The sequence below is a fragment of the Amblyomma mixtum genome, chromosome 2 (genome assembly GCF_055824585.1).
Source record: "Amblyomma mixtum isolate Tamu chromosome 2, ASM5582458v1, whole genome shotgun sequence".
NCBI lineage: Eukaryota > Metazoa > Arthropoda > Arachnida > Ixodida > Ixodidae > Amblyomma > Amblyomma mixtum.
The window spans coordinates 310156893-310445250 of NC_143013.1; the positions used below are offsets into that span (position 1 = coordinate 310156893).

Here is a 288358-nt window from a genome sequence, read left to right on the forward strand (position 1 = left end):
TATAAAATAACTGCGTGGGCTACAGGACAGGCGCTAAGGGTGTGGATAGAATAGAAGAAACGTATTTTGGAAGACTCGAAAAAAAAAAAAAGTAGTTCTTCTTGCTTTGTTTCAGCTGGAAAGGCATGGTCAGCCTGATTAATCGTTGCACCACTGCTCCAGTAGGGGTATGGTAACTCCTCACGATCTATGACTCTGTGAAAGAGAAGGAGTACTTACGCGGGACGGATCTCTCATTATATTGCATTGTACACTCAAGGATAGGTTTAGCGTCATCCAAGTTTTGAATTGTGAACCATCTGTGGAATATTGTAAGCCACTGTTATGAACATTTTGATGGCAATGGACTAACCTTCCCACGCGTAGGAAAATCTTGTTTTTAAAGTTCGTCCTGCGCTCGAACCGAGTAGTTAAAACTGCCTCAGAAAACCTATGGGGTGCGTTTTTGACAATAAATAGCGGAAATCTACTAGCCTCCCGAGGAGGCATCTACGGATATATTGATTATTGGGGGGCAGTCAGACGATATGCGAAAAAATTGCGTTCATAAGCAAACTTCCCGTTGAAAAAAAAAAAAAGCGGTTATCCAGAATTTCTGGGGAAGGATGCTGTCAGGTTGCGCGACAGTTTGAAGACAAAGCATTCTTTGGCTGAATTAATGTTTTTGTAAAAGAAAACATGGTTACACTATCAGTTAACAAAGGAAGCGGGTATGAAGTGTTGTTCCTTTCCTTGCCGCCTCATATATTCCAGTATATAGTTTCTCAAGCATGTATATATGCCCACGCATAAATGTTTGCTGCAAAAGCGTGGCCAGAATGTAGCTCAAGGAAGCTTCTGGCACATTTCACTTAGCTCCACCCCCGTGCATTACACTGCGTCAGCGCGTCGCCACAACGCCCGTCTTGGCGCTCCATCATTCACTCGCACACGCGCCTGTCTAATGACTCGCGCGCGCACGCGGACGATTATTTTGCGGACAACATGACTGTCATCGTGCCCCTTGGATGACAACAACCAGGCCTTCCCACCGTATAATGATGATCCTCTTGGGTACAAAGGAGGTGCCTTTACTGTGCCAGGATCTGAAGTGTTTGTCGCTATATGCCGTCTACTGAGCGTCGTCGGTCGGTTATGAAGGCTCGGCTCTGTGCAACGTATTAAGCATGCAGCGTGAACGCGTACCAGCCCGGCGCCGTCCAGGAAATTGCCCCGTTCTGCCAGCAGGCTGCGTCGCTACCAATGTACGACGAATCGTGTGGATAGTAAACGTCGAGACGATCCTGGCTCTCGTCACCTCCGTCCTCGGGAAAAATTCCAGGAAGGTCAGACCTCGCATGCGCGACTCTCTGGCACCACTGCAGAGTTCCATAGCGACGTGGGGCCGTATAATATACGGATCTGAAGGAGTGGACCGTCGCTTGTTTTGAACTCGTGATTCATTGAGATGGAATGCAACTGGTTGATAGAATAACACGCGCTGTCATTTGTCCAATGCTGAATTTCAAATATGCGGGAAACGCGGACATGGCCAATTACAGTGCTTTGTTTTTGTTTTTTGTTTTTTGTACGAGTTGTGCTGTTTGGTCCTGGCGACAGTGTTGTCACTGCGACGACGGTGTGTAAAAGTTCATTTTCATTCAGCATTTCATGTTACTGACATGAATACGGCATTCTTGGGATCATGATAAATAAGAAGACAATCATGATACGTAGTGCTTACACTCATTATTGAGTCCTTCATAGCTACAATACGACACGCACTCCAGATGTCCAGAACATCACACGTGAACGAGCGTTTTTAACGCGATAGCGTAAGGCTCCCGTTCTGCAGAGAATCCAGCGTCATCGTCATATGCGGCGGCGGCTGCGTTGTGAGCGAAAAATGCCCAGAGAAACCAAGACCTACTGAACTAGACCTGCACATTTGGCACTGCTCCAGCGCGCATGTTCTAGTTCATGCCTTTTGCCGCTAGGAAAAGGCACCTACGGGAAGCGTGGCGCTACATTATACCTGTTGAACAAGATGGCCTCCTCCATCATTTTATTTCAAATAAGGCAGTTTCGTCGTTTGTCCACGTAATCATTAACATCCATTTATCTATGCTAGGCACGGTGGTGCTGAAGAAAAGAAAGCGGATAAAAAGAAAGACGTTTTTTATACTCATTCAGAGCGAAAAAAGTCGTTATTGTGGATATTTTTATCGTTGATGTTAAGATAGCAGAAGAAGACGAAACAAATGTATTAAATATCTTGCTCAAATTGGCAAACGATGATGATGATGACAGCAGACGAACAGGTCAACCGAGCGCCCTCAACGGCCAATAAGCTAACGAAAGTTGGCGCACGCTGCTCCATAGGACCCCGCCATATATGCAGGTCTGTAGTTCAGTAGGTCTTCAGAGAAACAACCTAGGTGGGTAACCTAAGTCACGTGACCTTGTGGCGTTCTCACAATCTTCCCGCCGGACTGTGTGCAAACTGACCACTTTGGCAGGCGGCAGTTAAATTAATGATTGGTAGCGAGAGGTTGCTCGGCAAGAGCAACCTGGGTCTCATGAGCCACACCGGTGGCTGCACCTGCCATTACAGGGCAGTGGCGCATCGCTTTACCTTTGCACCGCTGCGCCACCAGCGGTATGAGCACTCCCGGGAACCTATCATGTAAAGTCGAGAATGACCGATTCCGCATATATGTGCATTAGCCCATTAACGATTACTCGTCATAAACTTATGCGGAGCTCAAGTGCCTCCATAATTTTTTTTACCTGTGCTGGTATATACGCGAACAGAAAGAATATTTTGCGTTGTGCTGGACAACTTCGCTTCTAGATCTCTTCAGTACAAATCCTTGACCGCTGCAGGAAGAATTCGCATTATTTATACGTCTTTCTTGGTCGGGACATGGAGATACAACCTTGAGCGGCTAGAACCGCGGTTGGCGATTATCCAGCCGCCAGAAGGAACTATCCCCACCCCTCATGTAATGTCCCGAAAGGGACCTTTGAGGAATAATAAATAAATAAATAAATAATAAAACAATTTCGCTAGCAGAACAACAAGAACAAACACGTTTACCTTCTTGCAAGCACTCTTCCACAGTATCTCGAAACTTTCTGCAATAGAGTCTCCCACACAATGCATTTGAAGCAGCTGACATCTACTTAGTCTCTTCATCGAGAATGAAAGTGGATTGCGTGGGACGCAGTTGCAGCCTTGCGAAAGCAAGCAGACAGACGCCTTTCCAGACAGACATATTTCGCTAGCTGTTACGCAAACCGCCCACCAGCGATTGTCAAGATGTATGGCTATCACTGGTACGAGACATGACACTCCCGTTTTCAAAGCCCTTGTGCGAGTTCCACCTAGCGCAATCGGCGCTATGTACAAATTTCGTTTTTTGTGCATAATAACACGTATTAGCCACTCGCCTCCCAAAGGCCACCGGCCAGCAGTGGCTGGTGGATCGTACCGAGGCGGTGGTTGCGACATACGGAGCCCTCAATAGGAACTTAGGCTCCTTTGGATGTCCTGGGGACGTTCGAGACGTCCTGCGGACGTCCAGTGGAGTTTCAATGCCCACTGGGCCCGGACTATAGGGGGCCCCACCCAGAGATTGACTGCTGATAGGTAGCCCCAATAAATGTTTACTCACTCACTCACTCACTCACTCACTCACTCACTCACTCACTCACTCACTCACTCACTCACTCACTCACTCACTCACTCACTCACTCACTCACTCACTCACTCACTCACTCACTCACTCACTCACTCACTCACTCACTCACTCACTCACTCACTCACTCACTCACTCACTCACTCACTTAAAGGTTCTCGTTCTCTGAGGTTAAATGAAATAGTACGCTTCCTCAGAGATACATTAAAAACTTAAATGAGTGCGAAACTCAGACTCATCGAGGGTTTTCCGGGCACTGATTCAGGTCATGCAATGGCACTAAAATGCAGCGCTTCCGCCGACACGTTTCGCGAACGACCGCTGAACATTTGACCTCTGCACTCGTGCTCTTTTTGAGCAGCTGGCAACGATGAAGACATTTCCAGACCCCTAACACAAACCGCATTTGCATATCTCCGGAACTTCAACCCGTCCCATTTGCAAGCCTTGAATGCCAGGCCGTACAGAATGCCAGCAGGGAACAATAGAGGCTGCACTGCCCGCCGGTCGCCTCGGTCTTTCTATTTCATGGGACTAGCGTAACCTCCTGCGAGCACTTCCAGTCACGTAGCACTTTGTATCTCGCTCTTGCAAGAACGGGTGCACGCAGTCGGAAAGCAGAGGGCCTGCACAATGAGGCGAAACACTGCGTGGTCGGTCTTGCAGAAACTGCGAGTCCCTGTCTGGAATGTCAGATTGCCGCATTCGTCAGTTATTTATTTTCACTTCATATTTTTGTTGCTTTATACAGTAGGAATTAGTAGTACACATAGCCGCTTATTCCAAGTTGCCGTCTCGGGCTGTTTGCATATAGCCACAGGCCTTGGCATTTCATTGTCTCCGCTGCAGCGCCAGGCTCCGTCAGCTCCGTGCGCCGCCTGCTGGTGCGCTATTGTTGTTGCGCAGCGATGCATTCGGACAACGCCGGGTGGTTGGTACTCCTTCCATCACCGGTCACGTGTTCACAGCGCAAGGTCGAGCTGCCTATTGCGCCCGAGCGTATCGGCGCGTTACAGTCGAACTCGCTGCGCATTGTATAACAATGCATGGGGAGGCACGTGCCGTCAGATATCCTTTGTTACATAAGATAATATAAAATTGTTTCTCTCTACCTTTTTTTTTTTTTTCGAGCTTATCAACTCGGCGCAAAGCACCTCCGGATGACTAGAGAAAGAGACAGTGTCCACGCTTCAGGGTATTAATATCCGACTTCCGTAGATGGCTAAAGTGGCTTTAAACGAACGGCGTGGGTGATGCTTAGGATGGGTTGGGGTCGCAATCTGTAGGATATCTCTTTTTTGTTTGTGACTCTCTTTTCTTCGACGGCGACTGCTGTGCCAAAGACAATGCCGGGCGAGTTGAGAGCATCTGACAAGAGTGAACCTGATAAGAAGCTTGCGTCGTTTAGCGCCCGTTTTTGAAGCGAAAACGTCACTGCTTTTTTTATTTCTCAACTATCCCTTTCTCTCTCTTTAGCAGTTATCCATTTTTCGTTGGCATCATCGAAACCTGAGCTGACGCTACAGGTACCAATGCATCGAACACACATTGTAATGAGCAGAAATGACAGCCGGTGGTCATCAAGAGCGTCAGAATGCGCACCAAGTGAAATGAAACGTAATCTATATAGGGCGGCCGACTGTCTCATGCAGTGTTGAGATGGGGAAATTTCCCGGACTAACGTTGCCGCCGCCGGCGCAAAGCAGGAACAGTCGGAGGTAAATGGCAGATGTCTATGTCCCGCAGTGCAGTCAGCTGGGCTAGTGATGCCGATGATGTTGATAACGCATAGCTGTTCTCACGGGCATAAGACGGGATCGGTGCCACAAGTAGAGCTCCGACGCGTCAGAGCAGCCAAGATTACAACAGCAAAGGAGATAACCCAAATCACGGGCTGTAGCGCATGTGAGGAAAAACTGGCCAATGTGAAGATCAATGTGAAGATCACCGCGTTCTGTTGACAAAGACCTCTATTTTCACTAAAGGGAAGCTTCTGCATGATGGATTTTAAAGCGAAAGCTTTAAAGGGTCCCGGTCGGCAGGAAATCCAGCAGTGTCCGCTGAGGCTCTGAGCGAAAAATCTGGATTGGTCGAAAAGGTCACACGTGAAGCGGCGGATTTGAAAAGTGATTGAAATATTAGAAAACTGGAGATTAGAAGGTCTCAGCACGGCTCAAACGTCATTAGGACATGTAAGTATATAAAGTTAAGGACTTGCGCTGAAAACAAACTGGGGCAACTAGTCAGGAATCGAACCCCTCATCGTCGGGTCGCGAGTCAAACACGGGATACCCATATGCCGCGCAGGCATGGTCTTACAGGATGTCGTGTGGCCTTTCACATTATGGGAAAACAGTGTCAGCGTCTGCGTGGGTGATAGGAGCCGGTGCTGGGACCCATTACGGCTATGACATCATACCCTTAAGGTGGAACTAGAGTGTCCCCTCCAAATTTCTTTTCCTGTGTGTGCTAAGCGCCTCGTGAATTTGATTTCTGGTGTGCTCGCACTAACTCCAGTTCCCCTGACAAGAGCACTAATTTATAGTGAGGCGTACGCACTCTAAACGAAAAGGAGTAAGAAGGGAGTAGAGTGTGTACTAGAGGACAATTTGCTCTCTTTTTACTCCCATGTAAGCGTATTCGTGTTTAGAGTGCAGTTTTACCTCTAGCACGCTGTTAACCCTGAATGCAGGCGGGATGCTAGATTTTTTTCTTTTGCGCTTTGCAGGTTGTGCAAACGTATGTGGGCTCTTAACATGGAAAATCAGAGCGCCAGAAAGAGCAGCCAACGCACATGCAGAATGGAGACAGAAGAAACAGCGTATAATCTATTATCCGCTGGCCCCAGCGACCATTTGGCTTTGGAAGCGCAGTGTGTAAGTTGTAGTGGAGAGCTGCTGTCTAATGCGAAGCTTCGCCATCTGGAGTGCGGCCTTGTTCGAGAACTCGAGTTGCGCTCCTATACGCTAACGGCCAAGGCCGTGTATGAGACTTGGAAAGCCTTCCTGTCTTTATCATAAATATCCATCCCAGACGACGACGACAAGACACATAATGCAGTGCACTTGTAGCGAGTTATTAATGATATGGCATAACGACAAAGACGACATGGATGCCATGGCATACAGGAAGAAGTGCAGAGCTTGAGACATGTCAACAAATACTTCTTGCAGATTGCGCGGTTATAGGAACCGATGGTCTCCAGTAAGGCTAGCAAGCTTTTTAGTGTGAGCGGCCTTTCGTGACTCTATTTCGAAATTATACTTTTCAGTTTGTTTTTTTTCGGACCCGAGACCTGCCATCACACTCACGGTCGTACTCTCTATAATGTAGAGACGGCAAGAATTTAGTTCAAGATGACCGACAGAGCAAATCGCCAGTTGTCGCTGGTTCATCGAGCCGGTCGCCCTGCTGCAGGCGAAAGTTGGTGACAAATGCGAGCATTCATCATTGGGGACGCAATATGCAGCCAAGATACACCAAGTATAACTCGTTAAACTGCTCAGTATCACTTAGCCTTTTATTTATTTATTTATTTCGTGTACCCTCAGGGCCAGAGGCATTATAGAGGGGAGCCTTTAACGACGGACATTAACTAATTTCCGTACTTATGCCTTCTTGCAGCACAGGCTTAATTAATATTAAGCTGTTTGCCTAACTGCGAGAAATGAATAAGTCGCATAGCGAACGAGAATTCGATCAAAGGCATAGGCTAATTTCAAGTAGTTTTCCTATTTTTCCCCCCATCCTTTCTTTTTCGAAGTACTTGTAAAGAAAAAAAAGGTAAAATATAAACAACTACTGGCAATCAACCTCGAATTACAAGGTATACTTTCTTGAACTTTGATAAAAAAATAAGACGAGAAGGTAGCGTAAGTGCCGCATGATTATTGTTCTTTGGTCAAACCACGTCAACATCGTTTTTCAGTTAACTGCTCGCCTCAAGCAACGGAGCCTTTAACAACACCTCCTGAACAAGTCTTTGTTCACGGAGTGTTGCCTGTTCAGGGATGTTGGGTGTTTGACCTGTTGAGGGGGGTGTTGTCTTTGCTCTCTTTATTCTTCTTTGTCAGCGTAAAGTAAGGGAAGGCGAAGAGGACGATGAGGAGGTGGGGGGAGGGGGGAGGGGGGCGCGAGGGGAGAAAGGGGAATTGCAAATTTTGATCATTGCTGATTCCGTCTTTTAAGATCAGATCACCTAAAACAAAAAGAAAAAGCAAGTGTTAGTGTGAGGATGCGCGCGGGGGATTCTCACGCCGCGCGGTAATGAGAAAACGGCGAATGCGCGAAAGATCGTGGAAGGAACACAGCAGCTGAGTGCACGACAAACGTCGCATTAACAAATATAATTAAAAATACGTGTTTTAATATATATAGTGGGCCCTCTTATCTTTGTTGTGCACCTCTTGCACCTAATGTCTCCTTTTTTTTTTCATTTTTCCTTCTCTCTTTGCATAAATTTAATCGTCTAGGGGGTCATAGGTTAGCTAGAGTAATGTTTAGCACATTTCGCAGGGTTTCTCCTACGAAGGAAGCAGACATTCTTCAGTTCTTTCTACTTACAGAAGCTATAGCCTCACCGATCTTATCCGAGAGGTTTATTATGCTTTATGACGACCACGAGGCATTGGGCACCTCGCATTGGTGTAAAGCGGTCAGTAGGAAGTCATTTGAAAGTACCGAGAGCGAGGCAGAAATAATTAGGTCAAGTGACGCCCGCGTATCAGAGGGCATTTTTGATTAAGAGACACTGTTCTCAAGCGGTGGCGCTGGGGAAAAAAAAAGAAACAACTCATTGCGTGCCATTGCTCGTGCTGTTTTGCTTATTACTGCTTGTCTTGAGAGGGAGGTTAGAGGGCCGTGCAAATCAAAATGCCCGCGGCGTAGTGTTCTTGGCGCCTGTCGCAAATTGCTTCGGCGGGCCACGATGTAAGACGATTAAGTTTACCCCTCGACTCATTCGCACCGCGGAGAGCCCCGTTCTGATGACGGTCGCAGATATAAAAGCTCCGGGGCAAGATACGGGAAAGATTAAGTGCGTGAGCTTTGGGATGATTAACGCGGCGTTGAACGATACGCCCTTTAATGCTTTGGCAGTGCTGCTACCTGGACCATTCGTTCAGCCGTTAATTGCGTCTATTAGCGCTCTCGATGAGGCATGGACATTTCTCGTGCTGCCGTAGACCAGGTACGTAACGAGTACGTAGAGGTAATAGAACGAACAGAAATTACAGTGTGAACAGTAATGATACACTCTTGTGTATTGCCTTGCTCAGTCGCGTGTTGCCTCGAGCTTTCACCGTAAAGTCGACAGATGCGTGTATATTGTTGCGTCATTTACACCTTGCCTTTTCCTTGACTCTTTAAAATATCTGTTATACGGCTTTGCGAATTATATATTTCCAGTTATCGTGGTGTTGATCAGTTAGAGCTGCTCGTTCGAGACATAGGCGTTCATTTAGCCGCTGAAAGGATTGTTTTTTTGTGCGTCCTTCTCTAAAAGATAATTCAAGCACGACTATCTCACACAGTCGGTACATTTAGAAAGCTGGAAAGCTATAAAGCCACGGAATGTAGACTTCCACCTTACTAGGCCCTTTCTTGCGGCGTCAGTACTGCTGCTCACCTCATAAAATAACAGTTTTATGCTGTCCTGTGTTAGGGTTGCACACATTCCCGAAGATCAATGTCAGATTGGAATAACTTATACCATAGAAAATTTTGGCTGTATACCTCACGAAGTATCGGTCCAACCGCCGTAACTCCCCGATGCACGTCAACAGTAAACCTCGTACTAATACCTCTATTTCGGGAAAAATAAACCGCTCACGTGATTGCTGAAAATGATTCAAGAGCGAATACTATCCCATGCGCCATATCGCAAATCTGGAATAAGTTGGAGTGCCCTCAAAACAGGAGCGTGCTGCGTAATGCATGCGACGATTGACACGACAGTCTTACCACGTCGACGCTGTACAAGAGACACATAGCAACTGCGAAAACTTCTGTCCTAATACTTCCCCTTTGTTTCTGTTCAGGACTTGCGGGCACCGACAGCAGCGCCTCCCAGTGCCAGCAGCGGCGGTCCGGAGTCGGCCTTGTCGGCGGCTGGCGCAGCGGGCTGGCCTCCGTGCGCGTTGAAGCGCGGCGGCCCCAGCTTTTGACCCGCGTGGGAAGCGTTGCGTGCGCGGCGACAGCGCGTGCCTAAAGGAGGGGCGGGTGTCGAAACCGCTTAATCACGTCAACCTCCACGGGCACGAGCCGCCTCCGCAACTAATGCGTGAAGACAGCGTACCGGCAGCCAGGAGGTGTCTTCTTTTTAGGAAGGCAGCTATGGCTGCATGGGAGTCTTCGTCGTAGTAGTAGTACGTCGCGACAGAAAACTCCCTAGCTTGCCTCTTAGCCAATCTGAACGCTCCCCAGATTGCTGTAAAGTTCCGCACTGTTAACCGCACTCCGTAGATGGCGGCAGATAGCACATATCCAGAACTGCTGGCCATGGTTGTAACTTAAGAAGACATGCCACTGACATGGACATCGCCACGTGCAGCAGTAGTTGCAAATAACATCTTTATTGACAGGAGGTTTTTAGAAAGTTGCTCGCAGACTGCGCCGTTCCAGCTCCTGCCGTAAGCTCGCTTCACTATCCCTGCCATATTGCAGGTTAATGACCTCGGCCAGATCGCAAGGCGCACTCGTGTGCGGTGCGGTGCTCGGTTCCCGAATAGCTGGCGCCGCTCCTGTGGGCTGTAGTTTATTCCTCCTGGTAGTACGGGTCTCCAGAGTGCTCTCAGCTTTCTAGGGCTCAAATGAAGCGAGGTACTGGGCCGCAGCAGGCCGTGGGAACAATGGCGCCCGTTGCCTCGGGCGGCACGCAGGGTTCTCTCGTAATCCGCACCGCCGCTTCGACGAGAAGTTCATCACCCCTGAACACGACTGCGCATCCGGCCGGTACTTATCGCTGTGCGCATCGGGATTGAATAACGCGATAGAGTTCGGCGAGCGGGACGCCTGGGAGTTGCTCTCAACACGCAGTGCAAAACATTTACAAACGAACGTACAGACGAACTCATGAACACGTTCTCTTTGGGTTCTGACCATGCAGAACATCACGTGCAGCGTGGCGCTCCGCCGAGGGCTTCATAGATTGAAAAGACGATACCGAGCCAGTCCTATTTTAATAAACAATCACTCACTCAGTCACCGAAGTGTCTTAAACCGATATACTGGAGGCATCCCCGTTCACTTGTTTCTCCTTCCTTTGTTATTCGTTTCTTTAAACCGCTTGAGGGCCAAGCAGTGAAAACGGAGAAGAGCTCACAACTTCCGGTATATCCTCGCTGTTGTCACATATATTACAGAAATGTAAGAAAAACATCAGATACTGGGGGCAAATTTTTCTATCTTTAAATTAAACCATGAATATAGACAAATTTCTGAATGCCCAAAAGCTACAAAACTGCGGACACATACAGATGCACACGGGATAAATTTGTAGCACACATACAGATGCACACGCGATAAATTTGTAGCAAAGTTAAAAATCATCCCATCGCCTGCTGACACCGAAGAACGCCCGTTGAATGGTGAAGTTGTTTCACGGTGAGCTTTAACTTTTGCCCGCGAATGTTCTTGCAGTACTTCTTCGCATTTCTGGCAGCTGAAAGTTTTACTTCGCTTTGAGAAATATGCTGGGAAGTGAGGCGTCCCTAATACTCTAAGAATCGGATATTATTTTTCAGGAGAAATAGATCGACATTTGTACAGTGTTCGCAGTACGCAATAAGCAGGGCACCACAGGGCTAGACCTGAAATTTCTATCGAAGCTTCCGTAGCCGACCCTAAAAGGTCACGCCTCTGCACAGTGCCGCAAAACTCCTCTATTTTGCTTCATTTTTTTTTTTTTCATTTTCTTTCCGAGCGAGTTCGGCAACTCAGGCACAGTGTTGCGCCATTCGAGTGGTCATTGTTCCAAGAGCCACGCCTGCTCGCGATGAACACGGGCTCGCGCACACTCACTGATTCGAATCTGAGTGACCCGCCTTGACTCGCCGACCGGCGCGCTTGCACGCGCGTCGGGCGCGTCGGGCGCAAGGATTGTTTTCCAAGCGAGAGTTGCGGAGCATCGTGGCGCATCCCGATAAGCCGCCCCCCTTGTGGCTTTCAGTTGCCTTAACCTCGTTTCTACGCACAGGCCTCCCACGTTGCCATCCACCGCCAAAACTACAGCCCTGTCGAGTCCTGCACATGCTTACTCCGCACGGGAGCTGGCTCCAGCATCTGTACAACACATTTTGTCGCGAGCTATGAAGGCACTCGAAAAACCTCTCTGTTCGAACTAAATACGGTTTGTTCTTAAAGGGGCTGCGAAACACTGCTTGGGGGGATACCGGCTATACTTCACGTGGATTCTTTATGCCACACAGATGCTGACTCAAAAAGAATTACAGGAATCGATGCACAGGAACGGAAGTTATTCAATGAAGAAATTTCAAAATGCAAGCAAACAAAACGCTGCCCTCAACTCGATTTTGGCGGGGCTTCCCACTCCTATTTCGCTCTCACAATGACGGCACCTGGCGCAACCAATCAAAACAGCCAGCCAGAGCACGTCGCGGAAGTTTGCACTCCATGGTTGCCTGCTCTCTCTAACTCGTTCTTGCTCAGACTGGCAGCTTCGTTTCCATGCCAAAGCCCCTGGTGGCGTATTTTTATTTTACTTGCTTTGCAGGGCTTTTATCTAAGACGAACAAGTTGTCTTTGTTGATCTAATATAAAACGCCGACAGGTGACAAAATGTGTCTCTATTTATTCACACAATTTGCAGTATATTCGCTCTTTGTTCAATCAAGCTCGCGCCAGGTGCCGTCATATCCGCTACTAAAACCCGCCAGTGTGTGGGGACACCATCAGAGCCATGAATTTGTTTTTGGGAGGACATTAAAATATTAAAAAACCGAATATGCGCGTTATTACCGACGCTAATAGCACCATTGTAACTCACTGTATGCGATCAACACGCAAGACAGCCAACTAAGATTGTGTTCCTGGGCCGCTTTAAGTCGCTGCAGGAAATTCTACTCTGTAACGGGAAGTGCGTAGAAGCATTAATGTGCCATCAGATGAACACTACATGTACACGACACGCAGCTTACTCCTTTGTTTAATGTCACGTAGTGTACTCATTATTTTACAAGGTCTGCACTAGACAGTAGACGCCAGTAGACGCCTGTAGCTGCTTCAAGACACTTTCAAAACGTTGTGTGTTTGGGGGGGTTGTGACTTTTTGCGAGACGCCAGCTATACAAAATTGACTGGGGACGAAATTCCCCGCTGCAGAGGCTCAGCGGCGGTGGCGGTCAGCTGCTGAGTGAGGGATCGCGAGTTTGATCCTGGCTGCTGAGGCCGCATTTCGATGAAAGCGTTTATCCAGGTTTCGATCTACGTTCAGCAGCTCCGGGAAGTTGATATTATTTCTAGATCTCCACTATAGATTACGTCAAAGTCCATGGGATTGACTTGGCACGTAAAAATCTATCAGCAAACTACCTTCTTTCGTGGTAAGCCAATCGTACAAGAATGAAGATCTTGCGCAGATAACCGAAGGCCTTTAAAACATGCTTCATATCAGTGCAGTGCTATGAAGCACTATGTCAGTAGTAGTTGTTTATTATTACAAGAATACAAAAAAAAGGGGGCAAACAGTGTTGCCAGCCGCGGTAATTGCTTTCTAATAATAATAATAATAATACTTTATTGCGCCAAATATTTAAAAAAAAATGTACAGAAATCCGGCCTGCCAAAGCCTCATAGGGCTTGAGCGGCAGAGCCCGACAGGCAGCGGAACCGCGCAGACATACACACAGGCAAAAAAAAAACACATTCAAAATAACGGACATCAAATTAGTATGACGGTGAGAACAAAATAGACACAAGACTCATGTTACATGAAGGAAAAAAAAAATCCTCATCAGATTAAATCGCAAGGAAGAAAAACCAAAGTGGCATGACAATACCTCAGATCAGTGCAATAAATACAGCAGTAACCAATGAAATCACAAGATTTACTTGACAGGTGGTAAAGCACATGCATGATGTCGTAAACCCTCTAATTAATGTATCGCAGCATCTTTTTATTTTGTATTTAGTTTTTGCCCGGCGAACACTTGGAGGTAACCTGTTAAAGTGAAAGGGAACGTAATAATCTCTTACACGCCTTCCATATCTTGTAGACCGTCGGGGAATACAAAAAGGTTCCTTCAGTCGAAGAGACCGTGTGGGAACATACGGAATCTTATAGTCACTAAGCCAAAAATGTTTCAGGACGATCGTTTCCATCAAAAGGCGATCAAAATCAGGCAGAGAAAATACCTTAAAGAGGTCAGAATTGGAGGGAAGGCCTAAATCATAGCCGATATTTTTTAATAAAGATCGTAGGAGAGAATTAATCCTGCACTTCCAGCGAACTGCACAGTGACCATAAATCGTTATGCCATAGCGCAGTATGCTATAACCAAGGGCGTTTACGATAACTTTGCGTATTGAAAGCGGCATGTAGTACCTGATGTTGTAAAGCACACAGGAGACGGTTCGGAGCTTTTTACAAACGTGGGACAAGTGATCATTCCATGAAAGAGCACTGTCAAAGTATAATCCTAGGTATTTCACTGTATTTGTATAGCTCAAGGGTACACATTGACATTGGGAACAATCAGATCCGTGCAAGAAAAGGTGATGGTTTAAATCTACCTTCTTCATCGGGCTGTGAAAGCATATAAGCTGAGTCTTAGAGCTGTTAACTTTAATTAGGTTATTTGAGAACCAGTCCATAGAAATTATTGCTGCAGCTTGAAGAGAAGAAATTGAGTCAGAGTAGTTCGGTGACTGGGTTACAAGTACAGTATCGTCAGCGTACTGGTACAGGCCTACAGGAACAAAGTTTGAAAGGTCATTCACGTAGACGTTAAATAACAGGGGACTAATTATAGAACCTTGCGGGACGCCAGCTTTAATTAACAAAGAAGCGCTCTTTGCCCGGCCAATGGAGATATATTGCGTTCTCTGCAGTAAAAAATTTTCCAAAAGCGAAAGAAACGCTCCACGGAAGCCTAACTTGGACAGTTTACACAATAACACACTGTGACACACGCTGTCAAAAGCCTTGCTGACATCCAGAAACAGTGCACACACCACTTGGTTACGTTCAAAAGATCGATTTAACATGTCAGAAAAATCCTCCAAAAGCATTTCCGTCCCTTTACCTTGTACAAAACCATATTGACACGGTGACAGGATTTTGTGCTTATCTAAAAAATTTGTCATTGTAAACAGCAGATGTTTTTCTAATATTTGAGTCAAACAGGGCAAGACTGAAATAGGACGATAATTCTCATACCTATTACGTGCACCACCTTTGTGAATTGGGGTAACTATAGCCGCTTTCATGTTCACCGGGATCATGCCGCTTGAGATAATGCTGTTGAACAGCGACAGCAACACGCCTTTGAGTATGTCGAACAAGGTTCGCAAATCATCAACTGAAATGCCATCTATTCCCACAGATCTATTGCGTTTAAGACCAAAAATAATTGAACAGAGGTCATCCTCACTTAGCAAAGGTAGGTGTGCAGATTCAACTGTGCTGTTCTTCAGAGTACAAAATAAGGGATTCTGTTGCGCACTGCCCGAAACTTGCGAGAAGAACCTGTTGAATTCATTAGCTATTTTTTCTTCATCAGTGCCGAAATACGACACAAAATCTTTGCCATCATTGCCACGCCTTTTGACACCTCGTAGATTGTTAATCAAAGACCGCGTTTTTCTAGTATCAGAGCCTGCATTCTTGAACTTGTTACGAAAATGTACTCTTTTAGCCTGACGAATCATTCCGTTTACTTTATTTCTTGCAACCTTAAACTTGGACCGTAGCAGGATAGATGCAGGTGCCCTTTTCGACTGGGCCCAGAGCAAATCTTTTTCTTTTATAGCTGATAGTATATTTAAGGTCATCCATGAGTTTTCTTTATTGCGCTGCCTGATTTCAACCACGCGAGTAGCCGCTTTCTTAAACTCTTGTAATAGCTCAACAAGCTTATCATAAATGTCTTTCGGGGGCACGTTTTCCAAGAACACTTCCCAATCGTATTCCGATGCCAGTCGGTAAAAGATTTTGGGATCGCAGATGGAAATTTCTTTTTTACCGCTATCTGCTGTTGGAGGGTTCGATTTCCGGGCTAAAGAACAACAGACAAAGTAGTGGTCTGACAGCTTTGCTTCGACGATAGCAGATTGTAGGGCACAATTCGGAGCTCTTATATTTATGTGGTCGATGCAAGAGACGACAAGTTGCCCTGACAGAAATTCTTCTCGCGTAGCTTTCTGGATAGTTGGTTGCAGTCCCCATTTTGATAACAGATCAAGATAATCTGAGACCAGAGCCCTAGAAGGGCGAAAGGTATCTATGTTAACATCGCCTATAACACAGATATAATCTTCATGCGAGTGGGCTGAGAGGGCGTTGTCAAGTTCGGCCAAAAAGAGCCTGCCATTGAAGCAGGGGGGTCGGTATACTGAAAAGAGTATCAGAGAGAGAGCTGGCGTGCTCAAACGCAATGCTACTACTTCTGCTTGCTGGAAGTCAGAATTTAGCTCTGTGACAGTCCAACTGTCTCTCACAAAAACTGCGACGCCACCCCCTTTTCTAGCAGGTCGGGTACAGGAAATTGCTTGGTAACCTGGTATTGCATACTGATTGAAAATAGCGGCTGAAATATTGATTTCCGTCAGTACAAATACGTCGAATGTAGAACGAGAAGGTGAAGTTAGTGCCATGAATTCATCCCAGTGCTTTCGGATACTGCGGATATTAACGTGCGTCGCGCAAAAAGCAGGTTGTGCGTCACTTGTGAAAAATTTTGTTACTTCGGAAAATGTTGTACATGCAAGGAATTCGAGATCACCCATGCTCAGCAGATCTTATCCAGGTCAGACATCTTCTCAATGCGGATAACAGTCTTGACTTCTTCTGATTTCTTGGCCAGAACTTTGCCGTTACGTGTCCAAACAAATTTGTACTGCTTTTCTCTTCCCTTAGACCTGGCCAATCGGAAAAGCTCCTTGTTTGTCCGTGTCAAATTTTCGTTGAAATACAGCCGAGGGTGAGACTCATCCGTAGGTAAATCGCGAAGCTTTTTCCTTAGAGCAAGCCATACTTCTTTAGACGCCACGTCACGCATCTGAACAAGGATAGGGGGAGACGAACTGTCCTTTTTCGGCAGTCTGTGTATTGAAGCGACTGTATTCGCTTCAAATTCTGGAAACTCTAGTGTCTGAGCTAGATCGCCCATTAAAGAAACCAAATTCTCATTAGGGTTGGTTGGGAGGCCATGTATTTCAAAGTTGCATCGCCTGCTGTACTGTTCAAGATCATTAACTGCGCACCTTGATTGATCCAGCAGCTCAGCTTGAGCGACAACAGTCTCAGAAAGTGATTCCACTCGGACATGTAGCTGGGTTAACTCAGCTTGGTTCGCTTCTAGGGTAGACATGACAGAGTCATATTTATTAGAAAGGAACTCAATTGACGTTTGGATTTCAGTGACGGTTTCAGCCATCTTTTCACCTGTTTCCTTAAATTGGAGCAGTTCCTCCACTTTAGTTGTGAGAGCTTCAACCGTAACTCTCAGTTGGTCAAGTTTGCTGTTAACTGCAGAGAATTCATGACCAAAAGAAACGTCACTATCATCCGAGCCTGAGTGATTGCTTGCACTGGATTCGCATGATGGGCATATCCAGGTTTCACGCTTAGCAGTCGACATTTTTGAAAAAGCATTTTTCGTGATAGCAGAACAGCTCTTTCCAAAGTGGTAGCTACTTTTGCAACGAGAACAAGTCAAACACTTTCCGTCCACGGGTTTGGAACAAGCAGACCATGTAACAGGCATTTTTGCAGTCAGCGGCGAAAAAAATATACAATATATCCAGTTTCAGCAATTGGCAAATCAAACTCACCTGCCAAGAGCGAGAAGCAGGGTTAGACAAAGAAGCGGATTGCCGCTGACTGCGATGATGCCTGGGTGTTGACGGTTTATATAGCTGTTGGCAGACACCACGTGATCCTCCACCCGGCTTCTTGCATCCGGGTACTTTGGGCTTGTCGGCTGCACGTGGATGATAACCGACCAGGTGGACGCATGCGCAACGGGACAGTCCTAGTGGCAGCGTCCGAGATCGCCGTGCGGGCGCAGCCGCCCCTTGAAGATCGCGGTACACCTGATCGGCCTGCCAAGAGCGAGAAGCAGGGTTAGACAAAGAAGCGGATTGCCGCTGAAGCCAATATCTTAAGCACGGGAGCTGCGGCCGGCGCAAATAAAGGGATAGATGGGATAGCAGAAATATCTGCAGGGGGGGAGCGAAAGCTGGAGAGGACAAAGGAGAGCTTCACGCACTGTCATTTCGTGCCTTGAGAGACGTTGCTCAAACTAAATTCGTGAAGATAAATGAATGATTTCTAAACTATAGTGAATTAGAAAGTTTTGAATTTCAAAGAAAGCAGGTCATTTTGGTTTGTGCGGTGGCCGCCATTAAGCACCACAGAATGGAGGTAGAGGGCACTTGCTTAAGACTTGTGGTTGCTAAAGGGAGATAACGAAAGTGGTCTCGCAATGGGCTCAATAAGCAAAACAATAGAATGAGCTAAAATCACGGAGCAAAAGTGCTGTGCTGCGGGTCACAAAGGTTACGCAGAGGAGACGAATAAATTGACTTTAGAGTTTTCTATGTGTAGTTCTGTCCAGCAAATCCTTCTGATATATCGAAGTTTAAAGGGACACTGAGGATAATACCAGCCTATTTTCACTTTTAGCGTAAGCCAATTCTATGGCTCTTTTTTGGCTGTGTTGATGCTCGGTTCAAACTCATGACTACATCGCAAGGGACTCCGTGATCCCTACTTGGAAGCCAATAACTGTGCAGCCTCACCTCTGGGATCCGAGCAAAAAGACTGTTGACGTACCACAGTTTACTTGCGGAATCGTCTATTGATGCGACAACTGTATTCTTGCTCAAAAGAGCTCTGTTTTCAGTAAGAGTACCATTTTTACGTACGTGCAGTAAACTATCGATACACGCCAACTTCAATTTGTCGTCAACTTTCCTTCTACACTTCGCTCTTGTAATGGATGTGTCTCTGGCTTAGCTGGAGCAACCACTGATAAAAGTCTACTCGACGGAAATTTCATAATAGGCACAGTGATGACGGAAACGTCGTGCGGGCTGCGTGCGGAATGAAAGCGTAAAAAAAAAAAAGTGGAAGAAATGACAAAAAAAGAATGCAGAGGATCATGCGTAGAGGGCGTTCCTACAAAGAATTCCCGCGTGTGGGATATGCGGGCGAGCAAATGCACACACGCACTCGAGAGAACTCATCGTTACCATTGTACTGTTGGCGATCTGTACTTCCCAGTTTATTACATCCCGTACAGCGCTCGCATCATATGAGCCGCCTCCTCTCTCTTAAGCTGCCAAGTCAACACGTGCTTAGTAGGCCTGCAGCAAGAAAAACAGCAGAAAAGCGGGACAAGAAACCACTCCACAGGCGCTCGCCAGGAAATGAGGTTTACGGAAACATGTAGGGCTACTTACGGGTAGAACAAACTGAAGGCGTCACTACGTGTCGCGCTACAAGGAAAGTAGCCAAAAAGCCAAAGGGCAAAAGAACTAAGCATCTGAAGGCCGAGTAACAGAAGTGAAAACCAGCCTGCAGTCACCGCCATTTCCTTAATCCTATTTTCCTTCCTCCGAAAATGTGCTTGTATAAACACTGCCCGTCGTTCCAAAGCACAAGGCGCGAGTATCTTTCAAAGGTTTCGAAAAAAAGAAAAGGAACTCCAACCCCGGCCTGGCCCGCGAGTCAGGGAGCCCCGAGGTCGCTGTCCCGGCGTCGCCAACGCCATGGGTCGATGCGTCGCGGGGCAGCAGCTGCCGTTGGCGCTCCTTCCCTTCCGAGCGGCGCTCTCTTCGGTCACAGCGCGTGGTGAACACAACAAGGACGGTGCTTATGAACGCCGCGCAACAAGGTGCGGTCGTTCACGTTGCCGCGCTCTTCCACGTCCCGGCACGCGTGGCACTGCGCGTAACTAATACCGTGCAGCGCTGGCGAAGCCATGGGTTGGCGTCAACTGACTAAAATCTAAACGACATACGCTATTCGCTAGTGTAACGGTCACCCACGCACCGGCCAGTCGCGGCAACGAGAGTTACCACAGCCAGTACGCAGGACTATTAGGAGCTGCTCTTTTAGGGACTTGCTTTGCTAGTTGGGCTCCCAGCTAACTATCAGCCGCTTTACAGCTTCCTCTATACTGCACTGTTTTGTTGAGAGCGAATACGGAAGGCTATCCCCCCGGCTCTTCCGTTCGTTTATGTAACTAATAGGCGCATTTTTTTCCTAGCCCTCGCTGTCACCCACACGCAGTGCCGCCTCGCTCCGTGAGTATCTGCTCGCCTTCCTCGGGGTGCGGCGACTCCTGCCTCTCTCCGGCGCTGGAATTCGGGTCACGCTGCAACCAGAGCTCCGTTTTGCTGCTTCTTTCGCGCTCTGTTCTGACGTCTCTCTCCCCCTCTCCTTTCTTTAGCCTTCTTTCGTCTTTATCTCGCTGGTACCTCTTCATCTTCGTCTTGGGCTCCTTGATGCGCGCTGCGATCGCAGCCAAGAAAAGCGGGTGCGTCTTCAAGCTGTCCCTCCGTCCCCAACGCACGCCTTAATACCACAAGGCAAACAACAACAACAAAAATGTTGGTCGCCTGGCACTACACTTCCTTGAGCCCTAGCTCCGGCCCGAGCTCCGGTCCGTGGCCAATCCCCCTCTTCCAGCGGTGGCTGGACGGGCCTATATATAATGAAGGCAACGAAAAGAAAAAATAAGGCGCATTCCACAGGGCACGCGCATATTTCCAGTGCCCTGCTTTGCAGTGAGAGGAAGGAAGGCATGAACTTTGGGCAAAAATAAAGAAAGCCAAGTAAAAGTGGACGTCCTGGACTACCCCGCCACGTCTGTGATGCGCGCTGTTTGCATATTCTTCTTTGCAGAGCGACAACGTTCGTATTGCGAGCACCCGTCCGTGATCTTTGTGAAGGCCCACAACCGGTTTTCTTGGAAATCCTCTTTAAATCGTTTGCCTGTCCGCTCTCCAGCCTCGTTCCGGCTGGTTTTTATGGGAGAGGGTTTGCTTTGTCGCTTCGCTGCATGTTCCATCACTTGCTCTTCCGACTGCCTCGAACTGAAGAGAAGAAAAGGAATGTTGACGTATGGCTTACGCTTGGGAGAGTCGCCGACGAACGGGATTGGACGGGGTCGGGGTCTTGCAGAGAGGAGGTGTTAGTTAGTGAAGAGGAGTCATTAAATTCTCTTTTGCTTAGGCGATGAGATAACAGCTCCAGAGAGAAACCAGCAGGGTGCGGAGCAGGGAAGTTTATACTGCTTTCAACTGGAGCAGTTATAGCTGCGGGTCGTGGGTATATTTTGGGCTTTCACGCTTGTCGGCTATAAAGGCGCTCAGCGCGAAGTACGAACGGAGTGGCGAGACAGGCACGGAAGCCCTGTATCTTCACACTTTGCTGGGGGTTCGAGGCCCAGAGGGAAGCGCTCTAGAAGAGCGGAAAGTTGAATCTGATACCGTGCCCAGTCGGTATTTTGTACCGACTAGGCACACAGCGCGTAAAGCAGCACGAATTCTATGGGAGTTTTAGCATAGCACGTACCGCCACCGCCTTGCGGCATACCACGCGCCGTCACTGCGCATGCGCAGATGTCCCCGACACGGCAGGTGTGCACGCAGCTGCCCGGCACCCTCTGGCACCCTCGGGGTGGAAACTGCACGCGAGTATAGCTTGAAAAATAGTCAATACACAAAGAGAAAATAGCATTATCTCTGGAAAAGAAGCAAAGAGGTACAAGATATGATTTCGTAATATTTAATTGTTCAATAACTGTAGGGGTTAACGTCCTGAAGTGGCATGTGTGCTATTGAGAACGCTGTAGTGCAGGACTTTGGATTAAATTAGACCACCTACCCGCCGCAGTGGCTGAGTGGTTACGGCGCTCGGCTGCTGACCCGACAGACGCTGGTTCGATCCAGGCCGCGGCGGCCGAATTTCTTTGGAGGAGAAATTCTAGATGCCCGTGTACTGTGTGATGTCAGTGCAGGTTTAAGAACCGCAGGTGATCGAAATTTCCGGAGCCTTTCACTACGGCGTCCCTCATAGCCTGAGTCGCTTTGGGACGTCAAACCCTAATAAACGAAACCAGACCACCTGGGGTTATTTAACGTGCGATCACATCGCACAATGCACGGGAGATTTCGTATTTCAGCTGCATCGAAATACTGCACCGGGATCAAAACCGCGACCTAGGGATCAGAAACTGAGCGCCAAAGCCACTGAGCCACCTTGGCGAGTTCCTACGGAATATTTGAACTAATGTCTTTGAAAGAACATTTTTTAAGATGCAGGTGCGCGAAGTCAGATAGCAGATAGTATTTATGGAGAAAGGAAGAGTGAGGTGATTAAACGCGCTAAGTGCGCGTGATTCCACCCACTGCGACTGGTGGCGTTGCATCAGCTGAGCGTGCGTCATTGTAGTTGGTAAGCACGTTAGCAGTGTTGCGCTTGCGCAGTTGTGTCGGGCGGCGTACAGCTGTAACACTGTACTTTGTGAGCGCCCAAACTGCTTCCGTAAAGTTGACATTTGTGACGTTTTCTCTCGTTTACATCTGTTGAATCATTGTTCCCGTTCTTTGCATATTCAGCCCATGAGTTATTTTGTACGTTATTGCCTAAGACAGCTTCCGAAAGTGTGAACACAGACGCCACTGACGCGTTTATGGCCAGCGCGACGGCTTCCCCGGCACTGTGATCCTGATGATCCAGAGAGAATGAGATCAAAGGTCAAACCAAACGGAACGGGAAGACCCAGCAATGCACATCTCCGAACGAACCACTTGAGGCCTTTTCCCCTCTTGACGTCTTTATGGACAGTGAGACAGTTGGAGAATATTTCATTTTTGCAGTGAACCATGTCAAGTAAATTTACACCGGCCTACTGTCAATTGCAGCAATCGAGCTATCAACTAATTTACGACAACATCCTCTCTGCGCACCTCTGTAGGTTCCCGTTCAGAAACGCAGCTATGCTGAACGCGATGAAAGCTGGAAAGGAACATTTTATTGCATTGTTTACGGTATAGCAAACTGTGAACAGACGCGTCGTTTGTGAAGTTTAAAATGGAATTCGAGAATGCTCGAATATGCTTTCTTTCTTCCGCTCTCCCCTCTCTCTTTCCTTTGAAAGGCGAAACGAAGAGAGTTCTGGTTTTGTAACAGTAGGCACGTTCCCTCGTTTAGTTGCTTTAACGGGATACGAAGTGAATAAAGCACCGGGTCGGAGAGGCCACAGCGCTGACTATATTAGGTATGCGACGATGGTACTCCTACGTGGGCTCCTGGAAGAAAACAAGACTCTAAAAAGCAAGAAAACAAACTAGTAAACAAAGACAGAACGAAATGCCACGCTGGTGTGTATGTAGCTGAACGCGCCCAAGCGGGGAGAATCGAGTTCCGGCACAATCGTAGTGTGCAAACACTGCCACCGAGAGAGCTCGGGCGCACATCTTTATCGCCGCCTCTTCGGTGTCGTTCGCTGCCTCGAGCAGCAAGATAACCGAGGGCGATAAAATGCGCCCGCTTGCTTGGGTGCACCAGGGTATACAGCTGCTGCCTGTGGCGGGCGGAAATGGCTCCTTCAGTGGGTGTCGTCCGCCGAATAGCTCAGGGCGCTAAGCGTTTTTTTTTCTTTTCTGCTGCCGTATACCTTTCGATGTCTCCCGCTTTCTCGGAAGACGTTGGTCTTTCCTGTTTTCGTGATATGCATGGGTTTCCTTGCATTTCATGCGTGACGTCATCAGCCATAACAGGACCCTCTTCCTTTCTGAACACATACAGCAGTCTGGGTGCACTCAGATACGGGAGAGCAAGGCCTGGCGCACAGAAGCATTCGTTCGTACAGACGGGAAAAGAAAGAAAGATAGAAAGAAAGAGAGAAAGAAAGAAAGAAAATATTGCAATGCGCTCTATTCGTTTCTTTGAATAGCGGTGCTTTCCCAAGTGCAGCGTGGCTTTTTGTGAGCATTTTAGACATGTACGAAGTCTTTGTGCCGTTTTCGCATGGCCTCTTTTTTTGTTGTTGTTTCTAAGAAGATGTACCTGGGAGAAAAAAATCCCATTGCGAACTGCTCCGGAACCGACATTCAATACTTGGCTACATTTTTAGTAGACTTTGTAAACATCGCCTTGAAACAGCGTGACTTTCTCTTTAATACGCCGTGTACTGCAGGGCTGTTTACGTAAGAGAAACTTTTGGTTTCACCTTGAAAAGGAGAAACTGGCACAAGTTGAGAGAGTTTACAAAATCGAACGCAACAAGTACTAAGACAAGAATGAAGACTCAGCTTTCGAAGGACGTTTGACAATTAATTCCTTCGAAAGCACCAGCTTACCTACGTGGGCAAAATCGGCACCAAGTGCTGCCTAGCGAACGTTTGCTTGTGCGTGGGCTTAAAGTTATGAGACGGAGGCACCTACGCAATTTTTATACTGCTCGCTGACGTACGCTATCAGCTCTGTGTTGTGCTCGCAATACGCCGTCCTTCTTACTTTAATCTTTCCTTTTCATTTGGTGCCCTTTCTCCATCCCCAAAGCAGGTTAGCCGACCAGTACTCCTTTTGTTGCTCTTGCACAGTGTTAACACCTTTTTTAGAGCGCAGCTCTTTGGCGTCCGTTCCTGGGTTTCGCGTCGTCGTCGGCGTTGTCGTCGGCCTCGTAACCAGCTCCGCCCCCCTTTCATCCCCCCAGCGCTAGCAGCGACCGACTGATACCGCTGGATGCCGCTGACGCCGCTAGAGAGTCAAGATAACGTGACTGCATAGAACACCGTCGCCGCCATGCAGAAAGAGGAGGAAAGGGTCCCCCCCCCCCCCCCCCCCCTGTTCTTGTGTGGCGGATAGGGTGCTCTTCAGTTGCCGACGCGCCGGTTATTTCACGTAGGCCCCGGCACGTCGACGAATACGTGACCACCTTCCCACGGCTAGACCTGGTTCTTAGCGCTGCGGAAGCGAGGGTATCATATTGTTTGTGTCGGCATCGGCGGCGTTGTCCCTGAAACCAACTCCGCAGCTGGGGTTGACTCACTATCGAAAAGGTGAAACAGCTTATTTGCTGCGCTCAAATTTCGCATTAGGAAGTAACGTAATCGTCGGTAATTTTTTTTTCTTCTCGCTCTCAATGCATTGCTGCATTCGACCCCTCTTTTATTACAGAAAACAGCGACCATCTTTATGTTCGACTCACGCATTTATTTTGTGTGATGCATCGATTACTGCTTGCGCTGTTGCGGCAGTGACGACGTTCCGCACCCCACTAATGCTCTTCAACTTCGGATGGCGTGACACAGCTCACTGTTCCAACTGTCCAGAGCCAGAGATCAAGGCGGACACAGAACACATTCTCTGCTCAAGTAACACTGCCGTTACCTCTGCTTATTTTGCTTACCCTCTCCCCTCCTTCTCGGAGTGCTTGGCTTCAGTCGGGCTCGGCAAATCATCAGCAAGCCTTGCCGGAGCAAGCGCTCTTCTTCACTAGGCTTCAGTGCAGTGCTGGCCTCAAAGTATTTTCTTCCTCCTCCTTCCTCGCCTTACTTGCTCGACGTGAAACAAATTCTTGGCCTTTAAAAATAACTAACCCTACCGCACAAGCCATCTTTTCGGCACCAGCGGCCCATGAATAGTCTGCGTACAGATTGCGCCGTCCTTCTCTTACGGGAGCGTTCCTAACCCGCCAGCTGAACAGCAGACATAGGCACTAGAAGAGGGCTAATGCGGGCTCTTTGGTTCATGTTGACGGAAAAGGATGTAGCCACGCTATGACGACGGGGCATAAGTGAGCGAGACAGACAGCGCAAGTTCTCTCACGCCCCGTCTTCACAGCACTGTTACATCCCTTCAGCCGCGGACGGTCTGAGGTAGTGGTAGCGCGCGATCCTGCGCGCTCCCTTCGAGCCCGACCGTGCCATAGGAACAGTTCAGCGCTGTGTGTCGCGACAGAGAGCCAGCAAGTCATCGCAGCTGCTAGGTAAGCGTCCCAGGTAGCGAAATTACCTTCTTACTATTTAGCAAGCGTTACTAAACAGACGGACAATATAGCGTCGGTACACCGTGTCATCATCATCTGCCTTTCCGCAGAGGCCTGGGAGGTCACTACGTAAGGCGAGATAAAATATTTGAGACAAGAATTTGTAGCCACGATCGGTCGGTCGGTCGGTCGGTCGGTCGGTCGGTCGGTCGGTCGGTCGGTCGGTCGGTCGGTCGGTCGGTCGGTCGGTCGGTCGGTCGGTCGGTCGGTCGGTCGGTCGGTCGGTCGGTCGGTCGGTCGGTCAGTCAGTCAGTCAGTCAGTCAGTCAGGATTTCTTTCCGACCTGTCTGACCGGAGAGGCAGCAACGATCTGTCGGACCTGGGAGGCATCGAATCTTGCTATCAGAGGGGATAGAGGGGATAATGGTGGGAAAGGTACGGTAAGGCAGTATAGACCGCCCCATTGCTCGCTGGGCTGTTGTGCGCACCGCGCGGTGGAAGCGGCAGCAGCAAATGTTTGCAGCGGTCGAGAGATCAGGCCTTTCGACATCTTTTCGCCCGATGGAAAGGTATATGCACGGCGATACAGGCACTTCTGCACTCATATTCTGCACTCAAGAGGAACGTTCATACCGTTACCAACTGCCCAACTATCCATCCTTCTTCAATGCATTTCTGTTGCACAGGGCCCTTTTCTGCTCTTTAACTACGACATTACTAATCTAGAAAAAAACAGCGGTTGTATGTGTCCTCTTTCTGTACGTCTTGCGTCTCTTTTACTCTGTATCTTCCAATATGAACCGTTACCAACTTGCCCAACTGTCCATCCTACTTCTGCACTCCGTTGGAGCGCTATGCTTTGATGATAAATCACTCGACAACTTTCATGAGAGGAGGCATTAAATAGCGGAGAGTGGTGCAGCTCTGAGTAGCTTTGCCTAAGAGCGAAAGTATGTAATGCTAATGGCATTTTTTTTTCTTTCTTAGTCCTGATCTCTCGAGGTGCGGCGAAAAAGAGAAAACGCCGGTTAAGACAGGCATGCTAATCGCCGTGGTCGGCATAACGCACAGTTCATTTTTAATGCCTAGAACACGTCCAAAATTATAGTTTAGCCAGTGCAGGAAGGTATGCGAGCGGTTTGAAATTCGAATCAGTACGTGCTTTGGGGCCTTACCTGGAGATAAACCACTTCTTCCGCGGTCCTGTGCGGTCGTTTTCGCTTTATTTGTGTAATCATCCCAGTCGTCGCACTTTGTACGCGGTATGGAGGTCTGTTTGAACGCCATTTGAATCTGCATTGTAAATGTACCCTGTTCTAACGGCATGCTTCCCCTCCTTGCTGCCCAACTCGCATAGCTCCGTCGGTGGCTGCATAAGGCTGACGAAATGCGCTCGACACGTGGCCTCTCATGTACCGCGTATAGGCCAGTAGAAGCAGTGTCTCGCCTTCTCCGCAAACTCTTCTGCTCCTTCCGGGGGCGTCCTCGGAATTCCTTGGTCCCCTTCCAGCCTCTCTATCTTCTTCGTTGGGTGGTGAGAAAGAAAATGGAAAAAGAAAAGACAGTGCAAATTCTTGATGTGGTTGTCAGGCACGTCGTCTGCAGGTTGTCTCTTTCTTAACCTCTTCCCTTCTTTTTTTTTTTCTCGTTCTTCCTTTCCACTCTGAGTCGCGCTAGTCTTGCAAGGGGCCGAATTTTGTGGGCCGAAGCGTACCCACGCGAAGCCCCAGAGCATCACTGTTGCCGTATCTCTGCTTGCCCTGTTGGCGCACCGCTCGATGTAAGCCAGACCCGACAGAGGGCAGCGCGGACTTCGAAGCGAGGAAAGCCCCCCTTGGGCAGATGAGATGGATCTCCCTTTCTACTTTGGGAATGGGTGGTGTGAAGGAGCGTCCGCGTCTGACAGCGCAGAGATTGTTCGATATGTCGTGGTGACGCCATCATCCCGGGTGGCTGATTCGTGTCGGCTACTGCGGGAGAACATCCAGACGATATCTTGACTAAGTCTTCAGGCCACGTTTGTTGTGCCAGCGATGCAGGCAGGGTGAAGGCTTTTTACGTCAGCAACAGCGGCTCCGGAAATAAATTTTACCACACGCTTACTGGCTTTGCACTCTGACTTCCTTTTCCGGCTACTCCCTTTTCTCCCTCACCTTTATATCTCCTCATCCCTCTCTCCCAGTGCAGGGTAGCAAATTGGTTTATTCTTCTGGTTAACCTCGCTACCTTTCCCTCCTCCTCTTCCTCTTTCTCGTTACGAACATTACTGCCTGCATCCATTTTTTCTTGTCTCATTGGTTGGTTGGCCTCAAGTAGAATGGCACGTATACCCACTACGGGGAGTGGCCAAGACACAGGCGATGAACTGTTAGAAAGATTAGCAGTTTTAGAGGAAAAGGAGTATTAATAGGGTATAGGCTGACAGATTGGACGACGCAACGACAGGGGTCCTGTTAGCTGGGAGATCGAAGATGGGACGATGGCTTTATGTGCAAATTTGAATGCAACATATGGAATGGTTCAATTTTGTATTGACTGAAAGAGAGACAGAAAAAAATAAAATAAAAAATAAAAATAAATCATAAATCAACTGTTTGATAACCAGAAAAATGAAAACAAATAGAAAAATAAATAAAATTAATATTATCATGGGAGTCACTGTGTTTCTAGAAGAAATTTTTGAACTGCACAGCGCGCACTCCTGTTGCTTCGTCCAAGCGAAGTAGCGCCAAAGGAAAGAACAACCGCAGTGGACACAGGCAGACCCAGCTGGTGAAACGTAATTTCTAATAGGCGCCTCCTCAAAGAAGAGAATCGGCGGCAGAAAAGCAGGTAGTGATCCACTGTCTCAGGCTCGGCACAAAATGGGCACAGTGGAGAAACCGCCAAACCAGATCTGTGAAGGTAGAAATTTAGCAGAGGAACTCGGCATCGGAAACGCGTGAAAGAGACCTCCAGTCTGCGAGAGCTCCAGTCTTTGCTACTCCAAGGGTGCAGAAGGTGCTGATATTCGGGCGATGAAGTAAGCGCCGAGGCTGAAAATTCCTGTAGCAAGCTGTAGCAAGCACCTCTTTTTCTCTCTTCTTTCGCTTCCACCTTCCTCCCTTCCCTTATTATTATTATTATTATTATTATTATTATTATTATTATTATTATTATTATTATTATTATTATTATTATTATTATTATTATTATTATTATTATTATTATTATTATTATTATTACTGAACCGGAGCACGATGGAGGCGAAACGAAGAAGCCGCCCGTGTGCAGTGCTATGCCAGTGTACGTTAGAGACTCCCGGGTAATCGAAATTGTTGTTGTAGTACCTTTGGACAATGCCACATACCCACAAGCGGGATTGGCCCCAAGCGTCAAAAAAATAAGCCCAGCTTCACTGGCTTAACGTCGCGAACGCTGATGTGTTAACAGCGAAGCTGGCTGGCATTTGGCTTCTCTCGCTCGAAGCTCGGGATCTTTACCTGCCTTGGTATCCCTCGCTCGGGCGTCTGGATTCGCCGGACGACGCCGTGCCCGTTCGCGCGAACTCTCGCAGGCGCTTCCAACGGGCAGCCGCCTCTACTTCCGGGGAGCGCGCGACTTTGCCCATTTTCCGAATATTCGAGAAAAGATCGCCAAGCCAAGCCTAGCGCACTCGTCGCGCTCCTCCGATTGGGCGCGCGTTCTCAAACTGGCCGACTCCTCTCCTTTACTCCGCCACCTGCGCTCGGCGCGTGCTCTCACCCACGCTTTAGCTTTTCCCACCTGTGCCTGGCGCCCGCTCGTTCTCTGCCCTCTACTCTGCACCCTCTCCACATCGCTACGCCCGCGTTACCACGCATTGTCCCATGAAAGCCTCCACCTGAACAGCTTCGCTGTTAAAAAATTGAGTCGATTACGGTAGTCGGTACTGCGGAGTTTGAGCGCAGGAGCGCAGCTCTTCACACGCCACCTGATAGCCACCTCTTCCTGTAGCAGCCACCTTCCAGGTGGCGTTTAGCTCTGCTACGGTGACCTGTCGGGTGGAGTGTTACGCCGACTACGGTGACGTGTAGTGGCAGGTGGCATGTTACGCTGCTATTCTCCCTCCAGGATCTTGGCGTGGTAGCCACCCTCCATGGGGTGTTTCGCTCTGCTACTTGAACAAGGTTACGCCGGCAACGCCAATGACGAGGAAGCTAGCAAAGGGCGCCTGACAGCTGTGCTTTAAAAATATTCCGGAACCCTCCACTACAGCACCTCTCTTCTTCCACCTTCCTCCCTTCCCTCACGGTCCGGTTGATGTGTCAACATAGTAGTGAGACAGTTACTGCGCATTGTCCTTTCCTAAACAAATATTCATATGAGAGTTCTTCCCGAGGGGTCAAAGCGCGTACACTATAATTTGGAAATCATGAGGGATCTAAGCGCGGACATCATAATTTGTAAAGTTTCTCTATGAAACGAGTCATTAAGTAGTCTGTGAGCAGCACTGTATGGAACAGTGCTCAATGCGATTTCACGAAACCATATTCACCCAGAAAGATGTTTATTTCGGGGCCATTTCAAGGCCCATGGAAGGCCCCGACAAGTCCTCCACTTTTTTCTGGCCCGCGAACGCACTGCTTTTTTCCTACAAGCCAGAATTTTTTAGCACTTGATGCCTGCCAGGAAGGTGAAAGCACTGACTTTCACGTCCTCAGTTTTACTCCTTGGAACTTCGCAGAAGACTGACCATCGCTTTATCTCCCTGCAGCGTCGCCAGATGGGGTAGCAGCCGTTGATCTAGCGCTGATCCGGTCGTACAAACTCCTCACTCGCGCTTGCAGCAGCCCGAAACCGTAGGTAGAGCCCGCGCGAACGATCACGCCGCCGCCTACCATGATCTTCCCGCTCATGTGCAACCGCTCTTTGACCGAGTTCTCGTAGCTGATGTGGTTCTCGGCGAAGGACTTCACGACGACCTCCACGAGATCTCGCGGGAGATCAGTGGTGTCCGACATGCAGGCTTCGACTGTGTCGCACACGGCTACCCTCATGGTCTCGTGGAAAATGGTAGCGTTGAGGGCCCATGAAGCGTCCGGATTTTTTCCACGTGCAGACGCGGGTAAGAGGTCGTCTTCGAAGGGACGCTCGCTCATAATGGACTGGATGGAAACGAGCACGCTCCCGATACTCTGTGCGGGGCTCCAGGAGGGCCCTTCGAAAGTTCCAAGAATACTGAGGCATACCTTGCCGTTGCTGTAGAGATGCGGGCTGAAGGTCACTTGGCCCCCGTCCGTGGTCATGAGCCGCACACGTGGCGGGCTCATCGGGTAGTCCGGAGGGCACTTCAAAAGGAAGTGGAAGAAGCCGCCCTCGTACGGCGTGCCAGAAGGTCCCACAACCAAGGCGTGGATCCTGGTGATGTCGCTGTCGTTGGGTGATATGGTCACTCCAGCAGGCGGGTCAGAGTACACCTCCGCGATGTCGCGCTTCACCCTCAGCATGCACTGCGGGGACGGCTGCTCGTGCTGGTAAGAGATGGGGTCCCAGTAGTTCTGCGGCCTGCGTTGGAGCTCTGTGCGTCGCGCCATGTCTGTCCTTTCAGGCGGCGAGTCAGAAATGCGACAACTTCTTGTTTTCGCAGTCCTGAATGAGACGTTCTGCTGGCGCGGCTTCGTCCACCTTTTCCTCCGAACGGAGGTGCGCCACGTATCGCACGAGCTGTCGCGCTCATTGTCTTCTTCTGCACATGCATGCTTCTACCGTAGTGCTCTGTGCGTGAAATTGCACAGCAGCAGCTCCCGGCGAAACGCCTAGAGGTCCGCGTGCTGTACGATATATGTGTGGGATTCGCAACGACAGCCTTGCCTACGACCTTTCCTTTACAGCGTTAGACTACTGGGCCCGAGGTACCGAATCACTGCAATAGTGGCCGCGTTTCGATGCAGACGAAACAAAGGCGCTGCAGTGCTAGAAATTGGAATTTGTTTGAGCAAGGGAAAGTGCAGTAATTGACTTCCTGGTGGACGCCTCAACCTGGCCGCGAGGAAGCGATATTAGTGCACGTTGAAGGTGGTCAAAATTCAGAGCCCTCCAACATGGCGTCTCTCTTTCCTTTCTTTCACGGGTCCTTTGAAGCAATCTTCTCAACGAGAGGGAGAAGATTACTGCGCCTTTCCTTTTAGATAACGAATTTTCATTTTTGGTGTGCATCATTGAGGTTATGCTAGATGGCCAATGAAAGCAGAGTAAAACATGAGTGAGTGAGTGAGTGAGTGAGTGAGTGAGTGAGTGAGTGAGTGAGTGAGTGAGTGAGTGAGTGAGTGAGTGAGTGAGTGAGTGAGTGAGTGAGTGAGTGAGTGAGTGAGTGAGTGAGTGAGTGAGTGAGTGAGTGAGTGAGTGAGTGAGTGAGTGAGTGAGTGAGTGAGTGAGTGAGTGAGTGAGTGAGCGAGTGAGTGAGTGAAACAACTTTATTAAGCTCTATAGATTTGCTTTTCTTCTGCGGCTGTCAGATGGCTTCGTCCATCTGCTTGTACAAAGGTCGGCTGCCCTTAGTCCAGGATTCCGCTGGAAGCTGCTGCCAGATGTGCTCGCCGAATCAGACCTTCTTGGTCGACTCGACGATCGCTGGAGAGCACTCCCTCCCATTGCTCCGCACTCGGGTTTGCTATAATGAAAAAAAAAAAAATGGTTTTTGGGGAAAATAGAAGGCGCAGTAATCGTCATTTCTCATTTCTTGACAGGAATAAAATCGACTTCAAGAGGTCTGGGGCATTAAACCAAACATACCCTACCAGTTTTAATGCGAAAGCATTATTTGGCTTATTAGCAACGAAGCGCAGTGTCGGCGTCCAGAAAAAGGTGTCCCTAAAATCCCCATGACGTCATGAGTAAACCATAAGATAATTAACGGTAGTAATACTATATGTCTAGACGTTGAAGATATTGTGATAGCGGTAGTTGACGCCGTCAAAACCTAATAATGTAAGATGGCGTCATAGTGTAATAATTTAAAGTGACGCCATAATGTGAGATGACATCATAGTGTAAAATGACGTCCGTGTAATGTTCACGTCATGATGTTCGATGACGTCACAAAGATGATGTCATAGAACATACATGGTAAATGTGTGACAGAACGTCAACTTATAAGTCATGTCGTCTGAGATATGGTGCGATCAACTACGTCACACCGTACGACGTGGCGTGATCGAACACATCACGTGATGTGATGTGGAAAGGGTAACTAACTGCCTTGGACGAGAGGAACACCAGATGGCGCTAGAGGCGCGGAGCAGGTCATACATGCTCTCGCACTCACAGCACAAAAGCTGCCTGGACTGCCCTTCGTGATTTTTCTTCCGCCGTGAGCCCGCCCCCATGAGTGGCCGGGCTTCGTGCAGGTGATAAAGCAGTCGTTCTCTTTCCGCCATCAGTCGGCGACACTCAGTGCTATTCCATACGCTGTTGCTACCAGCTTCCTTTGTCAGCACTCACATTCAAGCATGCAGGAAAAGGCGGATAGTACAAGTTACACTGGTGATTTGTTACGGAATGTAGCACAGATATGACGGCTGAGTCATTCGTTAGCATTGTTCTTCCCGGTGGTCCTGAGAAGGCGAAGCCTTTTGTGAAGGCAGATGTGCTGGTAAAGATAAGCAGGCAAAATGATAGCATGACACCCACCGCCCGCTGTGCTCGTGGACTTAATCTCCTGTGTACTTAAGAATCTATCTGCAAGCGCTATGGCTCGTTTATCTAGCTTGAGTACATGGTGCGAGATAATGTACGCCACTTGTCAGGGGCATCCAATGCCCCACAGGAGGTCGCTCCTCCGTTTTTTAAACGCATAAATGCATTCTAGTGAAGGCATGCCAGATTTTTCGTCCACTTGTGTGTCTGCACATCCCAGCACAACTGATCAAAGCAAAGCTAGACCACAAATATTCTTTTAACGAGATGACGAGGAGGACACTCAATGCCATCCAATTATTGCTTGTTGTCAGGTTCCATTCTATGGCTCTTGTTTGGTATTTTGACGTTTATCGAGCTACAGAAACTTCATTTATTGCTGAGAAAATTGGATTAAAAAATTATCCCGCCATTCGATTCAAACTCATGATGCTTATGCCGAAAAAAACTCCGTGATCACAGTTTTGAAATGAATGGCGTTGTAGGCCTCTGAAATCCATGGTTAGACAGTCCACGCACCACTGTTAACTTGCGAAATCAGCCGGTGATGGCAGCACCTGCGTTTCATTTCTTGGCCTTTCCTATAGCTTTTGAAAGCTTGATGTTTAGTGAATCTGCAGCGCGTCTGTCATTAGAATGCGGTATTCTCTCGAAACTGGCCAACTTCAGTTAGTCCTTATTTTCCCGTTAAAAGTGTACACTGCGTAAATGCAAGCGTAGGTTGGAGAACGTTACTTATTCAGAGGTGAGCTTAAAAGAATAGGAAGGTGATGAAGCGGAAGACGTGGTACACTTACAAAATAGCCCCGATTTAAAACAGGGGCTTCTGTATGTGACCGCTGGGAATAAACACATTTTGGCAGCAGCTACACCTAGCGTTTCCCTTGTGCAGTTGATGCAACTTTTTAGCGTACATGAGTATTTAAAAAAAAAAATTTTTCGCATTAGATACTTTCCTTCCGCAGCCGTTGCCCACCATCTAAGTATATTGCAAATAACTCCTCATATATAAAGGTGTATTATAGAAGGCGATCACGAGCCAATGTTGTCTAGTTTTTCAATTGCATGGTTCCCAGGATTACAACACATATTGTTTCCAGTGATGCAGTGCTCAATTTTTTTAAAACGAAACCTATGAAAGCAAATCCCTCTTGGACTTCGCACCCAGCCGTGTCGAGCGGTACGATGAACTGGGTTCGCCTATATCATGCGCAATATATCAGTTCGTCTTGCTTGTGAAGTAACACATGATGTTTGATAAGTGAGCTTCGGTACCCTTGCCCACGGCTGAAGTAGCGACTGCTTTTTATCAAGGCGGAAGCTCATTGCGCCGTGTGCGTCACAAGCTGCGAAGATAGGCATATTCCTTCTGCTGCGGCAAGGCGTTCCCGTCATTACTTTACACCGGCTACGACGTGCGTTGAAGCGTGCACTGTCTATCGTTCCCCAATAGCAGAAAATTTGCCGCAAAGTGAGAACAACAGCAGCCTTGGTGCTACTCACCATCCGACTGGCCATAGTATCAATCAATCAATCAATCAATCAATCAATCAATCAATCAATCAACTAATCAATCAATAAACTAATCAATCAATAAATCAATCAATAAATCAATGTTTTATTATTTTTATGAACAAGAACAATTTAAAAAACAGTGCTTGGATCCATAGCCAGAGGCTAGTTTTGGGTCCAATGATAAGAATGAATAGGATTAAGCAGTCTTCACAAATAGAATTGTGAAGAATGGGCTTGCGAATTTAACAATATGATTTGGATCAAGACAAATAACAAAAAAGTAACTAAGACAAAACTAGGTAGCGGCCCACAATTCCAGAGGGGCGGGATGCCATACATGAACTGCTGTACATGAAACAAGGTACTGGTGCGGCACGAAAATGCAAAACATGAGTAGGATGTTTTAGATTGAGCATTACTCAATGCGTTGGCATAACAGAAATTTCCGCATTTTGCTTTAAACAATAAGGTTTCAACTTTTTGAAAACTTACAAGTAGGCAGTGCGTAGGATTTTTTCACAGCAGCAAAGCCTGACCTTGAATACAGTAGTCTGCAGCTCAACACAGATCTGCACGCACCGGTCCATGGGAGCGACGGAAATAGCGTTTCATAAATGCAAAGTTCGCCCACCCACACATGGCTGTCCTCGCCTTCTTCCAGTGGTGTCGTGGCATATTTATGGTAGGGTCCACAACGCTGGAAGAGAGAGTACTGTGTTGCTTCTGTTCCCGATTCAATTCCATTTTTGAATTTCCCGCCCTTCGCCATTGGCTGAGGCGGCCACGCCCTTTCAGCCAATAACGAAGAAAGAAAGCGGGGCGAGCTGTCACTTAGCCAATGGTGAAGGGCGGGAAATTCAAGAATGGCTTGGAATCGGTTGCAGAATACAGATATTATACAGACCCAGCTCTCTTCACGTAGTGAAAAGGGCGTTCGAAATGCAATATTTCCTTCTGATTTTTTGTTCAGGAACAGAATGGCGAAGTAAGTGTCGAACTCCCAGTGGACACCTCAACCGGGATGTCAGTGAAGGAATCATGGAGACAGCAAAATGAAGCAGGGAGGAAGAGCAGAGGTCTCCGGTTTTGGTTTGGTTTGCGGGGTTTAACGTCCCAAAGCGACTAAGGCTATGAGAGACGCCGTAGTGCAGGGCTCCGGAAATTTCGACCACCTGGGGTTCTTTAACGTGCACTGACATCGCACAGTACACGGGCCTCCAGAATTTCTCCTCCAAAGAAATTCTAGCCGCCGCGGCCGGGATCGAACCCGCGTCTTTTGGGTCAGCAGCCGAGCACTCCGGATTAATTTCGACCATCTGGGGCTCTTCAACGTGCACTCACTTCGCAAAGCACACAAGCATTTTCTCGTTTCGTCTCCACCGAAACGCAGTTGCCGAGGCCGGGATTCGAACCCGCTCCACATCCAACCCGTTTTCACACGCAAACCACATGCATTTTTGCTCCAAGCAAATCCGCAACGCGCCAAGCCATCCGAACAGGGCAGTATTTTATCCCGGAATCAGAAGCACTTCCGCGGCAGTGTTCTGAACGTGTTCTGGAAGAGACGCACAGAATACAGCAGTGCAGCAGTCACGAAGTGAATCCCGGAGAGTGCCTGTCCTTTGGCACAGCGGGAGGGTGTTCGCCTTGTTTCTGCAGCGAACCAACGAAAGAAGATAAATCGAACAGATTGGCAGCGCACAGGCGGCCTCCTAAATAGCCCACGGTTTCAAGCACTGATGTCCGCGTTAACCCTAAACGCCGACTGATCGCGGCGGCTTTGTTATGCGAGCGCGACCGCACGTGCCATGTTTCGCGCACTTCGATTGCGACCCGCAGGTCATATCGTTTACCGCAGCGTCCTACATCAGCGCATCGTGATCCGCATCGGCTTCCCCGTATCGAAGAGCAGGGAGACTTATAGCCTCTCATTAGACTTCCTCTATTGCTGTTTTCCATTCCGCAGCCCACATACCCATTCCCCGACGGGTTGTGGCTTATTCTATCTGCGCCTCTCTGCAAATGGCCGCCTGCTCTATCTTTAGCGTCCTTATGGTATAAATCTATTCTCGCTGGTCTTCACGACCCCAGCGGCGTCTCTTCCGCGGCTTTGATTCGGAGCCCACGGACGTGATGCCCCGTGTCTTCGCCTCCAGTCATAGGCTATCCTTTGATACTTCGATCACTTCAGGAAATCGCCCCGTAAGCGCCGTGCCGACCCTCTGTACGCTCTTGGTGTGCCAAAGCTGTTTCTTTCTTCTTTTTTTTTTTTATGCTGCAGCTAAGCCGCAATCAAAAGATGGTACGAGCCATCTTCCTCGTTTGACTTTCCTTCCATTAAGTTGTGCGCAATAATTGGTTAAATAATCGTCGTCCTCGTCAGAGACGCGGCGTTGCGAAAATAAATTTGTATACAGAGGTATCTGTATACTGCGTGATTTTTGTTAACCTTTACAGATTTTTATTTTAAGAAATGTGAGAGATACGTCAGTGTGGCCTGTTGAGCTGTAGAGAAAGGCGGACGTATATATACTCCATATGGGTCAATATTTAGACGATAAATTAACTTTAATAAACTGTTTTTAATTTTTATTCTAGGGGCAAGGTATTATTGCGAAATTGATGCCTGTCAACATCGAAGGTGAGCTGCGTTTTTAAATTTTCGTCCTCGGTAGTGTAGTTAGAAATGTCGCACATCAAAAATGCGCATTTAAAAGCCTCATGAGTTGACTTTTCCCGGTTACCTAACTATGCAACGGCGTTGCTGTGCGTGGTTTTGTCGCCGCAATCAATTTAGCTTCTTCTACATCACCAAATAAACAAACTGCGCCTGTATTCGATGCATAAGGATTGCGAGAGACGCCATTTTATAAATTTATAATGCGGAAGAGCCAACTCAACGATTTTCAAATGCTTATTTTTGACGTTCGATATTACGAATCACATTGCGATTGAAAAGTTTTAAAAACACAGCTCACTTTCGAAGTTGAAGGGCATCGATATTGCATATGCTGCATACGCTGAATCATGCAGGGAAAAAAAAAAAAACTAGGAGGGAGCATGACGTCACGCGCTCAGCCTCTGCAAGCAATCCTCCTCTGACGCCGCTGCCGAGAGCCCTTTTGCGCACTGACTCTTGGGGAAATAGGTCTTCCACAGTTACCAGACTGCCAACCAGCTTAGATTGCGGTGCTTTTTAGTGAACGTCCGTGCTCCGTTGTAACCCAGAAGCGCAGCGCCACACAACGAAAGGGCGAAACCGAAACCGAAATCCGGCTAAGAACTACCGTTGCCTTGTCACTTGAGGGTCTATTTCCATGATGCTTTTCATTATATTTTTTTATGACTAGGCTTCAAGATTATGACGTCACGCTCCCTCCTATTTTTTTTTTTTCCTCCATGCGCTGAATGCTTAGCAAACGTTGCCACAATATCAGCGCAAAAAAAAAAAAAAAATCAAACACGTTTTTCTCTGCAGATATTTCATTTCATTTTGTAAGCGTACGGCACAAGTTTAAACAGCTCTCTCGCACTCTTCCGTTGCTGAGATTATCGGTTTCATAACGAATACGAAACAACTGTCAGGAGCAGGATGTCTCGAAGTAGCGTTCACGAAAAATTGCATGAGAAGTAAAATATAATGACAAGCGGAGTGATCCGGATAAAGCACGAGAAAGGTGCGGGATGTGTAAAAGAAGGGAGAGAGAGTGTTCATAAGATGCGCACTTTACCTGTAGTCAAGAAAAGTGGAGTGCGCGTGCAACATACAATCCCTACAATCCCCCCTTCCCCGCTACTAAGTACCTCTGCGCGCCGAGAGAAAAATTACTGGGTTCGTCCAAAGTCCCCATGCCACAAGGTTTGAATTTGAACCGCGTAATGGAGCATTTACGACACACCCCAGTATATATCCATTGAATGTTTTGTATTTGGAGTTGTATTTCTATAGTGCATTCTTGAGTTTTGTTCAGGTAGTCTTTTTATTCATCGCTGTATGTTTCATTTTTGCAAAGTTTCTGCTTTAAATTGTTCTTTTCAAGATTATTTTGGTTTGATTGGTGCTATAGTTTTCTGCTATTTTTGTTCACTATTCGTCCTCAATTGTTGTTATAATTGTTTAAATTCACCACATACTAATCTGTTTTATGTACGAATTCTATGTTATCGCTGCCGCCATTTTAATTTCCACTCTGCTTAGCTCTAGAGGCCCCAGTACAGAGCATCACCATGGGATCTCTTTCAGTACTTATTTATTATGAAACGGGAAACTAAAGCAGTTTCATCGTCACTACTGAGGATGTTGGTAGCGTCGTAAGGCTATCTGACTACATATTCAAAGTAGACCCAGTCACCTATGAACTTCTGGCCAACGTCACTCCCCACCTCTTACCCTTGCCGCCGCCAGGTCAGATTCGACTTATTCTTAGGCGGTGCACGGATTTGAAGTTGGTCTCGTACACGAAGCAGCGACGACGACCGGTGTGTTGTTGACACGAGGCGTGTGTTCCGCTTGCGCAGCGGTGCGCCGGTTGTTGGCTCCTTGCGTCGAGAGGCCTCATCCTCCGCATCATCGCTTCCGGACCGGATGTTGGCGCCTCGGCGCGGGCCTTGACACTCGCCCTTGCGGGACCGTGCATGTTTGATCGGTGACGCCCCTCCTATAGGCACCGCCACTTCCTTGTACAGTCGCGTGAAAGTCACTCTCGCGGTCTTCTGCTCATCGGAGTTTTCGCGCTGCGAGAGGACCCTTGTTTAGTTCGAGATTACTCCGCTAGGTTCGCCACATTTGTAGATTGGAAGCTACTGCTACGATTAAAAATGATTTACACCGATAGTTGTATGAGAAACTTTTCCAGTGGGAAAACAGCCTCGGTGTCTTAATATGTCGTGAATGAAAACTCACGTGCACCTTCTGCAAAGGTAGGACAAAACGGAATATCTTGAAATGTTTTATAAAAAAAAAAACTGGCGAGGGAAGTTTACTGAGATATGAGCATAGAGTCTCATACATGCTTAGAGATAAAAGAAGTGGTGCAGCTATGGTGGCTAAGCAAGCTACTGCGGCACTTCATCGACCGAGAGAATGCTGGGAAGATGTGGGTTCGTATTTTGTTTGGCTAGTGTTGGGCCGAAAACATGAATACGATCCTAGCAATACAACTTTTCGCGTGGAAAACCTGAAAGAAATGGCTTCCTAATTTCCACAGGATGGATGGATGGATGGAAACAACTTTATTACACAAAAAAAAAAAATCTTCCAGGGTGGTTCCCTACTGGTCCAGGAGTCCACGGGCTTGTGCTTCACGTAAAGCCCGATCCACCAGCCATTTCTGGCCGGCGAGCTGAGAGCCTAATAGCAAAAATCACTTATACCAAATTTGTTAAATAAGTAAAGAAACGCTTTTCTAAAGAATTTATTCTGCACCGAGTGGAGAGCATTGCCGCTGCGGTGGCTAGATTTAGATCCACCGTATCGCGGCGCGGCAGCCATTCTGCGAAGACTTCACGTTTTTGGTCCAACACTAGCAAAGATAAATGTCAGACATCTTCCCGGCATAGACAAAGGCACCACTTTTCCGTCTAGGTAATTTTGACACTCTACGGCTACGAAAGACCAATTACCTCGCACTCTTGGAAGTTAGTCCATCCAAGAAACTTTAGTGGAGAAATCGTGAAAATAACAGGGGAAAAAATCAGATACATCTTGCGCAAGTAAACGGCCGTAGAGGATTCCTCTCTTTTTACTGTCTTGGCCTATCTGAGAAGTTAATTAGTTTACTCTATTTGTTGGATTCACTTATATTTTTCCAAGCTCCAGAGAGGCCAGCCAGCGCCAACCTGTCACTTTACCTCATTAAGCTTTCCTCTATTAACTCGCGCAAAACACTGAAAGTGCAGCGCGTGTCCGAGAAACTCCCAAACACCTTCTTTTTCACAGCCTTTGAAGGCCCTAAAAAAAAAAAAAAAAGCCGCCAGAGCAGCCTTAGCAGCTTTGGATTTAGCTGCACCGTGCTTGATCCACACAGAATTTCATATAAATTCGCAAAATCTTCGGCAGATAATGGGTAGCATTATGGTCCTTTTCTACTTTTCCGAAGTTAGCGCGCGATTTTGAAACTGTTTTAATACGCGCATTGATATGCATCACCTTTAGTGCGTGCGCTGTGACAAAATTTTTAGCTACGAGTCTGACGGCTTGTGTATCGTTCTCTCTTCACCTTTTAGTGGCTACGGTGATCGGCTGCTAAGCCTAAGGTCTCAGGAGTGACCCCCGGCCGCGGTGGCGGAATTTCGATGAAATTCAAAAACTCCTAAGTGCTGTGCGATGTCACTGCACATCAAGGAACCCCACGTGGTCGAAACCGATCCGGAGCTCTCCTCTACGGCGTCTTTCAAAGTTCGTGTGCAGTTTTGGGGCGTTAACCCCCCCCCCCCCCCCCCCCATACCGTAACGTAATATACCATACCATACCATACCATACCATACCATACCATACCATACCATACCATACCATACCCCACCACACCATCATTATGCACCATTTCCCTTCTACAAAAAATACACGTGACGAGTGTGCAACGCAGCAGACACAATAAAAGCGTCGAACACCAGTGTAGGCAGCAAAAATGAGCAGTACTTAGTTGCTGTTCAACGTAAGGGAATCCATTTAATGACTGCAAAACACTTTTCTGGAACTCTTACGGCAACAAAGTACAAATAAATCAATATCCACCACAGCAGGCGCCACTATGAAACGCATTTTAGTCCTTCAGTGATATGGAAATGCACGCGTATATCATATATAGTTGAGCGCAGTCATCGCCCAGCGGAACACAGTCTCTGGCACCGCGGGCGCGTCATTGATTTCCGCGCGGGCTTCTCCGTCGGGAGTGCAGTGGCCGCGCCGAGCTTCTCTCAACGTCACGCCCTCTTTGCTTGTTCGCCGTGTTCCTCTAGTTGTCGCGGCAAAAATAACACGAAGAAAAAGCGGTAAAAGAAGCCAAAGGGTAAATAGAAGGATCGAGTAGAAGCTGCGTTTGCGTAACGCTGTACTGGAGGCGACAGGGGAGTGGCACGCATTTCCCGACAGGACTGCCCACTCAAAATTTTCGCGATGCGAGGGAGGCAGGACTTGTTTTCGTGGAGCGGCTGAAGGGATAGTCGGGATGTTGCTTTTAGCTCGCCTACCCCTCCGCACGCCGCCACTCCATTACGGGAACGACGATGGGAGAGGGAGGAGCCGCGTCCGTGCCCGAAGGGAGAAGGGTCCACCTTTTGTGCCCATCTTTTGAGCCCACGTGAGTGCTCACTGAGGGGAAAAACACCCCGGGAGGCCTGGGAGTAACTGTTCGTTTTGATGGGGAGCTGATGGATCACCGCTTCACCTGCGCTCAGAAAAGGGGAAAGCAACTAGGCAGCACTGAAGTCTCGAGTGCTCGTGCATTTGCTGCCCGCAGCTTTCTCCTCACTGAAGTCTTGAGTTGCTTCCCGGAAGTGGGAATGGGACGGATGCTGCAGATGGAGGATAGGACCACCTGCATACACTTACAGGGCTAACAAGGAGGGATGTGTCTCCAGCAGATGCTATCGCATTCTTCCTACCCCTTTCACCAGGGTTATCCATTTACAGCAGTAGCTGTACAGTGTGGGTCACTCATAGTGGGAACACTTCGGCACGCGTTTCTGCGGCGTTCGCAGCGCCAACTGCGGGCGCACCGCGTGGCCTCTGCCACAGACACGGACAATGAGACTGCGGCGTTTTCTCCTTTGCCCACAGCTCGTTTCGTCTCTAAAATGTGAGCGCATTTATAAAAGCGAAGAACATAAAGCACTACTGGTCACTCCTGTATTGCTTTAGGCACACGTTCAGCTCACAAGGGTAGTATATCTTTAATAAGAACCCCCAAAGTATCTGTTGCCTTTTATTCTTTTCAGTCAAAACAGGTAAACTGACTCTGTCTAAAGAATGAATGGAACCTATTGGAATTCACTTGGTGCCATTTCATTTCGAAGTGGTTCGAATAGTGTTTTTACATTTCCAATTTGTCTTTCTTTTACCAGGTTTTTATACATAACAACAGATCCCCAGCAAGGCGTAGAGTAATTTGGCCTCATATGAAATCGTACAAAACTACTGCCACTTCTTTCTTACCTCAGGGCATATATAGAGCATGCCAGTGAAACACTACAGGTTATAAATACCAGTTCTCTGGACCGTACACGCCTTTGCTTAGATCTAGATATAGCACAGACTGTGATGTCCAGAAAGGCTTCTAGCGGTCGACCATTAAGCAAGTAACGGAAAGTAATTAAGCCTATAGATTGACGACGAAAACAACAACAACGACAAAGAGTTTCTTCTCCAGCCGTGCCTTAAACGGAGCCTTGCGAGTGCTGGCTGCAGCAGCACACATGCGTGGTAAAATAAGCATAACGTGCGTGTAATTAGGCTACCGGCGCACAATCTGGCCGTTTAGCGCCTCGAACCTGCGCTTGGCGCTGTCATCGCGATAAATAATATCGAGAACCCGCCGATACTAGCAGCCTTATGAACGTACCCGTGTACAGCCGCGGCAGGCTTTATTGCGTGCTTTACTGTAGAGCTACGTGCTCTACTACGATACCCCAGGTGCGTAGCTTAATATGGCCCATACAAGACCGAAACCGAGCAACCGCCGTCTACCTATTTATATCGATGTATTAATCACCTGTGCTGTCATGCGCACTCAGCAGCGTGAAGCTAGTTAGAGGCGTAGTTAGAGCAGCCTCCTGTGCACGTGCCTGCAGAACATACGTATCAACGCCTCTACACCGCGGGTTTATATTTAGTAGTCCTCGTGACTGTAATGCAATTCACGTCTTTTAATTTTGACGCTTTCACACCTACACGGAGACCGGTAGTGGTCGCGAGTCCTATCACCCGCACTGACGCTGCAGCCGCGCATGATTGGATCTATTTCTGTACATCTCTACGTGCATGTGCCTGCGTGAGAGGTGTGTGGGGTTGGGAGGGTGAGGAGACGTCGATCGATTCCCGCCGTAAAGTGAATGGCCTGCTTTCTTATTTTTGGCAACAGAACACTCTCAGTACTTTCCATCATAACACACAAAGAGGAGAGGCAATTTGGCAGCGATGTGTGCAGTGAAAGCAGCAAAACATTCGGTCATGCATAGAGCTCCTGAAAGAGCCACACATCTGTACAGCAATGGCGTTGCGAAGACAACGTGCCGAAAAAAAGCGCTCGCAGGCAATGAAGCGTTGCTCATGCTGCAGTCTGCGCAATTCTTGCAAGTAAATTACCGCAATTTTCTTCGTTACTATTTCGCCATCGCTTTATTTTTAATACCCCCCCCCCCCCCCCGTTTCTATAAGCTATAGCCCATAGGTTCGCTTTTGCGATGGAGAGTTAGGACGCCTGCTCGGGTGTTGAGTCTCGATCTGAGTATCCTTGGAAATCCTGCTACCTTGTACTTAACGAATAGCTTCACTAAGCGATGCAACCCTTATTTTCAAGCCCGCTTCATTCGAATTTTCTATTTATTCGATGCGAGCTTTGATACCGCAATTATTTTGGATGTGTTATTAAGAAGGCCCCAATCGGGTTCACCTTAATAAGCGTGACAGCCCTAAAGATAATGCAGCTCTTAATAAAGCACTTAATATTTTCCGTCCTTTCTTTCCTTCGCCCCTACTGTCTTGTGGGATGGGCACAATGCATGGTTTACAACCACACGCTTTTACGAAAGTTTTTTTGCGTTAAATTTGTCGCAGTTTACGTGTTGTGCTGCAGACAGAGCATGATGTAAACAAAAGTATTTCGCTACTGAAGGAAATCCGCACACTTGACATTCGTTGTTCCGGGAAAACGCTGCCCTCCCGGCGAAGGAGACAAGCCTCTATAAAGAGTGGTATCAGTCTTTACTCCATTTACACTAACGCTTACGTCGTCTCTCATAGCCTTAGTCGCTTTGGGACGTTAAACCCCATAAACCAAACCAAACCATCCATTTACACTAACAGACAAACAGCCGATGGGCGGCGTAAGAGAAGAGAGAAAGGAGTACTGCGAAGAGAAGAGGTCATTACAAGCACAAACTATAGAAACCAGTAGATTGGACGACATAAGTGTGCACTTGAAACGAGCTTTAATGTATATTGTTCTTCCTTTTAAAAAAAAAAGAACGAATTGTGATTGGGCCCTTGTGTCTACCCCCACGTTTATTCGATCCATATTTTCATATTCCGAGCCTTTTGCTGCCATGACAAAAGTGCTACAACTCTCCCGGCAGCTTGAACAGAAACGTTCGTCATTACATCGCTAGATGTAATATCGCCGCAGAGCTTTCTTCTGTTTATTTCCATACTCTTTGTTTATCGTCATCGACATGCGACTTTATCGGTGCCTGTTTGCTAAGCGAAACACGAGGAAATCTCTGTTGAATGATCATGTCGCGTGTGACAGGGTTTACAATGCCTAGGATTGTTCACTGTGTTTCAGGAGCCTTATCTAGAAATTTCTCAGTAATCTTCAAACAGGCCGCAGTCGGGAGCGACGGTCATTATAACGCGACGACCATCAGGAACACGTGTTTCTAGCGCTGCCGCAAATGTTTCTTTTTTTTTTTTATTGGCCACCGCTAATGAACAATGCGAGTTCTTCACCAGCATGATTGCATACCAAGTACCGTGCTCGTCATCGCAGTAACGGGGCGTTGTGAAAGCTTAACTGTGCAGCACTCTCTCATAAACCTCAAGCCACTCTCACACGAAGGATTAAAACGGAGATAAAGCAGATATCATCATCATCATCATCATCATCATCATCATCATCAGCCTGACTACGCCCGCTGGATACCTCTCCAATTAACCGTGCCCTATGCCAGCTGCGTCCCCCCTTCCCCCCAAATTTCTTATTCTCATCCGTGCGCCTAACTTTCTGCCGCCCCCTGCTACGCTTGACTTCTCTTGGAATCCACTCCGTTACTCTTCAACCGGTTATCTTGCCTTCGCACTGCAAGCCCAGCCCAAGCCAATTTCTTCCTCCTGATCTCAACTATAGGATGTCATTAATGCGCATTTATTCCCTCACCCACTCTGCCCGTTTCCAGTCTCTTAACGTCAAACCTAACATTTTCCTTTCCATAGCTCGCTGCATTTTCTGCAATTTATGTTGAACACTTTTCTTTAGCCTTCACGTTTCTGCCCCATAGATGAGTACGGTCAAGATATAGATGTTGTATATTTTTCTCTTCAGGGATATCAGCAAACTGCCATTCATAATCTTAAAGAATCGGCCAAATGCCCCCCCCCCCCCCCCCCCCCCTCATTCTTATTCTTCTAGTCATTTGACTCTCGTTATTCGGATCTGTAGTAACTACCTGCCCTAAGTAGAAATAGCCACTGCTTTCACTTACATGCATTGCCTCTGTACGTCTATACGCACCGTCAAACGTATGCACATACAAGATCGTATATGATCACACATAGAACCAAATAAACAAGTGTCGAGGGATAGCCTCAGTACGCTAGACGACTATTTGGCTGGTTGAGCTGCGTTAGCCAACCAGTCGGCTAGCGGGCTCAGGTATTCTCTCTTCCTGCCTGCTCTCTGCCATGCAGAGATAATCACACATGCGCATTTAGCAAGCGGAGCTATGGCGCGGAGCTGTGGTGCCTACATTTTTGTGCGCTGCGCTCCCACAAGCAGCGCGCACTCTTTGAACAAACTTGTTCTTGGTTAGTGTTGTTTGTATAACGCTGTATAACTGTCGGCGTTTACGATGAGAGAATAGTAAATAAACGCTGGCGCCGTTCATAATCGCAGAGCAGTATCCTTCTTGGCTCAACGCCTGCATGCCAGAAAGCAGCCAAGGACTCCACACTTGCGTGCAGCGTGTATCTGCCTGACATGTGAACCATATTTTTATGCACTGCGTGCTCGAATACGGTGTGCGCATGCATCGTTTCTATCGCGGCCGCAACCTCGCCCCCACTGCAAATGAAAAGTTTTGAAGAGCATGATATGGCAGTATGATGGAAGGCTTTGAAACAGTTGAATCAATAGTCAGAATGGAAGAGTATAGCGGTGTTTAACGTGACCGCCTTAACGAGAAGAAAATGTCTTTTTTATTTTTGTGGTTCTTTTATTAGTAGTATTATTCCTGGGCGTGTTAAAGCTGATTGATTGATTGATTGATTGATTGATTGATTGATTGATTGATTGATTGATTGATTGATTGATTGATTGATTGATTGATTGATTGATTGATCGATCGATTGCTTTCTGCCATCGGTGAAAGGCCGCTCGACGGGAAAACATGCATTTTACTAAAAGTTATCCATGATACGCAGACGTTTAGCTTTAGCCCTCATCACAGCACATATACATAAGCTCTAGCTTGCCCTGATTTATTTTCTTCGCATTCAATATGATCCGTGATTTGCACGAAGTCATTGCCAAGTACGGAATGCGCCACGCTTCGCTAAAAAAATGTAATTGCTGGTCGGATCTATCACTACGCGATTTCTGCTCGCCGTCGTGCGTACAACAGCGCGGGCGTGCCGCCCACTGCCTTGGCCCTCTGATAGAGTGGTCGGCCTTAGAGCGAAACCCCCGCAAAACGGTCCATTCATGAGGCGCCCGACTCCGCGCACAACGCACCGCGAAGGAGCAGTGATCGCTTTCCTTCCGAAAAAGAAACGGATGTCGTCGTCGCGTGCGTAGTGAGCACACGTCACGCAATGACGTACGCTAAGCATTTGTAAAGCACCCCTTCTTTGGCGAACGCAACCTCGCAGCTTTGTTTTTAGGGCGTTGAGAGCTGAAAGAAGACGTTTCCACGCGTTCCTCTCGGAAAATTACCGACCCCGATCCATTTCTGTGGCGCGCGCCTGTAACATGCGTCCAGCGTAGGACGCACTTCTACGAGCGCAGTGAGCTTAAAAAGACAACGTGACTGTACAGCGCCGGGTCTCTATCAGCACGTTGTACTCAAAACCATTGGGGGTGGGCATATTCAGAATTATCGTATAATTTAGGGCGGGCTTTGCAGTTACAGTTTATTGATTTATTTTGAAGCGCAGCTGTTAACCGCCCGTTCGTGTGTTGAGCTGCGTCGCCACCGTTAGTGTAACCGAGCCAAACCATAAATAAATAAATGAACTTTGCCGCCACTGGGATTCAAACCCGCGCCGCAGCGATCACATCAGTTTCGCTGGCCACTGCACGGGAGTACTAGGCTGTCTGATTTTTCCTTTATTGCCGGGCTTCGACAAACAACTGAACAGCAAGCAATACCGAACACAACAAAGATCACAAAACACGCCTACATATCATTTCAGCCAAGCATTGACGCAGCTCAAGGAACTTTAAAAGAGCACTAGGCTATCACCGCAGCTGATCGTGCCTCATGTTGAAATGCAGCACACTCTCGCGCTGTGCATTGCACATCGTCGTCTTCTTCAACAAATACTGCTATAGAATTAATATTCGCATTCTTGCGCGCTGTGCATTGCACGTCGTCTTTTTCATCAACTAATACTAATATCCAACTATTATCGTCGCCAGATGTGCCGACGACCCAGAAAAGCAAAGCAGTGAGCCTACAGAGCCTGAGACACCGACAGAGCTACGCTCAAAATTTGCATTAGGGAGCATCGTAATCGTTCTTAGAATTTTTTTCCCGAAATTTGAACGGGATCGCAGCGGTCTTTTTAGTTGGTGTAACGCTCAAAACCACTTTTTAGCTTGCTCACATTCGGGTTACTTAACGCATATACGAAGCCGTGTCAAAACCGAATGGGACATAACTGCGTCATCTAATTTCGCTGGCTGCCACCAGGAATGCTGTCTGCCCTCTTCAGGTCTGAGCTAAAGCTCGCTTTGCCGGCGTTATAAAAAATTGTTCCTCAAACCTCTGTGTTCCGGCCATAAACGTACGCAAAAGGGTTTACAGATGTAGGTCCAACAGTTCTTTCTTTATGACTTTTTTCTAAGCTCTGTGCTATGGGTATCTGCGCCTTTAGAAATTTACCATGCTTCGTGAATCAAAAGCGATCGCTGCCACAGCCGCGATACTGACTTTCAGAAATGCCTAGTATGTCCGATTTCAAAAGATTGGCAAGCTTTAGAGCAATGACATCTTAATCCTTTGTGACTTTGAAAAGCGTATATGTCATTTCGGGCTTATGGCGGGCATATATTACTTGATATTACATTGGTTGCAGTATGTAATACATTTCACGGCCCATTGTTGGAATCCATAGACAGAAGAAAAATCACAAAAACAGCGGGTCTGTTTAGAACTGCTACAGAGGCTGGCTAGCATTACTGAGCGCTCGTCACGAGAGAGCGGTGGTTGTAAAGACGGTGCTTTGTTCCTCTCCCTACGGCTCCGCTCCTCCGTGAAGCAAACGAAATCAATCAGGGCCCGCCCTGTGCACAAAACGAGTTCCCTGAACTCGCTCTGTCTGACTCACATTGCGATCAACGCGTAAACAGCCCCCATTGACCCTCTCCACCCTCGTAGCGGTTCTTCACCGCACCCTCTTGGTGTAAATCTGACCCAACGCCCAACATCCAATCCCGCTCGGGACTGCCACGTGATGAAAACGTCGAACAGGGTTCGCTTGTTTGAAGAGCAGCGTGTGTGGCTCCCCATTAAAACTCCCAGCTTTGGTCACCGTACACTTACGCCTTATAGAGAGGTCTCATTGTTGTCGAAGTCCGAGCAGGCGCTCCGCTGTATACAGACGGCAAGCTGGGATTACGGCCCCGGAATCCCCTGGTGGTTGTGCTCCCCGTTGTGGGCTTTGGATGGACGGGGTCGATTGAAAGGGGTGTATACAGTTCTAGGTGAGGCCGGTTGAAGCGGCAGCCAGTGGGAGCTACCAGGCTCAGAGTAGATTGCTTGGATTGTTGACATAGCCTCCGCAGGATGCCAGGGATCAAATAACGGAATATTCCCCTGTTCTCTCTAGCACATATCCGCTCCGGAGCTGCAGAGACAGAAGCCATAGTACGTTTCATACATAAGGAGGACTGCTTTAGGTTCGCCGTCGCCTTGTCTGCTTCTTGACTTTTTATTCTATTCCATAACATAGACGTGCAAGCCCGCTGACCAGTCGTGAATGAAACTTGGGAGAAAACAGCTGTGATCGCGACCAATAAGTGTAGACGTGCGCACAAGCACAGACGCTCATACAGGAGCGCCACGCGCACACAGACTGTCGTGCAAGTTCATTTTCCATCTTTCAACCAAGAAACCACACTAAGTATTAAGGACCGCCTCATTGCACACAGTATAAGTATTAAGCTTGAGGAGCACTAAGCTACAGCATGCGATCTCAGTGAATGGTTATAGGGTAGCTGGAGCTCTGCTAAACGTTGAGTGGCAATGAGGCGGCTTTCATGGGCTAGTTTAGCCGCGTACAATCGTTTTAGCAGAGAAGTTACAAGCCGTATGGTGTGCACCTATAAATATGTGTGTAGGACAATTTTTTTTTCATCTGTTTACGCGAAGTCCTTCGTAAATGTAAATGTTTATTAGGCTTCTCTGAAGTTCCATGCATATAGCTTTCACTTTAGTGTACACATTTGTCTGCCAGGAATGTTCGTATTGGCACGACACCTTTCGCATTGAGTGTCTTGAGTGAATCGTCAGACTGCGTGAAGAAATACGGTCCAAAAAAATCAGCCCAGCCGTTCGGATACCTACTGCAGGACAACGTTCTTCAATCTCCCCGAGTCTAATTTCACGTACGCCCTTGACAACATTCCGCTGCGTCGAACGTTCCCCAATGCTCCTTGCTGAGGTGCGCGTCCAATTGCCTCCACTGCATACACCCGCAGACAAGCAGGCCCACCGGGCCACATCACGGTGGCCCCGTTCGATTGAGCCGCCTTCGATGAAGGAAGCCGACTGTTCCTGCTCACAATACGCAGGCGCTTGTCCGGCATGCCTGGAGGTTTTCCTATACGCATACAATGCAACGGAAGAGGAGAAATGATCGCAACTTTCGAGCGAAAGCTTTAGAAAAAAAAAAAGAACCCAAAGAGAAAGGCGAACCGGCGACGGCGGCATGCCTGTGATCACGGCGGTTCCGCGCGATAACTGCGGGAAAAGGTCACAGTTCAGCACTCGCACGTCGACGACCAGCTCGAGATCGACATTGCAGATGAAGCGATCACTTTCAGTTCTCCACGCAACGCCGGACGAAGTGGCCGCTTTGGAGTCCGCTCGAGACAGTACCGGTTCCCTGCGGGCTCACCTTCGGCACGGCCCTCTGGTTCCATACGTTCTTCTTCTTCTTCAGCTGTTGCTGGCGCTGAAAGGCGTCTAGCGCACGAAGTCTAGAAAGCGAACACGCCTTGGGCGGCCTCGGGGCCGTGGAAGTGTGTATTGCCGGCGTAGTCTGCTCTAGAAGAAGTCAGAGGCATTCAGCCGCATAGTGGACGCTAGCGAAATAATCGTCCCATTAGCATGACCGGTCGACCGCCCGCATGCCTCAAGACTCGGATGCTGCTTCCTCGTTCTTTGTCCGTGCGCGCTGCGTGTTCGATGGGGTGTTGCACGTCGTCTCTGGACCGCTGGGTGTCTGGGGACGCTTGGATGGTTTATCCCTGTCACGCGGATGACTGCGCCTGCTGCCCGTCCTTCCTTGTCGGCGCTAATTAGGCGACCTTTGATTGGCGTGTACACCGCGGGAAGGACAGTGAGCTGTTTCGCGATTCGTGACAATGTGCAAAAGAGTTCCGCTGTGGCCGACGTCGTTTAATCGAATGGTTTGCCGGGCGTAGTAACTGATTCGTCTAACAGTGTTAGGAACAAGTGGTTAATGTTTTCGGCGTGTTTTCGGCGTTTTCGGCGTTTTCGGGTTAATGTTTTCGTGTTGAAATGGCAGGGATAATATTTCTTTGCCTAGTGGCTTTACCTAGAATATTTCTTTGCCCAGACGGTTTCTTTTCAGTCTGGTTGTAATTGTTTTTTGTTTGTTTCAGATAATGACAGCACAACTGATCAGAAACTTGGTCATATCCGCAATGCAGTTCGAAAAGTGAAGCGCTATATACCGGTGTGGTGTACAAACGCCAAACGCGCGGTTTTAACCTTTTTTTTCAAGTAAAAGAAAACAGGACGGAGTGCCTGCCCTTCATTCATTCATTCATTCATTCATTCATTCATTCATTCATTCATTCATTCATTCATTCATTCATTCATTCATTCATTCATTCGTTTCGCAAACCTATTTTCATAGATATCATTCATTATCTTCTTGCCTTGCAAATATGAACGTATTAAAACAAAAACGTATACTCTTGTCATTAGCTGACCTAGCTTGAAAACAAGTGAACAAAACGTAATCCCGCTTACTGCACAAATTACCTTCTGCTCTGCGTTCAATTTTTTAATGCTTCATGCTGAGCTTCTCCAGGAACGCAGAAGCGTAGATCTCATTGCTTATTTTGGAATAACCTGAGACATGATTGATGGCTTGTCATGTACGAAGTGTAAGTGTTTTCTGTGAGTGGTGCACGTATTTGTGGTCATCGTGACTATAGCTGAGGTGGCTAGGCTGTCCTCCCAGCGATTTCCATGATCCGCCATCTTTGTTTCGCTCAGTCGTCCCCCTCATGGAAGAGAGTTTGTAAATACGTCCCCACATTCACAATGCTGCTGTTTCGACGTAACACATATATTGTGATTAACCTTGCTCCGTTGCCGCCCCCCCCCCCCCCCCCCCCCCCTTCCGCAAAAAAGGTCCTAAGGCACCCACTATTCACTGACACAAATTTCATATGCCGGCGAGGCTTCTTGTTGCCGACACTAGATCAAATCGAATCAAACCTTTACTTCAGCATAAGGGACGAAGAGGTTCTAAGTGGGCTTAACTGGATCCAAGCCTATAACAGCATGAGATTCAGCATGCGCTAAGATTTTCGCTGGAATACCAATGCAGAACTGTACAATAGAAGTACAAACACAGAAGAATATTCCGAGGAACCAAGCTACTGGGCGCTTCTCGATGGAAACAAAGCAAAACTGTACATAAATGTTCAAAGGAAATGAAATGCCGAAGTGCCAAATTCGCATAATCGCCTTCTCCCATTTGGAAGTAACAATTTTTGAAAGGCTCCGCACTGTCCGTACTCATGTTTACGTCCTCACTGTCAGAACCGATTGTGTCAGCGGAAACTTCCCTTTTCCCTTCAGCAAAGCGAGCCAATGCAGTTACTGCGATGCTGGACACCCAGTGGAACCATGGTGGAACGCTGCTATGATTTACATGAAATACCCTTCTCTCTTTCTTTCTTCCTGAATGGCGAAAACCTCTGGACAGAAGCACGAACATAGAAGCCCGCGTTGCCTCAAGTGCGGTGGCGCGCTCCAGGCTTTTTGGGCTTTTTCGGTGCCCTGCTGTGTGATAAGAGGATCGCCGCGGGAAAGTGAAATAAGAAACGATGTTAACGATACTCTAAAAACGTGGTGCGGTGTATATTGCACCTACGCCGTTTATTTTTTTTTTCCTTATCCTTTATCTTTAGCACATTTGTAGTCGATACCGTATGAACTTTTATATGTTGATCAGTGACGCAGTCATGGTCGAAAGAGTGTGCTTAGTCAGTCACCAGACGAAAATGCAGGTATCACCATAGCCGTTCGTTTTCACCAGCACACTGCGGTGACGTTATGCCAGTTCTGGCCAGGATCTCCGAGGCTAGGCTACACCACCTTAGAATTCCTCGCCGTGATCACGGAGTCCACCTCGGTCTCGACTTCACGAATTGGAATCAAGTGGCCGGCACGAAAAATGATGCTTTATCCTAAAACATTTCTCTACAGCGAATGCACCTTTTGTTGGCGAACAAATACCAACACAGCTAGAGAGAGACCTACAATCGATTTTTACTGAGAGCAAGCACTGGATGAAGTTGTTCTCTGTGTTCATTTAAATTTCGCGTGTAAACGACGTGAGATCGACCAAATCCACTGGTCCTAATAATAATGTTCTATATAGCTGCAAGAAGAAAAATAACATGAAAATTAAGATTTTAACCGTCAATTGCATTTAACTCCCATTCTCGGCAATCTAAGGTGAACATCGCCCCGAAACATAAGGCCGTAAAATAAAGATAAAATAAAGTAGTAAATCACGGCGAAGTCGAAATCGATACACTGCAGCGGAGAAACCGGCGCGTATAATTTTCTACCACTGTGAGCGCATCTAATTTCGAAACAGGGACAGAATAACTATTTGAAGTTTAACCCCGCCTTGAAACTGACGCGAAGTTTGCGAGTCGCCCGAGCGTGAAACGAGGCAGACGCCCACAGGCCGCGAATAACTCGACTTTTTCTCGCATTTTCATCATCATTCAAAGGAACCGTTCTGCATCCCTTTGGGTCTACCGAATAGGAGGCTATTCGATGCATCCTGCTAACGTGCCCGTAATAATGACTTCAAGGGTACGAGACGACGGAAAGATCTCCCGGGAAGGAGCCGCAATAATAGAGCCAGCGTAAGGACGAGAGATTAGAACACCAAGCGAAGCGTGAACGTGACGTTAAAGTTCTGCATGCTCTGGAGGGTATACGTCTACAGCGCGGCGTTTCGTCCTCCGCAGTCTTGAGTTCGTGGAAAAAAAGAATATGAACTGGCTAGGCGTTTGGAGAAGAGGACTGACATATCAGCCTGCGTGTGGTTAGTTCCTGAAAGGGAAATCTATTTAGCGCAGTCTACTCAAAGAAAAATGGCCTCTCAGTGATCACAGGAGTGCGAGTGTAGCCGAGATTTGGAGCGAGTTATAATCGCTCCTAGGCAAACGTAGCAGGGGGCGGCAGAGGATCCCGTGGGTGAATGAGATTGAGAAGTTTGCAGGGAGATGGTGGCCGCAGTTGGTTCAGGAAAGGGTTAATAGGAGGGATATTTGGGAGAGACCTTTGCCCTACAGTGGACAGAGTTAGGCTGGTGATTATTATTATCGTGATGAGGAGGATAATAATCGCTCCTCACTCATGCTCGGGAAATCTGCAGAATCCCCTTTCAAATCAGTGGTTGACGAGACGCGACAGCTATTCGTTAAAAGCTTAAAGCTGTATTCCTCTTAGAAATGAGTTGTTTTTCCTTTTTTCTTTTTGTACGTAAGCATTTACACACTGTCATTCTGCAGGCGTACATTGTCTTCGCATGGAGCTTCCACATGAAAAGGCGCAACACTATCTAAAGAAGTCGGCATGTCTAGGGCAGCACCCCGAAATAGTCGCACAAGCATATTTTGGCATGAAAAGCGGGATGCAGAAGACTGAAGATGACCAGAAACGCAGGACAATCGCTTATACTTTATTGTCTCTTTTTATTCGTACATCATATTCTTTCGCGCTTTAGCACAAAAAAAATCCACTATCTGCTGGCGCTAAAAGTAATGCACACATCAAAATCGTCATACACCGTGATTATCCGCTGTATGCTCGATGTCCTCACCGTCGTATTTCCCACCGCGAAATGAATTTTATTCCTTTGTCGGTGCGTATCAGCCATATCTGTCACGTGGGCGCGCTGGCGGTGGTCTGCATGACTCATTAAAAAAAAAAAAAGTGGGTGTCCTCAAATTTAGAGTTCAAGGATTGTTTTTCCGACTCGACCAGCCAGCCTTGCATAGTTTTCTCGGCTTGGCAACACCTGTTGACCACAAACGTACAGTTTTTTCACTATATCAGTTTCACCTCGACTGAAGTTCGCTAGAGGTGGCCGAAACCATTACACGCATATAATTGTGACCTGTATAAATTTATATTTATCATGTATATATGTAAATAAATTTATTGTCAGTGTACCCCTCTCCCTGTTCTTTCTACTATCCCCTCACCTCCTTCTTTTCATTTCTACGCACTGCCTGCTATTCTTTATTTCCGCTGCCCCAGCTCAGGTGCTTCCAGCCGCGATAGCAGATGCCGGGGTAGCAAAAATTCCATTACCTTCCATATTCAATGCAAATAAAAGCCACTACTATATAATTGCGTTTGCGTGCGTGTGTGGATTGAGGGGGAGTGGGATGACAGAAGAAATTAGAAAGGCTGTGGTCATCGTACACCTGCCTCAGTGTGCTACGGGTGCCATGAACTGTTAAGCGGGTCATGGATTACTGCAAGAATATGTGAAATCGAAGTTTTGGGCAGCTTGACGATGCAGCAGAAACCATTTCCATAGAGTTCCTGCGTAGTCACGTGGCATCGGGGCAGACATCATCATCATCATCATCTTAAGTGTGTTTCTGCCATGGGTAAGCTTCACTAAAAAAAATTCTATATTCTGAGAGGATTAGCATCTATAATTCCGCTAAGCCGCGCCACAAAGCGATGACAGAGGGAGTGTTGCAGTAGACTTCTGCCACACCAAGGCCATTGCTTGGAATGCCAATGTAAGGAAGGTGTGGTCTGGGACATTTGATGAAATTTTATAAAGCATACCGTCCAGGCCTTGGTTTCATTAGGCGCCATTGAAACTTTTTGTTTCTCGGTGCGTTGTCTTCGCATCACCTTTATCGCTACACTGAGGTTTTCACAATACGCAGGTTTTCGCAGTATTTAGCAGCTGCGCCTGCCGTAAAAAAGAAAGAAAAAAAAATATTTGCACGCGAACTTCATGTCCACTGAGTCTTGGCGCAGTGCTAAACACCTGCCTTCATTTTTGTGCAGCTGCTGTCTGTCTAAGCGTTCCCGTGATTCCCGTGTTGTCTCAGGACAGCAGTGCTTCGCAATGCTCATTACCGAATGACGAGAAAGTCAATCACGGCCGGCATGGATGGCGAAGACAGCGGGTGGTCTCCTGTTATTATCTTTTGAAAACACACAATATATATTTTTTCAATAAGAAACCACGTCATGGGCGTTCACGTAGCTAAGCATTCCATTACACCCCCCCCCCCCCCTCGCCCTCAAGGGAGTAATTAAGAATTTCGGAGAACAAGGAAAAAGATAGTATGCACGCACTAATTTTGGGGGCTGCCGGCTATTATAGATGACCTTGACATGACCTTCATCCAAGCCGGCGTGGGAAGAGAGAACGAGGAAAGATGAACGAGCGACTCCTCCTGGGCCCCGTCAAATCAAGAGGTAGATTGCAAGGAGGGCTCTCAACAGACGGGACGGCGCGCCGCCTGCGCTGCGAGGTCTCTTCAGCGGAGGTAATGGTTGTGCACATAGGTATACGTATTCTTGTTGGAAACCTACAGAGTGGACAAATTAGTTTTTCAGTGTCCACAAAATTCGAGCAAGAAATGAACTGCTGTTAAACTGAGCCATGTCATGACATTTTCATCCGTTTCATCACTGCTGAACTTTCATTAATACTGACTTCCATTTTATGCCCACGACGTGTTTATATTGTGTCGATCAAGGCTAATTCTTGTATGGTATGCTACCGGGTGCACAATCGAATAAAATGAAGCGAAAGCTTCCTGAAATTTGCTTTTTCAGTGTGCGCATAAATATGCTGTACAGTCAAGCAAATCACATTTCTTTTTACCATAAATTCGCTAGATAAAGAAATTAAAACGACACATTGATTGATTGATCTATTGATTGATTGATTGATTGATTGATTGATTGATTGATTGATTGATTGATTGATTGATTGATTGATTGATTGATTTTTACAGTCCTACAGTTGTACGAACTTCAAACACCCTCGTTTCAGCAAGGAGGGTCGTTTCAGGTGCGTCCTGCAGAAAGCAAAGCTGCACTTCAGTAGATGGGCTCGTATCAGGTCTGGACGCTGAGTGCCGGAGCGGCGACACAAAGGCCGATGTAACTCAATCTTGAAGCACCGCACACTTTACGCCGGTGCAGCCAGCAAGGCCAATCGACGACGGTCAGTGACCGACAGACAAGACGGCACCGCACAGCATGGCGCAGCACAACCGAAGGTGAAAAAAAAATGTGCACAGAAAAAAATCGGCCAAGGTGCACTGTTAAGTACGGCGCAAAGGAAAACTCCTAATCGCACTGCGTGCGATCACTGCAATGAGTACACGCGTTGTGCTTGTCATGAGCTCGCGTGTGCGTTCAAGGAGAGACGTAAATGAGGGTTCCACTGGTATAGCAGTGTTGGCGCTCGATTCAGCGTCAGCACCAAGAACATCACTCCCCCCCCCTTCCCCTTCCCTCCCTGCCGCAAAGCCGTAGGCGGTGGTCGCGATTGCGGCCGTTCCCCCATTGCATGGGGTCAATAGTGTTTGACACGGCTCAATTGCTCACGGCCCATATAAGGAGCTGTCCTACTGGCAATGCTGCTCCACAGTTGCCCAAAAAGCACGCCTCTTATTACAGCTTTACACTGGGCTGTGAGATTGGTGGGTTTTTTTGTTTTTCGTCCAGATGCAGAAAATATTGTTCTTGAAATACGTCTAGTCCAACACGGCCAGCACTGAGGAAGAAACTGTGCACTTTTTTTTATCATGCTTTATTATGAAACGAAGAATCTGCAGCTCTCGCACGCTTGGCATTCTTCGCAGTCAGGAGAGGACTCTAGAAAATGTTAAAGAAGACATGAGCGGGTAGTTCAAGATTGATGACCTTTTGCTCGGGATTCGAAGTGAGCAAGTTGCGCAAACCATTACGCCAAAACAGGAGATTTCCAGCGATGCCATTTTCGCTGTCTTGCCACTGTTGAAATCCTGGAAAGCTCCCTTCGTGCTGTGAAAATTGCAGGCCAAATCTCTGAAGCGACACCTGCGTAAGCAGCTTCTTCATCCCCAACTTTCATGCCCCTAGAAAATGGCATGCTGAATATACACGAGGTGGTAATGCAAAGAGCTTGCCACAAGCAGGAGAAGTTACCTCATACAGGGACAGACTGCGCCAGTTCGTCGCTTTCCACTAGCGCCTGACATCTAGAGGCGCCGACCTGGAGCTTTTTTGAGGACTAATGGCAGTGTGATTTTGCGTACAACATATAAGTTCACTAAAATACTCTCCACGAAGTCCCTTGTATGCGCTGTTAATGCTTGCGTCACTATCATTGAAATTTTGGTCCTTATCAGTCCTCAGCATGGGCATGTACTGCATTCGCACTCTTTAACCGGCTGACATAGAAGCGTCTGGCGTACACATGAGATTACGGAAATTGCTGAAGACGGTCAGGCATGCTCAGGATTAGTCTGTATGTTCAGAAACGCAATGCCACGCCTGAACAAAGCAGACGTGCTTAGAATACCTGCTGAATGCGTATTTTTCTTTTCACCTTCCTTTACCATGCAGGAAGAATGCCGCAAAATGTCTCTGTGAAAATCATACTGGGAAGTTGGCACTTTACGGCTCGATCGGCCTCTTACCTTCCCTTTAGGTTAAGTTCACGATGCCACCATCACGTATCCGTGACTCACCAGTTTATGAAATACCCATGAAAGGACATTCGACTACCTATAATGCAAGTTCAGTGACATATACAACGTAACAGAGCCAGACACAATAAGATAGCAACGCCAAAAGTTTAGAATCATCGCAAATTTTCTGTCGAATTTTCGATTTGGATCCGGCCACAAATGAGTCAGGACTTCAGCACCGCTTCTACGCGTGACCAGCTCCCAGTTCTGTTGTCTTGTCATGGCCACGGCAAATCATGGCAGCCCACACACGTGCCTGTCTTCCTATATTTCCCACCTGTCCAGCCCAAGTTCCACGGGGCCACGGGTACTCGAGTCAAGACAAAGCCTTTCTCACTCGCACGAACAGCGCCCCGCGTATAAGCACTTAATCCTTCTCGTACTCGCCAGCCCGAACGCCAGCCGCGCTCGCAGCTTGATTACGCGGCACGCATCTCGAAAGCGGCTCTTTCCGCGGTCGGCTTTGCAAGAGGCGAGTCCCAGCAAAGCCCAGTATAGCGGAACGTACCCAGCTGTCTTCACGTCAGCCCTAAAAGGAAGAGTGAGAAAAACAAATAAGCGCACATGCATCAAAGAAAGCAACTTCCCATTCGCGCGAAGCACGCTTCCATATCAGGCGCCAAGCGGGGAAGAAAGAAAGGGCCGATGCCACGGCGCGCGTAGAAGAGGGGGAGGCGGCGGAGCGCTTGGCCGTGACCGTGGCACCAGGCGGCGCGCCTCATCTTGCAGCGAGTGGAGTTTGTGCACGGCTCGAGCAGCGCAGGGCGGCTGCAGCTGTGTTTACCTTCGACGAAATCGTAAATCTGAGCAGCGCGTGCTGCTCTTGCTGCCGCCGTCGCTTGCGGGAGAGAGCCGTGGCTAAGCGTTGTTAGAGGCTATAGTGTGCAGCGCACTTCACAAGGAGCAGAACGCTAAAGGAAGTGCGAGACCATGGGGAATGCGTGGCCTAAGCTCTCTTGAATGGTTAGTTTTAACCAGATTCTAGAAGATTTTCAGTGCGCTTCCGTTGAATCTATTAGGTATTATGCGTTAAGGGGGCATTGCGTCGAGTAGTACCACTGAAATTTCTCACGATCGATTTACACGTAGCCTATTCATATGTGAGGTGCAGTTCCTCGAGAAAGTGTCCTGAGATGTGCGGCTTTGCTTTTGTGCGATAATTAAGCGGGGCTTGTTTATCTTTTAATCAATGCTTTTCTGTCAGCTTACTACATGAAAAATGTCTTGCCGAAAGCCGGCGGTGACGCTGACCTAACATAGAATCACAGTAAGCGAGTAGTCGCAACAAAGGAAAGCTGTACAACTTTCACAGAAACTTGTGTAGTTGAAAAAAAAATTGCCCTGCCCCGGGGTTCGAACCGGGGCCACCACCTGTCCAAATCAGCGTCGCTACCGACTGAGCTAACTAGAACTTCGTCATTTTTTCCTTTCATTGTATTTATTCTACAAGGTTGGCTAGCAGATAGTAGGGCGAGAGCGAATTGATCAACAACTCGAAGTGGGAACGGTGCTAGTTCAATGTTTAGGGGAATCCCCAAGCTGGAATCTTGGAGGACCTTGCGGGATTCTCCTAAACCCTGAACCAACGCGTGACCGTCCGAATGAACCACAGCTGTGGCTCTTGATTCACGAGGCGCGGTGGGCTAGCGCTCCTTCAAGGCTGCAAAACTTGAGCCGGAAGAGCTTGGCGCTGCTAAGTCGACTGTGACGACTCCTCCAGACACGCCGTACGTGCTCATACACTTTTAGAAGTGCGGTGTGATGCACGCTTGTAATGCGGACTATAGCTGTACGCCCTTCTCCCCCGCATTTGTAAAGTGCCTCAGGGGGTTCTTATTTTAAGCTTTCGTTTTGTTTTCGCATGCACACTGCGTGCTTGTGCTCACGCAAGAATTCAGTGGATGAGTGCACGGATTCTACAGTACTCGATCCGCCTTACACGCACGTCTTAGCTCACAAGCGTGGTTTCTTTACTCTGCCCGCAGATGCCGTCTGTTCCAGTGTAATGAATTCCCCGCGTTGTAAGCCAAGCGGAAAACGCTGTGTAAACTCTGTTGGCGGGTGGAATTGGCAAAGAGAGATCGGGGCCAAATTACGCGATCCAACTTTCAAGAGCGCTGTCCTTTTTATTTTGTTTCTGAATTTAGCAGTCGGCATCAGAAGAGAAGGCATCACTCTGCATTCGGCACTCGGCAGATTCTTTATTCGATTGCCTTTTCTAATGCCGGAAAAAGTTGCTTTCTGGCAGAGCTCATTCGCATGTGACGATAATCTTAAGACCGGCTGCTTTTCTCGTCCTGCCTCTGCAGTAATACAATCAATTCCGTTAAAGGTTTCCACCACGTACTTCTAACGCAAACATGCACGTGTTCAACACGGCCAACAAAACCTCTCCGCACACAGCCGAGCCACAATCGTTCACTTCTTGCGGATTTGTTGAGCGTAAGAACATGCACGAGGATGCCAGACTGAGTTCACTGTCAAGGATGTTCCGTGAAAACAAAATAGTGATGCAGCCTACCGAGTCAAGACGCAAAAATAGGGCTAGGGCGCAATGCCTGAATTGATTCACTCGTTGGCCAAAGCGGTTGCAGAAGTATTGGTGAGGTCAGGAGCAACTAGAGCCTAGCTACACAGGAACAAACATGCGGGCCTGTTGGGGATGGCACCTTTCAAAAGGGTGCTACTGCGTCGGATACGTCCATTCACCTATCGAAATGTATAAGCACCAGATAGCTTAGTGAGTAACGCACGAAACTCCCAAACAGGAAGACCTGAATTTAATCCTCAATGCCTGCGATATTAATGCCCACATAGCAGCAGTGTAGTGATTAGAACTCTAATCCTCGTTTTCTAGTCTAACTTTCATTCATCTATAATTTTAGGCATAGTGGTCAGAGAGAGATGCTTAATAAAAAAAAAATTAAAAAGGCGCAGCATTGGCGACATAAAGAAAGAAACGACAGACATAGACGCCAATCTTTTTTTTAGTCTTTTTGGCGTCGTGACTGATTTTTTTCTGTAAAAAACAAGCAGCACCAACTAGGCCGACAATATACCTTACTTGGAGGTGGCGTGCTATTACCGCCATCATATTCCACTGCTTCTTCTTGGATACTCCGTGGGTGGATGCCTGACTTTGCACTCACGCTGTTGATGTTCCGGGGTGAAATTAACCAAAGTGGTGGTGGAACGTTGATATTAAGTGAGCTGCAGACGCGTGCAGGACTCCCTATCCCTGTTCCGCAAGCACCAAGACTGATGCTGTCCGCACGTTGTATATCTTTTCGTTGAGCATCCTTGACCATGGAGACGGCAGTGGCCTTGTAGTTGACGTGACGTCCCCGCAATTATTCTCGCGGGCTTTTAGTTGACGTTTATGAAGCTGTAGCTCCCCTTTGTATAGAAGCGGAGCCCTCATGCTGTCTCCTCGGCCCCATTTGTTGCCACCGCAAGTACACCGTTGGAGATCACTGGCAGCGCAGGTTAGGCAGTGACGGAGGGGGTCATTCCGCACAGCGCGAAATCGTTTCGCAACGGCCAACAATTACGCCGCCGCGTCAGCGGATTATTTTGGCCTCAGACTAAAGACACCATTTGCTCTCTTCGTGAAGTACACCGCGCGAATGAGCGAAGATAATGGGTTCACTTGAGAGCAAGCCGCGACGACAGTCATTAGCGAGCCCGAAGCGAAAACTCACGAGGTGCAGCTGCTGCGGGGGGTTTCAGACCTTGCCCTCGGCATCAGGGTTCGTGACCTCCCTTCCCGCCACGCTGTGCGATGAATAGGTTTTTAGAACAATGCACGAAGAAAGCACAGTGATGCGCTGCCGGTCCCCAGAGACTGGTTTAGTGGGGCCTCCCCTTTCATCTGTCGTCCGAGCGCAGAAAGATAATCAGCAATCCAATTCAGATCTGAGCACAAGTTCGGCTTGTCACCGTTAATCAAAATAAAGCCTGCGCGCACGCACGCACGCACGCACGCGCACACGCACGTACACACACACACACACACACACACACACACACACACACACACACACACACACACACACACACAAATTACATAGGCTCCAACAGTTATCTGACTTTTCTCCATGGACTGTGCCAGAAGCGGAGGAGTTATCTGACCTTCGAGAGAAAGAAGCTGATTTAGACGAAACAACAACTTGGCAGCTGATTAGAGGTCCCCTCTTACTGTGCAGTTCTTAAAGGGGGGACTACGCGGGAGCACACTGAGTAGTTCTAAATATCCAATGGCGCTTAGGCTGCAGAACTGATTCTCACATATTACGGATCTCGCCTCGAGAGAGAGACTGAAAATTTTATTGCGAAAGCAATACTACGCCAGGTCTAACCGCTCGTCGCGTGGTCTGTGGACCCCACTGCTCCTCGAGGAGCCACCGCCGCGCCTAACAGATGGTGTGACGTCGGCCTCTCCGTTGCTATGGCGACTAGTGACGTCAGCTTGCTCTCTCCACCGCAGCCAGGAGGAGCCGGTCGTGCGGCTCGTGCCGCGCTCCTCGAGGAGCCTCGCCATGGAAGTCACCGACGAAGAGTCTATACCTGAATCTAGTTGCTCTACTGCTTCGGAACAGTTTGACTCTAAGGCGACAGCCAAGCAAGCTAGGAAGAATGCAAGAGAGAGGTTACAACGTGCCCAAGAAACGAAAGAACAACGAGAAAAACGACTGCGGAAACGATGAGAAGCCGAAGCAACTAAACGAGTAGCATCGAGTTCAGAAGATGGGGTTAGGCAACTAACCGGAATGAAGCCAAGTGGAAAAAACGTACCTAGGAAACAGAGGAACAAGGAGAAGAACGTTTGAGAAAACGACGAGAATCAGAAGCAGCTAAGCAAGCTAAGCTTTCGCAACCAACCAGGTTTAACCAGAGCTAAACTACACCAATTTTATTATGTAAAAGGAGACCGGAGCGGATTGTGGGTGGGGTCCTCAGTCCAGGACTCGAGTGGCTTCCGCCGACGCTTTGGCAGTGGCGACTAGCGCTCCCTGGTCTAACGCTATGACAAACTCATAGCTACTGACTTGCCTCCTTGGCCTATTTTCTTCTAGAAAAGTACTGCAACCTTATCGGTATAAGCCTACGACTGGTAATATTCATAGAGCGGACGCCGCGAATCAACACATTTTACAGGATCGCCGTTTAAACGGTCCTGCTTCACCGCTAAAGAAAGAGTGCACGCTAAACCACTCCCACGGCCTAAAGCCGGTCATAACCTGCTGTTCCACAGCCCAGGCAAAACATAGCGCTCCCTTTCCGGTATGTTGATGCACTGCTTTTGTACAGTGAACCACCGCTGTGCTTCTGCGACTGTATCTTTCTGCTGCACAGCATACGCTCGCAAGAACACTGCGGCTGCGTTGCGAACTCAAACTAATCCGTGCCCTTAAGAGAGAAAAAAAAGCAGGCGACTGAAATAAATGCGGAATGCCCCCATCGCGGTGTCGTTTTCCTTCGTTTCTCAGAGCGTAACTTCTATACCCAAGCTTATCTCCCTGGTCTCAACCTTCTCCAGCTAAAAAGGCCACCGAGGCGCTCCTCAAATATTTAAGAGACACTGGTTTGAGCGTCAAACTGTAGTCGGAATGCAAGTATAAAGGACACCATGAACACGAACCATACAACAAATATAACTCTTTTGTTTTCTTTTCAGTTCGCTCCGTTTATCCTCCTCGCCAAGTGTAGGGTAGCCAACTGGGCATTGACTACATACCCTCCCTGCCTTCACTTTCTTCTGTTTCACTCTCTGACTAATTACTCTTGTGTAGTCTTCACCTAAATTCATGTAGTTCGCAATCCAAAGCATGGCACGCACGCAGTGTATGATTCAAGCGGCTCGGATCAGAAAGCTACATTCACTGGAGGCCCGCTGCATTTAGCGCGTTTCTTAACCCCCTTCTCAACGTCCAAAAGGCACAACTTGCTTTGAAGCGGACACCTGCGCTCGACACTTTGGCTGCAGGGCGTCTGCACACTTGCGTTGAGGCGCCGCGACGCTCCTCGAAGCAGGTTCAACGGTCGTCTCAGTTCGGCGGACCCGAGACAAACGTCTTTTTCGTCGTCGTCTTCCCGCGGTACGTATCGGCGAGACGGAAAGAGGCAGCTGAAAGCGCCATTCTCTTTCTTCTAAATAAAGCCGATCATTTCATCCAGGGCGCCGCGTCTCGACCTCTCACGGTGCCGCTCTTCTTGAGAACCTCCCAGGCAGGTGCAGGCTGTTTCCCTGGGGGGTCCCGCTCAAGTCTGAAGGAGTTGCTTCCGTGAAGTACGTTATACACATATACACATACACGCGACAACAACATCACCATCTCTTGCACTCCTCACCCTCTCGAGGAGTGACAAGGTGCAGCTGTAACTTGTGCACCGCCTTATCTTCCTTATAATGGTACGACATGGTACGGTACTGTTCACTACAGTGTGATATGGTACGGTACCACCGCTGGTGCTGTGTATTTTGCGCGGCTTTTGTGTGGGGTCTAAGTATATGGGGTCACAGGTCCCGAAGTTGCACATGTCCTGTGGGAGACGCCGTAGTGGAAGATTCCGGATCAATATCGACCACCTGGTGTTCTTGAGCGCATCCTGACACCGCACAGCACACTGGGAGTTTTTGTACTTCATCGAAATGCTAGAGCCAGGATTCTATCCCGTGGGCAGAGAAACTCAGCAGCCAACCTTCAGCCAAGATCCAAAGATGACTAGATTCTTGATCGGTAATGATGAGCGTGTATGAGTGCTTTAGTACCAAGAATAAGAGCTTTTTAGCAAGTCCCAGTACAGCACTCGGACTTGTTTCAACTGCATCATAAGCGCTGCCTGTTCCGCCCGAGTTGTTGAAATTCGCACACAAGAGTGAAAATCGGGCCGCTTAGGACCACTAACTTATCCTCCATCGCGCGCCAACTGGCTTATCTGTCTGCCAGCCTGTGTACCCCAAAAGGAGTCGCTAAGATAAGTGGATACGGCCGGCATCTGTCTGGTAAAGCTGCTGTCATTGATAACGAATGGGGCCCTGTACTTCGCTCCCTAGGAAGACCCTCTCGAATGAGTGCGCGCTATCACGCCTTTTCTCGAGTCACTGGCCAAGCAGCGGCACGGCCTCGCTCTACGTCCTAGGAAAGAAGCTTTGGTTCACAGTACAGTGCAAACGTTGAGCTGCTTGCCGTGTTAGGAGCACCCCGGCAAATGAAGACGTATTAACCAGGCTCAATAATAAACGCAGATCTCTGTGTACTGGTGGAGAGTGCATGGAGGTATACGATCAATATGCAAATATATTTCGCTGTCAGGAGCCAAATTCATCCTCAGTTCCGCACTGAACTTGAGTGTGCTTCAAAGAGATCGTGAATGTAGAAGGAAAACCACACAAAAAAAATTGGCGTTTACATAGCGCAGCTGATGTGTACTTTTACGATTTGGAATTAGTTATGATTGCTCCTTGTCTTCTTTTCGAGGCGTGTGCGCGGGGATGTTACGGCGCAGTGGGTCGCATGCGCGGCTGGCAGGGCTTTGTGCAGGATGGCTCCGTTTGCGATGACGTCACGGCGTATGGTGATGTCGCCGGTGCGGTCATATGGAGCGCTTACTCGGGTGGCGTCACGGCGCCGTTCCCGTGACCAGCTGTGACACTACGCCCGCACTTATATATACAGCCGGAATGATCTGTTCAAAGTTAAACTGTAAAAAAGAAAAAAGTACCTTTTTCGCCCATTGTAGCAAATACCTCCATTTCATTTCTCGCCCTGGATTGCACAGCATGACAGATATAGTTGCAGTCTTAATTCATATAGCGCTGCCCAAGCTAGATTTGCAATTTCAGACCCGATGGACTTTCTCGTTCAAGGCTGAATGAACGCACCCTCCCACCCTCCCGTGCCGAGACGTCGACGACCCCGTTCCGGGCTCTGCTCCGGAACGGGGGGAGGACGCTATCTCTCTATTTGTCTCTCGTCTGTACACCAATGGTGCCGCCGCGACTCCTCACTTTCCTGTCGGGGCCAAGACCCAAGGACTGTGCCTAACAACAAAGGCGAAGGGAAGCACACCAGAAAGAATACACTACACCGCAGCGACACCGCGCACACAGGCTGCGGGTCAAAGACAAAAGAGAGCTTGGCGCGCAAGTGAGTGAGTACAGCGGTACGTACAGCCATCGCAGGCGCGCGGCGAACGAGGTGCGGCATTCCTCGGTCGGCAGAAAAGGGAAAGCCCCTTGTTGTTGTGTCGTACCAGGGTGCTATTCTCGGCGCCCGCGCCCGTTATACGCGCGCGAGCGTGCGGTGCACACGCAACGCGCAGCAGCTGTCTCGAGACCGCGCTCCCCCTACGACGGTGCGGCGGCGCGACCTTCCTTCCCCATCCGCCGTCATTCGTCCCCCGCCCGGTGTAGCGCTGCAGATAATCGCGCTCGCGCGCCGGGGAGTTCCTATTTAGAAAGCGCGTGCGCGCGTGTTTTGTGTGTCACGAGTTCCCTTTTCGTATTTCTTGCTTCTTTTTTCAGCGATTGCTGCTTAGGGTAGTTTCTACGACGTAAGCTGCCTCGGTGTTGTACGTGGTAATCGAAAAATTCCTCGTTCATCTGCGGATGGGGGTCCTGACGATGTGCCCTTTGCTGTCACGTGATCATGTTGGGCCTGCCCTTTGTGTTTGTTTGTTGAACTTAGCAAAGCGCAATAAAAAGACAGGGACAACAAGAAGAAGAAGCACGCAGGACAAACGCTTGACATCAACTAGTTCTTTACTCGGGAAAAAACACATACTCGTATATACAGATACATAGAGGGCGGAAACAAATTATAAACCAAGCAATGAATCGGCTTTATCACAAGTGTGTTTAGCGTGAACAGGTATCAGGGTAAGCAATTTCCTTGCGTGATAAGGTGAGGGAAGGAGTGCTGATACAAGGAGGAAGCAGTGCTTTGTATCAGCACTCCTTCCCTGACCTTATCACGCAAGAAAATTGCTTACCTTGATACCTGTTCACGCTAAACACACTTGTGATAAAGCCGATTCATTGTTTGGATAATAATTTGTTTCCGCCCTCTATGTATCTGTATATATGTTTTTTCCCGAGTAAAGAACTAGTTGATGTCAAGCGTTTGTCCTGCGTGCTTCTTCTTCTTGTTGTCCCTGCCTTTTTATTGCGCTTTGCTAAGTTCAACATGTATTACCAACTCGCCCAACTTTCTGCAGTGTTTGTTTGTGTGAGTCCTAATAACATAAGCAAGTGCAAGGAGAGGAGGGGAATGTGAGGCTATCACTCTCACTCCTTCGCTTAAGCAAATAGGTCCCTGGTGGGATGCAAATAAAAAAATAAAGAGAAGTTGTGCCGGGGCGGGGCCATGTTCCGCGGCGTCCTCTATTACTCCATTGACCGGGTTTTATCCCGGCCGCGGCGGTGCTATTTCGATGCAGGCGAAATTTTAGAGGCCCGTGCACTGTGCGATTTCAGTGCACGTGAAAGAACTCCAGGTGGTTGAAATTCCTGGAGCTCTTCACTACGGCGTCCCTCACAGCCTGAGTCGCTTCGGGGCGTTAAGCTCCCATAAACCAAACAAATAACAACAATAAATGAAATCAGTTTTTTTATGTTTGACCATATCAAACAAGTCAGAGGCATCAAAATTCTTGACATTATAATTTTGTCTGGTGATTAGCTTCTTGTGGAGGCAACAAAAAATGCTTTAAGAACGGTCTACTTTTTGTCACGGAGGAACTCCGTTCGGCGGACCTGGATGTGGGCGGAGTTTCACTCTAGGCTTAAGTTGTATCCGACTATTTAAGTCCGAGAGTTTGCATTCATTTCCGGGAGCAAACTGATGAAACGAAGGACGAAGGATTTCCGGGCAAGCGGTGCTGTTTGCTAGCGCCTGGTTTTTCAACCGTTTCGGCCAGAAATCTGCCCGTGTGGATTTTTATATTTATTTGTTTATCAACGGTACTCACAATTCTGTCACACAAATGACAGGTTTAAGGTGCTGTTGTGCGGAAACGCCCCGCGCCAAACGAGTAGCAGGAAAGAATTGAAACCTGCACCCCCCTTGATGTGTACTTCATTTTCGCACAAGAGCAAATGAAATTCGTTAATTTCCGGAAGCCATCTTTCACTGTTGCCACTTTCTCTGAAACGGTCTGAAGAAGCAGACTTGCCCACAAGCCTGCATCTACGTCACTGAATTTTATTTTTTAGTTGGCAATGCTCCGTTTCGTTTATTGCTTTAGTACAACTATAGATAAGTGTGTCAATGTTCTGTTTCGTTCCTTGCTTTAGTGCAACTATAGATACGTGTGTGGAGGCGTGCTGCTTCTCGCTTTTTATCCTTTCCTGCGAACCGCGTTTCCGCGAGAGCGAAAGCGGCGCGAACAGCTGTTGCTCCTTGTCAATTAGTGCGCGCGCTCTGACCGGTGATGGATGGCTTCATCACACGCTCCTCCGCTCTTTCTTGCTTTTGTTCTTCGTCGTTACCAGATGCCTGCGGTGCATCTGGACGACATGCGCGACGGGCGGCACAGCACCAGTAATGGTAGCGCGAGCGCCAGTTAGGAAGTGTAATGAATTACTTGCAACCGCACTCCCTGCAGCCTCGATCGCTTCATTGGCTCTCCAAGCCAGCTTTTGTTGAGGTGTCACATTTTACTACTCTTTCAAACACCGACTCCTACTTCTTTATTGTTTATTAAAAGAAATCACTCAGCGTTTATTATAAACTATATCGGTGGCGACACTGTTTTGGGAAATATTTCACAGAATATTTCGATTCACCCTTTCTGTTGGTCGAGAGTGTCATTCATAGAGAGAGATAAAGAGGAAGATGGAAAGCAGGGATGACCCTAAAGAATTCTAGAAGGTGAAAAACAACAACAACCACAAAAACAAAAGATGTTGAAGACGTTTGTCCTGGATTTGTCCAGCTGACGTCACGGGCGCCATTTTGTTGCACAGCGGGTAGCTTCAGCGGTGCAGACTGTAGTAGGTGACGGTAAGCCGATTTCACAGCGCGTGGCCTTTCGGCGCACTCCAAATACAACAAAATGACGGCCACTGTGACGTCATTGAGTATAATGCGGTGAGTGCAAATTGGGAAGAATGTCAGAATAGTCAGTCAACTATGCAAATTAGGTTAGCTTCATACCTTTGTCGTCTTGGTAACAGATGTGCAGGTTACCCGTGGCCTCACAATATGAGCAACGATGTGACTTGATTCTGTGATGGGTGCCGCGGGATGGAAGAAAGTCAAGGAACTCGGGGCTTTTCGGGTCGTGCCTGGCCGTGATTGCCGTGCCAACGACCTCGGGTTCCAAATACTACCTCCTCGACTCCGCCGCTGCGCGGGGTTCCCACATGGGGCCCCAACCCCCGCTCCGCACCCGTCTTCGTGCGGAGCCATCGTGGCCGTTCATCTCGGTGCAGCGGCTGCCGGGGCATGCGGAGCCGCTGGCGGATTCTTCACCGCAGTGAGATTCTCTAGCCTTGCAAGACGAAATGTCACCGTAGTGTAATGTACAGGGGGTTCGGCTCTTTCAAATACTGGTAAATGGTAAAGCCTTCACTGAACCTATACCGGATGCAAAACAGTTGATTACAGTCCTTTTGACCTGGCAGTCACAGTGGTTTTAGTCGCCGACTTACGTGAATACGATTACGTTAACAGCAGTCCGCAGGCGCGCATGCTAACTTGACGCATTTTAAGGCGAAAGCCTTTAATGCCCCATCCTTCCGTTCCGCAGCCGAGCGTGCTAATGGCTACGCTACTTCCTGCCAACCGGTATGTAGTTCTTGTTTAGGACGCTGGAGAGTGTTCGCAGAAAGGCGTCGAATCAGACGGATGCCTCCCAAACGCCCTCCAGTGTCTCCAGCATTTAAGATTCACAAACAATTGTGTACTTAACATCTTAACCACACATCAGTGACACAAGCAGCAACACCGCGCTTAAAGGCTTTCGCCTCGCCGCACTTTAGATCAACAAATTGCCGCCCTGATTTTTTTTTACCTCGTAGGAAGCACACATCAGGCGTCGCTCACGCAATAAGAGTATGCACACTTTTCTCGCAGTTAATTTAAGCCCGCTGGTGTCGTTCAATTCTTCATAAAGCCATTACATTTTTCTCGAGGAGTGTAGAGCGGAAAAAGTAGCAAATATTGTTTCATGTCTTGTCATAAGTACTGTACCCAGTCCGCCAGTCAAAACACCCTGACGCGGGACCCCGCGGAATTTTGACTTTTATGAGCATGTATGAGCGCTTTAGGAATGCGTTTGTCCGCAATCTATAGGTTTTATCATTTCAACTATGCTTCAAGTCAGCGAAGTTAAACTACTAGCGCCATGTCTGATTTACGTGACTCCAGTCATACACAGCTCCGAACGCATGTACGGAATTCACGAAGCGTCCTCTTCGGGAATGTGCTGGCGACACTGACGAGGGTCAGTGACGAGCTACAGCCACGAGTGACACTTACGTGCGACAGAAGTTCTCCTAGGAAACTAACTGCTGAGCTCATACGCTGTCACACACTAGTGACATAGTGTCATGCACTAGTGAGCTTATCACTAGTGACGTGGCGCCTGCACTGCCGTTCTGCTTTGTTCTCTGTTAACGACCCGTCTTGGCTGAAGCAGCGGGGGACAAGCAAAAGTGAGCGTGACACATACTTTTTTTTTTGTTAAAAACAGAACTTTTATTTACAAAATTTTAGCTGAGGTATAGGCAACGACAAAGCATACCGACAACAACGACCAAGTTGACAGTACAAATAAAAAAGAGAACACTTTGTTATATCGTTTTGATGGTGTGCTTGACCGCAGCTTGCAAAGTGTGCCAGCGGCTTCTCGCGCTAAGTAACAGTGTAGCTCTCGAAAAAGCGCGCCTGCGCTTCGCCCCGCTTCTGGCACCGGACATTCGCCGGTATTATTATTATCATTATGTACAAACGAGTGTTGCCTAATTCGCGCTCACAGGTCCGAAAAACACGCGTCAGACTGAGCTATATCTTCCCTTCTTCCCTTAAGCGAGCACCGCCAACTCGTTCTACAAACAAGCCGCCAGGAAGGAACCAGGCAAGGTGAAATCGGCAACAGCCGCCTAATCCTGGGGCACTTGCGTGTTCAGGTGTTCCTAAGCAGCCACATTTTCTACAGCGTATTCGTTTAGCGTATAGATTCAGTTCACCGTTCTGTGCGTGGTTGTGCTGTTTACTAAGTTTTTTTTTTTTACTTCTTGTCGTGTCTTGTTTGGTGTTTCGTGCTGCAAGTGCTATCAAATAGAGTACGCAGTGTTCTTTCTGCTTTTTTTGTGTTCGAATTTTTTTTTTTTTCACTAGACGCAGATTGTGCCTGTAGTTGCTATAGTACCGGGCCTATATTTTTTTTTTCTAATTTAGCTGCACCTGTCTTTTACGTGTTCGAAACAAATATTAATATTAGTAATAGTTGTAGATGTACTAGGCTGCAGGCCCAGAATTAGAAGCCCAGTTCGCAAGACGACAATCTTTAGCCTGGGAAAAGCGAAACTTCACGTCCGTTGTTTATGCTTTCCGTAGAAGCAAACTCTATACAACAAGTAAAATGTCATGAGCTAGACGCACGTGCCTCCAATTTCTACGGACGCGTATGCGAACTGCTGACCCGTGGGAAAACACGATGATGATACACGTATAACAGCTAGTGGCAGAAAGCCTCGATTCCGGGCCTAACCTGTGACCCGCCTTGTTCACTCTACGATCTCCCTACGGCTCCACATTGAGAAGAAACTGACGTTAATCTCCTTCCCTATTGGTTGAACTACTGTTGTAAATAGACGTTTTTCTCTGCAGTAAACCGGCCCATCACAGCCAACAATTGCGGAAGCCTGGAACATCAATCGTCTATGTACTCTTTGCGGACTAGAAGGTCGAAAAACGGACATTGTAGTGGTAGATGCATGCATGGCGCGTTGTGAGCGGCGGTGCCCTGGTCAATATCGTGCCTCTGTTGTTGCACAGTGATAAAAAAGCAGAAGCTGCTCATGAACACAGACAAAAAAAAAAAAAAGAACTTAGCTCATATCTCTTTTCGCCTCAGCGGGAACAAAATAAAACAATATGCACAAGCTCTCGTCAACTCTCTTTCCACAGTAATCATGCATGGCACTCGTCCCAAACAAAATAAAAGCAGCGCATTATGGATCAAGCCCAGCGTCGCCCGCTCGAGCGACACATTTGGGCCAAACTCGCATCAGTGGGCAAACAAAGCTAAAGAATGTTCAGGTCATACTCGCAAGCTCCTATTAAATGCCATACACATGTAACCAAGCTCCTTCAAACTTCCTTCCAGCGCAATATTCTATATCATATTTGATTCGCTGCCTTAATCTCGCTGCTGCGAAAGTACTTACGCAACATGGTCACGATGTTGCGACAATCGTGCCAAGTAAAATAGATACGGAAAATATATCTACATTGTTACTTGCGTGCCGGTCGTAGAAAAGCTCCTGAGCACATTTCTATGACACACGGTAACGCTTTGCATGAAGTCTAAAGGTGTGAGGGTCTTCGTTCGAGTCAAAGATCGCTTTTCGCAGCAGTTTTGACGACTTCTGCCACGTTTATGAAATTAGCGCTTCAGATTTGCACGGGTACCAGTAAGTGCAAGTCGTGCTTCGAATAATTCTTAACGTTTAGTTGAGACAAACCTTGTCTGTCTGAAGGAACGCTCCTGCTCGAGACGATGGCATCTGCTGAACGCAACAAGTGGACCGCTTGCTAGTATAGTTGCATTAACTAGCCGCGGATGAAGATGTGTCCCACGCGCTACGTGATAAAGTTGTTACATGATGCAGAGCTCAAGCCAAGTTGACACTTTCGGGACATGCTCTCAGACGACAGGACCCTCGTGCGCTTGTGAAGCATCGATCGCCTCCAGGAAGGAGCGGTCGCGTACAGCGTCTAACAAACTTTCCTCTTGTCAGGAGGAAAGAAAAAACGCGCTGTCTCGTGTGTGTGTGAGCGAGCGAGCCGCGTTGGCAACTAACTTCTCTTTGGAGCTGCCTGACCTTAGGCAGTGCACCAACTCTCGGTAGCGTCAGGGGCGGACAGTTCTGCGCGCACAGTTCTCAACAAAGGGAGCGACGCTAGTCCCTCTCGTAGTAAGTAGCCATGGGAATCTTGGACCCCCTCCTCCTGCAAGGTGGGCTGCAGAAGCTGTCCGGAGAGGTGGGTGCCGTGTGGGAGGTCTTGGCGCTCCCGTCCGCTTCACACTCGCCCTTGTCTAGTCGCGAGCGGTACTGGTTGACGAAGAACTCCATCCGCTTCAGGATCTTGTCGTCGGAGTCGAGGTCCTTCTCGCGCAGGAACTCCTGCAGGAGCGGCGATATCACGTTGGGTCTCTGAGACTTTGTAGGGCTCGAACCGACCGCGCTCCTCTTGGAACCCGGCTCCGTGAAGAGGTCGGGCGTGAGGGCGGGCCTCGAATTGCGTTGCCGGAACGCCCATGTCTTGTTAGCGCCCGTCGTCGCGCCGTCGGCCCCTCCGCGCGGGGTCCGGACCGCGGGCGGGCTCCTCCACGAACAACGGCCGGGAACGCCCCGAGTGAGGAACGCCTTGTCCGCCGCCATGCTCCCTTCGCTGCTGTGCGACCTGGAGCGCGGCAACGTTGCCAGCCCGGCGTCGACCGAACGGCGTCTCGCATTGGGGTTGGGAGGGGTGGACGACTGGCGGACCCGTCCGTTGGTCGTTGGCTGCAGGTGTTGTTGCTGGTGCTGCTGGGCCGGATGGTGATGAGGGGATGGGGACGTTGATCCGTTTGTGGTGAGGTTCTCGGTGCTAGCGGCGCGGGGAGGAGTGGCGAGGTAGGGGATCCTGGACTTGGCGGCTGCAGTCGGCGGTGGAGTCTGTCTGGCACTGCCACTCGTCGAATGCCTCGGAGACGAAGTTCCGTTCGTCTTGGCGGGAGACGCGGACGGCGAAGCGGAAGACGACGCGCCGCAGCTTTCGTCCGCGGACGCCGCCGCACTGTCGATGTCGTGGTTCCGCAGTCCCGAGTCGGGTCTTTCGGGAGTGGACATCTTCCAGGAGGTCGGACTGCCTCCGCCGAAATCTCCGGGCTGAGGTGTGACGCTTCCGGTCTTGGCGATCTTGCGCGGCGAGCACTTTCGCGATCCGGGGGTCTTGGCGAACTCGCCTTCTGAGGTCTCGCTGCTGCTGTCTGCGGGCGCCCCGCAGCCGCCGCTGGAACTGGTCGAGTCGTCGCTGCAGTGGGATATCCTCGAGGGCGTCAGGTCTCGGTCGTGGTCGGTAAGCGAGTTATTGTGCGGCAGGCCTCGATGCGACATCAGCGGGGACGTGCTCCCGTAAGGATAGCTCGGTGCGGGAGGTCTGCAGGAAAAAAAAAATAAGTTTTCCGGTTTACTTTCACGTGCAGAAGCGTGCACAAAACCGACTGAAAACTCGCCTATAGTCAAATTCGATTTTTTTTTTAATAAAGGCGAGAGGTGAACTCATCGCGTTCAAGAGAACAAGGGAAGAGACAGAAGGCGTATTCTCTACATGGTATCAGTGGTCTACACCGACATTTAGAGCCGATGCAGTATTCCGCAGTAAAAGGAAATGTGAAAGAAAACGAAGCGAGGTTTCAACACGCTGAACGGTAACATGAAGCGCAGAATTGAGCCAGATTTGTTCTACTGCTTATAATGCTAAAGACCAAGGTTTTGCAATGTCATAATATATTAAAGAAAATACATTCAAGCGAAATTAACGCCTTTACTGTTCTGCAATAAGCTAGTTTCTCTACTTTCCTGAATTATATGATATCCACATCAGTATCAGTCATTATGGTATTGACATCTCAGTCATGATCGTGAACTCTTGAGGTTTGCACCTGAGTATGGTGCGACCTTTGGAGCTTTGATGGCATCATCTCTATTTCACAACACTAGAAACTGGCGGAGCGGTCAGCGCATAAGCGAATAATTACGCGAAAAAGCTGGCCTGACTATAATTGGAGAATGGTTCAGCTCGACGTAGCACGCTGAGACCGCCGCTGACCACCGCTACAATTGCGATCAGAACCAACAATAAGACAAAAAGAAAAAAAATGCCATTGTTTTAAGAAGACTAAAGACTGAGGACTGACCTGTTATATGTGACCTGCATGCTTGGGCTGCCACCCTTTCCGGGAGTCATAGTCAGCTTTGCCGATGTCGATGTCCTGTGTCCTGCAGAGGAAGGGCGAAGAAGTTTTCAATACAGCTAATTCTAAACAAGGACTCTTTTAGGCAGATGAGCCCTATTCAGCAAGGAATTTTCTGTACAGAGTACTGCAGTAGTTGCTGGCCGTATTCGAATATTTTGTCTCGTAAAAACTACCTACCTAGTACGCACTAAACGACACACTCCAGCCTGCGTTCCGTAACATAAAGTGCCTGAACGCAATGCACTGCGACCTGCCCAACGTCGCTGGTGAGAAACGTAGCCGTGGACGGAGGGACCAGGCCGGTCATTGACACCCTCATGCTTCTTCGCAGCAGAGCACAGCCCCGAAATTTAAGCACATTGTTTTTTCCTCGGTTCATTAAGAAATGCCGCAGGTATATATCCCCAAAGACAGCACTGTAGCTGGCGGTCAGCAGGGAAGCCTCTTCGCTCACCTGATCGGCACCTGCAGGGATCGTGCTTGTCCAGGTAGTGCTCCAGCGTGTCCCATCCGCCGCCCACACGCACCATCACGTGACTGCGGAGGATCTGCGCGTCCAAAAGGGGAACGTAAACGCAAGAGTAATTATTGAACAACGCATGTAACGCACTGAAGATGAAACAGCGTGACTGAACTGTTCGTTCGAAATGATACGGGCAAGAAAAAAAAAGAAATATGGAAGCCAGCTGATTGTAACTTTCGTCGAAGCTTGCTTTAACTCATAGGTACACTTAGTACGTCTTCGTAATAACGGCATGTTAATACTTACTTGGTAGCTATGTCAATGATTAGCAAACCAGCAGTCCGTTCATACACAATGAAGTATAGTTCATTCACCATGTTCCAAGTATGTGTGAGCACCCGTACTCACCCGTACGAAGATGAGCACTTTCGTGTCTCCAATCCTGTACTTCCCGTCCGCGACGCGAATCATCGGGAACTGGGACGGGCAGGTACACCGGTTCAGCAGGTCAACCACCTGTAAAGAGACACAAGAGGGGATGCGCGCACGACGGTGAGAGGCTGAACTTGTGAGCCTTAATATCTAATGCAGCTGGTACAGAATGTGGGATTGGGGCTTCACGTCCCAAACCTGTAGGTGGGCTGATGGACACTGCAGTGAAGACCTCCCGATTAATTTCGACTTCCTGAGTGATTATTTAACAAGCTCTGACACAGCACAACACATTTGCGAATCAGCATACCGCCTCCATCAAACTGTGGCCGTCGGGCGGGGCTCGATTCCGTGACCTTAGACTCAGCAGCCAAAGTTACATAATGTGACCATTCATACACGAACAGGTTAGTCACATTATGTAACTTTGGCTGCTGTAATGTGACCATGCATACACGAACAGGTAAGTAGTGCATAATTAAAAGAAAGGGAGAAAAGAAGCGGTGTATACTTGAAATGGCTTAGGGGTTATGAAGTTAAGCAAGGTTCTGTCATTATCAATGACCGTATTTACACGACCGCATGACAAGCAGCACATAGACGTCGCAAAAATATGCACATTAGGTGGGCCATCAGTCTCTGCATTATGTATAATTCCAGATTTTGTCTTAGTATTGGACAAGAGTGATTTCCACCGACGAATAAACCGTAAAGAACCAGAAGGAGCGTTACGTTTTCTCCGTCTCAACTAGTTCAGCTTACAAGGGAAGCGTTTGTGAATCAGCGCAAGCTAAATGTTGATGCTACAAAATGAGCTTTTCATTTACAGCCCGACCGAAGGACAGCTACTATCTGCATTGGCTATGTCTCGTAAACACAGCAAAAAAAGCTAATTTATTTCATTTTGCATCATATACTGCTGCACATCGTATAGTACGACAGCATCGGTTCAAAACATTTTCTTTCTTCATTTGTTTCTCGTCACTACTCCTATGTATGCGATTGCGCTCTCAACTCCGAATCTACTGAGCTAATTTCATGCCTCAAGTTAGGATTTTGAGCCCTCGATATATCTGGAACAAACTCGGGAGGACGCCTGGCAGCTCTTCTTAATTTCAGGAAAGATTTATTTCTCGCCCTGTGCAATAGTAAACACTTACTGACCCAAGTTTACTCTTCAGGAGCTTCTGACTTTCCCCAAGAGACTTCCGCATCGTTGACAAGACTCCGCAGTATGTTCAATACATATCAAGAGCGAAACAAACATGTTCCCAACTTAGCCTTTTCCCGTGGGAGCCTCTTCATGTGAGCAAACGATAGTTATGAGCACGAATTTCGATGTCTGGCATACAGCTGACGTTATACCGGTGGGGAACATATCTGCATACATATGACACTCAGCACAACTGCGCATGCATCGCGCGGAGCGAACGCGGAAGAAGCAGCGACCACATCACTGCCAGCCATACAACGCCACCAAACAGAAGCCTCGTACCGGGGGAAGAAGTGCCGAAAACGAGTGAAAGAAAGAAAGAAAGAAAGAAAGAAAGAAAGAAAGAAAGAAAGAAAGAAAGAAAAGTGCGGCGCGTTTTTATTAGGTTCACATATAAATACGGTGGCTGCAGCGTCAGGCTGCTTCGTGCCACAGCCGCAGCTGTCAATGCCGTCGCCTGTGCAGTGTCGGAAGGTGGGGGCGCTGCGCCATTAATAACCACGCGTATTCGTCCCTCATCGCCACAGAGAAGCTCGCGTGGACTCTTGCCACCTCACACCAGCCACTTCAGTCTTCTTTCTTTTCCTCCGGCGCTTTCGATTGTGTGTGTGTGTGCTACAGCATTGTGCCGAAGTCGAGAAGCTAGCGGCGGCTCAGACGGCAGACAAAGCAAAAAGAAAAAAAGAACGCGGCAAGGGTGGAAGACGAAGGAGGTGGCAGCGTCGTCGTCGTCGTCGTTCGAGGGGCGCTTATCCGAGCGCATCCCCAGCGCGGGGATGAACGGCCACGATGGTGGGGCCTCCCCCGCATCAAAAAGGGCGAGCAGCGACACGGGGGTCGAGGCCCCGCGTGCGCGAGGGGTCGTATTTGGAGCCAGAGGTCGTTGGCACAGCAATCTAGGGCCTCGCTTGAGCCACGCTGTACGAGTGAGGACCCTGGACTCCTTGTATCCGAAGCTGACAACCCGCTGCCAAACCCCTGAGGATACTCAGAGCTCCCATTGACATTAGATTGCAAAACGTTGTTCGTGTTTGTCTCCATTTTCAATGTCATTACCACCAGCTGAATTGATATCCTGTGGGACAAAAGCATCTGCTGTTTACCTTCGATCATCCTTAGCTTGCGCCCACCAGCGAATGTACCCTCTCCACCGTATAGTCCTTCAAAACAAGTCACACCACTCGACTTTCTGTAGCCCTGATATTTCTACACTTTAATCACCCCCATCACCCCCCCCCCCCCCCCCCCCCCACCCCTCCATCGCCGCCTCTACCCTACTAAGCCTAGCGTACCAACAGTTTTCTATTCTTCGCATTATATCTTGGTCAAGTCAATGTGTTCACCTTAATTTCATCCAGGAAATTAGCACTTCGGTGCCGCATTCCTTGCCAATAAGCTTATAGACTAGAAAGTCTTTGTATAGTGTCCCCGATTGAAGTTACCGAGAACGACTTCAGCTGTCTTGCCAGAGAAGCGCTGATTGCCGCACGGGCTACCTGCGCTCAAATTTCTCAGCTCACACTTGTTGGGAAACCATAGCCAGACTCTCAACTACGGCTCGCAAGAGGAAAAGCAAGCTCGATCACAACTACTTTGCCGGTAAACGTAGCCAATCTGGTGCCCGAATTAGGCGATACACGATAGGCGCACCCACTATTGCTTGGAGCGGAGAAACAGTGTACTTCCTCCAGTGCTCGCCGATAGCACAGAAACTAGAAAAAGAAACCGCAGTTGATTAATGCGCCGAAGCAGCGGGATATGCTAGGTTGAGGGAGTCATACCTTCATACCTCCCTCACGACTTGCCTATCAATTAGGGACAGTAACAAAAACAAGTCCACATAAAAGGTGTCTGAAACTGGCATGCAAAAGTACAGCTCTCCCCTGTCTTTCCAGTTCTACATTTATTTATTTTTTTTTTTCTTAGGCCGCTTTGTTTTTTTTTCTTTTGCTGCTGAAGAAAGCGGCTGCCCAGAGTCCTCTTTCCGCCGACAAGGGCTGCACGGCTGGGGCCAGGGACGGTACGCTTATAAGAAACAAAGCACGTGACACACAAAAGAGACGCACGCGCGAGCGCGAGCCTTCAAAATAGGCGCCAGCGCGCACGCGATTATCTGTCGGGTGCCGCTGGAAAGGAAGGTTGGAGGGGGAGGCGGCGGCGGCGGATGGGGTAAGGTCGCAGGCACCGAGAATAGCGTCGTACAAGGCACAACAACCAAGGGGGCTTTCCCTTTTCTGCCGCCTCAGGAATGCCGCACCTCGTTCGTCGCGCACGCGGCTTGCGCGCCAAATTGCACCACGCGGTCCTGAACATGTGACAAAGAGAGGCGCGCACATGTCTACGTAACGTCCTCCTCGCCGTTTCTCCGTATGACTCTTTCCGACCTTTATTCCCCCGTTACTATCTTCCTAAAGAAGAAACAGATGGTTCTGTATGTTGACGCGTCCAAGTACAGAACGAAGGAAAACGCTAGGGCGGTAGCAGTAGTGAACGCCAATGGGAATATAGTTACTGGTGCATCAGTGCGCACAAGGACAACACAAGCAGCGGAAGAGATCGCCATAGCTCTAGCCCTGACTGAAGCCAATCGGCAGGGACTGAGTTACTGGATAGCCACGGATTCTCAGGCTGCAGCAAGGGCGTACAGAGATGGAAGGATCGGCCGAAAAGCCGCGAGTTCCTCTTCGAACAAAAACAACGCAGACATGGATCAAACAACACAAACATTCAACACACCATCATTTGGGTCCCTGACACTGGGGTTGAGGGAAATCTCATGGCAGACACCGTTGTCCGAGGGTTCACGAACCGGAGGGCGGGTTTGCCGGTGGAACCCTTCAGCACGCCAGAATCTTACGGGGAGGCAATGAAGGCGTTGTTGGGAGCGCGCAAGAAGTACTCGGCTCCGGCGGATATCCTCGACAGAGAGCAGGCCACCACGCTCAGACGACTACAAACAGACACCTACCCAAGCAGAGCCATGTATCACAAAATGTGGCCGAACAGATACGCGAAAGAGTGCGTGTGGTGTGGGGGCTACGCCACAACGTACCACGCCACCTGGGGCTGCGAAAAAAGCCCTTTACTACCAAAGGTAAATAGCCCTAGTCTAGAGCAGTGGGAGGCCCTCCTGGCTGACTCCGACCCGAGCACTCAGCTTATGCTGGTGACGAGGGCCAAGGCAGCGGCGGAGGCCAACGGTATCCTGGACTAGGGAAGACCGACCACTGTAGCTCCACATCTATCTATCCCCCCCCCCTACTCCCTAACTCTTCCTTTTGAAAAAAAAAAAAATAAATAAATGTTTTTACTACTACTATCTTGACTGGTTCACCTTTTTCTTTTTCCTTCTCTTGCAATATAACTCGTCGCCACCTCCGAGGCCGCTCACATGCCCTTACTGTACAGGGTCGTCCACTCTAAGTACGAACACGGCGCAGCGTGGCCGCGCTCCGCGGGGCGCGAGCGCATCCGGCGCAGGCGCACACGGGCCTGGAGGCGGTGCTTCGTGTCGTCTGCTACAGCGCGGGTGCGCACAGTGCTTGTCTGCGGTGAAGCGCACCTAACTCTCTGCATGATTACAGCGCTCGTGTGCACCGAGGCAGCACTGCGGAAAAGCGCACTAACTACAGCGCGTTGTCGCTGGTTGCGCGTACGACAACTCAGCGGCCTCTTGTCTCTGTGCCACGATCTCGGTGGTATGCATGTATTGCTGCAAACTTGTCATTTCAGGTTTGGATTGATTTGGTTTATCGGGTTTAACGTCCGAAAGCGACATAAAGGACCCCAGGTTATTGTTGACCACATGGGGGTTGTTAACGTGCGCTGACATCCCACAGTACACCGGTACCTTGCGTTTCGCCTCCATTTGAACGGGGCCGCCGCAGTCAGGGTCAGACATATATCTGACAGAAGCCGAAGCGTTCGAAACGAAAGTCGCTGGCCTGACCCTGACTGCGGCGGCCCCTTTCAAATGGAGGCGAAACGCAAGGCACCGGTGTACTGTGGGATGTCAGCGCACGTTAAAAAACCCCACGTGGTCGACAATAATCTGGGGTCCATGGCTATAACGTCCCTTGTAGTCTATGTCGCTTTCGTGAACCAAATAAATCCAAACCTGAGGTGAGAAGTTAGCAGCAATACTTGCATACCACTGAGATCATGGCAATGAGACAAGACGCCGCTGAGTTGTCGCACGCGCAACCTGCGACAACGCGCTGTAGTTAGTGCGCTTTCCCGCAGTGCTCTCGCGGTGCACACCAGCGCTGTAATGCTGCAGAAAGTTAGGTGCGCTTCACCGCAGAGCAAGCACTGTGCGCACCCCCACTGTAGCAGACATGGAGGAAGGAGACGACACGAAGCACCACCTCCAGGGCCGTGTGCGCCTGCGCCGCAAAGCTTCGATGCGCGACCGCGCCGGATGCGCTCGCGCCCCGCGGAGCGCGGCCACGCTGCGCCGTGTTCGTACTTAGAGTGGACGACCCTGTACATTTGAGTAAGCCATCAGCCATCACGAGGGAGTTTAGCATACGCCTCGTATTCTTAAGAAGCGGGGTCTGATCGATCCCTGTAGTGCCGCCGGTTACCCACCGGTCTTCCAAATGTTACAACCTTGCCCGAGTCTGCCTTCTATCTGGCTCTGTCTTTTTCTGCGCTTCCTGCAGCTTCAGATTCAGTACTTTTATTCTCTTTTTGCCATTTCTCTCCAAAGACAGCATCCCTTCAATTTTCTCCCCTTCATTTCTTCTTCTATCTTGGCCGCTTGGACCGGTGCCAAAGCGTTTCACCGAGAAACAGATTCGACTTCATTGACGACGGTTCAGGGAGGCCCCAATTACGGCTCTCACTGTTAAATGAGTATTTACTCCCCCCCCCCCCCCCCTTTGTTCTGCCTACCAACCGACCATGTGCCATGACGCTCTTTGGCTAAAGTTGCCCTTGCGTCATGAAAATTCCTCAGCGCCACCACATCTAGGCCAGTTAAGTCATAGTTCTCGAGATGATGCCTGACACAATGCATAAAGACGTAAAGGGAAGATAGGACACGAAGCAGGAGGAACGGCTGTCCTGTACACTCACTCGTCTCTGGTTAAACTCGTCCATGGCTACCGTGACATATATTATGCAAAACGCATATATAAATGGTGAGGGGAGACTTTACGTAGTAAGGAAATTTGACGGGAGCGACTAATTATTCGCAGGGAGGTATGTAGGCGCCACGATTTTGAAAGGAATAAGAATCATAACAGATAATGTTATGACCCACGGAGCTGATTCACGGAACCACGGAGCTGAGGTCTAGACTGTAATCAATAAATGTACGGCACGTAATTAATTGGAAGGAAGCGGGTCAGCTCTCTCTTAGCAGTATCATATGTGAAAAAAATCCCTCGGAAAATGATATACCGGAGACCATGGCATCATTTTCGAAAGCATGCATACTTGCTCGAATAATCATGCAGAAAAAGGAAACCTTTCACAGTGGGCATCAGAGAAAGAACGGAACGGTATAGCAGAGCATTTCAAGTATTTTTTTTTTAACAATGACGTAATACGTGAGACACCATGCCGTAATACGTGAGACACTTCCCTATGCATCTGCTGAAATCGCACGTGCACTCGAGTGCTGGGCAACGTCCCATCCTTATTTATCGGTGGCCAAAAGGACGCCACGATAACGCGCATCCTATCAGCCAGGTTCTTCGAGAAGCAAAACCGCAACGCTACGTATACGTGCTCCGCCGTCCAGGCTGTCCACGACGGCGATAGCAGGGGTGGAAGTCTCCCTGCACCCGTTTATCTCAACGACCTTCTCAGGGTCGACTTAAGGACGCGCGGATAAGACGTGACGCCATCGGACTAAGTGCATTTGTTCTACGTTCTCCTACTTTGAAAGCCACAACCTGTATGCGGTTCCAGTGACCGTGTTGCTGTCTCTTAGATGCGTTTATTAAGTGGTCACGCTTCTGCATTCCGATGGGTCTGTCGCTACGGGGAGACGTAGGAGCAAAGCAAGCTACGTAAGGTAGCTTTTGGCAGTTGTATTATTTTGTTCGCCCCACACGAGTTACTACTCTCTATGTTCCAAATGACTGCGGACGCCCAGGATGCAGGACGCAGTCGGAAGACGGACAGCTTCAGGGTCATGGTAGCCCTTGGCACTCAGGTAAAACTTGTAGCTGGGCGAGTTGGTGCATAGTCGCTGATAAAGTTAGCGCAACACAAAGCGCGTCGTCCTGTCTTCCTTTCTCGTGAATGTTTTTGTGTTGCGCTAACTTTATGAGAGAAAGCCCTTGGCAGACCGCGCGGTATGCTGGGCGTTAATGGAGCCACTATCAAGGAGGTACTTATCAACCTTACTTTTCCACACTGCAAGTTGCGTTTTCACTTCCTTTACAGTCAATGGACTGAACGCTAGAGGCTACAATCACGTTAGCACTGGTGGGTGATACAACGTGGCTGAAACGAAAAGTTGTACATGAAGAAATGTGTAGTGTCGTGGTTCAGCTAACGTTGCTCTGCATCACAGTAGACAACCGGAAAAAGCTGGGTATATTTCTTGTTTTTTTTATTTATTCTTTCCAGTGCATAGAAAATGCGCGAACATCAAGTCAGAGCCGTGAGGGCACATTTCAAAAGCTTCATCTTTGGCAGTGCTCGCTCTACAGTCCTGCCTTCACGTGAATGAACATAAGTGCCTGTGCAGCCGACGTCTGGCGCGAAATTTGAATCCTCGATTGAAGCCACGCGCGGCATCAGGTGGACAGGCGGCATCAATTGCCTGTCCAGAATTAGCAGGAGCGCAACGTCAGCGCAACTCTAGCTAAACCCAGCATAGTGAAGACTGAGGTGTTTCAAGAGAGATTTAAGCTCTAGTTTCGACGTGCAAGTTGAAGCAAAACTCCAACCTCCAGTTCTAAAAGCGTTTTGCAATAACAAGTGCGAAAAGTTCGCACAGCGAGCGTTGCACCACGTTCGCAACGTGTCCCAGGCCGTTCGCGCCTCCGCGCGAGAAGTGTTCGAGCAGAGCGGCAGACGAGGGTCGAGGCCCGGCGCGATGAATTAAATAACGAAGTCCTTTATTTAGCAGAGAGCGGCGTTTTCAGCTGTCGCTCTTCTCCTCAGCGCGGACGCCGTCGTGGCGCGTAGGTGCTAGGCCGACGGCACGTCTGTCTCACGCCCAGCGAAGTGAGACGACCATTGAACCTGCGTTCGAGGAACGGCTCAGCGCGCGCCGCAAGAAGGACCCGCCACAATTATATCCCGTGTGCCTCCTGCACACACGGTTTCGAGCGAGCGAGACCCTGTGGCCCCGCGGGATCTTCCAAGGCGGATGCAGGTTGTTCTGAACAGGCGTCTTTTCCCCAGCCGATAATCGCTGTGGATACGAATTCGCTTTGTTCAGGGCTGGTGTGAGGCCGTTAATAGCGAATGAAATATAGCGCGGTATATTAGATAGATTAATTTTTCTTTCACTCCATCCTTTCTTGGTTTTTTTACTGTTCGCTGTTGATTCCTAACATTATTCCTTTAGAACACAATAACAGCTATAACCGTAGTGCGAGTAACGTATTCTACGTTATGTTAAAGAACCCCAGGCAGTCGAAATTATTCGGAGCCCTCCACTACGGCGTCCTTCATAGCATGAGTCACTCTTGGACGTTAAACCCCATAAACCAAACCATATTCTACTTTACGTGTTTGTTGCTATTAACATTAAAATTTCACCGCCGACACAGTCCTCTCCAACCTTTGATCCCGATCGTTTTGATGATCGACAAGGGCGTATCAAGAAAACGCCATTTTAAGATCCTGAGGAAACAACCAATGAATGAATGAATGAATGAATGAATGAATGAATGAATGAATGAATGAATGAATGAATGAATGAATGAATTTGTGCACGGTGCTATTGTTCAAACCGGATGGGATCTCCTATACAAGACAACGTATCGGCCCAAAGTATTTTCTCCAACCGAGGGCCAATAGAGCGGCATAAGAGGAGCGGGGGGCCGTGGCACAGGGAGGGATTGACCCATGACGCACACAAAGGCGGCTGCGTCCGCGATTTCCCCGTTTCAGGCTCCCCACTAATGACGCCCGCCGCGCAGGTCGAGAATGAACCGATTATCGCCGCTCATCCACGCTACTTTGGGGCTGCCCGCGAAGAGCAGCAGCGGAGCTAGCGCAGCAGTTTGAACCGAAAATAGACCGCATCACGCGGCTCGGCGCCTTCATCCCGCGACACAGAGGTATGAACTGTGCGGAATGACCCTCTCGGTCACCGACCATAATTAGACCTCTGCGGGCGACGGGATGCCACTGGTGTCGGTCACGACTAGGGACCAGAGGCGCAAAAGTGACAACGCAGCAATTCTGTTTGCTCACCACTACGGGGCACCACAGTTGTGGACAATGACACGAAACTTACCTCACTGCAGTGTAGTTGAGTGGGTAGCTGTCATTTTGACGTTTCTAGAGTGAAGTGATCAATGTCAAACCCCGCGCACAAGCCCATATAACTAGCCAGTTAATCAAAACTAACAGTACTGTTAACATTAACAGTACTAAGAATAATGTTGGTGATTATGTTAGTGATTTCGTACTGGTCGTTCGGTGTTTGCCGTCCGAAGAAACGCGCGGCCGTGGACAAGGTAGGCACAGCGCAAACTTTGGTGGGAAGAAGTTGAATAATGACGAGGATGGTAGGCACCAATGAAGGGTGTCTTCGCAAATGAGAACCTGCTCATTCATCTATTAGACATTAATCACTCGAAACGACAAAACCATCTTAGTTTCGCACTTTAAGTCCACGATGCATCACAAGACAGCGATATGGCCACCCAGTAAATCTGCACAGGAAAGGGGACGCCCTGGCACTTGCTCCACGGAATGGCGCTTTCGGCGTGCGCGCAACAATGTTGTGTATATCATACGCGCTAAGGACTTTGAGATTATCCGTAAAGAAGAAAGTCCCCGCTTTGGACACGCAAACCGTACGTTGCGTAGCACCCGACAACAACGGGAATGCAAGAGTCCAGGGTGTTACACTGGATATCACCGACGAAGTCGCGCGAGGTTAGTAAACTATGCGAAAAAGACGTCTCGAGGTTTATGTGTTGGTTCCGCGAGCGGGAAGCTGTCCGGTAGTTCCCGTTCCGGGGGCGTACACATGGCGCCCCGTGGAACAGCACGCGAGGTCGCCTTCCTCCGCAGCGTGCACGGGCGCACCGTTGGCTCGCGGCCGCGCAGATTTACGATGTATAGGAGAGTAAACATGGCTGCAGCGAACACGGCTGTAGCCCCGCGCTAACCGCAACAGAAGGGCGAGAGCCGCGCACATCTAGCGCCATCTGCAGAGTGGAGCCTTGCGTTCACGGTCAAGGCTATAGGCGCACCGCCGCGCCTTTCGAGCACTCCGCTAGGCTCGCAACCTCCTCATTCTCTTCTGCTTCCTTCTCCTCCTCTTCTGTCTCGTCTTCGTCCTTGCAGCCTGGCGTGGCTGCGCGCATTTCAGACAAAGGCGGGTGCAGCTCAAGAAAGAAGCGGCAAATCCCTTCAAGGGAGGCCCTCCAACCAATGGTCAACAGCCTTGCTCCTACTATAGCGTTACATCACAGGTGGCTATCCGATGGTGGCTGGCAAGGGAGTGACTAAAGAGTCCCGGTTCCCTTCATGCGTCAAATCACCAGGCAGGTGGTCGCATCAAGCCTGTCGAAGACGAGTGCGACAGTCTATAAGCGAGGCTTTAGTAGAGATGTGGTCCGTAATTGAGGTTTCAAATAACATTCACGCCAGTAGCGTATAGTTTAGCTGTTGTGACTTCCTCTTTGCAAAAGTGCGCCTAGATTTCGCTACGTCTCTAGACGAAAAGTTCCATACCATACCTCACCGCTTATTGATACTGTTGACCCTTGCTTGAGGGTCGTTACAGGGAGGGAATACAAATGCAATGTACAACAGAAAAAATTCATGTCTCATAACATCAAGTTGGGTGCCCCCGACACAAAATATCGATAGAACGTTCGAACTTGTGACCGAATGACGCTACATCCCACACATCATACCAATATCAGCCCAGTCAGTACAAGCAAATGTGCGGAGAGCTCCCTCCGTTTAATTCCTTGTCCTTGTGTCGCACTGTCACGCATACATAGAAAATATTAGGAATGCCATTTGAATACCCATAAACGGCCAGAATAAGCTTGCCATACAGCCTTCAATTTTTCTGCATGTTTTCTTTTCTTTTGCAATTATGTGAGAAATACTGAGGAAGTGAGCGCTGATAGGTCAGTGCATTTATACTAGGTTCTATTCTTCACCGCTCGGTAACGCGCGAGCTTTCCGGCTGTCAGCCCTCAAACGTTCCCGAACATTCGTCAAAAGCCCAAAGGTAGCTAACGCTGCACCGTCAACGACAGCTTATAAAGTTTAATGATGCTGAAATCAGGCACAAACTTCGCCAAACATTACGCTGTTCGAACAGGCAGGCCAATAACCAACCTACGTATAGTTACCAGTAACAAATTATACATTCCGAAAATAGAAAAACGCCCATGAGTCAGATCGCGACATTTCTAGGTGACGGTAAGGAATAGCACTGCCGAACGAAATGGAACGCGTTTGTGCCATCGGGTATCTGGGTTTCGAGAAAACGACTTCCACAAGGAAGGGTGCTGCAGGGGGCCCAGCTCCTCTTCGCTTGTGGGTCGCGTACAGTTACGTAGGAGCACCTTCAAGTCTTGTAGCAGGAGGGAGCGGCGAAGGCGAAACGGCCTTGATGACCGGTTCAGTGGATCGCAGAGCGCGCTTGTGCGTATGTATACACGGTCGATAGCTGGCGCAGGCGCCTGTGATGACAGGGTTCCCAAAGAGCCCGCCCTCACGGGACGCTCTGCAGTCCGCTCCCTCCAAACAGTTTTGTGCAGCGTGCGAGAAGAAATAATCAAACGCCTTCTAAGCTGTGCCGACCGATACGCCCGCTACGAGGCTCTTGCGAGAAAACCGTTGATCATATCGCACATACGCAAAAAAAAAAAAGAATACAAAGGTGATGGTTCTGTTCTCGTGAAATGTTATTTATCGCCGAGTACTCTGAAAGGCGCCTTCGTTGCAAAATTTATTGGCCAATTTTACTGGCACGCTTGAGCTCACTGGTCGTCCGGAGTGCTTGGGCCATCGTGGCTGGCGACTGTAAAAGTTGTGGTGGCCAGTCAGGACCACGAAAACAAGCCAGTTGCCGTTCGACCGCTCACCAAAATTCGCGCTTATAAGAGAATAACCGAACAACCCAAGACGCCTGACGGTTCTCTAAAAGACTAGCAGAGAAAACGATATGTGTGTCTACCCCATCAATGAACAAGCCAGTGTAAGTGGTCGTCTTGACGGTCCTTCAGTAGTCCGTCGTCTCTGCTTTGCGTGCTGCCGCACAATTCGTGCTTAGCTGAAGCCTACGTCCTTTCGTTACATTCACCTTGGCAAGTGTTAAGCTGAGCTGCAGCCACTTTTTCAGCGCTGCGCGGAATTGCGGCAAAGTCGTGCTGAGGGACTGCACTGGAAGCGACGGCGATGGCGCTACGGGGCAGTTTCGCCCTATGTGGGCCGACAGCGGTTCAGTGTCAAACGCTATTGACCTCGCGGGTCAATAGCCACCCTCCTCCTGGCCGGCGGGCGAGCGGCCGCGATCGCGAGCGTCGTCGTCACAAGCTTCGCGTGGCGCGAGCAGCGATACAAGTCTCTTCAGAAGAAGCGACGGCTCCCGAAAACTGCACGCGCTGGTTCACTGCCCCTGCACAACCCCCTTATTTACGGCGCCGTTAGTGCCGCGTGTGCTGGCCGCGTGTGCTGGCCGCGTGTGCGGCGAAGAGCCGGCAATGACTACTGCAGCAGAAATAAGAAAAAAAGTGGCAGTTCGAAGAGGTGCATTAGGTTACACGAGTTGCCAGGACTACAGCGGCACCACCCATTCGCCTGAGCTCTTAGCTATGCGCTCGGCGGAGGCTTCGCGGCAGCGCCGTTCGATTACTTTCTCACTCTTTTTTCCCTATTTTCCTCGCATTCCTTGCGCCGTGTTCTGCTTTCGATGATGATGAATTTTTATGGCGCAAGGGCATCTGTGGCCAAAGAGCGCCATGGCACAAGGTTGTTTCTTGTACTCAAGGTGGGGTCACAGACCCATTCCCCAAGCATTTCACCCTGAATAAACCGAGCACCAGACCAGGGGAAAGCTTGTACCCATTGTATCACCGGTGGGTACCCGGCGGCACTGGGGGATCGAACCCCGCACCTCCCGCTTGCGAGGCGGATGCTCAGAGCACTACGCCACCGCTGAGGTGCTACGTTCTCCTTTTGAGTATTACTCAAGTTCGTACATTGCGTCTAAACGCGTCCCTCACCTCTAAACAACCTCGTATCCTCAAACGTGTAATTGGAAGTTTCGCTACTGGAGGCCTTCGGATAAAAAGGGCATTTAGGCGAGTCACTAATCTGCCCAATATCCTCTGCAGAGTGACATAAAGGGCGCTATTTGGTACGCTCTTTCTTCCCTGTGTGATTCTGTGGAAGTGTCGCTTAGTACGCTGCATAGAATAATCACACGGAATTGGGCTAGTTGGTAATTAGTAAACATGTTAACACATATGATGTTTAGAATACTGCGAATCCCGTGCGAAGGAATGCTGGCTGACGTCAATCACTCCTAGTTAGCACAGAGGCAAGCTGTAATTGGTGACTCGATGTAGCCTGCATTGTGTAGCCGCACTAGCAAACGAGAACACAGGCAAGGAGAAACCGATAGGAGAGGCAATCGCAACGTCCAAAAAAAATGTTACAAAAGGCCCACACTGCTCAGCGCATACCCGACAGATTTTGCGTCACTGCAGGCAGTGCCAGCGGCCAAATTTACATTCTTCAAACTCTGCCGGCCTTCATCACAGGAGACGACGCGTTGAGAGCGCCCGAATTGATAAAGCGCTCTTAAGAAGTTCAGTGGCCCCACCCTGTAAATTTCAGCGCCGACCAGCAGTCGCGGGAGTCAACGGAGCGGCTAACAGATGGCTCCTCACAGGGGTCGCCTCACGCCCTTTCGCAGACACGAGGGAAACATCTCTCTCCGTAAACGTCCGCTTTCTGTCGGCCCTTCTTTCTCTCTTCCAGCCAAGGCCACCCCACGCCATGTCAAGGTCATTTCAAGGTCATCCGTAATGGCCGACAACCCCAAATTAAAGCGCGCACTCATCTCCGCGGCTTCTTTCTCCATTACCCCCTTTCCCGTCCAGTCCTTGTTTTTCCGGTGCAACTGCATGCGTAACTAGGTTTGCGAGAGCGAGGCGTTGCGATGGGCGGAAAAGAATGGGTGGTTCCAAGAAGTGACGAACGGGGACCACCCGCCGCCGTAGCAGCGAGCGGACCGCGTTGCTGGGCGCCGATGTTGCTTCTAGTTCCTCGAACGAGCGCGCTTCGAGCGATGCCTCTGAAGAACACGGGCGCGCTCTTGAGGGCCGGCAGCTGCATAAAGAACGAGACAGGTCAGCGCAGTACGCCCACGCACATAATGGCATCGCCCGCTGCCCCTTCATCCTCCTCCTTCAGTATGTAGGTGTGGGCAGCTGCAGACTTTATTTAAGTTCCTCCTTCTGCCTTCGTTTCTCTCATTCTGTCCGTCCCTTCATCGTCTGCTTTCGCTGCGTAGGCGTCTTTGCAAGCTGTTTGCGAATGTGGTTTTTGTTTGCGAAGCTGTCTTCGAGTTTCAAGTTCACGCTCAGTCAGCTATTGCAAGACAAGGGGCAATTCAGCAGTAACGGGATGTTTGCAATGTACGCGCAGGTTCCTTGACTCGTTTTCTCTTCCTTTCTCATCGGGTGTCGGCCAAATCATGTGGTTCAGACTAGCGCATGCGGGCAAATTACCACTCGCTTCAGACTAAGCGCATGCGTTGCACGACTGTCCCGCTAATAAGTCCTTTTCAGGCCGCCAGAGGTCGGGGTGGGGTGGTCACAACCAATTAAGCTGGCCTATATCTAGAAGGGAATCCACACCTGAGTACGAGCGTCAAAGCTCAGCTGCTCGCCTGCGGAGGTCCATTTGGGGAGGGTCGATTTCTGGCCATAATACCCGCACGATTCAAGAGCTTAGAGACGTGCCACAAACAACAAGCAGTGCGATCGTTCCCACGAGCTTACTGCCGCACCAGGCCACCATATATTTAGGAAACATGTGTCCTAAGCGTCGTAGCTTTTTCCATTTCGCAAACAATCAGCTATAGAACGCCAATAAAGGGCACGGAATGTGCTCACACATTCGAAACAGTCTCTCGAGCACTGATCTTCGCGTGAGGAGGAGGAGTAGGAAATTAATGACGCCCGGACCACCATCCATAAAATGGACAGGTAAGTCTGGCTTCGTAGCAGTTCCGTTCGACGTGCTCTCGGTGGCGATTTCGGCTTATATTGGCACGACGCAATTTCGCCGTCTTCGAACTTCGCAGCGCCTTTGCGCCTGCCCCGTCCGTGCTGTCACTTCACACGTACACCATAGTTGCTGCAGAAAGATAGCGCGCAACGTACAGGAGTACGACACTTCCAGACAAATCTACTGGAGAAGGAAACATGGATTCCACTAAGTTAAAAAAAAAAAAGACTGTCAGAGTTCACGCTGCCCTGAAAGGGCAATAAAGCAATATAGCGCACAACCATTTGACCCCTGCGGTATACCTATAGGTATCAACGATACAATGATGTCGTTGTAAGGCCGGTCACGCAGTCGCTATAAATAGACGAGGCGATAATTTAAAGCGTGCGGCTATTGGCGCAAGAGAGCCGGACTTCGAAAGATTCGAAAAGCCGCCAAACCCCCGCAATGCGCACAGAGTAGACGTTTACGACTGCCTTCGATCTTTTGTGCGCGGACACTACACCTCAACTCGGTTCGCTGCGATTACGCCAAAGAGGATATTTTCGGAGGTTATACGCTGCTGCATGAAGTAAACCTTCGTATGGGCATAGTCCTTCAATGCTTTTATGGTATGGGTAAGAGTAGCAGCCCGCATATTTTCACACAAGCAAAGCCTAATGTGATTAGATGAACAAAGACAACTGGTATAACACCATTCCCACTTCCGAGCCTTGTCCTGCCGTCCCATAAGCATCATATCATTTTTAGTTAGTAGAACGACTGCCCTGTAGGGCGATGGTCCCGGATTCGAGTACCGCTGAAAAGACGAATTTTTTTTTCAACTGCGAAGTGCGACAAAGCTTCACAGCTGTTTCCTTTCTAGCAGTACGTTTGCACTTGGTTTAATACTAATGAGTAACTACTCTGAGTAAAAAAAAAATGGCAAAGTGACACGGCATGAACAAAAACCATCTCCGCGTACCGCTTTCCACCCGGCACTTCCGATGACGGAGCCGCGCAGAGGACGCTTCTGCCACAGCTAGACCAACCATTCCTTCAGGCTCGTTTCACACGCTTGGCAGAACACAAAGAGCCGTTTCTGCGCCAATTATACCGCTCTCTGTTTTACAAGAAATACACCCCCCCCCCCCCTCTCCACCCCCTTCCGCCGGTCGCACTATGTTCTCGCTTCCAAGTCGTCCCTTTCTTTTTCGCCTACCAGAGCCTTCAAACCCGTCCATTTCCGAGGAACCCATTTGATACACTTCAAGCGGCCGACAAAAGAGCTTGCGGTGAATCACACTGCCACGAAGCATCCGGCTTCGCGCTCTTGCACTTCCTGCGAGCGCCGGGATCGCTGCGCATGGCGCCTCCGCTGTTGCCACAGCGCGGTTTCGCTTATTGTCACAGTCATAGCAGTCTCAGAGGAAGAAAGTGGAATAATCATTCGAAATAGCATTAATAGGCGGCCGGACCAAATCCTCACTGTCGCGATATTATCGCAAACGAACACGTAAGCGATTGTTTTCCTTCTGCAAGTATGCCTCTAAAGCGTAACAGATGTGTCCTCTAAACTCTTCTCCGCACCGAGGGTCGGACCGTGTAAACAAGCTTTGTTCTTAGCTAGCAGACCAAGACGCCCTGAACGCAAACGTAGAATGCGGAACAAGTCATGCTCTGCTGATGCAATGAGCAAATTATTAAGTTACAATAAATGAGCTAAAGAAAAGACCCCATGTCTCACCCTCTCCCAAAGCGTAACAGTAATAGCAACAGCTATACTGCCTACAACACCCCCCCCCCCCCCCCCCCCCCCTTACCCCTCCTAAAGGCCCACTCCCGGAGCCCACACACTTGGATGTCATGAACAATGATAGCTTGTTCTCATTGACCACAACATACTTAGTCATCCCCATGTGATAACGTCATTAGCTGTTTACAGGTGCGTGGCATCCTGTGGGCGCGTGTGATTGGTCCCACTGGACCGCATAATGTTGCGGCGTCACAAAAGCGCGTGTGGCGTCATTTTCTGTCAAGCCTGACGCCTGCACCGTCAGCCCGCGAAGCTTGTCTCGTACCGCTATCGCTGTAAGTAAAATATAAGAGACGAAGGCGCCCCCTGGGCTGCCATGAGCTGCGGAACAATCAGGCGTCGACTCTCATTAGCACCGCGGACAAGCAGACAAAAGACGCCGCGGCGCGGCGCACCCAGTCACGGGCGGTACCGCATAAACCGTCCGAGCGTTCTTTCGCTCTTCTACGCGATCCACGGACAACGTGCTCCGCAACGAGGCGTCTCTCATCGAAGACGCCTCGCGCACAGACAAAAAACGAGGAAGCAATAACAGTGGCGTTCACTGTATACGCGTGGACGACCGACCGACGCTCATGCTAATGGCGCGATTGTTTCGCCAAACCCCGAGCACGACCGAATGCCTAGGGCTTCTTGCGTGGAGGGAAGAACTGTGGTTCTTCCATAGCCTCCGAGGCCTCTCTCTGCCTGCTGGAAGTATTCGTTTCCTCGTATACGTGCGCTGCGTTTGAGCAGCAGAAGAAGGACCTGTCCACGGCCGATGATGAGTACCGCAGGAACGGGTATATATACTATAGATACGGCAAGCTGGCGACCTGCGCTTCTTTCCGTCATGCGTGCCGAACTGAAAGCGACGGCTTCATAAGCTACGCGGCCCTACACGAAGACGCGCAGAACAACAACTTCCATACGGATTCGGTGGCTGAACTGTCCGAGCCTTATTTTTCCTGGCAGCCATTGTATACGGAACAGACGTTTTGCATTGACGTCCGCTCGTGAGGGTGCTGACATCGTTTAGCTCACGGCGTTATCCACTACTTTTCTCTTTTTTGCTTTTTCGGAGATGTAAGCGTCCATTTTCTTCCGACGCATTGTGCGCGTAGGAAGAGAAAGCCCTGCGCAGTAAGACTTACTGAGCGTTTCTCGTCCGCGGGAACAGCAGACTTCCTTTATTGAAAGCCTGTCAGACGATCGGGGTCGGCGTCAAGTGCTATGCGCGTGCAGTGGACATCGCTAGTGACAGCAACTTGTGACGAATGATTCGCGGAAGTTTCGTTGTATCGAAGCGTCATAAAGGGAAGCCATGGTCTCGAATTTACGCTCCAGAAATGCATCATATTCTCCACCAGCATGATACTCAACAACGTACCCTGAGCTCGAAAGGAATATGTTGTATATGAAGAAGAAGACTGACTAGATCTTTCTTTGCACTGCGATGTCCTGCCAGCATGTTATCCATCCGCCTGGGTATAGCTGTCTCAGATCGCCAGTCCTTTGCTCGGGGCTCGCTGCGACCGGTCTTCGAAGCAAACTTACTAGGAGGTCTAAGAAAACACGGCGACGCGCTCCCTTGATTAAAGACTTTAGGCAAAGCGGAGACAGACTGGAGTGGACGTATGCCGGTTTACCGAATGGCGGGTGCACACACGCACTAGTACTGGCGCAGTGGCGCTTCCTGGGGGGGGGGGGGGGGGGGGGGGGGTGGGGGGGGGCACTGCGCGTGCGCAGCCGGCGGCCCATAAACCAGTATGCGTACACGCCAGTACTTCTCCTCTATGCTAAAAGTCTCGTATCAACACATTTTAATTCCCGAGGTTCGTGAAACAGTCTGGCTAAGACCCATGCCTTCATGACGCATAGTATTGCGTGCAAGGCATGACACAGTCAACTATACGCACGCGCAAGGATTTCGGCCTTTCAAATGCGGATGCGCTCTTTAGCCACACAATACGCGCCAAGCAGCTGAGGCATGAAAACTACTTCTGAGAAACCGGCATCCCTCTCCAAAATACAGCTACTGTAGCGGTAAGAGTAGCGTGCACGGCGCAGCTCGGGGGCCTGCACTGAACGCTCGTCGCGTGCGCGGACAGGCGGAGACAGGCGGACGCTCTCCGCAGGGCACGCAAAGCGCGGGCGATTATACAGTCGCGGCCCCGAAACACCTGCGTGGAACGCAACTTAATCGTGCGCTTGTGGCCTGCGTAAGGCATTTCGGACTGACCTATGGGCTGATGGGAAGGTTTATAGCTTCCTGCGAATTTTCTACGAGCGAACTTATATTTAAAAAGAAAAGTCGATGTAAATCAACAGCAGTTGTCTGGGCAGCCTCGCAGAATGTACTATATTTCGAACTCGACCTCCATGGAGGCGAAATGCTAGACACTCGTGTACTGTGCGATGTCAATGCGTGTTAAAGAAGACCAATTGGTCGAAATTATCCGAAGCCCTCCACTACAACGTCCCTCATGACCGAGTCGCTTTCAGACCTTAAACCACCATAAACGAAACCTTTCTGTTAGGTATCTAAAGAAGGGCGATATTTCATTGCCCACTGAGTAGTGACACAATTACTGCGTCGTTCCGTTTCTCGAAACATTTATTTTTTCATTATTACTCTTATGTGCTTCGAGGTGATGGTGCTTAGACGTATACAACAACAAGGTGAAGGTTCGGAGGTGATCAACTTCTCGCTTTGTAGACCCAAATTTGAAATGAATAACAGAACTAGAAAGAGTGCCCAGTAACTCTTTCCACCACTAAAACGGCTATACTGAAGGTCAGCCCCCAACCATGCGCTGCCGAAGAGGTCAAGGCACGCCTCAATGTCTTCTCTGCTAAACAATTATCACGCGAATTTCGTTGTTGAATTAAGGTCATCTGCAACGTATCATAGCGTTTATCGGTACGAACGCACAGATGCTTAACTGGTAAACACACATCATGCTCATCCGCACGACGTGAACAATTCACCCCTTAATGAGACACTGAGGTTAAATTCAACTTCATATTTATCGATGGATTATCGCCTTATAATGAAAAACACTACTTTCAATAAAAAAAAATTTAATTTATAAGGCAGAAAAATTAGACATCGCCAACGTCGATCTTTTACGCAAGCAAACTGCAGTGGTGTCGAATACCTTATTTATTTTGTTGGATCCCTGAGGCTATAGGGTAAAGCGCATTGACTTGAAAACCGTAATCTCAGAGTCCACTTAATCACTGACGTTACGTGTTTCAAAAGAGCGGTGGAAAAAAATTGAATGATGTTCTATTTTGAAACCCAAATTTGCCGGCAATAAATGAGTCCCTTGCTGCTAACCAACCAACAACACAGCCTGAAAGAGCGATAGAATCGATATATTTTTTTTTTTTTACGATGAACAAACACTGCTGGGAGTTCTTCCACACGTCTAATGCCAGTCCGCGTCTGCAGGGAGTGAGTTGAGTTCCATCGTGCCTCGTATGTAGCGAAAATGTCTGCAAGCACCGCAGGTGCCTTCAAAAGTAATCTGGAGACCTTCCCCGATGTTAATTTTTGCCTTTACACGGACTACGTTCTTACTGCAGCCATTGAGTTCACTTAGGTGTGTACACAACATCTGATAACTACCCGTGGCATGTATTTGCGCCGAACCGCACAGCTGAATCGCTTAGCGACGATTGGGAAACTACGCGCGAGGAAGGTCACACACTTCCAGCGCTCCGCGCCGTATATGTCTTCCCTCACGAAGGCAGCCGCGAGGTGACGTAGTGAGCGGAGACCGCCTCGTCCTCCACTTCGTCTTTCTCAAGTGCACCGACCACATCTGCAACTGTAGCGCCATCGAGCCATGCATGGATCGGACGGCTGAGTCTTTTTCTTGCGGAGGCCGGTGGCGTGAGCTGTCTCGCATACCTCCGCCGAAGAGAGGCGTCCGCCTATAATCGATATTTGGCGCAGGACGATGAATGCCCACTTACGACGACGCCTGTGACGTCACAATAAATGGGGACGTACGTACTTGTAATGCGTAGTCGTGCCTCGGACGCCACTCCTACAAAACGCGACACTGCTTAATCGATTTCTGCTTGCACGTTAACTCGCCAGGGGGACGAGAAGGATGGACAACAAGCAACCGTAAATGGTCTTTCAGGTCGAAAGGAACGAATGTGTTGGGCAACGGGAAAAACACTGCAACTACGAGCCTTTCTAACGGCGTCTGTGCCCACATACCACTGCAGTACCCTTAAAAACAACAATACGTCACCTGCTTGTGCATTTCACGCTCACTGGGCAGGTCACACGGTCTACCGAAGCTCGAAGCCGCACCCGTTCGTTGACCAGCGGGCATGAAGCCAAGGCGGCTATCGCTCGGCGCTCCGTCGGCGCCGGCATTGTGTTTATTTACTCGCGCGCTGCAGGAGAGCTTGAGAGTAGCAGCTACAGGGGCCTTACTACCAGGCGCCAATGGGCCTCTTAAAATGTAAACGGAGAAGCAAGGCTCCGTACCTTGCTGAAGCAGCGTATATTGAACATTAATTGCTCGCTCGTTTTTTGCCAGTATGCTTAAACTGTAACGAAATTGCTTAAATAATAAACGGTGTGCGCATAGCGGCAAGGTTGTTCTTCAAATGACCTGTCGATGTACACCGTTTATGAAAGGCCTCACCAGCCGCAACACTTTCTTGCTGCGAACAAGAACATAGCGGGAGCCTATAGAGAAGCGAACCTGTCGCTGATTACTCATCATCATCTTTTCAGTGCGTTACAGATGCCAAAGTGAAGGCAGCAGCCTAGGGTCACAAACGTAAATGCGCGTTATGCAGCGAACAAGTTGCAACTGTGCACTTGTTCCCGTCGCAAACGTTAATGCGAGAAACGCTCGAGACCTGTACGTGTGCTGCTTTTTCGAAGGGGACACTGTATCAGGCACTAGACCCAGCGTAAACGGTGCTTGCATCGCATACGCCATTTGTGCTCACGTGATACAGGTCGGCCTTGGAGAGGGTGCACTCATGAGGAGAACGGAACGAGAGTGTGCGCTACAACTACAGAGGAGAGAGTGGGGTAAAATGGGACTGGGGCGAAACATGACATTTTGTTACTCAGCGCCCACAACTTTTATAAAAAATGAACAAACACAGTAATTTGATATTTTCGCTGATACGACCTGCCACATTCCCGCTATAATTCATTTTAAGGTTGACTAGAATTGTCGTCCTGAAAAAGAGAAGAAAAATTGCGAAGTGAGCTTTAGTGAACGAGAAAGCGGTAGAAAAGGTGCGAAATTCTGCACGCCATATTTTTCAGAACTGCGAATCTCACTCAGTCTAGAGTCATAGATTAACGCAAGTGTTTAGTTAGCACAGCTGGTTATTGGTCTTAACTCATGCTAGCTTAAAATTTTTTCGCCTCAGGTGACTAAGACGATTATTTTAGCAGCAGGCTACATATAGGTCAAAACGCGTCACGGTGATGTTCTGGGTGGACTTAATTAAACGTAACAGTTTTATTGCTTGCTCCAAAGCTCTAGCTTTGTTTGTCCACCTCTCTAGAATGGTCTAAGCGAGCAAAAGAAAAACAATTAATGCCGACTAGTGCACAGGAAACGTGAAGAAAGCTCTGAATAGGCGCAAGTAGTGCCGGTGCCATCAGGCGTTTTCGTGTTCTCAAAGGCGCCTACGCTACTACAGGCAAGTAATTTTTTTTTTTTAAACGGCAATTCTCTGCACCTCCGTATGTACTGCCTGGTTCCTTCTTGTCTCGCTCTCTCTGGTTCTTACTTTCTTTCTCTTTCACGCCAAGCACGCGCACGCACACACCAGAACCAATGCCAGTAAATTTGTGGGGCTTTGCAGAAGGCCGGATGGGTGGCAACAAATTCCTTCAATGCTAACTATACCTTCAGTCTCTGCTTCCCCATGCGGTTAGCAATGGCAACCAAAGTTGCTCAATTTCAGGTCTGTTCCTCATACTGCGATGATAGCAGATGCCCCAGTTGCAAGCTTCCTCTACGCTCAGAACAGGCTTTATTTTCTTTTTCGGCAGCAATCTGTACACATTACGGGTTGCTCGTCTCCCACAGACAGAACCGCAACAGTGCAAAGCATCTGCCATTAAAAACGCCGCTCACATATGCCGAACCACGCGAAGCGGACAAGAATAGATCCAATCGAGGCCGGCAGGATCGACAACGCATTGCGGCAGACGCCGCTCGTTCTAACTTCCCTGGGAAGACGTCCGCGTACAAGACGTGAATTCCGCTAGACCCGCGCGATGACTGATATAAACCGCTCGCTATACTCCTGAGAGGTACGGGTCACAGCTGATCCCAACAACCGCTAACTACACGTTACCGACGTTACCTAGCGCGAAGCAGGGAACGCGATGCGTGCATATAAATAGAGACACGGCCGGCGCTTGATATGACGAGGAGGGCACACGGTGCTGGGTCAAGGGTTATACACGGTCCTCAACGCCTACGGCTGTAGCACTATGCCACGAAGTGCTCTTCGACGCCCGACACGCTACTCGCTGCGATACATCTGGGCGATGTAATCTCCCATGGCGGAGCCCGCCATGGGAGGTTCGTAAGGACACAGTATTTCATTCATTTCTAACCCGAATGACAGGCACCGCAGTAGACGGGAGTGGGTTACATATTAAGCCGGTTTTATTGTGGGCAGAGGGAAGCCCCCCTCCAGCTCGTTCCGATCGATGCCGCACTGTTGCACTAAATGCTGCACTGCATGGAGGCGCCACCTGGAGGTGTACTTCTGGTGTGCATGGTTAGGTGGCGCTCGTACAATGTGGCATGGTTCGGAACGCACTGTGGGGGGTCTCTTACTTTTGCTCTTGATAGTATATCATACTTGCAGAATTGAAAAAGGGTAGTTTTGATGCAAAAACATAGTACAGTGTTAGGTTATTACACTGTGCACAGCGTTTCGGAACACCAAAGCGTCAGTAATCATGCCCACTAGCATACGCGTGCCGGAAGCGCCTTCAAGGCGATGCGAACCATTTTTGGCGCTGCTTTTTGACGCAGTGAGCTGCACAGTACATGTGTTTCTTTACATTCAGGCGTCAGCATCATCGTTGTAGCCATGCATAGTCATAATGTATTGTACACTTTCCTCTGAATAACAGCGCGAACTTGGACGAGGACAGAAGAAAGACGCATGGACGGGCGCTGTCCATGTGTCTTTCTTCTGTCCTCGTCCAAGTTCGCGCTGTTATTCAGAAAAATGTCGTACCAAACTCGCCCAAGCTTCAGCTCTAACGTATTGTACACGTCCCATAAGCGATAACTCGCTACCAAAGGGAACATGGAATTTTATTAACGATGCATATCGACCATTACTGCTTCCACTTTCCGAAAAGTCACTATGACGGAAAATGTATTGAATGCGGACAGGGTAAACAAACGGTATATTATTTATGGGCCTACACTAACTTCGAGTACTGGAACAGTGCTTGCTTCCTGATATTATTACACTATTTTGTAAACAAAAAGTAAATGATTCTAAGAATTCGCAGCTGGCGCACATCATATAGATTGTACAGCCATCACTCGATCTTTGAATCTACCGATCATAACATCCTCTATAATCCGCATTAATCGCATGTTTCTTTTTTTTTTTGTTTTCAGTGGCATGAAAAGTATTCATGACTAAGCTTGCCAAACAATTTCGTTAAGTGGGCTTATCAGCTCTTCATAACCCTAGTCTGGCGCAACTTAGCTGTCACTTACATCCACCTAAACTGTTTACGTGGGTTTCACCATCGTGGGCGCACGTGTCCTTCTGCACAAACGACTCATTTATTACGGGAGACCCCTCGGCTACTGTGTGCGCGCGATCCCGCATCTCCATACGACGCCTTCGCGCTCCCACCAGAAACAATCGCTGCTGCCCGGGGTGCTGCGCGAACGGAAATCGCATTAGGCGGGCACAGCTTGGCTCCTCGTCGTGTTTTCTTGACCGGCTCGACACGGCAGATCCGTCGCTAGCATGCACGCGCGCCCGCGTAATACACAGCTGGGAAGCCAGTAGCCGTCCCTGGCAGACGCCCGACGCGTCGCTGTTGGCGCCCTTGCGGCTCCGTTTTCCGCCATAAGTGGGGTTGACTAATGGTGATCCTTAATCAGGCTCGCTTCCCTCCCCATCCTCGACGCCTGCACGCGTGTTAGCGCACGCAGCTCTTCCGGATGCCAGCAGCGCTCAGGGCCGACCTCGATACACGCGGCCGACGCTATAGCTTCGTGGCGAGACCCGAACGCACGAAACAGACAGAGGCGTGCCGCGAGTGAAGGACCCCAGCGGCGCCATAGATTGTCGTTGGTAATTAAACGATTTATAGCTTCACAGTCGACTGGCGCGCGACTGTATAATTGAGGGGTCAACCAAGGACAACCAAACCCCCTCTCCCATTTCGGCAAGTTTTGTGAAAAGTAAGAATAGAACGGAAGCGGTGGACTGAAAACTACATGGTTCCTATTCTGAGACCGTAAGAACGTCTCTTTTGCGCCGGAAATAAGCGCGTCTCCCCGTACGCCACAAGACTCTGCTGCCCTTGAGACCGTATCCGCTCTGTGTTCAGTCAATTTCCTTGTTTCGTCTACAGCAAAAATACTAATACCCACTCGGATGGAGCTCTGCCGCTAACTTTATAAAACAGAGCGTCCCCGAACAATGACATAACGGGCTCAGTGAGAGGAACCACGAACACGCGTGGGCTGCGTTCTTTAAGAGAGAGAAGTGAAAGCCGCATTGGATTCGTTGTCGTTGTCGACTGCTGGATACTCGGAACACTCTTGAAAAAAGGAGCTAGTCTGAACAGGCCGACAGACACCGAGGAAGTTTAGTTTTTTTTTTTTTTCGTTATGCTATGTGCTATGCTGAAAGAAGAGACGGAGACAGGAGCATTACACAAGGGTAATTATTCTGTCTCCATTGTCCTTCCTGAAGCCTGAGGCGAGGTCCAGAATCTAAAAGCAACGCCCACTAGACACGCGCAGCCTGCTTGTTCGTCCTCACAATAAAGACTGTGGTTCTGACAATCCGTGTATAAGGGCGAACGGCGATACCATCGCATCCTAAAAGCATGAGTCCCGAACTGCAGGGTAGTTAAAGACGTATCTTATGCAGTAGCCCATGGTCTCGACAGTGAGCTGTCGCTGTCTTAACGAATTCCTGCATTGAGCTTGTGCTGGTTCAAAGCGCAACACAACAGGATCTGGTTGAAATATATCACAGCTTCATCGCCAAACACTAAGCATCATGCCTGAGGTCAATGACCTAAAAGCGATGCCCCCCAGGAAGATAAAGGCACGACGCCGTTAACAACGAAAAGAGGCTAAACAAGCAAAAGAACCACACTGTCATGAGACCAGCTGACAAGATAAGCTGTCAGCAGGGCTCGCTTCACTGCGCTTATGTCCAATATATATGCGCTAGGCAACGTCATAGCCCTGTCGAAAGCGTCAAGCAAGTTTACGGCAGCCGAATGGATAGGACAATGGGCTTTGCGGAGAATGTCGGACGAAATGTGGTTTTAGCTACGGTTACGCTTATGTGATCCAGGATATTTCTTTAAGAACTTTGCACATAGAGTCGCATAATGCTGAAAAAAAAAAAAAGATCGATCTGGAGCGCTCACAACTTACACTAACGGCGCTTTCCGCAAACAATACTCTATTCTAAAGGCACGCCTTGTGCGCCAGCTTGTGAACATTGTAAACTACAAGCCGTGTGCGGAGGTATTGCACAGCTCAGCTGCTTCTTCCCTATGAAGTAATTAGGCCATTTATTTGTGAATTTAAATGCCCACTAATTTGTGTAATTTAAATGCAGGCGATACACTTGGTCGCGTTAGGTAAGAGTCCGAGATCCGCATACGCTGTCATGTCCAACATTATCGGACAAAAATTTTGAATATTGGAAAATTGTAAGTCGCTGTTATTGAAATATTGAAGGAAATGAATGTGTAGCAAAATTTTTTTTACAGTGTTTCCATCGCTCGTATCGAGCAGTTAAGACTGCCATAGAAAACCAATGGGCAACGCTTCTGAAGATAGCAAGAACCTTAATAGAGAAAAAAATGCTAGCCTGCCGACGGGAGACCTGCGGATATATTGATTTTTATACTGAAATCTTGCAATATATGGAAAAATGGAGTTCATAAATTTGTTCCCGCTCAAAAATGTTTTTGTCCAGAATTGCTGGGTATGAATGCGTGCATGTACAGCAAATTTGATGCACATCGAGGACGCATGACTGTCACAACAACACTGCGGCCATGTGGTAACCAATTAATCCAATACTATTAAATAGAAAATATTTCCAGCGCCTCATTCGAGATGCTGATGAAGTGGAAGATTCTAGGGTAAAGATCAAATAATTAGTAAAAAGAACAACATTGAGCAGCAGGAAACGAACGTGACACGTTAGCCTTGAGGCTGCTGATTCGTGCCTTTGCAGTGGTGCTAGGCCCACTTTCGGGTTTAAAGGCGCCATTTATCTGCATCGTTCGAAAGAGCCCCATGTTCAGTAGCTCTACCATCCACGATAAACTTGCAGAGAACTAACATCACGATGCCGCAGAGGACATCCTCCATCCGACAGACTTCCTTCGAATGCCCCTGTCCCGAGTCCCGCCAGGTGAAGTGGTCATCCATCAAGTACCCTTCCAGCTACGCAGGCAGCTAGTCTCCGTACTCATCAACCTGCCTCCCCATCGGGGCGAGCGAAATAAGAGCGTATACGTGCTGTACTTGATGGGAACGCATGTGTCTCCCCCTCCCGTGCGTCCGCTTCCCATGATGGGAAGCAGCGGACACCGTCCGCTTCACTCCTGGCTCTTCGAAGAGACACGCATCCACCCACACCGCGACCAACTCAGTGAGTGGGCAGCGTTGTCGCAAATTCGTCCCCCTAGACCCCACCCTCTCTCTCCTACTGCTAGAGCGAAAGCAGCGTACCACGCAGCCCGGGGTCTAGACAGAACCGTCTCCCGAGTCCGCACCAATTCTGCATTTGTTCTGCTGCTTTGTGTGCGCGCTCAATGCTTTTATGCCGCCACTGCTCTCGCAGCGCGAGCAGCCGAAAACGAAGGAAAGGAGGGCGAAAGAAACAAGAACAGTACAGGCAAATGTAAAGGGAAGGGAGGAGAGAGGGAGAGGCGTCGGCTGCTCACCGGAAAGCCCGCGCGACCACACAGCCTCCTCGGCGCACACTCGATGACGCACTCCGCGGGAGAGCCCGGCGCGCGTCGGGCGTTGACAGCGCCACGCTGTCTGGCAACCGGGCGCCACCCGTCGCCACCACTGCACTAACACTTCCGAAGCGATGCGCAGGCACTCCATCGAAGTGCTACAACTTACATGATCGTGCAGTGTGGATGCAACGTAGTTAGTTGCCGGTGTGCACTGTAGTCGACGTACAAGCTCCAAGTGTTGGTTTAATTTGCCGTCATAAATGGTGAGGAACTGCTTGTTTTCAACGTCAGATATGTTGCCGCAATTATGCTCCCCCGATTGAGTACTTATCACACTCTTGCAATGTTGAAATAAGAACTTTTATTATGAGTGCAGAGGTTAGCCCGCGCACTTTAAGGCAGTACGCTCAGAAGAAAGAACACATGATGAACTGCTCGAAAAAAAATGTACGAAGCATCATCATCAAGGACACTGAGAAAAAAAAAACGAAGCAAGAGAATAACGAGAGGACGTAGTTTCACAAGTGGATCGCGCGGAAACAAAAAGCCAGGGTGCTGAATATTTCTATAAACTTTTTCACAGCTAAACTGTTAATGTACTCGTATAGTTAAAAATAAACGGCACATACATTATTCAAAAAGCTACGAGACAAATTAGAGAGCTTTCTCTGGTAACGTTTTGTACGAGACAGCACTGACAGTTCGATATATGACGTTAACTTAATCATATATCACGTAAGTAGCTTGCCGCTATACCTTTACCTGGCGCCTCTACGGGTGCAGCTTGAATCTCGGTCACTGAACACTAAGGCAACCTTAACACAAAGGCCGAATGATTCAATAAGCACCAGCCCAAGAATAAGCGTCAGGTATGCGCGTATTAGTGCTCCGAGACCGCTGTGTGCTATGCAATTTCTGCGCTGTAAACGCTGCCGCGCCCACAACATAACCAGCGCCTCCGTTCGCCAGTGAGCGAAGACAGTGAGATAAACACAGACTAGTCAAGGCTGATCCAACGTGCTATAACTATACTTCAGGTGTTGCCATCACACCGCGTCCTAATATACGTGACCACACCAGGAAGTGACGACTCCTCGGTCGCGAAGGGGCGTTGCCTATTAAACACCACGCACGCAGTCCCGCAAGGGCGAGTGTCAAGGCCCGCGCCGAGGTGCCGACATCCGGTCCGGAAGCGAGGGGGGGGGGGGGGGGAGAACACTCCGGTAGGGGCGAACAACCTATTCCACACGCTGTCCCTTCTGTACATACATAACGCCTTCATGCAACAGAACGGTTGGTCGTTGCTTCGAGTGCGAAGAACAATCATGGAACCCAATGGAACGCATCACGGGCGTTCTTGAGAAGGCGGAAAACAATGAAGAGAAAAGAGACAGTCGCTAAGCACGTCGGCGTTGCTGAGAAGATAAAAAAAAAAGAAAAAACAGAAAGTCGAGCCCCCTTCTTCGCTTCTGTTTCGGGACCTCACCGGAAAACAGTCTCTCCACAGCTGTATAAACGTAGCTCCAAGAATAGGTCGAAAATCGCGACCGCTTTTTCATCGCTCCCTTTTCTCGTTCTCTTTCTTCTTTGCTCCGGCGGAGAAACTTGGCCACTGCTGCTCAACGTCGAGCGCTCCTTTTGTTGTAGTTAATGTATGCCCCAATTAAAACAAACTTAACTCCGCAAAAGTGCTGTAAGCAGAACGCACTGATAATTCGCCTCAGCGTATTCGTCGTATTTGGAACCGTACACCTGAGCGCTTGAAGGTAATGCCAATTGTTAGAAGGAAAAGCTCCGAGAGAAAGGAATGAGAGCTACAATTAATGGTGCACTTAATTATGATTTTATGGCGGGTCGGCATTCTCCTCAAGAATTTGTGTGCAGAAACCAGACTACTATGAAAACGTGCATTCCAACGTGCCTCCAGATGCAAAACCTCCACCTTCCAGTAAAAAAACGGCACTGAAATGGAAAAGCAGATTTCCAGCGAAAACCTACATTCCAGACTAGTCTCGCGAACAGCACGAACCGGCATTTGGCAGATTTTTAACTCATTACAGTTGCACGCTTTAGCAATAACGGCCACATAAGTGAGATACAGAAAAGAAAACAAATGCATTCGCATATTTCTCGAGAGCCACATAAGGTACGCAGGTCAGTCACATGCGGTGCGATGTAAGCTGCCATGTTTGGCGTCGCTGACTACCTAGAGAATCGGCGGTGGGGAGGAGAGACCCCCGCCATCCTTCACGATGGAAGCAGCAGGCAACAGGGGAATCCGCAGCCGCCCGCAGGCATGCATACAGCCAAGGGTGCTCGCAGGGACCTACGGGGAAGGTCGCTGAGCCGCTAACCGCTTCTTCCGGACGGAGGTCCGTGACCGCATACTAAAACGGCACGCCGATTGTGACATCGCGGCGGTCTATTTACAAACTGGGCATTCAGCGTCGCAGCAGGACCACGGATGGTGACGGGTCGGAGGAAAGCGGATAAGAGAGATCTTTGCGCTTGATAAGTGATGAAAAAAAAGAACAGCGAAGGCGACAAGGACCCCCGCTGACACCGTCCGCAGGGAGGAGGAAGGAGGGGGGGGGGGGGGGGGTTCAACAGACCTCCCCACGCACCACGAACGCCATCTCATTAGCAATAAAGGTTCGCCGACTACGCGTACTGTAGCCACTGTTACAGTATACGTTGTGTGCGCACAATGTGATCATCTCGAGGTTTCTGCAATACAATGCCGTCCGCATATATGCTTCAGCGAGTAATAAGTTACCAGTGCGCGCTAATGACGAAAGATGGTTGGTTTTGGTTTTGTGGGGTTTAACGTCCCAAAGCGACTAAGGCTATGAGAGACGCCGTAGTGGAGGGCTCCGGAAATTTCGACCACCTGGGGTTCTTTAACGTGCACTGACATCGCACAGTACACGGGCCTCTAGAATTTCTCCTCCAAAGAAATTCTAGCCGCCGCGGCCGGGATCGAACCCGCGTCTTTCGGGTCAGCAGCCGAGCACCATAGCCACTGAGCCACCGCGGCGGCCTTATGACGAAAGATTATTTACGTACACTGCCACTTACCCTCCTCCTTGCGGTATAGTTATGACTTGCGGAGCCGACCATACTGTCGCTTTGTGCGGCCCTGAAGGTAGCCACTGTTTGCAGAAGGTAGTCACTGTTTACAGAATGGGACAATTCGATCGATGCAGGTCAAACTTAATTTGTCCTCTGTGTACCGCTCAGTAGGAATGTGAGAAATGTTATAGCTATTCAGTACTGCAGAACGTGGAAATGAAAAAAATCTCAGATTCTGGTTCTCGGCTTCCTGCTATGGTCCATATAAGCGCCTCTTTGGCCTGCCTAAACAAGGCAGACAGTCTAAACAACGGAAATCGCCACCACTGCTGAAAGCACGCGGAATTGAATGGTCCTCACCAAATTACCGAAAAATTTGATATTTCGACACTCAGTTTTCACATAAGCGGGACAACAGCAACAAAGACATTGAACACACTTTAAGCCAAACGATACTACAGCGTCACTCCGCTTATTAGAAACATTTCCCAACGGAATCCATCCAAACAAAACTGCCACAGCCGCAAGCGTCGATGTCCGGGTATCACGTCCATTTCCAAGACCGAAGGGCGGGAAGAGAGCGGCGCTGTGGAGCCACCGCAGCTGTTAAGACAAGCGCGAATAGATTTATAATGGCGGCTAAAGATAGCGCGGGCGCCGCCACTCGCGAAGCGAGGAAAGAATAAGCCGCACCAATCGGGGCTCGGTTGGATCGGGGGGCTCATCCTTCGAGGCGCGTGAGAAAAAAGAAGTTGAAAGAGGAAGTCTAATGAGCGGCTATAAATTTGCTCGGGCGTAGATTCGGAGCGTCGATGTGGCGCGCTCACGCCACATTATACGTCAATGTAGGTCGGTGTGCGGGGGGTAAACGGTATGACCCCGCCGCAGGTTGAACCCGAAAAGCGCGATATCACGCCGGCGACGCTGTTCGGCGACCGTATAATGTATATATTGCACCGCGACCGTAAGGCATGCTGCCAGGACGCGGTTAGTGTTGCTGTTGTTACCCTACTGGTCGTGTATAAAGGTGCAGGTTCGGAGATTGCACGTAGGAACACCGAGAAATTGCCGCCGTCGGCCGGCGTCAATGATGCCAATCTATTCGACTCGGATCTTCGTTCGCTGCTGCAGCATCGAACAGAGTGCCTTCAGGACTAACGCCGCAGTTTTTTTTTTAGCCTTTCTTTTTGATTTCATCGCAAGTTGATTGGGACCAGTAGCCGGATCCATGAAACTGCTGGCATATACGTGTACCGTCTTTGCCAGTCCTGTAGCGGAGCATTTAGGAGAACCCTTGTTCTCACCTTTCGAGACCTTTTCGTCTTTAGGGGCATAGCATACAGGGCCTCCACAATCCGGCTGAAAGCCAAAACCCGTTGCCTGGCTACCTCGGGGCAAACACGGTATAGATCCGTTGAAAATGTATACTGTAACCGACTAAATTTGTGCGAGGACCTGATTTTTCACTGTTTTCGCGAATCGCATAAAGCTCGCGAGAAATTGCTGCCGCAAGTAATTTAGTCAAAAATGTTGACTTAACGCCCCCCCCCCCCCTCTCCCCCCACCCCTCCCCTCCAAAGTCTATGCCAAGCCCTTGCCCTCTCGGCGGAATCTATGGAGAAGCGGCAATCCCGACATCTCTCGAGCTTTTGATGATCTTTTCCGACTCAAATTGGACATTCGCCGAGCAAACAAGGTGAGTTTACTTAGGTCATGACAGAGAGCGGAGTTCGTTAGGCGTATACTTTTCAAAATGTTTTCTTTCAGGACCAGGAGTTATTAGCGTTATGAGAATAAAAAAGCGGGAATTAAACATTTTTTCACTGGCGTGAAAACACAACATGTTCAACAAAATTTGCACGATGCTTAAATGCGCGTTCTTAAGGCTCTTGCAGAATGTGTGCAGCTCTTTTTTTACGCAATCTGCACTCGTGGCAACCGGCGCCAGCGAGTTTTCCAAGAATAATCTAGCACCTCTCCAGATGTGAACATTCAGCGCATTGCAGTACGAATGCGTCAGTGCTCTCGTTTATTCCCCTTATCTACCGGCATATCAGCCGCCAAAGGGAGTGTCTTCTGAAGTAGCCGCGTACGTCCGTTTCCGACACCCGAGTAAGGCCAGCTTATCGAAAGCGTGTATAAGAGCCCCAAGAAATGCATGAGGGCAATGCAATACGCCAACAACGGACAGAATCGCGTGCTAGAACGCTGGCTGTTCTGCAGTTTTCTCAATGCAGTATTAAGAAAAAAACAACGAAAAGAAGGCGCGATTACTTGTAGCTCGAAAACAAAGCGCAGTATAGAATGGGGTTCATTGCATGTGTATGCAAATTCTGGTCAGTGAAACTCGCGGCGTCGTCGCAGAAGCTTCATTTTCAGAATCCCCGTTTCGTAACGAGCCGCGAAACGCTCGTATAGCAGAAATACAGGGTATACGCACAAATTCGCACACTTCAAGTTTGTGTCTATGCCGTTGATAAGGTTGCTAGCCAGTAGACAAGCGTTTCATTCAGCATAGAGCAGAAACTGTAGCGAATGGACAAGCGAGGCAGTCGCAGGCCAGTGAACTGCCACGGCTATGGACAACTGCTGGTCCAATTACTTTAAGTGACGATACATGCAAGCCATTAGCTTAACGCTCCTCACACCTTACTGCTCCCAGCTTTTGATTTGTGATACTAAACGTTTACCTTTGAATTCAGTATACTACCACATAAAGCAATACTAGTTGCACCCTACATGTGCTAGAGCGACAGAGTATAATTCTCGGGGTACACCAGGAGTTCTGCGGAGCCGATCTTCAAGTACTTAGTTAGAAAATCGATCATGAGTAGCCGTTGATCCACTAAGAACTAAAAACCTTCAGTCCTGTTTTGTCTGTTTTTTTTTTCTATTTCTCCCGCTTTATAGCCCTGTCAGAAAAGGATAGAGATCACAGTCGCTGATCACATGGCTAGACGCGCGACGGAAAGAGGAGATGGGCACGGTCGATTCCGATCAGCGCTTATGAACCTCGCGAACCAGAAAGCAGCTGAGGGCGAACTGAGGATAGAACGACGAATGTAAGTAAATAAACGAATGAAAGTAAACTCAACTACTAATGTGATCGCCAGGACGTAAAAGCGTCATCATCGCCATAAGTAATACAGCAGGCGGCGGGGGAGCACCAACTCCGAAACTCCGGGCGCTTGCTCCTCACATCCTCGTCGCAGATCCTTCTGAATTGAGCCCGCTTCCCAAGTAACACAAGTACCCGGTTCTCGGCGTCGCTCCGCCGCCATCTTCGCCGCCTCGGGCATGAAAGTCAAGTGGGAGGCGTTAATGTAGTTTGCGCCCAAAGCTCGCGGACCCGTGAAATGGAACTGGTGCGTGCAGAGACGTACCAGGAGCCCGGACAAAGAACCGACGCCGCCGACTCCGCCGCGCCAAGGTGGCTGAACAGCAAGCGGCGCGCGCGTATATAATGTATCTGAGCGCACCTTTCTACACAAGTCGTCGCGCCGCTGCATCCTGGTGTCGAGATGCGTGACACTCTTTCCTCATAGAGGCTACTTCTCTTCAGCTTTCTTTTTTTCTTTCCCCATAGCAGTGCCTGCCGCTCGTGAATTGTGAAGCATCCTCGTGGCCTCGCGTAACGCGGTTGCGTAGCGAAAGGGTCGACCTTGGCCATGATGCTCACTGACTCGGAGAAGGCGTGGCCCCTAAGTCCCATTCGTATGAGAAAAGCCGAGGAAACTTGCCAGCGTCTTTAGCGCTTTGTACCTTATTGCTGCGCATTGGCTAAACAGAAAACGGACGCGCTTCGCGGCGCGTCCGCGTGGTTTACTCAGTGCAGTACCTGCTGGTTATTCCTATTCCGGGAAGTGGCTCACCTTGAAAAACGCCGGCGGCCTATATTTTAGGGTAACTTCGCGACACCTACAGCTTGTTTGTCGCGTGTAGCTTTTATGCGCGCACGGATGAAGAGCTCATGAATTCGCCAAAGTTCTAAAAGCGTTTTAGTCCATAAAATTGTGACGATTTTTGTGTTGAGCATTCGCATGACTAGAGGCTGGGAGAAAACGTCGTTCGGGTTCAGGCAAAGCCCGCAAAAGCATGCTATGTAGATGTTGTCTATTGTAATGAAGGTTATGTAAGTGTTACAGTACTAATTAGAAGCGTGATTTTTACTTCCGTGAGCATCAACATCGCAAGGCTACAGGCTGGTGCAAAATACATGTCGGTACTCGGACAGAATCTGCGAGATGGCCGAAAAAGTGGCCTTACTTGGGGGTTCACTGCAAACACGCGACCGATATAAATTCACATGGTGCTGCCTCCCCCCAGTATATGGAGAATCAATAACTCAATCAATGCATTTATCGACCTGTTAGCGCTGCTGTGGACGCAGCAACATACGTGAGGATGTGAAAAATTCAGATGCTCTAAGGAAAACACAACACGAAACTCTGCATAAAGCGCCAAATTTCCTTCGTCGTTTGAAGGATCCCCTCTTGAGGGCTGGAAAGCATAGCGGACTGGTCATGCTGCTAAGGTGTGTAAGAAAAGCTCACCGCCAGGAACAGTTTTGCACCTCTAGATCACCACACGATAAGCCATTCAGGTGAAGCTTACCTGCAAGAAAAGAAAAGTAAAACTGCTTTTAGAAAACAGCACTATTTTGTACACTAGAGTGTAGAACGAATGACAAGCACAAGCAGGTACGACCACTCCACTCTCCGACCTCGCAGTGACAGCCTCTATCCAGCCGCCTGTTTGCTGACGACAAACTGGCTTTGCTGTAAACAAGAGGGAACCACAAATAGGGCTCAAAATACAAAACTAACAAACAAACACGTGCGTTCAGTACAGATAGATAGCCAGAGGGACGTTACGAGTAGTTTAAAATTATTGATACTTTAGCGTTGAATGTTTGTGCACAGATACAAGCGCGATCTAAAATATATCCATCGCTGGTAGTCGTGAGCATAACTGAAGAAAGAAAATCACTCGAAAACAAAAAACGGACTTTTCTGGCCTGAGAAAGAGAAGAGAATTTTCCTTGTTTGCAGTGCTTTGAAAATGTAATCTTTGGGTATCATGAAATATTCATTGTACTGGAAATATGCCCGCGCTCCCAAAGTCACTCAGGCCTGCGGTGCCTACACGTAAACTAACAAACAGTTTGTTTTTTTCAGCGCAGCATCCGTTTTCCACGTAACAAAAAAAAAATTCAAAATATTCGAGAGTGTTCACCGCTGTCTTTTGTTTGTCCTGCTATGCGTCTAAATATAAGCACGAGCTTCGCGTTTAGAGAGTTTACTGCAGTGATGGTGACGCGTTTAGCGGGCATTGATAGCTAGATCTTTTTATTTTTTTTCCTTGCACTCATTTGACAGCACAGACGGCGTAACTGTTCGAGGCCCAATTCCTGCAGTTGAAATTGTTGGGCAGACACTTCTTGACAGCACCCCAAAAAATATCAAGAACTGGCGCCAGGCTTCCAAGAGAATGCGACAAAACACAGTGGTGTGAAAATAAACGCACCCTATAAGAATTGCAACAAAAACTAAAGACTTGTGCCACCCTGACAATCCACTGCAGCGCACCCATCGGTGCTTGTCTGGTCTCATCTCAGGATAGTTTTTTTTTTTTTTTTTAACTCTGCTTCAGGTCGAAAGACAGCTGCTCCTATCCTTTTGTCTCTTTTTCCTCTGAAGACACGCATCCTTCAGTCAATTTGTCACGCCAAGAGGGCGACGAGCGAGTGACTGATGAGAGTGTCACGCGAAAAAGCTCTGCCTCTCGTTCCGGACCAGCGTATTCACCTTGCGCTGCAAATGCCACCGAGCTCCGCACGCACACATACACCCGAAAGCTGCGGCAGCTTTCAGCATGTGTGTGCATGCGCGCAAGCTTGCACTGCAGCGTTTACAACACTGAAGAAAAATCATTGGCCAAGAAAAGAACTATCGCGCAATAAGAACTTTACTTGCGTGTTCAAAAAGAGCATAAGCCAGGCTTCGACGTACAAATGCAAGTATTTGTGCAAACAGCAAAAGAACACGCCACATTCGCAATGCGGGCAAGCACACTCCCAAAAATGTCAGGAAAAGTCCGCCTGACTGCGCAAACATATTCCCTCAACTCAGCTGTATACTATATAGAACGCACTTCTCCGAGCGACATGTGACGCGAGCTGCTCAGCACTGTGCCTCAGCGGAGCGCCCGGCACCAGTTTAAGGCTTCAGCTACTGAAGTGAGTGAGGCCCCCCTAAAAGCAAAGCCACCCTCAGATCTAATAAAACAGACAAAATTTCTGCATATCCCAATTTCCTGTTCGGCCTCGATGTCCTATAGGCATTTCATGATTAAATTCCGAACAAAACAACGCTGTGAGAAGACAATTTCTTCAACTTCGTCTTGAAATCCTGCAAGCACCCTTATGTCGTAAAACCGCCCGCGAAAAGGCGCGTTCGCGTAGCGTTTGGATGACTAGACAAACACACGAGTTACGTACTGGAAGATCGTCATGCCAAGTCTGACTGCTATAGTTACGCACTCAGCTAAGCTATGTTACAAGAATCCAAGGCATTTGGTCTGGAAGGTAGGGGAAAGAAACACATGCAGCCAAGTAACTCCGCTGGAAGTACTTCCGCGTTCCAGCAGTTGCAGAACAAGAATGTGGTCCCCGCCCGAAGCTCGGACAAAATTAACGCGCGTTAAGGGCTGGTTATCTTCCTGACATGCCCTCCTCAGTGTGCCGGGCAGGCGAGGGGCTGACACGACATGCCCACCCAGGATGTCAGTGAGCGCAGCCAGCCAGCGCCGTATCAAGCAATCTCTGCGGCGTCGGGAGCGGAGGGAGAGGAGGTGTTATCTCATTCTCGCCAGGACGACAAGACGAATTCTCCAGCCAGGCTCTCTATACCATCCCTCTGCACAGAAGGAGCGAAGGGGGGTGGGGGGGGTGTTTCCACTGCTCTGAAACCGAGGCTGGCGTGTCTCGAGCGAGCACCCCACGTTCGGCGCCAGGTCTCCGGCGACGGCACCGCCGGCGCCGGCAAAACAGGGGCGACGCCACGGTGGCGTCGACGCTAAGACTGCAGCGGCGAGGCTACTTCGCCCAGCGTCTCATCGGCCCACGGCATCCGGCGCCTTGTAAACCCGGCGGTGAGGAGGAAGGAAAGGGAGGAGAGGGCTTAAAGAAGAACAACAGAGACGGGCCCGTAGTCGACTCACGCCCGGCGACACATCGCGACTTTTCTCTCTCTCTCCCTCCGCCTCTCTCTCCCTCTTCGCGTCTTCTGGAGAGACAGCGCTCTTGGAAGTTGACCAAGGAATTCCGAGGACGCCCCCGGAAGAAGCAGAAGAGTTCGCCGAGGAAGCGAGACACTGCTTCTACTGGCCTATACGCGGTACTGGGGGCCGCGTGCCACGCGCGTTACGCCAGGCGCCGGAGCACCAACCGCAGAAAGAGGGGCGTTACGAGTCGGGAAGCGCGGAGCGGTAGCCCGACGCAATTAGCCAAGTATCGTTATCTGGTCACGGTGCCTTGTTTTAGAGTGCACTGCCCGTGTTATACCAAGCCCGTGGCCGAAGTTGTTACGCAACTCGAGGTATTTGGGCTAATATTAAGCCTAGGACGATCCTGGCAGTGTCAGTAGCGCGCAGCTTATAACAGGACGGAAAGCCTAGGATTTAATTATGCCGATAAACATAAAGGAACCTGGTTGCTGGTTAGGGTATACACAAAAGAAGCCGACAGTCTTTGAAACGATTAAAAGCAAAAGGAAATATATTTTCTTAATATTGGGGGAACTGAACATATCGTATTTTGTATTTGAAATCACGCGTTGGTCAGAGCTGGCTCTGATTCTTATTGACGCTGGTAACTGCATTTTAAGAGTGTCCTAATAACTAAGTTAACCATATGCTGGGCCGTGCACCGGTAAGCACTATGATAGCGACGCGAATACTAGTCTTTTCAAGCTTTCAGTTGTTAATGCACTGTGTAGAAGAAAAAAGAAACCATCCTGGCAAGGAGTCCGGAGAAATGAACGGTTGCGATTGCGCAAAAGTGAGAACAGCTAACCTGCCTCTCCGCAATAGCAGTGCACTCCTCAGTTCAGGCCGAGGCCCACACCCGGCTTCTGCCTTTACTTCGCGGCTGTCTCGAAATGCCTCATCGTCTACTCGACAACGCCGCACCGCAAGCGAGCTTGTAAAAAGCTGCCTCTTTGCTTTGTTCGGGGCGCGGTGTTGACTCACCGCACGCGCAATCCTGCCACCCCTTTCCGTCCGCCTCCCCGGTTCACGACTCGACAACGTCCCGTTGTTTCTGGTTTTACTTTGACGCGCGACAGAATGCGAGAGTGAAAGGAGAAACACACTCCGGTGGCACAGTTTAGAAGCGCGACCCACTTTGTCTAGCTGCCTGTTTGTCAGACCCCTTGAAGGCATAGCTCAAGAATCGCACTGTTCATGGCTTCTGTTAGAGGCGCAGAGCTTGCGATAGCTTGCACAGAGCGCCTCCATCTTAGAGTACATCTTAACCCTTATGTCTTGCGAAAGATTAGTGTGTAGAGCTCAAGACAGACCAATGTCATCGTTTGAATGAATGAATGAATGAATGAATGAATGAATGAATGAATGAATGAATGAATGAATGAATGAATGAATGAATGATATCAAAAATGTTGGCACCTAGTTTCGCAGGCACCTCTACACGTAAAGCGACTGATGCATAGCGACTGATGGGCAACCACAGACGTAAATCGAGCAGGAATCGAACTCAGTGCAGCATTCATTAAAGACAAATAGCTCCACCACCCACCCAGTAGGGAGCACTCCACTATGACATCTCCTATAGACCAATTGCATCTTCGGAACGTTAAACTCCATGCGCATACCATACCGTAACGCCATGCACCATACCGTGAGTAGTGGACCTTATTTAACATTTAAATGTCGCTACGGTGGAGCAATCGCCGGCATAATCCGCAATGATAATCCCACCTGTAGCTTGCAACAACCTAGACCACGTGGCATACGCGAGCATACCATAACGCACCGCACCATACCGTACCATGCCCTATCGTACCGTACCGTAGAGCACCCCGCCATCAAATTCCATGTCACCATACCAAACAAACAATATAAATGCCCTACCCACCCATATCGTGAAACGTCATATACTTTCGGAGCGAAAGTAATATATGGTGTGCTTTTCTAGTTGCTGTGTGCGACAAAAGAGGACATGACAGAAGCCTTTTCCTATATACATATTTCTTTTCCTACGCCATTTCAGCTCAGAGCGCGGTTAGGAACATTGACACTATACAAATATTGTTTAGTTTTGTTAGAGAATACATTCGTTTCTATTGTAAGTATTTTAATTACGACATACGAGCGCATTATACGTCTTCAGCTGCAGCAGCAGGTGTCCATACTGTGCAATGCACGATGCTACGGACAATCTTCAGGCGGCTAATAATTGTCTTGCTCGCATACGGCCTGTAAAAGCGCGTTAACACGTGTCAGCTGAATCCATCGAAATTTTTACGCATTAGCAAGTCACTGTTGTTAGGATGGACGCCGCACAGCCACCTAAATTAATGCATGCGTATCGCCGGCGACCTCCGGCTTCTATTTAAACCCCGTGGCCGGCGGCTTCACGGCACGGCTGCCTTGCACTGCGGCGTGCTGCAGTGCCGGTGCACTGCGCCTATATATAGGCCGGCGCGCGCAGCAGTCGATATCGATTCGTTGGCCGGGTCTGTGCGAGGCCGCAGGCAGTCGCGCCAGGTGGGCAGTGCGCTGCAGGAAAGCTGAGCTCGCAGTGCGGCTGTCTCGGGGCCCGGGCGCGGCCTTGCGGCGTCAACGACGGAGGAGGAAAATAAAATCACAGCCCCAGCACAGCGGGAAGGATTCGCGCTGTTTTTTCCGCCAGCGCGGTGAGTCACACAAGCAGACCTGGAGTGAGGGAGCTCCTGCCAGTGAAATGCGCACACGAGAAACTCGTTTAACGCAAATGTTGCACTACAGTTGCAAGGACAAGGTCTCAATAGCTACGTAAGAAGACATTCTAAATAGCCGCTTATATCTGAATGCTCTAAAGCGTAGCCGTCGTCGCGCGCCTTTCTCCTAGTCTTTGTGCGTTTCTTTTCATGTTCGGCAGACCACAATTCCAGCATATATTAAGGTTCGAACAGAGAGTTATGCAGCTAGCAGCATTTAATTTGTTCTAGCTTTATTAATTTTTTTACTTTTAATTGAAATGATCTTTACATTGCCTTACTGGTTCCTATGCCGTTAGAACAACAAAAAAGAACTTGCTGAAAGGACTGCAGCCAATGCCTCGCGTAGCCAAATGTCACGGTCCTATGTGACGTGCATAACTACGTGGGACTTTTTTTTTCCCCCATGGTACTGTCCGCCGCAAAAGCAGTAGGCCAAGAATTATACAGTCATAAATAAGAGATACTAGAAGGGACACAATTTTATTTTACTTTTTTTACTACAACACGCAAATATGAAAACGTTAGGAATAAAAAGGCTTCATGGAAAATGGCAGCGCAAAAGAAAAGGGGACGATATCGAAGTAACAGACCACAGGACAAGCGCACAACTCAGCGCTTGTCCTGTAGTTGATGTTTCTTCGATGTCGTCCCCGCTTCTTTTGCACTGCCAATTTCCACAATGAATGACCGACCGACATAATTCTAGCACGTCGGAGTGAGCTGGCAGGGAACACGAAGGACGAAATGAAAAACTTATTCCCTGACAAGAAAACAAAACCTAAATTTTTCATTTATGTAATTCGTCCTTCGAGTTCCCTGCCAGCTCACTCCAATGTGCTAGAATTCCACTTGGCACCACCGCTGAGGAGTTCCTCTCCTCGCTAGCTCCTCTTCCCCGTACGGTCTCGGAGTAACTAGCCAACGAGGGGCGACGGCAAACCACCCGAAGCAAACACGGCTAACGGAAATGCCTCGTCCATCATTTGTGGCCTCCGCGAAAAGCAGTCACGCCGGCAGCCGCTGCATACTTGCCGAAGGAGGCGTGTAAACAGCACCCCGACAGTTCGCTTGCTACGAAACATGGCCAGGTGTGACCGTGAAGCGATGTTCAGTGGCAGCATAAAAACAGGCCAAAAATCTCACAGGCGTGTTCGCCGTTTTATCGACTTCCCACTTCGCCGCCAAATGTGTATAAAGTAGCACATTTCGCGATGCAATAACTAGTCGCCGCGGTGGCTCAGTGATTATGACACTCAGCTGCTGACCTGAAAGACGCGGGTTCGATCCCGGCCGCGACGGTCGAATTTTGAGGAAGGCGAAATTCTAGAGCCCCGTGTACTGTGCGATGTAAGTGCACGTTAAGGAACCCCAAGTGGTCGAAATTTCCGAAGCCCTTCCCTACGGTGTCCATCATAGCGTAAGTTGCTTTGGGACGTCAAACCCCCATAAACCAAACCAAACCTTCCATAACTGCGCTAAAATCATCGCACTTGACTTTTGTTGTCTAAATCTACGGGATAATTCATTTTTCGCTCCACCGTTGCTGCTGTATCCTCTGATGTGTAGCCGTCCGTATCTGGAAAGTCTACACAGGTACTGCTTGGATGCTCTGGTAGCAATCTGTCTTATCACAATGCTCAGCCTTGGACACTATGTCCCACCTAGTATTACTTTTGTCTCTCGTTCTCTCGAACATAATATCTTATAAAGCACGTTGTTAACATAAAGGGAGGATGATGGGCCCTCTAATCACAATGTTATCGTTAAAAATAAAGTCAAAAGGTTTTCGTAATCAAGCTGGCAGTAATTTCCAGTTGCTATCACGAAAACAATGCGTTCGCGTTTGCGCTGGGACCGAGCCCACAGGTCTGTCTGATTCATTTAGCAAGAAAAAAAAGAAAAAATGGCCTGGCTTAGCTTATGGTTAAGCCTAGGATGCGAAGCATACCGCCGAGGCTGCGCGCCCGCAAGCGAGCGCACGAGTTGAGCCCCAGCTTTCACAGCTGTTGTGACGTCAGCGCCCCTAGCGGAAGGAGCGGGAGTTAGGCCGCCGGTGGAGGCTGCGCGTCCGCAAGCGAGCGCACGAGTTGAGCCCCAGCTTTCACAGCTGTTGTGACGTCATATCACGTGGTGCGCCGATGTAGGTCAAGTGGTAGCTACGCGGCCGCGCGCGGCGCAGCAAGGAAGAGCTCGGTTGTGCGGCTAGTATGCTTCGCATAAAAGACTGTCCACCGGAAGTGCAACGCGCTTCTTCGTGGCGTTGACATCGTTGTGGAAGAAGGAATGACGTGCTTATCATAGCCCGTTATCTTTTCCGGCCGTCCGGAGCCAGTGTATGAGGAAAACGCGTCAAAAAGGGGAGCGCCGGCCCGGAGCAGCAAACAAGCACCCGCGGTTCGCGACAGTCGTCTCACATCGGTCGCACCGGAACTGAGCTCGATTCGGGCGTTTCTAATGTTTGCCGATCGTTCTTCTCTCAGCTGCCATGCAAGAAGCGGCGAGTGATTTGTTTATTTTGAACTCTTGCAGGAGATCAACACTGTACGCCGCTATCAGATCTTCATGTACACTTTGTAGCAAACACGCAATTGGTTCCAGTCTTTGATGCCGCCGTTATATTGTGTCACGTCATAGGAAGAACCGTTCGTACGCAGTTCTATTTAATAAAGCAAACTACAAAGGTATGTTTTTGTTTTTAGAAAGAAAACAGAGATCAATATTGCATGGAAATCAGCCTACATCTGTCTGCACTCTGTCCCTTAATCCACGCCCGCCCCACTTGTTCTCTCTTTCTTGCCCTCATCGAATAAAGCTGGATATCTCATACGTCAGCATAACTGCTTGGCAGATGCGGGCCGTTGATTTTTCATTTTACTCATCTCTCCTCCTGACACACACTGCCCTTATCCATTCAGATCACCAGTGCTCCTACATGGCTAGGAAGGAAGTTTTATTTTAAAAAACTTCGGAGTCCAAAAAAGGCGCACCAATTTTTATTGTGGCAGTACTGTGTGCTCCCTTTCGAATGATGATTGCTTAATTATCTGACACAGCAGCTATAATTCGAGCATTTATTTCCTTGCTTGAATAACGATGTTCTAGGGAGGTGGAGGATAGATTGGACCAGGAAATGGAGTAATTCGTCACAAATTGGACTCTTCTTTATTGCATACTAAATCTTGCCTGAACTGGCCTTATTCCTCAATAATTTGGCGGATTCTACGGGTAAACTGCGGGTGAAATCGGACGCTGCGCATCTTCGAGATGCCATTAGGCTTCACATTGTTTAGGCTTCACTTGAAGTCCTGACGGAAGCAGCACTTCCGCGCCCAATCTGACTACCGAGGCCGCGCTTAGCAGCGCCTGAGGGACCCAGCCCGAGCCCCCCAAATATATCCGCGACCCTCGGCTATAACTGTTCCGGTTAAAAACAATGCAGATGTCCTCGCTCGTGTCCCATGCATGGTTCTCCTTCTCTCATTGAACAACAAAAGCGCGTTTTATGCCTCGTTTTAAACCAAAGGCTCTTTCGAAGCTCCAGACAACGCTCTTTCCGAAAACTTTCCCTAGCGTGACTGGAATGCCTTACCCCTTTACCTTATGCTCTGCTAAGAGGACGACAACAACAACAACAAAAAAAAAAGAATCAGCGGCACACGGAAGAGGTTCCGAGTGAAGGATTGGGCTTGACGGCGCTGCAAGCGATAAGCAAACTCTGGTACGCGAAAAATCGGGCAAAACAGACGGGGACGCGACACAGCTAGAGACAATGAGAAAGAGGACGCCCAAGATAAGCCGGGAGCAGAGCGTGCTGGCAGACCGTGCAAATGAACGGCGATGACGCCGCTTCAAGAGCCGAAACGAGGAATCCGGCGCGCCCCTCCCGAACATGCATGCATATACACAACAGGGCGCGCACATCTCAAACGTGGGAGGAAGCCACGCGAGACTAAAGGGTTTTTGTCTCCTTTTTTTTCTGCGTTTATCCCCAGTTCACGCTTTCGTGCTCCAGGAGCAGGGCAGCCGAAATATGCGGGAGCAGAGCCTTCTTGTTCTTGCTGGTTTCCCTCGATAAAGCTGGCAAGCAGCCACCGAGGGCTCTGCGTGCGTTCGAGAAAGAACGGAGGGGGGCTACCGAGGAGCAAGCTGCCGGGACCAGAGCCCTCCCGTGACAAGCAGAGATCGAGGGTGCCTTCGCCAAGCTTTCACTTTGTCCTTGTCTGAAATTTATGCGTGCCGTTAGGAAACTACGCGCAAGGGAGCAGCAGCAGAAGCAGGGACAAGACAGAACGAGCGCCCGAATCGGCCCGCACCTCTTTTTTGTTTTCGTTGTTATTAACTGCGATCCACGAATGCTTGAAGAAAAACTAGTTCCAGATGAAGATTAAGAAGTGACGCCGAGAGGTATATACATATAAGAAAAGAGCGAGAAGCGGCGGCTATGACATGCTATGCCTGGCTTGTCTCCGCGTGACCCGGATTCCAGCGGACGTTGTTGGCTGTCTGGATGCGCAGATAGCGGATACGAGGCGACGGGGTGTGGGACATGCGCGGGTGTTGGGGAGCAAAACAGCAAACTATAGCGCTCTGATTATCAGTTACTTACGGGACACCGCGGAGGAGAAGCGTTGAGACTTGTGGGGAGAACACGAGCGTACCTTTCACTCTTGCGACCAGCAGATCTTCCGAGTGCTGGTAGACGCAACGCACCGAGAGAAGCCTGCAGGCCAGCACTGGCGGCGACAGCGCGAGAAGCAAAATGAACGCGCGACAGCATGGTCTCTGCGACGTATCGACCGGCTGTGCCGGGACAGTGACCTCGAGCTTGGCGGCCTCTCCCCCAGGTCGAGGTCTTTTGGGCGTCGCGAGGGGGCTCCGCGCCAGATGTGTTCAAGAACACAAAAACTGCCGATGTATGCGCGTGCTTTGTGTCAATAATCGATATATAGCGCGCCGTTTTCTGTATGCAACTGTCTTTCCACTGTAAGCCCTCAGTTTTATGTTGTTGCGCCCTTGTAAAATGCCGTCCTTCTTTACAGTTTTGAGTAAATTTTATACGCGCAGTTGATTCTGATGAACCATCTCCACTCCGCTCCACCAATTCTCTACCCACCTCCACCCATTCCCTCTTGAGCTTCTCCGGCCTTAGACCATCTTCAACACAGTCTTTTAACCTCGTTGCACCTCTAAACGCTATTTTGATGCCACTGAGAGTGAGAAATAAAAGATGCCGGAGTTACACCAATGAGTCCTGGCAGGAGCGGCTCCTAAACGGCAGGCGTCAGAATCGAGTGCCTGACACCATCTTGAAGGTTCCTGGGCGGTCTCATCGTCAGGCGGCTCCTTCGCCTTCTCGCGCAGATTTGAGAGATGCGAAAGCTACTGAAAGTAGCGCAGAGCTTGTTTCATCGTAAATAACTGGTAAAAATTTCAAAGGCACCATTGTTTCAAAACAAAATGACAGAGTTCAAGAAACCTGCGGGAAGTCATTTTGGTAATTAACAGTGAACTTATGAATAAATGTTTTTGCATGCGCAATCAACGTTTTCGGCTGTCAGGCAAGGCGTAGTGGAATGCTGCAGATTGATTTCAAAAACAAATAGTTAACATCCCACTGAAACCTACGTAAGTGCAAGTCAAAAGCTTTCAGCACCGTAACTCGCTTTCCGTTGTTCACTCAAAAGATCTGTACAGTTCCGAGAGGCTGGCATGAAGTAGGGAGCCCGTGGGCCTTAAACCTTCAGTCTCGAGAAATCCACTCTTGACTGTGACACGAGCAATTCGTCCATCTGTCCTATTAGTAAGTTGTTTATGGGAGTATAACGTCCCAAAGCGACTCAGGCTATGAGAGACGCCGCGGTGAAGGGCTCCACGAATTTCGACCACCTGGGTTTCTTTAGTACTGACATCGCACAGTACACGGGCCTCTAGAATTTCTCCTCCATCGAAATTCGACCGCCGCTGCTTGGATCCAACCCGCGTCTTATGGGTCTGCAGCCACCGCGGCGGCCGAAGTAAGTAAGTTATTAAATAAGCATAACTAACAGCAAGAACTTTCCGAAAGCTACGTTTTTTGCCTTTAATTGTGGTAAAACGCGTCGAGTAAACCGCGGAGAAAACAGCATGCTATCTATACAAGCGCCTAACGAGTTGTCCCAACAGATCTTTCCAGTTAATTCCGCTGATTCAGTAACAAAGCAATGCGACGAGTCCTTCCTCTACGAATAAAGAAAAGCGCGCCTTGTAAACTCCACTGCCCAGGGGTCCGTGCTACAAAGTAGATTTTAAAGAACTTTCAGTTCGCTTCGAAAGGAGCCGTAAATGTGCCACGCGGGCGCCGATTTGGGTGAAAACGCCTCTTGCTGAGCCAGGGTGGCATAACGGTACACTAGGCTGGAATCTCCCTGCCGTACAGGTCGTAAAGCTCCTCGCAGCAGAGCAAGAGCGCAGGTAGGACAGCGAGTTGCATACGGACGTGACCGCCGTTTCCTCCATTCCGTTGATTTCCATTTGTGCACGCGGGAAGTGCACCTTCGGGGCTGTGAACGACGCCAGTCACCATGGACGCGCACATGGATCTCCTTAGGGAGGAGTCGCGACCGTTAAACGTACAGGAACAGCGCCCCTGTCGCCCCCTCCCCATTTGTTCCTTTTTCATTCTCTTTGAAGACAATAAAATAAACGTAGAGTGCGCTATTTTACTTCCTCCGTGACCCCTTGAACCCCGCTTTACGATCACTCTGCAGGGCACTTCCGATGACCTGAAGCAACAACAAACCAAAAGCAGAGCAACAGAGGCTGGAATACGCCGTTCTTTCAGTCCTTAAAGCTTCGAGACGTTTTGCGCTTGCAGCGCGGATGCAGACAAAAGGAAACAAAGCAGTGTTATGCAGAAGTGTGCCTTCGTGCAGTTGACCATAACGTTGCGTTTGTTCCTGTGTGTGGGGCAATAATGGCGTCGTATGCTGCCCTCAGTGACCCGCATTTTACGACGGGGCCACGCCGCTGTATGTGCTAAAGAAAGAATAAAACAGGAAGGACGGATCGATAGAAGCAAGATCCGTATAGCAAAGCTGGGCGATATCGACACGAATGTCATACGGAGCTCCTGCAACTAAGTGCAGGGCTGCGCGAGGAATATGCGATAAACAAGCGGTAAATATGCGCGAGGAAAACAACAGCGAGGACAATAAACAATGGCGAACGGAGACAGCATTGAGGCGCCGGATGCTCTCGCTGTTCGAACAGCTCTCCAGATTTTCACGAGTATGAGAAGCTAAAAGGCGGAAGAAAACATCACCTTGAGATGTACTGCCACTAAGCTGAATATTAGGGCCGAAGTTAACATTAAACCGCGTTTTGTGAACAAGGACTAAAAGTACATGTCATCACACTCACGGATTTACCTGGAGTTGTAATGTTCGCCAATGGGTTGTCCGCACACTTGATGCTCTTAGTAGCAGTATACCTTTTTCGTCTATATCTTACGTTAGAGGGGACCAATAGAAGTTGGCTTGCTTTGAGAGGACATCACGTTCTAATCACGGAGATTCAATTCTCACCGAAAACGAGGCTTTTAAAGGCTAGAACAGATCAGAAAATGGAATACAGGTGTCGCCATTGGCGGCTGATTGCGGAAGTGAAAAGCATGCGTCGACACAATTTCCGCACGGGTCCCGGAGGCCATGCTACACCGCCATTCATATCAAACCGGTGGCTTTTTGTAAGGACGTCGCAACTTTGAGTCTACCTGCGGGAAAATTTTCAAATCAAATTTTCTCGGCGATAGATGTGTTTTGCTGCCGGATAAACGTCAGCATAGTCCAAAAGACCCAGACAGACTATTTTGCTGAGAACAATAATTCGATGCAGCTGTCCTCAGTGTTCCTTTAACAGTAACGGTATAAGGGTTATTATCAGCAGCACCATTTTTATGGAGGCGTCATGCATATATACAGATGGTTGTTTTCATACTCCCGTAAGCTTCGCCGTGTTACCACTTTGAATGTGGAGCGACAGGCATACTGCAAAGCAATGCAGCAATAGCACTGAAACCTTCAGCACGCATAGCGCTTCACGATTATTTCTGTGCCCCTTTTAAGCATTTGCATTAAGATGGGGGCCACCAAAGGGCAGCAAAGCTATGTAGCCCTAACACTCGACAATCCTCAAGTCGGGCATCGCAATCACGAAGTTGCTTCGACGCGCATCAGCTCCTATCTCCTCCGATGACTCCAGTCCGGAACTGCTGTAATGCATAGCATCGCGTAAAAGTAGGTCAGACTGCCACTCACAGAATTATTCATCCCTTCCCTGAAACCGATCCCTTCTCTGAAGGCGACAATACAAAAAAAAGGGGGCAAAAGCACAACAGCCAAGAAATGCGTGCACTCGGTATTGATGCGCAGAATGCAGGAGGAGGAGGCCTGGGGCTTCGGAAGCACGAAGATCAAAGTGAACACGTTCCTCCGCGGTATGTAGTGGCGTACTCTCTGACGCCCGTTCCCGCGCCCCTCGAAGGCACAGTATACCTCGCCGAACAACAACGGGAGAGCTGCGCATCGGAAGGAATGAGGGAGGAGCCGGAGCGAGTAATTGCGGCGCGGCGGCGGAACGGCGCCGAAGCTCGCAGCACAGACGCGCGTCCACTTAATGGGAATTAGCGCAGGAGGCAGCTACGATCGCACTACGGGCACGACGGCGCGCTTCGATGACCCCCGAGAGAAGAAGAGAAGAAGCGCTGTACGTATGGGCGGGCATTTGTTACGCGCTACTGCAGTCGTTGTTTCATTACCTCCTTCGCCAGGCAGGCCGGCGGCTCGTTCATTGCCGGAGAGCTCGAGAGCGGTGCGCGCCCTACTTCTGACCGAACGTGGCTCGCGCCCCTATCTATGGCTTGCCATTACAACACCGCCAAGGACGCTTCGAAGGAAGGAAGCGCCTGCTGTCCTTGCGAACTGCCTGGCTTCGTGGTTCCAGCAAGGCAGAAAAACATGACCGCTATAAGTAGAACTCAGCCGAGAAGCAGGGAACGATGTGCCAATGAATATGTGCTCGCGTTTGACTACTAAGTATGGCCGACAGCGCACAGTCCTGTCTCCGTGCTTTGTAAAGTTTCGTTTTGTTTTCCTGTCTTACTGTACACTATCATTTGTAGCGGTGTTTCGGTGGCGTAAGGCCTGGCGGACGACATAATGATATAAGGCAATAAAAAGGAAAAACAAACGAAATGATAAAACATACAGCCCCCGGTAAGGCAGACCTTGCACTGTACAGCACCCGGTACACGTACGCCGAAACGCTAGTCGATGTTGAGTGAGTAACGATTGTGTGCTTACAACAATGTGGTGAAGCTTATCGACTTGGCTAAAAGCGAAAAGTCAAACGAGGGTTTCTTTCTTAACCGTATAACGGAACACTTATGACACCCCTTGAGCTCTAAAACATTTTAAGGTAAGGAGACGGCCTGTCCTCCCCAGTGCAAGACGTTTATGTGTGTAGGGGTGCTGTTAAGGGCGCCATACACGGCAAAGAAGGAAACCCTGTTACTCACTTACTTTTGGCAAAGACGGTACATGCGTGTGTGTACGCGCAGAAGAGCAATGATGACGATGACTATTTCATTGGCGCAAGGATAGCTTGGCAAAAGATCGCCATATTACTAACTTATTTGCTCGGCACGAGGTGCGGTCAGAGACCTAATTTCCTAAGCGCTTCACACCAGACAAGCCGAGCACCAGACCAGGGAAACTAAGTGAGTACCTGACGGGGGTCGAACCTCACACCTTCCGCATGCGACGCGGATGTTCAGATATCTCGGCCACCGCTTTGGTTGTACATGAATGAGCCCGCGTGCATGTCTGTGTACGTGTGCGCACACACAAAGGAACATCACGACGGTCGGCCCATGCTTACTGTTGCACTTGCACACACTCAGATCTGTGCGCGTTAACGGACACCCGAAATATCCCATTTCGCACCTTCGCTCCGATATGCAGGTCATACGCAGTGGGTCGTTTTGCAGACGAGCACCACTGCATGCCGCGAGAGACCTGCAACATGCGCGGGGCCCGCATGGCCAATCCACGAGGCGCTATCGACCATGAGGAGAATGCACGACCTACATAAGCTGTAACGCGGGTACATGCGTGTAAGCGAGCCGGCACAGAGGAAGCAACGGGGAGGGGCGGTATGCATTTCACGCCCCGTGCGGCGCACACGTACGGGACGGCCACCATCACCACACAGCTCACCTCCGGCCGTCCGCTGCCAGACGAGAGAACTCCGCACGACTGCGTACGGGGTTGTACGCAGCAGCAGCGGAATTATTGAGATGCGCCGGTGAACGCGTCATAATTCGCGCGTGTATGCGGCGCGACCTGCGTCTGCTTATTCTAGCTTTTATTTATGATTACTTTACTATTCGGTGTCTGCATCAGCGCCGGAAGAGCAAAGGCGGTTGATGCGAGAGTTGACGCGCCTGCAGGAGAGACGCCGTATTATGACTGAGGTAGTAAAAAAAGCGCTGCCTTTTTATCTCGCCCGTCGGATATCTGATGCACGATTCTCGAAAAGCGTAAACAATCGCAGTGGAGGTAGAATTCTCGCACAGCAGGCGAACTCGATTCCATCTATCCAAATTTTTAACTATATGAACGATAATTCGCGTTAGCATTTTCGCGACACGTAGTTTAAGTACAGCGTCAAACACACTTTCCTGACGTGAAATAGTTGAGTTGATTTGAGTTTATATCTATATTAAGATGGTATACCATTTTCTCAGGGATGACTAAAGGCAACACAAGAGCTCACGTGACTAGGCCCCTGGTCACCATGCGTTCAAGCAGCAGCAAGTCAGACTACGCAAATGACAGTTTCCACACGATAAAGAACACAAAAAGCGAGATATACCTAAAGACAGCAAATATATTAATAGCATACGCACGGTATCAATCCCGGCAAATATTTAGGTTGTTTTATTGGGGTTTAACGTCCCAAAGCGACTCAGGCTATAACGTACGCCGTAGTGAGGGGCTCCGGAAATTTCGACCACCTGGGGTTCTTTAGCGTGCACTGACATCGCACAGTAAACGGGCCTCTAGAATTCCGCCTCCATCGCAATTCAGCCGCCGCGGCCGGGATCGAACCCACGTCTTTTGGGCCAGCAGCCAAGCGCCGTAGCCACTGAGCCACCGTGGCGGGGCTTGCAAATGCTGACGTCATATTTGTTCGTACAATTCTTTAATGCCTTTCCTTCTTTTCTGGGGAGCGGGTGACACCTTTAAGACGTCCATTTTCTACATCAAGACACCATAGCTTCACTTTGATGTTAATGGTTGTTAACTATAGATAGATTCTTAGCGTCTTCCTGTGCTGGTTTTGGGTTTTGAATACAACAGTCAGAAACGGCCAGCTGTATCTTCCTAATCCAGTGCGTACCGTGTGCAGATGTTAGCGATTCCGTCTGCACGCCCTGCGTCGGCAGGGGAAAGTTGGCACGAGGAACACTGGCTAGACGCTCTCGCGACTGGCGCTCAGAGCCAACACGATCGATTAGAGACACAGAAAGCAAGCCCGGCAACACGCCCTTGCAAAGTTCGACATGCGCCAGAAACACGAGGAAGAACATTAGGCGGGTGAATTTTCGCGACTAAAGATTGGTATCACTTCCCCGCCCGTCTTAGGAGTGCTTATGTCGCAATTTTAAAACGAAAAAAAAAACATATCGTTCCTTTTTTCCTAGGAAGACTCAGGAGAGCGCGCTCGAGACCTAAACGCAGTTGCGCATTTCTTTCGAACGCACCGGAGTGAGTTGACTGAAAGAGATAAGCGCTAACACCAGGCCGCACGAGGAAAAGTGGTCCTGCTAGAACAAACACGACCTGCCTGCTGCCTAGCACTTACACCCACACGTCGGATCGCATATCGACTAAGTGGTCTATACCCTCGGCTATATAACAAGCGCTGCCCGATCGCACGGCGTTCGCTAAGGATCTTGTGTGTCCCAATGCGAGAGAAGGTGCGCGCAACAGGCAAAGCAGTCGGACTGCATGCGTGCGTACGGGCCTGCGTTACGAAGTGCTTGCCTATCGAAAACAGGAAACGGCCAAGCCGTTGCGAAATTTGGCTGAGGTCCGGATTTCTCTCACGTCTCCGTAGGCGTATTGACGTTTGAACTTCAGCTAAGCCCAGAAGTGAGAGAGGCTTAAGCGGACTCATGCGCGCACTTGCAATAGAACGGCATCCGCGACAGCAGACACATCTTACGTGCTTGAGACTGAGCGATTGACTGGCCGACTGACTGAGCGACTGACTGAGCGACTGACTGAGCTATTGACTGGCCGACAGCCTGAGCGATTGACTGGCCGACTGGCTGACCGACAAAACTGAATCGTGGGCTGGCGATACTGAGTTACTGACCGCCGAGACTAAGTGACTGACTGGCCGACGACAATGACTTACCGCGCGAAACGGGCTGAGCCAGACCGAGCGACTGACTAACCGTAGTTATATCGACGTCGAGTGTGATATTGTTGGCGCATTTAGTTTTTTTACGTGCAGGAAATTGTAAGCCATGTCCTGCACGCACATTCGTATTCAGGTCGTTGCTAATGAAAATAAATACAAACAACATAGAGAAGAACAAATAACACCCAATACGAAAAAACGCCAAGCTCTACCATTGGAGAGTGAGTGAGATAACGCTTGTCTCGCTTCTCCTCTGTTTGGCCCGATTTGCTGAAAAAAATGCGACGCTTGGAGTGGACGCTGTCCTCTTTTCGACGATGCACCGAGCGTGAATTATCGCGAGAAAACCACGTGCCCTGACGAAGCAACGCTGCTTTTGTCTGCGTCGGCCGTCGCTCAGCGGTGTTTTCGCAAGCTCGCGGTGGCGTCGACGCAATATCTATCGGGCGGGCGTTCCGCCGGCGCCGAGGTCACGCGTGGGTCGGAGCCAGGGTCATCGTAACGAGGGACTTGGACGCTTGGCGTGCACTGGCTCGCCTGCAGCTGTCCCTTATAGCTTTCGCTTTGGCTAGTAAGACGAAGCGCTGGCCAAGGAAGGCAAGTCGTATAAGTAATTTTCCCGCTCAGGGAAGCTCTGACAACCATGCTTCAAGTTACGCCCATGTAAGCAGAAGCTCATCAATTCATCATCATCATCAGCCTGACTACACCCACTGCAGGGCAAAGGCATCTCCCATGTCTCTCCAATTAACCCTGTCCTTCGCCAGTTGCGGCCACTGTATCCCCGCAAACTTCCTAATCTCATCCGCCCACCTAACTTTCTGCCGTCCCTTGCTACGTTTGCCTTCTCTTGGGATCCACTCCGTTGTGTAGGAACAATACGGAATTGCAAAGCTAGTATTCTACACCCCAAAAAAACACTGGATACTAAACTGAAGTTGCTCTGAAACACCTTCTGAGGAGGGTACATAAACTCACTCAACTAGGATGTCATTAACCCGCATTTGTTCCCTCACCCACTCCGCCCTCTTCTGATCTCTTAACGTTACATCTATCATTTTTCTTTCCATCATCTTTCCATCTTTCTCATCAATTCATACTCGCTTAATATAACTTCCGGTTTTTTCGAACCGACGCCCCGATCCCGTCACCATCAAGCGTATCAAAACGGAGCTCTTAATCGAACTCCGCAAAGTTCTAAAAAATTTTCCTGTCCCTTCGCGTACTTTGTGTTAAAAGCAGCACGCGTGCAAGTTACCAGACCTTCAGTAAGATTCCTTCGAATTGGGAAATCCAGACGCAGCGATAGTAACGAAGACTGCTGCACTTCAGAATAAGCAACAATCACAAAACAGGTGGAACGCGTAATAAGCCCCAAGTTCCCAGCTACCGCGTCGTGTTTTAAAACACCAGTTGATTTGACATGAAAACATTATTGATACTGGTTTGTTATTAATAACTGAGACAAACAACCCACACGCATAAGGACAAAGTTCCCGCCTCGTGACCTGACGGCTCCGAAGCCGGCCTCAGTTATGCAACATCAACACTAAACAAACACCACAGAAAAAAAAAAAAACGAGCGCCAAGCTGCACAAAACTGGAACGCCTTCACTTTCCCATATGTACACCAGACAAAGCCAAGACAGCTTTCAGCCGTGTCACCAACGCTGAACAGCAACGCGAACTTTCTCAATAAACACAGTGGAAAGATTGCGGACTTCGTTCAGGACCCAGTGGTCCGAGACACGCTTGATAATACGGCGTCACAACAATGCATCGTCGGTCTGGGCGAGATCCTTTGCATAAAGCACACAAAGGAGCCTGCAGAAAACTCAAGGACAACAGCGCAAGGCGATAACGCCGAGAAGCAAAGCCGTGGGTATATGCACCGATAGTGCACGCGCCTGACACGTACAGTGCAATTCATGCGTGTCCATATACAGTGGAGCTCTGGCGCGCACAGGGTTTCGCATACAGATTGCACGCTTCTTTGTGACAAATCAACCTAGCTAGCGGCGAGATAAAGATAAGCAAAGGAAACGGTTGGTTCCCTAGTTTCGTTTTCTGCCACTCGGCTCGCAAGAAGGCTACGACGGGAGACCTTGAGTTTCTTTTTTTTTTCTTCTTTTTATGTCAATACCCGCTTGCGGTATCGCCTCGATCGGAATGTGGCGGTCGTTAGCTTAACCCCGGGATAACGTTCATTCAGCGTTTTTTGTCTGGAAGGGCAACGAACTTAAGAGTGTATGTGTGTAGAGAGACTGAGAAGTGAATTTAGAGGAGCGGATAAACAGGCATTTAGCAGCACTGGCAGATATTTCTAATTAACCACCACAGATCGAGGACCTTTCTATAGATTTCAAGTTTTTTCACTGAGGTTAAGATGGTTTATTGATTAATTTGGGTTCAACGTCCCAAAGCGACTCAGGCTATGAGGGACGCCGTAGTGAAGGAATCCGGAAATTTCGATCACCTGGGGTTCTTTGACGTGCACTGACATCGCACAGTATACACGGGCCCCAAGAATTTCGCCTCCACCAAATTTCGACCGCTGCGGCCGGGATCGAACCCGCGTCTTTCGGGCCAGCAGCCGAGCGCCGTGACCACCGAGCCACCGCGGCAGGTTCACTGAGGTCAAGAACTTGAGCGCAATACGGGTGCGAGTTCAACATAAGAGACTTAAATGATTTATAACGCTCACTACAAATTATTCCAGAATTCTGTCTGGTTCACTTCCGCGTGTACCGAGGGAAGAGTTCACCGAACGCGGCCGTGCTGCACCCTGTCGCCCGAGTTCTCAACTAGAAATGGCCGAAGCTAACCTCCAGCGATTCCTCTGTCGGTTCATTACCTTCCCGACCAAACGCAGTGCTCGCCTCCAAAGCGAATGAGGGGCGCCGATACAATCTCGCGCATTCATCACGCGCCGCTTCAGCGACCTATTAGACCCGCGCCGGCCTCAATGACAACGAAGCGACCCACCGAGCGACCGGCCAAAAGAGCCAGTTGGAGGGCCGAAGCCAAAGACAGTTGGGAAACGGCGAGCCCGCCGCGAGCACGGCAGCGGTCCGCGTGCGACCTTCCGGAGGAAGGTGTGCTACTTCGTAAGCGACGGTGAACAACAGTTCAATTCACGGCTCGAGAAGCGGCTGAGCAGCTTTCACGCTCTGGTATGTGGGCCGACAGCTCCGAGTGCGCCCCAGCTGCTCTCTCCTCCCGATGAACCGAGAGGGACTAGGCGCGTTGAAAACAAAAACACAAACCTCGCCGCAACGGGCCACCGCCAGCAGAACAGCGCAGTGTCGGCGGCGGTGGTGGCAGCCAAACAGCGATGGAGATTGATCTCGCCTCCGCTTTGTGGCTGAGTGTGGGTCGCCGCAACGACCTTCGCGCTCCTCGCCGCGGGTATGGGCCTGCGTTGCATCTCGGTGTTGATGAGTCTTCGAGCGTTGCCGGTGGCGCACTCCGAAACGTCTCGCGCCTGTAGTTGATAGTATGCACTAAGGCGAAAACTGAACTGTACACGTGAGTGGAAATGAGGTCTCCCCAAAATCTATTACGAAATCTGCCGAGCCTTTCGAAGCTCAGTTAAATATATACATTTTAATGAGATAGCATTGGGGAGCTCTTGTCGCAGAAAATCCGGCGATGGCGTCGTTGCAGTCATGGACTGTGAGCGAAAAGTCCCCGAAAAATCCCCGAGAAGTCCCCAGAGAAGCAACCTAGGAGGTTGGAGCGCCAGCTAGGTCACGTCACCTTGTGACGTCATCACAAACTGCCCGCCTAGGCAGGTGGTCGTTAAATTAATGATTGGTCCTGAGAGGTTGCTGGGAAGAACAACCTGGATCGCACATGTCCCACCGGTGGAAGCATCTGCCGTCACAGGCCAATGGCGCATCTCATGACTCCCACGGATCTATGAATGTTAATTAGATATTGCCCAATTCTGCTTATACGGACATTAGCTCATTAGATTCAGCTTTTCTTTCTTGCTGCAGTTTTGCGCATTTCATACTTCTCCTGCAGCTTGATGGCTGTCTTAGAATAGTATTAGACGTAAAGCTCAGTAGGGTGAATTAGTGCAAACGGAACGAAAGATAAGTGTCCACACTGAATGTCCACTACGGGAACCTGCGTTGTGGCGGAAGGGCAATGCTGCTGTTCAACAGTTCGTCCACTCCGCTATCAACCAAGTGCACGGGCCAACATCGGACATAAAGCGTTTTCTCCTAGGAACCCGGCGTCGCCTTTGTAAGCGTTTTTTAGGGGAAAGGCTCGCGCTTCTGTGCATAGCGAGTAGCATCGCAAAGGTTGGCACATGACCGTGACGTCTAAAGGATTTTATTTTAAGCTACGAAATCCGAGCCACTGTATTCTTGGGGGATATCACGTACGCACGCGCCACAAGGTGATCATTCGGAACATGCAAGTATATCTAGGCAAATTTCTTCAAAAAAGTTTTATTTTTTTCTTGTTCATTGTCGCTATCTTCGGTTTTGTTTTCCGAAAGCTGAAGCAGAAGGACGAATGAATTCATGTAGCGTTCATGAACTTCAGACCCTCACCCCCTTCCCTTTTGATGGTGATGTTCCTATGGCAACGGATCACTTCTCAAGGAGTGAATTTTTAAAAGTTCCCAACGACGCTAGGAAGATTCAACTTATTTCCCTTTCGAATGTATTTTTGGTGAGAATCAGTCGGAACAAGCAAACACTACACACACAGTTCGACCATGCGGAGTCTTCACAGGGAGCGCGGTTTCCCACGCACTGTACGGAGGAGCCTCGTCAGCTGCAACAGCATCAGCAGCAGCGCGGTCCGCACAAGTAGCGCGACGAGACCGAAGTTATCAGAATGCGCGTGTTGCTCGCATAACGCTCTTGAAAGATAATAGTGCCTCGACGCCCCCGCCAAGGGGTCGACCGAGTCGAGTAGGGTCACCCAGATTCCAATCGGCGCACTTGCAAGCATCGAGTAGGCGTTGTTTGCAGACAATGACCGCTGATGTGGCGCAATACGGAGCGAGCGAGAGAGAGAAACGCGACGCAACCAACGAAAAATAGTTTTCATGACTGAGAAGCATAGATGCTATCGTAGGAGTAATAGTATAAGTGGCCAAGAGTGCCACGTACAGCGACACACGCTTTGGTCTACAGATTATCGCTAAAATTGAAAGCAACGCAGAAAATATGGCGCCGGCAGTGCTGTAGGTGCCTGTATAGTGTAGTAACACGTGATTCTAGACAGCTTTGCAAGCCTTGCTTGCTTGATTGCTTGTTTGGAGTTTACCGTCCCAAAGCGACTCAGGCTATGAGGGGCGCCGTAATGAAGGGTTCCGGAAATTTCGACCCCCTGGGATTCTTTAACGTGCACTGACATCGCACAGTACACGGGCCTCTAGAATTTCGCCTCCATCGAAATTCAGCCGCCGCAGCCGGGATCGAACCCGCGTCTTTCGGGCCAGCAGCCGAGCGCCGTAACCACTGAGCCACCGCGGCGGGGCGCTTTGCAAGCCATCCGACTGTGCTTGCATAGCAAAACTTGTTTTGTAAAGCCACGAAGAACTGTGCAACAGGGCGTTACTAAGAAGTCAGGACGAGCGCTTTGGTTGAAACTAACTTATTCGCATTAGAAAAACAGTTTCTCTAACCAAATAGTAGTAGTTCCGTTGTTTTTGGTCCAAATCATCTTTTTTTTTTTACGTACATTTTCTATTTACAGTTAGCGCTAACCTTACGTGCAGAGTACGAGCAGTGCAGGCCATACACTGAAATCTGAAATCAGACATTTGCCCACGGTTTTCTGATGAAATGCTCATGCCAGCCTGGCTTGCAGGTCTGTGTGGTTTTACATCACCTGAAGCGTTGCTTCTTGAATCTACCAGCTCAGTCGAAGTGCTTTGTTCGCAAGGCAGTGCACTGCTCGAACGCTTTCCTCAGGGCAGAAAAGCGGTTTGCCCCGGCGCTCGTCGCAGCTCCGTCGCACAGTGTCTACAGCGCAAGCAAGGCCGTTACTTGAGTGTTCGTTAAATTCCCTACACTGCGCGCCGACATCCAAGAAAGCAGAAACGAGCTTCCCGCAGATATCAAGTGCAGCCGTGGATAACAGCGCAACTGATTGCGGCGTAAGGAGACCGCGGGTACATCACGTGATCTGACGCGCTCCCCCGTTTTCGAGACAGGACGATTAGGTCAAAGATAGCTTCTGGCGGCGCCCCGCCTCAAAAAAAAAAAAAATGAAAATGGCTTGTCTGCGTTGCTGTATGCCGTCTCCCGTTTCTCTACAGCGGAGGCTTTTCGCATCTTGTAGGACGAAACTTTCCGCTCCAACGGCGAGACGCGCAAGCCCTGAAATTTTACTTGTGCGGCAGGAATGTCCGTGGTTATACGCATAACGCTTTGCATCCACCATGTATAACGGTATGCGCGCGTGTGATATACGAGTGTGGAAAAGTACTGAGGTTGTGCACGCCTATGCACTCAGACATGCAGTTTCACTCGTAGGCTGCACATATGCATATGTAAGCCAGGGCTCAAGATTGCTTCAGCCTTGAAGTGTCAATGTTCGCAGTACCCATCCCGTCTTCTCACCGTTCAGCCTGATTTGAGATTCACCCCTTCCCCCTCTGTTGCTGCTAGGCAACCGTCTTCTTCTTGAATGTGCACTTTGAGGTATTTTTATGACAACCTCTTCAACATGCTTTACGCGAGTAATTTCGTTCCATATTTTCGCGTAATTTTCGATGACCATAAATACGTGGACGGTGTCAGTCAGTGCACAACTGCTCGCCAGAAGACGAAGTAACTGATTAAAGTAGGACAGACGTGCAATCTCCGATTAACAATGGCTGTATTACATGAACTGACGGGTCAGTTTTAGTGAGAGCATTTGAAGAGAGGTGCGGTCACCTTTAAAGAGATGAACGAAAATGCCAAGTACGCGTGAGAAAAAATTTAGAGATACACTGAGGATTAAAAGAGAAGTTTAAGCGAGCAGTGCCTCTGTCTGGATCACAGATGGAAATTATTGTGGTATCTTGGATCTCACTACACCGAAGCGAGAGAATTTGCAGATCAAACGAAAAAGTTCTTGTAAAACTAGGCAGCGATTCTACAACGCGCCTAAAGTTCTCGTCTTAAAGTCTCCTGTCGCCAGTACCGACCAGAAAACAAAATTGCGAAAATGAAAAGAAAAGCGACCCACAAACCTCACTTCATTGTGGAGCTAACACTTCGCCTCAACGATGCCAGCTCTGACAACTTCGCAGCAGAACGACGAATCGTCACTTTCGAGTGTGACACAGTTGAGCCAATGTCGGTCACTTCCTGTATATGTGGCACTTCAAAAAAGATGAACAGGAAATGAAAAGTAAGAGTGATAATGGTAGAAAAAAAAATATGGCGCAGACTGGAGGAAGCTAACGAGGAAGGCCGCGGTCACCCGTAGAGTGAATACAAATGGCTTCCGGAAACTAATCGCATTTCCGTTTTTATTTCACGTCTGAAAGCAGTTCGCACTACTCTCGTCTGGGCTGTCCGCTCGGCACTTCCTGTCCGGCAACGTTTCCACTCATCTGTTTCTTTAACGCATGCTACAGGAATGTTGCCATGGTGGTCACTTATACGGTGCCCTATTAGTATGGTCTCAAGGTAGGCCTAACTAAAGGTGGCAATTTTATTGAGATTAATAGTTGTGGATAAGAAAACATAAACAGCAACATACTAGGTAAAATTCTGCTGTTACTACAAAAATGGTTGTTGTTGGCAGATGTTCATGGCCAGAAATACTGCAAGAAATCTGTCGTGACTTAAGAAATTTTTTTGTCGTGTTTTCCGACTGGAAATTAGGAAGCCGCTACGATGGCTATATTACAGGTTTTTTTTTCTATAAATGTAAACGGCATTGGCGTATAGCTACAGCTGTTATTTCATCCCCCCCACCCTTACCTCCTCATTTTCAAAGAAGAACGGTTTCAGATTCTGGGAAGTCTTACTGTGTCAGGGCTACATGCGCAAAAAAAAAAAAAAACTGCAGCTCGACTACGTGTTAATGGTTAAAACCAATAAGTAAAACGAGCTTTCCGTGTTCCCAAATTCGGTGCTTTTCTTCTAAGCCACAGCTTTCTTTTTGTAAATAAAAGAGCTCTCTATATTGAAGTATGCATTTCAATGAAGGCATTGCCTGAAGCACCACCTGTGAAATAATATTTCCTGTAGCGAAAGGTTTGTTTACGCTATTAGTGGTATGCGATGCGTGTCCTCCCAGGTCTAAGCTACATTGTGTGACATGTCGCACATGCTTATTACCGTGTATATAAATAGCATATCAATAGCGCCAAAACCGCCTTTCCCTTGTGAGTAGCGTAAGTACAACTATCAGCCGCCTGCTGCATTATGTCGTAACAAAATATGACAAAATACCGGAAACGCTGCACTCACTGCAGCAAGTACGGCAGGCGTGAAGAACCCTCACTGACGGTACCGGTGTCGGTGACGCCTCAAAGCGTGCTACTAATGGAGTCAGGTTTCCATGCTGACATAAAAGTCGGTGAAAAAAGAAAAAAAAAGCGTGAATGTTTGCGCGAGGCACAACATGCACACTTTCCAGCACTGCAGCCACTGAGGAAAATTACCCATTTCCCCGATAGAATACAGTCACCGCCACGCTGTACCAAGCACGAGAGAGCTGCTACTGCATTAGCGTGGACGCGCTGTGCATGTCACGCAGGCGCATCTTCCTCTCCTTTCCACCAAAGCTTCGCACGGGAAACATGCATATCCATACTCATTAGTCGAAAAATAAGCCAAGGCAATTTAGTATAGCACAGGGGACGGTGTCGCTTAGTTCTTATTCCACAAGGTGCTCATCTTGGATGCCGGCTGGAGACTGAGAGAAGAGCAGAAAAGGGGAAAGGGAAGAAAAGATTAAGCACGCAGAAGCACACCGGCTGAGCGTGAGAATGGCCGGCTCGCGAAAAGCGATCGCGTAAATCTCACCACCGCGCCGCGCTTGCGGTTATCTCGGCCACGCGTTCCGGCAGGCACCTTCCTTCCAACACTCACGCCACTGAGCCCCTCGGGAAGAAGATCGCGGCAAGGACTGGACTCGCCTGGCAAGATGCGGTAAACCACGCCACGCTGATGTTGGCGCACATTGCTCGAAGCCGCGCTATAGTGGCTTTTGTGTTTTTGCTTCGACCTCAAGGCCCTCGAGCGAGACAAATTATCGCGGGTGCCGTGCAGCAGCAGCAGCCAATGCCTGGTACACATGGCACTTCCTCGGTGAAGATTCACGCACCTTGCAGCGCACATCCGTGCATCCAGATGGCTAAAGCCCCTTTGGCTGGGACTCCTAAATCTAAATTATGAACAGGAGCTTTCCCATATATCTTAAATATACTGAATTAATGCGTCATTCCACCCTCCCTGAGAGGCCGTCACCTATAGGCCAACAAAAAGGGCGAGAACTGGGGCCACGAATAGTGCAGAGAGCGCTGGAAAGGATAAGAGCGTGGACTTGAAAGCAAAACATAAGTTCGGGACATTTTAGTTTAAATTAAAGGAGAAGAAACGGACACGAGCGGGGCATATATAATAGGCAGAACTGACAACCGGTGGTGTGTAGTGGTTGCCAAGGGATGAAAAGTATAATCGAGGGCCGCTGAGATCCGGAGTGAGCGACAAGCTTAAATGAGAACTTTGATGGAATAAGTTGACTGTGGCTGGCAGCAAACAGGCTCACTGAAGGTCAATGGAAGAGGCCTTGACCCTGCAGTAGGATTTAGCGTGGCCTAATCGTATAAGGCAGAGGTAGAATTATGGGCGGCGGTTCATAAAGAAAACGTTTAAGCGTTGAGGGGGTTCTTCTACAGAAAGTAGATTGAGGTTGAAAGTAACCTCGCCCGCTCCACTAAAGTACCGCGGGTAATATACCAGGCATTTCTGTAACTTTGTAGCTTTCTTCGTCGAAAACTTCGGCCAATATGGTTTTCTCACCTGAAGAAATTTCTAGCCAGGAATTTTATATCGACACCTGATGAAGGGGGAGGGGGGTGGGGGTGGGGGGGCTTTCTTCACACAAGTCGGAGCCCTGTCTGCCAAGAACCTACGCACGGAAGGTGGTGGCCGGATCTGGAAACGCTGTGTTTTCGAAAGACCGGCTATGATTAACGAACCTCGCAACCCCTACGCGCAGTCGAGCCTCACGCCCAAGAAAGTAGACGCGGGTACCGAGGCAGAGGCTTCGCATGCATGTTATACTACCACGCGACCAATAACGCACGCGTGCAGCAACACGTGCGGCCGCTTCGGCTCGCGCAACGAGGCTCGCAGCGTTGTGTGGCTGCCGCAGTTGCGGAGGCGCCTCGCGTGCCCTCGGAAGCTGACGTGATTAAGCGGTTCCGACCCGCGCTCGTTTCGGCAAGCCGAGACGTCGTCGTCGGCGGCGCAGCGCTCTCTCCTCTTCCCACGCGGGTCGGCCGACAACGCCAGGGGTCGCCGCGCTTCAACGCCGACGGCGCCAGCAGCCATGCACAGCCGCCCGCCGGGCCCGATCTTCCAAGGTTGACGCCGATCCATCGCCGACGTGGCGCGAACGCAAAGGGACAGACAACAGAGGATGATGCAACCAGGGCACTGATGCAGCAGTGCGGAGGTGTTAGGTGCCGCTAGATTAGAGTCTGTCCGAGCGTTTTTGTTTTAATTGCTTCTGCTGAACTCGTCGTCTTTCTATGCTTCTGTTGTACTCGGATATTTCCCTAATTTAAAATCTGTATCCCAATTGCCCATATTCGTCAAGACAACGTCAGACAGGCATTGCAGTTTCCTGAAGCTTCATTTCAAAGCCGAGCAGTCTGGGGTTCTTTATCGAAATCTCGCGCGACACAAGCGATTTGGCATTCTGCTTACATCTGGATGGCGCCCGTTATAGGGATTGAACCCGCGAATTGCCACTTCGTTCATTCATTATTACAGCGCAACGACGGCACAAAACAAGAAGGAGACACAACAGCACTGACTGTCAACTAAATTTTATTCGAGACCAGTAGGGTTTTTATACCACTTGGCGATCAGAACAGGAAAAACATACAAGAATGGCTATAAGCATGCGCAAGGGTACAAGAACGGCGGTTAGCCGGCACGTGTCAGATTTCACATTCTAGATATTTGATTTCTTTCTCGGACAATGCCACTGATGGTGCGTTTATGCACTCGTCCTGCAATCTTGTAATCATAGAAGCTTCTATTACCTCTCTTGTTAATGCGTCTCGGTGTTTCCCTATGACACTGCATTGCCTGTACATAGGTTCACATTTATCGTCGCTGTCATCTTCTGCGCTGCAGTCCCTGCAATGTTTGGCTACGTGACCTGAGGTAGCAACACGTGCGACATTGTCACTGTGCTCCTTTAGCCTTTTGTTGAGACAGCGGCCAGTCTGCCCGATGTATTTTTTCCCGCAGGACATGGGTAGTGAATACACCACACCTTGTTGACACGGGACAAAACGATCCCCGTGTTTAACTTTACACCTGCGCGGTTCGTTAGTCGTGCAGTTAACTGTTTTGCACAACCTGGGAAGTTTTTTCGGCGCTGAAAATGCTACATCAACCCCTGCCCTACTTCCAATTTTCCGGAGGTTGTGCGACACCTGATGGAGATAAGGCAAAAACAACAACCTTTCTTCTTTCCCTTTGCCTAACCGGTTCGCTAGTGTGGCGAGGTCTCAGGTTTTTCAGCTGCTTTTCTGCCACTGACACTAGGACATCGGACGGATAAACAGCCATCGTAAGGCGATCAACTTGTTTCGCAAAGCTTTGTCCCATACCATGCTGGCAACACTTCTTTAAAACACTTCGTTTTAAAGAAGAAATCACTTCGTTGTTTTCCTAAATAACAATTAAAAAGAAAAACAGGCGTTGCAGAAAGAAAAGCGCCAGCAGCTAGCAGCTAGCTATTATGTCTCGTTTCGTATTAAGAGAGCTATAGCTCATACAGCGCACGGTTTGCAACTTCTCATTCGAGGCGAGCACCACAGCTGTCAGCCGCGCAACACCACACAAGCCCGATCGTTCACGCACGACCTCCAGAAGGCGCTAATGTTCTCAATTACGCTCCAAACGACGACGTGCATGCAGAGCAGAGTTGCCGAAGTCACGTATTAAATAAGAGCCATTCCAACGCGAGCCAGAGGTATGGGAAAAATCTCGGACACCTCTCTACAACCCTCGATCCATCTCAGCCTGAAACTCACTCTCGTATCTCCGACCGTCATCAGGGTGCTGGCTGGATATGTATATCGTCGCGCCGATTCGTTTCAACACGGGTGCTAATGTGGAGCGAACTAGAGGCTAATGGTTCTATCGCGTCCCGCCGCCAAGCATGCAGCCTACCGAGACAAACCTCACGAGAGCCATTTCATCGAGTGGGGCCTCGATATATCGATGATGCGATAAGCGCTATCTCTCTATGCTCCCCTCCTTCGAAAAGCGAACGGACTCCGACAACTCGATCAAATGCAAAGTGACAAGAGGAATTCGGGGTCTCCGGGCGTCGCGAAAAAAGTTTGTCCCTCGACCAACAAAAACCGCCCAAGAGAATAAACGAGGTATGATCGGCGGCCCATTTACCTCAGCATCGGCTAGGACAGCTCTACAGCGTTTTTTTCCCTGTTGACCGGTGCATTCCCAAACGACTTCCTACTGACCGCGTAGCATGAATGCGAGGCTTGCAGCCTGTCGTATACTTGCATCTCTCTCTCCCTTTACGTAAGTATGTGCAACCACGTTACGACGAGGACTGGTTATCAACAGAGTGTAATAACTCGTTTTCCTTTCCGGGGCAAACGAAAGCGCGCAATGTTTCTTCGCTCCCGCGCGGTCCAGTAAATCTCGTTACACAGCCTCGACGCGGGGTATCCCGCGGTGCCGTACGCCGTACGTCGTTCCTGCCGCAACAGCAACAAACATCAAGCAACACAAAACAGAAAACATCAACATGTTCAGCGGCTATGAACACGCAGCTCCAACAGGAATTCTCGAGGCACGCACATTCATTTAGCCCACCCCACTCCCTCGTTTCAGGCGCGTCGTGTATACACACCAGTCAGCCGTTTTGCTTTCTGCTCGTTTTTGCGCTTTCGCCGCTTTTCTCATTAGCGCGCGAAAAACGGTGCTCGAGTAGAGCCGTGCTTAGGGCGAGCGTTTTTTGTTTTGCCTTATTTTCTTCAACAGCGCTGCCTTTCTCCATTTCGCTTAGGTATGCGCGAAAACAAGGCTTCGCGTGATTAAAAAGGGCCGGGTGCTTTTTCCCTTATTACGCACTCCGCGCCTACTTTTCAAAGGAATCTCGTTTTCCTTCTCCCGTCCATTCACAAGCATACACGACGTAAGGAGGGCCCAGATTCTTCTGTCTCATAGAAAGAAAAAATTCAAAGTATGGAAGAAGCGCTAATTAAGAAGCAGTTCTTTTTATCCCAGCATAAACTCCGGAGTACAGGAAGAGCCTGAATTGCGCGACTGCACTCAATAAAGCGTTTTGCATGGTACGACACGCTATACTAAACACAAGCAGCGACGCATGGGCGATCACTGCGATTTGTGCGTAACACTAATCTTTTTGTGTCCCAAAGTTACTTACGAGGAACTAAAGCCCTATATATAACTGCTATTACAAATGCATTTAATTTGCCGCATGATGACACTAGTCCTGATCATCGGAGGCATTTCAAATCAAATCAAATCAGTTTATTTTGCCACCTAGAAATTTCCAGATGAAGGGGAGCTGCAAGAAAAAGCTGCCCATTGACAGCTTGACTGACCCGCAGCACCCAGTTTGATTTGATATAGAAGAAAGAGATTTTCTCTGCTCTTTTACAGTATACCAGACCCCACAGCTAATTTGGTTCTAGGTGGTTCTATTCGTCGCGTGAGTCGGTTCACGTGCGAGGACCTCATCGATCTCCATTAAGTATTCCTGTTTTCGTCTAACCGGACATACCCGTATAATTTTATCCATCTTTCAAGCAAGTGGCACTTCACTGAACGCAATCAGTAGAGCAATATACTGGCGCCGAGCAAAAGCAAACAAAGGGAAGACAGCAACCCTGCTCCAGCAAAAAAAGAAAAAAGAAGATAGTGGCATTGATTTCACAGGCAGCCAGCCACGAACACTTCCCTCATGCGACACCGGAGAGGCGTAGAGCCTTGACATTATAACGCCCACGCGAATATGGGAGCCAACGGTGTCATGTGGGCGCCATAATGGGCCGCGGAATGCGATATGCGCGGTGCACCGCGATTTCTCACAAGGCCCTCTTCCCCGCAGCCCGCGGGCTGTCTTCCCCCTTTCCCCCGTTCACTGCCCTTCCTCGCTCCCTCCCGCGCATGTCTTACAGGGTTCATTCTGTTCTGCTGAACACTTTTTGTTTTCTCTCTGATTAATTTCTCTCTTTAAGCTCGTAGGGAATCCTAAACGCACTCTCGTGCAGAGGAGTAAGTTTCTGCGATGTCTAAGTAACGTGCATGTATATTACGCGAAAAAGAATTATGCGCGGACATTAGAGCGTAGGCCAGATGGCTGTAAGAAGACACCCCAGAAACCGAAAGAAAAATGGCGATATTATCTTTATCCATGCAGCTCCCCCTACACGCTATGGTAACCGTCCTTCTACTGCACCGCCAGTGTGGCGTGGGAAAGCTAACAGGCGTCACCCGCGCGATGGCATCGTTCGCAATATGGCGTCGGCTCGGAGGATATCTGTAGTGCCAGCCTACGGATAGAACGAGTCAGGTGACCGTTCGCGTGGTGTGCAGTCCCTGGAGTAAAAAAGGGGGGTGGGGGGAGGGTTAGACAGTTTTCGCCACTTGCATGCTCCAGTGGAAATCGGAGCGCAGTGAGTGATGTGGTACAGTTTCAATTCGATTGCGTGCGAGTTGCACTAAATTCAGTTTGTTCGGGCGTCAAGAGCGCACGCGGTATATTTCCGTGACGAAGGATGAAAGATTGCGGAGAGTGCTGGGCCAGCCCTTCCGAGTATCTTGCGCCTCGAGGAGCGATATGCGGGTCGCATGCGCTGCAACGCAGTGCGTCGGATGTGAGCCACGCACTGGATCATCGGATGCTGCAAAACCGGACGCACCGTGGTTTGCCCCAGATTGCAAATGGTGCGCCACATCCGCACGGCGCTGTGCGGGCCGCTTCTGCGCGCTGCTGCTGTGACCCATGCAACCCGCACCCTTCTTCTGTGCACTGGATGAATCGTAGGGATGAACGAACCCTATGCGCGTCCAGACGGGCGTTAGCGGCCCTCGAAGGGTTACCATTATAAAAATTGTCTATAGACAGTCTATAGACTTGTTATAGACTCTATTGCCTTCCTATAGGCAATAGGAAGGCAAAGGCCGTACGTCAGCTATGAATGATTCATTCCTTCCAGATGCAATAGCCCGGTGGAATGCCCTGCCTGATAATATTGCTTCTTGCACAGATCGAGCAATTTTCCGCACTGAATTAGCGAGTCACCTGTGTCTTACGTGATGTATTCGGCTTTATCAAATAATCTGATCCTGTGTTACTGTCTCCTTTCATGGTTTTTTTTTTTTGCTTTGTTTCATTTCTTTGCTTTTTTGTTTTTGTTGAGCTGGTATCATATGTTGTTACACACTGTTCTTGCCCCCGCCTTATGTAATGCCCACGGGCCCTTAAGGCTTCAATAAATGAAATGAAATGAAATTTCTTTTTGTATATTCATAGTCTACAGACTGTCTATATACAAAAGTCTACTAAAAGTGTAAGGCCATAAATCTACAGATTGTCTGTGGACTGTCTATAGCATTTGTATTGCCTGTAAGCTGTTCTCTAGGATTTGTCTGTAAAGAACCAATAGACTTTATAGACAGAAGTGTATAGACAGTCTATAGACTGTCTAAAAATTTTTGTAAAGGGAGAGAGCATTCGTGTGCACATGAATGCTCAAAACATGCGAATAGTTGGAATCTGCACCAAATTCTAAACAAGCGCTAACTACCCCTATCAAGTGGCCAGAAAAGTAGAACCTCTTTCTTCATTCACCCCCACCTTCCTCCCTTCCCTCACGGCGCGGCTCAGGTGTTCATCGAGAACTGACAGTTACTGCGCCATTTCCTTTCCTCGAAAACCAGTAATAATTAGCAACTGGCCGCACGAAAATAATTCCGGCGTAATCATATTCCTAACAATGTGTGGGTCTGGACTAGTTGGTAATCCATTCTTGGCAACAACGCCCGCAGAAAACGACAAGAACGAAGCCGAGAAAAGATACAGACAAGAGCTATTCCTAAACAACGCCGCAAATTATTTAACAACATGCTTTCACGTTACTGCTGCGAGTTTATTCGGATTCAATGTAGAATAATGACGACCCATATCTGCGCTCAAAAGCAAGTCTTGAAAAGCATATATATTGCTACGGCATCCTGTGTCTACGTCATTGAACGTATTCCCGTGGACTCATCTTAAATGCATTGAAAACTGCCAAACACTATCTTCTACTCGGATTTTGGTGGCACGCTGCAGTGGTTTATTTAATATATAAAAACAATCGCAGCTAGGTTCTGGCAACAACGCCACATATTTCTCACATGCGGCAGGTCAAAGTTGCGCTGTCGCGATTTACGGCCAAATCACTGAGTGTTCTCGGAGAAAAAAAAAAGACATGACTGACAGGTGTACAAGTCTGCCCAGCTACAAGCCTGAAACATTCTACTCCAGATAAATAACTCTGAAATGAGACATGATGCGACACTCACCTATAACGGTAAGCCCACGTGCAGAGCAGATACAAAAGCGAGCGCTCAAGGATACACAGAATGTTAGTGCCGCTGTTATTACATGTTCCATACTGAACCCCCCCCCCCCCCCCCTTGCATACACACATACACATTCACACGCACACACGCTTGGAGATGTGCACTGAGCACATCGTCGGCGGAGCATCATCAGGTGGCAACCAAGCCACCTCAGCGGACCGACATCTCCGCCATGAAAAACAGAGGGTCTTTAAAAGACTGTTCGACCATGGTCAATTGCGAAGGACAATCACCTGCGTCTATGGAACTCTAAAAGAGGCGCAGAGACGAGAAAAGCGAAGACAGTATGGCCAATCGGGACTGCACCAAAGTGCGTTTGCATCCGCTATACGCCCTGGCCAATCCCCCGCCATGGATATGTGCCATTAAGCCTGAGGACATCATCATCAGATCTTTCTGCAGGCCGTGCAGATAGACCTTTCGACGCATGGCGAATATGGACAGTACCCGTCACAGCAATATGCATGCACGTTTGATGCTTGCGCACCAACGCAGAAGGATCTACGGACAAACCGTAGAGAGTCTGCATGCGCTAAGTAAAGTAGGATTCGTGTCGTGGTCGAGTATGTTCCATCGCATCATTTGATTGAGTGACACATTTTAATGAACCGCAATCGCACACACGCTAGCATACAGAGATAGAAACGAGGGACATTACAAAAACCAAAAACAAAAGTAGTAGTGCTACTAAGACTTGTTGCTTTCAAGTCCTCTTAACCTATCAGCCTGGACAACACAGCCTTTTCTTATTGTGCTGAATTATGATCAGCTGTGCTGAGCTCCTCACCTCTGTTCTGCAGAGGCCGCCATTAATAACTCCCGGAACCTAACTCCGTATCTTTCAGAGCGCGCCTTGAGTGCAGTGTACATTTACAACGCCGAAAGCTGCCCGACTGCGCCAGGGGACCTTGGCTGTCGGCCCAGCAGCGTATAACTAGAGTTCCGCAACAAGGCTCCGTCTCACACGAGAGGGCAGGGCGCGTACGGCACGCCCGCAGCACAGTCGCCGACAAATGGTCCTCTTTGGCGGCAGAGACATTCATTTGGCTGCTCCGTGCGTACGCGTTGTTGAGTTCCTCCACGTTGCTGCATAAACATGGGCGCAACAGCGACACTTCATTTAAGCCCAAGTGGCAGCGTAAACAGGGGTAGCTCCCGTAAACTTAGTATTCCGGTCACACCGAATCCGAGGCCGCGGACGAACGGCAAACCCGGGTGAGTCGCGAGAGTTTTAACTACACATGGTAGCACATCGCTTTAACAATAATTTACTGCGAAGAAAGATGAAATGAGTGAGCTTGCTGAAGGCAGTTCGTGTGACCCGGGTAACCTAGAGCGCGTACTTTTGTTTCTTCACTCGTACTGCTAGTTATCGCAGTTGTGACTCACGAAGTGGGAAAAGTCAGGCGGTCGTAAAATGAACGCCGTCAAGACTCCAAAAACATGTTGTCGCTCTTTGGAGGAAGCCACTAAGTAGGCACATGCTGGTTTAGGCGCAGGGCAGCGCTTTAATCCAAAACATCATATATCGGTTTCCTTTGCGGCGGAGTTGCTCAAACTTATATGTTCCTTCTTTTCCTTCTAAGATCGGCAGAGAAGCTAAAACAAAACACAAGCCCAAGAAATGCACTTACAGTTACTTCAAAACAAACTCGCAGTGATCCTTTAAAAATGATTACTAATTTTTGCTTCAAATCCTTACGTGTCCTCAGGAAACTCATGAAATGCGCATATAAATGAAGTCGGCTCCACACAAAAAAAAAAAAAACGAAAAAAGGTTAACTTCATTCTCTCTATAAAACTTGTAATGCAATACAGCAGTTACCGACTGTTTTCCAAAATAGGGCATTTTACGGGAACCTCGTTGCAAGTAATACACTGCACTAACCTCAAAATTACAGCTAAAAGCAACTTTAGAAACGATCCCGTAATAATGACATCAATTTTCAAATGCAAATAAAACGATAATTCGCTTTTTCCTCTCAGCGGAAATCAGCATCCTAGTTTACTCCAGTAAATATTTAATGTAACACGCCGTGTTGTTCCAATTGTTAGTGAAATTCGCTCGTCCTCTCTGCACCTATTTGCACGTCAGTGTTCGACACGATTGATAAGGCGCTTTGAGCATAAAGATCTACGCACTTTCTGTTTTGGCCAGTCAGCGCGTGCAGCCGCTACCGCCGCCACTGGCTCAAGAAAACGATATTAACGTCGGAAACATAAAAGGCGGCATAACAACCTTTGGTCACTGATCCCCCTCACAAAGAGCCCCCAGAACCCATCGACTCGGCTTCGGCGTTAATTATATAATACGTGCACATTTAACCAAAGCAGGCTGCTTATATTAACGGTTGACGGAAGAGCATTCGGGCGGGCCGTTTGCTATTGTCCCGTCCGAAGGACAACAAAATTGCTCCCGCGCGAACCTTTTCCTCGCGGCGCTTTTCGCTTTCCCTCCTCGTACAGCCCACAAGATCCAAGCGACCCCTGAGCCGAACTCCGCCTGTGGCCTACAGGGTCCACCACACTAAGCGGGAACATTTGATCGGCGGAGCTAACGTGCAGTCCTACTATCTGGACACTCTCGCATTGTATGATCACACTGTCCATTCGAGGCGCCCGCAGCTGATGCTGAGCGAACAGCAAACCCAAGCGCGCACAAGTGTTCACGTTAAGTGTGATTAACTCTGTAAAGACTGTATAGTGCGGTGCGGCGTTTCTCACGCGATGTATTCGTACTGTACATTTCCGTGAGCCTTCAGACGGTTTTCGAAACTGGGGCGAATCGCCTAGGCACAAGAAAAATTACTACCCCCCCCCCCCCCCCTCTTAGCATTCAAGCATGGGCGGAACACTCTTGTTCCTGATACTGCTACAAATAGCATAGGGTCTATTCAGCGTGGTATCTGTAATGTGGAGTCGAACAAGGCAATTATGCATCATTAGCATAAGCGTAAGCGCAGCCACAGTGCTGCAGAGGAAACCAGGAAGCTAAACATTTACAGAGCGTTACTGGTGGCTATTGGGAATTTCCTTCTGTGAATTCTACTCAGTCATTTGGGACTTCCCTGAATGCACTGCATACTGCGGAGCGTTTCTTAACACTGCCTAAGTTATGTTGAGCTAACAAAGGATGGATCATCGTTCCATATTCTTTAGCTTCAAAAGAAGTGCACGGAATTAGACAGCAAGAGGAAGTATTACAACGCCTCAACACACAGGAAATCTGTCATTACGCATTCGCCTAAATGAGTGCTGAATTACGCCCGGAGTTGAACGTTAATACGCACCCTCGTGTATTAAGACGCCAGAGCCATTGTCTCGCCGGTGCGCAGTACGTGGCGTACAAGGCACGACCTTCGTCACACGCCACGCCACGACGGCTACGAAAAAGGATGAGGAGGGGGGAGGACCACCCAGCGTCGCGCCCAAAATGCATCGCTGCGCAACAACAATGGTGCAGTGTGGCACGCGCTGGCGACCAGCGCTACGCGGCGACAGGGCGAGAACAATGGGACGAAGCAGAGGGGCCCCGCGTCGTTATGCATTCAAACAGCCTGTGACGACGACGGCGACCCGAAATGAGCTTGCGGCTTCAGCAGATATTACCAATCCAGTGAACAACAAGCGGAACAAAACGAAGAGAAGAATATTTGCACGCAAATGGAAGCTTGGTGTTCAGAATAATGACGGCATCAGTTTTCCGCTGGACCAGATGCACGCGAACATTCTATTGGGGCTCCAGATGTCCGCCACACCCTCCTCACCTTCATAACCCCTCCTCTAGCGTGATATAGGATACTGCGCTACTTCTAAGTGTATCCAGGAAGTTCTCGTCGCGACATGAAAAGCAGGCATGAAGAGAGCACTGCACGGAATACAGTACTCAGCCACCTGCCATTCTGTTGCTTTTGAATGGTCGTCTTAACCACGAAACTGCGGAGTTGAAAGCGAGGCGAGTGGACATCACTGTCATATGTAAATGCGACGTGTTTCTGAATGCGTCTTCACTGTAACTAACTGCCTCCTAAAAAAAAAAAAAAGGAGAGAGAGAGGGGGGAGGGGGGAGCAGAAAACGGGCTTGTTTTGTTTTTAATATTTAGCCGCCTAACACTGCTTCTCACGATGCACGCAATAGCCTCGTTGAGCTGTGCAAGCTTGCACTGCCAGAGTGACAATTACTACTACTCCAAGAAGCAGGCTGGGATTAAGAGGTATGCTGTCTCGGTAAAACAGTGAAGTAATCATTTTCCTTCTCAAGGCCTTCGACTTTAAATGTAGTACGTATTATGCCAACCGGCGCTCACAGCAGACCGTTATTAGCTGGGAGGCCATTTCGGGCTGGCTGCAGTGCAGCTCTTCAACAAACGAAAAGCGCGACTGCGCCTCGAATCCTGCTCCACACGAAGCGGTCAGTCAACCGCTGTTTATAGTCCTACCCTATGATCCCTGCAGGTTCACACGCGTACCACGGTCCCGAAGCTGGCTGGGAAAGTCGTTCGAAACCGCGGTCACGTTTCGTGCGCTTTTCGTGATATGCATATAACCAGCGCCTCCCCGCAGGCCTGGTGGTAAAGTGTTCGTTTAGCAGTTGAGCTGCAGTGCCACAGGCGAGGGAAGTTTAAGTAGCACGTACTTGTGGCAGCTGCGGCGCAAGGAGGGGGGGGGCACTGCTCGGCGTTTGAAACTTGAATCCGGGCAGTATATGCGCACTATCTACAGGTTTTTCCTTACAAAAAGGAGCCGCACTGCAGCGCTCCTGGTGGTGTAGATGTAAACCAGGCGTCCCTGCATAAGCTGATACACATGCAGCGCCCAGTGGAGTTGCGTGTGGGGTGAGGCCGAGCGATAAATGACCGCCTCGACCGCCGCGCAGCGTTTCGGGGTTTATGAGCAGTCGCTATCTCTCAGCGCGTTGTTGCACGCTTACAGCGGCTTATCAAGCGTCTGGCAGCGATGAAGCGGTTGTTACTGCCCGACGTCATCCGATACCCTACAGCCACGTGGTGGCTAGCTCGTTTCCCAAGCTCCAGAACCTCCTACGAAGCTCTTTATAAAGGCCGAAAGAAAAGTCTAAAGCAAATCCAAAGACCAAAAAAAGCCCGTCCAACGAGATAATGCTGTCTGGTGTATATCTCAAAGCAGCCTGGAGTTATTCGGCTACCAGCAGCTATGAGGCTGCTTTTCAGGCTGCCTGGCTTGTAATGCATGCGTTGTGCGTTGTTGATAGTTCAATATAAGGTTCTAGTTGTTAGTCAGAACTAGCGTTTTTCTTTTTTTTTCATTACCTTCCTGCGTCCCTTTGGCGCTGATTCCTCTCAACATGAATTCGAGTCAACCATAACTCAACTCCGAACTGCTGTGGGATTAGCACTGTCGCGCGCGGGAAACCGTAGCGTGCGTGCGTATGTGTGTGCGTGTGTGTGTGCGTGTGTGTGTGCGTGCGTGTGTGCGTGCGTGTGCGTGTGTGCGCGCGCGCGCGCGCTCATGTCCTTGCATACCGCGGAATCTTTTTCGTCAGAGTGACGAAACGCAGATCCCCCAAATTCTCCTACACAATGTCAGCGACGCAGTTATGCAAACAGCAATTTCCTGAACGGACTGCTCGCACGAATGCTTGACAATGCGCACAGCCACGCGCATTCTCATATCTGAATGCATATTGATGTCGCTGACGCATTACAAGGAAGCTTCTTCGGGACCAGCAGAACGACAAAGGCAGGGCCTTATGCCTCAAGAAGGATTATGAATCGACTGCGTCTGGTTGCCGTCACCAAGGAAGGGCATTCAGCGGCTCGCTCTCTAGCGTCGGCTGCAAGACAATCAATCGTCTGCGTGCGTACGCGAGACGTCATTAAAACTACGTAATGGCCCACGCAGGAGGACGATCCGGCTCAAGTATCGACGTCGTTGTGACACCCGGTCGCATCAAGGCACGGAGTTCTAAGCGCCTACTGTCTGCATCGTTGGCTATTCGGTCCTTAGTGGTGACCTCCGCCAACGTGTAGACGCGCATTCCAAGCTTGCGCTCCTGAGATGTGCTTCCATATTTGGCCAAAAGGCGACGACAGTTGTCCTGTGCACGTGCTCGTATCTATGCCGTGCATAAAGGTAGCAAAGATATAGTAATTCCTATGTTCAGCCTCTACCGTGTCCACATTTCGGCACTGCGGCAATTAGCGGGAGCCCAGCTCACGGAGTCAGGTGTGTTTAACTGTGCCTTCCTGCACAAACTGAAACGCAGGGGAGGTGTTGGCACGTGAACCATTCTGTAGGTGTAAGCATACGCTTTCCTGCTTAATGTTGTAGGTCCAGATTTCAACTCGGGTACGCAGACTGAATGCCCAGCAGCGTTTATTTATTCACTTACCGTGAAGGCGCTCACGGGAATTACATACCCAGATGTAGAAAAAAAAAAGGTACGAAAAGAAAGCTAAGCTGGCATCACGTCCTAAGTGTATTCACCGTCAATACATAGGGCTTGTGTCGAACAAGTACGAGAACTGAACAGCCCTTGGTAATCCTTGTTCGGCATTCCAAATTCACAAAGGCGCACACTCCACACAGCGAACGAGCTGGCAAAAATGAGCTTCAGTAATATCTCGTGGCAGATGCCATGAATAGAAGCTAAGAATGCAAGGAAAACAATAGGTTTCGACCGCGACAACACGGGGGGAAAATGCTGGCACGGATCACACTGTCGTAATAACAAAGCCTTTCAAGATATCTAGCGAATTTCACATTTTTATTTCTTATTCTTGTTTGAACGCCGCCAGCCCTCAATACGCATCCAATGTCAGTGGATTCAGCGCTGTGACACGCAGACGATATTGCGCCCATTGTACCGTTTAACCAAACTTAAACCTTTGTTTCCGTCCATCTATATCATCCACTTCAGTCAAGCGGGAGTCGAAAGGTAACGCATCTGGCAATTAACAAACCCTGAAGCCGACTGAGAGCACAAGAGATACAGCAAAAACAGAATTCCACCCGCTTACCGTTTTATACGCCCACTGTTAACAAAAGCGACAGAAGCTCGCAATAAATGTATGAAGCCACGAGACACTACAGAGGAACATCCTCCGCTGAAAAACACGACGAAGTCCGGTTAACCGCAGGTACATATGTGCCATCGGAAGAGCTTCTAACGAGGTGCAATTACACATGTGCCACGAATCGGAAAACTGCAATCGTTCTGGATTACACGTGACGGATGCTAAGCGGGAGCACCCACGCAAACTGCTCATGCGCGAGCACACGCAATCGAACAAAATCGGCGCGCAGAGAACTAACTCACTTACGTAGGAAACTAAACCCATCTACTCATTTTCCGACGTAAAGTTCGGAGATGTTCGCTTACTGCCCGGTTAGGTTGTCGACGGACGAACGAAAGTCTGTTCTGAGAGAGTTGTGCATATTATACCTGACGGCACAGTGACACGGAGGAACTGTCGCTCTGAAGCACTAAAAAACTTAAAATTGAGGAAAAAAAATAAAAGTTTCTTAAGAAACCTTTCAACACTGCGTATAGATGTCGCTTCTCGGGGAGTTCGCTAAATATTAATTCCTCGCATAGGCATCTCGACCTCCAGGCTTTCGCCAACCACACACGGCTGTATCCACCGCGTTCGAACGGAGTGATGGTGCGCCCAAGGGCAGTGTACGGACCAGAGCGGCAAAGGAAATTCCAGACGAGCTACGAGGTGAAGTCATCCGTAAGCGAGAAAAATGAACGGGTAGTGTGTGTAGCGTCACGCTTGCCGCACGCACTCTGACATAGAGCTCTGTAATATCTGCCACGATCAGTAATTCACAAAATTTATGAAAATACTAGACGTTGAAAGAAGGGTGTCAGAGATGCGCATGGAAGGGAAGCGGACATTTGTACGACCAAAAAGAGGTTGGAAAACCCTCATATTTTTCGACACACAGTCGAAAAATATGACAGACCCGATGTTTTGCCGTCCTGTCGTTACAACAGCTTTAAGGTAGAATTGTGGAGTTGTATGTTGTCGCTACAGGTCTGGATCTGTCATTACGACAGGGGACAGCACAGTACTACAGAAAATCCTGTTGTCAAGGACAAGAATTTCTGTCGTCAGGTCCCAAAATACTATAGGAAAATTTGTTGCGACACAAAAGCAATTTCTGTTGTGTTTTACGATCCCAGGGACACCACACTGACAAATGAGACATAAGATGAAGCAAGAAAAAGAAAAAACGCACCATTGATGCCTTAAATTCAAAAAGCGAAACCACCTGACTGTGCACAATTGCTGCTGAGTCGGCAAGCAGTTCACCAACAACGCTCGTCGTCAGCGGCCGAGGCACAGCAAACTAAGCACATAAATGTGCGCACCATTTCTTTAGATATCAAGCGCGTACATGCACGTTTGTACGCACGCGAGAAAGGTTTCGCCGCGAAGAGCCCCCTGAACAATGTGTTCAGACCCATTAGCGCAATTCCACGCTAAGAGGCTTCTCAGCGCTGTGCTTTCAACGCTTGACTGACGTGTCGCACACAGACCCCACCCGTCCTTGAGTGGAGAGTGTATGCGCAAGCTTTACGTGGTGGTCGTCGTCAGCAGCGAGCTGTCGTTGTTCTCCGACCGACTCCTGTTTCCTCCTTCCTCGTTGTCTCCCGAACAACACGCTTTTGTTGAGAGAAAGAGCATAGTTGCTTCCCAGATGCTTCCCGCTTCCTGGCGCGAGGCGAGACACACTCGCTATCATACAATTCTATCTCTACGGAAATTCTAGGTAGTCCCATTTAAATGCGTGCCAGAAGACTGCACGATCTCCGCCCACGCGCTGGCGGCCTGTTCACGGGGCGCTTATCTTTTTCTTTATATATAGGATTCAAATACCGCGAATATCTCGCCTAACGACGGGGCCGAACACAGATGCAGCACACTTTCCAGCGAAAACGTTTATGATCGTCTATAAAGGCACTTATTTTCTTTCATTCCATGCTCCTCATTTATTACGCTCAGACTTTAGACATGGGGGTTTAAACTGAGTTATCTAGAAAGGATGTCTCGTTTAAAGCCACATTGGTCGATAAGTGACGATTGTATAGGCATCCTCGTGTCACCAGTCAAGTCAGGCCCATTGCATGCAGCGCAAGGCCTCTCCTACGAATCGAAAGTTAGGCTTGTCCTCTGTAAGTAGATTAACCTGCCATACAACAGAAAACCTCTTAGTCTCATCTCCTCACCTGCCGCTCTGCCATGCCCGCGGCTATGTGTTTCTTTTTTCCCAGCAAATTCACTCGCGTCACCCTGAGAGACCCGTTTATCGGTTTCCCGCATTATATGTGCCCAGCCCATGTCCGTTTCTTCCCGTCGATCACAGGTAGCATATATCAGTTAAAAACCAAGAAGGCAGTCGCATACAGTAAAACACATGAAAACATAACTCGAATGTAGACTACATGAGCGACGTACTGTGCTGTGCAAGAGTACAACCGGAGTGAGGCTACGCTTGGCTCGCACTCTGGTTGACGAAACCAGAGTGCGAGTCTCACTGGCAAAAAAGTCATGATTATATATTTACAACGCAAGTGTCATTACTGCAAGACTAAGAAAAAAAGCAAGACAGGTGCGTCAAGCAAGCTTTAAAGTGCGGTCGGATGTATGCTTTAAGTGCCCTTCTCAGTGGCACTCAACCTGCGTCTCAAACACGAGCAACTTAGCTAAGGAGCTGTGCACGGCCAGAGACACCCAGAGCGTAGAACACTACAGATATGCGCCTCCCTCGCCATTTACGATCCTATAATTATCTCTCCCCGGAAGATGAACGCCCAAGAGCCTTGATCAGTGGTCCAGTGGGGAGATTGATATACGAGCGCATAGGCCCTATAAACAAGGCGAGATAAGGTCCGGCTGAAACCGGAGGATATCTGGCCACCCGAGAACAAACGAGGCTCCGTTTTATCTCCGACAAGCGTCCGTGAGAGAGAGAGAGAGCTCACGGACGCATGAGCTCGCTTCTCCTCCGAGCGAAATCATCGAGTCCTGCCGCTGCAGTTCTGACCAATCCCGGCGCCGCCTTCCTCGACCACTTCATTTTTGCTCCCGGACGAGAACCGTCGACCCCGTGATCTAGAAGTCCCCTTAAAGAGGATCGTTCCCAGCGCCCTGTCGGTCGCAATCTTCGCTGCCCGCCGCCGCGCTCGCCCTGGCGACCAGGCAGCAAGGGGAGCGTACACATAACGACCCTGCAACAGATCTTGATCTCGCTGCCACACCGCGCGCACAGTCTGGCCTGGGCAGAATTCTTTGAGGGAGGAGGAGGTTCCTAGGAGCCCCAACGACGCCATCACTCGTTGCCCACGGAACGCGGCGAAGCCTAACCTTTACCGCCTTGTCCGTACCACAGCGCATACTAATCCGTTCGCTGTGTAACCTCTCCCAGAGTTATCCAGATCTCTGCGGATAGATAAGCGTGCGCCACTGAACAACAACACGGTCGCGTGCTCGAGATAGCTGATAATTTTCACGCTCGCTTCGCTCGCCATCGCGTATCCTTCCTCCGAAAGTGAAGAGCGGCGCATCAGACTCCATCAGGACAAAGGACACAGAAGAAGGAGAAGAAAGAAAAGGAGGTGCTTCTCTTGAACGGCCCACAGAGACCTGGTGGGAAAAAGGTCTTACAAGCTATAGCCGAGTTAGCCGAGAGTTCAATCTATTGGCGTCGTTAACTGACAAGAGCGGGAAAACGTCCGTTATCAATCCTTCGAGCGTGCAGACTCAACCACAAGCGCCACCCACTCCCCCTATTTCTCTATCGCTTTCTCCAAAGAAAGATTGTCTCCTCCGCTCAGCGGCGGCGACAAAGTCGTTTGCCAGATGGCACGCACTTTGTCTCCGAGGGAACGCCCCGCTGCTCGACGCGCGACGGCGGTGGTCTGGCCGAAGACAACGTCCGCACACACGACGCACGGACGGACGGACTCGCCAAGTTGGCGGGGAACGGAAAGATACAAAAGCGTACGCCTTCGGACAGAGCTCGAAGCGACGAGGCACGTCGCCAGCGTTTACGCCTCTCCTCCGCATCCTCCCCCTCTTCTTCCACACCGTCGCCGCTGCTGCTTCTGCTTCTGCTGTGGTTCACGGGCGCCAATACCAGGCGGCGTAGGAGGTTTCCCCTGCTTCGCACGTCAGCGCTCGTTCCGTCACCGTCCACTTGGACACGGTAGAGCTCGTATACGAAGATAAAGACGGCGAGAAGTTAGGCGAAGAAAGAAAGACGGTAAAGGGAAGGAGGAAGGAAGAAAGGTGAGCAGGCTAATGTAAATATATCCCCGGACGAGTTGCCATTTACTCCATGAGCCGCGCAGAGGAAAGGAGTAAAGAGGGATGGTTAGAAGAAAGAAACTCCTCCCGGCGGATGCCACATCCAAGTAGTCCGTCAGCAGTAACATCATTTTCTTTAGAATTATTACTATTACCACGTTACCACCTTTTCTTTTCTTTTTTATTCTTAGAGACAAAACAAGGCTAACGTTCAATCCAATTTCAAACATGTCACGTGCGCAAAAAGAAAAGATCAAATGTGAGACCTTTCCTGGCCACAGCAACGAACGCGATAATACAATAAAGAGTTCCAAGTCGCGCTTATGTGAAAAAGTCGGATAGCGTATCAGCTAGGTGCGGTGCTTAGTGAAGTTTTATCTTAAGGAAGGAGGAGAATAATTAAAAAGCACGCCTTCTGTTTCTTCCACACTGATATATAAGAACGCCCGAGCCATGCATGAGTCGATCTTTCAGACCGATGTAGCTCACCCATTGAGTCAAATGGACCTTTCATTTGAAGAAAAAAGGAATGCAGTCAGGTTCAGCTTACCTGCAAAGAAAAAGAATACAAGCAATAAGTATTTTTTCAATTCAAACTTGTTTTGGACAGTAAATTCCTTTAAAAGTTGTATTAATCGCATCTGGAAATCACTGACAAACAAGATTAGCAGACAGCTTGATTTTGTCGCAGCAAATTTACATACATCACGGCACAGAGAAGTTCGATATTTGAATACGTAAACTTAATTTTCGTTACGCAATGAACACTGTGACAAAGGAAAACAAAAAATAAGACAAACAACACAAGAGGAAAGTTCATGTACGTGTCAGGTACCGACGAAATAATAACGTAAGCCGAGTGTACTGCCGTACATATTGCCTAACACATCGGCCTTTTGGCATTAGTTGAGAAGAGAAAAAAAACGCGCAGGTTTTTTCTGTGTTCGATGTCCTGGGGGCCATCTCACCCTAGATCTCTCCGTTTCCACGCTGTTTCTGCTAACCCTCAAGCAGGAAAACAGGAGATAAGAGGCACTGGCGGGGATGAGTTCGCATTGTCCAGCCTGCCCGCCACGTCGCATCCCCGAAGCGCTGCCCTCACCTCACCGCCCTGTTGGCGCGTGCAAACGACCAGACCCTAAACGCAACACCCCAAACTGCAACGCCTGCCGAGCGTTGTACTATCATCCCTAAGTGCAGCATGCTGCAGTAGTCGTCTATTTCCTAAACGAGGAGTGGCGCGCGCCTCTTGCCGTTCCCTGCATCCCCACGGTGCAGTCCCAATGGGGAGTGAAATGACAGGTACCCACCCTACCCTTCTCCCCCCCACAATCCCAACGGGGGCCCCCTCTTATCGGTCCGCCACGAGATTCGCTCGAAACGACGCGAAAGCCAGTGGATCCTGACATTATGGTGCGCCGTGCATACGGTGAGTGCAGAGATCCGTCCAAGCCTCGCCCCAGCATAGGAAAGCATCGATAGGCGTCAGACTGTGACATCACACCTCCCAACCCGAAACGAGCAAGGCGCCTTATCATGGACAAACAGGCGTGACGTATGCGGCTGCGCTGTAGCGGTGTGGGAACACCGGCCTTTCCGATCCACATCACCAGTGACAAGGTGAAGGCAATGCTCGCTGTCTTTCGTCATTAAATACAGCTTTATCTCTATAATTAGTTACTTTAGACCGCAAATGAGGATGTCGGGCATATGCATATGAATTTTATGGCCCAAAGAGCGAAGCCCATTTAATGAATTGTACATGAAAATCCCCCAAACGCCGCGATTGACTAGCTGGTAACTTGTCTATAGTATCTACAGTATAAATGGTAACGCGTAAAATAAGGAAAAAAAAAACGATGGCACAAGGCGCTGAGTATGACAGGCTGGACAAAACTAGCTTATGACGTACGTACTGGCAGAATGATGGGTAACAGTCATCATCTCGGACAGAGTTGCAAAATAAGGACACGCAAACCAGAACGCGTGTAGCACTCTGTGCAGCCCAGCTTTTCTTTGCTGCCTTGCACGATACGAACACTAGCCCGATGGTGCGTGCAAAGCAAGTAGCTTCCACTGTGTCCGCACCATTCAGGGTAAACCACTGCATGTAAACTGGCCCACACATTCCTTATCTGAATTAATCATCGTGATGGCAAAACATCTTCCCATAATCTCCAATCGACGCGAGAGTAATAGTCTTTGGTGCACAGGGCACGTTAAGTACCGCGACCAACTGAGCGAAATTTCGTTGTGAAAGAAGCTAATGTCAGAATCGCTCCTAGGTATTTCCTGTGAAGACTTACAGAAACGATGCGGCAAATAACTAGGTTTGACGGATAAATGCAGGCCTTTATTTAATGAAAACACTCCAGAACGCTGCATCGCACTCAAACGCACATGATTTTTCCGCATGTACCGGGGAGCGTTTGAAGAAAGGCGCGCATAAAACTAATGCCCAAGCACAAAACGAGAAACTTGTAGACCAACCCGCAGCGGTCTCATCGCTCACAACGCATCGCTTGCAGCTGGCCAAAAGCGTCGAAGCAATACGAACAGCTGCTTTCCATCAGGGCTACAGCCAGACGAGACCCGCACGAGGGCGATGCGTGGGGGACTTTATGGGGGAGGAGGAACGCGATCGCGCCTGCTGGCGGTGATTTACTCGATCTCGTTCGCCTGCCCTTGCAGGAAAAGTTTAGAGCAAGGACGCTTGTGTGCAGAGAATTAACAAGATGGCGGCAGAGACGAACGTGATAGGGGCGTCACAGAGCCGGACATCTCTGATTTACGCTTGTGGCTCTTCGTGGGCTCTTACCAAATAAGGGAGATAAAAAAAGCACGCCTCTTCATAACATAGAACTTCTTTCTCAGATATCTTCGTCCACGGGATTTATATTACAGTTTATTTCGTACGGCTCCTTGTCCAAAACGAGAAGCGTGGTTCGCTCTAGCAGAAGAATATTAAGTGAGTAGTACACAACACTTATGCCCTTGTGTAGGTTTCGGCTTTAAAACACTTAACAATTTATTTGTTTTTATATATTTTTTTGTTATTTGCTGTTTTCATATTTTGCTGCAGCATTGCTTCCTTTAACCTCGATGCTTTGCAAGTTTTCTACGCTTGTTATTCACACCAACTAAGATATTTACAGGGAATGAGAGTATCATAACTAAATATACAAAAGTTTAGATGAGTTGTCCATAAGCTAGAACAGTTGCTCCAAAGCTGCTCATGACAGCAACAATGCATCCAATGTGAAATTGCGCGCGCAGCCTTCCAACCCGCAATTTTACCGCAGGCGAAGTCCCCCTGAGTGAATTTTTCGTGAAATCTCCTCACAAGCCAATATTCACAAACGCATGATTCGGTTACATAATTTTTCCTCCTTGTGTGGCGCATACTACGAGCAGCGCTCAGAGAATACAAATCCAGTGGCTGACGAACGGCGGGGGAGCCTCGTGTATAATGAATGGGTCCCGAGGGGATTCTGCCAAGCTTTATGTAATTTCCCCAGCGTATTTCGAGGAAGCAAAGCGGCGCGGTCGCGACTTGGGGGAGCAGGGATGGCGGTGAAAGATGAAAGTGGCGCGAATTAACGGCAAGTATGGAACCCTTCATTTTCGTTTCTTTAAAGGAATCTTCGAAAGAAATTTTTATATGTTGTCACCGTAAAAAAAAAGAGGTAGAAAAATTAGGAGCCGACATCATACTGGTCTAATTTTCTATTCAACACCGCTGGAATGTTACACGGAACGCCTCTTGCTTTGGACGTCTGTATAGCCAAAACTCAGTTTTTAACTGCAACAACCAAACTTTGCTGCACTAATTTCCATGACGAGCAAATTTGTCCCTTATTTTTATGCGTTCACATTGGCAGTGAAGCAGACGTCCTCTGACGGGCAAAAATATGACATTAACAAATTAAAGAAACAACTTAAACAGGGAGAAATAAAATTTAATATGCTAAAAGAGAAATATCGCAAACAGAGCTTGGAGTACAGGCTTAAAAAACTTTCGCAACAGGAGGGTCGGTGAGCAAAACAAGTACGCAACAAATCAAGCGCATGATTAAGTAAGCCAGAGGGAGAATAAAGAAAGATTGGACAGCGGAAAAGCACAGCGGCTTCAGAAAGCGAAAGGGTGAAGAAAGTGGGCAAGGCGAAAATTTGTTTTTATATATTCTTCAAGTGCGCCATTAGACACAGGTGCACGGCTAAGTGCAAATTACGCCGCAGGCAGTTTCAAATCGCGCACGCGCGCTCGCGCGCTTTTAACAACCCTCGCGTACAGACCTCATTTGCATAACTAGTTCGGCCACAGAGTTGGTTCGAGACGCTGGATGGACTCGCACCGTTCTCTCCTCCATGTATTGGACATTCGCGGGGGAAGATTTACGGCCTGTCGGCACTCGTGTTCGGTGCCTACGCTGAACGTTCTCGCAATTAAGTGCTTCCCATGCCTCTAGTGCACAAGTCTTGAATGTCTGTGCCTTTTGGCAAGGCCGCGAAGGGCTCTTGTTCTGAAGGTAGTGAGAAGGATGGAAAGAAACGACACAGATCAGACGTCGTGGTTGACAACGGCCACCTAATATACCCATAATGGGGGAGGCTGAAGAACACAGCAATAACAGAGGGAAGAAAGTTTGAGCATTCATTTATTGATTATGCTTCGTAATTATGTGAGGCAAGCACAGTTATTTCTGTTTTCTAGTTAGTTTTCTGTTTGACGTATAATAATCCAAAAGTCATTCTCAAGTTTAGTGGAGAAATAACAAACTTTGTGCAAAAAGTTTGTTTCCTCTTATATCGCTCACGACTGTACTTGCCATTTGTTTTGCGACGTGCCATCGATGATGGAAAAACAACAGACGGCTCACGTAGAAAGCATTCAAAGCGACAACCAAACGGAATTCCCGCGCAATAAATACAAAGGTCGCCTATGGGAAAGCCAATGCGCACCGCGTACCGGCAAAACAAGTCGGCCCGCATACATCCCAAAGCTTAGCTTGGGCGTTCTGTCCATCGCTGTAATAGTTGGAACGGACAAGCAGCGAGGAAAGACGAGCCATCGTTTATTTAACCAAGGTTCCGCAGAGCGAGAGAGAACGAGAGCGCAGTGAACAACGCGCCATCGATCATCGCCTCGCTGTCCGCGCGGACGGCTGCCAAGCAGTGCCCTGGGTAGTGCGCAGTACAGTTCCCTCCAAACTGCGCTGTGACGAAGTGGAGGGCAGAGGCCTATGCAACCGTTCAATGACATAAAAAAATAAAATGACACAATGCGACAAAAAACCTCGCAGTAACGACGGCCCCACTCAAAGCTACAAACGGCCAGAATCAGTAAAAGTGTGTTAGTCTTTGTTGCCACGACTGCATCAGCCTCCCAAAGAGCAGCCTACTCCCTTGAGAGGCTAAATGCAATGGGACTCTAATCGCACACAGGTACTCTCCGGTGATCATTCGTCGTGTGTGCCATTTGCTGGAGTTGGTACAGTTCTTCCAATTTTTGAATAAGAGTGCAGTTTTTAGCTTATACGGATAGCACTACAGGGACACACGAATGTTCCGCCAAACAGATTAAAGACGTACCATGACATCAGAGTTACGTCAGTTGTGCGCTTGAATTACTCTACCACTACAGTGAGATAATATAGTGCCTAGAGAGCAAGGATTCACTGCTGTCAGAAACAGATTGAAGATCAGAAGCCTAGGAGTTTATTGCAAGCGAAGCATATGATTGGTCATTTCATTACCGGAGTTGCTACAGGCGCGTGCAACATACGTTACAGCTGAGTTACCAAATAAAGAGCAGAATCCGAATCCAAAGATTTCTTTCGTATGCATGCAATCCGATCGTGAGACACGCAAGTCATAAGCATAACTTCTTAAGAATTACCTTTGCAAATTCGGTACCGGAAGGACAATCAAAGCCAAGTCAGGGCCAGACATCAGACATTTATGAAAATTACCATCGCGTTCCAATCGACGAAGGACGACCACCTGCAAATTTTACGAACTGAAACGAAAACACCCGTGAATGGTTTCCATGTGTCATGTTTGCACTTAGGGCGAAGTCCCTCGCCAACAATCGCCAGGGTGACAGGTTCAGGGCGTCAGCGCCATTTTCCTGCAGGCTATTGCTGTCTCCTGTGGTAACGGCGTGCTCACTACCGCGTTTAGCTGCGGCGCCCCGTATATCACATGACGCGTGCAGCCACCGCGAAGCGTTCAACCGGCAGACGCGTTCAACCCGTGTGCGCCTCGCTAACCAGCCACCGCCGAATCAGGGGCACCTTCTATTGTTGCGCACCGACGATCATGCGCCTATGCTGATCAACGACGTCGCGCTTTGTGTCGAAAAGGTCCGTCTTCCGCACGTGTAGAGAAAGGTCGGCCACAGTGTTCGCACGTGCCCCCTGCGAGAGCATATTTCATCGATGGAATCGTGTGACCGTGCAGCGTGGGGTTGCGTTTAGACGCACGTGTACCCGTGTTGGCGCTCGCAGCGCAGCTCATCTCACCTGATGGAAGAGCGCCTCACCGCGATTGCATCATGAGCTCGGATGCGCGCTTTGTTCTTCTGCACAATTTGCACGCAACGCGGTCGAGCCATTGCGGAGTTGTTGCATCAAAAGCGCAGGCGTACCCATTCACACGACGGTATAACGACAGGGGTCAAACGGTGTTTGCACGACCGAAAGCCTTTCAGCATGCTACCTCTCTGTCGGGCCATCGACGATGTATGGATATCAATTATTCAGGGAGCTCAAGGAGCGGTGGTTCGTTTACAAGACCCGTTCACACTGTTACAGACATCGGTGCAATTTTTTCTCCGTCCCGCAGTGGGTGCAGAGTTAGTGCCGTAAAAACTGTGATGTCTTATTATGGACAAGTGGAAAATCAAAATTTGGAGACTAGCTTAAGGTAGCTTTCAGTAGCGGCAAACCGCGAAGTGAGAAAAAGCTTGACGGAATAGATCAGCCTGCTGCCAGTTTTGTCGAGGATATGAGAACTTTATCGACACGTAGGGATGAAAAAGCAGGGGTGAAAACAAGGCCGTGCATTCATTAATTGCTTCGAATTCGAACAGTAGGCCATGCGATTCTTTTACTCGTTTTTTTTTTTCTTTAGGAGAAGGAAAGTCCGAAGCTTTCCTTTTCTACCGCTCAGAGTCTCGGCGACATCCGCAGTCGCTGAACAGCACACGGTACAGCGGTCGTGTAAAAAGGACGAAGCTAAGCACCGTAGAAAGCTCGGAAGACTACTTTGTATTCGCGGCGAGCGCAGCTCTGGGTGTCCTTGCCCGACGACTGCTGGCATCGACCGTGCCTTGTGCCGACGTGCCTTGACGCTGAACTTGCACAACTAAAGCGCGAAAGCTTTAGCTGCGGTTTTTACTGCCCCGATGGCGCCACTTTTCGGCGCACAACAAGGAAATCCCGCGCCGAACATTCCCAACATTTGCAGGGCATCAAATTCTGAATGCCGATCCCGGTGCCGATAAAGGTTGGAGAATGCCGAAGGGTCGCGTGGGTAGACTGGTTTGCCAGGAACATTTGCACTCGCGATGTCAAGGAATACTAAGTCATTCTTGGGCTGACCGACCGCAACTGCCCTCGGGTTCTGCTGAGAACAGCTGTGAAAAAAAAAAAAAAAATATCACATACTCTCGAAATGGAGCAATGCCTCATTTATGCAGCAACGGTGCTTGCACAACTAGCAAGAGTAATTCGGAACAGATAGATGCAATCAAAGAAGAGCATGAGCAGAAATTGCTTGGAGTGTGCCGTGAATTTCGTCGAAGTCTGTCCCACGATACTTTTGCCTTCTGCCTGATACAACTCAAGAAGGCAGCGGCGAATACCCTTCAAAGAAGAACTTCGAGCCATGGCGTTCACCAGTTCTCATGACGTCACGGATAATCTTGAGCGTGAGATCGCAGGCGACTGGCAAGCGCTTCTGTGAAATGAAATTAACCGCGACATCATGACATTCTTTAGACGCCATTGAATGGAGGGTCTCCTTTCAAGGGTATTTGCCGCTGCAGTCTTAACTGTACCGTATTATTAAAGTATAAGCTGCCGAATCGTCGAGACCGGCAGCTGCAACGTGATCATCGGGCGAGAGATGAACGCCCAAAATCGGATCGCAGTATAGCCATCCACATCGCGGTCGCCCTCTGTGACTAACAAGGCAAAACAGCTTTTTAACGGTTCCTTCTAAATACAATACTGACGTGACTTTAGCTGCGATTACAGCACACACGTCGGACAATGCGCTGCCAAGGGATAAAGAATGAAACGCAAGAAGTCCGCTAGTTGACGAATGTCAAGTAAGTAACGCCAGAAAGGGTGGCTATAAATTGCCCCTTCCGAGGCCGCAATGAGAATCCACCTCGTTTATTCCACATGTTGAAGTTCACTTGCGGAGTGATAATAGGGTAAAATAAGGAAAGGAAACATACTCGATCGCTTGAGAAAAAAGAAACGCACCTCCTCACCTCTGTGTCTCGTGTACTGCCACTTCACGCGCGAGCTGAGTTCACGCAGATTAACGCCCATTTCGAACAGGATCCCGCTCTATTTCCGGCGGCAGCGGAAAGCGAGAGGAGAAACAACCAGAAATCCGAAAAAGAGGTCAGAGGAAAGAAAAGTTGGGATGGGAAAGAGGTCCGGGGGGGGGAGACGCGTTACGCAACTTTCACCTCACGATGCCCGATTATGACAGCGGAGGAGGAAGGGGGCCCTCGGCGTTGGTGGTCCCTCGGGCAGCCACCTTCGAAACGGCCGATCCGCGCAGGACGCGTGCAACACGCCGCGGTATAATAATTCCCCCCTTAACCCCCCTTCGCAAGCGGATTTTAATTTTATTTATTTTGCTTCCATTCGCGTATACGCGCAACTGCCGCGAATCCGTAAGAAGCCTTCTGCGTGCCCAAGTAACACCGGAAACACTGGGAAGTTGTTCTCGGGTTGGATCTCTGACCTAGGCGTCGTGAGGACGATAACATGGTCGAAATTACACGTGCGTTCTTATACCTCGACGCTCAGAAGCCACCGTCCGGTTCGCATCGGGCGTGCGTGTCGGTATAGGCAGCGTGTCGATAACTAGCATCGAATCAAATCCATTAACTTATTAACCGCTGCATTGCATTCTAGAATTCGACGTCTGCTGCTCAAGAAAAGAGTGAATGTCCATAGCAACTGGGACAGCAGCTACTCCGGACAGGCAGACGATGATAAGAACGTTACACAAAGTGTTAATTTCAAAGGGTGATCCAGCACTCACTGCCACGTTTTCGATGTTTGTTGATATTGAGAGCTTGTACAATGTGCTTCTTTGTGATGATGTTTTTGCCGCCTGTTTGCGGGGATTACCGCTGCAGGCTGACTTTTAGATCTCTATGCGCTGTCAGAGCTAACACTATTTCGTCAGAGAAACATAAATCGCCAATCTTTGATCCAACTAGCAAGGCTTCACGAGAGTAGATCAACACTTCAGCATCTTTCTGAAAAGCGCGGTACACATGAGCAGCATAAACGGTTATAAGCTTAGAGCGAGAGAGAGAAAGAAGCGAATTAGGACCCTAATCAAAAGAACTGCTCACAGCAGTCGGCCAGCTCTTTTGGGTGTGCATAAGAACCCGTCGCAAGTGTTCACTTGAATGCCTTCCGCCATCACCCGCATAAAAGGGGAGCGAGTTGTTCTGACGCTCGCAATGCAAACAGAGCTGAGTAAGCTCGGGTCTTGGACGGCTGCAACAGCTGGCAGGCGTCACACGCAAAACAAAAGACTGATGGCGGAAGGTCATGAGAGAGAGAGAGAGAGAGAGAGAGAGATGTAGAAAGGAAAGAAAAGAGGAACAAAAAAAAAGAAAACAGGCGCGCGCGCGTGCTTTTCTTCTTCGCTAAACCCCTGGTCACGCGCAAACTGTTCCTTTCTGCTCCTCAAAGAAAACGCGGTAAAGGCCGCAAGCTTCAATGTAGCCTTTACTAGACGTTCTTAACACTAAAGGTTACACTTCAGCTTTCGCAAACGACTGCGGTACTGAGTAGCAGTTTTGGATGGTTCCTAATTACTTCCTTCGTGAGCGCATTTCACCGTCTCCACTACTGAAAAAACAAAAAAGAAGCCGCGATGAGGAGACACCTCTTCGAACAAAAGGCTATTTTAAGCCCAGCTGCGTTTCAGGGAAAACCTCCGACAAGTTTTAAGGCTCCGAGAGAAAGTAGCTGAGCGAGTCTGAACCGGATCCGTCGACTTCCCAACGCACTTATCTCTTATTTTTCCTGCTAATGCTTAACTTTCTTCATGTTAGAAACGGTTAACCAAGATGTCTAACAAAGAGGAAAAGGTGCATCCTTACGAGTACTCTTTATTTAATAAGGTTGTTTAAAATCTCGACAATGCGTTGTTGCACGTAAGTTTCCTAAATTTATGAACTGAAAACAGATATTGGAGATATAGGATACCATGGCAGTCACTCTGTGTTCGTAGATGCACCTAAGCCCCCTTACTATTCACATGGGGGCACCGAGCTCACTATAAATGGAGACCGCTTTAAAATGCTGCTTACGTCACCGTTCCCAGAAATGTTGCTTTATTTCTACCTCTTCAACAGAATTATTTAATAATACAAAATACCCCCCCCCCCCCCCGGCCCTCATAGCGAGAGCATTAAAAGCAGAAGGCATTGGTTACAGGTTATAATAAGGCACTAAAATAAAACAAATAGAAATCACAAATATCAATAAAAAATCGGCCTCCAAAAAAAGAGTCTAAACAATAAACACTGCGGGGAAATTTTAGTAATAAATAACACGGACGTCTGAAATCACAGTTTAAAGTTACTTGCGTCTTTCGGGACACACTTAATGTATCGCGAGTTGCCTTAATGGACAGGAACATCATCGTCGCTGATATTTCATGATCAACCTGCCGACCGGTTCCCGTTTAAGACCCGAGAGAAAACAGTCATGTGGTCGCGCGCAGCAAGCAGTGAATGTAAAATACCCGGCGTACGTATGCACGACTGCTCTTTTCTGCGAATCCACCAAGCCCGCAGCCAGCGGAGATCCCTCACATTGGCAAAGAACCAGGCTCAAATCGCGCGTCTGCCCAAACACTTCGGCGGCGCTTCCGTAGGAGCCGAGTGCATATCACGCAGCCAGCGATACGCACTATCGAATCTGGTAAATCTTGGAAGAAGTGCCACAGCAAGCAATGTTCCAAGTAAGCTAAAAGGAAAAAAAAAAGTGTCGGGATGTGGCGCAGGAAAAGGATATGTACCACGACGATAATCATTCAAGGTAATCATTCATTCAAGGGTTACGCAAGCAGCCCTACGCGCCTTCCACGATTCGAAAGAAGTGAACAAAACATGATGCAAAAAAAAAAAAAAAGAGGATGCAAGAAAGGTGGGTGAATGGGCGTAAACCGTGTTTTCTTCAGCCAAAGCCCGGCCGCCTCTTTCGCCTCGCGGGCGGGAGAGAGAGTGTGTCCCGTGTCGCGAAGGCAGAGTTCGCGTATACGCATACTTTCGCGAGTCAATGTGTCACAGCGAAAATGAGTGCCACTGCATGCTCGGTTCGACATCCCGCATAGCGCAGGGGGGCTCGGCCACTGCATTTGCATTCCATCCGCGTGCAACCAATCCCGTGTGGCCGATATCCGAGCTGATTTATGGCGACAGTGCCCGAGAGACAGGACCATGAATGGGTCAATGTGTAACCATACAGGTGATACACTGTTTCTCGGGACGCCGGCGGGACAGTCATTTCCTTGCGGCCATTCGGCTCAGACTTTTATGCCGCGACCACTTGTCTCGAGCTTTTAATTTATGGGCCTTTTGACGACGCGCAAAGAACGACATCGCAGAGTATATCTAGCCAATCGTTGCTTTATTATTGCTTGAAAGGAGGCGCATATTTATTAAACGGCGAATAAGGACAGGGAGATTTATGGGTATAGACGACCGCATAGCCATTATAATCTGCAATCCCCGTTCGCATACTAGGGGGTAATCCCAGGGGCCGCAGTTAAGGCAGCGAATCGCAGTTTCCCCAACTTGAACTCCTTACATTCGCTAAGCACCCGAAGTATTAAATAAGTTTGGTATTTGAAAAGGAATATCGAATCATGACAAAACTGCAAGCATGTGACTTTCTCCTATCTGCAGTCCTGGGACAGATAAAGCTGAAAAGTGTCATAGTTATCCCGCTGATGTGGGCACACGCTAGAAAAACTAGCTAGTCCGCTAAAAAACAGCACAATGACAGCTCTGCACACAATGTAGGGGGGAAAGTTTGCTTGTCGAAGAGATATATTCAACTGGAATACAGTGGAACAACCTCAGGATACCTACGTCCGAAGAACGGAAGATTCCAAGTGCTTAGAAAACATTTCCTGCGCATCATTGCCAGGGCCCCAAGCGTGCGACTTTGGAAACTAAGTGCTCCAGCCCTTTAGCGATAAGCCCAATACTAATTAATGACGGCAAACAGTACGAACAATGGCCCCGTATATTGCACCGACAGCAGTGTTGCTCTGTGCTTCTATGGTGCTTACATAGCCGAAAGGAAAAGGACGGAAGGGATACAGGAGAGAGTGCGGGAGGGGGCAGCGCGCTATCTCCACATATGGTCACGAAGTGCCTCCTGTTAGCGTATATCGCCCCACTCATGCGCGCTTGCAACACCTTCACTTTCACTAACAGCCGCTGGTTCCTGCGCACGTTGCTAACGGGGCTTTGCTGCACCTCGAGCTCCTTATGCAGCGAGGTCGCGATGATATCTGGGACACACACAGCGGTGCCCACATAACGAGAAGCTAACGTAAGCTGCGTTTATTCGCAAACGAGCGAAAATGAGTCAGTATGAGCGCTGAGACTGTTGTTTCCGAGAATGGCGAGCGTAATGGACGCTGCACTAACAAAACTGAAAAATACCACATCAGTTAGTAAAGAGAAAGAAGAGGAAAACATGTTGCAGAGAAGCAAGCAAGCTTTCGTTATCGCCATTACGGAGGGTCAATTTCATGCATCGCGTCCAGCAGGCACTAAGAGCGATGTCACAGGTTCGATACCCGGTCGAGGCAGTCGCGCATCACAATCGGTGAGAAAATGCCAGTACATTAATACTCCGCCGTTCTTAGAGTACCAACCGGTAAAAATCTATCCGGAACTCTCCAGAACGGCGTCATTATTAGCTGACGATACTGTCGAACCTCGTTATAGCAAAGTTGAAGTGAACCGGCGATTAATTCGTTATAGCCGTAGCTTCCTTATGGCCCGTGTTGGCGGAGCTTCCAAAAAAAAATGTCATTCCTTCGTTATATCCATTATTTCGTTGTAACGAGGTTCGACTGTATACCACTGGAACAGTGATGCGCTATTAAAGTGAAGTTGCCCATTGTACCTAGCCACGCTCGCAGTCAGGCTGAAATTACATTTTTCACGGTGGGGAGCTTTGCGTCATGAGAGAACGGCACAGCAAGGCGAATGATTGCGGGCAGGCCTTGTTCAATCCAGGCCTTCTTTGAGGCGTAGTGCTCTATTACTGTCGTTTCAGAAGCAAAGACGGGTAATGCCCACTTTCCGGCACTACATTTACTACAACTCTTCCCCCTTCCCCCATTTTCCCCTCTCATAAGCAAGTGGCAGCAGCAGCAGGCGCCGAAACTTCCTTCCGCGATATGGCTGGTGTCCAGGCACGCTCGACTCCGGAGCGGAGAAGCCACGCCGCCGTTGGCGCCATTAGCTCGACGAGCGAGGGTCTCTGGTTTTGTTGCCCGAGCACGCCACCGCATGCTCTCTCCTCCTCCTCCTTCTCCCATTTCCAGAGAGACCTCGCTCACTGCCGGTGCGCCTTCACAAGTAAACAATGCTCCAGCGAAAATAAATCATTTCTTAGCAACATAATAAAATAAAAAGCGGAAAAAGGAAATAGTGGTAGGGTAAGGAACGCACGCAATCTGCAGAGATAAACACAAGTGCTTGGTTTTCGTTTCGTTCTTCCTCCACCCACTTACAGCAAATATGCACCCCCCCCCCCCCCCCCCCCTAACTACTCCAAAAATCACGCACATATCAGAACTAAAAACCTCAACGCCGCCGCACTAGTCAGCTGTGAGAAGACTAGTTCAGTTTTTTCTCACACTATATAACTCAGTACGGTGCCTTTCTATAGCTCTGCTTACAGTCAGCCGAAAGAGCGGTGAGAAGTTGCAGGGCGGTTCCATCTGCCTGTTTTTCCGTTTTATATATATATATATATATATATATATATAAGAGAGAACACTCCACAAGTTTCGTTTCTGCCTCACTTCCTTTCCCCGCTGACGCCTTCCGCTTCTGCCGGGGCCAATATCCGGCTACAGGCGAGGCGATTCGAGGAACCGCGTCCCGAGAAGCCACGTCTATGGCGGCAGTCAGACGCCGAGACGTCGCCTGCACTCGTCGCCCCTCTTCGGGCTATTGCTCCCGTCAAGGGCAATAAAGAGCTAAGGTCCTTAATGCGGCTCGTGTCTTCGCGATAGACTACAGCCGGCTTGACGGGATGCCCAGCAGAAGCCGAAATGAGCGCAATAAATAAACCGTCCTTCATATCAATGCGCTGCTCAAGTCATTGCCTTAAATACCTCTCGTTATCGCCTATCGCCGACACTACGCCAAGTACCGTGACCACAGAAACCCGCTCCTGGGTGACGTTATCTCGGCGTCGAGGCTGTTCCGGGATATCAAATGCCGGATCCCCGTGTCGTTGCTGCATTCCAGCAGGTGACAGTAAAACGCTTACGGGGGAGAGAACGAATACACCGAGTGAGGGAGAACTAAGAGACAAGAATAGAAACGTAATTAAATGAAGTGAGAACAGAACTTGATTAGCGTCAGCTTGCGTTTTTGTTTTTCTTTGTTTTTTTTTATTTCTCCCGCCAGCTAATCAACAAGCTAAGCGAAGTACAACTGAGGCGCTTTATGTCCACTTTTAGTGCTTCTCGAGGTCTTTATCATACGCGCTGTAAGATCAGAAACACGTTAAAAAGCGATAAATTTGGCTACTACCATGACCCGCACTGCACGCTAATGTCTCAAGGACCTCGAACTTCGCGTCACGAACAGTGTACCTGAGGGTTGATGGCTGTTTTACTGCATTCTTAGAACACTTAAGACGATAGGCGCTGTTTCAGGCTCTAATTCTCGCACTAAGTTGAAGTTGGTCTCCTTAGCACAATCTATGCAGTGATACCTCAAACATAACAATGCTGCCGTTTATTCTACGGTAAGATATTTCCCTTCTTTTATTTGAAATTTGTTTTCGTGTAAGCCAGCGCCTTTGGCGACCAATCTGCAATGCGCTGCACCCGTTTACCAGACCCTAAAAGTTTGTTTGTTTGTTTTTATTTTCATTTAACAATGTTTTTAGCATGCTCACGTGAAAGTAATGCATACGCAGGAACTGGATATGACTTTATTGGCTTACCCTTGTCGCCATCTATACAAAGTTATTTCTCCCCAGTCAGTAGTAGAAAGCGACAGTAGAGATTAACCTGGGATAGATTGCTGATCCGTCTGACTAGACAAGGTCCAAGCCTCAAGTTAGGTGCTTTTCACGTCAACATGGATTATTCTTGATGTGAACGAACGCTATACGCATGTCGAAGCAAACTGCTCTCAGTCGCAATTCGTGGCGCCGTACACCAGAGCAACAAGTGTCGCTTGGCAAGGTAGCAACATAAAAATGTTCACGAAGGAGACACCACCTTGCCCTGTGTGCCTTTTAAGTGAACGGTTTTATGTTTCGCTAAGTATGTTTTCCGGCAAAATGAAGCACCAACTAGCATAACAACAAGTTTTACAAGAGGAGTTATTCAGGAAAAGCATTTATTATTCATCCTGATTAAATAAAACCTGCAACGCTACAAAGTATCAGAACATGATACCCTGGTTTAACCTTTAAAGTCGTCACCACTTGGCCGCAATCGTAATCTCCATGATGGCTCTATTGTTCCCGCTAGTCCGGCAGCAATGGGATTTTATTCCAAGGCCCTTGAAATATAATAATTTGCAACATTCGTCGCTTCGCACGCCACCAACCTTCAGTGACCTTCGCAATCATCCGCATTGCTATTCACGCAACCTCATCGAGGCAAAGAAACTGAACACGAGTACAGGCGAGACTGAATCACACATTCCGAACACACCGGCGCACTAACACGCATGCGCACACAATGTTCTGAAGTGCGATTATTAGGCTCTAGCTTTCTGGGTCATTCACAAGAGCACGCCGCTCGTACTTCGTTTTTTTTTTTTTTTTTTTTTTTGTTATGAAGTAATAAAAAATGACTGGTGAGTGGCCGTGGTACAAGCTGGCGCGACGTTTAAGTGTACGTGCATTTTCGAGACGACCGCCATCCCAGTTCCCCTAACGCCAGCGGCGTGCCGACGAATCAGACATGCAAGCTTCCTACGCACACGAGATTATGGTGATGCGGTAGGGGAGCGGATGCGGTCTGGAGAAAACCGCCATGAATGAAACAAGACGCGCGCAGCGGGTGTACGGGGTGCGCGTAGAGTAAAAGCGTGGCCAATGCCGGTACGCCGACCCGTACACACGCACCGCCACGGTTGCGCAGTTTCTGCCGCCGCAGAGGGGAATTTTTCGGGTCACATCGCGAGAGAGGAAAGGCACGAGTACGCGCACGCGTTGAGCAACTTAACTTACTCGCCTGGGGCGTCCGGGAGGTGCGCGTATGCAGAGAAGCGTTTAGACGGACGTCTACATGACGACGCCGGTTTTGAGCCGCCGACGCTGTTCAGTCCAACGAACAACCAACCAATCGCGTCCAGTCTGTCTCGATCGATCGCAGCGGAAGCTACGAGGGGCAACCGCCAGCAGAAACGTGTGGCGCAAAAAAGTATAAAAAAAAATTCAGGGGGCACTTTGGCTGTCTAAAGTGCGTAGAGGCGAAAGCGTTTTCCGCACCACCTTGACTGCTTCAGTGGAACTGGTGGCGTCACATATAATTGAGTACTAATTACTGTGATGATAAATCGCTAATTAATGGTTAATTACTGATTAATGCCTGAATACTAATTAAGTGCTAATTAATGACGCTTAAGCTTCGCCTTTAGGTGTGGAACGCGACAGCGTGTTGTAGCGCTGGCAGGGAGTCCACGGAACGCCACCACCTGTTCGGCGCGATGCCTTGCCCTTTGAACGCAACGCTTTTTGAGGAAAGGAAATGGCGCAGAAATTGTGTCATCTCGGTGTACACCAGAACAGCACCGTAGAGGAAGGGAGGAAGTGGGAGTGAAAGAAGACAAAGAGGGCCCGTAATGAAGGAAATGAAAATTGTATTTGAGGAAAGAACTGTCTCACATATCTCGGTGGACACCCGTCAAAATTCAAAGGGGCACTTTTTTTACCTTAAGTGTGGTCACTGATGTGTGGTTAAGATGTTAAGCTTCGCCTCTAAGAGTGGAACGCGACAGCGTCTTGCAACGCTGCCAGGGAGTCCATAGAACGCCATCGCGCATTCGGTTCTACGCCTCGCTCGTCGGTAAATTGGTTTTTGAGGAAAGGAAATGTATCTCTCTCATATCTCGGTGGACACCTAAACCTCGCCGGAAGGGAAGGGAGGAGGATGAGAGTGAGCGAAGACACCGTATTCACTAGACGCGCCTTAGTTCATTCCAAACCATCGAGCTGGCATGGCGGAGTGGATAGCATGCTCGTCTCGCACGCCGAAGACCGGGGTTCGATTCCCGAGCTCGACGAATTTCCTAGTCGTTTTTATTTGTTTATCTGGTCTGACTAGAAAGGCTAATTAGGCTAATTGGTTAAGTAAGCAATTAACTAAGCTCAGTCCCACTTACTTGGAGCATCACTATACGATCCCTTCAATTGGTTGCATGGTTACTAGGCCCCGTTTGAAATTCGCGCACTGTGACGTCACGGCCGTTTCGACCAATTGAAAAGCGTGACATTTTCTGTCGACAATTGCTGCTTACAACGATGAGGCATTAAAGGCTTTCGCCTTAAAATTCTGCGTGTTGTCCTTCCACCTCCGAGCAGCTGCATAGGTTCTAGCTCGTGAGCATTGCAGCAGCCTCTTTCTGACCCCTATAAATACTGGTCTAAACAAATACGTGCCACTCTGATGAAGACTGGTGCCCAGCCGAAACGTTAGTCAACCCTTATGTTTTTAAGCGGGTGTCAATCTGCTTTGCATATACCTACATACATATGCAGCTGAAAGATATAATTGATTAGAAAGTAGAAGAAAAACCACGTGCCGCTGGTGGTGGCGGTGGTGAAAAACTTTAATATTCAAAGAGAGCTTGAGGGTTAAAAAACCCTGCTGCATGGTCGGCATCCTTAGTCCGGGACACCGCACGACGAGGCCCCGTCTCGTGCCGCTGGTGGGATCCGACGGATATATAAAGATCGGCCTTCCGATCAAAACGTCGAGTCAAATAAATACGTTTCCTTTAACGAAGCGTATACTTCGCTATATACTCTTAAGCAGTCAAGACAGTCAAGTACTTCATGCTCTCGCAACCTATATATATTCGGAGGTCGTGGGGTCGGATCCCACCGACGGCATGTGGTTTTTCTTCTACTTTCTAATCAATTATTTTGAGCGATAACATAATTACACTATTGCCCCGTTGATCAATATCACGAATTCAGAAAAAAGAGGGAAACATTCTCTTATGCTCCTTGGTTGATCCGACCCCACAACCTCCGAATTTCGTGTCCGATGCTCTACCAACTCAGCTACGGCGACGGCTTTCCGATCTTCTGTTTACGGGGGTATTTGTCTTGTGTGTTACCTAACCTTGAGAGCATTCACCAGCGTCATCCTTGTCCATAGCGGCGGAAGTAGTACGTCATGTATTACCATGAGTGTGACATGAAACGTCATTGAATGGTGAGGGAACAATCTGTGCGAGAACCCTCTTATACTACCTATAGCATCGAGACTGCCTGAATCGAGGCTCTCATTAAGCTATTCAGCAGACAGAGGAAGGCAAATGAGGGGCTCCTTATGACATACTAGCTAATTGGTTAACTCATGAGGTTAACTAATTAGGTCATTAATATGTCCGAGTGGACAAGGTATGTCAGATTTTATACGAGGTAAAATGTGACAAGCCGTTGGTCTAAGCAAAATAAACTGTTACCTAAGTACCCAGGAAACCTGCGACAATGTACTACAGTTCCATAATAAAACGTTATGTGGTGGTGTTATACTATCCCAAAACCTGTCCATGGTCTCCGCTTTCTACTCGTTTAATGCAGTTGAGCAGATCCGGAATACAGAAAATTACTCAGCCCAAAACCTCTAAGGCATGACAGAAAAAGCATGGGATAAAACCTCTTCCTACAGGATGAGCAGAACCGGGGTCTTATGGCGGGAAGCTGAACTGCGGACGTTGAGCGATTACGCACGCGCGGAATACGTCAAACTGGGGCTCCGAAGGAAAAAATAAAGGGGAAAGGGGGTAAAAATACAGAGATGGAAGCGAGAGTGGGGATATAAATGTGCCCACGCAGAATCAGCAGTGCAAATAAAGGAGCGGAGAGGCCACTCCGGAACAACGACGATATCAAAAGAAATAAAACGGGGCGCGCACATTCTTCCCATACACACAGGCCGTTGCATGCTGCCGACACGATACGTCACTTCCTCTTTGCGCGCGCGCTTTCGGGCTCTCTGACGTCGTTGCTGCCGCCGCCAACACAGCTTTCAATGCCGTCGCACGACCTTGCTCGCGTCGCGAGAGAGCGCGTCTGCACACGGCCCTGTACGGAGAAACGGTCTGCGGTGAAAGGGTAGCAGTTGTAGGAAGGATGGGGGTGGGGAGCACGTCATCAAGCTGCCCCTTCCTCACATGCGCACACTCGCCGCTTTCCCTCTTCCGCCAAAGGCGTGACACTTTCTATGGTCGCACACATACATACAGATACATGGCTGTTGCTTCGTCGCTGCGTAGGCTGTGTGGAGAAAAGTAACTTACCCGCCTCACCCGTTTACTGCCACACATTAGGACGGGAGGCAATTAAGAGATCACCGATAATAACGACTGGACGTCTACCAAGTTTTTTTTATTAAGCGCTAATCTCTAGGTTTGGTTTGGTTTATGGGGTGTAACGTCCCAAAGCGACTGACTATGAGAGACGCCGTAGTGGAGGGCTCCGGAAATTTCGACCACCTGGGGTTCTTTAACGTGCACTGACATCGCACAGTACACGGGCCTCTAGAATTTCTCCTCCAAAGAAATTCTAGCTGCCGCGGCCGGGATCGAACCCGCGTCTTTTGGGTCGGCAGCCGAGCACCATAACCGCTGAGCCACCGCGGCGGCCGCTAATCTCTAGGTGCCAAAACTTACGCATGGAAATGATAAAGAACCGATTAAATACTCATAAGCATGGTATCCAATGGCACTCATGGTGTTCATGGTTTTCATGAGCATTCATGGTACTCGTGAGAATGAGTAGAGCGCACTCACGATAAGCAGCGTAACCTACATTCACTCCGCCGCGGAGACCGGTGAAATAGGCGGGAAATCCCAAGACGCCATTCAAAGCTGAAGCTATGTTTCATCTGCCTTGAAATCATAAACCACAAAGGAAAGAGAAAGCATAGGCTGGCAACAGCTACTTGTCCCCCGCCCCTCGCCAAGAGCGCGAACAGTAAAACATTCCAGTGAGTTACGAACACTGAAGTGCGATGCATGCCAAGAGAGCCATGCGACCATGCTGGAGCAGTGGTTAACGAGCAACGTTAATTATACGTTTCACGTGGACACTGATAAGGCTCTTACGAGAAGATATGTGGCGAGCTCAAGGACCATAACCTTCATGAACTGCCAAGGCTCACTGCTGGACAACAGATATCCGCCCGCCACGGCCCCGAAAGGTATCAGGTACACCGAAAACAACGCCGCAACAAGCCCCCTTCGGGAACAAGAAACGTAGTCGATAATTGGCGAGCAAGCGATTAACAAGCGTCATTAAGCTAAGCGCTCCGAGCATCAAAATCAAGGAGAATGATCCTCCGGGCATCATTAGACATATTAATGAAGCCAGCGGGTCTAACGGTAATCGCAAGCTATGCCACCTTTTACTTTTTCTTTTTCTGCAACAAGGCTTGCGTTCTCGAGACCAAGCGAAACTAAGAGTACGTATGCGCAGGGAGCTGAGACGCACTGAGGTCATAACTAGGACGCCAAAGATGGAGGGCAGCACAATTTCTCAGACAACGCTTAATAAATAAAGTGCGAGGGACAAAAAGAAAATGAATAAGCCCAATGCTAAGAACCTGGCAATCACGGTAGACTCCCGTGTTTCCTTCGCCAGCGCCTCACAGGCTTCCACAGCGTAAGTTGCGCCCCAGCAATTCAGGCGCGAAGTTGGAATGTAAACACAAAGTGTGATGCGAAGGCGGAGAGTTCTACATGTGACTACAGTCGAGCCGAGATGGCTGCGTGCTTAAGCAAGAGAGAAAAAAAAATACGGGTAGGGCGTACTATGAGGGGGAAGGAGCGGTGGAAAACGGCGCCAAAGGAAATGGATTACGAGGTCTGGCCGCCTCTCGCATGGCATATATGCTGCGGATTTGAGCGGAGAAAACGACTCTATGACCCGCCATTACTCACCGCGCCATGCGTAGGCACTGGCATTCGTGACAAATAGCCGGCCAAAGTCCGCCCTCCTTCGGCCCCCTCTACTTAGACCGCCGCGGTTCCCTGCTTTGCTGGGGTACGCAGCGTGTTTATGTCGGTGAAATGCGGAGTGCTTCCGTGCTGCTCTCAAAAAATGTCGAAGGTTTCGCTTCCAAAGCGCAGCCTACAGTGACATGGTTACACTCAAGCCCACAGTCGTAACGTCAAAAATGCGGCACTGCTTTCGGTAGTCGACTTTTCCTATATAGACTGCATGGTATACGCCCGCCCTTCAACAAAAAAGGTATGCTGCGCATGGTGTAGGACGTAACACCGCGTTACAGAATTGAAAGCCTCTCCTTGATAAGCTGTAGTTAAAGTCAAGTGTATTTTGTTTTCGTAGAAAAGAAAGTGAAATGAAGGAAAAGTGCGTGTGAATACGATATTACATCTTACGGGGTCAACAGAGAGCTTTGAAATAGCGTTCTCCTGCTGTTAATGACTGAGCACCCGGCTAATCCAATATATGTCCGTGCTAGGCTGATATAGTATTAATAACTTGTTTATTTCCATCAGTGATGGGGGAGACTGCGGATAAAAGCCGCTTGACAACAAGCGACTTGGCTGAAGCCCGCAGCCTCCCTACAATGCAGGCAGCGATAGAACAACAAAAAAAAAAACGCAGAAAGCACAATATTCAAAATTAATGCACGCACACTTGATAGTTACAAGAGGTAAATAACAAAAGGCAAGATAACACTTTTAGTTGTTATTGTAAGCAAGGATTGTTAATGAAATGTTGGCGTAGGGTTCGTACAGAAATTGTATGCAAATCTATACCTGATTTGGCTATAGTCGGATACAAATCAATAACGAAGCAGCTTTTCCCCGTCAAAGGGCCCCCTACCAGCCGATGGCGTCGGCCGATTCTTATGAACAATGCAGGGAGAGGGTTATTCCCTCCCTACCCCTTTCATCTGTGAATCCCTGCATTGTCACGCTAGCAGGGTCATGAGAATCGGCCCACGCCATTGGCTGGAGGGGGGGGACCTTTGACGGGGAAAAGCCGCTGCGTTCTTGAGTTGTATCCGACTATAGCCACTACGCCAAAGTTCAGCTGTGCTAAAACGTGGCCATCAGCTGCGATGGCAAAGTTCAAACGAACTTCACAGCAACGTTGAAAGGAACGCGTTCTAACGAACAGGTATTCGTATTCATGCGCTGCGACAGTTTCCCACGCCTGTTTATGTCTACGTAAAAACTCCTCGCTTCCTTCCTCGTCGATCGCGCCCTTCGAAGGACTCTCGCGTGGAGGCGTCAATTGCCGACCACGCGGTATCCCGGGCCATAAACCCTTCGGCCCCCGACGCCCACACGCCTACTTAAAGAAAAGAAAAGTTGGACACCTCCGCCCACGCTTCGCCGATCGGCGCGACACGGCCAGCACAGCGCACTCCACTCTGAGTCGTGAAAGGTGAAAGCTAGCCCTCGCGAGACGATGTGAGCCAGTAGTGAGTTACTGCCTTGCCTTGGGTGCCCCAGCGCTGCGAGACAGATGGAAGAGCGGACGAATCGCCAGTGTACCTTCATATGAAGGACAGAATATGCTAGCATATTCCTCTTTTCGAAACGTTGGCAAGCATCCTGAGGTTTCTGCACACCTGTTCACTTTGTTATTATCAAGCACCACCTGCCCATCCTCTCTCTACCATAGCGATGTATAGGCTGCATAATGACATCCCCGTAAAGGCACTTCTTCAATATTACTGTTCATTTCCTGACCTTCGGCTTCTCCTATTCTTCAATTTATGTAGCTCCAAGTAATAACATCTCCCCGATGGCCCTAGTGGGTGCTTCGACTAAATAAATAAAAACTGGCTCCAAAAAGTGCATCGAATACTGCATGCATAATGTCCGCGAACTATTACTACGAGGATATGCTGTACGCGCCCATCTTCAGCCTCTCTCCGTGAACGCTATAACTGCATTCCAGCAGCGGCAGACACCGCAGCAAAAAAAAAAAAAAAAAAAAATCCGCACTTCGCCGTCGAGGCACGTGGACGAGGCCGAGTGTGAGGCGTAAGCGCAGCGAATGGGGGCCGATGCATTTTCGAGAGACGGAAGCGACTTCCGCAGGGGCCCAGCAGCGGCGCACAGGGGGCCCCGCACCACGTGTACGCACACCACGCGTGAGTTATGGCCGCCGCAGTTGTCGCCGTCGAAAAGCCGGGCGCGACAAAGGCGGCTTCCGAATGGGCGTCGCCGGCGTGGACGCGAAGCTTTTTATTCGGGCGTTGCCGGCGGAGAAGACGACAACGAGGGGCGCCACCCCCCCTCGCTTCAATCCCTCGGACCGACGCTGCGCGAAGGACGCACAGACGCCAGTTGTCAATGGAGCGGCGAACGGGGCAGCGGCTGACCTTGCGCTGCGACAAAATGAGAGGCATACGCCTCGGTGTTCAGCGCTTGACAGCCGGGACAACCTCCATGGCGTTATAGCGATGAAGCGAAGTGCACATGCAGGAACGAATAATCAGGTCAAACACATTTTAAGCTCTGCATTTGTGGAGGCTCTCAAGCGTTTTCTCACATAGCCCTTTTTTTTTTCTTCCTGCATACTTAGGTTAGATGCCCGGCGCACTGTACAGGTCAGTCTTGTTGCATATATGTGTCTCCTGTGGCCTCAATGCGGCTTACCGCCATTGATTTCAGATAATTTCAGATCATTTCAGATCATTTGGCGAAGTTTCACGGCCTCGTCAGTCGATATCATACATTCGCGGAAGCCCACTAGAAATATACGATTTGTTCCCGAGCTTCATTACGGATATACTGAACATTACCTAGTGAGACCTGTGGTCAACACGGGTTCACAACGGCAATGTGGTTCTATACAACTTTTCTATCCATGTTCTTGAAGACCTTTTGAAATTTACCTTTCTGAACGCAGCCATATTTCCACTCGGTTGTGCCAGAAGCATTCTGATTGGCGTATTTTATTCGGGCATCTTATTACTCAAGCGCAGCACAGTAAAATACGCACGTGCAATCAGTCAAGCTGTAAACAGTGAAACTTCTATACTTCTATATATTACGCTCAAGCTCAAGGAATCTAAACGTTTCTACCCTCCCACCCCCCTGCCCCCTCCCCTTAACGAGACGTCAGTGTCACCACAACAGTGTCACCTCGGAAGGAAGGAGTGTTTCGTCGCGTATACGTACGCGCGGCATCTCGCTGCTCGGACCACACAGAATCCGACGCCCACCGCTTACACATAGTCACCGTACTCGCGAGCGCTTAACGTTCAGCAGGGCAATAATAAAAACTCGCAGCGCTGAAGTAGGGCGCATTTAGGCGGCGACAGAGTCGACGGCGCGGCAGCTTAGCGCGCTGCGCGAGGCTAATAATACGGCCGCGCTGGCGTTGCTGCTAATGGCTTCCCGGCGTCATCCCTCCTCCCTTCCCCTGGGCGCTTATGACGCCTGGTCCGTCACCTCCGCGCTCACACACTTCCGCCCCAAGCGCGCAGCGACACGGCGGCGACACGGACGTGACGGATGCTTCCTCTGCGGGCGCCAGCTATAAGGGTCGCATCCTTCCATCCACGCCCTCCCATGCCTCCTTCTCCCCACGGCCGATATGTGCCGTCGCGCCCAGAGTGGACGCCGAGCGTCAAGCGGAGCTCCAGCCGCGCCTCCGTCGCGTGGAGGTGTGCGGACGGGGTGAAGTGTGCGAGCACCGAGACACGACGTGAGCTCTCCCGCCCAAAACAGGCGGGGACATGTATATGAACAGGACCTGCTGAGCGAAGTAAAAGCTCACGTAGCAATACAGTAATTCGAACGACTCGCCATACACCATGTAGTTTGCAGAGGTCTCGAGCATCCGTAGGACGGGTCACGGCCTGTGCAGGCCTTTGAAGACCTTTAAGTGAGCCTGCCGCATTCACGCTACAGAGGCCACGGTAAACCACTTGATAACTTGCCCCGGCCTTCAGGCGGCGCGCAAGCCCCACCCAGGCAGCCAGGATTACCACCCTAGTCTAACACCAGACAAGAATCTGGACGCACGGGCCTCAACACCGAGCTTGGTTGGCATTTATGGCAGACACAGGTCTTCCTATGTCTTACACCGAAGGGCGCATTTGCGCAATTTTAAAAAAGAAAGTTAGCCTTCCGTAATTTCTGCGCTGCCTACCTTAAGTAATTGATTCGGGGTTCAAATGCCTTCCCGTCGAGAACAGGAGAGGCGATCGCGAGAGCAAAGTCTCTTGAGCGGAACAAACGTCTCCGTAGCTCGAATGACAAACTCCACCTCACAGTTTCTGGGTTTCGGCTGTCCACTCTGTTGCAGAGTTTGGAGCGAACTACCAAAGCATGTGGTCTACTTAAACTAAGTTGCTATCGTAGGCGGTAACGTGCAGCTGGTTTGGTACAGAGTTCCGACAGATAACCTTGCTGAAAGATTTGTTCGCAGAAGAATGTCGTGCTGGTATTATCTATGAATTATTAACGCGACCTATGGATTAACCTTTGGATTATTAACGCGACCTATATTAACGCGACCTGATGGATAACGCGCGCAGGTTATTACAGACATTTTAATGTGCTCTTGAGCTCGCATCGGTAAATACACCGGGTACTCTGGGTACTACAGCAGAGGTCTTCAATGCGTTCCGTTATACCCTGCCTGTGTCGCCTGTTAAAATCGAGAAGAAACGTTGGCAGCAAAACGCATCGAGGTGGACATCAAGTGGACAGGCAGAAAGGCCACACAGTTATACCACTGGTATTTACTGAGTATTTTACGCGCCTGCCGTTTGTACCAGGACGGCCAAGACAGTGGAGTGGACTTTTGTCTTAGGAGCCGTACGTACACGCCTACCACTGCAGTATACGTGGAAACTAGGGAGATGCATGCATGCATGCATGCATGCATGCTTGCTAGATAGATCGTTACTGAAGACACAAAAAGAATGAAGATACGCTGTATAGTCGCACAGACCAGCAGTGTCCCCGATTTGGACCAGCGGACAGGGTCACGTTTGGTTGTGAGGAATACGACGCCCAAAGAGAGAGAGAAAGAGAGAGAGAGAGAAAAGACACCCGGCAGAATTCATCTCTCTATGGTTGTCGTGACTTCAACGCCGACGAATATCGGGCCTACCAGACCGTTACACTGTTGCTGCCTCCAAAAGAAGGGCACCCAGAGAAAGAGCAAAGAAGTAAAAATAAAAATGTAGAACAGATAAAATGACCAATGCAGTAGATAAGCAACAGAAAACGCATTCCAGCCGTCCACCGAGAAATGTCACTGCTGCAGTGCAGACGCGAAGACACTGTAACTCGCTTCGGGTGTGCGACGTAGTGAGGAGGGAAAAAAAGGGGACCATGCATGATGGAGGCAACACCGAAAGGCAAAACAAGAGAAAGTCAGGGATAGACGACGCGACAATGCAAAAAAAAAAAAAATGGTACCAGGAAAACACGGAGCCAAGTGAACGTCAAATGGAAACAATAGAAAGCAGGTTGTTTTTATCTGTTTTGTTGCAGAAACAAAGACGGCGCGGAGTGGCAACGGCCTTACGTGCACTGCAGAAAAAAGCGCAATTAAGGATAAAAACCAGCCACGCGTAGCAGCATTAGCGGGGCCGGCATTCTCAGCAGAGTGATATAGACTAGCGTAGCAGGTAACACACGGTCGATGCATAGACACAGAAGGGAACGCAGTGATAAACACTGCAGTGCGAAAGTTGGCCACGTCGGGGCGACGTCGCCGCGGGAGTGCGCCGGAACGCCCTGTTCACTTTTTCCGTAAAGCTGTTGGGAACTGCTGTAAGCTGCAATGCGGACACGTATAGTTCTTGGATGGCTGCATTGCTCGCTCCTGAATACTGAGATCATTAATCTTCGTATCTAAACTACTTAAGGCAGCTAAACCACCAAACAGTTGGGAAGAAAGCAGAGTAGGTGAAGGAACAAACAGGAGTTAATTATATCTGAACTGAGATAAACAAAAGCAAATGGGCATCGGCAGGGCATGTGATGCGGAGCGGACTGCAGGCAACCGATTTCTCTCTTAGGAAAGGGGAGTGGATTCCAAGGTGAGGGAAACATGACAGGGGGCGGCAGAGAGTCAGGCGAGACGATAAGATTAGGAACTCTGAGGAATAGACAGGATACAGTTGTCACAAAACCAGGCTAATTGGCGATTAAAAAAGGGGAGAGGTATTTGACCTGCAATGGACGCGACTATAGCTAATGACGATGATGGCACCAACGAGCTGGAATTACACGCACGTAATTTGTTTTACTGCAATGGGCGCAGCCGTAAATGTCATTGATGTGTCGGACGTACAGGCAGCGGTACCGAGTCCGAGTTAAAAGTTCAGCTCGTTACATAATGACACGCTAGGGTGTTTCTCCTTGCGACGTTTGGTGGCAGCATAACCCTTACGCTAACAAAAGACCACCTAACATTAACGGCCGTTCTTGTCTTATTCCTAATAAAAACATAGGGTCACTGACCAAGTCAAAATTTTAATGAAACGTGATTGTGAACGATTGTGAACAAGGAAGCCGTAGGGCTTCCGAAACGTCAATACGTTTCAGTAAAATTTCGACTTGGTCACTGACCCTATGTTTTTATTACGCCTCTACCTGACCAGACGACGTTTCGTCAAACTCTTGACTACATTGTCTTATTCCTACGTTCTTATCTGACGATCTGTCTTTGAAGTAGGGGTGTGCGAATATTCGAAATTTTCGAATATAATTCGAATATTATATTTTTAGTATTCGTATTTGATTCGAAATCCAAGTATTCGCGTTGTTTCGAATATTCGACATGACGCGAATATTCGTATCTAGCCGAATATTCTATTGCGAGCACCGACGTTCATTTCGGTCCGCAAGTCCTATCGAGAGAGACTCGTCCTATCCTAGAGGTCCTAGAGTCCTATCAAGAGAGACAAAGCGCTCGTGTTGTGTCTTCTCTCCTACTTTAGTCCTCGTTTTTGGCGCTAACTTCATCATGAAGAGACTTAACAACATAGCGGCGCCCAGAGCAATGCGTAACGTTGGGCCATGCAGTAGCTGACTGCACTGGTGAGCTTCTTTGTGGCTATACCTGCGATGCTGGTATAGTCAGAGCTGTGCACGAAATACCTCGCCATACGAGCCAGTTCAGTGCCAATTGAGAGGGCATTTTCTGTGACTGGAGAAGTTGTTTCAGCTAAAAGGGAACTACTTCTGCCTGACCAATGGAGCAGCCGGTTTTCCTTCACGACTACCTTTTATGTTCATCCCAGCAACGCGCTTTTGTGCTTATGGCAAGCTAGCCTTGATCACTGCTGTGTACTAGCCATCATCTCTGATATTTCCACTCTTCTAAGAACAATGTTCGAGACTTTGATACTTTTTGTGCAGCCACACACACCTTTTGTGCTCATTTCATCACTGATAGTTGAACTGTGATGTTCTTGTCTGGTCAAGTAAATGTTTTGTAGTGGTTAAATGCGTCTGTCCTTGATTATTCGATATTCGATTCGATATTCGGAATCAAGTATTCGTATTCGATTCGTATTCGAAAAATTTGATATTCGCACACCCCTACTTTGAAGTGTAGTCAAGCAGAACGAGACGCGGCTCATACCGTCTTGCTCGGGGGTTCGTGCGTCTTTCAGTGAACTGGAGAAGTTAATTTCGTACCAGAAAAAATATATCGCCAACAGCGCATACCTCTCGCTTTATTATTTTTTTTTGTATGCTCTCAGTCACAGCTGAGAGGGACTCTTCTCATTTAATAGCATATATAAATCGGTAATGTGATAAAATCTCTTCCGAAATCAGAGGAGCGATAAACGCCTTCCTCTTGCCTGAAAAACTTCTCGTGACAAAAGTTAACCCAGGCTTACGCCTTATTAATGTTTAAGCTGTCAATGACTGAGAGAAAGTCGTATGTCATACTTCTCAACCTTTCGGTCGCAGTAAGCCCATACAGCACGCCCAAATAAAGATACCATGAAAACGTGAGTAAATACTAACAGCAGTTCTTCACGCTGCATATGAAAACTCGCTCGTATACCCTAAGGAGAATAATTGGCAGCACACTAGCCCAGTGCAGATCTTGTCCAATGACTATCTCCAGCACCGTATATATTTCAGCCGAGCTTTGAAACCAAAGGTATAGGTTTACCTGCAGCATTCGGTTGTTTTATCTGCGCGCTGTCGGTGGGCGCACCCCTCCCACAATTACGGCAGCTAATGCGCACACTGCTCCGGATAAAATGTTTATCTCTTAACTACCCGCCATACGTCTACATGTTAAAGAAAACTGGTCCAAAGAGGCACCCCTAACTTGCTATCTTCGCTAAGGGAAAAAAAAAAAGAGAAGAAAAGTAAGGTGCGCTACCTCACTCGCCCACTAACACACCAAGCCCAGGAAATCAGCGTCGCCCGCTACGTCGTTTCGCCCAGCACAAATTCCTTTCACCTCCCCTTTCTAGATTCGGCCCCATGACCGGGCGTGCCCGGCCACTATCTCTGCAATGAACTGTCTGGCTTCCCGCCCCCTTAATCGCCAAGGCGCTCCGCTTCCTCGTGCCTCGCTTCCTGAAAAATCGGCCAAGCGTCTCTGCGTTGTCTGTGCGGCCATCTGGTGCCCGCGCAGGACCCCTAGAAGCTGCTGCGCATTCCGTCGCGGTCGGACGAGCCGTCGCACCGTTAAAATTCGCTTGCGTGCTATGTCTGTACGCTGGCTGGCGGCGTCTGAGAGCGCCGAACGACCATACCGCTCACTCTGGCATATGGAGCGCGCTCACTACTGCTTATTTTTTAAGTTGCTCATAGTAAGAACTCTACCAACATTGAGCGTATTTATACAGTAGTCTGCAGTCGTCTTCCACACAGAGTACAACACTGACCAGTACGGATCGAGCCGGATGCTCGCTCAATGAATACGCATACGAACTTGACACCATTGAGTTGCAGCCGATATTTTCTTATCACAGAAACAAGCAGACTTGCCACCTTCCACCGCGTTACAGTTTATGCGACCGATCTCTCAATTCTCGACACCTCGACACCGTTCGAAGTAACGCTTACTGCAGGATGTGTGACTCCGACTTGCTGATAAAAACGCCTGTTCGCGTTAGCTTCAAATGCACATCACGTCTGTATCTATACGGGACACCGGTTTAGCATCCAGGAGCTTTTTAAAGAGAGGAGACCGGAATCAAACGATGCGCGCGATCAAGTAATCTGCGTGCACCTCTGTGCTTGCCGCCAAGGTCGTCCGACTTGGCCGAGTACGAGAGAAGAGCCCACAGAATCCATAGTGGGTTGCGAGAGGGAGACGTCGGTCACCCACGCTGGTTGGCAGAAAACAATGGAACAATGAAGCGCCCACTTAGTCTGCGCCATAGCAACACTTGTATATATATATGTATACATCTATAAGAGGTCACCTATGCGGGATGTGCGGGCGCACACAATTGATTTAGATTGGCGCAGCAGTGAAAAAGAGTCTTCTCTTCCTATCGAAGCAATCGATTTGCTTTCACATGGCAAGTAGGCTTTATACCTAGCTAAATCTTGTTGCGACGCTTATGCAAATGTTTCTTTTTTTGCTCCGGAAACCATGCTACCGCAACTGTCGCATGTGATTGATATCACTTGATTGCAACTTCGGATAGCTGTCACCTGAAGCTACTGTAGCATGGAGTAACTGCAGCATGGGTAACTCTTGCTTTGAGTTACTGACACTTGCGGTTACTGCCACTTGCAGCAGGAGCATATAAAAGCGGCGATATAAGAGGCCCATAAATTCAACATTTCCCAAGTTTACCCAGCAGTTTTCAGCAGTCGCCTTCCATTTCACGTAACCGAGTTTTTTAACCTGCACTGCGCCGAGCGTTACACGCCGCATTGCTTCTCCGTAACAGTGCCCTAAACTCGACGGGATCGCCCTCCTCCTCTCCTCTCCCCCCTCCCAGTGTCGGAGCGAGCGATGACTCAGTGCGAGACGCGCAGCCAACGGTGCCACGCCGCCGCCGCCGCCGCGTCAGGTCGGAGGCCCTCTCCGCCGCTATGCTGCGGCGCGAGACTTGACTCGCGGGCGCCGCGCAGGGCAGGAAAAGGCCATTGCGTCACTGTTTGGGTGGACGCGGCGACGGCGCGCCGCTGACGTCGTCGCCCCGCCACTGCGCTGTCGCCGACGCCCGCCGCCGCGGTCGCCTGCGCCGAGCCGAGTGTATTCGTCTCTAAATGAAGAAATAATTACCACTGACATGTACCGCAGCGAAGCCGTGCGGCTAGAAAGGAGGGTTCCTGTGTAGTCAGCCGTTCAGCTCCGCTATGGTGGATTCTCATATGGTTATTTTTCCTTCCTTCGAAATCTACTCCACGTTGTCATGGAGGGTGTGTAATTTCCAAAACAGCGTTACACTTATCACGTGCCTGCACCGAAAAGGATAGCAGTTCGGCTTCGTCCTACTAAGTGCTAGCCGTACTGGCCAGTTAGAAGAGCTACAGCCCTAGAAAGACGGTGGCCGTGATTTCGATCCCAGAACCAGGGCATTTTTTTCTTCAGACTGCCAAAACTGAGGACACTGTTAGCTCTCCCCTTTAGCCGTATGGGTCCGCAAAGAAGGATTAGTCTATCTTAGTTCTATGCTTGCAAATTTAAAATGCAATCAACATTTGGGTCAAAGGGTGTGCCCTAAACCATAATTAGACTATGTTTGTCGGCACAATAAGAGTGACAACTCCACTGCTACATGTCTCAACTGTTGCCTGGATACGGCGTCAACCCCTCTCGCATCAGACGTCTTGAAAAAAAGAACTGCTAAAGCCTTCTACAAAGATAAAGCTTCGTATTCGAGAAATGTGATTGCGTGCAAATCACGAGTGATACCGTCCATACGTAATGCGGTACCAGCGAATCACTCGCAGCAGTCTGATCACTAGTGAGGCACTTTCTTGCCGGTTGCTGTACGTTGTGAGTAGTAGCTCAGAATCAGCTTTTATTCAGTCATTGCAGTGAGATTATCAAACATTTTGTGCACAAGGAGATCCCATAATAGGTGACAGTATGGAGACCTCCTTTATTTGTTATTAACCTTTTTTTAAAGCCGTTTTTGTTATTCCAGCTGTAGCCTGCATCTACTTTCTTTACGCCGAGAACATTTGCCCACATCCTGGCGCTCAAAGTTGGGCTCCGAGGCGCTGATTACACCAAGGCAGCGCCTACCAAGGACTGTAGGAAGGAAACCTTGCCTACACGTCATTCGACAATTGTATCAGTATCTTCTCAGCAGTGCGTGTGGCCTATTGAACGAGGCTGTTCTGACAGAGTTGCCCGCATAGCTTTATCGCAGTGCTATACGGACTAAGGAGAGTGTCAAAAAATTCGAACGATAAAGTGCTTGTGCCAGACTAGCGTCCAAGCCTCCTTTAAACTGACCTTGTTCTCCAGCGCTGCTTTCAAACAATGCAAAACAATTGTCGCCTAACATCTTTGCCCTGCCGCTCAGTCCTCGGATAGCCTATTTCAGGCACGAGTTCTATTATCGTACACTTCTTCTAAAATATTGCGATGTACCGAACGACGCGGAATGTTTTACAGTTTTGAACGAGAACAATGAAAAAAGAGACGGCCGTTTGGCCCGAATACTCGATACTAGACCTGTGAGTGAGCAGGAGCGGGAGAGCTAGAGAAGAGATCGTTTTTCTTTACGCGAAGCGCAATGAAAGGCGAAGCCTGCTTTAAACAGGTGCGAGCTGCGCGGATCGACTGCCGGGAATTCCGGGCCGCCGCGAACTCTTAACACACACGACAGAGGCACGGGAAGCCTGGGAAACAACTCTGGGCGCGACCTTGGTTCCCATGGGCGGTTGCCGTCGTTCCGAAGCGACTGTGACGTGGTAGTGACCACAGTAGCATCACGAGCGTTTGTCGCTCAGCTTGGAGTATTCAATACATCGGCAGCTGGTGAACAGAAGCGAAATTTTGAGTATCACCAGTGGCCATAAGGAACCAACACAGCTTCACTAATGCTCATCCCTTTCAAGAGAAACAAAAATCTAGCAACGATACTGCAACTCAACAAAAGAAAGATAAAGTACGGAAACGTATTAGGTCGGACACACTTAAGATGAAGGGAAAAAAAAGCAGAAGATGCAGAAAAAGAAGAGAGTGAGAAAACAAAGGACAGATGTGAGTCGCTCGACCTTTGACCTTGGCCGGGTCCGTCGCCGGTTCGGTCTAGGGGGCACGCGGTGCCAGCTCCGAGAGGAGGAGAAGAAGAACAAAGGCTAAGAAAGAGGAGGAGGAGAGAGAGAAAAAGATGAAAAAACGGAATCAGTGAAAAGGAAAATGGGCCAACGAAGGCGTACGGAGGAGGAGGAGGAACTACGGCATTCTCCTACGGGGATGCATGGGGGGAAGACAACTGCAAGCGCGGCCAGAAAACGAGCGTCCCAGAAGGCTGCTGCTGCTGCAAAAAAGGAATAAATCGGTTGAAGGAAAATCACGTTACTGAAGAAACACCGCTTCATTCAGCATGTTCAGCATTCAGCACGCTGTCTGCATATTTGTGGCGTCCCATTCAGAAGTCTCACGTGGTCCTAACGGCGATCAACAAAATATGCTTCCTTAATGGGCACTAGGCATGGTTTAAAGTAATGCACAATTTGCTCGATTCGCATTCGCAGAGACTGCGTGCTCTATCCACTGAGAGTATTTTTTTATGGAAGGGACATTTATAAGAATAAAATAACCATTCAGAGCCGCACGCTAGAGGATGGCCCACTGCATCGCCACGCAGGACATTCTCGGCCTTTTAACGTTTAACGGAGTGAGATGTAGTATACGCTGCGACTGTAGGGATTTATTTGGTGTGCAAAGCTCCTCGCGTGAACATTTGTGCATTGCTGTTAACTTAGGAGGTCGAGGTGCAGAGAAAACGCTTTACGGACAGGGCTGCTGTAGTTGGAAGCATTGCCGCGGTTTTCATTTTTTTTTTCACACATGCTAAATACAAGCTGCCACTGTGGCTCAGTGGTTATGGTGCTCACCTGCTGACCCAAAAGACGCGGGTTCGATCCCGGGCGCGGCGGTCGCGTTTCGATGTAGGCAAAATGCTCGAGGCCCGTGTACTGTACGAAGTCAGTGCACATTAAAGAATCCTAGATGATCGAAATTATCCGGAGCCCTCCACTACGGCGTCACTCGCAGCCTGGCCTAAAACTCGAAAGCAACTGTAGAGAACGGTACGTAACTCACGAGCACACAGGGTGCTTATCCGCAGCCACAGCCCTGCAGTCCTGGAGAATTTACTGAAACTTGCACTCTATAAACCAGGCATATTCGGATCAGCTGCAAGAGAGAAGAGGAAGGGGAAGTGTGGGGAGGAGACGTCCGCATACACCGCGTTCCACCGGCACGAGTAACAAACACTCATGAAAGCGCTGTTGGGTTCAGTTCACACACAAACAGCTTGCATTCTACTCGCACGAGTATACAACAGAAATAAAATGCATACCGGCTGGAATCTTGCACATGCGCAATCCGACGGCCATATAAGTATCAAGGCATTCCGATGTTCCACACGCGGTGATCCGTACGCAGTGAACATCAGCCGAAATGGGCACCCGAGCAACGTATCCGCACAAGCGCTCGGTGCTGCGTGCAAGGACCGCTACACGACAAAACAAGAGGTGGGGAGGGTGAGGCCATAACGTTTCCACGCTATTTATATTTCTGTGCAGTGTTACTGATGCCAGGTGTGTCAAATAGTGGCTCCCACAGTTAATGATATTCTCCTACGTTTAGGACGCCTTCCGTTGTTCAGTTTTGCAGTCAGTTATCGGATATTCCTGGCATAAATAAAATCGAACGAACCATTACTGTAGAATGCAGTTTTCGGACAAATACCATTTCATTTGAAGAAGGCATGAATGCCGTCACTTCCCCCGAAGAGAACTACGCTTTCATCGAAATACCGCTCACAACCGACCATACATATCACTCCATTGCCAAATCCCCAGAAACTGCGTCATACAGCCCATATTTCAAGATTCTCTCGGATACGAAACATTCGGACTTCTAACAAGAAACACCTCCCCAGCGACAGAGCTGCAGTTTGCGTAAGAGTGGAAAAGTCGAAAAACGCGCAGCGCCAGCCTTCGCACAGCACTGCACGGAACTAATGAGACGGGGTGTACAACAACGGCTGCTCGGCAATATCGCGCAGCCCGCCTGAGCCAGGTAGCTGTGTGGACGCCGTGCAACACAAATACGCCAGGCGCGTCCGCGGTCACCGTAATGGCATCGCAACGGCTCGGACTGTTACCGGCGCGATCCAGGCATTCTTCTTGGCATGAATCCAGGCGATCAACGAAAGCCTCGCGTAGCCTGAGCCCGTCCCAGAGGTAAAACACCGCGTACAGCGGAGTGGGTACAGACAGAACGCCGAGGAAGAGGCAGCGGCAAAGCGTCGAGAAATAAACTATAGATTGCAACGGAGCATCGCCGGCTACAAAACAAAAACCGAAAGAAATAAACAAACAAAAAACGAAAGCAGACCCTGCGCGCTGGGGAACAGAGGAAGAAACACACATATAAAAAAGCACGCTGGTCTGTCTGAGCTAGGGAAATAAATATACAGAGTGACAGCGGCAGCTTTGTTCCTGTGTTTCCTATAGCTGGACTTGAAGCTGGTCTGGTGGCTTCGCTATAGAGTCATACGCAGCCCCAGTTCCTTTTCGTTCTTTTCTTTCCTCTTCTATCTCTCTCTCTCTCTCACACACACACACACAAACACACACACACGCGCGCACACACTTTCATGTACTCTGTGAAGCGTGCCGGAGCAATCCTGTTTGTCTATAGGAACAAAAGAGGAAGTAATGAAGAACAAGCTGTGACAAAGACGCTAACAAAAGACAAGACAAAGTACGGCGGAAGAATGTACACACATCATCGCGGCACAGCTCAGTGACTTCCCCGGCTTTTCCCCATAAACCCCCCCCCCCCCTCCCTCTCTCCCTAATGCACATGCGGGATTCAGTCGCAGACGGCGGGAGAAACCGAAACTGGATTGGCTCATCAGAAGGGTGGCTATACTGGTCTGTGTTCAGATCCTGACAGCGGCCTGACGCAATGCAGAGAGCAGGCAGGCAAGCGTTAGGATACAATCGGACGTTTCCTGATTGCGTTGGAAAGTACACACGCGTATAGGGACGGCAATGGGATCCGTGTGTTTTCATTATCTATAGACAATGTTTGCACCGGATCTTCCTTCATGCAGACTGCGAGCGAATTTTCTTTAATGCGATCCAATCGGCTTTTTTTCTTCATTCTTTTTTAATCATTGAGATCTTCAGGGTTCGTTCGGAGGTTTAGATATTTAGGCACACGTTGACTGCGTAAGCGAAATCGTATATTCCCGCACCACTGCGCCCGCTATAGTAGCCGCCTGTGCGAGGAGATGAAGTGCCAGAAAACATTCACATGTTTCAGAGTCGCTGATGGTTGTAAGCCGAAAGTATGGATTAACGCTTTTTGTTAATTTTGACCTCAAATTCAGCTAAATAGCCGCCGCGGTGGCTCAGTGGCTACGGTGCTCGGCTGCTGTCCCGAAAGACGCGGGTTCGATCCCGGCCGTGGCGGTTGAATTTCTTTGGAGGAGAAATTCGAGGCCCGTGTACTGTGTGATGTCAGTGCACGTTAAAGAACCCCAGGTGGTTGAAATTTCCGGAGCCCTCCACTACGGCGTCTCTCATAGCCTCAGTCGCTTTGGGACGTTAAACCCCATAAACCAAACCAAACCATCAAATTCAGCTAAACCGTTCTAAAGGGCGTGTCTGAAGAAAATCTTGTTTCTGGCGTAAAACCATGTGCATTACAAAGTCATACGCGTAGCGTGATAACTTACAAATTATCCCGCCGTATTTGTAAGTCTTAATTTCTGTACAAAGTTTGCACGTGGCCTCGTACGAAAAGCGGTCATTAGTTCTGTCACAGCGGTATGCACCTATGTCGTTCACCATTTCACCCCTCGACATCTCTTTCACATGCCCGCGCTCACTGTGCAATCAGGAGTTTTTTTTTGTGCCTGCATGCAAACTTCACTGTCATTCACCGAAATAGACGGCGTCCTATCGAAGGGATGCTGCATATTTAGCTGCTTTTTCGCGTTTTTTTTTTTTCACGCAGAAAAAGATAAATTGTGTTGAGTTGTAACGACGGATTGCTGTTATGTGCTTGATCAACGGGAAAACGCCGCTGGGATGACATAGAGCGAAGAAACGGAGGTCACTCAGGGCACTGTATGTGTATATTCGCTCTTTGTCGTCTTCGCGCTGTTTCCTCGCCGATAAAAACAATTTTTTTTTTTCAGTTCTCAAGGTTACACGCTCCTTCGAAACCAGTGCAAGGCCTTAAAAGCACTCACAGAATATCACTTGTACCGTTTGAGCGACGTGAGTCATTGCTGCGATGGTATCGAGCTTCGTTTTTTTCCCGGAGTGCGGTTTGAAAACACGGAAGCCGACCTTGGTAAGCAAACAAGTTAACCGAACGCGAGCATTTTGTCGCCGAGCTCGAGATAGACGCCGAGTACGGTCGCACCAGCAGCGTTTCCTAAAACGCGGAACCGACCTTCAGAAGCGAGCTATAATAATGCAGGGGACACTTCTCGTTCAAGTGCCACTCGAGACGTTTTGCCCAAAGCGGCAGCTAATCGGCTATCCTAGCAGCCGGCGCGTCGTCAGCTCAACCTTTTCTCGCATGCAGACGATAGCAGCGACCGATTAGGAGAATCACCGCCGCTGGCACGACGTGTCGCTCGTCACGTCCGCCGCTTCCAAAGAAAGGTCGGAACGGAAAATTGATAGTTGGAAAGAAAAAGGCATCGATCGTGACAGAAAAGACGTACTGCAACGCCAACGAACAGCTTCGCTTTTTTTTTTTTCTATTCTTGACTGAGATATCGAAACCCTCAGTATTATACGGCACCTCGCTCCGGCGCGCTCAAGTGTGAAATCTATAACGTAACGGTACTTCCGGCGCGAACGGAGAAAACCCAAAGCGAAGCCCCTGAGCGCGAAATCTATAACGTATATACTTCCGGAGCAGACGAAACAAAACAAAAAAAGCTAAAGCTGCCCTGGGAGGAGCACACTTCGCCGACGGCGCTGGCTCAGCGGAGCAATCGATGTGCGATAGAAAACATCGCGCTTATCACGGGCTTCAAACCAAGCGATCTTCACACATCCTTTCTTCTTTCTCACTCGTACCCCCTCCCTTTTCCGCCTATTGCAATCCTGCACTTTTGTTTTATTCTACCTAGCCCTAACATCAACTCCTCATTTTCTCTTTCAGCTTTCACAAGCGAAAGAGGCGCGCAGCTTCCCATACGAACGCTGGCGTTCGATTTCTTTTCGTTTACTGCTTCGCTTCGCTTATATCCTCATTGAAGTAATGATTTCTCGTTTGCCGAAGCTATGGTCCTTTGTTTTCATCCCTCCTCCACTTTTTTTTTTCTTTTCGCTTTCTCTAGTTCTCAGGAGTGATGATCTTCCGTTGGCTCTTTCTATATCCTCGTTTGCACGGAGCTGTTGAAGGTTAGAACAATGCGAGCTCAACTGTGCCATGCAGAGAGCGCATCTTTTGTGTTTCACGACGAAGACAACAGTCGACTCTTTCTTTACCCTCGGCTACATTTAATGCCGGTCGATCACAGTTGGTGTAAAGCTCGCACACGCTTTAAAGCACATCATTGGCTTCGCCAGTCCGAAGTTAAGTGGATGTTGATTCGCTGTAATTTGGTCGCACCCAAAGGCGACTGCAATAATTATGCACCACAGCAATAGAGGCAACGCAGGTACGCGAAGACATGTGTATATGACACAGTAATGAATGGTTAAAATATTAACAATATGTATATCCCTGTAAGATATCGTTTGGATGTTTTTATTTTGTCTTGGTTTAAACGCGCCATAACGGGGCACAAGAAAGACGACGGGACGATGAGCCATCCCAGCTAATTTTATTATTGCGTAAGACGACGCGCACATATATAGCCTCCTACTTCACACGTGCAATGAACACCCCATACGCATCGAAAAAGATTTCATCAAAGTACGCTCTACAGACGGAACAGAAAGTGGGCTTGGTATCAATGTTTCACTTAGGCGCTCATCTGCAGCTGACTGGTCACAGCTGATGATCGAAAGTTCATTCACTTTGGATGACCCAAGCACACGTTCCATTCGCGCCTTTATCTGTCTGCGTAGTTCCTTGTGTGGTGTTGCTCGCCCTCATCCAACGTCACTGCGGACGTAAAGAATCAACGAAGCAAACGATGCTACCAGCGACGTCTGCCAGCAGCAAGTTTTCGGGGAGTTTTTCCGCACCAACACTCCCTCTCGCCACCAAGACCATGCAAATAACTTTCACTCCAATAGCGCGCACAGAAGTGCACACGACCCCGGCGACATCGCGATACATCCCCCCCCCCCCCCCCACACACACACACACCTCAACACTCTACGTAAACGTATCCGTGTACAGTACACGCACGATGACCATCTGCCCAGCTACAAGTGCAGCAGCTTCGCACCTCTCAGCGCGAGGTGAGTTTCCCCCTCCTTCAATGCCAAGTACGACTCCCGTGCTTCGAAGCAGAGCAGAGAGAGGGCGAGAGTGCGAGCGGCGAGCCAGCGGTGTGCCTATATGATGTTCCCGCACAGGTGCGCAGAGCGCGGTGCGAGAGCCATCGCATCCTCATCTTCTCACATTGCCCCCTCCTTTCGCGCCATCCCAGGAATGCTCCCTCCCCCGCTTATCACGAGCCTGGAATGAGGGGCCCAGAAAAGAAGCCGCAGCTGCAAACAGACCGACAACACCAACGGCAGATGAACCACTACGGCAGCGCCGCCGACAACACCACCGCAGACACAGCGAAGGCGTGCGGTTCGCTCGCTGCTGCCGCCGCCTTGTCGCTCCCAGGCATCTCTCAAAAACTGCCGCTCGACCGCCTCGGGGGAGACGTGGCGGCGGCGGCGGCGTTTGACGGGCGCGCGCGTGCCACATCAAACGCCGCGCGACCCCCCACCGCGGCCACGGTGCGCCGCGATGCGGAGCGGAGACGTCGTCGGGGCGCTGCTGATACGAGCTGGCTCGCGAAGCGAAGGCGCCTATAAAAGTCAAACAGGTGTGCACGCGAGCCGCGCCGGCCGAAAGCTTGCGCCTGCAGTACAGGTATTAGTAGCAGTAGTTGGGGGTAAGTGGTGGCCCGGCAACTCGGCCGGGTCTTACGTAATCCATCAGGCTATGAGAGACGCCGTAGTGGTGGGCTCCGGATAATTTCGATCTCTTGGGGGTTTTAACTTGCACTGACGTCGTACAATACACAGACCTCAAGTATTTCGCCTCAATCGAAATGCGACCGTGGCGGCCGGGATCAAACCCGCGTCTTTCGGGTCAGCAGCCGAGCACCGAAACTATTGAGCCACCGCGGCGGGTCTCATATGGATTGGTCATGTTTAATAAGATTACGGTAAAAGGCGTTAAATTAATATAATAAACCGAATGTTTAAACGAAAGAAGGAAGTGGCGCATTACGCAACTTCAGCCAGTAGCCTCAAATCGGTAATTGACGGCATCGGTATAAATGAGCTATTATTTTTCGTCGTTGTTGTTGTTGTGCTGCCATCACTGGCCGTACTGGCTGCATTTGGCAAATAGGCGACCAGGTCAGTCGATGCTGCCGATTCTAGCCATTCTGGTTCCTTTCAAAACAAAAGTATGCACAAGACTAGTGGGCACGTTAAGTGCCCAGTGCTTGCTTTGACGGCAGACTAAAAAGGTCACAAGCAGCTGGCGTCCACTGATTTGTGCGCACAGGCAGACAAAGATAAAGTGAAAAGCCTGGAAGTTCCTGGCTACTCATCTCAAAACGTAAAAGCGAGTTCATTGACAACGAATAGATGTCAGGAAGCTTCAAGCGTCATTCTATCGACAGTTCACGAGCGTTGTCCTTTCAAGGATCTCACCTTTAATAAAAAAATTGCTCTTTGTCTGCGCGTCGCTGTGCAGTCGGTACAGCACTACTGACGTTCTTCTCTTTCTTGTTTTACACATTACCGAGTACAAATGCTAGCGAACTAGACAATCTTCTTTCTAGACGAGTGTTCACGGGAAGCAAAGGAAAAGCGGAAGGCTTTTTGCAAACCCGGAATGGAAGGCTGTACACCTTTTCTTTGTTGACGTACGCCTGCCCTCAAGTGGTTGTTAATGATAATTATTTCCTTGTCTCATTCTTCTCTCTAGCTCCGTCTCGACTAAAATGCTTTGTCCCCGCTTTGGCACCGCTGAGAGAGAAATGCCAGACCCGGTCTGTCACAAAGACAACACTTCCGCAGTCATTTCGACCGCAAGTGCGTTCGGTGACACATCTCCACAACCCAAAAAAGGTCAAACGTGCGTCTCGTATGTCGCCCGCATAGTCGTTTCCGCAGAGCTTCGGTGCGTCTAGACCATAGAGTTTCTTACTATTACCTAGAGGGTTCAGAAGAGCAAGGTTCCGGGCTAGTTGGTAATGCATTTGAAGGAACAAACAGCGCGACGAAACACGGACACACGTAGAAAAGACACACACACGAGCGCTGACTCACAACTGAAAGTTTATTCTGGTGGAAAGACCCTTAAATAGAAAACATGAGGGGGTGGGTAACAGGGCTGCTCAGCGATAACCGGTAATCAGTGTGGTCGCGTCACAGGATGACACAAAAAAACAACAGGGAACAAAAGAAAGTTATAAGCGATAAAAGACGGTGTAAAGGGCCGCGTAACAGTGGTCAGGTAGGTAACAATAACAAAAACTATGAAAAAGTAGCCAAAAGAGCGGGGAAAGGTAAAACCTATGAAGAAAACAGATGAAAATTACACAGGTGAAACCATAAAAATGTAAAAACGTGAAGAAGGTAAAAGTTTTTAAAAAACGTGCCCAAAAAGGGGGTGTGGAACTAAAAGCAAGATAAAAGCGGAGCAACAAGGATTCCGTGAATTAATCAGTTGTGTGTGGCGCACCAGAACCTTGGGCGTTAGTCAACGCACCCAGAAAATCTAGCTTTTTTTGACAGGGAGAGGGATGGAGTACTGACGCAGTCTTGACCGGCATAATGGATTTGGAGGGCTTCAACGATTTCCCTTGTCAACTTATCTCGTCCTCGCCCAATAGTGGTGCAACGGTTAAGGTCAGGGGAGCAGATTCTTTCAGGGGTGTTTCCATCGATTTTGCACTTCTTACAGTGCTTAGCCAGGTGCCCAGAAATGGCTATACTTTTTACATTGTTGTGGTGTTCTTGGAGTCTAATATTGATACACCTTCCCGTTTGACCAATATACCTCTTCCCACATGACACTGGCACAGAGTAAATTATTCCTGAATCACAGGGGACATACGGGTCAGAGTGTGAGACTCTGCACCCTCGGGGTTCCTGCGGGTTATTCACTTTGGAACAGAGGGCGGAAAGCTTGTTCGGAGCCGTGAAGACGAGATCCACACCGGCGCGCTGTGCGACTTTTTTTAGACGGTGACTAACTGTGTGGAGGTAGGGCATTACTACAATATTTCTGCGCTTATTATTTGATGTATCAGGTTCGATGTGTTGCCGGGACTTCTTTATGATGGAGCCAGCTACGGAGACTAGCAGGTGTAAAGGGTAGCCTGCTGCATACCTCTCCCCTTGACGCATGAAACACCCAACGAGCAGTCAATCAGATTTCTTGACCTAAGCCTCCGATTTTCTGATAACCACACCTGCTGGTCTTACCAACCTAGAGGCAAGAAGGCACTCCTGCCGTTCGCGTCAGCCCACACAAAACTTGTCAAGCGTGGCATAGTGAAACTGGGCTTCCAAAACGCGCTGCAAAAATCATGTGAACATTTCTTCCTGTATAGCTTCAATAACCAGATCGATCGCCTTATAGCAGCAGGCTACCCTTTACACCTGCTAGTCTCCGTAGCTGGCTCCATCATAAAGAAGTCCCGGCAACACATCGAACCTGATACATCAAATAATAAGCGCAGAAATATTGTAGTAATGCCCTACCTCCACACAGTTAGTCACCGTCTAAAAAAAGTCGCACAGCGCGCCGGTGTGGATCTCGTCTTCACGGCTCCGAACAAGCTTTCCGCCCTCTGTTCCAAAGTGAATAACCCGCAGGAACCCCGAGGGTGCAGAGTCTCACACTCTGACCCGTATGTCCCCTGTGATTCAGGAATAATTTACTCTGTGCCAGTGTCATGTGGGAAGAGGTATATTGGTCAAACGGGAAGGTGTATCAATATTAGACTCCAAGAACACCACAACAATGTAAAAAGTATAGCCATTTCTGGGCACCTGGCTAAGCACTGTAAGAAGTGCAAAATCGATGGAAACACCCCTGAAAGAATCTGCTCCCCTGACCTTAACCGTTGCACCACTATTGGGCGAGGACGAGATAAGTTGACAAGGGAAATCGTTGAAGCCATCCAAATCCATTATGCCGGTCAAGACTGCGTCAGTACTCCATCCCTCTCCCTGTCAAAAAAAGAGCTAGATTTTCTGGGTGCGTTGACTAACGCCCAAGGTTCTGGTGCGCCACACACAACTGATTAATTCACGGAATCCTTGTTGCTCCGCTTTTATCTTGCTTTTAGTTCCACACCCCCTTTTTGGGCACGTTTTTTAAAAACTTTTACCTTCTTCACGTTTTTACATTTTTATGGTTTCACCTGTGTAATTTTCATCTGTTTTCTTCATAGGTTTTACCTTTCCCCGCTCTTTTGGCTACTTTTTCATAGTTTTTGTTATTGTTACCTACCTGACCACTGTTACGCGGCCCTTTACACCGTCTTTTATCGCTTATAACTTTCTTTTGTTCCCTGTTGTTTTTTTGTGTCATCCTGTGACGCGACCACACTGATTACCGGTTATCGCTGAGCAGCCCTGTTACCCACCCCCTCATGTTTTCTATTTAAGGGTCTTTCCACCAGAATAAACTTTCAGTTGTGAGTCAGCGCTCGTGTGTGTGTCTTTTCTACGTGTGTCCGTGTTTCGTCGCGCTGTTTGTTCCTTCAAATACCTAGAGGGAAAGCTGGCAAGCCGTCTATGGGAGTTTGCATGGAGACCCCACGTGACCACCTCAGCCACCATGGGCGCTCAAAGCATCATGGGGCGGTGAGCTACTTGTTGCGGAACTGTAACTTTTGGCCAAAAAATAATAAAGAAATAAAGCTGTTTGATAGCTACAAACGTCCTAACATTGAAAATCTTGTCTAATGATTGCAACAAACGAGCAGAAAAGCATTTAAGTGCAAAGTTTGCCCAAAATTAGAGGCGACTCGCTCTCCTATTGGCCAAGTAGTGAACACTATAAAAACTAATATTTCGTACTTAACAGGCGAACTTTTAAAAGTAAATATGTTTTTAAAAAAAATGTTGTTGCTTAAACACTATAAGAGCTTTTTATTGGCATTTCAGAAAGATAAAACCTTTTATTGGCGTCGTGTGTCGTTGCGTTTTTACTACTGTGGGTTTTGCCCACTGCGATCGCGCGAAAGTCGTCTGCGCACACACGAACAGCGTTTTCGGAATGAAACGTCTTAGTAGTGCCACTCCGTATTCCTGAAAAACTACGACTGTGCCGCAACAAGTAGCTCACCGCCCCATGATGCTTTGAGCGTCCATGTTGGCTGAAGTGCAGCGCCGCCAGCTTTCCCTCTAGGTAGTAGTAAGAAACTCTATGGTCTAGACGGACCAGCGGACAGGCCTATCACGTGGCCATTTTTCGCGCACTATTCCGGGTTCTTCCGGTGGCACGAGCCAGTGCAAAAACGCTTGCGCACGGTACAGGCAATTTCTCTGCGCCGCACTGCGAAAGAAAGAGAGGGAAGAAAAGGAAAGAAATGCTCGACGCCGGGCTGCAACCCGTCGCAAACGCCCAGACCTGCCCTTGGAATGTGGGCAGAAGAATGCTGCTGAGGAGACAATTTACGCTGTCCCTGGGTTTGTGATGTCGCTTCCGGCACGTGTGAAGAAAGAAAGAAAGAAAGAAAGAAAGAAAGAAAGAAAGAAAGAAAGAAAGAAAGAAAGAAAGAAAGAAAGAAAGAAAGAAAGAAAGGGATGATTCAAGCCAGCTGTCATGAAAGACGCGGGCCCCAATCTTTCAAAGCCGGCTCAGGCGCGGACTGACGGGCGCTGTTCCCGCCGAGGCAGGCCAGGGCCAAGGCGCGTTTTGCTGCGCTTTGCAGCTGCGTCGTGTCGGAGTGGACCGCGGTCGCGGCTGGTCGGAAGAGCGCTGGTTAACTCGCCACCAGAGCGGACAACTAAAACAAAAAGCATGCAGACGGTCCAAGGGAAGCGAGGCCAAGCGAGCCGAGAAAGCATGCCCGAGTCGTGCGGGTTCGAGAGCCTTCGCAGTCAGCGGTGTTCTCAGGTACTTTGGCTCACTATGCACGGAGACTCAACCTCCTCCCCCTACTGCGTCGAACTTGTCTTACGTTGAAAGGGTCCAAAACAAAGTGGTAATGTTCGTGTCAAAGCATTGGAGACGAGACACATGTCACGTTCAACAACACGAGCTGCCCGAGAGATGTGTGCTCTCGCATGAAAGATCCCACGATACGTGCGCGTTAGAGAGAGCCTCGGAAGACATAAATTAATACCGAGCCTTCCACTACGGCGTTTTTCACACCCGCTGTTTCGGGTTCGACAAATAAAATCCATCATCTTTAATATAGGTAAACTGCAGGGAGCCTACGCAGGCCGCGTTAAGGAGGTTCGTCCTACTTTAAAATCTTTTTTGCTTTGCTGTTTCGTTGTAATGTTATTCCATTTATTGAGCCCTTGTAATGTACTTACGTTGTTATTCTGTCAGTACCTTTTAATTTCGTGGTTTTCCCCACTTTATTCCTACTCCGTTCTTTTTGCGTCATATGCTTTGAACTGAAGTCGCATACTTTAGCCCTGTACAACTTCATCTTCTCTTTCTTCTCTCACTAGTCTTTCCACATCCTGTTCACACTACACTCTTTTGTAGTAACTGTGTTTCCGACAAGCTCTTTCACAGTGCCTTGCCCGGGCCCAGCAAGGTATTATGAACCAATAATTTAAAGAATGTACGCAGTCTTTCGCCTACTACCCTGCATCACAAGCAGAAATATGCGACGCCAGCTTCCCCGCTACGATTCCGGTGCCGCTCTGCATACCGCGAGTGCACGAAGTTCATGGCGCCCCCGCGAGGAGGCAACGGGCTAGAAAGCGTGGCGGCTGTAGCACTACAGCGGAGGCTCGCCTTCCTCCATGCTTGCACACGAGATGACGGGCTGACGCGCTACCGCTGCCGCGGCAGGACGCCGCGCTATTCCGGGCCCGTGACGGCGCGCGACGTGAGAACGGATTCCGCGCGGCGCGCGCGCCGACGATTCGCACTTGCGCGCAGTTGCGTACTCATGCCAATGACGTCACAGTTTAACGCAGCACAGTGGCCTGTTGTCTTTGGTTTTTGTTGTTTTTTTTTTCGTGTGTAGACGTGGCTCTGGAAGAGTTTCGTATTGCTGGCAACGTGGACCGAGGGACAGAGTCGAACGCGTGACTTGTTGAGCGCGCGATGTAAGCAGTGCGTGTCATACGAAATAACAAAGCATGTATGTATACATACACAAGCCAAAGTCGATGTCACCGTGCGTTAGACTGTAGTAAGTGCTCTACGGTGTTGCTTCCGATAACGATCGAGACTCTAGCCTATTAAATAGTGCAGGGTTCCCACCACCTTGCAACCTCGCACGAAACAGAGCAATAACAGGTCTGTGACGCCCTTAGAATTAGATACCTGGGACGCACACGCTCTACACTGAAGGAAGCAGAGTGTCTTCATCCCTGTCTGTCTGAAAAGACTGGGTAACCCGTGGAACTTCTTCCGTGATCGGGATAGGGGCTTGCAACTGTTCCCTCTGAACGAGGAATTCCCAGTAAGTGCGAACCATAAGGTTGCGCGTTGATTACGCCCCTACCCCTTGTGCACGCCACCCGTCGCTTCTACCGATTGGTTTGGTTTGGTTTATGGGGTTTAACGTCCCAAAGCGACTAAGGCTATGAGAGACGCCGTAGTGGAGGGCCCCGGAAATTTCGACCACCTGGGGTTCTTTAACGTGCACTGACATCGCACAGTACACGGGCCTCTAGAATTTCTCCTCCAAAGAAATTCTAGCCGCCGCGGCCGGGATCGAACCCGCGTCTTTCGGGACAGCAGCCGAGCACCATAACCGCTGAGCCACCGCGGCGGCGCTTCTACCGATTGAATGATTTAGTCAGGTCTTCTGACCGATGTCCGGGGCGACCTTTCATTTGCGCCGATCCGCTGGAAAGATGAGCAAACTTGGTCATTTAGGGGAAGTAAAAGTCATAACAAGGCTTCGCAGTAAGTGAAACGTTTCTAGGATGCCTAGTCCACCGCATTAAGTCAAATGAGCGTTAAGGAAAAAAGATTTGATTGATTGATTGATTGATTGATTGATTGATTGATTGATTGATTGATTGATTGATTGATTGATTGATTCTCTTTCTGTACAAGCTCAGCGAACAGACAAAATTACACAAAATCAATGGGACCGAGTGACTATGGTCATTATATTTTAAATATTGCATCTTTATTCTTTTTCTTCAATACCCGCAAATTCCAATCAAACGCCTCAAGCCTCTATGGACACTTTTTTTTATTCGGCACTGGGTTTATAACAGCGCTAAACAAACAAACAAAAAATAATAAACACGCACGATATCTGTGTTCATGCAAACTTCGGCGTAGGCCGTGGGAGTCGTGCTGGGCTGCTTGGCACTTATAGCACAACAAGACAGTATCTGAGAGTTTTTGGGCGTGCCATGTCGACTTCCGCAATATCGGCTCAGCACAGCTCCCGGCGGGGAAAGTAATGAAAGAAAAAATGAATAGGGGCAAAGGGGAGTCTAATTTATTCTAATTATTTTCTAACATCCACCGGAGCAACGGAACCCATACCTCAGTGCTGAACATCAAGGCAAGGGAACCGAGATCGGTTCAAGCGCAAGACAGTTCTGCTATTCATTATTCTGCGCAACGCGCGCACCTGTCCTGCCTCAAATGAGGCTTGCGAAGCTTGCATGGGCTCGACAAGTTGCGCATGCCAATGCATACAGTGTAATCTCTTGGCAACACCCCGATCACTGAGTTCTAGGATCGATTGCAGCTTGTTACAGGCGCGGTGACGGACACGGCCTTGCATACCATGCTAGTTTTATCCGAGGTGAACATAACTAGCGATAGCGACAGCAGGCGTCGTAGAAAACGCAAGCGAGACAGCACGCCCAGAAAGAAAACTGCGAAGAGAGGAGTAGGACAAGAACTATAAAAGAAAAACTACCAAAGCCGCGCGAACAGCCCGGCAAACCTGCCAAGGCCAAGACGCGTGCTACGCGCAATGCGCTAAAGCCCGTCTGTTGCACTTGAAGCAACGATCGGCGACCTCAGCGCAAAAAAGTAGCCGTTTTAGTTGTCCTTTTTCTTCTTTCTCTCTTCCACTACTATCCTTGCCTTTCTTTCCATCGCTTTTCTTGCGTTTCCTTCTCTTACAGCTCCTATTGCTCACAATCGCACCAGCCGCAACGGCGACCACGCAGCGGAGGACGACGCGATTACGTCTGTCCGCATCTCAAGCCAGCGATCGTTGTCTCGGCTCCTGCGTTGTCCGTAAAAGTGGCGGTATTAGCGAACAACACGTGGGCAACGCGCACCTAGGCCGAAGACGCGTGAGAGCTGGCCTCTTGCCTTTGGCGGTAAAGGAAAAGAAGAGGCAATCCACGCTTGATGACGTCACAACACGTAAGCCAACGCTCTCCCGCCGCGAAAACAGCGCGGTAGGCGATCATCTAAATACATTTCTAAGAAAAGGATTGCGTGTTTAACGCATAATGTGTCCGTACAAGCACTCCTGGTATTTTATCAGTCCACATGAGTCGAGCTCTTAAGTGGTTTTTCAGCTCTGCACATCATCCGATTGCTCCATAATTAGGATGGTGAAACACGTACGCCTGTCGAGTGGACGAATTTTATTAGCGTGAGCGACTAAACGGACTAACCGCTAAGCGCATTCAACTAGAAATAGCCATTTGAGGTCCGACTTCACGATATGCGCATGGCTCGTATAGATAAGCAGGCATTCACAAGATTTAAGAAGTTCCTATTGATTTTTGCATATATTTGCAGTGATCGTGAAGTAAAACATATAAAACGGAAAAGCTATAGTTTCACTTCAACATTTTTTCATTATGCACTGGGACCGGTTGTGTGGTTTTCTCTGTAGAGAGCTTACGGGTGCCCTTAACTTGCGACCCTGTTTCCCTCAGTTATACCCTTTTACTACTACGCTTTTACCGGGCCGTATTGGCCCAACTGCAAATATCTCACCGTCAACAAAGAGCCTGGAAAGCTAAACACAGGCAAGAAAATCGAATACGGCAAACAAAGTACACCAAAAATATAAAATAAGCCTCCCCTGCAAGGACCCAACTTGTGATATGCACTGCTAGCAAACAATGTGAGGTCACAACAAGCATAAACAACGCGGCTTGGAAACCAGGCCGCCGCACATAAGTTAAACGCGCTCAACCTCAAAGAATATTTCTTCCCCCGCACAAGTCACGCCTACGTGGCAGACCGTTTTGATATCGATCACGGCTAAAACAACAGCTTTGAACTTCTATTTATTTTCTTCTTCCACATTTGATTCAACTGCAACCTCGGCCTACACACGCGCGCTCTTGTATACCGTAAATCCCGGCCAAGGGCAGCATTGTAACACTCTGCACGCGGCCTCTATGGACGCAGTGGTGCAAAGCATTTTCTTTCTTTTTGTTATTTTTTACCCTACCCGGCGAAGCTCGATCCCAGCTTATGTGGGCCGATGCGACGATAAATAACTCTCCCCGTCGCGGGCGCGCACGTTGTTCGAAACTGCGTTGTTGAAAGTAAGTACGGCGTTTCGTTTTGCCCTGAACTCGGGGCCCCAAAGCGTGCAGTTGCAATTAGGAGGCGCTAAAAAGTATCGTTTAGTCAACGAAGCCCTTTATTCAGGTCGACGCGGTTTAGCGTGCGTTCGAGATTTAATCTCTAGCGATCCCGCAGTTTCACTCACAAGTTGCCGACAAGAGGCCCCAAGGGCTCGGCGGCAAGCCGCGTCCGAGAAATTAATCTTTCAGTCAGAAGGGTGTCAGGTATAAGCTTGTGAGCTATACGCTGATGAGAACTCTGCGCTGAGATATAATAATAGAACCAGTGCGAGCAGCCACCACTTCATTTTTCTTCCCAAAGCAACCGCCAGCCTGCAGAATATGTGAGCCTTCAAGACTATACTTTACCCGCCTGACTGTGGGGAAGCATATCTGGGGCACTTCTCTCTTTTATATACCAGCACATGATCGTACGCGCCGCCATATATGACAAATATATATATATATGTATATAAAGTAGGTCTCAGCGCACCCATTGTCTCACACGAGTGCGCTGCACTCCGTGTTCGAGCGCTCGAATGTCACTTGCTACCCTGGTCCTCATATTTCTATTTTATTTTCTTGAGTACCACTCTACGTCTCAAATCCCAATGTTAAGAAAAGAAAAGAACGTAGGATAGAGGAAGTAGATCTGGGCAGTTCCACACAGACCTGCAATTTAGACAGAAGCGAAAGCACCTCTCGCACGCATCTATACAGAAGGCGTCAGAGTGGCGGAACAGATTATCCCTCATTGCGCACAGACAGGCGGGTGCTAAAGAGCAAAAAGAAAAAGAAATTAAGAAGAGAAACCAGGGCAAAGACACGGACGCTTTCTTTCCTCTCAAAATTTTGCAGTGATTCGCCGGCGCTTTTTTGGTGGCGTCGCTTCTTTCCCCTCAGGTGTGAGTAGAGAACGTCAGAAAATGGAGCGAAAGGTGTAGCCTCTCATTTTCAAAAGCTCTCTTGTCTCTATTTTTTCTCTTTCTTTCTTCTATGTTTCTCGAGAAAGTGAAGGAGGTAGGAAGAAAGGAGAAGAGACAAAGGCGTCGCCTTCGAGTGTGCGCGCACGCACATACACGGCCGCTTCCGCATTTCGTCAGAAAAAGAAAGAAGTAACTAAAAGAAGTGACACGAGCTCGCACGCTCTCGTCGGAACGACTTGTGTCCCTCAGGCGTGTCTCGGTGCGATCCCTTCCTTCCTCGACGAGACGCAAGGGCTACATGCAAGTGACGCGAGATGCCGCAAGGCGGCGCCAACAAGTCAGGCACAAACACAACGGGCACCTACCTACACGCAAGTACACAATGGAAGCGAGTCGCTTTGTCTAAAACAAAACGCCGCCCCGAGAAGAGTACAAAGACAAGAGGCACGCCGCACTTCAGTGCTTTCAGTCTTTCTTTCTTTTTTTGTGAGCACCACCCGCCTGAAAGAATAGAAGTGTGCCGGCAAACACTACAGCATCGTGTAGCGAAGAAAGCTGTCGGAGCACAGTAACGAGGTGGAGATAGCCACCCGCTACCTCCTTAGAGACTTTACTTTAACTGGACCCGCGCGTATTACTTCTTTGTTTTGCCCGCTTCTGCGGCTCCACTCATATTTCAAGCGTCCACACTGACGCCTGCGCTTACTTTCACTGCTCGCGTATCGCCCGCCTTGCCAGTCCACTTTTCAGCAAGGCGTATCTTCTAACTTTCCTTCGTCACTTCACAAACAAACTAATAAAGGAAAAGGCTGGTACTGAGGGTAGGAGCTGTTGTTTCAGTTGTCTTCCGCCAAGCACACTCCACTGCTGGTCATTTTGGTCCCCCCCCCCCCCCTCCCTCCTTATCTTAGCTTTGCTTTTTCTTTTCTGTAGCACTACTGCACAGATATGGGTTTCTCTCATCCGTGTACCTCGAACAAACTGTCGCAGACGCGAGGGGGGAGAGGGGGAGACAAAGGGAAGACAAGGGAAGTCTCGGAACGTTTGGTGAATTTTTCAAGCGCAGCGTAAGAGTGTTTCCTGGTTCCGCGTCTTTATCCTTCTTTGTTTCCCGGTCTTTGGTGCGTGTCGAGATAAAGCGAAGACATAATAGCGTGGATTCCTCGAGATGCGTGCGAAGACGGGACAGGTGGGACTGACTGCCTATCTGTTCGGGGTGTCTCGAGAAATTCCGGCTGTTATGTAGAATAGATCGAGAGTCTAACTTTCAACTCGGAACGAAAAGAGCGGTCGGCGGAAATTGTTAAACTGCGCTCTTGTTCGATTAACCATGTTTCCGGTCACGTTCATTGATAGGATAAGTACAGTGCTGCTCTCTGTTAGATCTGACCTTCTCAGACATCTATATGTAGGGATGTGGTACGAGTAAGGTGACTGGAGCGAGTGAAGCGGAGTGAGTGAGGATAAGTGAGCAAATGAGCGATGTCTACATAGAAGCGATCGATTGCACCGTGATGCGAACCTGTGTACCAATAAACGAGTCCATTCGAAGCGAGAAATCATGCCCGTACTGTCTACCACATCAAAAGCAATCTGGCGGCTGTCTGCGACAAGAAACTCGACAACGACCGAAAATTGCGCCCGAAGTTATACGACCCTAAGGTTAGAACTACCGCTAACGCAAAGCAGGCGGCGGAACAGCAGTTGCTGGCGTTCACATCTCCGCGCGAATATTTACGGTCCCACGCAAAACGCTCTTACGCAAGAAAATACGCGATGACTCAGCGCGGCCTAGTGCGTGCGGCATGCAAACACAGACCTGCACCGGCAAGGACGCCAGAACTGAAAAATAACACAACGCTCTCGCGTTCGCGGCGCGACAGAAGCGTGACCGAGTGCACACACGACAAGCTGTCTCTGCGGCGGCGGCGGGAAGAGGCCGCGTGCCTTTGAAAGCCAGGCAACGCGTCACTCGCCACGTGCGATTCCTGGAAGCAGCGGCCCGACATAGGCCCTCTTCCTCGACCTCACGCCGTCTTTTCTTCACACCATGCAATAAAAATCTGCGCTCACTCAGGCCTGAGAGAGGACGCATTTATGGGCGTAGGGTGTTCGTTACAGCTTACGCTATCACTACTTCACTCCGCGGGAAGACGGAAAGCTGAGAAGTTTTCTAGTTGTAACCGACGATAAGTATCCGACGATGGCCGCCTTCTCATGGTAAGCTGCTGAAATACGATTGAATATTTGAAAACCGTTCAGACGCCTAGCAGTGTGGCCAGCGCAAAGGTGAAGACAAGTTCAAAATGCGTGATAAATGCGTGGAAAAAAAGTCCTTTACACAATTAAAAATACTGGTAATTAAGCATTGAGAAAGTTAAGAAAAATTCTGTTAGCACTAAATAGTCACTGAACAGCCGGCAAGTGTTGAAACTCCCTCACAGACGTTTTCGTGAGCACACAGCGTTTTTCTTTCGTATGTCGAGAACCGCAAACTGAATCCCGTGTGTTAGGAAACGTACTGCTGCAAAAACATGCCCTCCGATACATACGTACTGCGCGGCATACGTTCCGACCTTGCTGGAGGATGGTGACAGATGGACCGTAAAGCAAGGTTCGCGCACTCGATAACCAGCGGGCGGCTGGTCGCGGCTAGCCGACAGCTGCGTAGGATGGGCGATCAGTATACCCGAAGCCGTGGTTGTGCGGGACCGCCGGTCGATATAGCAGGAGAGCGCGCAGTAGTCCCGGTGGTTCCGGATGAAGATGTATACCGTATTCGCTCGCCTATACCGGGCCCCTTTCTGTTTGGCAAGCGACAGGACATATATACCTGCTTAATTAATACTTACTTCTCTCTATTCCGAGAAGTCTTGACACTAAAACGTTAAAACAGCAGCATGAACAGCTTCTTTTACTTGCTTGTGCCCTTTGTACCCTGTTAGTAATGCCTACGGACACGAGAAAAAGCGACCTCTCTTTCCTCTCTCCCCTTTCTATCTGTTTCCGTTCCCCTTGCCCGCTTGCCTTTCCGTTCATCTTTCTCTCTCTCTCTCTATCTCTCTCTCTGCTCCGTGTCGCTTCGCGCTGCTTATCCTGAGATGTTGCACACAACCCTTGCAGTCTCTCACCTGTGCTGACTTCTATCGCGCTTAATACATCAAGTTCCGGCAGTCGTACTAAACATTTTTGGAGACGCTGGTCTCATTACAAGTTTATTTTCACTATGGGCCACTGACGGCAACAACGCCTCAAAATTGCTCCGGTATTTTTACCTGAGGCGCAAAAACTGCTCCGAAGCTGAAAAGGGAATTGCTTCATAAATGCGAAGCTAAAATAACTTTCGTTGAAATCTCGCATAGAATGGTGGTGTTGGTACTTTCTCGGTGAGTCGAAAAAGCATGGCCGCCAGCCCGTGAATCAGCATGTCCAGCAAGAACTGTCAATTTAGTGCGCGGCTACGAATGGCGCCTGTCACATCGGAGGCGTTGTAGCGATTCCTCCCTAAAAGGCTCAATACAATTGTTATTCATCAGTTTAGGAAGCTCCACGAATACACTCGCTCGTACTGACCTCAGAGCTTTCCTCTTGCAACTCTGCGCCCAACAGAAAAAAAAAAAGAAAAACGAAATAGCGTCGTAAGCCATTACGTAACACATACGTGTAATTTCGTAAACGAGAAAAATCGGGACACGATGAGATGAGGGTTTAATGCTCTATACACACGCAACCTACGAGAATCCGCGCTTCACGACAGCATTCAACAAGAAAAAAAAAAGAGCAAAAAAATCCGCGCTTTACACTTTGCAGCACATGAGCACGCCTTTGGTTTTCAACGCACGCATAGTGCATTTCCTTCCGCTCTTATGTCCCTCGCAACGCAACGACGCAAGCGCGAACGCATACACTTAGTTTTCCGCGACGTTATGGCTCTTCCGGGCGGAAGAGAGCGTCCCAGGTTGGTCGTTCGGCGAAAAAGAACGTCGCATACAAAAAAGAAAACAAAGAATAAACGTAGCACAGACAGAGCGCTTGTGGCCCGCATCTTCGGCTCATTCTGTACAATACCCATAGGAAGACGGAACGTTCAACCGCATCGTTAAGCCCGAACCGCATAACGCTTTGCTGACCGTCCGCATTTTCGCCGTCTTTCTCAGTCTCTCCCTCCTCTCTTCTCTCTCTCCATACGCGCCGACACGGAAGGAGGAAAAGAAGCAGTAAGAAAGAAGCGCGCGCTAGGGGCGTAATAGGTGCCGAGGGTTCGCCGCCACACGCAAGCTGCGTGAATACGGGAGCGCGAGTATATAAACACACGACTCGCGCGTCGCCTACGGCTTCGCGCATCTCTGCGAACCTGTTTTCGCTTTGCTCTCTGTATGGCCGCTGCCATTAAACCACGCGACGCGTTATATGCGGGTTTCGGGTTATAGCGTACTACTCGATATAGCGCTGAGCGAGCAGCGCGGCGGCGCAAATGGACGATGCTGCTGCCGCTGCGGCGTGTTGTCTCGGAGCGGGTCATTCGGTGAGTCGTGACTTCGCGGTTAGCGGATCGCACTCGACTCCGCAATTCTCTCCTCACGCCGACGGCTACGGGGAAACAAAAACAGTTCTGTGCGTTATATGCACCGTCGGAAAGCAGTTACGTAAGTGCGGGACAAGAGGGAGTTTTTTTTTTTGTTTTTTTGCAACGTTGCTCAATATACATACATGTTTACTTTTTCTTCCGTTTTCCTCTTCGTCGGCTATGCCAAGGTTCCTGCCGACCGGAATCGACAGTTCGAGCCATGACCTAAGCAACAGCGCCGGTGCACTCAGCAAAGATATATCAGTGCCAAAGCGTACTCACATGTTTTGTGCATGAGGTGCTTCGAACGTAACATGAGCAAAGAATTTGAATACAACTGCTAGAATGAAACTCAAGCAATACCGCTGGTTGGAGGTCGCGTGATGCAAGAAGGAACATTTTGATTTCCTGCGTGCTTATTTTACACGATCACTTTCCTTCTTGGCACAAGTCATGAAGCACACTCTAAGTACGCATGCTAGAATTTGCATACTTCAGCTATGTACTCTCGCATACAGCATGTGCTGGTAGAAGATGCATACATGAGCATATGTGCGCTGTCGGCTATGGTCGACCCGACGCGTGTTTCCTGCAACGGATGCTTGTGCGTTTGCTCGCGACGTCCCCGGCTTCCCTGAGGTCGAAAAACAAAAAAAAAAAAACGTACTTGCTTAGTGCGCATACGGTGTACACACTTTTCAGTCGGCAGCGAGAGTTCCAGACAGCTACAGCAGCCAGCGCGGCAGCTGAAGCGTATAGAGGAACGCAACTGGTACAGTGCCAAGTTCGCGCGTTTCAGACAGCGCGGCTTCTGAATAAACTCTGCAGACTTTTTTCCTCGGCACAGGAGCACGAATGGCGCGCTGCCTGTGTCGCGTGTTTGCTTCCCGCGAGTAGGAGAGCGGCTATACGTAAAACTAGAACAAAAGCATTTTTGTAATTGTTATCCCCTCACCACCCCGCGAGACAACTGAACTCTGCAGCACCTGAACCGCGCAGCACCTGAACCGCGCAGCACCTGAACCGCGCAGCACCTGAACCGCGCAGCACCTAAACCGCGCAGCACCTGAACCGCGCAGCACCTGAACCGCGCAGCACCTGAACTCCGCAGCACCTGAACTCCGCAGCACCTGAACTCCGCAGCACCTGAACTCAGATGCACCTGAACTCAGATGCACCTGAACTCAGATGCACCTGAACTCAGATGCACCTGAACTCAGCAGCACCTGAACTCAGCAGCACCTGAACTCACAGCACCGGAAATCTGCGGTACTCCAGCCTAATATTAAGCGTCTTGGGGAACTTAGTGCGTTGGTGCAGCAGGTCAAGGTAGGTTTTCTGAAAACTCAAGCGAACACTTTGCTCGGACCCCCAACAAGCCGACTTCCTCTCAGTCTAGCGGCATGACGAGGAGCGAATATCCATTCTTCCACTATCAATATGTGCTGACCCCTACATAAAAGACACGCTATTCTCTTCTGCCAAATATTTGCACGATTAAGCACGGCGACGTCTCAGCGCCCTCTTAATAGAATAAAGAATATCTGGTGAGGAGCTCCTCTACTCCATAACAGAAAAACGAGCTACTTGTTGCACGTTCATCGCCTGACCGCTCATCCAAGGCCACAGCAAAAAAACATGCATACATGTCTTGTGTTCGTTCCAGGGCATTAGTCTGCGAGCGCGGTTTAACACGTATATGCGCCACTTCCGCCAACACCAGAAGCAGGAGAGCACCGGGCGGTTCTGCCAGGGAGCAGTATACGTAGTACACACACACACGCAGGCTCCGCCCGGGCCGTCGTGAATGGGACCCGGAGGCCAGAGTGGCGGCAGGCGTGACCCATTGTCCCTCTGGCCGCCATTGTTTGCTGCTGCCGGCGGCATCATTTAAAAGAGGGGAGTGCCCCCGCCACCCATGCCGGCACGAGCGCGAAGAGAGCGCCACACGCCCTCCTTTTGTCTTAAGGCCGTCGTTTGTCACTGTCTTCTTCGCCGGGGGCGCCGACGATTATCGCCGTTGTCGTGGCGCGAGCTGCGGCCATACTTTGGGGCTGTTATTCTCCCCCTCGACGCGGCTGCTACCACTGGTGCTTCGGGTAGATGAAAAAGAAACATGCTGAGCGTGCGTGTAAACAAGCCTCGCACGTGCACGCCTTTGTTGTCGACGCCGGAATGAAACGAAGGAAGGAAAGAAGCGGATCGACTTCTTGGGAAGCCAAGGCCTTGTGTAGGATGCCGCCGTTGTGAAGACGTGAAGAGAAACAGGAAGTGTCAGCGTGTATGCGAAAGGTACACCCTTGTAAGTTTCTTGCGAAAGCTTTGTGGTGAGCATGACATTGTTGCAGAGAAAGGACTGAAAATTACATCCCTGCCACTTTTTTATAACGACAGCGATACAGGGGACTATCTCCGGCATTACCATGAACAATATAGCATGACTCGAAGGCTCTTCCGGTGACATATCCAAAGTGTCGTGGGAACTTCTAGAGAACGCTCAGTTATAGCTATATACAACTTAATTCTGCAGTGACCGCCACACACAATTCATCCGTGACAAAAAGTAGTCCTCTGTTAAAGCTTTTCTTGTAACCTAAACAAAAAGCTAACCACCAGGAGAAATCAGCAGATTAAGAATTCCAGCATTCCGATATAGTCAAACATCAAAAACCTTATTTTGTTTGCTGCTTTGATTGGTCAGCGGAGTAGATGCTGCGGACCATAAGCCATAGTTACCAAGTGCTGATTTTTTTGCTGCTGCTGTTTTTTCTTCTTCACCTACTTTGGAGAGTTCGACACGCATGCCTGCCGTAAAATTTCTTCGAGTCGGGCATTAATCGCATAGATGAAAGAACGGTAGTGTGTTAGTGCTGTATTTATATCTAATGCCGCATTTCAATCGGCAATCCGAAACCTTTACTTGATCCGCGAAACCGTAGAGCGTGTTTCAATGGACGATTCGGATGCATATTCTGAGTTCTGACTGGACAGCGACGGATCGTTTTGCTCCTTCGCGGATTCGGAGAGCTGTTCCGGGTCGCAGATGAGAATACCCCATAAGAGACAACAGCCCTTGCCTAACTGGTACACGACACCTGCGAGCCGCTCGCACTTAACTCACACGTGCTATCATAACAAGTTCGAATATTAAGAGCCGCCAGCAGGTGTTACGCCAAACCTGGACTGAGCACGTGACGCGACTGCGCTTCAACGCACGGCGTTTCTGTTATAGCCGGACTCCATCGCGCGTGAGGAGGAGAAAAAGAGGCGTGTTCCAGCGAAGGAAGGAAGGCAGGAAGGGCGGGCGAGGGCAAAGAAATAAACGAAAAGCAGGCGATATAAAGCACGACCGCTCAGGTCACGACGTCTGAATCACGACCAGATAAATCAAGACGGACGCTGTTGCTGGAGCGGCAGGGCCCTCTTTCCTTTCCTGCCTGTTAGACCGCCCTCGTCTTTGTTGCGGCAGTATACCTCTTTTTTTTTCGAGCGTCGTTTTTTGCTTGGTTTATATTTCGCGCGCACGCGCGCGCGCGAACGTGGTTGCATCGGCGAGTTTGCGTCGTGCAAGGCCGAGAGAGCTGATGCCGCTACATTACTATTTCGGCCACGCTGCAGAAACTGCGCTCGGTATAACAACGCTTGCTCGCTGCTCATCGCACACCGGTCAAGGTGGGTAATAGCGTTCGAGATGGGGAGGTTGTACCGCAACACAAAGGTAGCAACGTCTTTTGTTATTTTTTTTTTCTTTTCGCACGAGAATCATTTTGTTTAACCCAGAGTACTCGAGGCCGTCCATCTTCCGCGGGGAAGCAACGAATGGGGCACCACGAATGAGACCAGATCAATGGGTCGATGCAATAAGGACTGACCTCTGGAAGGAACGACCGTAATCTGTTTTATTTCTTTGCGAAACCGTATCGCGCGTTTATTTGTATCCACGCGTGTGCTTCTGACCCTTTTTGTTAGCAGACGCTGCCTGTGCATGGCATTCCGTCGAATCGAGTCACCCATGTAGCAGTATGGCTTTAAAGAAATGACGACAGACGCACTAAAAGCTGGGCTGCGATATCCCAGCTTTGGGTTTCTTCTATCAACATTTTTCCCCCTTTATTGCAGTTCCATCTGTCAGTTGCGTTACAGTGAGTGAGCAAGTTTACTAGTTTACTTCATAGCTTATGTTATGAGTGTTACAGTGAGCCAGCTGAGAAAAGAGCTTGCCTGACATACCGACAGAAAAACTAATTTTGCTTTCGACCTCCAAGCAAGGATCGAGCTTTCCCACATGTAGGCATCGAAAACCGGTAGCTAGGAGCAACTGTCAAGAGACGCCATTTATCACGTCTTATGTCATTGAGCCCGTCCGTCAGCCGCAAGCAGCTGCCGAGCTGCGATCCAACACAAAAATAAAGCGTACCGCGCTCTTGTCGTCGTCTATCTATATACTGTGAGCGAAGGGGGTGACGCAGGAGAAATCGGCCCGACGCGGCTCGCAGCAGCAGCAGACGACACGCCTGATCAACGCAGACGACTTCTTCACCTTGACCCCGTCCGCTTTCTCCGATGTCATGAGCCTCGCCGCTTCTTCTCGTAGTCAGCACACACGCATATATAAACTGGGAGGGAGAAGGAGGGGTGCGATGGCGTGGCTAATGCCTAATTCCTTGCGTGACGCCATCGCAGCCGCCATCATCGCAATATTTTCCGGGCCGACGAGAGCGTGCAGCCGCCTGCTCGGCCGCCTCCTTCTCGTCTGCGTATAAAGAAAAGTCCAGCCATCGGCCGTGACAGCCGCACACACACGGCGAGGGCAGGGGAAGGAACAGGTGCGCGCCAGCCTTGTCTCGGCGACGAAGTGTGTCCGTTTGCCGCAGCCGCTCCGTCGCCTTTTCGGTTTCGCTCGCGGCGCAGGTCGGGTTGTCGTGAGTGCTCTATTCGCGCTACGGCGGCCCCACTAGCGGTGACATGCGCTAACGCCAAGAAGTAGAGGCGGCAACAGCGCTACAGAAGTGGCACGGGACAGCACATCTGAGGATTCAGCTTCACAGTGCAGGTTTATACTTCGCGATTTTTAGCGTTTTTCGCACCTACGGCTCTGCCATGCAATACTTTTTTTTTTCTTTTCGACAAGCGTGCCACTAGGCACAGTTATTGAAAGAGGGAAGGGCGATATAGGAGATATAAGCAGTGGAGGCCAGTTTCACTGAGAGAGCTGCAGGGTTTGTCAAATACAAATTGTCTCTTGTAAACTTTTTGTAGTCATCTCCGAGGTTGCACAGCAATACAATTTCCCCGCGGGGTGGCTTTTGCGCGCAGAGGCCGTCGCTAGCATGTCCACAAAAAAGTAAAGCGTATTACACATGTCCGGTGAAGCGTTACAGTGTGGGCACTTGCAGCTGCTAGCTGGTTGTTACGCCATCGATGACGAACAGATGGAGTAAGAGCCGCCTTCGCTCAAATACGGCGCAAAAATAGATCCTCCAGCGGAGCAAGACTGCGAGGGAAAGGGCGCGAACACATTTGCCTGGCGATCATGCCAGCGTCGGTGTTTCTGTCCGTTGTCCTTAAAGAATATAACGGTCGAGTAGAGAGGGTGCAGCATAGGCAGGGGGATGAACGGTACTGCAATTATTATTTTGCACGGCTTCTGGAGTGTCTTAGAAAGTACCTCAACCCCCTCCCTCTTTCGAGCGTGGTTTATGTCACACATGTCGCGCAGCAAGAACAAGACCTTACCCTCTCCTACCCCAGGACTTCAATATCAGCAAGTAGATCCCGCTGAGTACGATTCTGCCCTGCTCCGAAACTTCAACGGGCTGCATTTGCTTTCTCGTCCCCCGTCGTTTCTCGACGGCTTTGCGGGCATTTTATCATCATCAAAAAGCCTCATCCTCCGTTTTCCGCGAATCCATTCCACCGGCCGGGAAAGATCGGGCCGCCCGGACACACCTCGTCCGCTGTGCCCCGTAGCACGGGGCGAAACAACAAAGCAGCGCAACAGGGACTCGGCGGCGGGTGAGCCGGCCGTCGGCGTGCCATCAAGCGGCCTTTGAGCCCGCGGCTGCAGGAAGGAAGCAATATATACGGGGAGACAGCCTAGCCCTCCCCCCTCTCCGCTCCTCCCCACGGTACGCACTGCTGGGAGGAAAGGGGACAGGAACTCAGTATCGATCGCGGCTCGGCAAGGCTCGATGACCGCGCTCTTGCAGACGTCGTCGGTCGGTCGAACTGGGAGGCGCCGCCGGCACGCGGGGCAGGGCCACGCCTTGCGGTCACTGTGCTGCTCCTGCCCTCTTCTGGCTACAGACTGCATGACCAGCGTGCACTGGCTAGAGGCTAGACATCACGCCTGGGTGGCGCCATGCTGCGAGGTTTCATTCGCGATGCAACGACGTGGACTACATGCGAGGCTAATTAATATGCTGGTTCGAAATTCAGGACGTTTGGCCGTAGGCCTTTCGGACGCTATTTCGCTGGCTATTGTGTGTGTTTTTATTATTACGTTTGAGATGAGAGAGAGGCGCTCATAATAGCGTCGACTACTTTTCACCACTTTGTGTGGAAATAAACGTACAGCCCAATTCGATACACTTTCTCAATAGGATGCAGGGAAATACATTCTTCTCAGGTTGTTGTTCGCAGCGCCGTGTCACTAACAATGACAGGACACCTTAAGCACTTTCTTCCTTCGTGCGTAGTCTACAAAGCTTTACTCGACAGTTGGCTCGCTTCGAGCGTAGTCTACAAAGCTTTACTCGACAGTTGGCTCGCTTCGAGCGTCTAAATTATACATAATACATACACACACACGAACGCTCGCGGGACTCCCTAGATATAAGAATAAAAGATGGAACTTATCTCGTAAGCGTCGTACGGTTCACGTACCGTGGGCAACAGGTATGTATCAAGGTCAGCACGTGCCCTCTACGCACTTGTCCAAAGTGCTTTCGCGTGGCGAGATCTGGGCTGAGCGCTCAAAGAGCGAGTCCTAACTAATCCCCAGTTAATGAGATTTTAAGCCTCTCTACAAAACTAGAACTCCACCCCGCGCACCGTATAGTTCAGAGGGAGCGGGGTCGCTCGGCAAAGGCCAGCTATAGCGGCAATAATTTACTCCGCACAGCGGGTAGCGTCATTAAACCGGAACAAAACAAAAAAGGAGATTCCGGAAGAGAAAACGACAACGCAGATGAAGGGGTGTCCCCTCACGTGACACAAAGCGATGGAGGAATCCCGCTATTATGGATGATGCCCTTGTGCGGGGAGAAGCGAAAAACAACATTCCGCGGAGAATATACAGAGGACAGCCGCTGGGAGAGTGAAGGGCGCCAACGCTGACGCGGGAGAATGCGCTCGCGCGCGGCGCGTCGCGAAATGACGACAACCTGTTGATCGTCAAAGCGCTCGCGACGGGCGCCAAATGAGTCTCGGCGGCGCCACGGGGGGACCCGCAACTGATTGGCGCCGCAGGTGAGGATGCGTTCAGGCAGTACTGCGCACATCTCTGCGCACGTGGTGACCGACCAGCGAAGGAAAAAAAAACGACTTATACTTGGATTTACCGTCTATTTTTATCTGGTTTGGTTATTGGGGTTTAACGTCCCAAAGCAACTAAGGCTATGAGGGACGCTGTAAAGAAGGGCTCCGGAAGTTTAGACCACCTGGCACTGACATCGCACAGCACACGGGCCTCTAGAATTTTGCCTCCATCGAAATTCGTCCGCCCCGGCCAGGATCGAACCCGCGTCTTTCGGGTCAGCAGCCGAGCGCCGTAACAACTGAGCCACCGCGGCGGCCTTTTCCTAATTAGAACGAGCGGCCGACACGTAAGGGCAACAGATTTTCAGTTGATACCATGAAATATGTATAGCAGCGCAGTTCCAATCAGTTATTTCTAAGCTCAGTAGGTCATACAAGCTTCGAATTTCAATTTTGCGGAAGTGTTTCTCTCTCTCTCCCACTCTCAGGTAGTCTCTTTCTGAATTGCTTTCCTGCCTCTTCTCCTTGGACGCTCCACCTCTACCCTAACGGTGCAGTTTAGATGTTCACTCAAATTAACTTTTTATTATTATTTTTTTAAATTTCAGACTATCACGAGGTCAATAACAGCGCAGTTATCGTCCCGCTTTCGGCAGATATGCCACAAAGAGAAGGGCTCCAGATAAATTTCGGCTACCTGCGGTTCTTTCACATGCGCGGAAAAGCTGCTCATTTTCTTCCTCTTGACCAATGATACTAATTCGCCACTCAGTAACAACTATAAGGGCAGGAATAGCAATAGTTTCGAGGCTACCAGACATCAGTTCAGAAGTGATCGACACATCTGCTTAGGAAAATGGGAAAATGAAAGCAGAAAAAGAAACGTTAATCGTCTAACGACGTCTCGCACTTCACAGCTTGGCTCCCGTGTTGACCGTAGAGCGAACAAAAATACCTCGCACCTTGCGCAACAATTGTTAGCTCAGCCAGCTCAGCCACTCCGCTTCCGGTAAACTTCGATCCAGCATTTTATGCAATGCGAGAGGAAGAATGTTTCCGCTACGTGGTATACGTGTACGAGCAAGAGACCGTGCACTGTGCTGACTTGCACGCTCTTTTTCGTAAATTTGAAAGAAAGAAAAAAAAAAGAACGAGAATTTTCACTGCCCGCCAAAACAGGCAGCGCCGTTTTCACCACCAGAAGAAACCGCGTCACTCGCCGCATGCTATCCTACTACTAGCAGCCTCTGGCAAGCGAGCAAAGGCGCGTAGGAGCCGCTGCGTGCGTCAAGTGAGAGGGGAAAGAAAAATTAAACGGAGAGCAATGCCAGAGAGGCGTGGGCGACCCCCGGACGGAATAGACTGCCCGTGAAACCGGAACGCAACACTCGCGCGGCGAGTAAGCAGTCTGTCTCCAAGACCAGAGCAGAACAGCACGGCTGCAACCGGGTTATCTTTTCGAAAACGAACTCCATCCAGCTTTCATAAATTACAACGGCTGCGCGTTCGCTGTCTCCGAAGACTTCGCCGGCGCTAATAGGCGATTCCCGAGGCGTATACATAATCCTGGTGCAAAAATTAAGTGTATAACAGTGTCAAATTGAAAGTAAGCTCTTTGCACACGACTAATCGCCATGCGTGTGGCGTGGACTGTCTAGTGCACCTTCATGTCCTTGGTCATCAAAGTATGCCAAAGTTTCGTTTTCTAGTCATGTACCGCATTAAAATGGATCTGTGCGCAGGGTTTGAAAGAGAAACTCACGGAAAACGAAGGCAAGGCAGATTTCTGGGCTGACACATCGGTCCAGTGCTTGTCGATATCTTTCAGCTTTTTTAATCGTCTCTTTTGTGGAGGCTTTTTTTTTTTTTTGCTTTCGCTCTTCCTTAGAATTCATCTCACCTACAGCCTTCGCGTGCGCCTAGTCGCGCAATTCTCTTAGAATTCACATCACCCGCGGCCTGACTTCGCATCGCATATGCATCTTGCAGAGCAATGCCAACGCCTGACTGCGGCCTGAGGCAAGGTCGTCACGGGCCGACTACCATAATGTCGCAACCGGTGGCAGCCTTCATCTAGGGGCAAGGCACGCATACGTGCGAGTCAGTATCGGGAAAGTCCTCTGCTCCGCACCGATCGACGTGACGGAACCACTCAGAGACCTTATCTCGAAAACTTCCAAGGCTCGGTTGCGGACACCGCAAGGACGAGTGATGCCGTCCACATGAGGTCGTCACTTGGTAACAAGACAAGCGCTGTGCTGAGGGGGCGATAAGAACGGAAGACGACGAATGCCCCCGAGTAATCGGCTGCCCGTGTCGCTAAAGATCAATGAAGCTCTGGTTTAGTGATAACATGGTTCATCCCGTCGGTGTCTTTCTATCACGCCTCTGAAAAGCAAACCACATCTGTCAGCTGACGACAACAGAGTGTTTCGCGATGGTGCATCAGTGCGTTGCGGAGAAAGCCGCCGATGCGGCAATTAAGAAGTGACATCTCTGATGTATGCGTATCCAGTCAATCCATCTTTCCTGCTTTCTGGTCGCTATGATTGGGAAGCACATCTGCTCGAGGTTGTTAACACTAAGTGCAAAATTATCCGTACATGTATGCAAGATGCATAGTGACAAATGCAGCGCTGCGATTGATCGCCGTCAGGACGTCCAAGCGCGGATTCGAGGAAGGTTAATAAATGCACAGTGGTGGAACTCGCAAAGAATTGTGCCAACAAGAAGCGCATTTTGGGCGAGCGATCGCTCGATCTTTCTGGCTCCCGTTTGCAACATTCACGAATTTCTCAACCTTCCATTGAAGATCTTGCAGTCTTTCGTGCTGCTCATAAAGTGGCTTTCACTCGGACTTTCCGTACGGCCACGGGATTCAAGGTCACCCGAAACCGAACGAAAACCGAACTGACATGCGGACAGGCGCTACCACTCACCCTTTCGTGTAGCGATCGCAAGTCGTTGGTGATGATCTGGGGGCGTGGCGGAGGCGGCTCCTCGTCCGAGTCGCACTGCTCGAGCTCGGCGTCGATCTCCTGCTCAAACTGCACCAGCAGGGGCGCGAGCATGCCGAGCCGTGCTCCGCGGCGAGCCACTTCCAGCAGGCACAGGATGAAGCTGCGCTCGTTCTTGCGCATCACCAGGTCCTCGGTCTCGAAGAGCAGGCACTCCTTGATGTTCAGCGCGCGGCAGAAGGCGATGAAGTTGGAGACGTTGTCCCGCGCCTGGAAAGTGCCGCGCTGGACGTCCGAGCGGTACACGACGTCGCGGTCGGGCAGTTTGAGCGAGGCCAGCCGGCCTTCGGATCGGGCCGCTTCGAGCACCTTGTTGGCGTGCCGGCACAGGATGATGCCGTCGTCCAGAGAGTCCAGAAACGTCTCTGGCGTCAGCTTGAGCCCGTAGAGCGTGTTCATCCATTCGGCCAAATCTTCTTTCATGGCCCATAGGTACTCCTCGCTGGACTTGAACGGCCGAAGTGGCCGGATCTCGAGCCGAACGGCTCCGAGCTCGTACGCCGTCGAGCACATGGCTTCTGTGTTTTCGCTGCTGCTGGCCGGCTGGCCCGCCCGCCTCAGCGCGAAGTTAAGGCACAGACACACACGCGCGCACTCGTAGTAACGTCGAACACACAACAGCACCACACGCGCCGCCTCGGAAGAAACACCGAGACGTCACTCCCCCTCCGCCGAGATGCGCCTCTCACTTCGCTGCCCGCCGGCCGTCGTGTTGTCGCGGGGGCGAAAGCCGTACGTACACTACGCGCGCGCGCTCTTCTCCGCTACACCGCCCCGTCCATCTCACTCGTACCGCAGCCGGTCGGCTTTTCACTCTCGACGCGCCACGGCAGCCCAGACAGCACGCGCCCGCAACGCGCTGCTGCGGCAGTAGGTCACGTGGCTAGCGCGCGCGGAGTAGCACGGCGGCTACGCTAGCGCCATCTATCGTGCGGTGCCGCAGACACCACCTCACGGCCTCATCGCCTCGGGAACGGAACGTCGTACAGCCGCTCCATCTTTCTCGTGCCGACCGCTCGCAGAATGCAAACTAGGGAGTGGACGGTTTCGTTTCTTTGTTTTGTGATTAGGTGAGCGTGTGTTTCCATTGGCGTCCTACGTAGGCTGGTGAAATATCGAGGCCGAGGACGAGCTTTACGGCGAATAACGGTCAAGTGCGTTTCGCAGAACGTGTCCGTGCTCCCCACATCTACCTACTTCGTCTTCATCTCTCACCTTTTCTTAGCGGGCATCGGAAAGCCGTGCCCCCTGAACGCCGCTCCAGCTTCAAAACCCGCCTACGCTAAGATCACTTGCCGCTATCACCTGCTTGCGCACAGCTCGTATCACTGCGACGCAGCGTGTGCAACGGAACGAGCAATTGCAGGCCGGAATTTTCGTACTCGGTCTAGACAGATGAAGACCGGATACCGACATCGCTGCTCCACATCTGGTCCTAACGTCTTGCTCACTGCCGCTGCGCCAAGTTGGTCGTATGGTTTCTTTTTCCACGTCAACACAGTGTAACAGAGCTCCCTGGTTCAAGTATGGGTCGCTTTGAAGAGGTCATCATGCAGCGGCGACAAACTTTTGTCTAAAGGTGTACAGCCTAGATGTCTCCGCTGACAGTGGAAGGAATATAAGAGTGCGCTGGTCGTGTGCAACCGACATGGCTGATCTGACTTGATTCCTAAGGCTTCATCACACGCAGTGTGTAGTGTACAAAAACTACAAAGCAAGATGAAAGTTCTGATCGAGGCCCTTTTCCATGACTTCAGCTGCGAAACGAGTTTCGTGCCGGAATCCATGTATCGTGAACACATTAAGGTACCAGTGCTATCGACACTGATAACACATCGAAGGATATTTATTTATTTATTTATCCAAATACCCTAAAGGCCCTACGGGGAGGGTATTACATAAGGGGAACACACGAAGCACTTCGATGACAATTTGTTCAAAATCAAAGGTGCAGAAAAGAGAAAAATTAAAATACAGACACCGTTCTTGAAGTACAGATATATGTGAAGTAAGTATATGTGAGCTTGGCAGCGTCTTCTCTGGTTTTAATGTGCCGTGCGCTCACAAGCTTAAATAAGCCAGTCTGTCTACTCGAACCCGCGTTCCGTCCAATATTGGGGCTGTGTCACCAGCACCAGTCTGATACGACAAAACGGGCTCCGCACTGATCTTACGGCGCTCCAAACAGCGAAAGAAACAATATATATAAGAGCAATGTAGCTAGAGCAGCGCGAAAAAGACAGGATGATAGAAAAGGAGCGCACGGAAGGAACTTCCTTCGCCTCCTTTCCGGTCATTCTGTTTTATCTGAGCTGGTGCAGCCGGTGTGAATGTATACCGACTCGCTCGAAGTTCCCCACCGGCTGGAGTGAAATTGGTGCAAATGGAGTGAAGACTGCAAATAAATGCCAACCATCTGGGCACATTAATGCGGCTACTAAGCAAACATTATCTTTCTGGGGCCTTTGTATAGCTGGACAAAAAGCCGTCTCCGTCTGTGGATTATTGATTATGGGGCTCAACGTCCCAAAGCGGCATGAGGGACGCCGTATTGAAGGGCTCCGGAAATTTCGACAACCTGGGGTTCTTTAACGTGCACTGACATCGCACAGTGCACGGGCCTCTAGAATTTCCCCTCCATCGAAATTCAGCCGCAGCGGCCGGGATCGAACCCAGCCACCGCGGCGGGGTAGATGTGAGGATTAAACCCAGAACCACTGCTTGGTGCATGCCCTTTACTTTCTTAAGCATTCAAGTTCCAGCCTGAAAAAACAACTGGCGCAAGCTTATGTCATGATAACTACTAGCGCTACGGTGCAGTCACAGTTCGATTATCTGCCGCCGATGTTCTGTAATCATCATCATCGCTGATTATTGGCACTCCAGCTTCTGTGGTGGTATCTTGTTTTCCCTTGAGTTACTCGATGCAGGCACCCACTGTCATCAAGTTATGTGGACATATGGAGCTTTGGCATGAACCCTGGCATGCGCTGAACATCTGTCCGCTCTGTACAAGTGATTCTATCTCGCGCTCTCTGCAAATTTATGGATGACAATTGCATAGTTTCCTTTATCAAAACATGCAGTGTCTACAGGTGGATGTCGATTAGGTTTCAGTTCACATCTCTCTGAGTCTCGCTTTGCTTGTCGCTAGCGATAACATAACACTGCAATCAATACGATAGACCCTGTACTGTATCGCTGCTCATGAAGAAGAGTGCAAAGCATCGAGTTTTTTTTTTTTCCTTTCAGTGCATGTTAATTACAGTGAAAGAATGTAGCTTGTGAGAAACGTCTACAAAGCAACCAAGAGCGGCTTTCATACTTCACTTATCAGGAGCTTGGACCAATACACTTTCTCATAATTTCATAGTGCACTCTAACAAAAACATCTGAACAAACCAAACAGTCAATCGATTTATAAGTAAGTTGGCCTTATTGTACGTATCCTCAAGGTAAAAAAGAATTTCGGCGACATGGCATTAGCAATAATCACGGACTGCACATGGGTCAGCTTTTTGGTTAAATTTATTTTTGTGCCTTCTTGTTCTAAGACACCCTGATACAGCTTCAAAGAATAGGGCACTGCCTCTCGAATTGTCATAGAACAATTTCTTCCTGATCTGTCTTTTCCAGTTTTTAAATACTGTTCTACAGTCTGTTTCTCATACCCAACAATTCTGGACAAAAGCATTTTTGAACGGGAAATAGTTTATGAACGAAATTTTTCATATATATTTAAGATTTCACTTAACAACCAATATATCCACAGAACTCCCGTCAGCAGACTTGTATTTTTTTGTAATTAACGTTTTTGCTATCGTCAGAAGCGTTCGCCATTGGTTTTTTTATGGCAGTCTTGACTGCTCGATGCAAGGGATGAAAAAACTTTAAAAGAAAGATTTTGCCATACATCGGAAGATTGGACCATTATTTGCTATATTTCCATAACAGTACCTTACAATTTTCAATATTCAAAATTTGTGTCCATCATTCCTTTCCAACTACCTGCCATAACATCATAATTGTTGTACTCCCATAATGCCGTATGTTTCATGATTACGCGCCATCTCTTCGCCCTTTTGCCCTAACAGTCTATGGTGCACTTCCATGAATAATCTGTCCTTCGTTTACCTATACTCCAAAATATTTGTATTCTGCCAGTCTGGGTATTTCATGGCCTTGTATTGTAAGCACCTGATCAGTGGAAAACTATCAAATCATCAGACCTGACTTAACTCCGTTAGAAGTGAAGCAGAGAGCGTCTCCTTCGTCTTCACAAGAATTAACCAGAGTCTGCAAAGCTTCCTGGATATCAGTTAATTGTACAATATCGTGAGCAACACCCGCAGCGACACCTCTCGGCAGTTCGTTGCACTAATTTACTATCCCTCTCCTGCTTTACTGTATCGGGCATTATTCACTTTAGCCCTCTGTTTTTCTTCTAGAGGCCCGTGTACTGTGCGATGTCAGTGCACGTTAAAGAACCCCAGGTGGTCGAAATTTCCGGAGCCCTCCACTACGGCGTCTCTCATAGCCTCAGTCGCTTTGGGACGTTAAACCCCATAAACCAACCAACCATCAATCATGAACAGCAAAGGGACGCTTAGTACATTTAGTAGATTTCCAAGCTCCCATTATTCGTCGTACTCTCGTACTCTTTTCTCCTTATTTTTTTCACCTCAGAGTTCTAGCCACATGCTTATTCTCTGAAGTCTACACGCAAGTGAAAATGAAATGTTTAGCGACGGAAAGGATATCGCGTGGTTTTTATTTTAAAAAAAAATGAAATGCTGAGCAAGTTTCGGGTGCGAAAGCATCTGGAGGACAAAGTAACCCTTTACGAGCTTCTGGGGTGGCATCCCAACAGATATTGCCCATAAGTTTACATGCCAGTCATCCTTAATCAGTGGCTTTGCCATTCAGTTAATTCACCCTTTAACCAGCAAATTCGAGGCAGTTAGGATGGCTGCGTTTTAGGTACATATTCGATTAACTAGTTTTGAACCGCTGCACCCCAAGGCACGTCATGGAACACTCTTGCTATCTTGTCCAGAGAGAGACAACTTAATTTGCGGAGAGATGCCTATTCCGGCCTTTACCTTGTATGACTTACATTCGGAGCGTAGATAGCGGGTTCGATCCTCGCCGCGGCGACAGCTTTGAGGGAAAATTCAAAACAGATAGTGCTCTGAGATTTAAGCTACCGTTAGCGTTCCAACACGGCGACAGTGCTGCGTATAGCGTCTGAGGAACGCTACAGGTTTGCCACAAAGTGAAAGTGTAATTTTCGTTCTGTCAGCGCACGGAAAGATCGTGACAGACGTGACACCTGCAACCAACGCCTAAATAGCTTTATGTGTAGAGTAAATAGAATCACCTGTCTCCAGCGCCGCGGCGATAAAGCAAATGCTTGAACGTTCATTAACTGCGGTGATGGTTCAGGTAAATAAATGCTTCCCGCGTCTATCTGATGCCAGCCCTCCCCTCCCGCTTGCCAACACTCCCCCCGCCTTCCTCCTTCCCCGCTTTGTCGTCCCCGCAAATGACAGAAATGAACAAACAACCCGAGCCGCACGCGTGACCAAACGGGCCGTCGTGTGTGCGGCGCTCGGTCGGTTCCTCGACATTCCGCAGAGGCGCCGCCATGAGCGCACGCACGCACGCTGTCTGCGCGTGAAAACAATAATACTCCCGAATAGGTCGCGCGCCAGAGGATCTCGACGCAAGGGCGTCGCCCACACGACCGCAGCGCGCGCGCGAGGACATCGGCGCGCACCCCTTACAAAAATGCTTCTTGAGACAGTGTTGAAGTTCTCATGAGCAGACTCAACACGCCATGTTGAATTTTTGTTGTGACCAGGATGGGCTAGTGTTGGTGAATTGTTGAGGCCGAGTTTAAAGTCATTGGAAAAGTGGCCACTGCGCTAGAGTTGAGCATTCTCAATAAAATTTCTGCTTTGCGTTCATGTTGAATTCATGTTGGAATTACGGGAGTGAATCAACACGCCATTCTGAATCTTGGCTGGGGTAAAAAAGCAAAAAAATCCTGGGAATACATTCGTATTGCGCCAGATGGACCGACTACCAATGCAATTTTCGGCGGTATATTCATATTTATTGCTGCAATTTCTCGTTAACGTGAAGCCGTCATCCCCTGTGACGTAGTGCTCCTCACATACGCACAAACACGTATGTACATCAATATATATACATAAGCTCTGCACATCCATCAGATAAAGAGCATGGGACAGTGCTGCACACGAGGCTATATAAAGAACTGACAGAGTTCATCTTACAATCTTGAATTTAACTTCGACTTCGCCCTTATATAGTCCTACTCAGCGGTGTCCGGACCTGCGCAGGTTGTAGACTGCCGATCAGCAAAGTTATGTCAGTTACTACTATTATTATTTATTTATTTTATGTGTAGTAGAAGTAATAAAGTTCATATGCAACGGGCTATTATTTGACGACCTTGATTCATTCATAAACAACTTAAATAAATCATAAATAAGCGCCCTTTTTTATGAGAGCACATACGAATCATCCAAAGTAGGTATGTCTGAATGAGCATATTGCACTTTTTTCTATGCAAGAAAATGACTTTGAGCGGTTTATGAGAGTTTCGACGGGTGTTGCGTGCGTTCTTAATAAGTGTAATGTGATCAGGTTCTGTTTACACGATGCATGACGAAATGATTTCATTTAGTTAGGCTTAGAAACGGCTGTCTTGAGATGATTAAACTTAAGTTCAACAGAAATTGCTCAATAGTAAATCTCTTGACTACGCTCAACAAAAATTCCGTGTAGCAGGTGTTGTGTAGGCTCAACATACATTGAGTTCATGTGGGTTTTCAGTTGATTCAACAGGAGCTCAACAAGGCGTCAACTGAAGCTCAAAAGTCATTTTTGTAAGGGACAGACGCATACACAAACGCACGCACAGGCGCACATACGCAGGAACAGACGCACAGACGCGCACGCAGTACTTCAAATTACACGGAATCACGTGTCGAGGCCTGCGTTGTCCCGACGCGCGCAAAGGCAGCATGCGCGTGCGCTTAAGAGAGGGTAGGGAGGGGATGGCAGCGCCTTCTAAACGCTGCGGTACAAGCCGGCACGTGCGTTTGCGCGTTCAGCCAGCCAGCCGTTTTCCGCAGGACGCAGCAGCAGTTGTCATGCGGCCGGCGTGACGGGCAATACATCACGCCCTCCGTGTTTTCCTTTTTAATATTTTCTCCATCCTTTCCTCTGTTGACACGGCGCGGTGCGGCCGTTTGTCCGACTCGCGGAAGGCGCAGCAGAGGTGGCAGCGGCGTGCGAAAATCGCCGCTTTTTCGCACTCTCTTTCTCCACCGGCGGCCTACGAAGGTGTCCGCTCCTCATCACGCATACCACAGCTATCCACAGCGGCAGCGATTCGCGAACCTCCGTCCCGTCCCCTCAGCAGCGGCGAGCGGAGGGTCAAGTGTTGGCGATTTCACGCCTTTGGCGCGGCTTCGCTCGTCGTCGGCCCTGTCGCCGTCACTGTCGCCTGCCATGTTCCTAATTTTCTTTTTGTTGTCGGTTGTAATAACGAAAGAGAGAGAAATCACTGTCGTGTCACTACAGCCGCTTCCATCCCCCTTCCGCTTAAACCCCGGCTTCCCACTGTATTTTCTTTTTATTTTGTCTTATCCCTTTCGTTATTTGGTTTTCTCTGGTTTCGTCCGCGTCCTCCCTGCCTTTTCTTCTCGCTGCTAGCAAGGACGGCGGAATGTTTATTCTCTGACTCACGTGAGGAGGTCACGCGTTCCGGAGAGAAAACTGCCGTGGCCGGCTAGGCTCCACAGTGCGCACGCGCTGCAATCAGCGGCTGGCGAGGCTTTGAGTGATCCCGGAGAGGCTGCCTGCGGGACAATCGGCTTCGCGGGAAATGCCGAGTTGTTTGAACGACGCCTATCGAGATGTGGGGGGCTCTGTCAGCCGTCCGCAACGCGGGGGGGATCCAGTTTGTTTGAGCTCGTTTCGTCGATAAAGATCGACGCGTTCTTCTCGTTTTCCTTAGCCCAGTGTGCTGTGTGGTGGAGACAAGCGTATCTGCGATCTGAATGCTCATTCCCACGCTAGGAACTATCGTGTGAACTTGGCAGGAAATGATCTTTGAAGACATCATAGCTAACTCTGCTGTATTTTCTAACTCTACTCTACACTTCCGGCCATCTCAAATCGTACGCGCCAAAATTATTTCTACGTTAACCGGTACTTCACCGCCGTCTCTAGTCCGAACACTGGGGAAAGCTATATGCACTGGTCAGTTAGTTCTCTTCACATCATATTAACAAAAGCATTCGCTCAGCACAGCCCAAAGAAATTAATTATTTAATGCGGGCAAGTCAAATCCACTTGTTAGCATTATGTCCGACATGTAGAAACGGGCTGCCTTGGTTAAGCACACTCATTCGAAGGTTTGTGCTCCTCACCGCGGCTGCGCACTCGCACATTGCGGTGCGCCTCCTGTAAACATTTCGGTCCACTGTTTTTCAACACTATCTACAACTTCCGAACGTACTTTTTTCCCCTGAAGCCAATATTTAATAAGTTAGCTAACTGGTATTTACTAATTAACTGATTTAGCAGAAAAAAAATACTGCAGAATAGGTAACACGACACACAACAGCCCTCACTTGGTTCCACTCGTCTAAGGCTCTTCTTGTTTCTAAAAATCTCGGCTACATTTTCCTGGGGCCACAGGTACAAGCGGCGTATATCGCATAAACTATTTATCGACCCACACTCAACAACGTCGTAAAGAGTGACAGTGTGGCTGGCAGAATTACGCTCTTCATGTAAATTATTCAGTCGAGAAGCCACCACACCAGGCAAGTCACAAGGGCGAACGTAGAGGAACGTACAAAACAAGATTGATAACAAGAAAGAGCACTGCATTAGCAAATCGCTACTGTCAACTTCGATTAACCAATCAAACTATATAGCATAAACGCGAAACTTCCCTGTGTGAGCAAAGCGAGGGAGGGAGAGCATTATTGCAAAGTAGTTTGAAATCATCAATTGAGCTAAGCCGACGACTCATGCCCGATGACTTCCTTCTTTTGCCGATGGGAAAAACCGCGCGGCATCGCGCTCTTCATTTCGTAAGCCTGAATTCCGCAGGCGCTTCGAGGACAATGGACGCCGCGGTGATCAACGGGCATGCCGGCGAGCGGCCGACCAGCTTTGCGGAGAGTCTGCCGGTGCAACCGGCGCACGGGTGACAGCTATTCAACACAGAGGTCAAGATGGCAGGCGTAACGGCTCCTGATTAGGCCTGCCCGGGTCTCTCAGGGGAAAAAGAAATGTCGTTGCCGCGCCGGAGACTCGCCACGGTTTCATGACTTTCGGCTGGTGTTGCTGCTGATGCCACCGCTGACTTCCGGTCCGTCATTCAACTGGGTTGCGTCATTGCGCCACGTGTCAGGGTGGGAAATGTGGAGAGAGGAGGTAGTCGGCTTGGACAAAAAGCAAAAAAAAAGGGGGGGGGGGGGTAGAGAAGACAAAGAACATAAAAGGGAGAGCCTTCGCAAATTGAATAGCCCCGCGCTATTGTGAACTGAGCCTGTCAACGGCGGTGCAAGCGTCCGTGGAATCTGTGTTTGCCGAGGGAGTGGTAAAATCGTTCAATGCTTCGACCCGTCTTCACGCTGGAAGGTCGCGTCAACTGCGAACGACCGCGGCCAGTGGGTCGGCTGTTCTCTGAAAACTTGAGCGCGAAATAAGGAGGACGCGGAATTTCCGCTTGACGGGACCGTGGGAAGGAGATGCAGAGGCAATAAAATAAAACAACGACCTTTCAATACTTTTCTTTGTTCGCTCCGACTGTTTTCTGCTCTGCACTGTGTGACGAGAAGTGAACGAGACTAGAACATTTTTTTCGTCCTACATGAAATACTTGAAAGCGGTAGGCACACACAGCCGCACTCACTTTCATAAATTGGCAATACCCATTGAAAACATCCATGGCTGACAGCGAAATAACCATTTTCCTAGGTGATGTGTTCTGATAGGATGTAGAAATTGACATGGCTTGGACAACTACTCGTATATAACAAGCGCCTAAGACCACTGCATAGGCCTTCGTGTTGTTTTGCTGTATGCAGCTTATGGCCTTACTCTTTTTCCCTGGCTTTTGAGTGACTGGTACCAGATATTGTTCAGTCTCTTCGAGCAAGGCTGCCCTGGGGTCCTTGGGTTAACGGAGCCAGATAAACATCTCGATGTGTCGTCGCCTGGAAACAGCGGATACTCCGCACTCTAGTGCTGCCGTGCACAGGGGCGCAAAGTACGGGTGCGCGGCGGCGGACGTCTTCGTCGCCATCGTTTCGCAAGCGAGGACCCACGCCTCGTCCGTGAGCCGCCGCCCGCGCAGCCCTCGGGCCCCAATCGTGCCCGGAATCGCTCGCCACGTGCCTCCGCGCCTACGCGCGGCACAACACGGGCAACTAACAGAGGGACTTGCGTGCTCCCTCTTCGGCGCGCAAGACCTTCGGGAGACGTTTCGCAGTGGCAGTGCGCGACTGCTGCTACTGCGGCGGCGCGCTGTAGATACTGCCAGGCTGATGCAGGCTCTTTGTTTCGATTTGTGCAAGTGATTTCCTCGCTTTTATTTTTCTTGGCCGGGGGGGGGGGGGGGGGGGGGGGGGATGAGCCCAATTGGGAAGGTACAGTGTTTCCCATCAAATATTTTTTTGCCTTCTGCTCATCTCATAATATGACCGCCGAAAATTCATTACGTGTATATTTCTCCGCGCAAGTACTGTGAAAGCGCATTTCACCTCATCGGTACCGTCGTCATCTGGGGGATCCTGCCATTTAAAGTACCATGTTAGCATCTGCAGTAAACATGCTGCCCCCTAGTTCCTTCTACAAACTGGATCTATTGGCTCATCAAGGCTTGATCGAAGGCATGCTGTCGCAAAAAAAAAAAACAAAGGAACAACACTCAGGATACAGTCGCCAGAGGGAAAGCGGCGCACCATGTCCGGTGATTAGAATGTAAGCGAGTTATCGTTCCTTTCGCGACCGGCGCGCGTAAAAGACTGGAATCGCCGTGCCCTTCGGAGGCGCATTGCTGGCGGGTCCAATGGCGAACCGAACACCGGAAATAAATGCGTCCTGGCTGCGAGGCGCCATGTGAACCATGCGCCTGAGAGTTCACGGTATAGAAGGTGTCATTTACGGAGACCTGTTTACCGGCTCAGACCAACGGGCTGGCCAACGGGTTATCAGTTGCCGGCGCATATCCTGCGGCCACTGCAAACGCAAAGCTATGATGGGGACAACGCTCCAGAGATGACAGCATTTTGTTCTCAGAGAGCGCGTCTTGGGGCGCTGAAGTAGCACCGCTATCACGTGGCAATTTTTGTGTTTTTCATTCTTGATTTTAGGGCGGCAAAAAAAAAAATTACGTATGGTACTTGGGCTGGTTCGTATCCTTGATTTAAACTCATAGTTTTTCAGCGCAACGGCACACGGCCAAAGAAAAGAAGCAGGAAGAGAAGAAGGACGAACACAGCACAAGAACGTATGGTACCTTGTTGTAATCATTTCAGACCAGTGTTTGTCAACACGCCGTGCAACTTCAGAATTGACGCGTTCTTCCCAAAGCCAGTATTGAAGAAGTTGTCTTTTAGTATGTACTAATTAAATATCCTTGCCGAACGAAAAAATACCGCAGACAAGTTCACACGACTTTCAACGGTGATGTGATCGGGGTTCTCGGGACCAGGGTCTACACCGCATTGGGGCGAAGCAGGCAGACTACGGAGAGAAGCCTTCGGGAGGAATAGCAAAGCTGGAACGTTTATTTTACATTTTGGTACAGTAGCAAGTAGACCAGAGTCAGAAAATGGGGGAGGATCTTCTGGCACCCCACAGATTGCTGCTTAAATGCAGTTCAGATTCCCCAGGTACCCAGGTAGGGAATCTGATCTCGGGTTGAGCGTCCAATGGGCTGCTAGCGTCTTCTTTGGCTCCGCCCTCCCCACGTGACGGCGCACAGCGCACAGACACACACATACACGGGCAAGGAGGAACTTGGCGTCTCTGAGTCGCGAACTGTTTTCCCAGGCCCAAAGGTCGTTTGCTGCTGAGTGACGATCCTGATCGATGGGGACGCGAGCGCTGACCGCTCACACCGGTGACCTCTTCAGGGACAAATCAGCCGTGTCGCCCCTCGGCTTTGTCTGCTGCCCAGTGCGCACGCGGGTAATGAGTTAGCGGCGCCGCCGCCCAGCCGTCGTCGCCACTGGGTCTCGTCGGTCAGTCCACGGGCCGTCCGGGAGAAGCACCGCGCTCAGCCTTCCCGGCGAAGGGATTAGACGTCTTTGTGTACGCCGACGCCGTCGCCAGTAGCTGCCCCACGCAGTGTCTCTTTTGTCTCCCCCGGACAGCAGCGCTTTCCGTCCCAGTAGCCTGATGACGCCGGTCTGGCTCGCCTGTTTCCGCTGCCAGTCCCCAGGAACGCGGTCCGGCACCAGAGCCGCATTCAGCATCGCCGGCGAAGGGGATTAGAGCCTTTGTCCACGCAAACGCCGAGCCAGAAGCCGCCTCCAGGCCAGCTTTTCCTTGCGTCTTCTCCGAGAAACAGCAGCGCTTTTGGCCGCATACCTGATGACGCCTGACTGTCTCGCCGTTCTCCGCTGGCTGGGCCTCCGATCATTACAGTCCGTCCGCCGCCAAGAAGACGTCACGAAGTGGTTGCAGCTGATCGGTGCACCACGAATGTACGTCAGCGTCCGAGTCCTTCTGCTCGACAGGTCGGCCAGGAAGCCCTGCACATCTTGCAGTGGTCCTCGAAACGGAGCATTAGTGATCAGGCCTACGCTAAGCCCATACCTCCAGCAGGGAAGCACACGGCCAACCTCAGAGAACTGCCAGGTTTCCGGATAAGGTTAAACAAAGGCTGTAAATTTTGATACACACCACAGCCCTCGCTCGAAAGCGCATGCCTGGAAAGCTGGCCTATCGGACCTAGTTGAGCCAATTTTGTGTTTTCTTTTGTACTGGGAGACTCTCGCTTCCGAATTTTGAACAAAGAAAACCGCTCCAACTAGTCGACAAAGAGAACAAAACGGTGACGCTTCAGAGATGCAAATGCAGAGAAACAAATCCAAACTTTTTCTCTCGGGAACTTTAAGCACTTCCAATAGGGCCACGGAGAAAACACGTGCTGAGGCCCTCGCGTTTCAGTTTTCTCGCCCTCTTTGTAAGGGAGTTCAGCTCGTAATTGCCACTAAAATTACGAACGTGCTTACTTCCCCTCATTTGCATGACCGCATAGTGCCGTCACCTTTGCTCAACCTGGCAAAGCTTCCCTCAATATTGGAGCCCGACTCACATTAATCTGTCTAATCCTTAAACAAAGAGACTCCAGGCGCTTATGCCAGTGTCCTACAATGGCCCGTCTCTCCAGCATTTCCGCATGACAGCGGACGCTGCTATACATAAGTACTACGTGTGCATTGTCAAACCATTAGCATTAAAGAACCGCTAGACCACTGCTGCGAAAATTTAACGAGCATCCAAAAACTACATGTGCTCAAAACTTTTTTGGCAGCAGCAAAAAAAGAAAAAGCAAACAGCAGAGACTCATTCTCGGAATCTGCTAACTACCCCCGTCGAGACACGAAGGGGTCCTATTCTTCAGCCGCGCTCGGCGCGGTCGCAGACTAACAGTAGCTTCGGCCGCCGAGACCCGACAAAAGCCGAAGGGCTTAAGTCCGCGTTCACCTCTTCGGGCTCCAGACGCCACGCGACGTTGATTTGTTCCGCAACCCGGCCGCGCGTCTCCCACGCCCGAGCAGGACCCGAAAAGAATGCGGGAGGGGGACGATCTATGAAAGCAATGCCTACGAGCATTCCCCTCTCGATTCAAGAATGGCCTGCCACTGAAACGCGTTCTGCTGCGTTCTTTAGCGTGGTAGCTGTGGATGCTTCCCTGTGCCCTGCCGCAAGTTTTACGCGTCCTGCAACCGCAGGGTCGCCACAATGGGTCGGGTGGTCTTCGCTTTATCTGAACCCTTCCTGTCGGTCTTGCCCTTGTGCGGTGTCTATTGCACCTGGCGTGCCGCGGTGACCGTCTCGGCCGATTACACTGTTGGCCGGCCTTTAGCCTTACAGTGTCTTCTGCCCGTACTTTCTCTGTTCTCTGGAGAGCACCCTTTCGCTTGGCTCTCCCTGCGCGCGGCCGCCTTCTGAAAACTGCCTTAGCAGATCGGCCCTGCGCGCCTCCCTTTCTAGCGGTGTCCTCACCCTCCGCGTCTTCTCTCTGACGCAGCACCGAGCCGCATTTCCCACTTGATTTTAAACAATGGGCTCGTGCTTTCGGCGAGTCACTGCATGTCACAGTATCAAACTGTCTCGTCGGCACTTTACTCTTTCCTGAGCATAGATTGCTCTCCTGAGGTTTGCTGTTCGAGCTTACAACACTAACGCTCTGGCCTGCAACTGGACCTGAACCACGCTGTTCGCCTAACGTAGCGTTTTTGTACTGTGTGCTACCCTCTCGATCGCAGCAATCAACCTCACTTATCAACAGAGCATCTGCCTCAGGGTTAGAGACGGCCGCCTTCTTCCCGGAAAGTGCCCGCTTCTCTAGGCTCAACACCGCCGCGCTGCACCTTTCCTTACTGCTAGCAGTGCCTACATTATCCCCCGAGCCCTCACGGCTTGCGGATATGCACTTTTCGCTAGCCTTAGTGTCCTGATTATCCCCCGAGCCCTCATGGCTTGCGGATCTGCACTTTTCCTCATTCCTAGCCTTAGTGCTTACACCATCCCTCGAGCCCTCGCGGCTTGCGGATCTGCACTGTTTGCTAGAATTTTGACCTAAATCATCGGTCGCTGCTGCTGAAGTAGCCTTTCTTTCTAGAACAAAGCCTGCCCTATTCCGGCGCTTCTTAGCAGCCCTCGTGTCTTTCGGCGACTGAGCGGTGCTCCTAAGTCGGTCGCTGACACTGTCGTGGTGTACCTGACCACATTCACTTTGGCTTTCGAGATCGACCTCTGCGGTAATTCCAAAGTGCATGAAAAGCTCACTTTTAGCTGTTGCATAATTTTCCGCGTCCTCGTCCGACAGGCGCGCTAGGACGTTGGCGACTTCACACGGGAGGAAAGCCAGCAGCATAACTGACCAATAACCCTGGTCCAGCTGCTCCTCCGTACAAATGCCTTCAAAATTTAGAAGAAAAGTCCTGATTTCATCGCCTGTTCGGAAAACACTTAACCTAGATCGAATTGTTTTCATTCTTACGAGGTTAAGTTGACGTGTGATTTCCCGCAGCTCCCTTTCCCGCTCCTGTCGAGCTACTTCATCCCACTCTCGCATCTTTTGATCGAGCTTCCCTTTTTCTTCATCCTCTCGCTTATTTTGTTCCCGTGCTTTCTCTAATTCCTCCCGAATGTACTCCCAACATCCGACTATCTCCTCCGCGTCTGCACCGCTTGCCTCAATTGCCTCAATTAAGAGCGGTTTCCTACGGATAGACCCACAATCGATGCCCAATTTCCCGCATATCAAAACCAGGTCCGGTCTGCGCAACTTTTTCCAGTCCATGTCTGCTCCCCAAGCGACGGCTAGTCTCTACTAGTGGTCAGAGAAGATTCCCAGGCAATCTCTGGAGCCACATTCCATTACCTAGGTTTACAAATTCCAAAGATGTACAACCTGGCAAAACTCAAAAAGAGACAAGACCGTGCACTTACCCATACCGGAGCCAGGACGCCGCGCAGACCATCCCACAGCTGCCAACCAGTTGATGTGATCGGGGTTCTCGGGACCAGGGTCTACACCGCATTGGGGCGAAGCAGGCAGACTACGGAGAGAAGCCTTCGGGAGGAATAGCAAAGCTGGAACGTTTATTTTACATTTTGGTACAGTAGCAAGTAGACCAGAGTCAGAAAATGGGGGAGGATCTTCTGGCACCCCACAGATTGCTGCTTAAATGCAGTTCAGATTCCCCAGGTACCCAGGTAGGGAATCTGATCTCGGGTTGAGCGTCCAATGGGCTGCTAGCGTCTTCTTTGGCTCCGCCCTCCCCACGTGACGGCGCACAGCGCACAGACACACACATACACGGGCAAGGAGGAACTTGGCGTCTCTGAGTCGCGAACTGTTTTCCCAGGCCCAAAGGTCGTTTGCTGCTGAGTGACGATCCTGATCGATGGGGACGCGAGCGCTGACCGCTCACACCGGTGACCTCTTCAGGGACAAATCAGCCGTGTCGCCCCTCGGCTTTGTCTGCTGCCCAGTGCGCACGCGGGTAATGAGTTAGCGGCGCCGCCGCCCAGCCGTCGTCGCCACTGGGTCTCGTCGGTCAGTCCACGGGCCGTCCGGGAGAAGCACCGCGCTCAGCCTTCCCGGCGAAGGGATTAGACGTCTTTGTGTACGCCGACGCCGTCGCCAGTAGCTGCCCCACGCAGTGTCTCTTTTGTCTCCCCCGGACAGCAGCGCTTTCCGTCCCAGTAGCCTGATGACGCCGGTCTGGCTCGCCTGTTTCCGCTGCCAGTCCCCAGGAACGCGGTCCGGCACCAGAGCCGCATTCAGCATCGCCGGCGAAGGGGATTAGAGCCTTTGTCCACGCAAACGCCGAGCCAGAAGCCGCCTCCAGGCCAGCTTTTCCTTGCGTCTTCTCCGAGAAACAGCAGCGCTTTTGGCCGCATACCTGATGACGCCTGACTGTCTCGCCGTTCTCCGCTGGCTGGGCCTCCGATCATTACAACGGTCCTCAGTTGGCTTCACTTGCCTGAGACAAGTCCGTCGTTATAAAAAACTCGGTGGTTACAAGGGTAGCCTGCGAAGTTTCGATCTGCGAATGTTGCAAAAGCCGCGAAGTAGGCAATGAAGGCATCTGACTCAGATAGAAGCGGAACTGGGTCTTCGACGCGGAACATTCTGCGTGCACACATGGAAACGACAGCTGACTGTCCAGATAGCAGCGTTTCACTTCCTTGATATATCGTGCTGCTGCATCATGGCACAATGACAAAAGTCGCGGTCTTGAAACCGCTGACACTTACTGACCAGTACACTCGCGGTGTCAAGCTGACACTCTAATCACGCTGTCGTGCGCTCGAAGCGGCGTATCCTCTCAATTACGGAGTAATTGCACATTAGCGCAGCCATACGGCTACAAAGGAAAAACACTCCACCTTGGGAGTGTTTCCTTAAAAATAACTGACCGTATCCTTTCATTTCGTGGTTTTTCACTTTCCGCTAAATGGGATGCATGCTCCAATTGACCGCTAACAAATGCCATTGTGGTGTCCAGTAAACCATGTTTCTATGCTGTTTTCGATAAGAGTCGCCTTCTTTGCTTTATTTTCACGAACATCGCAGTGGCAGATAGCCGTTTCTCGTAGCTATCTTCCCGTCAGATAGCAGCCGTTCTAACGGCTTGGTTGGAAAATCATTTCTTACTCGTGGCCGGCGCACATGAGAGAGATTTGCTTGATCGATTGAGGAACTGTTTTATCGAACAGTCAATCAGCCACAGCAGGCAAGCCAGGCAGCCGGCCAGTCGACGGGCCGACAAATCAAGTAGATTTCTTTGCTGTGAAGGGATTCTTGGTTAAATTTCACTTATTCCGATCTAGTCCACTGTGCGGTGTTCTTGAAGAGCGCAGCTGCCTTGTCACAGATTTTTTTTTTTCCTTTTTGGGTAGGTGTGTTGTAAGAACGTCCACTCTCAGTAGAAACTAAAACAGGACAATTAGGTGCAAACGCCCTCGGCTATGTAGGATCCCTCCCTGAAGCTTTGTAACGTAACTGGCGATGAAACAACCAACACCAAAACAGTTCAGCTCGTGCCAACTGCTCCCTGCATGTATGTGCCACTTTCAATAACTATGACATTCCCTTCCACTTCCCTTCCCTTTCCTGAGCCACAACCTTTCATGTACTCATGTTCACTTAAAGGTTTTTATTTAATATGTACCCGTCATGTATGCGCAATCGCTTACTGTCATCACGGACTATACACCACCATGACCCCTTAACTGAGTACAGTCGTACAGGACGAGGTTATGTAGAGCGTAAGAAGATGGCCACCCGCAAACATTTGTCGCGATCCATCTGTGTCTCGCATGACCCAACGTTACCCCACTTTCCCAAGAGGATCTGAAGTATAAGCTACAATACTCCTGCGCATCCCAATCCCCGAGCGTTGTCGGAGTAAAGACGACACACGCCAAACGAGCACCTGCATGGCGCATATCGTCACATCCAGGTCAACAATGCAGGCCGCAGTTTAACCTCCGACCTCCACTCACTCCGCATTCACAAAGCCGCGTCGACCCCGAAGACAAGGTCGGCTGAGCAGATTGTCGACGTCGATTTGGGCGATGATCGTCTTCTTCGCGCGCTATCAGATCGCAAAAATGGTTCACGCCATTCCTACGGCTGCGAACATGAGCATTTACCGCCGTCTCGGCGCTTAAAGTAAAACACGGAATAATAAAATAAAGAGGGCCTCCCCTGCAGAGATGGGCATCGCGAGGGCACAAGTATGTAAAGCATGATAAGGGAGCGCATCACAGGGCTTGCAGGTCGTGAGGCGAGACGGGGCGCTTAAATAGGATATCGCGACAGACAACTCAGCCGCAAAGGACGCAGTTCCTTTTCTCAACGACGTCCCTCGTAGTGCAGTGCGCGCTGCCCGTTAAGACTCGGAATTTTATTTTTTTTTTCCCTCGCACTGCTTATCGGCTGACAAACAGCTCCGTACACTGCAGGGGGCTTCTTCGGCGTTCTTCCGAGGACGCTGGAAATTACCATACCGATAAGGAGAGCCGGGCCATATCCTACTGGGGCAAGGATGTTTACCGTACGCTTGCTCCGGGCTCCGCCCTTGACCTCCAATTAGTCGGAGCCCGGCGCCAGACATATCTGGGCCGGGAGACGAAGCCCCGTTCCCTTCTGAGGCAAGGTCAACTCGCATAAACAAATAAAAAGCAGAATTAAAGGAGACAAAGCCACGGAAACGTCGTAAAACGTTCTATCACGCGCAGAAATAGGAGCTGCGTTGCTTGGGTTCACACGTGGGCGTGTCCGTGAAAACCAGGAGGAGAGGCGGAAACCCAAATAGCAGCTTCTCACGTGCAGCCTTTGGTATGGAAGGCGTGACGCGTCACCAACTTGCACGCCACACACGGTATAGGCAATACGAAGATGCAGACAAAGAATGACAAAACATCCTCAGCCGACAAAGAGCTCCCATATAAAAATAGGGAGTCGACCCTCATGCGTGATAACTGACAATCACGTTGACAGAGCGTCAACAACGACGCCGTTTCGTGCTTGGAAAGTAATTGAGTTGCAGGTCGCGTATGTGCGGTGATAAGCTTACAGATAAAAAAGCACGGCGATATATGCAAGCATCCGCGTCCGACCCCAACCGAAGGCGTCCTTTACTACGCGTCATTTTACGACTGGCGCGCGGGACCCCACACGCTCAAAACGCTACACCCAGCGCTATCTTGGCGCGCGTACAGACTGGGACTATTGCCGAGATGAGCCACGCGATAAGGCGCCTCCAAGCCGTCGCTGCCAGGACTTATTGATAACGTACAGGCAAAAGGGGTACGTGGGCAAAAAAGATTCTCGATCTCTGTGTGTGTGTTTACTTTTTTTTGTTTCCTCATATTTTTTTTCTCCTCGAACTGCGCACATGCCTTCTGGTGGGTGCGCAAATACGTGTGGTATATACTACGCAGCCGTACACACATCGAAGATGGTCCCATCCGTCGCACGCGAGAGATTGGCCGCCCACGCTACCTGGTCGGGGGGACACCCACAGAGACATTCGGGGAGGGGCGATGCAGCTTCGATTCCAAAGCGTTTTCACTCCTGTCTGCCGTGTCGCAAGGCTGGGCTCTCCTTTCACTACGAGTGTGGGAGCGCGTGTTTACGACCGCTGCCGCGAAGAAAATCTGAGAACGCGTTGTCGTGGTGCAGCAGTATACACCTGCGGCGGGCCTTCTTCGAATGATCGCGATAAACTTTCTACGTCGCGTTATGCTGTGAGCGCACACGTATCCATGCCCTGTCAAAGGGTTTATAGCCAGATGCGTGACCTAGTTGAGTCACTCTAGTACTGTGCATGAGCGGGGGTAAACCGATTATCTGTAGCATGTATCCTTACGGTACTCCGTTAAGGTTTAAAATTGCACGAGAGGACAGCAATGAAAATACTGACTAATAGATTTGCACGTGTCCCTCATGCATGCATTGCCAGCTTATAAGGCAAGAAGTATCAAATTCTCGATGCATGGGGCTTTTGTACTCCGGCCGCCGCGGCCATGCTCTGACGTACACACGGCGTTCTGCGTGGCAATATTCGCTGAGCCACTGCGAAGGGGAAAAAAAGAAGTCGCACCAACTAATCATTGAAATTATTACTAACAGCCCGACAACTATACCTGATGTCAGACTTGCAATCATAACGCGTCGAGTGCTTCCCAAGAGCCGGACGAACTGCTATGTATTGGTGAATGATAGGCACAGGCCCCAGCAGTACCGCCTTCTGTAGCTGTAAAAAAGCGAACAGAGACAGAGAAACAAGCAAGTGGCCAGCCAGTTGCTTTGACGATGTACAGTTTCTGTCATACTTAATGGAAACGCGATAAATGATTTAACCACCTCAACTCGAGAAAAGTACGTTTCACCGTGAAGCTAAAAACAAAAAAAGGCACAATGAGCTGAAGCCGACTCCTCTTTCACGCTGAAACCTAATTCTCTCCTCGTTAAGAGCTGTTTTAACCATTTGTCACGTTCCCACGAAGTATGAAGCATACTGCACGGTACGTTTCTTAGTCGTGAAATTATAATACATGTTACGTACAAATACAAAATACTTACGACCCTCTCTCTTTAATTTTGTCTCAAGTTAAGCATCATTCTGCATTGTCATTGTTCATTCCCGAATCCGGCTAATGAAACATGATGACGTGTCAGTCTGTGTAGCACCTAACTGAATCTGGCTTTTAACGCGCATCTGCCTCCGTGTACTTCACGAGAGTAGAGAAAGGGAAAGTTTAGCGACAGGAAGCAGACAGAGATACCAGCCAGGCAGGCACGCGTCTCCCTCCCACTTCAAGTGACGCAACGATTAAGTACGGAGAGAAAAAGTCTGAAGGATGCTGACCATGACGCAACGCAAGGGCTTATGCGAGGTACACCTCATGTGCAATGTGTGCGCAAGTCCACTACATTTTCACGCCGCAGACCTTGGAGGGGGACTTGCGTGGACGTGCCGCCTGCAGGTGTCACGACTGCTCTCACGTCGCTTGCATCGTCCTTCGGCGTGCCTATCTAGGGAATCGCTTAGAAAAGTTTACGCGGCGTATACAGCGACAAGAAAGTGCTTAGCAATCACCATGCACTTGAGGGCAAAAAAGTCTCGCTAACGGTTTTGTACGAGTGGGAGTTCAATGTGAGAAAAAAGAACCGAAGCTGTGCATCACGGTGCAGAGAGGGCTGCCCTTGGTGTTGGAAAGCACGGGCCAGACTGTACAAACGTTGTCTTTATCGCATTACAGAGCACTGAAGAAATGTGATGCATTCCTTGGCAACGTTTCGGTTGAATGACAGATTTGCGATGATTAAAAATTCCCAATGTCTCAAAACATTCGCTGTTCTATGCAGTGCACTTAGATCGTGAAAGCAGTGGTGAAAACAGGGGGATTCCACAATAAATTTTAAAAGGGAACACATAATTCGTGCGCAGTTCACCGTACGTCACGCCACACCTCGCGCAGTATTGGTCGACGGAGCCGGTACTCCTGGCTGACATTATAGGCGGCCGGGTATTTAATAAGCATCCGGGGCAGCTATGGCGGCATTTAAAAAAAATGTGCTGAATTAAGCGAATACGTCCCGAATGTCGTCGCTGTTACGTAGAGGATAGTGTTCGGCGCCGTTTTCCATACAGCTCACATTAGGGCGAAACGAACGGCAGCAAAGTTATTAATTTATTTCCCTCAAACACCGGTCCATAACTAGTATCAAAAAAAAGAAGAAACTGAGCCATGAACAACCGCTGCGTTAAAAAGAAGGCGCCTTGTAGATCTCCCTGACTTGTTTGGAGGCAACCATTGTAGTACGTATCGGAATGTCTGCGTCAATATGTAGTCTTGCGTGTGCATGCGTGCGTGCGATGCTCCGCATTTACTTTCACGCTTACTGTAATTCGTATTAGGGGAGAGTACGGCAATATGTGAGGTTTTGTTGCTTATCTCCCCCTAACTTTTAAATATGCAATCGTAACCATATTAAGTTGATATATGGTTGTCATGATGCATCACATGTCTACTACAATCGAATTTAAAGTTGACCAGATTGACCTTTTCAAAACAGAGGAAAAATATCACTAAGTGAGCCTTGCCGAACGAGAAAGCTGTCGAAAAAGTGTGCGCGCCACCTTTTTCAGAACTGTACTGCTCAATCAGCGTAATGTCCTAGACTGACGCAAGTAGTTAGTTGTTACAATTAGTTAGTGGTCTTAGCTTATGCAAAGTTTGAGAATTTTCGCGCCTCAGGTTCTTAAGCGACAAGTATTTTAGCAGCAGGCTATATGTTAGGCAAAACGCTACATTGTAATTTTCTGGAAGGACTAAACTAGATGTAAGGGTTTCATTGCTTGCTCTAAAGCTCTATCCGGGTTTCCCGCTCTCTAGAATAATCTAAACGTACAAAATGGAAAATATGAATGCCAAATAGATCGCAGAAAACACGAAGGAAGCTCTGAGTCGCGAGCAGCGCTGGTGCGTTTAAGCATTTTGGTGTTCCCAAAGGCGCCCTTCACACAAGAGGAAAAAAAATGTGTGAATATGAAGGCGGGATATCTGTATTGAAAATCCTGCCAACCTCAGCGTCGCCCTCTTCCCGGTGGACTAGAACAGCTGTTTGTACAATACATTCGGACAATGAAGGAAGCTGTGCTCGGCCAGGCCTACAATTACACTCATGCGCTGTTCATGCGCTATGAATCTAACCAGACCGCATGTCCACTCAACACGGCTTAGCGAAAGAACTGCAAATGACACTAAACAGGAATGGTTAACGAAGGAAGGAAACTCAAAGCGAACGCGTAGCCAGGCTGCACGAGCCCTCTTGTAGAACTGCGTAGGCGGTAGCGGACCATGCAACAAAACAATGCCCAGTTCAGTCCGGGTAGATTGTCTGTCATTTCAAAAGGCTCGCAAAGATTGCCTAGACGTCCATGGCACTCTCTGCGTGTGTATTCGTTGCAAGGATGAGTAATATGTAGATGTTGGAAGGGCGTCTCATTTTTCCCGGGCATCATTTCACCCAACGGGGTGGGGCGAAACGCGAATCTATTAAATTTAAACTGCATTAAATTTTCATCCGCTCCTATAAAGCTGGACGTTTCATATTTGGTGAGCGTGATGCCTGGACGGCAGGAAATAATTCGGCATTACTTGTTTTTTGATATATTTTTGAATAAGAGATGATGACGGCGATTTGCAAATTTCTGTCGCGTTTTGCCCCGTATGGAAATATCGATGCCAAGGAGCAGACACCCAGAGGGCATGCATGACGTCCATGGATGTATACGCAGCGAAGCGGCGTCGTCAAGCGACAGAAAGTGTGTGGGTTTCCCCGGGGCGTCGCGAAGACAGAGTACGTCGTTTCGTGGAAACCGAACTGTCGCCGTTTCTACGCTGCCGGCTGATCGCGGAGAACGGCGTGGGCCGTGCGACGCTATTGCGTCACCGTTACGCCGCGCATACGTATACAGACTGACGTCACGGACCCTTCTCGCGCAGTTGGCCTCTATACCGGTTATAGTGACGCTTACTACACAAAACGTTTTCTAGTACTAACGCAACGGACTTTTTTCCGGTACAATCCGCTTCGCATTGATTCGCAGTTAGCGTATACGGCTTTTCGCTGTCATATATTTAGTCACTGCAAATATACTTTACGTGCGCGCTAAAGTGAAAAAGTATCGTTGAAATCTTGGAATGTTATTGAGGACAATGTGTATATTTCTTGTTCACCTTTTCGAAGAGACAAACTAGGATATTGCTTGCGTACAGCTAAAATACTAGCATTAATTAGAGAAAAGAAATAATTGGCGTCAGGTTATATGTATAAGTGCTTCAACGAGAGGCGCCGACAGGGGACAAAGCGTACTGCGCCGAGACCTCTCCCTAAATAAGTGACCTGAGAAAAAAAAAAAATCTCAGATATCCACTAGGAGTCATAACCCATGAGAATGCGAGGATTTGTTTTCTTTTTGTTCAGATCTTAAAATTTAAACTTCAGGCTTTGTATCATATTGCAGGACACATTAACAAGGTTTTTCAAACAGCCACGCTTTGGAAATAATATAGAACCAAAGCATTAAAGAGTCATTGTCACTGCGTTGCAATGAAAGTGCTCTGGAGGAAGAAAGGTACGCAATACACAACATCCCAAATGGACCTACGTCAACCCCGTGACAGCGCCAACTACAGTTCCTAGCTGTGGCTGTTTAACAGTTCCACTGTGACTCTGCGTCTCGTAAAGTTACGGAACAAAGAATAGTAGGAATGCTAACGAATCTGCACCAGTACAAGAATGTATTGATATATTTGTCGATGCTAGAAGCGTGTCCCACCAGGCAACGGGTCCAGGATCACCTCCGCATTGCCGGAGGAGGAAGGAAACGTGGGCCGGAGACGGGGAGTAGGGGAAGTGAAGGAAAAACTATTCACATAATTACAATATTTACAAGAGCGGGACTGAGAATGGCTCTCAGTGGAAGGGGAACGTCTTCGTCAACCGTAGTCGACTGGAGCTAGCAGGCTTCTCTCGGCCACACTCACGGCCGAGTTAAATATCGTTCGGTTTCCCCAGATCCCTGGCTGGGGAATAATGGTCGACGAACACTGTCCAATCGCATGGACCAAAGGGGACGTTCTTGTTACCGCCCACGGCTGGGCAGGTGCGGGTTTTTTCACTCTCTCGCAGCTGGTTGATGAGAGGAGGAGGTGCTGACCCATCCAGCCCTGCGGGAAAGGAATCTCCCGAAGTCCTCCAGCAGGTGAATAAACTTGCTTCCCCGCCGAATGCCCAGAACGCGAGTCGGGGACACAGAATTCTTCAATTATCCGCCAGCGTGACCGGCGCCGGCTCGTCGCCTTGGTGTGGTCGCTCGGACAATAACTCCGGCATAGGAATTTCGCTGGGGTCATTGCTGACAATGGCCCCTGGCATTCTTGCTACACTAATCCGCTGAGGCTCGGAGGGGCATTCCAAGCATCCCACTTCCCACCGCCGTCGCGGGGTTGTCGGCCTCGATGAATGTTCACGGTAGCTGCATGATCGGGCCCACGTGGTCCGAGTGGACAGAGGAGGTGACGGGAACACACAAAGAGAGTTAAAGGGGGGGGGGGGGGGGTAGAAACACAACAGCACGTCCGCCGCCCGAAGAGGTCTCGTAGTGGTTGCAGCCAACGCTGCTGCGCGCAGAGACCTGGAGTTGTGTCCGTTCGGCTTTTGGTCACAGCTGGGCCCAAAGGTTCTTCTTGCTTCGTTGACAACTGTAACGGTCTCAACCAGCAAAGTACACAGCCCAACAAGCAGAAAGCGCCAAACCGACTTCAAGAACTGCCAAGCTGTTTTCGGTCGACAAAGTCTGTTTAGAGAAAATGAGCTGTCGCGTGAAATTTACGTCCTCCTCCGAAAGTTTCCAAGTGTGACCAAACCAGAATACAGAGAGCTTGTTTAGCCAAAAGGGAAAAATTTCCTAAAATTTTGGGGGGGTGCCGTAGCACGGTGTTTGTCACAGAAAGCCACCGCCCGTGAGAGCACAAAGGGAAGGTGGAGCTGCTGAACACACATACAAAACAGACAAAAAAAAAATGATTCCCGCTAAAGCAAAAAAACAAAATACAAATTTGCATAGCGGATTATCGTCCGGGGAGTCAGGAAAGGGCATCACACGGGAAAGCTTCGGCTGAGGCCATCAGCGTTGCCATTACTCGCACCATTCGGCAACGCATGTGAACTGAGTCCCGCAATGCCAGGCTCCGAAATTTCGCTCTCATTTCGCATAGGAGAGTGTAATGAACAAAAGACAAAAAACAAGCCTTAAACTCAATATGAGATTATGCGTCATATCCGCCCCTTGCGCGGCCGTGGTCCGACAGCTGCTTTAGCAGATGAGACATTACATAATGCTAGGAATTTCAGCCTGCATTTCTGTACAGGAGAGTTAAATGAACAAAAAGAAACAAGTAATAAACTGAACAGGATTATTCCTCGAAACCGTCCAGAAACAGCGTTACGATTAGAGGAATTTACTGGTTCCTATTCTTCAGCCGCCCTCTGCGCGGCCGCGGTCCGATAGCTACTCTAGCAGGTGCAAAATTACACAAGGCTAGGAACTTCCGCTTGGGACCCTGCACTGTTCTTCGTCCAAGTCTCGCGGTTCTGAAGTTTAGCTGACGCTCAGAAAGCAGAATGCGAGAAGGGAGCGAACGAGTGCGAATGCCGTGCCAGCGAATCTGCCTCTCTCGGATTGGGTTCGCGCGTGGCGTCCCTTTAGCTTGTGTTCCCTTCAAGCGGCGCGTGCGAACTCTTGAGCGCTGAGGTGCCAAATTGGGGCGGGTAACCGGTTGTCCGGTTTTCTGTGCAGCAGTCAACATGAGGCGCACTTTCCCCTTCATTAACATTCCCCGTTTGGCCACCTCTATACGCTGCCGCTCTGTGGAAACCCTCGCTGTTGGTTTGCGGGGCGCGTCACTAGCCATCGCGGAACCGTCACAGGTTAAGTCGTCGGCGTTCGCATCATTGTTAGTTTGTGATCCAGCCTGCTCTGGCTCTCTACCGTGAGAGTTTATAAGGGTTACAGGGTCACGTTTGCCCTCTTCACCCGCGTGCTCTGCTGGCGCTGCGAATTCTGGAGCCTTCGAACTGGTGAGGACCTGCGCAGCGTTATCTCCAAGACTAAGGCCCTTTTCTTTGGGCAGCCTATCCAAGCGATTTGGGAAAATCGAGGGATGCTGCATAGGCAGGTCTTGGGAGACGGCTGCCTCGGTCAGACGCAGCTCGAGCGGGCTCTCGATCGCGACGCGGGCAGTAAGTTGGTCGTGTTGGATACCTTTCCTATCCTTATACTGGCGGTACAGCAGGCCAGAACGGAGCTGGAAAGGTATGTTCTTCCGTGACATACCTATGTCACTTTGGTGACTGAAGTTGCGTAGAGATTGGTCTTTCTCTTGCTCAGCGGTGAACGTTTCTCTGTCCACACGAAGGAGTTCGAGAAAGCCATCTGAGTGGGGCAACACTAGATTCGTATTCAGTTCCTCACCCAGCCCCAGCTCATCACTTGCGCCTGCTTCGGAAGACTCACTATAGCTTGCACTACTGTCGGTACTCTTTACCCCTGTGCTAGAAGTGAGTAAGTCCTGGGCTGGCTCGTCATTAGGTAACGCGGAGCCGTCACAGCTTAAGTCGCCGGCGTTCGTCTCATCGTCAGTCTTTACTAGAGCTTGCTCTGGCTCATCACCGCGAGAATTTACAGGCTTCGGGCTTACAGGTTGAGGTTTGCCCTGTTCAACCACGTGCTCTGCTGGCGCCGCGACCTCACGAGCCTTCGAAATGGTAAGGACCTGCGCAGCGTTATCTCCAAAACAAAGGCCCTTTTCTTTGGGCAGCATATCCAAGCGATTTGAGAAAATCGAGGGATGCTGCTTAGGCAGGTTTTGGGAGACGGCTGCACCGGTCAGACGCACCTCGAGCGGGCTCTCGATCGCGACGCTGGCAATGGGCAAAGACACGCTGGTTTCAGTGGAGCATAACTCATTTTCGGGTGTTTGGTCGCGAGCGGCTGTCGTTCCCTGATCGTTGAACTGATCATTGTTTCGAGGCAGCGCTGAGGCGCATTCCTCGCTTACAATAGAACTTGCAGTTGCCACTTTCAGCGCGCGACTGCTTTCTGGAGGACTACCTTTTTGCGCTGCGCCTACGCCTATCTGGGTTGCAAGGAAAATCTGCGCGGCATCGCGCTTTTCATCTAACGCCGCGCTCTGGCTTGGAGCGCCACAGTCGCTGTCAGGTGGCAGACAACGACGCTCTGTGCCGCAGATTATCACATCAATTTCCCGACTGTCACTGTTCTTCTGAGCAACTACAATGTGCGTAGCTGACCAAGCGGGGCTCTTTGGCTGGTCGCTGACGCACTGATGGGGGCGCTGCTCGCTGCTATCACTTCGGATTTTAGACTCGGTCTGTACACGAATTCTGAAGTGTCGGAAGAGGGCACTTTTCGCTTTGTCGTAGTTTCTGGCATCCTCATCGGACAGTCGCGCTAATACGGCGCTGACATCGCAAGGAAGGATGGCCAGCAACATCATTGACCATTCGCCCTGATCTAGTTCCTCTTCCGCACATATCTGTTCAAAACTCGCGAGGAACGTTCTGAAGCTCTCGCCTCTCTGAAAAGTCCGCAACCGATCTCGGGCCCTCTTCCGTCTGAGAAATTGAGTCGTACGTATGAGCTCCTGCTGCTCTCGTTTACGTAGTTCCTCGAGCTCAGCGCGTCTCTTACGGCATTGCTCCTGCCATTCTATTTCAACCCTGTCGGCCTTCTCCTTGCGCTCTTTTTCAATCCTGTCAGCCTCCTTCTTAGCGGCTTCCTTGCGGTAAAGGCGTTCTTTTTCAACCCTGTCGGACTCCTCCTTGCGTTCCTTTTTAACCCTGTCGGCCTCCTTCTTAGCGGCTTCCTTGCGGTAAAGGCGTTCTTTTTCAACCCTGTCGGCCTCCTCCTTGCGCTCTTTTTCAACCCTGTCGGCCTCCTCCTTAGCGTTCCTGATTCCCTCCTGAATGACTTCCCAAGTCTCCAAAATTTTGTCTCCCTCCTTAGCACCACATTCCTTAATAGCCTCAATCAGCTGCGGCTTTCTGTGACTCTTCCTGGCCTCAATACCCAGCTTTTCACACAGCAACATCAACTCCGGCTTCTTTAGCTTGCTCAAATCCATGGCAACTTCCGAACGAGGACTTTCAAAAATAAGCTGCTACGTGAAATGCTTAAGAGAGCACGTGCAGAAAAACAATCTACAGGTAGTGATAAATTTCCAGAGTTATCAAGCCTGGCAGATACTTAAAGAAAGTCAAGCGCTCACCACTGCTGAAGCCAGGACCAAGCGTGGAAGATCCCGCCGCTGCCAACCAGTTGATATATTTGTCGATGCTAGAAGCGTGTCCCACCAGGCAACGGGTCCAGGATCACCTCCGCATTGCCGGAGGAGGAAGGAAACGTGGGCCGGAGACGGGGAGTAGGGGAAGTGAAGGAAAAACTATTCACATAATTACAATATTTACAAGAGCGGGACTGAGAATGGCTCTCAGTGGAAGGGGAACGTCTTCGTCAACCGTAGTCGACTGGAGCTAGCAGGCTTCTCTCGGCCACACTCACGGCCGAGTTAAATATCGTTCGGTTTCCCCAGATCCCTGGCTGGGGAATAATGGTCGACGAACACTGTCCAATCGCATGGACCAAAGGGGACGTTCTTGTTACCGCCCACGGCTGGGCAGGTGCGGGTTTTTTCACTCTCTCGCAGCTGGTTGATGAGAGGAGGAGGTGCTGACCCATCCAGCCCTGCGGGAAAGGAATCTCCCGAAGTCCTCCAGCAGGTGAATAAACTTGCTTCCCCGCCGAATGCCCAGAACGCGAGTCGGGGACACAGAATTCTTCAATTATCCGCCAGCGTGACCGGCGCCGGCTCGTCGCCTTGGTGTGGTCGCTCGGACAATAACTCCGGCATAGGAATTTCGCTGGGGTCATTGCTGACAATGGCCCCTGGCATTCTTGCTACACTAATCCGCTGAGGCTCGGAGGGGCATTCCAAGCATCCCACTTCCCACCGCCGTCGCGGGGTTGTCGGCCTCGATGAATGTTCACGGTAGCTGCATGATCGGGCCCACGTGGTCCGAGTGGACAGAGGAGGTGACGGGAACACACAAAGAGAGTTAAAGGGGGGGGGGGGGGGGGGGGGGTAGAAACACAACAGTATTTATAATTATTTCGGGAAGCGCTCAACAGATTAATTTGCTGTTTGCAGATTGTTTATGAGGTTTGGTTTATGGTTTATTGGGGTTTAACGTCCCAAAGCAACTCAGGCTATGAGGGACGCCGTAGTGAAGGGCTCCGGAAATTTCGACCACCTGGGGTTCTTTAACGTGCGCTGACATCGCACAGCACACGGGCCTCTAGAATTTCTCCTCCATCGAAATTCAGCCGCCGCGGCCGGGATCGAACCCGCGTCTTTCGGGTCAGCAGCCGAGCGCCGTAACCACTTAGCCACCGCGGCGGGGAGATTGTTTGTGAGAGATAGTGAGAAAGAGAAAACTTTTTCAGTGAAACACCTGATTTTACATATAAGCCCACTGGGGATTAAGTTTTTGTCCGCATTTTTTCACATGACATGGTCCATTGAGAGAAACGCATCATCTTTTCTTTATTTGCTTTGTGTCGACTGTTAACGAAAGCGAACGAAGATTCCACTGGCTTCGAATGAAACCCAGTAAGCGAGCTGCGTTAAGTAGCGGGAAGCGTCCAACACTCTCACCAGAGATGCTGCGTCGTATGGCGGCACGCCATGCAGATCGGAGCAGAGGAGCGCCAATTTCTTCGTATTCTTACCGACACGCTCATCATGCACCTTTCCATGCTGCCCTGGCTGGAAAAGGTTTGCATTAAGTGACGTCGAGCCATTGACGTCACGGGGCGGCACATTGCACGTCGAGAGCAGGTGTGTGTAGTACAAAGAATCGCACCGCCACGCTCATCGGATCATTAGCAGAGCCAGCGTCCCGCGACCTGGGTGGCCTTCGCGTCTATGGCTGTCGACGCGAAGCAACGGCGCTGCCATACACGAGTCTCGGTTGATAGGCGCCGACTGAAGCAAACAACGTTCACTGGGCACCACGCTAGAGGTGGGCGTTTAAAATAGCTCTAAACTGCCGACAGATTGACAAAAAAAGAAGATTGCGCACGCCAAATATAAACTTACGAAATGAAGCTAGTCTGGGAATTAATCCACTCAGAGGGATTAAAAGCATAATTAAAAGAGAAGGGCAGACCTTTTAGCAAAGTTTAGCCGCCTTGAAGTCTATGTTATTCGATTAGAAGTAAGGCGAAGAATGATCGAAGAGCTACCTATAGAAGAGACGTAAATTGAAAAAAAAAAAAAAAAGCTGGAGGCTTAACCCGGGCCCACACCAGAAGCTTGGTTGTTCTTTGCTCGGCCTTGTCTCCGTAACTGCGGCACTGTTGCACTGTGGCACTATCACTGGCACTGGCGCCAACACCGTACTGCGTACATCTGGGACCGCACCATCTGTCTCCATTAACACCATAATTACGCTGCAATGAATATACGAGTCAGGTATTACCGGGAGGTGCATTAAAGTTTCTGTCTAAAACGAGGCAGTCGCAGTACTGCTCCGGAGAGAGCGAATATATTAAAATAAAAGCTTAGGGTAGGTCTAACAATTGCAGATGGTCTGGACTGCGTGTGCATTCGTATTCGCGGTGTCAAGGAAGACCTGACATTTGCCTAGTGCCTCCTGCCCTTTCGCAGATTAGGCGCAATCTTTAACGGGATTGTGTAAATAGTCACAGGTTGGGTGTGTGCATATATGCATGCGTCGCTGCTCTCTAGGTCGCGCTTTATATGGCGACCATTGCCAAGTTGGGGACTAGAAAAACAACTGCGATTTTTCTTAAAAAGCTGCCTGAATTTCTTACACCAGCTGCACAGCAGGGTTCGCTCGACAGTGGACTCAAGAGTCATGTTTTCGTTTATGCAGTTAGAGCAGAACACCACAAAGAAGCCATCTGCGTACCAACCAACTGAATCTTTCTGAAAAAAAAAAAGGGGAAGTCATATTCGCGCTGACGCCGGGCTAGACTACTGCAAGATGAGATGCTGACTACGTCGACAATCGCTGGCAGTAATTACTACAGCCCCTATTTTTCTGACTGTACGGCCATTTTATCGACTGTCCGCTATTAAACCCGACTACACATGTCATTCTCTCTAGATGCTCTTCTTATTCGTAGTCGTCTGCTATTTCTTTTTCCTGTTTTTCATCTTGTTTTGTCTGTGTTTTCCTTCATGCCCTTGCAAAAATTCCTTTAGATAGTCTAGAGACTGTTCGTAGACTTTTGTCAATAAAGTCTGTAGACTTTCTATAAAGAAATTCTATAGCGTAATCTATAGTCTATAGACAATCTATAAATTTACGATCGAACACTTTTAGCAGGCTTTTTCTGTAGACAGTATAGACTATGAATAGACAAAAGGAAATCTCTCTATGAAGGCACTAGAGTAGAAGACAACACAAAATCTAGAGAAGACTTCTATGAGGGCGTTTCGTGCCTTCGCGCAGTCGACGAGAAATTTACTTGCCTGGGTGATTAGGAAGCGAGTAATTATTCGGGCTGTGCGGCGCAAGCGCTAAACGAGGCAGGCGAACGTGTCGGATTCATTTCGCCACATCCCGTCTTCCCCGAATACGAGGAGGTCGCGTGTGTGCGTGTTTCATAAACGCTCGTCAACGCTCGGGCCTCCATGCACAACGATCCGTCGCCAGCGGCTGCTGATGAGATGATCCCACGCTGCGCAATCGCAATGACTCCTTCATGGTTGATCACGTGCTGGTGGAGCTGTCTTTAAACGCTTGTTACTCATTTCCATGGAATATTTCCAAGGTGCCAGACGAAGCAGTTCAGAGAGATAGTCATTTTAGACACTGGCGCTTCCTGACATAAAGCAATTACAAAGTAACAAAGCAGCCCTTTGTTCAATACAACCTCATTTTAATAAGGGAGTAATTACTCATTGACATCCACCGAAGCGCAGCCACATGGCTACAAAGGAAAGCTATACAGCTTTTTCAGAAACTTTGCAGTTAAAGAAAAATTCGTCCTGGTCCGGGGTTCGAACCCGGGACAACCGCTTCACCGGAGCAATCGCTCTACCAAATGAGCTAGCCGGGACGGCAAGCTTATGGTAGGGCGAGAGCGAATTGATCAACAACTCGAAGTGGGAACAGTGCTGGTCAAATGTTTAGGGGAATCCCCCAAGGTGGAGTAGATTTGTAATAAGGGAGTAATTACTCATTGACATCCACCCGAGTGCAGCCACACGGCTACAAAGGAAAGCTATACAGCTTTCTCAGAAACTTCGCAGTTAAAGAACTGCGAATTTCCAAAATTGTTAATATTTAAGGTTACTGCGTACAAAGAATGTATGCATGATAACAAGTGTATATATTAGCTATGTATGTTGTGATTTTAATATTTCGAAATTATTTATATGAGAAGCGTTCTCTCCACCTGCCGCATTTTTGAAATTTACCATTGTGTTGGACCCGACACTAGCCTTGGCTATGGGTCTAGTACCATTGTACATAGTTTGCTGTATTCATTTCGGTTTTCAAATAAAAAAATAATAAAAAAACTGCGAAGTTTGACCAACCTTATTTTTAGTGCGAAAGCACTTTTGGCCTCGCAACCTAGAAAACGCCGATGTGTGGTGAAGCCTTTGAATTTAGTCACGTGATGCGGGAAATGGCGAGAGATACACGAGACTTTCGATGAGGGTGACCTTGACCAACCTGTAGAAATAGAATATTGCCGCGACTGGGTATCGAAACTGCGGTGGAGCGAACAGATCAGCTTCGCTGGCCGCTGCACAACAGCACTATGCTATGATATCGCCGCAGCCGATATCACGCCTCGCGTTGTTGTTGTTGTTGTAGCCTTTGACAGAATGGCACATACCCACTCTGGGGGATCGGCCAAGAATCGGGAGGTAAAGGTTGGTATTCACCTGTACGTAGTAAAGGCAAAATGAAAGCACACGGGAGAGGAACACCGGGGGAGTCTACCACAAGAAGGGCACGGAGAGGATGAATGAGTGTGTTGCGTTAAACTGCAACACACTCTCGTGCAGTGCATTGCACGTCGTCGTCTTCATCAACTTCCATCTGTGCGCAAGTCACGAAATCAATCGCATTTTCAGGTACGTGTTTTTGATGTCCACCGGCAGAAACCTGCTTTCACACATATTTAGTGGTTACCAATGCTAAACCGCCATCAATTTTTTTACATAAAGCAATGCTCAATTTTGGTTGTTTTACATCTCTATCATTGGTTTATGCATTATATGTATGATTCTGTATGCCGATTGCATGCTGTGTATAAAAGATTGTATGGATCTATATAATTGGATGTTTGTTGCTTCGTTTTTCTCTTGCGGATTGGTTGGCGATGCTCTATTCGATCAACATAGGAGGCCCTACCTGCAGTTTTCACTACTTGGTCCCCTGAAATCGATGCATGAATTCTTGTACTAGGACAATAAACTGCTTCTTCTTCGTCATTGTTAGAAGGGATTAATGAATCCAGAGAGGTGGTCGTTTTTCACTGTGTGTGGTACATCAGTCAGAAGCTACCTTGCCTGTTTTGAAAGGTGTCTGTTGGCTGGTTTGTGATAATTGTTGCTTTGGGAGAGTTTTAGGTAATGTGCCGTGATATAAAAAGAGAGCAACCAACTATAGCAACATAACAGAGTTCCGAACTCTAAAATACTCGGTGAAAACAGCGGTTAAGGGTCAGTATTCGTGCTCACAATTGTGTAACAACATAAAAGAAAATCGAACAGAGTGGAAATTCGCAAGACTTCCTTTTAACGCGTTATAACGGGACTGCTTGATGTGACGTGTTTGGACAGGGGTGGTGGTGGTGTTTATGTACAAGTGGGATTAGGCTTACTGCCGGAAATTACTTCTCTTGAGTCCTTTACTTGAATGAATGTGTGTCTACCACATGGGTAGCGGCCCCGCCGCGGTGGCTCAGTGGTTACGGCGCTCGGCTGCTGACCCGAAAGACACGGGCTCGATCCCGGCAGCGGCGGTTGAATTTCTTTGGAGGAGAAATTCTAGAGGCCCGTGTACTGTGCGATGTCAGTGCACGTTAAAGAACCCCAGGTGGTCGAAATTACTGGAGCCCTCCACTACGGCGTCCCTCATAGCCTTAGTCGCTTTGGGACGTTAAACCCCATAAAACCAAACATGGGTAGCGAGCTGTTAATTCCACGCAGTACAGGACTATTCCCGTCGAACATGAGTGACGTCACTCTCGCTCAGGTGAATACAAAATCTACAAAAAGATCGTGTTTAGCTTTCAAAATTTGTCCGAGGTTCATTTAATGCAGAATAAAATGCATCTAAGCGATCAATTGGTGGTGTCGGCGTTTTGAAATAACTCTTGCGAAAAACAGCGGCGAGAAGCGGTTAATGGCACAGGGTCCCAGCATCCAGCGGCAAGGACTTACGTGCGCATAACATGTAGATCGACTGTGAGATATGACAGGGTACTATCGCAAGCAGCTGCCTCCCTGGAGGGGACCCGCGACTGCGCACACCAGAGATAAAGAATGGAAAAGGCATTACCTGCAACGCGATTTCCACGGCCACGTAACAGCACTTAGCGCTTTCATCGCTCCGGCAATATCAGCGCCGATAACTGGACGCAAGCACGAAGCGTCTTTACGCGGTGGGGGGGCCGCCGAGCTCAGGGTGACGCTGTGACGCACGCCAGAGTGGTCAGGCGCTCTCATTTGCAATCGATGCCGTCGCGCTCTAGAGAGTCCATGCTGGGCAGTCCGGAGAGAATGGAAAGGAGTCGCAATGTTTTTATCACCAATTTAAGCGAAAGCGAGGGCAAGTAGAGATTAATCTGCACGTTGGGGGCGTGATAGCCGTAACTCCCGTAAGCGAGATTACGAAAGAGATGCATGAAATAAGAGCAGCGGTCGAGTGTGGCCGCTGAGTGTATACCCCTGTAGCAGATAGTGCGGAGCCTCCTTCTTTTCCCACACAGGTTGAGTGCTACCAGCAACAATCCTCAGAGGCGAATTCATAAAACAAGCCAGCTAATGAGAGATGGCGACCGTATTTGAATTGAGGTTTCCGTTCCCTTTTTCTATGGGTTGTAACGGCTGGATCGACACTTTTTTCTTTGCCGCAGAATGTAGAACGTTGAATGGTCGCTGCGCACGCAAAATGAACGCAAAATGAATGTCAACTGAATTAAAATTATTTTCACGGAAAAAAGGAGTGAAATTCAGTTCATTTAAAACCCAACCAACTAAATTAAATGTAGCTGAATCAAATTATCTAGTTGAATTAAGTAAAGTTCATATATTTTTAACAAACCCAGCTGAATTTAACTAAATTTCGCAACACGCTCGTTACAATACATCGTACGGCGCTGGCGTATATTGAATCAGTCGCACACTTCCTGCCATTCAGATCTCGTTCAGTGCAGCTGGAGGCACGCAGCAACTTTTTGTTATTCTTCCGGATAAACGTACGCATACGATGAGCTTGCAACGCGAAGTGCATAGTAGTGAAAGAGACAACCGAAGTGGTTAAACTGCTAACTGTTTCCTTGATAGCGATGTAATGACAGTCGCGGAAAGGGTACTCGCGTATTTGGTGAGCATTGTACACCCGGCAGTTGAGAGCAGGAGAGAATACACACAAAGTCGTATTCAAGGGCCCGGAGATATGCGAACGGATCAAGTGACGTGGAGTCCATTTGAAAACTGCGTCGATAACATTTAAAAGAAAGAAAGTGGGTCGCCTTTTGTGCTTCTACGTAGCTTGTTTCCTGAAGACAATAAGGTAAACGTGCGATGCATAGAGCCTATGCAGCGAGAAGCGGGTGTTTACGGGCCATTTGACCTTTCATTGTGTTTTCAAGTAGCCTGTAGCTTTCAACGGCTAAGAACTGCAAACATCTGTTGTTCCTGTTTTACTATGACTACTTTCAGTCAAAAACGAACGAATGAACGATAAAGTGGCAGAGGAGTGGAATTGTTTAAGAAAAACACGCCCATCCGACGGCCATGAAACGGACAGGTGGAAAATCTCTGGTATCAGTTCGAACTTGTCCTCAAAGCAAATCACCCAGGGAGGCCACGAAGACAAAGCATCGATTCCACACATGCTGCCTCGCAAGGCCGATCCGACAACGGGGTTGTCCGTCGCGCAGGGCTCAGCGAGGCAAACAGAGGCCATACGACGGCGGCCGGTTAGAAGGATGCCTTTCCACGAGCGGCTTTTCTCCTCATGCATGGTTCGCGCGCCGCTTCCGGGCGTTTTGCGAATGTCTGTCAAATATGCACGCTCAGGGACTGCTGCGATAGTCTTGCATTGCGCTCTGCAGCATTTGAAGTACGCGCACAAGACAAAGAGAAAAGGAAGAGTACGTCAGTCCTCCGATTTGGATTTCCATGGGGTATTTGTTATATGGTTTCCTGGGCCGATTAGTTTGAGTGCATTAAGGACAAAGCGCAAGCTTTTGGTCATGGGAACGAATATATAATAGCTACCCACAAAACCCACATTTGCATACAGAGCCCGACTGTTTTCTTTTCTTTGTCCTGACGTCATCGGCATTGAGCGTGCTTTCGATCTCAGTAGCGAGTATCCGCTCGAAAAAGCTTTTGCCTGGCGGGCGCTCGTGACGTCAGCAGTCTTCGCATCTGGCGTCGCGGTCAGGATGGTTGTGTGTGCAGCCTGTGAACAAACTAAAGCCTCCTGACCGTCGGTCGTGGGGCTTCTTGTGCGTCGCCGCATGGCACGGGACGGTCTGACAGGCGCTGATCGACTGGGCCCAGTGAGTCAGTGCGGAAGAAGGCTCCGTGACTCATTATGTAGCACCCGATGATTCAAAGGAAAGAAAAGAGAATCAAGCAAACCGATTTTGCTATGACTGAAATTTCAGTTATGAAATAATAGGTGCACAGCATGAATGAAGCGCATCAGAATAGGCGACACGCTGACAAGTCTCTCCCCTTTTTCTGACGTTTTCTCACGTTTTCTGCGGCCCTTGCTCAGGATCACGACGTCAAAGAACATATAAATGATTATTTTGAGCAAGTTTTACGCAGTGTTTTCTTTGACTATGGTCTGTTCTCCGACCGTTAAATTTCGTTCTGCCGCTTTGAAAAAACCGCCGCGTTACAATAAATTCTGAACGCAACTAAAGTCGCACAACACTAGAACGAAGCGGTAAATTCCCCTTGAAGGCGGCTTTCCAGCCAATGGTGTCGTCTGGTTGTCATTGAGCCTTGGTTAATGCTCTTGCACCCGATGGCGTCTCATCAGAGGGGCTGCCACATTCAAAGGGATTAAGCACGGATTAACCGAGTTAATCGCGGCGCCATGGAAATCGGTCGACGTCATTGGCTACAGGGCCTCCTTTTAGCGGCATCTGCCACTTCGTGCTTGAATTGTGTCCAACTATATATAATGCTTACTGATGCAAATATTACAATGTCCAGAACTCCGTGATTCAAAGAGGGGAATATAATCGTTCGTAAGAAAGACCTGTCCCAACCTTCTCTAACCTGTTGCTCTGCTTTCCGGTGGAGGGAATAAAAATATGAAATACTAAAGACGGGGATGCTGTTAAAAAACAGGAATGGATGCACACTGCACAGCGGGAGTCTTGGTACCTCGAGTGAAGTCCACTCCGACCAAAGGCCAAGACAACGTTTCGGACCGCGATAAAATGTGTGTGCGTGCCAGGAAAGAGAACAGGATGTACCTTACTGTGTTCATGTACGAGGCAGGCGCCGATATTAAATCTTCCTCAGAAACATAGCATGTTAGCTACCTCTTTAAGTCTGACTACAGCGTGAGCTGTTAAAGCGAAGCGCTGCTCGATAATACGGTCAAGTCGCTCATCATCCCGGCTACCAGGGGTGCTATCGCCATTGAAAGTTTCTCCTGACCTGAGTATGCAGTGCTGTACTGAAGCGGCAGCTAAAATTCTCAGCCGTAGGTTGCACTTTGTGCGGTCCAGTATTTGTTGTCTGACGTCAATAAAGAGTACGATGGACCGACCGAGCGCTTTGACTTACTTGACTGACCGACTTGACTTACATGTCTGACCGACTGGCTGCCTTGCCTGGCTGGCAGCTGGATTGATTGATTGATTGATTGATTGATTGATTGATTGATTGATTGATTGATTGATTGATTGATTGATTGATTGATTGATTGATTGATTGATTGATTGATCGATCGATCGATCAATCGATCGGTTGGGTTTGGTTTGGTTTATCGGGTTTAACGTCCCAAAGCGACTAAGGCTATGAGAGACGCCGTAGTGGAGGGCTCCGGAAATTTCGACCACCTGGGGTTCTTTAACGCGCACTGGCATCGCACAGTACACGGGCCTCTAGAATTTCTCCTCCAAAGAAATTCAACCGCCGCGGCCGGGATCGAACCCGCGTCTTTCGGGTCAGCAGCCGAGTACCATAACCACTGAGCCACCGCGGCGGCTGATTGATTGATCGGATCGATACAACTGCCTTCATAGATGGAGTTTTGCTGCCCCCGAGATTTGAATTCTCGAAGAAAATGGCGCACGTAGTGAATCCAAATAGTGCTCTTAGCTTATCTCTCATTTTCGCATCCGTTGACAGACACTGGCAACTAGAGTCTAGCAATCTTAGGTGTCCAAGGGGCCAAAGAAGCCACTCGGTGACCGTGACGCTAAATAACTGATTACAGCTGCACTTAAACACACGTTGTTACCGCAAGTCGGAGCACCAGGGTATGCCGTTTACAGCACTCGGCGCGCGGTGAAAGTCGTCGGCGCCGCTGTTCTTGTCTTCTATGCGCTCTTTTTATCCATATGCATGAATTCCCCACAGCACCTTGTACGATTGCGGGCAAAGCAGAGCTTTTTTTTTAGTTTTTCTCCCCTCCAGTTGGTTTCCGTGGGCGAACCAGTACGCGGCCGACAGAGTGGCGCTTCCAGGCGCCCGAGCGTCGGCGAGACCAGGGTCGCCCTTCGGACCACGAGGTCAAGGGCCTCTCGGCTCGCTGCGCAGCCAAGGTCGCCGAGCAGCGGAACTGGCAGCCTTCCCGCAAGGCGCCGTTTTAGAACGGACATACTTAACAACCACGGTAGCATTGTAAAGCTTTATCATAGCTCTACTGTATACCGTTATCGCCAACGCCAACAGCGCACGCACTGCACGGTATGTCTAAAGAAACAAGGAGGGCTCTTTGGTAATGGCTTATGATCGAAAGGGCATTACGCGCTAAGAGACGTTCACACAGCCCTAAAACAGCAGGACATGCGCCGACTCTCAACTAACTGGCAACATGGCTTCCGACCTCGCATGTCGAAAACCGCTCGACTTTTTGAAACTGTTCATACCTTCGCCGCAGCCATTAACTCTAGGAAAAAAAATTGATGTGATCGCATGTTAGTTTTTTCAAAAGCATTCGACAAAGTGTGTTATGATAAACATCCGAAAAATATGTACGCATATGATATTTATTTGCAGATTATCGACTGGGATCGCGCTTATCTTTATAACAGGAAACATTTTGTTCAAGTATGCAGTGAATGCTCATCCACATCGCATGTATCGTCCGGGGTTCCCCAAGGTTCTGTTCTGGGTCGTGTAATATTTAGAACTCCGCGCCAGTGATATTGCAGAGGATATAGACCGTCATATGAAAGTGCACTGTTTGCAAAAGATTGCCTCTTGTTCTGCTGTGTAAGAAACGTAGACGACAAGATATACTAAAGGAGTCTTCGAAGAATGTCTATAACTGGTGCATGAAATGGGACATGCAAATTAATACACGCAAATTTGTCTCCGTGAGTGTCACTAATAAAAAATCATGCTAGTTCTCTCTTATAGCATTAACACCATTCCGATCCAAAAGTGTAGTAAACATAAATATGTAGGTGTCATAATAACTGGAACTTTACATTCGGGTGAACACATTGACCACATGTGCGGTTTAGCTCAACGAAAACGCGGCTTCCTAATGCGCAAACTGAAAAGCGCAACACCAGATGTTAAGCTTCAAGCATATAGAGGTAGTGCGACCTTAGAGTATGCAAGCATAATATGGGACCCACTTTGCCAGTGCCAGATCAATAAACATGAGGAAGTGCAGAGGTTATCATTGTAATAAGGGAGTAATTACTCATTGACATCCACCCAAGCGCAGGCATACGGCTACAAAGGAAAGCTATACAGCTTTCTCAGAAACTTCGTAGTTAAAGAAAAATTCGACTTGGTCCGGGACCACCGCTTCACCGGAGCAGTCGCTCTACCGCTGTACCCCGGACCAGGACGAATTTTTCTTTAACTGCGAAGTTTCTGAGAAAGCTGGATGGAGTTTCGGAGAAAGCTGGAAAGGTGGATGTCAATGAGCAATTACTCCCTTATTTCAAATCTACTCCACCTTGGGGGATTCCCCTAAACATTTGGCCAACAGAGTTTATCAATAAAATTTATATTTTCCGTTTACCGCAGAACCCAGTCAGTGACAGCTCTACGCACCCAAGCTCAACTTTCCGAACTAGCATGTATGAAAATAGTCCCCTTTCAAGTTTCTTTTCATGATCCGTGAAAGTAAGTTTCACTTAGGCTCTACTCTGTATATCCGACCACCAGATAGATTATCTCCCCGTACTAACCACCCATCCGCCATTATGCTATACACACCTAGAGTTGACCTCTTCAAGTGCTCATTCCTTTCAAAAACAATTGTGGAATTTAATAATCTGGATCCGCACGTTTTTTTGCGGCATCAATTCAGCTGAGAATTTTGGGAAAAACTGGAATTGGGCTTCTTGTTTTAATGTGCCTTTCTTCTCTCTAAGGTGCTTTTCTTCTGTATTTTTTCTTTACCACCCTATAACAGCCCGCAAAGGACTTGCAGTAAAAAATAACGCTCAAAACAGTCAGACCCATGTGGCTCAAGCGAACAAAGAAGACTCTCATGAGTGTATTTGACTCATTTTGATCCGTACATCAGCGTGACCTGGCACATTTTTTATCTGACCCAGGATTTGCAACAGGCTTCCTAGGCGTCATGTGGAGCATCTTTCGTTCCCAAAGTTTTTGCAAAAATAACATCTATTGAGGAGCTTTCCATTACAGCAAAATTTGACAGTTTCATTTTATGCATTTTGCTCATTTCGAAGTAAAAAAAAAAAAACCTTGTCATATACAGAGTCACCAGTTACTTCTGGGTGTCCCAATAAAGTAGGTTGAGAGTCTGCGTATGTGCTCTGTGTAAAGGTCTTGTAGCGCAGTAACGTTCTTTTCAGTCACGCTATTATGTGGTACAAGGTAACGCTATTCGTTAAAACTCTATACACTGCCTGAAGCTGTCTTTATACGTATATAGTCGTTTAGCAGTATACCTACCAGAAACGAAACATTCAACTTATATTTAACAAAATGTTGACTTAGCAGTGTCTCGTGTTTTCGAATGCTGAACTTTCAAACTTTTTGACTAACCGACTCCAACAGAGCAGCTGCAAAGGCAGGTTGGAAAGCGATTAGTTCAGAGCAGTGAGTATACGCATCGAGTTTGGCTCTATACGATGATTCAAGCGCACAAAGGTCACGTTTTGCTCACGCTTAAATTCAAAAGCCGCTAAGCAGTCTTCGTGTTTCAGTCCACCTGAAGGACTTCCACGAGGTTAGGCTTAATCTATCGATATGAGAGTTCTCGGCGATCAAAGACAGGTCGCCTTTCCCACGGCTTCACTGCGACAGGCGGATTGACATTCGAACAGACGTGTCAAAAAGATTGACAGTGTACACTGCGTGAGGATTCGCGCTGTCTCTAGGGCAGCCTGTGCTGTTCCTCTTCGACTCCTGCGAAACCTCGTCCTCCAACGGAGGCGTGGTGCGGCTCTGGACGCTGCCTGACCCCCCTTCCCGATCCCCCGGCTGCAGTCCGTGGTGTCGTGCTACGTGGTCCGCTAATTGTGCTGCGGGGGCGTGACGTAGGGCACGCCCCGCATTTGAAGGACGAGTTGCACGAGTTGAAGGAGTGCAGTACAGTGCTTGTGTTTGTATCGTAGTTGTCTGCATAATAAATACGTGTACTGTGAACGTGCTAAACCGAACCTCTTTCGGTTCGGTGCTCGAACCGCAAGCAGTGGGTCTCTCTCTTCGCACGCCCCCGGAACATTAAGGAAGCCCACTCTTGAGCTATGTACTGACCCCGTGCGTGGAGGGATTCAGGGAAGCACCCACAACTAACAGTAGGAAAATTGGAAGCTTCCTCGTGCACTGCTCAATAACGTTGACATTTTTCCGTTCTGCCAGCTGCTGTAACCATCAAGATGCCCGAACCTAGACTCCCAAATGCGTAGGAGCACTACAGAGGAATGCCTCAAGAGCACGTTAACTAGAACTGATTGGTTTATTGGTTTATTGGGGTTTAACGTCCCGAAGCAACTCAGGCTATGAGGGACGCCGTAGTGAAGGGCTCCGGAAATTTCGACCAACTGGGGTTCTTTAACGTGCACTGACATCGCACAGCACACGGGCCTCTAGAATTTCGCCTTCATCGAAATTCAGCCGCCGCGGCCGAAATCGAACCCTCGTCCTTCGGGTCAGCAGCCGAGCGCCGTAACCACTGAGCCACCGCGGTGGGGCTTAACTAGAACTGAGGCGTGGGCTGCGGTTGTTTTGGCATTTGACCATTTAGTCAGTGCTGCTCGCGAGCATGTAATGTGTCTTGTCCCTCGCACGTGTTCGCGCTGTCTTGCAGTTGCACTGCAAGGACAAGCGCCCGAAAACGCAAATGAAGAGCTGTGGCCACGCTGCTACGCCTCCTGTTGGACGTTTGCTCTCTTTGACAGGGTCCGTTGCAATCAAGGTACGAGTACTGCGGAATCCGTAGTAGACTGCGACCTTCTGCCGGACTTGGCAGGATTCGCAGTCCCGCCGCGTTACCCTTCGGCAGCGACCCCAGAGTCGGAGCACACGCCAGCAGCTTGCGAACACAGGGCGTGGGCCGAAACTCTAGGCCAGGAAGCAATTTGAATGGAAAAACGGTCCTTGAGTGACACACGGGCGGGGATGATTGAAGGTGCGGGTTGGAACTGCTCAGCTGACAGCTCTGGCGTGTAGTACGTGCGAATGCTTCTCTCCAGTTTTCTTTCTTTTTTTTTTTCGCTAAGCGGCGTGTGTCCACAGAAGCACATTCCTGCCCCGTAGAGCACGCCGCCCCCGCTCTTCAACTCAGACTCCGCAGTTAGGCCAGCAATAGTTACGACTGTTGGTTATTTACCGCATACGTCCGAAGAACGCAGATGAAACTGCGTAGCTATTACTGTGGAGAGGGAAGGGAAATGAATAGCCTGACAGAGAAGGAGCTTTAGAGTGCCTGACCATTCTTAATCATATTTCTAGTACATCGAGCTCCTTCAGTCTTGAATGTTCTAATCCGTGTTTCCTCGTTTCCTTGACTGCCAACGCTGAACGATGGCGCTTGTGCGTATGTGTGCTCTCCTGCTGTCTTCGTTACTCTATGTTGCGCCGTTCTTCCATTTAGCATGTCTGACCAACTTAGGGCGAAACATTCTGATTGGTGGCGTGTGACAAAGGCCGTGCTCAAGTTTTGTGTGAAACAGGCCTGGATACCCGCCTGTGACCCCCTATTCACTACCTACATGGTTTACACAGTTTACATGGTTCACATTTGTGTTTTCATGGAGCCCGTACTCCAGTATGTTTAATGACATGTGTCGGTGTGTGTGTTCAAGACATGAGTTTCACGTGCGTCTACTCACCGCGATTCGAGTGCCAACCAGTGTGTGTGTGGACAACACCCAAGAAACTCATTGTATTATGCGATCGTCAACCTTCATTTGCACTTTCCCTTTCCCCTGTGTGGAGTAGCAGTCCAGGGCCATGTTACCACCGGCCGGCCTGTCCACATTTTTCCTCTCATTAAAATTCCTTTCTCTATCCCTCTCTCTGACCAACTTGCCCAATCCTATACGCTTCTTAATCACCAAAGAGCATAAGGGATGTTTTTTTTTTGCGTTTTTCATCTATGGGAGATTAATAAAGGCAGAATAAAAAAAAAACTACACGCCGCCGGTGGGGTCCGAACCCACGACCTCCGAATTTCGCGTCCGGATGAAAGCCACACACACAACAAAAAGAAATGCCCCCTGGTTTCGATGACTGTTGGCTTCCGTCATGTATGTGATAGCGAGCACCTCTGTCAATTCCTTTGTCTACTGAATACTTCAACCCATGTGGAAGACTATCAAGGCAGAGACGGTCCCCCAGTGTGTCGCGGGGGGCGCGCACCTTTCCAGAGAAACATTCAGTAAAGGAGTGCCAAGAGCCGATCCTCTACAGTACCTGCAGACTCCGTGTCCCCGAAGTTCAACTCAGCAGAGTTCAGCCCACTTCGCCCATACGCCACGCTGTCTGCCCTTCGCTCCCCTCCTACCCCATCGAGTTCTGTGTGCACGTCGATATATGCACTCGCCCTAGTCGTAATATGCGCTCGACTCTCGGCTACGCAGGCGCTTCTTCTTGTTCGGCCTAGACAAATATCTCTCGCGAAGCCCCTTGCTTCGCACGCAGTCGAGCCGGGTCGGATCCACCGCAGGCTTCGCTACAAAACGAGGCTGCTGAGGACGACCTCATAAAGTGCCGCACCGTACAGACGCCCAGCATTCGCAGCTCTATGTCGCGCCCGCTGGAGGGGCCTTGTTCTCGAGTAGGCATACAACCGAGGCGTCGTAAAGGACCTTAAAGGAAACGCGCGTGCGCGCACATATGAAGACGTGTAGGGTACAAGCACGTACAGGTTCCTTTACTGCGCGCGGTACAAGATTTGATTTTGGCTTCGGTGCCGATTTCGCCAGCTGAGACTGCAGCTGCAAAGCCGTAGCAAGGATACACGTGCGAAATGCAGTGAACGACGAGAATACATGCGAAGAACGTCATGGCGATATTGGATGTCGCTGACAGCGTCAGCTGAGACTCGGTCGTTGGTCTAGCGCTTTCCTTCACTATACATGTCGCTGCGTGTCCGTAGAAATGCAGGCACTTGTCGCCGGTGCTGACATGGCTTAAATTCTGATTTTTCGCTTGGCTTGGGTTCATAAATCTTTCCGCCAGGATGAGAGAACGTCAGTGACTGCTAGCAGATATAGCTAGTAACAACAGCAACAAGCGAACTTTCTTGGCTATTTGAAGTGCTGTAGCAGACCTTTTTACCAGGGTAATTGGGCTGTAGCTTTTGGCGAACTCGCAGTTATTACTTGTTCTATAAAAGACTTAACAAAAATCAGCTGGTCTTCCAAGGTTCTGGCATATAGCCAGCCAAATAGGTCCGTAGGCAAGGAGGAATTTCTCGTCTTTTATATTGACAGTGAGCATTTTATTCAGGGTAATCACATAAAATTATATTGGATAAGGAAGAGCTACTACGAAAAAATGAAGAAATTTATAGAGCCGCAGCCTCATTATCGCTTGTGCTTGTACTGATGCATCTTCCCTTCGAATTAATTTTCTTCTGTTGTCAGCGTGACGCTGCAACAAACTGTTGAACTTAATAATCTGGATCCGTAAGTTTTTTACGACACCAATACAGCTGAGAATTTGAAAGAAAAAAAACTGAAATTGTGCTTCTTGTTTTAATGTGGATTGCATCTGTATCATGTTCCTTCCTTCTGTACAAGGTGCTTTTCATGTATTTCTTTTCATACCCTGTACCAGCCTGTAAAGGGCTTACAGTGTTGTAAACAAATATATATATATATATATATATATATATATATATATATATATATATATATATATATATATATATATATATATATATATATATATGTATTTTGCTCCACGCTTAATACGTATTCACCGCTTACGCGAAGAGAGATACGTAGACATATTTTGTTTTATAGTAATCACATTTTTTTATTATTTTCAAGAAATTATGGCGCTGAACTCTTTCGAGGTGTTGTAATGATGCCTTTATGCTATAGCTTATGTCGGTGAAATGAAAAATGTTACGCCGCGCTTTAATAAATATGCTGGTTTTTAAAAACTGCGAGGACACTTTGGCAACTAGTGTGTTGAGAGGCGAAAGCCGAGGACACTATGCCGTGACAACTTCCGGTGGATGTGACGTCACACCGTTCCCGTGGCTGTATCGACGTCCGCGTTATTACGATGCAATTTCGTAATTTTTGCCTATAATTAATTAATTAATTAATCTACAGTCATCAAACATTGCTTCTAAGTTCATTTTTTCCTCCTCTATCTACGCCGCCGCAGTGGCTCAGTGGTTATGGTGCTCGGCTGCTGACCCGAGAGACGCGGGTTCGATCCCGGCCGCGGCGGTTGAATTCCTTTGGAGGAGAAATTCTAGAGGCCCGTGTACTGTGCGATGTCAGTGCACGTTAAAGAACCCCAGGTGGTCGAAATTTCCGCAGCCCTCCACTACGGGGTCTCTCATAGCCTTAGTCGCTTTGGGACGTTAAAACCCCATAAATCATAAACCATCCTCCTCTATCTGATGAAACCATTGGTTTTCTTCTACCTTTTTTTAGTTCCCGAGTTAAACGCGTGTGACACGTTTTGCTAACAGACGACCGTATGAGCCATTAAAGGCTTTCGCTTTAATATGTCGAAGCTGCACGGAGACGCGCCGCAGAGTCTTTAGCGTGCTCCGATACCGCCGAGCACACGTGCATGTCTACATTCCGCCTCCATCAAACTGCGGCCACCGCGGCTGGGATTCGATCACGCGACCTTGGGCTCAGCAGCCGAACGGCCATCCGCAGAGCCGCCGCGGCGGGTCCCAGCCACGGCGTGTAAATACGCCGGCTGTCCGGCATTCCTCCCGCACCCATCGCCCCAGCTGGCTCCTCTTAATGAGGTCGCACGCGCGCTTACCTTCGGCCACGTGCAGCCGCTCCAGGGAGTCTGAGCATTGACCGGTGTACGTAGTACTGCGCCAGGGCAGACCTGCTCGCTGGACGCTGTGAGCGCGATATGTAGTCTACGCGGAAACTGCCGCTCTCGGCGAGACGGTACGGCACGGAACCGGCTTGCGTGCAACGCATACAGGCGCCGCGGCCACGCCCTGCTGGGAGCGCGTGGCGACGATGGCTAGCCTGTACGATGCTGGTGACCCTCTGCAGCTATGCGCCGCCGCGGCCCGGCCGCCGACAGCTTAATGGACACCGAGTTCAGAATGTGAGGAAAAAACAAAGTACACGGCAGAAATACTGGAACATGTATATACCACGGACGAAGGCAGACTTACAACTTTCCTCTAGCTCCAGTCTGAAAGGGAATGCATTCAACAAACGATTACTGTGTAAGTGTGAGTTTGGTTGGTTTATTGGGGTTCAACGTCCCAAAGCGACTCAGGCTATGAGGGACGCCGTAGGGAAGGGCTCCGGAAATTTAGACCACCTGGGGGCACTGACATCGCACAGTACACGGACCTCTAGAATTTCGCCTCCATCGAAATTCGGCCGCCGCGGCCGGGATCGAACTCGCGTCTTTCGGGTCAGTAGCCGTAACCACTGAACCACCGCGACGGGCGGTAAGGGTTAGTGAAAAGTTGACTTTTTTTCTCCGCTGTTACTAGTATTCCTCTAGACGGATGATGCAGGTGAGGCATTTTCAACTTCAGTGTAGAAGTAACAAAATGTTCGTTCTTGTATGGAAACTGTCTGTTCACTTTCATATTGAACCTACCTATATGTGTAGATCTGTCCTTAGTCTGCGACCTTTGCTCTTTCTTTTTAAAACAGAACTTTTTACTGAAACCGACTGGCCCTACACTCTAAACAGGAATAAGCCTATATGTGTGTAAAAAGGGGGTATAAGATGTCCTCTAGCACACTCCCTTTTATGTAAGGGTGTGTGCTAGAGGACAGCTTTACTCCCTTTTTATTCCTTTCTGTTTAGAGTGTAAATGTCTTATTGAATGACCGCTAATACGGGGCGCAGGAAAGAGCGCTTCTTAAACAGTCATAGCGTGCCCTCCTCCCTCAGGGCAAAGTAAATGTAACGACTATCACTTTGCATGGCAGCTTTGAGTGGGTAAAACCACTCGAATTCACTGTTAGTAGTTTATGCTGAAAGCAAAATAGGTACTACAGAACAAGATGACGGGGAGGGCAGCAAACCGTCCCAACTTTTCTTTAAGGAAGGAGGGAGGGAGGGAGTTACTATGCTGATAAGCTCCAAGACACCCCCCCCCCCCCCCTCCTTCCCCCTCCAAACCTCCTCACAAGAGGGAGAAAGTGCTTATAAATCCTCTCAATGACCTTCGCTGCCGTGCAATATAGTTTCAGGCGTTTCCATGATTTAGTTCTTAGACTTACACACCTAAATAAAATTTGGATGGAACGAATAAAGACAGCGATAAAGCTGCGTAGAGCCAAATGTCTTGGCTCAACAAACACGAACGTTTTCAATTGAGCCTGTTTTTCTCTATTTTTTCTCCTCTGACCACTCTCCAAAAACACCTACAGCACGATGACAGCCAGGGAGGGCCCATAAATCTGAGCACGAAAAGGCGCAGGTCTCACTTTCGAGTTCACGCGTGCGCGTTGGCACGCGCAAGCAGCGGAATATATGGAGCGTTTTTACGGCTGCAAGTCGGCGATTTTCGCCCGACGGCGCGCAAAACGCTTGCCGCCGCCAATCTGGTTCCGCCAGATATTGAAGCGCGGCGTCCGGTGAGACCAGAAGCGGCAGCTGAAGCGAGCTAATTAAGCAGCGAAAAAAAGCCCGTTCTTCCGGTTTGGCTGCCTCTGCCTGCCGTCACCAGCATGGCCGCCATGGCCGACGAGTCACGCAGTGATTTTGGCACAGAAATGTTACTGTCGTGAAAATAAACGCTACATCGGACATGAAATGTCGTTTTTTTTTTTTTTTTTTACACGGCCAAATCTTGAATCTAAATGCCTGCAATATCCTTCCTGAAGCGAATGTGTCGGAGAAAACCGCAACCGGTGGTGTCCGCGGCTGAGCGGGCGCACAAAGGTACGCGACGCCATGCATTCGAGCACGCAAATTCTTATAGACACTTATACACGCGTGCTAAAGCAAGTACACTGGTGTCGAAGTAAACACTTTCGTGATTTTAACAGAAGAGTCAGCGTCTCTGCTCTCACAGACCTAATTGCTCAGTGGTATTTGCCACCTGTTGACCACATTTGCTTTCGAGTCGAGGGATACGCGGCGGCGCGCCGCTGCTTCTTCGCTCCGTGTATCTCCAGCCGCGCGAATATCGTCGAAAAAAACGTTGCATGTAACCCGGGCTAAACGCGTAACTATACACCAGCCGCTTCAGAGATCGGCTTTTGGATGCGCTGCCCTTCAACTTGTGAGCAGCGGTGGCGAAGCGGAGAGCGTAGGACGTGGCATCCGTTGTCGCGAGAGACGCGGCGTATAATGCTTCCTCACTGGCGCTGTCAAGCGAACGAGTGCTTATGCTACTTCTCTACACGCTTTGGCACGACCTTGCCTATAACGGCCAGTAGAGCATGTCTCGAGCTGGAAGTTAGAAATGTTGACTCTCTTTTACTTTCCTGTCAGTTTTCTGACACGCATCAGTGGCAGTCTTAGTACTCGTTAATGACATCAACAGGAACATGTCACACGCTTGCAGTGCTAGATAACGTTCTTAGAACGTCGCACGAATGGCCTCGTGATTGCCTCGCGACTGGTGACGCAGGCTGTGAATGCGAACTTGCGAGTTTGCATCCGAGTGACGCAGAGAAATACGTCGCGACCTTGGCTAAAAAGGTAAGTTGTGTGCTGCACTTCACTCTGTAATATCATGACGCTAATAAGCCCTGGTAGACTCGGAGGCCGATTCGCGCGAGCACAGAGGGCAAAATACTTGTCTGGAACCAACTGTGTGTTGCTGCGATCAGGAAGGTAAAATATGACGATAAAATCTTGTGAGTTTAACGGCACAGGCTTACATCCCGACCATTTTAACCGAATTTCATCGTTAGATATCGCGTGTTCAGCCCGAAATACGCCCAGAACGTGTACTACGCAAGAATTTAGCCCTCTGTACGAATATCGTATGATTTGTACTCAACTTGATATTCTCTTAAAAAGCCACAGGTAGGCCAACGCGTACACCCTTCCCTGTGCCGTGTAATATCTGGTTGCCTGAAACTATTTGTATGCATTAGTATAACCAGCTTCTTACATGCTGTTGCTTAGGAGAGTTAGTGCATGGATGCGAACGCCTCGGTTGCCACAGTGTAGGAAACGGAAGGCAGATTCGCTCGGAGCCACTGTAACCGGTTTTACTCTGAGTGAGCAGCAAGCGTAAAAGCCGCCGATTATAGGGAAATTTATAGGCCATTATTCACCAGAGTCTGTTTCAAGATTTCGTTATTACTGCGGTTCATCATGTATACTTGAGCATCCTAAATGGTAATTAAAAGACGTCGACACGTTTAGAGCTGTTATCCCTACTCCAATTCCTTTGGGCTGTCTTTGTTCTTCAATTTGTGACCTCTGGGTCCTTAGTCGTTCGTGCAGGTGCCGAGCAGCCATAAAGCCTTACCAGTTCGTTTGTTTGAAGTCCGCGGCTCGTCTGTAAGCATGATTCCTCGAGCCGGCAAACAGGACCGGCGTGTGACACTCTCTGCTCACTTTTGCTTCAAACGCGGAAATAAAGAGGGTATGCTGATGTTTCTGTACAAAAGAGCGGTCGAATGAGCACAGGCAAATGAATGCCACGGGTTCCATAAAAAGCATTGCTGTTATACATAAAAGGAATGCACTGTCGTTCGTTTGAAACTCTGTGAAAGCTGATTGTCCATGAAAACCAAGACCACAAAATCAAAGCATATTCATTTCTTTTCTTTTCCATGTAATTTCGCGGTTTTGCCTTGCGGGTCGCTGGTTTGCAGACGCAGCCAAGTTAAAGACAGTGGGGCACTTTGCTTCCCATCATCGTGATCGGATCGGGCTCATCTGAAGAAACACTCGCACATGTATAGTAGTGCACGCAACTCCCTTTCAGCAGCGTGCGGTAAGCCAGCCGCTCCTCGTCCAGCGTCGATCTCTAATGGCCTGTCGACGTAGCCGCCGCTAGGCGGCGCGGCCTTCGACCTTCACGTCGAATTGCTCCGCAAGCCAGCGGTGTTATCCGGCAGGCCAGCCAGGACTTCTCGCCATTAACCTCGCGGCGCAAGGCAACCTTCGGGCCGTCTCAGCGGGAAAAGTCGAGCCGCCTGTCTTTCTCATCTCGGGAAACTTAACCGGCTGCCACCATGTCCTTTTCGAAGGCATCGCTCAGCGCGTACGTTGCTTTCTCTCTACAAAAGGGCGCGGGTTCCTGTATGTACGCGAGCGGCGCCCACTGACTCGCCTGACGACCTGCGTCGTATCGTGTTGATTTCTCCGGCCGTTGAAGTAGCGGCCGTGACGCGGGCTCGGACACGACGTGCGTCCTTCCGAGGTCGCGAGCGGGGATGACCGCGACTCATCAGGCGATGATGTGCGGCGTATAATACACTCTATACTGCGTCCACAGGCAATATCACTCGCGGCGGCAGTCCCACGCTGTCGGACACGCTTCCTTGTGGCTAGAAATTAACCTTCTTCAGAGCTTAGCGAACGGTCCGGGGAACTTCCTTGAAGAAGGCGAACACGGGAATGAGTCAGGCAGTATCCAATGCCGATTGTATATGCGAGTCCTTATTTGGCGAGCGAGAGCTAACTCGATTTCGAGTACACATATTCTGTACAGATGCAAAACCGTTTGTGTTGAAGGACGCAACCTGAAAGTGTATACAGGCTGAGACACTACCTGTCTCTGTGGAGAGGAAAAGCGGCAAATGTCGCATGGCAGCATAGAACCGTCAGCAGCAGTACAGAGGGCAAAACGCATGTCTAGAACACGCTCTGAGCGTGTTTTTGGCTTAACACGCGATAACTAGCGATAAGATTTAGTTAATAATGGTCTGGATGTAAAGATGTGCAGATAAATTCATAAAATTTTATCGTCATTTTATGCCGTCTTGGTCGCAGCGGCTTTGGGAGCTCCGGAACAGCCAGTTTGGTTGTTCTAGGCATGTGTTTTGCCCTCTGTACATCGAAACGATCGTACACGAACATATGGCAATGAGGTCAATGGCTTTGGCGAAATTCCGAAATCCGGTTCATGTCAGTAAGTTAGAGCATTTCAAAACTCGTATTATGGCGCCTTCATGCCTGTGGGTTGCTATAACGGCTATTTCAGCAGCTAATACTTGAATGCCGCCTTTAAGCTGCCCAATGTTTTTCAGACCTGCTGTCACAAAGGTGCTCTATGCCGCGGCGACACGGACAAATTCAATGTCATAAACTGCTTAACGCTTTAACATTTAACGCCATTCGCGTGGTGCCACACGCATTAATTTAATGGCATTAGCCTTACTGTCATTCGCAACCAACTGCGTTTGCCACAACTTATTTTCCCGAGAAATGCGTATTCTCGTACCTAAACCGCACTCAGAAACCATGGAACTTCACTAGAAACAACTTCCTATCAGGAAAAATTTTATTCACTGCTTTCAGCCAGGTGAGGCACCTCCACTCTGCACTATGCACTGAACAAGCTCTGAACATACCTTGTTCTCATTTACCTGTAGAATAACTGCACAGAATGTCGAATGCGCTAGGACTCTTCTAAGGGTATGTAGGAATGTACAGCCTTCGTCATAAATTTACATTGACAAAAGGCTCCTTCTTAGCCGTGTAGTGGGACTCTTGTTGCATACATGTTCCAGAGGTTTGGAACGACGCCTAGGGAGCGTAAGGAGGCGCACTGCGTCGTCCAGAGGGGAAAAAAAAAAAAAAAAACTTTTGACAAAGACTGAAACTAGTCTTGCTTGAGATCTGAGGACAGTAAAAGGAATAAAAATAAAAATGTTATGCAAGCGCGGGCTTATCGCTAACTATTGGAGGGAGTGTTTGAAGGGGGAGAGGGGGGAGGAGTCTGAACAATGCCCTTCTTGAACTTTTTCGTCCAAAAATGGGGTCTTCCGCAGTTTTCGAAAATTTCTCCCCACTTTAAGTCAGCCGATTCGATATAAGGAGGCATTCTCATAGCAGGTTGTGTGACAGATGAAACAGATTTCGCTATTGACATATTATGAACAATCTATCCATTGTGCGTAGAAACAAAAGAAAATATTTATAGGCGCGCGATAGAGCCCGTAAGAGGTTCGTAGACAGTTTAGAGACCATTTTCATATGGAAAATACTGCAGGGGCCATCAAGCACTTGTTTTGGTGTCTCGAAAAACACACAAGCCTCCGCTCCTAGCTCTGCTGCTAAGGCATTTGAATGCTTAGCAAAGAATTGAACGTTCGATATATGGCCGCGGCTGTCACATTTCGACTGAGGCAGAGCATGCAAACAGCCGGATACTGAAATTCATGCGCGTTTTGAAGAGGTTGAAGCACTTCAGCATCCCTAATGTGTACTACCTCATAGTGCACGCAGTACCTTTCGGACTGAGATATCGTTCGTCGTTTTCGTCATTTTAATTGTCACGCGCAGGTATCGAGGATCTCTGTCCCGAACTCTGTTCGAATGCTAGTGTATCGCATGTCAGCTCCGTGAAATCCTTGACACCGAATCCCCTTTTAAAAATCGTCCCACAACCTAAGCCAAGGAAGAGGAAGAACAGAAAAGGCAGGGAGGTTAACCGGAAGAATAATTGGTTTGCTACCCTGCACGGGGGAAAAGGGTGAGGGGATAAAAAAAAATGAAAGAGAAAATAGAGTAGCAGAAAATTGAAGTCACTATGAAAAATCAGCATTCGTTGAAGTCACAGCCTATCGTGCAGGCCAGAAGTTCGCAAGAAGCGGAGCAGTGCCTTGGGGGCCTTCACCGTTGACGATCGCCGCTGCCAGTGGCCGGGAGTCTTCATTTCCGTCAATGGGCGCGGATCTAGACGCTCCAGCGCACGGCTGAGAGACTGCCTTGCGGCGCTGCAGGCAAGACAGTCACAAAGAATGTGTGGTATAGTCTCGTCATACCCGCAGATGACACATGCAGGGCTATCAGCCATATCGATTAAGAAAGAGTAATTGTTGGTGAAAGCTACACCAAGCCATAGGCGACGCAGCAAAATTTCTTCACGTCGTGGTAGGCCGTATGGAAGCCGGAGCTTCAGATCTGGGTCCAAAAATTTTAAACGTGAATTGCAAAATTGGCCGGAATTCAACGCGGCAAGCGTGATGTCCCGCGCAAGTGCGCGAAGCCTGCCCGCTGCGAAATGGGGATCGACACAAAATCGCCGTCGTGGTGAGCAGTTCGTGCGAGGCTCATCCGCGCGATAATTGACTGCTATGCTGCTGTGCCCCGGTAGCCATTGGGGGATAATGTCGTGCCCTTTATTGATGGCAGAGTGATGCAGTTGTCGGATTTACGCGACCGGTTGTTCATGAGTTCCACGGCGAGGAGCAGCTTGTAAGCCTAGGAGGACAGCTTTGGGATCGATGAGAATAGACCACTGCTGAGGGCGTTGCTGATTGATGAGTTCAATGGCGACAAGAAGAGTGGTGAGTTCTGCACCCGTCGAAGAAGTCGGGTGAGCTGTCCTAACTCTAATTTCTGTAGTCCTTGCGGGGATGACCACGGAGCCCGAAGAACTGATAGGGTTCACTGAGCCGTAGGTGTAAACGTGCGCCCGGTTTGCATGGTGCTCATGAAAATATTCAAGAGTGATTTGTTGTAGTTCTGTCGGCGATAAGTTTATCTTCTTCCTGATGCCAGGTATCGAAAGAAGCACTCGGGGGTTGTGCAGGCTCCAAAGTGGCGAGGATGGTCTAGAGGCGGGTGTAAACTGGGACGGCAGAATGGCGCTACGTGCATCAATGGTGTTTGTAAACGATGTGCGTGGCCTGGTAATAGGAAGACTAGCAAGACGGTGAGAGGGAACCTGGGATATGTGTCGGAAATGTGCCCTCAGTGCGTCAACTGTTAGGAAGGTAGGGATTGGATGCTCCTGGGCGATGAGTACAAAAGCGGCCGTAGAGGCTCATTTCGGCAATCCTATAGGCAAGTCCGGAGAGCTTGAGCTTGAACGCTGTGCAGACTTCGTATGTTTGTTTTTCGAATATTTCCAAGTGCAGGGAGGCTGCAGCGAAGAAATCCCATGAATAAGGTGTCGTAGAGCTTCATCATCGGCCGCACCGACGCTCCCCACGACTTTCCCTCCCCCAAGAAAGGCGAGAACGTGAGAAATCGCTGTCAGTCTCTTTTTCATGTAACCCACAACCTAATTTTCTGCCTCTCGCCGGTTTTACTTTGTGTCCTTCAGTATACCCGACTCCGTGATATAACGTCCCTCATTTGGCTGTTCTACGCGTCAGCACCATATTGGTTGTTGATTTACAGCAGCCGTGTACCGGCGAATCATGCTGCCCAATGACAGGACTGCCAAAGTGTCGATCAATCAGGTACCAATTCTACGCGCCAAGATTTCCGCATGCAAAACCAGACATCCTGCATAGCCGACTTGCTTTTCTCGATTTTCGCTCTCATGCCTCTCACAATTAAGAGTTCGTTGTCTTGAGCCCCCGCTGCTTTCTTTTAACCGTGAATGCGTTTTCTCCAATCGTTAAATCAACGACGGTCAAAATAAAAAGGAAAAGACAGCAGCTGTGCCGTAGCCGGAACTTTTCCTCTCCTCGGGCGCAAATTCCACCGAGTTGCAAGACGAGTTTGCGACCAAAGTGCGGCCATCAATACGGCTCGCACGTCGTCCCCCGACCGACCGCGGAGGGAAGGGTCTCGTCCATCGGCCCAGCCGTGGGCGGCCGTAATGGCCCACTCGGGGCGGAATCAAACGCGGTCACCGTGGGTGCCCAGCACCGGTGAAAAGGTGGTCGCCGCCGCCGCCGCGCTGTCGCCGGAAGAGACGCGGTGTCCAGCTCACTTTCATCGCGGGCGGCGCTGTCCTACGTGCGTCGCCCGCGTAAGCGCGCGCCTCCAGATAACGCGCCCGCGCCGACTCTTCCCTTGCGCAGATCCGTGCAGTGTTTGTGGAGGCCGTACCCGCCGTATACGAGCGCATCTACAGACTGCGCACTTCGAGTGTCTTGACCAGGCACATTGGCGCTACAGAAACGAACAAAGGGTACAAGGTGACAGCACGTAATACCCTTCATGCAATGCCCTCGAACTGAGGGCGGGTATCCTGATTAAAATAAATAAAATGAGCGCTCTGGCGGCTCACGCCGTAGAGAATATAGTATGGCCACTTAAAACATGTACGCTTAAGTGTACGATCCAAGGTTAGCGAGTGTACATCAATACAATCTCTAGAGTAATATCGCTTCTCACTACCACACTCATAAACTGAGCGAACCATGAGGGATTATCTGTAGCGTAGCAAAAATAATTAGTTTTTCATCACTAAGGGACACATAGGTGCTATCATGTGAATTTGCGGTGTCCCTTCCTCTGTCTTAATAGCTGGCGACGGAAGCATTATGCGCGATTCTGTGCTGCAAGGGAACCAGACGCACATCAAAGAAGCGTAGAGCGAGATCTCGCTCTACGCTTCTTTGATGTGCGTCTGGTTCTGTCGCTTAAGTACTGCTTCCTGAGCGTGCGCTTCCATGGTTGTCAAAAAGTTACACGTACAGTCTTTGCTAAAAGTAACCAGTCAACGAGACTTGCTTCTCAGCCGTATAGTGGTGCCTTACGGCACCCATCAGCAAAAGACCTCTAAAGGTGAGGACAAGGGTTTTCCCTAACTTACTCCGATTCAGAGCTCAAATGGTGTAATAGGCGCTCCGCCACGGCTAGGAAGCAAATCCAGTTGCTTTGTTACTTTCGCACAGACGGTGCATAAAGCTTCTCATCACATAAACAAGTGGTAGTGGGGCTCGTCGTAGCCTTGTCTCCGGATTGCGTTCCCCATTCTTTCCTCTTTCGTAGCTTTTCTGTCTGTCGTAAAAAAGAAAGTTCGGACGACATTTCCGCAGCCCAAGAGAGCCCGTCACGTCTCCTTTTTCGGAACAAAATATTTTCTGAATTCATCAACAAGTTCTCCGGCGGTCCCTATGCATCCGATGTTGGGTTATGTGCCGCAGGTGCAGCAAAGGTATTTCGTCGAGATAGTTAATTAACAAATACACAGTGCAAGGGACGCCGGAAGTAGGCACTGCCCTTATTTTAACACTGTTGACTGCCTCAATGAATCTGGTAGCTTCCACAGCAATGCACGGATCTAGCCAGACGCAGTTTAAACCTTCCCTGCAGAAATGCATGCATGTACAGAGAAACGGCTTGGGAGGCGAATGAGAGATACACACTCACGCGCTGTGGGCGTATTAATCTGCGCGGGGAACGAGTTTTGTGCAAGCGTGCGGTTTCGAGTGCCACGCTTTGGCGACAAACGACATAGGCCTCGACCCGCATGCTCTTGCGGTCGTTGGAGCTGGGAAGAGTGGGGGATGCTGGAGGCGGCGGGCCGGGGCAGTTTGCTCAAAGGAAACCGAAGAGCCGCGGTTTTTTTTTTGTTTGTTCTGGCTTTTATTTTTGCGGCCGACCAACAGCTCCCCAGCTTTATTCGAACGGTGCACATTTCAAACAATCATCCACGCATCGTCCTCCCCGCGTTCCTTGGGATGCAGTGAACAGCGGAAAGAAACAGTGGGAGGGCACAGTTTCAAAGTTTGAATGAATTACCGTTGTATCTTTGTTTTGTTTTATTGATTCCAAACACGTGAACCGCGCGCGCGAGCTAGAGAGAGCACGCTCTGTAATGAAAAAACAAATTTTAGGCGGCGTGAATATTCGCTGACATGCTAATCTGCGTAGGAGAGGAAATAGGGGAGTAAAGATGAAAGAAGGGTGGTAGAAAAGAGTGCGGTCATTAAAGAGGGTTGTAACGCAATAATTCACGGCATGATGGCTTCTTTGGATGAGACTGAAGTCAAGTTCTATGCATGTACAGCGGGGTGATCAAGTTTTCGGGCAATTTAGAGTTTGTCTAAAACACTAATAGCGTCTAAACAGGCAAACGTTTGTATTGCATCTTCATTGTATTCCACCCCTCTTGCATGGACCAAAAACTTTGGCCTGTTGTATTTTAAAATAAATAAATAAATCAATTGCACAAGAATGAATGAAAAACGGAATGAATACACCGCAACATGTTACTGGCAAGTGCGTGCGCTCTTTGAAGACACGCAGAAAGCTCCGGGCTCGGCCAGCTTTCAAAACCAGCCCGGCCAGTTTTCAAAAGCAAAATTACTTTTGAAAATATATTAAACTACATTACTAATTACTTTCCTAGAAATTTCGCAAAAGAAATTAAATTAAACTACAAATTATTTGTCACCGAAAGCAATGACTTTTAATTACAATCACTTCGTAAAAGTAATGAAAATTACTTTTAATTATAATTGTCAGTTTCGACGCAAACGCAATGTTCATTGCTCCTAAAAATTTTCAGATTTCCCTGTTTGCACCCCCACTGAGCTTCAAAATGGGCGGCGGAAATTTTGTACGCCTTTCAAGAAAGGGCGCTTCGTGCTGAACAGCCGCTTTGTTAACATAGATGAGGTAGAATTTAATGGCGAAAATCGTAAAATTGGTAGCATCAATCGGAAATTCATTGTTCAATGAGTCAAACGGTCCCACCCTTTGATTTTTAGGAATTCGTCGTCTGCGGAAGTGAATCGGCTACTTGTTCACGCTCGCCGTCCCTGAAATGCTCCATGTCGCGGTGGCACTGTAGTCTGCGTTGCCCTCGAGTTCAAAACAGGGCTCCAAGTCCGGCCACAGGATATCGTTTTCCCGAATACTCACAACCAAGTTTGTTAGATGGCAGTCGAGATTTGTTGTCAGTGCGGCAATGTGGACAATATATAAGAAGCATCCTAAAGTACTCGCTCAAACACTCGCAGTGCGTCTGTACTTCGATGCAGTAAGGTATGTCTTTGTCATGGAGCGCTCCCGGAGGCCAAGCCTGCGGCGCGTCTGTGTGTGCGATCGTATGCAGTGTGGACGACGAGTCCCTTAGACTATTCGGTGTGACCCGCCCACACATTGCCTGTCGCCAGCGCGCGTGCCTCTCTACTGGACTGCAGGCGGCACTTTTTTTTTTTTTTTTGCTTTCCAGGAGCTCAGCCCTGCAAACGCAAGGACAAAGCATGACCGACAAAAGAAGCACGGATTCATTATACTCAGCAAAAGTAATTTTGCTAGTAATGAATTACCTTTTCCATGAAATTACCGCCCTTATGTAATTAAGCAGAACTTTTTGCGGGGCCAGTTGGTTCATTGTGACATGAGTGAAAACAGCGCGAAAGAAGCCCGAAGGCGAAACGAAGAAGGGACAGGAAAGAGCGCTGAACTGACAACTGAATTTTTATTTAGCGAAACTCGCACAAATTAGAGACAGCGTAGCCCGGGAGAGAAAGCGAGAGAAGTAGAGACAGCGTAGCCCGGGAGTTGAAGGAAGCCTTCTTTATAAAAAGAAAGGGCTTGTAATGTGGCAGTGACGCGTCAAAATCATTGTACGGGAGTGAACTTGCCTTTTTGGAACTACATTGCTAAATTTTTATTGCTGACTACGCGTGTTTCAATCATTGAGTATTACTGTTTCATCGTTTTATTGTTAAGGTCTGTGCACCTTTTTAGCCCCACGTTGTCACATTCAGTCAGTTTTTATTCCTTCCACAATTCATTTCGTCAGTTTTTATCGGTTTTATCCTTGTTACCTGCTATTGATGTTTTATCCGTTTTTATGGCTCCTGACACCTTGTTACATTAACTGTTTATAGTCATCAAGTGTACTTTTTTTTCATGTTCTTATCATCCCTTTTGAGATTCAGCTGACTTTTAGCTTTGTCACCCTGTTATGTTTTTATCGCTTTTATGGCTCTTTACACCATGTGACATTGACTGCATGTGATTATCTTTGCCACTGCCTTCCTATATATTGTACGAGTTTCGCTCAATAAAAATTCAGTTGTCAGTTCAGCGCTCTTTCCTGTCCGTTCTTCGTTTCGCCTTCGGGCTTCTTTCGCGCTGTTTTCACTCGTGTCTTATGTAATTAATTACATTATTAAATTACTAGCTGAGAAAGTGATTCATTATATTGGTTTGGTTTGGTTTGTGGGGTTTAACGTCCCAAAGCGACGTCTATGAGAGACGCCGTACTGGAGGGCTCCGGAAATTTCGACCACCTGGGGTTCTTTAACGTGCACTGACATCGCACACTACACGGGCCTCTAGAATTTCGCCTCCGAAGAAATTCCAGCCGCCGCGGCCGGGATCGAACCCGCGTCGTTCGGGTCAGCAGCCGAGCACCATAACCACTGAGCCACCGCGACGGCTGATTCATTATATTACATATCACTTGGAATTAAATTACTGTCATGCCTGCTGTTGTGTACTAACGAGTCCTTGGTCATGGTGTACGCGAGAGCAGCATCGGTGTTGCACCGGAGCGCCAAGTAACACGATCGTGCACTCCACCCCGCCAGGCCCGAACAACACCCCGGCAGTTCGGGAGCGGAGTGCAGAACGGGCCTGGCGCCCCTGCGGCGTACGGAAGCGACGCGACGACGACGTGGGAGGCCAACCGCTCACGAGTTGGGCCATGGGCCGCCGAATCGTGCTCGCCAGAAGGTAGAACGCTTTGCCGCAGCTTCCTTTATCACACGAAACTGCTGTACGTTTAGAAGACGCTGACGTGACTACGATGTTAGTGGTAATAGGTACGACGTGTTGGATGGGATAAGCAGCTGATCTGGAGTCAGCCTCACCACGGTGTTTGCCCGTGAGGTGATGGGGGCGCATAGCCATCACGGACTGGGCCTCACACACCGGCGTGCCAGAAAAGCTCCACTCGTTCCCCA

The 288358-nt window shown here is 49.2% G+C and overlaps 1 protein-coding gene and 1 pseudogene across 2 annotated transcripts; both read right to left on the minus strand.

Moving 5' to 3' along the window:
* Window positions 1-30554: 30554 nt before the first annotated feature.
* Window positions 30555-31997, minus strand: LOC149364948 (ubiquitin-conjugating enzyme E2 Z pseudogene; annotated as a pseudogene).
* Window positions 31998-72094: 40097 nt separating this feature from the next.
* On the minus strand, window positions 72095-227396 carry LOC149364949 (uncharacterized). 2 transcript variants are annotated; one of them, XM_089574933.1, is made up of 6 exons: window positions 226470-227396; window positions 193714-193797; window positions 77484-77591; window positions 77067-77160; window positions 76553-76634; window positions 72095-75792 (listed from the first exon to the last, which is right to left on the minus strand). In XM_089574933.1, exons 1-6 carry the CDS (start codon window positions 227058-227060, stop codon window positions 74550-74552), a joined length of 2202 nt encoding a protein of 733 aa, XP_089431059.1. In that variant the 5' UTR covers window positions 227061-227396; the 3' UTR covers window positions 72095-74549. The 2 variants fall into 2 exon arrangements, with proteins under 2 accessions (XP_089431059.1, XP_089431060.1); XM_089574934.1 differs by lacking the exon at window positions 193714-193797 and having other exon boundaries at window positions 226470-227395.
* Window positions 227397-288358: the final 60962 nt, after the last annotated feature.

Coding starts and splice junctions, on each gene's coding strand:
- LOC149364949 (XM_089574933.1), bottom strand. CDS start 227,060: ATGTGCTCGACGGCGTACGAGCTCGGAGCCGTTCGGCTCGAGATCCGG. Junction 193,798..226,469: donor TGCGATCGCTACACGAAAGG/GTGAGTGGTAGC, acceptor CCTCTTTCTTAG/CCTTTGTTCTTCTTCTCCTC. Junction 77,161..77,483: donor AAGTGCTCATCTTCGTACGG/GTGAGTACGGGT, acceptor TTGGACGCGCAG/ATCCTCCGCAGTCACGTGAT.